Source organism: Trichosurus vulpecula, chromosome 3, assembly GCF_011100635.1.
Source record: "Trichosurus vulpecula isolate mTriVul1 chromosome 3, mTriVul1.pri, whole genome shotgun sequence".
NCBI lineage: Eukaryota > Metazoa > Chordata > Mammalia > Diprotodontia > Phalangeridae > Trichosurus > Trichosurus vulpecula.
The window spans coordinates 395487285-395731077 of NC_050575.1; the positions used below are offsets into that span (position 1 = coordinate 395487285).

General features: G+C 41.1%; 5 protein-coding genes across 7 annotated transcripts; 3 read left to right on the top strand and 2 right to left on the bottom strand.

The window, feature by feature from the left end:
• The first annotated feature begins 118383 nt into the window (after positions 1–118383).
• Positions 118384–119125, top strand: LOC118843083 (40S ribosomal protein S5-like). The gene is given in 2 exon segments (XM_036750487.1): positions 118384–118923; positions 118926–119125. Coding segments are annotated over 2 exon segments (612 nt in total). The 5' UTR covers positions 118384–118454; the 3' UTR covers positions 119069–119125.
• Positions 119126–124085: 4960 nt separating this feature from the next.
• Positions 124086–198137, top strand: PMFBP1 (polyamine modulated factor 1 binding protein 1). Its single transcript, XM_036750071.1, has 46 exons — positions 124086–124106; positions 125005–125157; positions 133342–133566; positions 137030–137260; positions 139722–139886; positions 140474–140584; positions 141387–141513; positions 141631–141788; positions 142999–143245; positions 146923–147112; positions 148086–148239; positions 148893–149060; positions 149291–149419; positions 150904–151038; positions 151652–151783; positions 158490–158624; positions 160786–160905; positions 161550–161675; positions 166936–167175; positions 167724–167858; positions 168500–168634; positions 170026–170136; positions 171491–171625; positions 174575–174709; positions 175578–175712; positions 176338–176475; positions 177344–177478; positions 177916–178053; positions 178667–178804; positions 180628–180738; positions 182981–183112; positions 186915–187055; positions 187649–187786; positions 188523–188585; positions 189252–189386; positions 189758–189835; positions 190122–190184; positions 191274–191414; positions 192145–192282; positions 193581–193723; positions 194659–194830; positions 195302–195469; positions 196182–196267; positions 196791–196865; positions 197312–197405; positions 198057–198137. Exons 1-46 carry the CDS (start codon positions 124086–124088, stop codon positions 198135–198137), a joined length of 6261 nt encoding a protein of 2086 aa, XP_036605966.1.
• A 1708-nt stretch (positions 198138–199845) lies between these two features.
• DHX38 (DEAH-box helicase 38) lies at positions 199846–224160 on the bottom strand. Its single transcript, XM_036749331.1, has 27 exons — positions 224011–224160; positions 221855–222202; positions 221299–221486; positions 220966–221070; positions 220610–220760; positions 220046–220164; positions 219578–219654; positions 218266–218421; positions 216778–216939; positions 216421–216528; positions 215961–216073; positions 214106–214243; positions 213114–213300; positions 212719–212904; positions 212182–212322; positions 211373–211483; positions 211164–211280; positions 210845–210952; positions 210351–210463; positions 208862–209070; positions 208384–208538; positions 207948–208103; positions 206762–206896; positions 206413–206538; positions 205796–205891; positions 204846–204967; positions 199846–202590 (listed from the first exon to the last, which is right to left on the bottom strand). Exons 2-27 carry the CDS (start codon positions 222181–222183, stop codon positions 202506–202508), a joined length of 3693 nt encoding a protein of 1230 aa, XP_036605226.1. The 5' UTR covers positions 222184–222202; positions 224011–224160; the 3' UTR covers positions 199846–202505.
• A 249-nt stretch (positions 224161–224409) lies between these two features.
• On the top strand, positions 224410–232795 carry TXNL4B (thioredoxin like 4B). Of its 3 annotated transcripts, none has more exons than XM_036751853.1 (4): positions 224410–224502; positions 225790–225958; positions 226755–226906; positions 230904–232795. In XM_036751853.1, exons 2-4 carry the CDS (start codon positions 225827–225829, stop codon positions 231067–231069), a joined length of 450 nt encoding a protein of 149 aa, XP_036607748.1. In that variant the 5' UTR covers positions 224410–224502; positions 225790–225826; the 3' UTR covers positions 231070–232795. The 3 variants fall into 3 exon arrangements, with proteins under 3 accessions (XP_036607748.1, XP_036607746.1, XP_036607747.1); XM_036751851.1 differs by having other exon boundaries at positions 224418–224537; XM_036751852.1 differs by lacking the exon at positions 224410–224502 and adding an exon at positions 224563–224708.
• Positions 232796–234629: 1834 nt separating this feature from the next.
• Positions 234630–239592, bottom strand: LOC118844036 (haptoglobin-like). Its single transcript, XM_036751850.1, has 5 exons — positions 239486–239592; positions 237775–237854; positions 237295–237396; positions 236470–236544; positions 234630–235587 (listed from the first exon to the last, which is right to left on the bottom strand). The coding sequence occupies exons 1-5, from the start codon at positions 239488–239490 to the stop codon at positions 234812–234814; spliced, it is 1038 nt and encodes a 345-aa protein (XP_036607745.1). The 5' UTR covers positions 239491–239592; the 3' UTR covers positions 234630–234811.
• Between the last annotated feature and the right edge of the window lie 4201 nt (positions 239593–243793).

The window sequence follows — 243793 nt, forward strand, 5'->3', positions numbered from 1 at the left end:
TCCAGAAGGATCATGCCATGTGTTTTTGTCTTCAAAATGTCATTCTTAACAACTTCCCATCCCTCCTTAGGTGACTTGCCCTACATAACTGAACCTCTGCCAGTCCTTCCTTTTAATTCTGAAGCTGCTCTCCCCAAATCTAGGGACTTTACCTGTCCTTCTCCTCCTCTGTCACAAACTCTAAGGTAGGTTAGTCACTTCCTGCCACGGTTCCTGTCATTTCTGTCCAGAACAGAATTTCTCTATTTGCTTTTCCAACTTTTAAAAGAAGATTATCTTAAGTCAAGACATTATTAGTGTTTCTGTCTTGGCAGAGAGCTTTGACAGATTTCCAGATAATTGAAGTCCCACATGATTCCATTTATACTAAGTTTGTGATGTTTCCCAAACTCTCCCTCTACTTCCTCTTTCTGCCCAGATGATCTGTTGCATACACTAGTGACAATTTCTTCTCTGATTCTGCCTCTGTTGCTCTTTACTCTGATGTTTCCTCCATACTTCCCCTCTCTGATTTCTGGATTTCTTCACTAGTGCATCCTTTTAATACCACTACCCTTTAATCTACTTTGTTTCTTTGGAATAAGAAGCTTCCAGTGTCATATTCCAGTCATATCTCACCAATATAGAGTGATATCTATAAGGTTACAGTTTCCTCCTTGAATTAATATCTCTAGTTCCTTCCTGCTTGTTACCTACACCTTGTATATTTTGGTGTTGACATCTGAGGTCATGGGTTTTATTACTGGCTCCTTTATTAAATTTTGTCTCATGAACTTCTGAGTGTTTCAACTGATATGCTTCCTTCATTATAGCTACTCTCTATATCTATCTTGACAGATGTACCCAGGTAATTTTCTCCCTCTCCCTTACTTTTCAGCTTAAAATACTTTTGATTACATTGACAAAACTCCAGGCAGATATATTCTTAATAGTTCTCATAAGGGGCACTCTGTCTCTGGCCGGGATTGTGATCCCTATGATTCCTATATCTTAAGCTGTGGTGCGGCAATCCAAATCATGACCTAATTCATAATCTTCTTAACCAGCTAGTCATTTTCCAACTCTGTTTCTCTTCTAAAATCCAATGTATAAGGATATAAAGAATATACAGCAACAGTGTGGAAACCCCACTTCTGCCCCTGTGCTCACCCACTCCTTGCTAAAGACATCCTAATTTGTAGTAGTACTTCCTTGATTCCTTCTCAAAATGTCATTTATGCCGAGTGAATCCATACAAGTGGGTAGTAGTTATCCAGTTGGATAAGTCTTGGGAGGTTCTTAGTCCTGTTCTGGATGTATATATACCCTAGGAATTTAGTGGCTCTCTCTACTTTGGCTGCCTCAGTATCCCTCAACAAGCAAGCCACAAACCGCCGCTTCTTGTCTCTTCACCCTCACTAGATGACCTGAGAGCACCTGTACATCTATATCTTAATTCCTTAGCGGACAAGCAGTTGCATCCTTCCTCCCCTCTTCAGAAAGAGCCTTAGTTCTGCTTTCTCAGCTAAGTGTTCTGTGGTCCTTCTTCCCACTCTCTTCTACATGGCATATCCCCACTCTCAGTATCTCAGTCTGGCCAGAATTCCCCTCTGCTATCAGTTCTTTTCTCTTCTTGGGTTTCATACTGATGTCCTACTGTTTAAAGAACTTTGGCCATTATCCCTCTTATCCTAGAAAGAGGTAGTACCACCCTGCTTTTTTTAAACACAACTAGCAGTCTCTTGGTCATGGAAGAAAATCAGACATTGACATTTCCAATGCACCTCCACTATCCAACCTACCCCTGGTACCCAGGCTCACTTTGCAGTCTCTCAAGTGAAGAGCAGTCACAATAACATTGATGCTACTACGTTCACCTTACAATGTCTGAATCCTCCTCTGATCCTCCGCTATAGCCCTCACCAGAGGTCTTCACTCAAAGGCTGGGTGGTCACTTAACTAGTATGTGGTAGTCAATAGTATTACATGCAACAGATAGTTTGAGAAAAAGGAGATCTGAGAAGACACCATCACATTTGACAATTAAGAGATTGTTGATGACTTGGGAGAGAGTCATTTCAATTGAGCTATGAGATGGGAAGCCAGGGGCATATTATATCATATCATGTATCATATCACATCATACATACTATTAATGCTATAGGTGCCATGATCTATTAAGAATATGTTTAGGATAAGCAAATTGTGGGTTTTAATCTGCTTTACATGGCCATGTCTCCTCTATCCTTTAAAAAAACACCAACAACCTCACTTCTTCCCACCATACCCACTAGCTGTCATTCTATATCTACTCCTCCCCTGTGGCTAAATTCCTTGGTGCCTTCACTTCTCTCACTCTGCTCTAAATCCTCTGGAGTCTAACTTCCAATATCATTTAAATGGAACTGCCCTCCCCAAAGTTACCCATAATCTCTTAATTGCCAAATGAAATAACCTTTTCATAATCTCCATCTTTTTGGGCCTTTCTGGTATTGTTGCTCATCTTCTTCTCCTCAATACTATCTCCTTCTTAGGTTTTCATAACGGTGTTCTCTTTTTTTCTCCTCCTGTGTGTCTGACCATTCCTTTTCAATCTCCTTTGCTGGATCTTTACTCAGATCATGCCTACTAACTGTGGGTATTCCTCAAGACTCTGACTTGATCTCTTTTCTCTCTATACTTTCTCACTCGGTTCAGTTATCATCTGTATATAGATGATTCCCAGCTCTATACATCTAGCCTCGATCTCTCTCTTGAGCCTCAATCCTCCATCACCAATTGCTTTCTGGAGGATTCCTCATAAGAATCTCAAACTCAACATGTCTGAAATAGACCTCATTATCTTTCCCTCCAAACCCTCCCTTCCTCGCAACTGTCCCATCACCATGGATGGCACCACCATTCCTCCCAGTCACCCAGTTCTACAACCTTGGTATCATCCTTGATTCCTCATTTGAACTCACCCCATCTATCCAATCAGTTGTCAAGTCTCACCATTTCTGTCTTCACAACATCCCTTGAGTGCATCCTCTTCTCTCCACTCAGCCACCACCATAGTGCAGACCCTTATCACCTCTCATATAGACAACTGCAATAATTGACCTCAAGTCCCCCTATTCAGCTGCTAATGGGATTCCTATTACTTCAAATATCACATATAAAATCCTCATTTGGGCATTTCAAATCCTTTCTAATCTAACCCCTTCCTGTATTTCTATTTTTCTTATACTATTCCTCTCCACACACTCTGATCTAGATACACAGGCCTGCTGGATGGCTGATGTGACATTCCATGCCCAGACTCCATGAATTTTCACTGACTCTCCCCCATACCTGGCATACTCTACCTTCTCACCTCGACCTACCTTCCAGATTCATCTCAAATCCCACCTCTTGCAGGATACCTTTCTTATCATCACTCACCTCCCCCTTGAGCCATCCCTCTGAGATCACCTCCCATTCATACTGTATATTTTATATATTCATGCTGTTGTTGTTGGTGGTGAGTCATTCAGTCATGTCCAACTCTTTCTTCATGACCCCATGAACCATCTTGTCCATGGGGTTTTCTTGGCAAAGATACTGGAGTGGTTTGCCATTTCCTTCTCCAGTGGACTGAGGCAAACAGAGGTCAAGCAACTTGTCCATTATCATGTCTGAAGCCAGATTTAAACTCAGGTCTTCCTGACTCCAGGCCTAGTGCTCTATCCGCTGAGCCACCTAGCTGCCTCCTCATATATACATAGTTATCTGTATATTGCCTACCCCATTAGAATGTGAGCTTTCTGAGGACAGGAAAAGTGTTTTTGCCTTTCTTTTTTATCCCCAGTGATCAGTGAAATCCCTGACACATAGTAAACAGCTTATAAACAATTGTTGGCTGACTGACTGATTTTACACTGTGGACAAAGTTGAGTTTGCCCTGGAAAAAATGTCAAACCATTGGAAATACTACTTTGTCTAAAATATCCTTTGCTTTTTTTTTCTTACTAAAATACTTGAGAAGATTTGCGGTTTAATCAGTGGAGGTGTTGTTGTTTGTCCTTCATTTGCAGAGAAGACCAATGACATGGGGGGTACTTCCTCAACGAACACAGAGCATAGCCCCTCCATACCTCAATAGACAATCTCATGAATTACTTTAGTCAAAAACTTAATCATCTATCTGGGGGCCCGGCTTCTGTCTCTGAACTGTGACAAATAAATATACCTTTACCAGGCACCATTTTCAAACCCTTTCTAGCTTGGAAGAACCCATCAGAGCTTGCTCCCTCCTGACATAGCCTTTGAGAACTTAGGATGGCCTCCACCCCACCCGCAATGGGTGAGAAGAAATTTCCTAGGTACTTCCTAGTTACATTTTTCTGTCTAGCCATTCTTACATCCGATAACAATCCTGACAACTTGTTCCTCCATTTCCCTAAGAGCTTTTAAATCCATTCACACACAAGTAGGGACTCAGGCTTCTAGCTGTTTATACTGTAGCTTTCTCTTCTTTTGTTGATCATCCCACCTTTCTTTTAACCTTCATTTTAAAACTGAGATGACGGTTGCCACGTGAATAGCTGGAATATAAGTTTTTTTAAAATTAGGTATGTTGCAGGTTATGGGGCTGATTTCATCATAAGTGGTTCATTTGACCACTTTGATTTGCGGAATTTTTTCCTGTTTATTTTTTCCATATTAGAGTTTGAGCACCCACATTTAATAATTTCTGATGGTTTATATTTCAGCATCAGCTGGGCAAGGCAGAATGTGCTCTAAACTGTCTCAGAATTTGATTACAACCGAGGAGCTACTACCCCATAAACAGTGAAAATTGGAAATTATCTCTAGAGCTGTTTGTTAACGAAGTCGAAGGATAACCTTTAGGGCTCATTAAAATTCTACTGATGAAAACTCGCGCGCTGTTTTCCCTTTCATGAATCTATCCCTATGTTGCCTCTGCTATGTGTGGAAATTGGTTTAGACCCTCCCCTTTTGCCCTCCCCTTTAATCTCTCGGTCAGGTTTAAGCAGTGATTTTAAAGCCTGCAGATTTCTATTTCTCTCTACTCAGGGCAATTGTTGGGAATCTAAACAAAAGCCAGTGGGTCTCCAAACCTGTCCCTGCTACTTCCCCACCCTCAACCCCATGCAGTCCTTCTGAATCTACTTCCTGCCCTCACTAAAAAGCATAAAATTATTTGTCCCTGGGGCAGTAAAGGGGGTGGGGTGTAAAAAAAGAAAAGGATGCTTTCCATAACTGACAGTGGGTATATGAAAAAAAGAAAAGAAGGTATGAGCACTATATTTCTTATAAAATGATGAAAAGCTCAAACGTGGGTACTGATTTATTTAGTTAAAGGTGGTCATTATTAGAAATAGAATCCCCCAGGTTTATTAGGAGAGCTCTACTCAGTATTAGCAAGGTTACTAGGTCATTTTTGGCCAGCTATGTTTAGTGATAACAGCCTACCTCTACTCTGGGCAGAATGGTATTTGAGTTCATAGAGAGCATGATTTAATCTTGAAGAGGGAATGGAGCCGTTGATGACACATCCCTGTTATTTCTAAGCAGATGGAAAATAATTGTTTACGGAATTTGTGTTTTAATCATATTAAAATATTTGGCAGGGAAATCCACATCAGTACACAATACGGAGACTGCCTTTGATCTGTGGCATTATCCTCCTTTGGGGCATTTTCCATGACTGATAAACTGCTTCCCCCAAGTTCATAGGCAAATGATGGAAATGATAAAGGAAGAAAAAAGAAAGGGAAGGGTGGAGAAAACCCAATACCAAAACCTCCCACTTGGCTATTTTGTCTCCTTGGAGAATCAGACAAGCTTACATTTGTGCTAAGGATCCAGCTCAAATCTCACCCAATTATACACCCACACAGGGCTTAATATGAATGCCCTCATCTCTCTCTCTCTCTCTCTCTCTCATTCTCTCTCTCTCATTCTCTCTCTCTCATTCTCTCTCTCCTTTCCCATTTTCCCCTCCTCCTCTTTGTCCTTTTCTCCATCTAATACACACCCATTGCAGGAATTCAGGTTACATTCAGTCATGCAAAGATGCCACTCAGCCTTTATGTGGACTACCTAAGCTGCTTATAAAGTATTTATCAGTAGTAGTCCTTACAATATTTTCTCTTTCTGTCATCCTGTATTTCTTGGCAGTCCCTGGAATGTGGTAGGATGGTGATTTGAAGCTTTGCTTTTTTTTTAAACAAATGTTAATGGTCAAAGTGTGAAATCCATAGTTTTCTGAATAAGATTAGGCACGGATTGAATGCAGTTGTGGAGAAGGCTGGGCACAGTGAGCTGGCCAATTTCCCTATTAATGAGTTTCCAGTGAGCAGAATATAGTGTAAAAAATTGAGAGAGAGAGAGAGAGAGAGAGGTGGAGAGAGAGAACAAACAAACAAGTCCTCTGTGGTACTGCAGCTTCCCAGTCCCACAACCCCCCAGTGCCTGTTCTCCCAGCTCTTGGTAGTAGTTGGTCAGGAATTATTAAGAAAACATGTGCCTCCCCTCCTCGTATAAAGAGATCTGGGGAGGTTTTCAATTTTTAGATGGGTTTTGTTTGTTTGGTTGGTTGGTGGATTTTTCCCCTCATTCTTTCTCCTCAGAGGAACACAACTAGTAAATGATTGGATCTTTGACAGAACAAAGGTATTTTTGATGGGCTCTGTAATCTGGCGAGCTAATGCGTCCAGTCTCTCATTGTCTTGCTGTCTGATCCCATCCCTTCTGCCAGACAGTCACTGCGGGATGAGTCACTTTTAATGTCTGATAATCAAGGTGAATTTTCAAAAAGCTGCCATTTTGGAATTCTGCACTATATCACGATGTCAGGGACAAGAAGGGGAGAAATGAAGGAAAGGCTAAGATAGACACCTACCGCCCATTTGGAGTACTGCAGGACACATAGCAACCACCATGCCTAGCACGATATGTCTGGAGGGTCTGAGTCGATCAAGGCGTACATAATGAGAAGGAGACTATGTTAATTATAAATTTAAAATAACTTCTATGATAATGAAGATTATATGCACAGGAGAAAATGTCTTAGTTAAAACAGACTGGAGGGATGGAATTAAGCACCAGCCATTTGGGGGTATGGATTCTGTATCTACTGAATATATTGTGGTCCATTAAATAACCTAATACAAACTTACATTTGAAAAAGAATAGAGGTGGATTGTAGCTGTCTCTGCAGATGCTGTATTGTCAGCTGTCCCTATTTAAAGCAACGTCTGCTAAGGGACATGACTTATTAGATGAATAACAGCCCCACTTCCCAACCAGGGAGACTGGATATTTCTGGAATCATTTAAAAGACTGAACCTTTTTATTGAACTAGACTGTACTGTGTATTATTATCCAGGCAGAATGCTGGAACCTGGGATAAACAAAGACAGATCTAGCATCCTGCGTGTCTAGGATGGTCAGCATCCACACCAATGTGTCGAACGGCATTCCCCAAGAGCTACTTTAGCTTTGAAATTATTTTTTATCATCAGTGTACTTCATTAGATAATAGGAGAGCTGAGAGTAAAATGATATGATAAGAATGGCCTGCCATTTCTCTGTTTATTATTCAGAGAACCGAACACCTATAAATAGAATCAGGATGTTTTGACTAGGGAAATGTCGTCCTCGTTACTAGCTGGGAGATGCTGGGGCCAGTTAAAGTGGAAGCTTCAAAGCTTTGTCCCACTTTATAAAAACAACACGGGCATTTCCATGGCCATTTCAGGGGCAGATCAGTCAGTGTCCGCAGGAGTTATAACTACTCTTTAAAAAGAAAAAGAGCATTTCAGAGAAGTACCAGTTAGGAGCCATGATCGATGTTCACCTGTTTCCTTAATAGAGAGATCTGAAAAGCTGAATATTTTCTTAATCAGTAATTTTGTTTGCAGATCCTCTCTCTCCTCATCATTGCTCCCTCCTTCCCATCTCTCTTCCCCTCAAAGTCACTAACAGTGTTAGGGAAAAGGCAAGGAAGGGAGAGGGGGGAGAGAAAGGGTATGGCTCTTGCTAGCTTATAAATAAAGGGAGGTGGAAAGAATTAGAACAGTGCAGCTGGTTAAGCAGTGGTTAAAAGGAATATCACTGTTTGTGACATCTGAGAAAGGGATGGTAATCCTCCAAACTCCCAAGTACGACACAAAGAAGAAAAATGAAGAGAAATAGGATGAAATTAAGTCAAATTTCAACAGACTGGCTGATGAAAAAAAATCTTCCTGATGGGTAGATCTATTAGGTTGCAGAACAGCCCCTCTGTCGGGAAAATTGGTGAAAACATTTGTAATGATCTAAGAGACGGTATATAAAAAAGCTGGTCGTGACATTCATATTTTGTTTCCTTCTTTAGACTCCTTTACTGTAAGGATTTCTAAATGCCACCTTAATTTTTCAGCCTAATCTCTTATTATTCCCCTCTACACACTGCACTTTGGCCAAACTAAAGCATTGATTGTACGCTGCCTGGGTACAATGGGTAGACAAGTATTTCTGTAGCAGATGCTATGTGTCAGGCAACTGTGCTAAGCACTCTATAAATATCTCCTTTGGTCCTCTCAACAACCCCTAGGAGGGAGGTGCTATTACTTTTCACACTTTACAATTGAGGAAACTAAGGCAAACAATGGTTATGTGACTGGCCAGGGGTCACATGGCTAATAAGTATCCGAGGCTGGATGTGACCTCTGGTAGTTGTGATCCTGAGTGCGGTAGTCTATCCACAGCTGTCTTTTATCATTCTGTTCCCAATACTGAGAATGCACTCCCTTCTCCCTGTTTAATTTCTGCTAACAACACAGATGCCACCTCCTACAAGAAGCCTTCCCTGATCCCCTCGCCCCAATAAGTAACAACTTCTCCATAGCACTTCATTTTTCAACTCTGTAATATACTTTCTGTATAAAGTACAGGTCTGACCGTGTCAGTCCCTTACTCTTATTTCTACCTTTCTGTATTACCACTTACACAAACTATAATTCGGCTAAACGTTCTTCTCACTGTTCCTCACGTGGGGCATAATGTCTCTTATCTCCATACTTTTGCATAAACTGTGCCCCATACCTGGAATGCACTCCCTCCTTATCTCTCTGCCTCTTAGAATCTCTATTTCCTTCAGGATTCTGTTTAAGTGCCACCTTTACATCAGGGAGCTCTCCCGCTTTGTGTATAATGGATTCCTTTGGAGGTCTTGGTGAAGCCAGTAGACCCTTTCTCAGAATCATGTCTTAAAATACATTTTTTAAAATGTATAGGATTACAAAGGAAACCAAGTGTATTGAAATGTAATTATCATGGGGTTTTTTGTAAAGTTAATAGCCCCAGGTTAACACTAGAAGAACTGGGTGCATCAATTGTACAAAAATTTGCTTGGTCCTTCCAGGAGTTCTTAAATTTGACCCCCAGTTCTACATGAAGCTTTCCTGATCCCACCAGCTCCTAGGGCCCACCTCTCAATATAAATTTGCCTTGTATTTATTTTCTGTGTGGTTCATAGATATTATTTGCAAACATGTTGTCTCCTCCAATAGAAAAGAAGCTCCTTGAGGGCAGGCATCTGTCTTTGTATCCTTACTTCCTTTGTATGCTTAGCAATTGATTAATTGATTGAAAGCTTTATACTTTTATCTGTTTATATCGTATCTCCTTTTATAGACTGTAAGCTCTTTGAGGGTAGAGACCATGTGTTATCTAAACTTTATATCACCTCCAATCCAGTGCCTAGCCCAATGCTCTTTACACATTAGATGCTTAATAAATGTTTGTGGAATGAGAATGAGCCAAAATGAAGCAAGTATTATCGGCAGTGTGGGCAACTAGGTGGTGCTGGACCTGGAGTCAGGAAGATTCATCTTCCTGAGTTCGAACCCAGCCTTAGACACTTACTAGCTATGTGACCCTGGGCAAGTCACTTAAGCCTGTTTGCCTTAGTTTCCTCATCTGTAAAAATGAACTGGAGGAAGAAATGGCAAGCCACTCAAGCATCTTTTCCAAGAAAACCCCAAATGGGGTCACGAAGAGTCAGAAACCACTCAAATGACTGAACGACAACAATATTATAGTGGTGATACCAGGATGCTAAAGAATGAAAATTATTTACCCCAAAGCACATGGTAAGTCAATTGCACAGCTGAGTTTTAAACCAAGGTCTCCTAATCTTTCTCTTAAACTGTAGTAGACCTAGTCTTGCATCAGTCTCCAAAAGGGTGAACCAGGCATGACCTGGTAGATACCATCCCTCCATAATGCCTGTTGTATTCTGTGACCCTTTTGTTCAGTTGAAGTCATCCAGGTCTGATGTCTCCTGCAAGCATTCTTTCAAAACGCTTCAGTTCAGGGGCCTGATGTTCTTGTCATTCATAAGGTTGTGCCTTCTCTGGAAGGGAAGAACCTCTGACAATACATTAATAAATCCTGAGTGCTGATAGAGATGTATTTGAAGAGAATGAAGGAGAATAGCCCTAATTTCGTGACGATGGAAGAAATAATGCAGAGAAGGGAGGGTCCCAAGCTTTGACAGAGGGAACTGATGGGGGCTGCAGAGCAAAAACAGAATATTATTAACTTGAGAACCACATACGGCATGGAAATATAGAAATGGAAGCTAGAGAAATAAAAAAAGGACAAGAAAGCTGAACTAGAAAGGTCATCATGGAATGCAGGATTATGATTCCCTTAAGCATAAAGTGAGATGGGATTTCATAGCTTCTTTGATTCACAATCTGTTTTTTGCTAGGTTTATGGAAAAGAAGCTGGAGAATATGCCCTTGATTGGGGGAGTGAAAAGAAAGCTGCCTTACACCTTGATTTTTATAATTAAAATAATTGAGTGGCAGGGTCATAATGGTCCTGTTTCTGGAGTGGTTTTAGGAGCAGAGAAAATCACAAATTTTTCTTTAGAAGTATGTTCAGTTGTTCCATGTTTGGAAGACGACCTCTATTTATAGTTCACAGATACATCACCATCATTGTCATAATAATTACTCCCATTTATATAATGCTTTGTCCTTGAGAGCAGAACTGTCTTCTGCCTTTATATACCCAGCATTTAGTACAGTGCCTGGCACATAGCAAGCAATTAATAAATGTTTGTTGACTCTCTGACTGACTTTAAAGGTACAAAGTGTTTTGCATACATTGTCTCGTTTGATCCTCGACAATCTTGTGGAGTAGATAGTAAAATTATTATCCCTGTTTAAAGATGGGGAAACTGAGACTCAGAGTGGTTGAAACTTGTCCAGAGTCACACGGCTAGTACATGGTAGAGTCAGGTCCTCTGATTCTTTCCGCTACACTACACACTCTCTACCCGAGTGGGTGAATACGACTCAGATTTCCCTGATGCTGCCCATTTTCCTGACAATTGTAGTAGCCTGGGAAAGCTCAAACGGTACTTCTTGAATTTTAAAATGGAGGAATGGAAGCAAAGATGTTGCTATTATCCATTTTTGTCTTATTTCTTTCTTAAATTGTAATGATACTCAGTATTTTTTACTCTACACTGACCCCTCTATTGAGACCTCCTTTGTTAACAAAGAAAAATGTTAAGCACAACCAACTGATAAAACAAGTAGCTTATGGCATAAGCACCGTTCTGCTTCCACAGTTCCCCATCTAGCGACAAAGAGGAAAGGATATCTCATCACCCCTCTTTCCCTTTGCATCCAAACTCCTAGGGAAAAAAGCTGTCTATTGACATATTGCCCCCACTTCTTCACATCCCACTCACTTCTCCACCCCTTGCAGTCTGACTCCTAACCCCAACATTCAACTGAAACAACCCTCTCCTCAGTGACCAATGACTTCTTGATTGTTGTATACAATGATCTTTGCTCAGTCTTCTTGACATGTCTGTTTGACACTTTTGACCAATCCCTCTATTTACCTCACACTGCACTCTCTAGGTTTTCCTCCTACGATGTGACCACTCCTCAGTCGCCTTTGCTGCATCATCATCCATATCGTGCCCCAACATGCATGGTTATACCTCCAGGGCTCTGTCCTAAGTCTTTTTCTCTTTTCTCTCTACACTCTTTTTCTTGATAACCACACCAGATTCAATTATCATGCCCAGGAAAATGACTTCCAAATCAATATATCCAGCCCTTATTCTTCTCTTGAGCTCTGTTTCCACATCACCAAATGCCTACTGGACATCAGTCTCTCTGAAGAACTTTGAAATTGATTGCATGACATGAGAGACACTGGCGAAGGTCTGCCCACTATGGCATGCCTGTATCAAAGAAAGCACTGTGCTCTGTGAGCAAAGTAGAATTGCAGTAGCTCAAAAGAAACGTGAGATGTGCAAATTTAGAGATATCTCCACTCCAAATGTTCATGTGGACTATTTGTACTCAACCTGTGGTAGAGCCTTCCGAGCTTGTATTGGTCTGATCAGCCACAGTAGAACACACTGAAACTTGCCTCCAACATAGCAATGTGATTTTGGTCCTCTTTGAGCATGAAAGTCAAACAAGCAGCCAACCAACTGGACATCTCCATTGAGATGTTCCATAAAACCTCAAACCAAACTTTTCTCCAGCAGAACTCATTATCTCTGCCCCTAAATTTCTTCCACACTTCTCTATTTCTATTGAGGACCCTTCTACCTCCTTACCTCCCCTTCTTGGAACCCCTACTTCCCTGCTACCCAGGTTTGCAACCTCAGAGTTATTTTTAGTTCTTATCTGATCAATTGCTAAAGCCCATCAAATCAACCTTATTTTATGTGTTGTTTTTCCCAGTTAGAGTGAGTGCTCCTTGAAATCAAGGACTCTCTTTGCTTTTCATTTTCACATCCCCATTTAGCACAGTGCTTGGCACATAGTAAGCACTTTAAAAATGCTTTTCCATTCAGTCATTCACATCTGTCTACTTCTCATTCACATGACCATCACCCTAATTCAGGCCTCCATCATCTTTTGTCTAGGCTATTACAATAACTTCCTAATTAGTGTCCCTGTATCCAGTCTCTTCCCTCTCCAATTAAGCTTACACCCAGATGTCAAACTGATATTCCTAAAACTTCATCTGACCATGTTATTCCTTTGCTCAAGAAGTTTCAGTGGCACTCTATTGCCTCTAAATTAAATACAAATTCTTGTTTGGTATTTAACACCTTTCACAATCAATCTCTACCCTATCTTTCTAGGCTTAATATATATTAGTCACAAATTCTACCTTCCTGCCAGACTAGTAGGGTTGTTTGTTTCCACATACAGCATTCCATTTCCGACCTCTCTTCCTTTGCTTGGGTGGTCCCTTGGGATGCCCTCCTGCCTTACCATCACTTCTTGGAATCTCAGTTTCCCTTCAAGGTTCAGCTCAGGCCAAATTCTACTAGGAAATATGGTTGCTATTCCCCCAGTTGTTAGCACTCCCTCTGCCCTGGGAAAAAAAAATTAATTTAAATTTCCTTTGTTTATGTTGTTTATTTACTTATCTTGTTATAATGCTATTCTCTCCCTTCCCACCCACCCCCCCCCAACCTTCACATGAATAGAATAAGCTTCTTATATATTTGGCTCAGTTCCCTGTATATTTTAGAAATGAGGCCTTTATCAGAGATACTTGTTGCAAAGATTTTCTCCCAATTTTCTGCTTCCCTCCTAATTCTTGTTGCATTGGCTTGTTTTGTACAAAAACATTTCAATTTGACATAATCAAAATTATCCATTTTGCATTTTGTAATGCTCTCTGTCTCTTGTTGGGTCATGAATTCTTTACTTTCCCATAAATCTGATAAGTAAACTATTCCTTGATTTCCCAAATTACTTATACTATCAGCTTTTCCTCCTAAATCATGAACCCATTTTGACTTTATTTTGGTATATGGTGTAAGATATTGGTCTATGCCCAGTTTCTGCCCTACCATTTTCCACTTTTCCCAACAGCTTTTGTGAAATAGTGAATTATTAGCCCAGAAGCTGGCTTCTTTGGGTTTATCAAAGAGTAGATTGCTAAACTTGTTGATTTCTCCTACTTGTGTACCTATCCTATTCCACTGATCCACACCCCTGTTTCTTAACCAGTACCAGGCAGTTTTGATGACTGCTGCTGTGTAGTACAGTTTAATATCTGGTGTGGCTAAGCTACCTTCTCTAGCATGTCTTTTCATTAATACCCTAGATACTCTAGACCTCCTGTTTTTCCAAATGAATTTTGTTATTATTTTGTCCAGCTCAGTAAAATAATTTTTTGGTAGTTTGATTGGTATGGCACTGAATAGATAGATTAATTTAGGTAACATTGTCATTTTTATTATATTAGTTTGGCCTAACCATGAGCAACTGATATTTTTCCATTTATTTAGATCTGATTTTATTCGCGTGAAAAGTGTTTCATAGTTATGTTCATATAGGCCCTGGGTTTGTCTTGGCAAATAGACTCCCAAATATTTTATAGTGCCTTCAGTAACTTTGAATGGAATTTCTCTTTCTATCTCTTGCTGTTGGACTTTATCAGTAATGTATAGGAATGCTGAGGATTTATGTGGGTTTATTTTATATCCTGCAACTTTGCTAAAGTTGTTTATTATTTCAAGTAGTTTTTTACTTGATTCTCTAGGATTCTCTAGATAAATCATCATATCATCTGCAAAAAGTGATAATTCAGTTTCTTCTTTTCCTATTCTAATTCCTTCAATTTCTTTTTCTTCTCTTATTGCTACAGCTAATGTTTCTAGTACCAAATTGAATAATAGGGGTGATAATGGACATCCTTGTTTCACCCCTGATCTTATTGGGAATGCATCTAGTTTATCCCCATTACAAATAATGCTTGTCGATGGTTTTAGGTAGATGCTATTTATAATTTTGAGGAAGGTTCCACTTATTCCTATGCTTTCTAGTGTTTTTAATAGGAATGGGTGTTGTACTTTGTCAAAGGCTTTTTCTGCGTCTATTGAGATGATCATATGGTTTCTGCTAGTTTTGTTGTTGATATGGTCAGTTATGCTAATAGTTTTCCTAATATTGAACCAGCCTTGCATTCCTGGAATAAATCCTACCTGGTCATAGCGTATTATTCTTGTAATAAGTTGCTGCAATCTTTTTGCTAATATTTTATTTAAAATTTTTGCATCAATGTTCATTAGAGAAATTGGTCTATAATTTTCTTTCTCTGTTTTGACTCTACCTGGTTTGGGTATTAGTACCATATTTGTGTCATAAAAAGAATTTGGTAGGACTCCTTCTTCACCTATTTTCCCGGCTTCTTGAGGACAAGGACACATTCATTTTTATCTTTAAATCTCTAGCATCTAACACATTGGCTGGCACATAGAAGATACTTAATAAACTCTTACTGAATCACTGAATTGAACTGAATCTGTTCTCCAGCACCAACATTGGTCATTACAATTAATTTGAGTTTGGGTACCTTTCGGCATTCTTTCCATGTCTCTTCTTGTATGTGTGTGTATTGTTCTTCTGATTCTGCTTACTTTGATCTGCACAAATTCATTTTGAGTCTTCTGCTGTTTCTGGATGGCTAGTAGTCATCATTTCTTATGGTACAAAAGTATTTCTTTACATTCACCTAGCAACAGCAACGGACACCTTTGTTTCTTGCTTGTTGCTACCACAAAAAGTGCTCTCTGAAGGTTTTGGTAAATATGGGACCTTTCAGTCTTTTATTTCCATGGGGGAATATACATCCATGCACTTAGTGATATTTCTGAAATAACACCAAACTGTTTTCCAGAATTAGTTGGACCAATTCACAGCTCCACCAACATTGTGTGAGAACACCTGACTTTGGATGCCGCTCAATCATTGACTTTTTTCACCTTTTTACCATCCTTTCCAGTTGATCATTCATTTTGTTATAACTTATTCACCATATGCATAATTCTGACCCTTTCAAGCATCCTCCTGCCCCCTACTTGTTGAAGAGGTCTCTGAGTATTAGAGCCTCTGAGTTAAACATAACATAATACTGATGTTGAGCTACAATTTTAATTCAAACTATCTCCCCTGGAGGTCCAAATATAGGGTTTGTACCAAGTGGCAATCAATCAACTTCTCTTTCATTCATTTGTTCATATCTACCTTCTTTGGCTGACAGCTCAGGGATATCAGTTCCTTTATAAGAACTAGACTTGAAATACAGGCCTAATTCATTTTTATAAGATGGTTATCCTCATATGGGTTATTCAGCATAGGGATATTATTATTTGAATCACATACATTGGAACCATAGTTTTATCCTTCTGTACCCTAATATTTTGGGGATTCTTCACCAATATAAAGTGCTTTGCAACTTGTAAATTTGAATTTGTATTCCTTTCTTGCTGCTTCACACTTGGGCTGTAGTACTCATCCCATCTTACCCATGAGAAAATGGAGACACTGAACAGAAGGTTGAGTTGCTTGCGGAATGCAATCTAGCAAATTACTGGAAGCTCTGACATTTGAGATCACGGCCATCGAGTTTCTATTCTTTTGTTTTCTCTCAAAAGTTATGCTAATTCTGAGGTTACTGCAAATGTCTGAATAGGTACACACCTTTATAACATTTAAACAAAGGTATTTATTGATTCAAATCATGGAATTGGAAGGAGTGTTATCAGCCTTCTCATCCAATCTCTAATCCAATTTGGCAAACTCTTCTACAGCATTCCATAGACATGGCCAGTCTCTGCTCAGATAGAGCCAAGGGAAGAAAATAAATGCCGAAGCTTTTTCTCTGCCAAAAGCAGAGTAGCTGGGAAATTTGGTGACTTGCCTAAATGATAATTTTATGTCTAGAAGGTAGAAAAACACGATAAGGGTTGCTGCTGATTTCTACCTGATTGTAACCAACAAAGAACTGGTTGGTGAAATGGAAATGACAGGAAGGTAAAGGGCACTCAATGTGTGATGGCATTAACAACTGCAAGGAGCAGAAAAGCCATCCTATTCTGGCATGTCCCCTCAGTTTTTCCAGGAGCAGGTTTCAAAGGGCTTAGCAAAAGAATGAGCAGGATCCAAATGATTTAACACTTTGCAGAAGAAGTTGGGCCATGAAAGATGGTAGGGGGAAGATTCCTCAAAAATGAAATTCTGAAGATACAAGAAGTAATCCAAATAGGGAGGAAGAAGAGAAGCCATCTAGAGACCAATGATAATGCAAAGAAAACTCATCCAACAACTCTGATTCTTAAAAAGCACATATAACAAGGACTACCCAATGTAGATGGAAAGAATGAAACAACCAAACCGAATACTGTATAATTATCATAAGAGCAAGCTTAGTCCCAGAGAGAGGCAGAAAAAATGTACCTCCCTCCCTTCTTTGAAGAGGTGTAGGGACCACAGGTGGGGAATAACACATACACAGTTAATCAGTTGATTGATTTTGCCTAATCACTTATTTTCTCTTTCTTATTCTTCATTACATGGGATAACTCATCAGTTCGAGGAGGAAGGAAAGATACATTCAAATTAAAGGTAATATAAAAGCAAAAGATAACATTAAAAATAGAGATGCATGTAGAAAATGAAATCAAGGACAAATAACCAAAGATGAATCAAAAAAATTTTTTGCATAGTTCCTATAAGAACTATATCAGGAAGGGCAGCTGGGTGGTGCAGTGAGTAGAGCACCTGCCCTGGAGTCAGGAGAATCTGAGTTCTAATGTGGCCTCAGACACTTGACACATTTACTAGCTGTGTGACCTCGGGCAAGTCACTTAACCCCAATTGCCCTGCCAAAAACAAAGCAAAAACAAAAAAAAAAACAAGAACCATATCAGGAGTACTAAAGCTGAGGCTGGCAGTGAATGCTAAGAGCAACCAAAAAACCTGTTTGGGATTGGGGTGGTTTTTCTTTTTTAAGTTTTACTGGGTCTGCTTGGTATGGATGGGATGATGATAAGAGGCAATGTCGAGAAGGTGGAATTAGTAGAGTTTTATTTTGCTTCAGATTTCTATTCCAAAGAAAACGGTCTTTGGATTAAGAAGGATACTAGGGAGGGAAATGGTTAGAAAAGAGTGGATACCCAATGTAAGTGAAGAACAGACAAGTAGCATCCAGCTGCCCTCAATGGATTCAGGTCACCAGGTTCAAATCAACTACATCTTAGGGCACCGAAAGAGTTCCATATGGCATTGCTAGGTCACTATTGGTGACCCTTCAAAGATTATGAAGCCCTGAAATGCCACAAGACCACAAAAAGACAAATGCCTCCCAATTTTGTTTTTAAGGAAAGGGGGTGGAGTCTGAAAATCGTAAGTCAATGAGCTGGACTTCTGGGACACATTATTAAGTCAAGTCCAGCATTTTGTGCCAGGCACTGTACTAAGTGCTGGGACTACAAAGAAAGGTAAAAGTCAGTCCTGCTCTTGAGTTCAATTCCATGGGGGAGACAACAATTCTGTACAAGCAAGATCTCTATATGACAAATTGGAGATAACTGCAGAGGGAAAGAGCTGACGTTAATGGAGATCAGGAAAGGCTCCTTATAGAATATGGGATTTTTCTGACACTTGAAGGAAGCAAGAAGGCAAAAGATGAGGAGGGAGGAAATTCCAGGCATGTTATATGCAAAGAACAAGGAATATCACTGTATTGTAGAGTACATGAGGCTGAGTAACATGTAAGAAGTATGGAAAAATGAGGAGTGGAGGGGAGTAACAGGTTATGAAGAACTTTGGACTCCAGAAGATTTTATTTTTGATCCTGGAGATGATAAGGAGCCATTGGAGCTCATTGAAAAGGGGGATGACTTTTACAACTGAATGGAGGCTGCACTGGAGTGGAGGGAGACCTGGGGCAAGGAGACAAACCTACAGGCTATAGTAATAGTGCACAGGTGATGTAATGATGGCTTAAACCTCAATGAAGGTATAGTAATGTCAGAGAAAAAGCAGGGAGGGGAGATTATGAAAGATATTGTATAGATGGAATAACCAAACCTTGGCAACAGGGGTGAGGGGTGAGAAATAGTAAGGACTCAAGGATAATACCAAGTTGTGGGCCTAAAGGGACTGGGAGGTTGGTGGTAGCCTTGACATTAATAGGAAAGTTAGGAAGAAGGGATGGTTGGAGGATGGATTGATAATGAGTTTGGATCATTAAAGGGACGATTTCTGAGCACTTAGAAAGGGAAGCAATGATTACTAAAAACTAGCCTGGTTTCATCAAGAACAAGTCATGCCAGACCAACTTCATTACTGCTTTTATAGGGTAACTAGGCTGGTAGATCAGGGAAATTCAATTTTAGCAAAACACTTGATAAAGTATCTCATGATAACCCCGTGAAGAAAATAGAGAGATGTGGGCTAGATAGTGATGCCCTTAAGTGGATTTGAAACCAGCTGAATGACAAGTCCCAAAAAATCATAAAAGTTCAATGTCAACTGGAAAGGTGGTCTCCACTAGAGTCCTTCAGGAATATGTCCTCAGCCCTATTCTTTTCAGTGTTTTATCAGTTTGGGATAAAGACTTCAATGGCATCCTTGTCAAATCTGCAGTTGACAAGAAGCTTGGAAGAGGATTAACATGTTGGATACCAAAGTCAGGAGAGTTTCCTGGAGTGCTAAGAGATTAAGGGACTTTCCCAGAGTCACACAACCAGTACAACTCAGGAATAGAATGGAACCCATCAACTCTCCACCACTTCAAGCTGCCTCTTACCTGGCATACAGTAGGCATTTGATGTATTCTTGTTGAATTGAACCAAATTAAAGTTGCAGAGGGGCAGATTTAGGCTTAGTATCAGACAAATAAATTCCATTAGAGAGGTTCAGAAATAGGATGGGCTTGTCATGGGAGACAGTTTTTCTCTCCTGTTGGTTATGAGTTGTTTCTCCCTGGGCAAGTGTTGGATGCCTATATCATGAAGACCTTGTTGAAAGGATTCTTGGTCCTATATTCGCTGGACTCACTAGCCTCTGAGTGGTGCTTCTAAATCTTAGATTCTATGACACGGGACTCTTCGCTCATTCCTTTTATTTGTCACCCTTCAGGTGATTCCTTAAGTAATCAGATTGATCAACCATAGACCTAGCCTCTGCAGTCTCTGAAGTAGTTTTTCAATTCAGACAGTCATTATTTTTCTAAAGGTTGACTTGAGGTTCATCCATTTGACAAGCATTTCCTAATGAATATACTGTCCTCTTACCCTAACCAGAGACAGAAGAACAGACAATCAGTCCATCAAATTTTGAAAGGTACCTGAGCAATTAATCATTTTGATGGTGCCCACCCAAGAGGATATTCTGACTTAAGACCTTACCGAGTTCCTCCAGTCATCCAGAATACAGTCTCAATTCTACCACCTCGTGCATTACACCTCAGCTGTTTGACATTGTTTTATTTTGACCTTATATAGATTTTATCCTGTGAATTCAACTTATGGCCATTGCAATTTTCTCAAAATATCCTGAAAATTGAGTGAATGAATGAATGAATGGAAGAGAGGGATAAATGAATAAATGAATATAAAAAAGCATTTTTTAAAACGTATATAGTCCTTAAGGTTTACAAAGCACTTTACATGTTATCTCATTTGATCCTCTTCATAACCATGCAAAAAAGGGTACTATTGTTATCCTCATTTGTAAAATGAGGAAACCAAGGATGGAAAATGTTGAGTGAGCCAGGGATGGCCACATAGCTAGTAAGTGTTTGAAGCAGGATTTAAACTCGGCTCTTCCTGAGTACAGGTCTGGTACTCTATCCACTATGCCACCCAGCTGCCTCATTAAGCACCTACTATGTGTCATACACTATACAAAGCACAGGAGATAATGCAAAAAAATGAAACCATCCCTGCCCTCAAGGAGATTATATTCTAATAAGGAGGAGACATATAGAAAAGTGGTTTTCAGGGAAGAAAATTTTGCCTGAGGAGACATCAGAATGCAGAGCAAGCCCATAGAAGTTGATTTTCATTCTCTTTCTAAAAGCAATGGGGGTATTGATTTGGTTACCTTTCCCAGAACAAGAGCATGGGAGCAGGAGTCAGGGTGGCTAAGTGGATTAGTTCACCTTGGGAGGGACGCATGGTCTCCAGAAACCTTCTTTTTAATTTGCCAACTGTATTAACTTGGTCAAGTCCCTTGTCCTTGGGTACATGAGGGCATTGGAATGGATGATGTCTGGGGTTCCTTCCAACTCCAAAATTCTCTGGTTCTATCAACTGTCTAGTCCTTGAATTTGTAAAGTAACCGAAGCCTTTCAAAAACTCTCATTCTAAAGTTCTCAACGGGATGCTTATGGAGCTGATCTTTCTTTCTCAGATACTTAAGACTTTTGCTTTCATTCCCAACTTGGAAAGTTTGACTTCTGTTGGTTATGGTCGGGGATTACAGAGAAGGAAGCTCCAAGTCTTCATAAATGAGCTTCTCTATTCTAAGTTCATGAGGCTCAGGGGATTCTACAGATCTATCCAAGAGTCCTTCTAAATGCAGCAAGTACTTCTCTGGGCTTATGGTCCCAGAATCAGGCGAACTACATCACCCTCTCAGGACTTTAGGGCTTGAGGTATCTTTCTCTACTACCATCACTTTGATTCCCTTTCTGGGTGCGTTTGTCCTACTCACAGTGACAGTGACTAAACCCACCCATTCCCCCTCTGTTTAATCAGTTAACATGGATTAGCTTTTACTAAGGGATATTTACTTCAGAGATAAAACAAGAACAGAAATAGAAACATTCCTTCCGTCATCTCAAGAGTACCCTCTCCCTTATAACACCATGGTCTCTGGGGAGAGGGTACTCAGAAAACACACTTTCTATATAGTGTTGGTCCCTCCAATTTCAGAGCCAAATGCAGTATGTTACTGGATGAGTCCTCATCTCAGCTCCTGCTGGGCTGTATCCCGAAGGTCATTTCTTAGTATTCAGATCTTTGGTGCCAGACTGACTAGAAAACCCAACATAGCCTCAGTGCCCAGATCTCAGGTGGCTCACTCTTCTGAACATTTGAATCTTGTAAGGTCATAGCCTCCAGCTTCCTTCACCTAAAATGAAAGAACAGACACCGAGGCAGGCAAAGAATAAAGGCTGTATATTCACAGACCATGTAGCTTCAGAGTCAGCATGCCGGCGCCTCTCCCATCTCTCAATGGACATCCTCAGCAGAGTTAAACCAAGAGCAGAGGTCCAACCCAGAGCAAGGAAGAGGCCAACTAAACCCTTTTGAAAATGTCTCCAGTACTAGTTCAGTACCTGCAGACAATCAAAGGGGCTGGCATTCACCATGTGGTTAGCAGACCAGAAGCAGTTATGCAACACCTCACATGCTCCAAAGATTCTCCAAGGTATTTCCATTATACATCATCATGCATCCCAGAAGCAGGCATCCCAGATTCTTCTATATGGGTAATTTCTTCAACCAAGCTTACTCTGCATTCTGTACAGGATCATAAAGACCGGGGTTATTGGTCAGTGCCCCATTCTGTAAAATTGGAAAAATTCACTTTTATCTACCAGATCCTTCCCATATTCCTCACATATCTTCATTACCTGGTCCAGTGAAACTCAGCTTCCCAAATTCAGCCCAGATTGGCTCTCTGTACAAGTCTTACTCTGTCAAGCAAATTCCATGTTGTTTTCTTGTTAATTTTGCAAGATGCCTTATAATGATAACAGCTAGCATTTGCACAGCACTCTAAGATTTGCAAATCCCTTCACATATATTATCTCACAACAGCCCCATGAGGTAGTACTATTATTCTCAGCATTTTACAAATGAGGGAACTAAGTCTTGAAATGGTTAAGTGACTTGTCCAGGGTTACACACCTAAAAAAGTGTCTAAGGCAGAATTTGAACTCAGATCTTTCAGACTCTTAAATACAGCACTCTATCATGCTCTACTAAGTCATAATTTGTCATCATTTGTATTTAAAATATTGCACTGAAGGGGTTATCTTTGCATTATCTGTGGGAAATATTATAATGTAATATAAACATAAATAAGATTACAAGGGGAATGTTTCACTTTTTGTTAGCCAGTGTTTAACTATGTAATACCACCCATTCACATGAAATCCAGCTAAGACCTTTGCAAATGTGTGTATTTGGGTAAGGATTCATGTTATGGAATCTATTACATAGGACCTTCTTTTAGTGAAAACAAAAATGGACAGACCCGTAACCTTCTTTAAAGGTACCATGGATGCTCACTTTTCTACATACCTACCTTTCCTTTAGAAGCAGAGATTATTTTACTTAGCGTGTCTCTTCATCTTCCATATAATATAGTACAACCTCATGTAACCAGACTGATTGGGCCTAAGCATGATCCAAATATATATGTGTGTCCAGGTAGTCCTGTGTATATAGTTAGTTTCTAACCCAGAATCTCTGCTGTTTCCTTATTTCAACTCTAACCCCATATTCCAAAAACTATCTAGATCGGGATTTCTTAAAGTGTGGTCCTTAGACCCTGGGGGCCCCTTAGACCTTCTCAAGGGGTCTAAAAACTATTTCCATAACAATAGTAAGACGTTATTTGTTTATTAAAATACTTCTCCATTTTCCAACTGCATATCTGGGTAAGGCCGGATTTTCTTCATATACTTCAACTATATCAACATATTACAACAGATTGAACGCAGAAGCAGATATGAAAGTCTGCTTTTCTTCAATGAAGTCAGACTTTAAATAGACTTAAAAAATATGTCAAATAATGCTACTCTTCTCACTAATTTTTTTTTTGGTAAGCATAGTTACTGTTCATTAAAATGTAGCGTTTATGTTAACCTACAAGGAGGCCATTGTTGTTCGTCTTAAAAGAATTGATAAATATTTTAAGATTTTATCAGTTTTAATTTCTAATATGGTAAATATGGGATATGACTGACGTAAACAAAAGCTCTTTGGGATCCTCAATAATTTTTAAGATTGTAAAGGGGTCCTGACACCAAAAAGTTTGAGAACTGCTATTCCAGATACGCCAGAGAACCATGGCAGTCGAGGTCATACAGATGAGGTTGTATTGTTACACTAAAGTGTGTTATCTGGGAGGCAATGTGTTGTAGCAGAAAAGACACTGGAAAGAGAAACCTAGTTTGGAACCTCACCTTCCATACTTTCTAGCTGTGTGGTCATGGAGGAATCACTCATCTTCAGTTCTCTCATCTGCAAGATGGGGACAATTATGCCTGTAGTACCTGACTTTGCCAGGCCATTGTGAGGCTCCAAGGAAATCATGCTAGAAAAGCGTTTTGCAAATATTAAACATCCACTGCTGTTTTTAACCACTTGCTGTCTCCAGAGTTACTAATAGTCTCCTATTTGCCACATCCAATGGCCTTTCCTCTTGGTTGCTCAATCCTCATGACTTCATGACTTCTCTGCAGCCTATGACACTATCGATCACTCTCTTCTCCTTGATAATCTCTTTTCTCTGGGTTTTCAGGACACCACTCTCTCCTGGTTTTCCTCTTGTCTATCTGACCACTCCTTCTCTGTCTCCTTTGCTGGATTCTCATCCAAGTCATGCCCACTCACCAATGATGGCCCACAGGGCTCTCTCCTGGACACTCTTCTCCTTCTCCCTCTATACTGTTTCACTTAGTGATCTCATCAACTCCTACAGATTCAAATATCGTCTCTATTTTAATGTCTCTATTTAAATTATTTGAATAATCTCTATTTTAGTTTTAATCTACTTATCCAGCCCTAACCTTTCTATTGACCTCCAGAATCATATCTCCAACTGCCTATTAGACATCTTGAACTGGATCGCCTACTCAATGTGTCCAAAACTGAACAAATCTTTTCCCCCAAATCTTCCTCTCCCATTAACCTTCCCTCTTACTGTCAAGGGTACCATGATTCTCATGGTCCACCAGGCTCACAACCTGGTGGCATCCTTGATTCCTTACTCTCCGACCTCCCATTTTCCAAGCTCTTGCCAAGGCCTATCAATTCTCCCTTTATAATAGCTCTCATAGACATTCCTTCTCTCCTCTGACACTGCCACCACCCTGGTGCACACCCTTATCTCCTCATGCCCGGTTCACCAACTGATAGCCTACTGGTTTGCCTCCCTGCCACAAGTCTCTTCCCACTCTGATTCGTTTTCCATTCATCTGTCAAAAGGATCTTTCTAAGGTTCAAATCTGACCATGTCACATGCAGACCCCCACCCACTCTCAATAAACTCCAGTGACTTCCCTGTTACTTCCAGGATCAAATATAAAATCTTCTGTTTGGTGTTCAATGCCCTTTACTACCTGACCCCTCTCTACCTTTCCAGACTTCTTACTTAGCTCCACAAACTCTATGATCCAGTGACTTGGCCTCCTTGAACAAGACACTCCCATCTCCAGATTCAGGACATTGACACTGCCTGGAATTCTCTCCCTCCTCCTCTCTGCCTCCTGGCTTCCCTGACTTAAGTCCCAGCTAAAATCCTACCTTCCTCAGAAGACCTTTCCCAATCCTCCTTAATTCTAGGACTGGCACTCTGTTGATTACCTCCCATTCACTCTGTATGTTTCTTGTTTGTTCATAGCTGTTAGCATGTTGTCTCTCCCGTCAGACTTCAAGCTTCTTGAGGACAGGGAGTATTTTACCTTTCTTGGTATCCCTTCCTGTTTTTGTTGTTGTATTTGTTATTAATCCTTCATTCTTGGAGAAGATGGATGAATTGGATTTAAGTGAGGCAGAATTGCAGCAAAGTCATTAGCTTCATTCTCTCCTCCAGGATCACCCAAGTCCAGCAGCAAGATCAAAGTCAAGATGACTGGCGATGGCCCAGGTTTGTATAATTAATAATAAGAGTTAATGATAACTAGCATTTCTATAGCGCCTACTATGTGCCAGAAGGATGAATATCTCCAGATGGCTCTGGAGGAGATAGTGAGGCTGGTGCCCTTGCACAGCCCTCCCTCATTTAAATCAAAGTCAGCTGCAAGTCATGTCATCATTTCCCTGATGTCATGGTCCTCTTCGAAAATGAAGGACAAACACAATAACAACAACAATATGTGCCAGGCACTGTGCTTTACAAATATTATCTCATTTGATCATCATAACAACTCTGCAAGGTATCGCTGTTATTATCCTCCTCTTACAATTGAGGCAAACAGAGGTTAAGGGACTTGCCCAAATACTAAGTATTTGAAGCAGGATTTGAATTCAGGTCTTCCTGACTCCATTCACTGAGCCACCAAGCTGCCAATTATGGACTTAGTGAATAAGTATTCCAACCCTTACTGCCTGCTTTGATGATTGCCTGACTCTCACAACTTCAGACTATCTTGAGGATAGTCTATCATGCAGCAGTGACTGGATTTATTAGTGTGGAGGTCCATGATGAAAAATTTACCTTTAGCTAACGTGTTCAGCAGCACCTCACAATACTACCAATACGCAGTCTTCACCCTGGATCAACATTCCTAAAATCTATTGGCCTCCTTCCCTCCTGCAGTTTCCTGGTACTCCCTGCCTTCTTCCCAACCTCCCATGCCTCCTCTCCAGCTGCTCACCTGTTGCATCTTCTGCCACCAGCCCAGCTGTCCAGAACCATCCCTTGTGGGTCAGCACATCCCTTCAGCCGCACCTCCCCCTTTTACTGGGCAAGTGCACTCTAAGGCCTGAAGCATCTCATAGGCCTGAAGTTGCTTCTCTTGTCTTTAGAGGAAGAGGCCATGGGGCTAGCCCAGGACACTGCCTCCACCTCAGCCCATCTCTCTTGAAGCAATAAGGAATTCTAAGACTACATGGGGAACTCTGGTGTCTCCAAGATGTAAGAATTATCATCAGCTAATTAAATCACACCAACTTGTCAACCAAACCATGACCTACCTCAAGCCTTACCTCACGAGTCTCATGCATTGGACTTCTTTTGGCCCCTCATGAAAAGTCCCACAAGAGATTCACCTTTACTATATTTCCCACCTTTGCCAAAGGAAATTACTATCGTTCTTACATGAGATGTAGTAGGAATAATCCCTTCTTTTACTGACTTTACTGATATTTCAATGGATCCTTAATCGCATTTCCATGGGCATCCACTGGTAATGATCACAACTCACCTGTGTCTTTCAACCTATGTGGTTTTTGTCCATTTCCTTGTGTAATTTTCTCGAAGAAGATTCACACAGTGTGCTGGAGGCCCTTTCCAGATACCAGCACATCTTGAGCTGTCTATCTGTTGTGCCTCTCACCCTCTCTTATGTACACCTCCTTTTCCTGATACTCCTGTCTTCAGGGATGACTTTTTCATTCATTAATTCATTTGTTGTTGGTTAGTTGTTTTTCAGTTATGTCCAGCTCTTCATGATGTCATTTGAGCGTTTTCTTGGCAAGGATCCTGGAGTGGTTTGCCATTTCCTTCTCCAGCTCATTTTATAGATGAGACAGGCAAACAAGGTTAAGTGACTTGCCCAAGGTCACATGACTAGTAAGTATCTAAGGTCAGATTTGAACTCAGGAAAAGGAGTTTTCCCGACTCCAGGCCCAGCACTCTCTCCACTGCCCTCAGTGATTCTTACATATAAGCTATCATTGGTAATATGCTACAGTCTATTTCGTTTACATATTTATTAAAGTAGCTTTGCAAAGCTTTACTTGCACAAGACTTAAAATAGTCAGTGTCCATGAAATCAGGCATTGAACCCAAAAGAACTTAGCAGATTATTTCTGTATTGTTGCATTTTCTTAAGAATTTGTATCTAGGGTAGATGCTCCAATTTAGCTTGACGGCTTGTCTTGTCATCAGTAACTGCAGACATCTTTGATGAAATTTCACAAACTAATGAGTATCTTGTTAACCTAAAGATTTTTTTTAAACCTCTCTGCAAGACTTTTAAAAGAAAGCCAAGTCAGTTCACCTTACTAGTCATTATTTTCTTCATCAGTAAAGTGAAGTGGTTGGAAATAATCTCTGAGCTTTTTATGGAACAAAGTAAATTTCTGTACACAGCTGCATAGTTTTCATCATTGTCATGAGTTCATATGTGGAATTATTTTTGGTACTTATCACTTGCTAACAGTGCACCACATCCCAAACATTGTACTAAGCTTCATAAAGTATGTTTGCTTCCCTCAAAGAACTTATGGTCTCAGGAGGAGACAATTTTGAACCAGAATCAAGGACTAGAATGAAACATTTAGATATTTTCTCATTATCTCCTTGTGAAAAGAAGACTAAAGAACATTATTGGAATTTTTTAAATGGGTGGAGGTAAAGTTACTTGTCAAGGGTGTCCAGGAATATTTGAATGAAAATTAACCCTTTACATTTTTTCCCAAGCACTGAAAACCTTTGTAGCCCTTTGGACTTTCATAAGACCAAAGAAGTTAGATCTTTTCTGCCTACTTATTAATCTGATAGAATAACCTAAAACTTCAGACTGTGTGCATTTCCCTAACTGTACCACTTCTGGGTCACAGAACAAATGAAATCGTGTATATGAAATCACTTTGAATTACAGTATGTTCAATACAGTCTCTGAAACCATCCTATCAAAAGGCTGGCCATAAACTGGAAAAAATTCTGTAAATCAAAGATCTCCAGGAGAAATTCTCACACATTATATACAAAAAGCCTGAATCAGTCCAGTGGGATAATTAAGCAAGCAGTAAGTAACTTAAGAGGGCAGACTGGATGCCAAAGCATGAAGCTTAGTGTTCACCCGGGGATCGTTATACTCCAGTATATATTGGAAAGACAGTCCCAACAAGGAGAAGTAGGTCAGGTCATCTCATAGAAGATTCGGCCTTTCCTCTACTGGATATTTCTTATTCAATGATCTGTAGGCATCTCAGAGCTCATTGTTTTTTCCCTCAAATTCATCCCTCTTCCAAATTTCCCTATTTCTGTCAAAATCATCACCATCCTTCCAGTCACTGAGACTCAGCCTTTCTGAGCATCCCTGATTCCTGCTTGTCTCCCAACCCCCATATCCAGTCAGTTGCCAGTTCTGCTTCCAAACCTCTCCTCTCCACTCTCTCCTATCCACTCACACAGCCCTTATCGCTTATCAAATGTTGTTGTAATAAGCATCCTAATTGGTCTTCCTGCCTCAAATCTCTTCCCTTTCCACTCCCTCCTCCACACAGCTGCCAAAATGATCTTCCTCAAGCCTAAGTCCATTAATGCCACTTCCCCAATCCAGAAACTACAGAGGCTCTGTCTTACCTCTACTGCAAAGTATAGATGCCTCATTTGCCATTTAATTCCCTTCAAAACCTGCTGCAGATTTACCTTCTCAGGTTCATCATGAGCTCTGCAGTGAGCCACATTGGCCCCCTCACTGCTCCTCACACACGGCATTCTATCTCTTATCCCTGGTCCTGGGCAAAGATTTCTTCCTCACCTTTCCCTCAAATCTCAACTGAAACACCGCTTCCTACACAGTTTTCCTAAACTCCTCCCCCCACTGCTGTTACTCCCCTTCCACAACAAAATTATTTTGTATTTATTTTCTCTTTTACATTTTTTATTAATTTTATTTTTAATTTATAAAACAAAACAGGCATTTCCATAACATAGTAGAACTTTCAAAAGGATGATTGTAAATGAAACTGCAAATCTATTATGCACAACTTGCTATTCATTTTAAATATATAATAAAGTTAACATTTAACTTTCTTTTTTTCCCTTTTTTTCTTCCTTTCCCACTCCTCCACCCTAGAGATGGCAAAAATATGTGTATGTGTATGTAAAAACATTCTACACGAACTTCTATTTATCAGTTCTTTCTCTGGATGCACATAGCATCTTCCTTCCTAGGTCTTTTGTAGTTAATTTGGGTATTTATAATAGTCAAAATGACTTAGTTGCTCAAAGTTGTTCTTAAAACAGTATTGTTGCTACTGAACTCGTGAAGTGATCCAACTACTTTGGAGAGCAATCTGGAATTATGCCCAAAGACTTATTAAACTGTCTATACCCTTTGACTCAGCAATACTGTTTTTAGGTCTGTTTCCAAAGATGATCAGGGAACAAGGAAAAGAACCTAAAATCTTTTTAGCAGCTCTATTTGTGGCAGCAAAGAACTGTATTTATTTCTATATAGTTATATGTGTACATGCAGTTGAATGTAAGCTCCTTGAACACAGTGACTGTCTCAGTTTCATCTTTGTACCCTCAGTGCCTGTATGTTCAATGCCTGAATGGGACTAGGGATGGCGAAGAGGGTCTTCCCAGAAGCCCCAAGACCTACACCACATAGGTGATTGGCTGTGTGGAAGGCTAGCCTTTAATCTCATTATCATTTTTAAAATCACACACAATGGAAATCTACTTTTTCAACCCAGCCACTAAAAATGGTCCAATGTGCCCCAATTTCATGTCTTTGTGACATTTCCTTTCCCAGTAGTGGAAGCAGCACTGACGTAGGACTCTGGAGATCTGAATACAAGCCACAGCTCTGCCACTAGCTGGCCATGTGACCCTGGACTAGTAATTTCACACTTCTGCACTTCAAGTTTCCTCATGTAGAAAATGAGAGGTCAAATTACTCTCTAAGATCCCTTGTAACCCTAACATACCGTGAGTCATTTAGTTTCTCAGCTCATATTATTGTAGCACTTGAAGGTTTTCTAAGTATTTTCCTCGGGACAACCTAGACAGTACATGTGTTATTGTCCCCTTTTTACAGATGAAAAAACTAAATCTGAGAGAGGTTAAGTGACCTGGACATAGCTGCACAGCTTACGTATACCCAGACCTCCTGACTCCAAGTCTAGCACTCTCTGCATTGCCTAAGACCAAACTGCCATCCTCTTTGGCAAGTCCAGGTTCCCACTCCCTCTGGGGCCTGCCATGTAGGTGCCCTATTGTGATATTTTTAAAATTCTGTTCTTTTTACGAACCCTTCTGCCACGAGATGCTCACCAGTACCAATTTCTGTTTTGGCCATCCCTTCTCTCAGGTTTGGGTGGGTGAGTCACTTGAACATGTGTTTACCAAAGTTTATCTGCTTTACCATTTTGCCTAGTGGATATCAGCATCTTTTAGAATACTTATTACTCTTGTGGAAATCCATGACAGCCAACAGAAAGAAATAAGGTCCAACCTTAGAGAAATCAGGTGGCCCAGCAAAAATTTAAAACTCTAGCCGTGGGACCAGACCTGTGCTTTCTGACTCACTGCTAATTGCTGTTCCACCACTATTGCCTATCAAGGAGGGCAAGGAGTTAGGAAAATTTAGCAAGCTGATAACTTCCTCCTCTCTCCTTCATTTGCCATAGGGAAACTCTAGCAGAGCAGAGCCATAAGAGTTTGTCACATGCCATATCCCCTGCCTTTTTCATGTTCCCACATCTTAGCTGCTGGCAAATGACACCTTCTACTGGATGTGGCTGTCCCCACCTAATACATTGTGACAAAATGCCTCTGGTGATTAGCATTGCAATTCATAAATACACACACACACACACACACACACACACACACACACACTCTATTTGAAAGATTCAGATACCAACTATACCCATTACCCTTGGTTTCATTTGCCATCTCATCAATTTCACCCTTCCCTTGCTACCATTTTCCTTTGTGTGTTGTCTCCTGCTCTTAGACTAAACTTCTTCAGCACAGGGTCTATCTTTATTTTTGCAGTACCATGCCTGGCACATAGTAAGCAAATGATACACACATTTTAATGCATTTACTTATTGATTCAAGATCATCGTTATGTGACTTTCTGAGAAGCAGACTACCTGGAACACTGACAACTGGTAACCTTAGAAAAAAGTGTCCAAGATGGTCATTTGACCCCAAGCTATGGACGTGTTATCAGCTCTTGCTCCCTTCTAAGCCAAAGGGTCAATAAGGGATAACTTCAATCAGTTGGGTGTCTGGTAATGTCATGATACATATTTATGAATGAGAATCCTGATGAAGGAGCAGTCACAGGACTCTGGATCTATACGTTTCACATTATACTGAGAGAGATGTAGTCATCGCTGCTTTAAAACATAACCGGAGTCCGATAATTCTAATTGAATGATTAGGCTAATGGTTATATGCCTAAATAGTCACATACATTATGTGTATGTTGGTAGAGATATGTGAATTTTATATTTCAATGTCATCTCCGTTGATAGAGCTCAAGGTACACATCTGTCTATGTGTATACGTTGAAAATGTACAGTACTATTCAGTCAACCCATCAAAACCTCTGCCTTTTTTCTCTCCTCTTCCCTCCCTCCCCTACTGTCTTCCTCAGCCACCCCTCAGCTGTCTGTCACTTCTTAAAGACCAGCTCCTCAAAATGAAATCTCGGTTTTCTTTGTTTTGCCGGTTTCCATTTTGTATCCTAAAATATTCACTCCAAGTTCCGCTTGACAGACGTCCCTAATCTAATCTCCACGTCTGCTTTCTAATTTTCGCAGTCAGGATAAAACAAATAGGCTGGAGTTAATTGCCGGAGCAGCGGGCCGGAGCTTTGAGCTGTGATTTATGAGCTGAGTGCAGGCGCTCTGCAACACATTTTTCTTAATTTATTTTTAATGAGTCTCTCAATTAATTTTCTTGGAAACATCTTAATGATGTTGGAGGCGGGTGTTAATGAGGTCTGCACCAGCTCCTAATTTTGCATATTTTAAAGTGCCGAATGTCATCTTGAACCCTTTCTTTTCATTTTGAGAAGGAAAAAAAAATTGCTTATTGTTGAATGGAGAATTTCCACTGTTCATGCCTCTGTCTTTGCTTAACCTTTCAGGCTTCATGGGTTTATTGGTGTGTCTCAGAGCAAACCGCCAGCTCCCAGCTGCCCCTCCCCCACTTGAGATCAGCTTTTTCTCTACTGTCTGCCATCGTCTAACTGCTGTAGGAGAGGAAGGGGAGCCATAATCCCCAGAAAATTTGGGGTTCTACGAAATAGACTGAGATTAACTCTGAGGATGGCATAGATGATTTAACCTTCTTTCTTCAGATGGAAAATTGGAGTAGAAGGGGAAATTAATGGGCTATCTTGTGGCCACTTTGTTGTATATCCACAATCCTAGGTACCAAGGGTGTCTCTTCAGACTTCTGACCACCAAGGAACAACGCTGCACAATGCAGCATCTCTACCAAAGATGTAAATTCCCCAGGAAATCTCCCTTGAGTGCTCGTGAGTCTTGTGAGCTCTGAGCATCATGGGCAGGTGCACTAAGTCTTTTTTCAAGTGGTGCTTCAGTTAAATTCTGGGCATTGATACGCAACATGCAAGAGGGGATGGGAAAGAAATAATTCCTGCACCAAGAGGTTCTCATAGGTTCTCATTGAATGTGTTGTGCTAGAGCATTCAATATTGATTATAAATTCATGTTATCTAACTCCAATTGGGGCCTCATTGCAGCATGGCGGTCCTTTTATTCCTTCCTAATTGATTCTCTATTTCCATACCTCACTACGCACAAAAGCAATTCCACACTTTCTTTTCCCTTCTCAAGCCTCTCAAATGCCCACCTCCTACCTCAGCTAAGGACAATGCCTTTTACTTTACTGAGAAAGCTGAGACCATTTGATGTGAATTCAATTTTATCCCCTTCTCTTCATCTCAAAATCCCTCGATGCCATGCCCCACTCTCTCCTCCTTTCCCCCAATCTGTGACAAAGAAGTGGCCCTTTTCTTTACAAAAGCCAACCCTTCTATCTGGATGTTTGAACCCATCCCCTCCTGTTTCCTTCAGTAGATTGCAATCTCAATCTCTCTCTCTCTCTCTCTCTCTCTCTCTCTCTCTCTCTCTCTCTCTCTCTCTCTCCTCTCCCCTGACTCTTCAGATCCTCTCACCTAGTTCCTTATTGCCTTCAAACATACCCAAGTCTCCACCATCCTGTAAAAACCTACACTAAATCCCATCATTCCCCACAAGCTATCAGCCCATGTCTCTCATCCTTTTCTCAGCCAAAATCCCTTGAAAAAGCTGCCTCCACTTCCCCCTCACTCACTCTTCAGTTCTTTGTAGTCTGGTTCCCAACTTCCTCGCTCAATTGAAACTGATCTCTACAAAGTTACTAACAAGATCTGAATGGCCAAATCCAATGATTTCTTCTCAATCCTCATCTTTCTCAAACTATTTGCTGTATTTAACATCATCGATGACCTTCTCCTCTTAGCTACAAAGTACTTTCCTTCCAAAAGGATCTCTTCAAATATTTTTTACTGATTCCTTGTGTCTCAATGTCAACATTGCCAAAACTTTCACAGGAAAAGCAAACAGTCTAGTTTTTGTGAAATAATAGGTTAGAACAAGGCTTTGCAGTTCGAGGAATATATTGCTATCTGGTTGTCTTACAGCCAAAGCAATGTCTTTCCAGATTTACTTTAGAGAAAAGATACTCTTGTCCCTTTCTGATGAATTCTAATGTTCACTCCAAGTTATGTGTAGGTCTTTTGATCCAAATATTTCATAAGTGAATATAGGGTGAATGGAACTCTAATACATGAGGCAACTCAAAAAAATTAAGCTCTGAGTTTATACGAGAGAACAGGGATATTGAATTAGATGAGGCAGTAGATGATGGCAGAGGAGTAATGATTTCACTGGTTTACATTTATTAATAAAAGTCATTGTTTACAAAGTGCTTTTTTAGTATGTAATCTTTGCAGTTGTACTTATGTTACTAAAATGAAAAGATCAGATAGGTACAATACTTGAAATGGTTTCCACAGTCCATTTGGGAGTTCACTCTTTTAAAATAAATTTGTTTTCTAGAACCTGAAGCTTAGAATTTAGGGATTTTCTGAGTTCTTTCAACTCAGATTTGAGGATGGTGTATTAGATAGCAGCCTCATTGATGATTTGTGTTATACCATCTGAACTCTAGTAAAATATTGTAAAGATTATACAGAAGGATACCTTAAGTTGAATTCTAGAGATTATAAATATGAAGTCATCTATGTCATGGAAGATATTATAGAGAAGGAAACAAATAGAGGAGGGAGTAGATGGGGAATTTCTATTTCATGATTAGTAATTTGGCATATTACAGAATTCTGAAATATACATATTTTTTTTCTGGTACCATACCCCCAACTTGCTTCACAGTTGGCTATCATCTCTACCTCTTCCTACTTCCTAATTTTCCAATGGACAAAAATCTCCAATTCTAAAAATATAAGTAATTATGGAAACGGGATTTATTTAATGGAAATTTACCCTATAGCTTTGCTAGAATCCATCAGTATGTTCTGCAGAACATAAGACATACCCATCTTTTAAAGGATCCAAATGTAATAAAGGTATTGGTTTCTTTCCATGTCATCCAAGAGCCACCATATTAAAACTTCTCTTCCAGACACTACCATAAAGCATTATGCAAGTCAAGTCAACAAGCATTTATTAAACACTTGTTATGTGCCAGGCAATGTGCCAGGAACTGAGAATACAAATGCAAGCAGAAAGATGGTCCCTGCCCTCAGGGAGCTCACATTCTAATTGGAGAAGGCAATACATAAAAGGGGGAAGAGGAGGTGTTGTAGTGAAGGTTCCCAGCCAGGCATGGTTGGAGTCCTGTGAATATGAGTCAACACTGCAGCCTGGAAATAGCATTGTCTTGAGCAGAAGGGCCAGTGTCTGACCTATCCATGCTGTTCTATTCATGCTATTCTCTGACCTGCCAATTTAGTCACGTGGATTTGTGTTGAGAGCTATGTTGGACAAGACCTTTAAACATTGCAATTGGGTGCTTCCTGATTGAGTCCACTTTGCAATGAAACGTTTTTTGCTGCTACTTCCATCTCCATGAAGCACAACTCCTTTTTAAAAAACTTGTATATACATCAAGTTATGGGTTTTATATACATGTTGTCTCTCCCATTATAATGTCAGCTCCTTGGGAGCAGGGACCATTGTTGCCTTTTCCTTTGTATCCCTGAGGCTTAGCACAATACCTGTCACATGGCGAGCTCTTAATAAATGTTTGTTGATTGATGAAGGAAGGAGCCTGGGGAAAGACTGAACACAGGAGTACCAGAAGAGGCTATAAACGGAAAGGAGAGGAGGTGAAGGGAGAGGTGAGATGGGCAACATGGCCAAAGCTATAGGATTAGCTGCACCAAAAAGCTACTCCGAGACCCCAAATGCAGGTGGAGACATAACCAGCCCTAGACACCTTTGGCAGCAAAGCACAAGTCAATGGGGCAAGCTCAGCAGGCCATTACTGCCCAGTTGAAGGGTGTCCCCTTCAGTTGGGCCCTTCCAAACACCTGACAGCAGCCTCTCCATGGACATCCCACCTGCCGAAGAGGCTGCCCCAACAATCCACCCAATTTTACAAACCTTAGACCTGGCCCTGTGGAGAGGGGAACCATCAGAAGTGCCCAGGAAGGAGGCCCTGGAGCACAGCAGCCACCGAATTCCTGCTCCACTTCAAACATGTCATTCCTTTCTGGGCCTCAATTTCCCCATTTGAAGACCTCAGGATCAGCTTAGGGGCCCACTCTGGCCATTGCTCTTCATAAAAGACGGCTTCTAACAAAATGGCCAGACTTCTGTGTGCTTGTGTGTAGAGGAAGCTCTAGGAGAATCCAAACATCTATCCCCGTGCCTTCTTTCCATTGATTATCAATGAATGCATCGTATTTCCCATGTCATTGGCTAAAGTCAAACTCCATACCTCAAGAACGTATAATTAAGAGCTAGCTGGGCACCCCAGAAGAGCCTAGAACATTTGGGGTGCTAAGTGTTTTACTATTGCTGTGACTAGATCCGCACCGTTTTCTATCAGCTGTTCTCATCTCTCCCATTATAATTTTTATTGTTGCCGTTAACATTAGTAATTATCCTCTCTAATTTACATAGCACCTTCTCTCCAAAGACCTCAAAGTGTCCAAATGTATTGTTTTGTTCATTTTCATGACTTCCCTAAGGTTAAGCATTGTTCTGACAAGGCATGTGGGCAGACTGAGGCATTAGGAAGTTTTCTTTTACCTTTGAGGACATGGAAAGTCCCTGGAAAGGTCAGAAACAGAATCAAAGCCTCCTAACTACACATTCAGTGTTTTCCCAAAGATCTCACTGCTTCTGGTACTCTTTTGCCCATCACTTCACAGGGAAATGGAATTTACCTTCATCCCTATTCTCTGCCAACGAGTTGACCCTACACACCCAGCAAGGTACCAGTTGGACAAGCATTTTTCCTTCTTCTTTGGCTGCCTCCAGCCTCAGTCTGGCATATGGGAGATTTGTGAGGAATTTGGAGCATTAAGCCTGAATATGAGGAAGGTTTAGCTATGCAGGCCAGTCTGGTCATTGAGGCCGTGGGACTGACGTGCATGCTGGGGCAGTCTCCTTGGGTCACACCTGGATTCGACGTCTGTGAATCCCGGTGTGCTTGGCACCCCTCATGCGCTAGGAGGAAAAGCCCTTATCGACTCCACTGGATTCTTTGCTTGGCCTTAAGTCGGTGATTGTGCATCTCCGTGGCCATGGCAGCTGAAATGCTGCTGGTTTCCTCACACCCCGTCAGTCTTCATTAAATCAGGGAGGGATGAAAAACAGAATCTCTTTTGTCCTGGCCCAAATGTGGCAGCTGTTTAATTTCAATTAGCAAAGCGTGGAAAGAAATACTATGCCAGGAGTAATTAAAGCAAGACGGGGTTCCTCTTTCACCTCCAGCATCTCACCTAATTGAAGATCTAAGTTGTCCCCCAGCAGAGGAGTTGAGTTTGGGTTCTGGGGAATTCTGGTGTCTGGGGCTTTGATATGACTCTCCTTTTTTAGTAAATGACAGAATAGGAAATCTAGACTTCTGGAGAGAATCTGTTTAACTCTTAAAACTCTAGCAAGTAAACTGTATAGAGCAGATCCATTTATATCAAACCTGTAACCTTCTTCCCCTTAGGCACCTCAAGGATCCTCTCTAAGGGTAAATCAGATGGTCTGCCTAGAATGTTCCTTCTCCATATAGCCTCTGGAAAGCTAACTCATTTTTCCTAAAGAAGGGGTCTTAGAAATCATTTCATCCAACAGCATCATTTTATAGGTGAAAGAACTGAGGCTCAGAAAGATGGAATGATCTGACCAAGATTACATGCATTGTAGCAGAACTAGGCAGCTAGGTGGTGCAATGGACACCAGGTTTAGGATCAGGAAGACCTGAGTTCAAATCCAGCCTCAGATATTTACTATCTCTGTGATTCTGGACAAGTCACTTCACTTTGCCTCAGTTTCCTCATCTGTAAAATGAGCTGGAAAAGGCAATGGCAAACCACTCCAGTATCTTTGCCAAGAAAACCCCAAATGGGGTCACAAAGAGTCAGACACAACAGAAAAGACTCAAGAAAATCACAACTGAGGTTTAAACCCAAATCTTCCAACTGCAAATTCAGTGAACATTCTACTGCATCACACTGCCTCTCTCACCAAACCATGCTCCTATTCCCTAACTTCTGCTGACTCAAGATTCCCACACTGGAGCAGCAAAGCTCATGACACATAATGCACTGTGGCATAGTGGATAGAGATCTAGCACCCAAGTTTAAATTCCACTTCTAACGTATCCTAGCTGTATGACCCTGGGGAAGTCACTTAACTTCTCGATACCACCAGATAACTCTCTCAGTCCATAAACTACAGAGCAAACACAGATCACCATTGGAGTTTCCCCATTGGGAGTTGCCCATATTGATGAAACACAGATCTGAGCCAAAAAAAATTAATATATATGCACATATATACATATATATACATGTGTGTTTGTATATTTGTGAGTGTAAATATATAAATATATTTGTGTGTATGTATACATACACACATATATCATTGAAGCGCATGAATTAGAAAGAGTGGTGGAGCTGACAAAGGTGATTATTATGAGTATAGCCTCTGTCCTAGTCAAACTTGACTATTATCCAACCCTCATATAACAGAAAGAACTTTTACTCCATCTCCCTAACTCTGCTTACTGAAGTCCTTTTCTCCAAGACTCAATTCACATGCCACCTGCTCCATGAAGTCGTCTCCATGGCTCCCCCACCTGAAAATGGGCTCTCCCTTCTCAAATGGTTCAGAGCACTCTAGCTGGCCCTCTCCTCTCTGCTTAGCATACTCACCTTGTCTTTTCCTCATCTCACTGTCCTGTCCTTGAGAATAGGGACCGTGTCATGACCGTATTTGTATTACCAGAGCATCATACATTGCAGATGCTTGATAAATGTTTGTTGAATTTAACTGAATATACCCACTGAGTTCTCTCCATGCATAGTGGTGGTGCCACATGGTTGTCATTTGAGTCATATGTATCTCCCCAGCCAGATAATGATAATTGTCATGACCATGATGATCATAATAAGCACTCATATGACGCTACAAAATATGATCTCATTTGTAAGATTCTTGAGGGCTAGTGCCGTGGCTTGTATTTCTATATACCTATAATCCTAAATATATAGTAGCCACCCCGTAGATTCAGTTCAACTCAATAGACATCAAGTGCCTATTGTATGCAATGCCCTGTGTGTTTCTTATTTGTTTGATTAAATACATGAAATTGTTATGGATGTTGATTGGAACATCAGATATATTGACATCTCTATGAAGATACAAGAGTGAATGTTGGCCCTTAGCTGAAAATACAGAGGCATCTTACTTTTAAATAAAAGCATCAGAATGTCACTACCAATGAGGCATGACGGTTAATGGGCAGGTGTGGCAGCAACATATTGAACATGCAAAGGCAGCCAAGTGTAATGTACAGGCAATGAGATTCTTAGAGAGAACGCATAGGCACACTAGGGATTTATCAAGAATATGCAAACACGTCTTTCTGAATGCATGGGTACCAAAACAAATGCCAGGGATCAGAGTGAATTTTTAAGAGTAATAGCATACCCATGTACACATAACCCTGGAGAGAGTGTCAAATGTTTAAGCAAGATGGACCCCAGAGCACTATAGTACACGCAGAGGAGAGATTAACCTAATCTTAAAAAGACATAAACACATTGCCGATTTTTGGTGTAGGCTATCTGAGAATCATTTCTAACTGAATTTTTGAGGGAATAAAATGTTAAGGAAACTCCTACATTCCCTATTCCCTGCTGATTTTTCTTGGATGAGGCTAAACCACTGACCCTCTTACTATACACCAGGTACTGTAGCACTGATAATGAGGTTAATACACAAGGCTCTGAAGTCAAGTGCGGGAGAGAAGTATTAAGCTGCCTACCAAACTGAAGGTCTACAGAGCCATTGTGCTGACCTCATTGTTGTATGCCTATGAAACCTGGACAGTCTACCAGCACCATGCCAGGAAACTGAATCACTTCCATTTGAATTGTCTTAGGATGATTCTGAAGTTCGCCTGGCAAGATAAGATACCAGACAGTGAGGTCCTTTCTCTAGCTAAACTGTCAAGGGTTCAAACTTTACTGCAGAGAGTGCACCTACAATGGGCTGGCCACATTGTTCAAATGCCAAACATATGCCTGCCTAAAAGACTTATTTTATGGAGAACTCACACAGGGCAAGTGCTCACATGGTGGTCAGAAGAAGTGATACAAGAACACTCTCAAGGTCTCTCTTAGGAACTTTGGAATTGGTTGTGTGACATGGGAGACACTGGCACAGGACCACCCAGCATGGTGTGCCCACATCAGAGAAGGTGCTGTGCTCTATGAGCAAAGCAGAATTGAAGTAGCTCAAAAGAAACGCATGATGTGCAAATTTAGAGAATCCATCTCAAATATTCACACAGACTAGTTGTACCCCACCTGAGGTACAGCCTTCCGAGCTTGTGCTGGTCTGACCAGCCACAGTCAGACACCTTGTAACTTGGCTCTAACATAGTGATGTTTTTTTGGTCCTCTTTGAGAATGAAGGACAACAACTAGCTGGGTACTGTGCTAATCACTGAGGATGCAAAGGCAAAAATATGTTCCCTGTCTTCAAGGAGCTCACATTCTACTAGGGGAGATAACATGAACTAATTATGGATATACAAGATATGGACAGGGTAAATGTAATTTTTCTAGCAAGAGCAGTGGGGAGAACCTAAAAAGCCCTCCTAGAGAAGGTGGAATTTGAATGGAGTGTAGAAGAGAGCCAAGAGGCGGGAGAAAGAAGAGCATTCCAGCCATGGTGGACAGCAGGCATAGAGATGAGAGCTAGAGGTTTGTCATGGTGAGGGATACAATGGTAAAGTGGCTGCCCCCCAATGTAATGCTAAGAATAAGTGGTCTCCTTTACCATATGAATCTACCCATTCTCCATTATCCAAAACCATTCTTATCCCTTCCTCTGATCAACTGAGTACTCCAATCAGCTGACAATTGTCCTGTCCTATAGTTAGTAAATTCCTACTTCCCGTTTCACCAATTCTTCTGACTTAGAACTGCCATCTGCCAAGGAAGCAACCTTTGTCCTCCAACTGCTCCTCATACTTTCATCCCTACCCAGCTCAGTCACATGCTTCCCTAGCACCCATCCCCCCATGGTCCCCAACCACTGAAACCCCCAGAGTCCCCACTTAATCATTAACAAACTTTGTTCTCTCTTAGATCGCTCCCTCTTCTCTTGCCATTTTCATGGATTTCTGGATTTTTCCAGAAAACAAATCATCTTTTGCCACTTCAATGTTTGCTCTTCCTTCTTTTATACCTTCTGATATTGCTAGACCCTCCTGCTGCCACTGCCTCTCAGTAGCCTCTTTTGTTTGAAGGCTTTCTAGATCATCTAGATAACTCTATGCAGATGGTGAATGCTATCATTAACCAGCCTCTAGATCACTCTTCATTCTTTCTCAAGGAGTTCAGTACCCAGATCACATTCTTTCCATGCTCTTCTGTAGTGCCTTTTCACCTCATGTCCTCCATGCCTGGAATGCTCTTCCTTCCCACCTCCACCTCTTGGCTCTCTTTAATACTCCATTCAAATTTCATCTTCTCTAGGAGGTCCCACTCCCCTTATCAGAAAAATTGAGACCCAGAGTCAGCCAGCCAGAAGAGGCCTCGGGGCCATGAAACAGTGAGCTGTGGCAGTTAGCAGACTTCTCAACCCACAAACGCCAAAGAGCAGGTTAGGGGGAAACTGTGGGATCGAGTTCAGAGCGGTCCAGCTGCCAGCTCTGGGGGTGGAGAAGGTCGTGCAGCGGTGGCAGCAGCAGCAGCAGGAAGCTCCTGAGGCTCTCTCCAAAGCACCAGCGGCTTCCTGAGTCCTTGGCTCACATGGTAGGAGGAATCTAGCAGCAGATCAGAGCGGGAATGCAAGGGGCACTTTATGAGCACAAAGGCAGATTCTCTTGCTGTGCCCCTGCTTGGATCTGAATTGCAGTCCTGGTTGGCGGTTCTGGGGGGAGGAGGAGCACTGCTGTGACAGAGCCTGGGGTGACAGTGGAGTAGAAGTAGTTCTGAAAACAGCAGTGCTTGGATCCTAAAGCTTGGGACAAAGTACTCTCTACTCTACAAGCAGTCATATCCTGACAAAAAAGCTGCCAGATCCTGTGTTATCCTGATTCTGAGTCACTTCTACCACCTTCCTTTTCTCTGCCTACTCCCAAATTGCTGGACTCGACTAGAGGAAGTTGATGGATTCCAGGTTAAAACTGCTGTTTTAGGGTACTCTGTGACTCTGTAGTTCTGCTCACCTAACATTTATTTAATACCTGCTGGCTGTAGACCACAATGTTAGGCACTGGGGGAGATACAAAAATTAAATAAGACACTTCACCGATCTGAAGGTCTGGCAGAAGAACATGACACGAGTGACCACAAAATGCAAATGGAAAGCAAGAAGAGAGATGCAAACAGCGTAGTGTGGGAAGGAAGTAGAGGTCATTAAGGACAGGGAAGGCTTTGTGGAGAAGGTGGGATTCGAGTCAAGTTTTAAAAAATAGGTAGAATTTCAAGGGGGGGAGAAGGGAGAGATGATTCCAGCACTAGGAAACAAATGTCAACAAAGGCATAAATGGAAGAAAACACACGGAATGTATGGGGATTACCAAATAGTTCCATTTAGCTGGAACACAAAGTCTATGGAAGAAAGTAGTGCTCACAGTGAGGCTAGAAATATGGCAAGAGTTGGACCACAAAGCTGCAATGGGCCGCTAGGTGGCACAGTCGATAAAGTGCCAGGCCTGGAGTCAGGCAGACCTGAGTTCAAATCCAGCCTCACACACTTACTAGCTGTGTGACCCTGGGCAAGTCAATTAACCCCTGTTTGCCTCAGTTTCCTTATCTGTAAAATGAGCTGGAGTAGGAAATGGCAAAACACTCCAGCATCTTTGCCAAAAAAATCCCAAATGGGGTCACAAAGTCAGACATGACTGAAATGACTCAACAACATAAAGAATGTAAATCTCCTTCTACCCTCTCTCCAACAGTTAAGCATCCTGCCTCTATTTGAATACCCCTGGTGATGGTGAGCTCACTACTTTATGAGGTACCATATTTCATTTTTGGATGGTTCAAATTATAAGGAGATTCTTCCTCCTAGTGGATAAAATTTGCCTCTGCAGCTTTCACTCATTGCTCCTCATTCTGCCCTCAAAGGCCAAGTAAACCAGGACTAATCCCTCTTCCACATGACAGCTTTTTAAGTCCTTGAAGAGGCTATCATGTCCACCACCCCCCTAAGTAAAGTGGTTCTACCTTCTTTGATCTTCCTCTTACCCCCAACATAGTAGAAAAAACCCTTTTGTTGTCAGGAGCATTCATGGGAACTCTCAGCTCCTTCTGGGCTTTAGTTGCCCTGACATTTTTATAGGACCTTGTCACTCTCTTTAATTCATCTTCAGTTACTGGCCCTTGCTCCTATCTTCTATAACCTTTTTTTTTAACTCAGCCCATCCTTTTAATGATTTGTTTTAGAAATTTGCCAGGAATTAAAGTCAAGCTTTCTAACCTATATGTCTAAAAAGTCAACCCTCTTCCTCTTTTTGAAAATGGGCCAACATTGCCTTCTCTTTTAAACATTCCAGAAGCAAGAGTAGAGATGTATCCAAACCATGGTGAATTTTTATCTTTAGTTTCAATGAGAACACAAAACGGACTAATTCTTCCTTTGAACAATGGCTCATCCACCCACAGGGCTTCTTCACCTTTTGGGGGTCAGTGCCACCTGGGCAGACTGGCAAAGCCTATGGACCCCTTCTCCAAATATTTTTAAATACATAAAATAAAATATAGAAGATTAAAAAGGAAATCAATTACACTGATAGGCAATTATCAAAATATTTAAAAAGCAAGTTCACAGACCCCAAATTTAAAAACTCTGACAGAAAGGCATGACCAAGTATGGGCAAAAGATAAACATATACTCAGGCAAAGGACAGAAACAGAATGAGCCTGACTTTGCTCGCCTTCCTTCAACTAGACATTGCTGGTCATCGTTTGTTGGTTCCAGCATTCCATTCACTGATACTGCAGGAGTCCTCCCCACCGCTTTGGGCTTTCATATGGTTTTGTTTATGAATCTGTAGGGAAAAGGCCCAAGAATAGTAAAGCAAAGGAAAAAAGAAAAAAAATAGCTTAAACATAGACCGTAAGCTGTCTCTTCAAGGGTAATATATATATATATATATACGGTTGGAAGGGGGAAGGGGGAGGAGAGGCAAAGATTTATAAAGGAAAAAAACCGCAACCTTTAGAGGGTTCTGAATCTGGCCTTTTGTCACACTCTACTGAACCCCCTCAAGGTTTTGCAGAATTCCTACTCTGTAGTTATGGACTTTTGCAGCTGGCTTCTCTCTTGTTGGTGTTTAATTACACGGGAAATGGTGCAGGGAACTGTCCCTCTGCCCTGAGGTCAGGTAGCAGAAAGGTGACTGTTCACCCCTTCCAGCTGATAAAGCTACAGGTTCATTTGTTGCTTCTGACATATACCACACCAGTGCCCCAAAATTGCTGCTTTATAGATTTGTTCAAGTGAGAGCTAAAGCAAATGAGATCCCAGTCAGAGACACGTCTGGTTTACTCAGGAGCAGAAAGGTAATGCACGGTGAGCTCAACACGCCATCCTTGTGCGGACCGTGGACTTTGTGGAGGATCTGGCCTGTAGGTCTTGTAGGTCTTGCTTCCTTCCACCTGCCATCAAGCATACTTCTGGATCCAGCTCTGTTTGCTGCCAATTGGAATGAATGCACACAGGGAATTTAAATGAATTTCAAAATTACCATAAGTTTAACAATTTTAAAAGTAAGGTGATTGGGGGAGAAACTTAGTTAATTCCAAAGCCAAGTAAAAATGACCACCAAGTTGTAAGCTCTATGCAGACAATGGAGACCTGACTCTGATTTGTTTCCACATTTGGGAAGGTCTACTACAGATACAAAATGGTCTACAGAACAATTTAAGGCTGCCCAAGAAAACAACATTCTTTAAAACCCGAATTGGTCATCAGCTCTCACCAACTTGCTTCCTCTAGTCCAAGTGACACTATCCTAGTACAAACCCTTATCATCTCATGCCTAGGTGGGAATAGCTTTCCAGCTGTCCTCCCTGTCTTCAGTCTCTCCCTAGGTAGCACATTTTTGCTGGCTTGATCCTCCAAAGAACACCATTTTTTATTACATTAGCTCCATGATGAAGACTACAGAGTGGCACAATAATACTTATAGCAGCTCTTTTTGTGGTGGCAAAGAATTGGAAATTGAGGGGATGCCCATCAATCGGGGAATGGCTGAACAGGTTGTGGTATATGATTGTGATGGAATACTATTGTGCTATAAGAAATGAGGGGCAGGATGCTTTCAGAAAAACCTGGAGTAAAGTGAGCAGAACCAGGGGAACAGAGTACACAGGAACAGCAATATTGTACAATGAACAACTGTGAATGACAGCTATTCTCAGTGATATAGTGATCTAAAACAATTTCGAAGGACTTATGATTAAAAAAAAACGCTATTCACCTCCAGAAGAGACCTGCTAGAATCTGAATACAGATCGAAGTACGCTATTTTTCACCTTTTTTTCTTTTTTGGGGGGGGGGGCCTACATTTTGTTTTGCAATATGGCTAATATGGAAATATTTTGCGTGACTGCACATGTCTGATCTATATCAAATTGCTTGACTTCTCAAAGAGCAGAGAGAAAGGAGGCAGGGAGCAAATATGGAACTCAAAAAATTTTTTTAAATGAATGTTAAAAATTTTTATTTACATGTAATTGAGAAAAAATAAAAATTAAATGTAAACTTAAAAATAATACAAAGTGGCTCCCATTAGATGAGAGTAATATCATAGCACAATGAAAAGAGGGATAAACATTTATTAAGCACCTACTATATGCCAGGGACTGTGCCTAATGTTTTACAAAAATATTATCTCATTTGATCCTGGACTTGCAGAAAGAAGATCTTGGTTTGGATCTCACCTCTGACACTTACTAGCTGTGTGGTCAGGCAAATTGCTCAATCATTCTGGGTTTCACTTTCTTCAGCTCTAAAATGAAGGGTTGAACTAGATTCCAGTTCCAAATCTCCGATTCTAAGAGATTAAATCCAACTACCATATATGTCCAGGTTCAACTCGCACTATCCCCTAATAGCCCTCCTTTCTAACCAGGCTTGAGTAGCCTTACTTTCCACATACATGTAGATAGGCTACTTTCAGACTTTTCACCAGCAGTAGCTGGATGGGACAGTGGATAGAGCACTGGACCAGAAGTCTGGGTTTAAATCCAGCCTCAGACAGTTATTAGTGTGTCCCTGGGCAATTCACTTTACCTTGGCTTGCCTCAGTTTGCTCATCTGTACAACAGGAATTATAACACCTCCCAGGGTTGTGAGCATTAAATGAGAAAACACATGTAAAGTGCTTTGAAAACCTTAAATGCCAGCTGTGATTATTCCTATGTCTTCACTCTTGGAATGCCTTTCTCCATCACTTCTCTGCTAATTCCAATATTACCACTCTGGTCAAGCTCGGCCCAATACTCATCTGTACCATGAAGCCTTTTCTGACTAGCTCCTATAGTGATTTCTCCCCTCTCTTTTAGCACTTTGTTCTACCACCCTATCACTCTCTTAAAATAAGTCTTAGATTTAGAAGGGACCTCAGAAGTTGCCGATCTAACCCATGCCAGGGCAGGAACCCCTTTCACCACATCCTGTTGTGATCACCTCACCTCTGCCATCCTCCCCACCAGGGATGATTAATTCATTCCCTTCCAAGGCAGCCCATTCTGCCTTGGAACAGTTGAACAAAGATGTGCTCCACTGCTGCTTCTGCTCGTTGCTACCCATTCTGTCCTCTGAGACTACGTAGAACAAATTCGATCCTTCTTATACATCTTCACTTCTCAGATGTTTAAATACAACTTTCCTGTGTCCCCTGAGTCTTCTTTTCTGCCAAATAAGCATCCCCAGTCCCTTTCACAGAACCTTATATGACTTCATTTTGTATTCCATGGCTATCCTGCCCTCCCTCCTGAATATGCTCTACCTTGTCAATGTCTTAAGACATGAAACCCATTACTGAAACCTATACCACTCCATCTTTGGTCTAACCAGAACAGAGAAAAATAGAGGTGATTCATTACACCTCATCTGATGTACCCTGAGGTTGCCTTATTCTTTTGGTAAAACACTGTTGATTCATACCAAGCTTGCATTGCACTAAAATCCCCAGATCTTTCTCACATCTCTCTTGTCCTGTTTATTGTTTAATTATTATTGTTTAAACAAATTATTGTTTATTTTTGAAATTATTTAAAATTATACGACATTATAGATTTCCTTGCTAAGTACCTTACTGGTCTTAGCACAGTGTTCTAACTTGTGGAGATCTTTCTGGATTCCAATTTTCTGGTCAAAGAGGCTAGCTATCCCTCACAGCGTGATGACATCACAAATTTCATAAGGGTTCCATCTGTGCTTCCATTCAAGCCATTAATAAAAGTGTTGAATAGTCCATGGCCAAGACCAGAGCCCTAAATGTGCCTTTAGACACATCCATTCAGATCAATACCAATTTGCTAATTGTCATTCTTTGGATTGATTTGTTCAACTAGTTTTAAACCCACCTAAGAATATCATCCAATCCACTTATCAATCAATGTCTTATTCAGAAGGATATTGTAAGAGGTTTTGCTGAAATTTGGGTATACTCCGTTTATGTTATCTCCTTCATATAATACTCTAATAATAACCTTTTCCAAAAAGATTAGGGTAGCCTTTCATGACATGTTCTTGATGATCCCATGTTGGCTCATAGTGATCACAGCTTCCCCTTTCTAAGGGCTCACAAATCATGCCTTTAATCATGCAATCTATAATTTTGACAGCAATCAAGGTCAAGATTATATAATTTTAAGACTCCTTTCTCCTTCTTGAAAATTAGGACATTTGCCCAGCTCCATTCCTGGGGTGCTTCTTCCATTCTCTTTCAACGATTACTGACAAGCATTCAAAAATCGTATCTTCAAGTCCTTGCAGAGCCATGAGGTATGATTGGTCTTGATCTGTTGACTTAACTTCCTACTAAAAACTATCTTAAGAGATAATGACACTCTCCTGGTTACCTTCCTCCCCACATCCCCAACTACAACTACTCTGCCTTCTTTCCTCACTTCTCATCATCTTCCCCTAATTGTTTCTCCTTGTCAATCTGATGCAGTCCCATAATTTCACCTAATACCTCTGTGTAAGTGCTTCCCAAATTCCATCTCTTAACATTTACTATAAAAAAGTCATTGAAACCTTTGGCCTTCCATTTCCTTATCTATAAAATGAAGATAATAATACCAGTAGTACGGACATCCCAAGATTGGGAAGATCAAATGGGATGATAGATGCAAAGATCTAGGTCAGTCATAAAGTACAATATTAAAAGTAGCTGTCGTTGTTATCTCTGACTCAAACCCTGAATTCTCTTTTAAGCTTCAGAGCTACATCTTCCACCATGTAGAGGGCATTTCTACCTAGGTGCTCCCCAGCACCTCAAACTCAACAGGTCTAAAACCTAGCTTACTTCTTTCCCCTCTAAGTGTTCTCCTTCTTGATCTCACCATTCCCATAACTGGCACCACCATTCACCTGTTCTCCCATGGTTGAAACACTGATGTCATGATGATTTTCCCTGTCCTGTACTTCTCATATTCAATCATTTACCAAGTCCTATTGATTCTACCTTCACAGCTATTCTCATCTTTCTTTTCTTCCCTATTCCCACTGCTGCCATCCTAGTATACCCTCTCATCCACTACCGGCCTGAAAAAATTACAATAATTTGTTGACACGTCTGCCAGCTTCTATCCTGCCCCAATCCAACCTACTCTTCGAACCACAAGAATGCTAATCTTTCTTATGCATAGACCTAATCATGTCACTTTTGCTCAGTAATCTTTAGTTGCTTTTTGCCTACAGAGAGAAGTCAAAATTCCTCTACCTGGCATTCAAAGCTCATTACAGTCTGGGACCACTTCATCTTTCCAACCTTATTTTACATTTTATATTTACATATAATATTTATATATTTATTTATGTATCATATATTTATATTTTATATTTCCATGAAATCTATGCTTCAGCCAAACTGTACTTTCTATCCCTTGAACAGCCTCTATATATCTCTGCCTCAGTGCCTTTGCAAGTACTAGTCCCTATTTCTAGAGTATCCTCTCTCCGTCAACTTCACCTGTTAAATTCTGAACCCATTGAGTTAAAACCCAACTCATAGCACTTCCTCTAGGAAGCCTTCCCTGATCATCCTTTTCAAAAATCATTACTTCCCCCTCAGACCTCACATAGTACTTCATTGTGCATACTTCTAGTGCTCATATGTATTATTGGGTATCTATTTGTGACTAAACTACTAGACTGTTAGCTCCATGAAGGTAGGGACCCTGTCTTTGTATGTCTCCCAGTATACAATAGGTACTTAAGACATGTATTTTCAGTTAAATTGATTTGAGGATAATGAAGTGCTCTCTTACCATCTCCCTTATCTTGGATTTCAATTTTTGTCAGAGACTTCCTGTTCTGAAGATCATCATCCATGGCAGAGAATATAGGAACAAAACGGGAGTTGAAGATTACTGTGTTCTTTGATCTTCCTCTTATACCCCATGATAGATTTTTTAAAGGTGTTTGTGTTATCCTTTGCATTCAGAAGCCTCAGCCCATTCTGGAGTCTGGTTTTCCTAACGTTTTTATAGGTGCCATTTTCAAAAAGTTACTTTCACTTACCTGTCCTTCTATCTTAGACAGAAGAACATACATATATAGACTTGTCTTTCAAATTCTACATTGACCAATACACATCCACACTGGACTCGTCTAAATAGTGCCCCCTTTCCTATGAGATTAATGAGACTGTTTTATATAAGCAACTTATTTATATATTTATATTATTACATATATATGTATTATATTTATATAATTTCTATAACCCCAAATCTGTATCCTTGTTCATTGCCTCTGAATTCATTCTCTTAATTGTTTCATGTTTATATGTCCTTCTATTATTACAATAGCCTCCTAACTGATCTCCCAGAATCCAATCTCCATTCTTTTCAGATTAATTTTCTTAAAATATCACTTTTAGTATGTCCCTCCTGTGTTCAAAAGTGTTTGTAGTTCCATTGTTTTCAGTCATGTCTGACTCTTTGTAACCCCATTTGGGGTTTTATTGGCAAAGATACTGGAGTGGTTTGCCATTTCCTTCTCCAACTCATTTTACAGATGAGGAAAAATGAGACAAACAGGGATGAGTGACTTGCTCAGGGTCACACAGCTAGTAAGTGTCTGAGGCCACATTTGAACTCTGGTCCTCCTGACTCCAGGTGACTCACTCTATGCACTGCACCACCTAGCTGCCCATGTTCAAGAACATACTTTGCTGAAAGGATAAAGTACAAACTGTTTGGTCTTGTTTTTCAGGACCTTCCACAATCTGATCCCAACCATGTTTATTTTTTTTTATTATAAATTTTTAAAATATCAACAAACATCAACATTCCAATACACGAAGAAAAAGAGGATTATATGTGAAACTATGAATTTCAAATAAACCTTGATAGTTTTAAGCATGTATTAAATTTAACGTGACAGCACCAACATTCCCCAACTTGCCTGTGTGACCTTCTGCACTTTGTTCTCCTCTTTTCTGTGTGTTTTTAAATATTTCGTTGATGCTCTTGCCCCTGCCTACTTTCCAATTGATCTTCCACTCTCCTCCTATGTGAGTTCTCTGTGACATCCAGATCTGTCTACTTGTCTCCTGGTCATTTTTTTTCTTTTGAAAAAAAGTTTATTGGGTATGAATAAATGGTCTATTCATTTTAAGTTATAATTGCAATACATATTATAAGCTGTGTGATACTAAGGAAACTTTTCCATTAAAGCTTCATCCAAGCTTAAGACAAAAGAAAGATGGGAAGAAATCCAGTTCAAATTTTATATATGATGATGACTCCCTGACAAGAAGGCACAGCAGAAGTCTTGTCTTAGTAAAAATTGATATCTTACCCCATAGTGATTCATTCCATGATTTTACAAAATAACATGTATGTGAACTGTATTAAAAATTACAAAAAACAGCCCCAAATAGTTGAAAAATCTTGATAAGCAGGTTTCTTATAAAGATGTAACTTCTCTCATCAAGTTAACATGAAATTAAAGAATTTAAAACAATCACCTATCCAATTGAATCCAACAAACATTTATTAAGTGCTTACTATATACCAGGCACTGTGCCAAGGGCTGAGGATACAATTAATAAAAAGAAAGACAGTCCCTGCCCTCAAGGAACTTACAGTCTAATGGGGGAATCAGCAAACAAAAGGAAGGAGGAAAGCAGTGGAGGACAGGGAAGTTAGAAGGAGAACAAGGAGCCTAAAAAGTCTAGTTTATGCCTTCTATAAAGGAAGGCATTGGGAGGAGTTGGTACTCCACCTTCCAGTCTTCCAATCAGAGTGGAGAGGAGGCTGAAGGAGGCAGTGTCAGTCAAGGCTTGATTAATGAGATTAGGGAGCAACCAGGTGGCACATAGGGTTAGAGTGAGGGACCTGGAGTCAGGAAGACCCGAGTTCAAGTCCAGCCTCAGACACTTACTAGCTGTGTGACTCTGGGCAAGTCACTTAACCCTATTTGCCTCATTTTCCTCATCTGTCAAGTGAGCTGGAGAAGGAAATGCCAAACCACTCCAACATCTGCCAAGAAAACCCCAAATGGGGTTATGAAGAGTCAGACGTGACTGAACAACAACAGGCTAAAAGAAATCATGGCAGGCTTAAGCAACATTAGGTAGTAGACTAAAAGAAATAGAATACGCTATCTTTTTATGAGGCAGCTAGGTGGTTCAATGGATAGAACACTGGGCTTGCCATCAGGAAGACCAGAGTTCAAATTCAGCCTCAGACACCTGCTAGCTGTGTGACCCTGGGCAAGTCACTTAACCTCTGTTTGCCTTAATCCACTGGAAAAGGAAATGACAAACCACTCCAGTATCTTTGCCAAGAAAACCCCATAGACAGCAGAGTCTACAGGGTCACAAAGAGTCTAACAGGACCAAACAATAACCGTGAAATTAGAGGTGATGAGCTCAACTTGAGGGTGGATGTAAAGCGGAAGCATCTTGTTTTGTGGAGTTGAAACCAGACAGTATCAGATGCAACTTGGTTAATCACCAGCCAAATGAACAAATATAAATATTTGTTAAATACAAATTAAATATAAATATTGCAATAATCTGTTATCTATTCTGTGCAAGAAACTATGAAACAAAGGGAGATATAAAAAGTGTAATTTATATTCCCAGATTTTATGGAATCGTTGATTAGAGAGCTCATAATTTAGTAGGAAAGATTAAGTATAAATAAATGAAAAGTTAAATAATTTCATTTCACAAGCTAATATGTGATTACTTGGCAAATGAGTGCTACGGGTACCTAAGTGCCATGAAGTCAGAGGAGGGAGAAACTACAGGGACCTCTCCCCTCCCTAGGATTTTCTGACTAGAACAGTCCACAGTGATCTCTCTCTTCTTCTGAAATCATAGTGTTTGCTGCTGATACTACTCATCTTGCACTCCATCACGTACCAGCTTGTGACATTCCTTGTGCGTGTCTTTTGTCTCAGCTAGATCCTAATGCTCTTGATGGAAGAGACCATGTTTTATAACACAAACTAGGCTTATCGCCGTGCCACGCGCACTTTTTTGCTGTTGTTCAGTTGTTTTTCGGTTGTGTCCAATTCTTCTTGACCCCGTTTGGGATTTTCTTGGCAGAGATACTGGAGCGGTTTGCCATTTCCTTCTGCAGCTCATTTTGCAGATGAGGACACTGAGGCAAACAGAGTTAAGTGATTTGCCCAGGGTCACACAGCTAGGGAGTGTCTGAGGTCAACTTGAACTCAGGTCTCCCTGATTCTAAGCCTGTGACTCTATCCTCTGTACCACATCACAGCCATAGGGAGCATGAAATAAATAACTAATGATGGGATACTATTCACTGGGTGATTTTAATACTAATAGTTCACATAAATGTAAATCCAAGAGCTGGGTATTCAAAACCAGATCTTAACAATCACTAAAGCCAAAGAGTAGAATATTCTGTCAAGACCCAGAAAAATAGGGATGACTAGGTGGCTCAGTGGAAAGAGCAGTGACCCTGGAGTCAGGAAGACTTGAGTTCAAATCTGGCCTCAGCAACTTGCTAGCTCTACTACCCTGGGCAAGTCATTTAACTCCAATTGCCTCGCCCCACCCCCCAAAAAAATCCAGAAAAATAAAATAAGAGGAGGATCCCTGACATTGAGAGAGAATTTGTTCAGTTTCAAAATCTTTGGATGAACAGTAAAGGAGGAAGGAAACTACAGACAGAGAGAGAGAGAGAGAGAGAGAGAAAGAGAGAGATGGAGCGAGGGAGGGAGGGAGGGGAGTTAAATGAATGAAAGAAGAATTTTTAAAAAGCTGAACTGAATTCCATGAAGGTAAGCATAGGGGTCCAATAGAAGAAAGGATTACAAAGCAATAAGTACTGTTTTAAAAAAAAAAAAAGGAAAGGTTCAAAATATAAAGGGACATGTTATATATACCAAAAGAACTATAGAAATGAGATTTATGAGGGAGGCAGTGTGGCTCAGTGGAAAAAGTACTGGATTGGGGAGTCAGAGTACCTGGGTTCAAATCTCATCTCTTCTACCTACTCTGTGTGACATTGGATAAGTCTCATGCTCTCTGGGCATCAATTTCTGTTTCTTTAAAATGAAGAGGTTGAAATAGTTTACCTCTAAGGTGCCTCCAGTTCCCATTCTGTGATGCTATGATCTTCTCTTGGGGTGAGTGGATAAATTCAGCTTTCCAAATAACCAGCAAGAGAAAAATTCGATAATAGCAGTCAAATCACTTCTCCCCAAACATCTGAGTACATGTTTTCACTAGAAATAATCATCCAACTCTCATATTAAAATATAAAATTTCAGTAAATCTCATGTCCAGGTATACTAGGAGTAGGAAATAATCCAGATTTTTTTTTTAAAAACTGGGTACTTGGGAAAAGAAATTTGTAAATGGATTCTGATAACAGACTGCTCACCTCTTTCCCAGCACTGGTTACCATCTTCAAAAACAGATAAATCAAAGATCTAAATAAGTGAAGTTGTACTTGCCTTCCTGACACATTTTGTCAATATTTCAGGCAGGCAGGCAGTCAATAAGCATTTATTTGTGCCTACCCTGTGTCAGACACTGTGCTAAGCACTGAAGATATGAAGAAATTATTTGAATCTATATTAATAGATTTTATTATATTGGACATATAAAACAAAAATATATTTTATATTTATTAATATGTATATTATTTGGATCATATAATATATATGGAATGATTGTCCCATTATAAAATTCACTTCCCCCATCATGATACTCTACCTTTTTAATGTAATTACAATTCATTGACTTTCAATCCTGCCCTTTTTGATGAAGTTGAATATACCCTACTTTGTTTTCATAGATATCACTATTGGTTTGAATTATCATGCCTAAGTTAAGCTTTCAACTTGGGGAAAAAGCAAGTCCTTTTTGAGTTCGCTGCTAAAGAATGACTGAAAATAGCCACACATCTGTACCCCGGCTAGACGTGCATCATGGCAGTGAATGAACGGGTCTCCTAGAGCTTTTCTGTGCTTTATGCTTCCCAGACTTATTAGATTCTCAGACTTATTCCCAGTGAATGTACCCAAATAAGAAGTAGCACCTTCTTCTTTCCTCTTAGTACCTCTAGCATGGTCAATCCTCTACTATTCCTTCTCTAAACTTTCCTATTCATTGTTGTTGTTATTGTGGTTGTCATTGTTGTTGTGGTGGTGGTTGTTGAGTCATTCAGTCGTATCCAACTTTTCATGACCCAAAAACCATAACCCATTCATGCTGTCCATGGAGTTTTCTTGGCAAAGATACAAGAATGGTTTGCCATTTCTTTCTCCAACATAAAGCCTTACTCACAGTATTGAAATAGAACAAGTGAGCAAGGAATTAGATGGCTATAAGAATATATTTGCATTTCCAACTGGATCAAAGTAAAGCAAGGCAATGACATTTATTTTCTTCCTCCCTTGCTGTTTTTAGAGATATTTTTACCATCATAACCTATGACACAAGGAAAAAGATCAAGGTTGATAGATACTTAACACTTTTAAATTTATGTTATCTAGCTTTTAGAGGTCAAAGAAGAAAAGAAATGGGAGACAAAGGAGGGAGATGTGATTTATTGTGTATCCTGCTTAATTCCTAACGTGCCAAAGTGATACGAGGGGTAAGCAAGACCAGGAGATATTACATGGCCTGTTGGGTGTCCTGGAGAAGCCATGTATCATGCTCTACAGATGCAATCATAGGTGCTAATCTGGTAGTTTTGTGACCTACTATGTCCCAGAATTGGGTTTTAATTCTACCAATTGGGTATTTTATTCACCCTTCTTTCCAGACCAAAGGTATGACTAACTCAACATAGAGAGTGGGGAAAAAATCCATAAGCATTCCCTAGGCTAGCAGAGGGGAATACTAATCTGTGTTAAGAGATTGGAGGATGGAAGAATTTGGCACAAAGCAGAAAGGGAAAAAGAAGGACCAGTAAATATTTGGAGCTAACAGAGATGTGACTCTCCCAAAGAGGAAGCAACCATTTTGTTGTCCAAGGAAGAGTAATGTGGATCCACAAGTGCCATAAGATAGAAAATCATTCAGTAAGGGTCAACGATAAAAAAAAAGACACACAGATATGTTGACCTCCCAGTAGCCACAGAGTCCCTCTGTATTCCCAGGAGATATATTGTAGATATGAAGAGAACCTCCCAAAAGCCAGCAAACCAGATAACTCCTACTGATGACTCTTGTGAGAATAAGTAATGCTACACAAGCTATCTTGGAAACATTGCCATGGATTTAAGTCTTGGGCAAGAAACTGAAGATATTAGGGGCACAATGGATGTTTCATTTTGGTTTTGTCACTATACATACAGCTACGGGTAAGTTGGATGGATCCATAGTGCAGAGGGCAGGGCCAGGCCTAGAGTCAAGAATACTCATATTCCTGAGTTGAAATCCAGTCTCAGACACTTTATCTCATCTGTAAAATGACCTGGAGAAGGAAATGACAAACCACTCAAGTATCTTTGCCAAGAAAATCCCAAATAGGGTCACAAAGAGTGGAACACAATGAAAATGACTGAACAGCAGCAAGACCTTCAGAAAAAAAGAGACAGGTATGGGAAGTGAGGAATTGGTTGAAAATATAGTATCTAAAATGGAATTTGAATTTCTGGACCACAGATTAAAATATAGGAATGAGTCCTTGGCTAGGAGCCACAAATGCCCTAACAAAAGTTAATATGAAGGTATTTACCTGGTGTATTGTAAATCTAATAAATAAGCCCCCAAAAACAAAAGAAAAAGTGGAAAGAGTAAACTGCCTATATATACCCATCAAGCTAGATACTGTAAAGCAAGGATTCTTTACCTTCTTTGTGTCCTGGAACCCTTTGGCATTCTGTCAAAGGTTATGAACTGCTTCTCAGAATGATGTTTTTGAATGCATAATTAAAATACATAGTATTACAAAGGAAGCCAATTATGCTGAAAAAAAATGAAATGTTTTCCCATCCAAGTTCATGGACCCCCTGAAATCTATCCACAGACCCTGGATTAAGAACCCTAAATATGGAGAGTAACTGATTACAGTATAGCAAGAAAAATGGCACTTGAAACACCAACTTCCTGACTCATAACACCCAATAAAAGAGACTGAAATAAAACTCTTAACCTCAGATGTTCATGCAAAATGCAGAAAATATGGATAACAAGAAGGGTAACTTTGAGATCCCAATTCAGGAAGTGAAATAGGCCTTGATAGTATACCGCCAAGACTTGATGGGATAGGAGTCATGACTAGAAGATAACTCCAGAAGGGAATACTTTTTATATTAAAAAACAAAAAGAAACAGAATTGGTAAAGAAGGGAGAATGACATTATATATTAAGAAGAATATGCATTCTTATAAGGAAATACAGAGAGTTGATTGCTCAATGAAGAACATTGGTTAAGATCAGTGAATAGAATAACAGAAACGAATGTCATTGGTGCGTACTACATAACCTGAAGATAAAGGAGAAATAGATGAGTTTAAGAAAACAGATTGCAAGCCTGACATGGAGGCTTAAAGTAATGATGGGAGATTTCAGATATATGAACATATCTTAGCGCTCTCTCCCTCTCTCTCTCCCTCTCTCTCTCCCTCTCTCTCTCTCTCTCTCTCTCTCTCACACACACACACACACACACACACACACACACAGAAATTAATAATTTCCTGACTTGTCAATAATATTTCATCCTACAAAACATGAAGGAACCAACAAGGGGAACTTCTATTTTGGAACTTATTCTCACCAACAAGGAAGAGCTGGTTATTGCAGCAGAAAAGATGAAAACCTTGGGGAAAACAGAGGAAATGAAAGCTAGGTATAGTCTAACAAGCATGCTAGAATTGGGATGAGTAGATTTCAAAGAATTCAGAAAAAGAACAGGTACAAAATTCTACAGGAAAGTCAGGCCAAAAGGGATGGGACCCTCTTGAGAATGAAATACTGAAGATTCCAAGGAAAATAATTGTGACATACAGATATACAGAGAACTCACCAACCAGTTTCATTCATTGTTCAGTCATGTTCAATTCTACGTGACCCCCCTGGACGAATTGAAGTGGTTTGCCATTTCTTTCTCCGGTATGTCACCATTTTACAGATGAGTAACTGAGGCAAACAGAGGTTAAGTGACTTTCCCAGGGACACACAGCTAGTAAGTATCTAAGGCCAGATATGCAACCAGATCTTCCTGACTCCAGGCCCTCCAGTGCTCCATCTGCTTCACTCCCACCAAACAATTTAGATGTTTAAAATAACAATTACAATAGATGGAAGCAAAGCCACATAGTAGAGGACTGTGGCAGAGTCCTAGGAAAATAGTATCTGGATTGCTAAAGCTTCCGACAATCTGAGACCAGCAAAGAAAGCTGAGGATAACAAAAAAGATGTTTTGCTTCTTTTCCTACATTGGAGAAAAAGAGAGTTCCAAAGGGCTATGCCTGCTGCTCAGTGTGGATCAGGTGGTGATAAATGACAACGGAGAGAAGGCTGAGCTGTTCAACTCATATTTTGTTTCTGATTTCACTGTCAGGATGATCTTGGACCAAAAAGGACAGAAAAAAAAGGAATGCCAATAGGGAGTTGGAAAACAAGATAAAATAGAGCCGTATTAAGAGAACTCACAAAGCTGCCCTTAATGAGTTCAAACACCAGGTGCCAATGAACTTCATCTGAGGCCACTGAAAGAACTGGCTAATGTGATTGCTACACCATTGTTGGTGACCTTTGAAAGGTCATGAAAAATTGGAAAGGTGCCACAGGATTGGGCAAAGGTCCCAGTTTTCAAAAAAGTGAAGAGAATGGAATCCATAAACCACAGACCAGAGAATTTCACGTTGATTCCTGACAAAATTCTAAAGTACATTATTAAAGGGGTGATTACTGATCGTTAGGAAAAGAAGCAATGATCCAAGAGTCAACACGGCTTCATCAAGAACAGGTCAGGCCAAACGAGCCTCATTTCTTTCTCCTATTTTTTTAACAAGGTTTATAACCTGGTAGGCCAGAGGAATAACCATATCTATAGTTTACTTATATTTTAACAAAACATCTGACAAAATTTCTCATGTTACTTTTGTGAATGAGGAGAGATATAGACTTAGATAATAATACAATTATACTTATTTAGAATTGGTTGAACAGCTGAACCCAAATCACATTCATCACCTAGAAAGAGGTCTATGCTAGAGTGCCCTCAGACATCTGTGGTTGGTGTCCTGAGCTGTTTAACATTATTATCAATGACTTGGCTTTCTGTATACATGATAGGATTATCAAATTTGCAAATGACACAAGGTTGAGAGGAATAGATAATATGTTAAATAACAGAATCAGGATCCAAAAAAATCTTGTCATCCTATAATACAAGGTTCTTAACCTTTTTTTGTGATATGGACCCCTGTAGCACTCCTGGTGAAGCCTGTGGACTCCTCTAAATAACGTTTTTTAAATGCATGAAAAAAATACAGTTTTACAAAAGAAATCAAATATATTGAAATACCGTTACCAAAATATCTTCTTAAAAGAAAAGTTTACAGGGGCAGCTAGGGGACGCAGTGAGTAGAGCACCGGCCCTGAAGTCAGGAGGACCTGAGTTCAAATTTGGCCTCAGACACTTGACATATGTACTAGCTGTGTGACCTTGGTCAAGTCACTTAACCCCAAGTGCCCTGCCAAAAAGAAAAAAAAAAGAAAAGCAAGTTTACAGACCCATTGTTAAGAAGCCTTGGCATAGAATGTTGGACTAAATCTGATGGATAAAATTTAATAGGATTACATGTCAATTCTTAAATTTGGGTTCAAAAATAAATCCACTTCACAAGTACAAGATTGGAGCATTGTGGCTGGATAGCAGTTTGTCTGAAAAATATCTGGGACTTTTAGTGGATTTCAAGCTTGATATGAGTCAGAAGTATAACATGGCAGCCCAGAAGGCCAATATAATCTTAGGCTAAGGCAAATGCCCCAAACAAGGGAAGAGATTGCTTTGTGTGCTCTTCTCTAATCATAATATATTTGTAATATTGGGTTCAATTTAACAAACTACATTATAGAAAATAATAATATTTTAGAAAAATAATAAGCTAGATTGTTCAAGGGGAGTTGATCAGAATGACAAAGAGCCTTAAGAACAAACTATATGAGAACTGATTCAAAGAACTGGGTCTGTTTCATCCAGAGGACTTAAAAGGGACATAACAGCTGGCTTCAAGTATTTGGATGTGCTGTTTTATGGAAGATAGATTTGTTCTCCTTAAACCCAGAGAACAAAATGAGAAGCAACTATCAGAAAGTCTCAAGAGAAAGATTCAGGCTTAATGTAAGGGAGAAAACTGCCCAACAATTAAATCTATCCAATAATGGAATGGGGCACCTTGGAAACAGCGTTTCCTTTGTCACTGGATGTCTTCAAGTAAAGCAGATTGACTTGTTGGGTGCTTGGGGGGCAGGGTGAGGGGAGATACTTGTTCAGATATGGGTTAGACCACGTAGTTTCTGAGGTTTGTCCAGCTCTGAGATTCTACAATTCATATTCATGATTATCAATTCAACTATATCTAAATGGCACTTGGATTTCCAAAGTTATGACTGAGTCCTGTGGAAACATATTTCCTGGTTTTTCAAGGAATTCCCTCTGCATTACTTGTGGAAAGGGGGAATAAAAAGACTAAACACATACCTGTGAACAGGAATACTTTCCCTGATGAGAAACTGCTTTTGTTTTACGTGAAATCCTTGGTTAATGCTTATCTCTTTCTCTGGCAGTCTCTTTACAAAAATGACTAGATTCTGAATGTCTTCAAGGACTACCTCTTCAATTTGTAAATCTCTAATCATTGAATAAAAGAACTGGCTATGAATAAACCCCTTCTTGAAAGGAGTTTCAACACCACAACCATGTGAAAAGGAGTTCACTCTCTAGCCATGTGGTTGTATTCATAGTGGAGACAATAGTGGTGTGCTATGTGGGCAAAAGTTCATACACTGTACTTTGTGTTGGGATCATTGATCCCATCCTTTCCATGCATTGTGTTGTCCTGTATGTGCAGAGTAATCTGGAATGCTGGCCAAAATTAGGATGCATGAGTGTCAACATACCCCTGGCAGTTGAGGACTAAAGAGGTCTGTTTGCATTCTCATCAACCATTGTCATGATTGAACATACACTTGTGGTTGCCATGGGAATGTCATGGAGAAAAATGCTCAGATGATAGACCGATTATCAAGTGTCCAAAAGGAGTCCATTGACCAGGACATAGAGGATACACAATGGAAAGCCTGCACAGCACCACCCACCACTTCCTTTCTAAACAATCGCTCTAGCTAACATTATACTGATAGCCTCTACTAACACTCCACCCCTCCAAATGTCACTAAGAATAGGAACTCATTAGTTTCTAAAGATTAAAAAGGAGAGCTAATTAGGGAAAGAAATAGTCAAAAAATAACTTAGAAAGTTCAATGCCCATTATTATGTATGTTCCATGTGCCAAAGGATGACAACATCTCCAAATTCTCCTCAGTGCTTCTGAGATCAGCCCTCCAGATGTGACAGAAAGAAATTTACATTTCTATTGGTGGGCACACACACCACTATGCAACAGGTATTTGTTAGGCAAAGATGCATCCCAGATGATATGTCTTTGATTTGCCATTATCTGAATAACTACTTTTAACCTTGTTATGTGCTATCTTTTATTAAATTTCCCCTTTGGCACACAATTTGCTTTGGAGTGCAGTTTCTGAAGCCAGGGATAGACAAGGTACAGTGTGTAATAATGACTGGTAATATTTCCCTGTCACTTGGGCTCTATACAAAACCTAGAAATGACTTCCTTTTGATAGCTGCTTTGCAGAAATTACTAGGTTCTAGGACTGAATCAGTCAGTTAATGTTTATTAAGGACCAGGCACTTATTAAATACACCAAGCACTGTGAAAATTGCTGATACAAAGACCAAAGTGAAAAGTTCCTGTTCTCAAAGAGTTTACATTTTAACGGGGAAACAATACACACAAATACATCTACTCAAATGAATCTAGGATCCCATCAACACTGGAGTTCTCTGCCATGATGGCGATCACAGCCCATCCATGCCTGCCCATCCAGCGTGATTCTTGTCTGTGTTCTCCCAAAAGTTTGTCACAGGGGTTCCGCCCAATGTGCTGCAGGCTTTCCTTGCTTTCTCCTGACCTCACACAGGTACTAGTGAAGAATACCAGCTGTTCATCTGTTATCCCTCACTCTGGCCCTGATATAAGTATATACATCTAAAAGAGATATCTCACATCTTCAACACCAATTAACTCTGGCCCTGATATAAGTATATACATCTAAAAGAGATATCTCACATCTTCAACACCAATTAACATAACTAACAATATAATCCATACCCTGATATTTTTATCAGGTAAAAATGCCTCTTTGAATTATAGAATCCACCAATCAAAGGAGCCAACTCTGATGAATTGATCAAAGCTTAAAAATGGGGTATGAAGTGAATGAAAGCAGATGACTCCACATAGAAAATGTCCTGTGGCTGATTGAAGAGAATTAGTCATGTCCTGGTGGGGGGTAGAGGGGATGGATAAAATGCAGAGTTAGTTTAGAATCCCACACTCTGATCGCAGGGCAGTCCAGTGGTGGAGCAACTCCAGCCAAGCCTCTGAGAGGAAGCCACTGGAAGCAAGGGAAAGAGTCTCTTTCTCCTTCCCTACCTGCAGCCTTTGACTAGAGGAAAACCTCATTAACTTCAAAAAGTCAGAAGATTTAGATTTCCCATTGACATCAGTATCAGTGTCCCAAGAATAGTGATGTCTCCATTGAGAGCTAAGAGGCATGATGACAAAAAACTAGGTGTTGTAAGGAAAGGCAACTTTAGCATTCCACACGATCACAAACATCAGAGTCCCACAGAGAGCCACCACAAAGGGATACCTCATGAGATCTCTGCAGAGAGAGAAAAGGACTTACAAATTTCCTTAGGCCCCATGTGCTCTCTAAGCTTGAGCCCAATTCCCCCTAGACTCAGTCTGTACGCGTGGGAGAGTGTGTCCCAGACGTTTGGTCTAATGTTTTCATACCACCTGTTCTTACTATTCTATAATACTATATCACCAAATTACTTATTACTATACCATAAAAATAATAAGTTAGCATTTATGTAATGCTTAAAGGTTTGCAAAATACTTTGCATACATTTTCCCATTTGAAAGTACCCTTTTCCAAAACCTTCTTAGGTCTGGCTGGCTGGCAATCAATAGGGAGTGCATTGGATGGAGTCCTATGAGAAATGATACTTGAAAATACCCCAATCTTTAGAACTGATAGGGGAGAAGTAGCCAACTGTCCTCTAGTGACCTAATCTGCTTGTGCTAATGAGAGTTGGGGAATGAGTTCAGAGAGAGAGCAACATGTAGAATATATGCAAAGGTGAGACCAAGATAGTTTGGGGAGGGAGGACACTAGTATCTGGAGCATTGGGAAAAGCTTCAGGTAGAAGATGGCACTTGAGTTTGGAAGGAAACCAGGGGTTCCAAGAGGCGAAGATGAGAAGGGAAAGCATTCCAAGGATGAGGGACATATAGTGCAAAGGCAAAGAAGAAATTGAGTGTTTTGAGGAGCAGGTAGAATGGTTTTTGGTTGATCTTAGACTAATGCTATGTGCCTGAGACACTAATAAACCCTTCTTAGTTCAGGATCCTGCAGAAGAACCGGAGGACGCCCTTTCTGAATTAAGCTGCACATTTTTCTCCAGGGATTGTTGGTTTTTTCTCATCCATTGTAGTGATAGAGTTAAAGAATCTATATAGTTCCTCACAACCCAACATAGGAATTCCCCAATGATGTAAGGGTGCTCCCTTGTCCAACTTGCTAACCTATCTACACTAGTGCTATGTCTTGCTCCACAAGGAATCCCAAAGTCTACCTCTCCTCCCTGTCTACCCTCCAGTAGGATTTGAGCATTCAGCACATCTCATAGAAGAATTTCAGGAGCCTGACCACTAGGTCAAAAAGTCTTACATTTAGATACAGAAAAAAATCAACTTCTCCAACCCAAGAAATGGAGGAGGAAGTAGTTTTTCTGAAAAAGATCTAGGAGCTTTATGGAACTAGAATTGTGATATGAGTAAGCAAGAGTGCTACAGCAGCCTCCCCCCAAAAAACTGACTGCAATCTTGGATTGCACTTAGAGAAACATGGTTTCCAGAAACAAAAAAGATGTGAGAGTCTTTCTGTACACTGCTCTCATCAGATCTCACCTAAGTATTGTGTTCAGTTCTTGATCCCACAGTTTAAAGTGGGCTTTGATAAGCTACAGAATGTCCAGAGGAAGACACCCAAGATGGTAAAGATTGGTTGAAGGAACTGGGGATATTTAACCTGGAAAAGAGAAAGCTTGGGGAGAGCATAGGACATGATAGATGTCCTTAAGTATATGGAGAAGCTGTTGTATGTAGAAGAGAAATTGGATTTATTCTGTTTGCTCTCCCCCCACCCCCCCCCCCCCCCCCCCAGAGAACAGAACTAGGAGGAATTGTAGAAGCTGCAAAAAAAAAAAAAAAAGGCCAGCTGAGGCTCAACATGGGAGAAAATTTCCTAGTACATAGAGTTGTCCCAAAATGGAATAAGATGCCTCAGGAGGTGGTGAGTTCCCATTGTTTGGACTTCCTTCTCCCCTTCCATGGTCATCTGGCCTCTCTAAGGATGACCAAATGGTAAATATGTTATAGTGGGGATCCTTTCATGTATGGATTAGAGTAGACGGCTGCTGAGGTTCTCAAATTCTGCACTTTTCTGAAAGGCAAAGCCCTATTCAGATTATACTGAGACCAACAACAAAAGCTTCTTTGTATCTAAGTGCCTGCTCACCTGAAACATCCGCAATTTCCATGGCATGACCCACCAGGAAGGTCTTTGAAAACCTCCACAAATCTCCATGTTTGCAAAAGACAGTTTGTGATGACGACAGACATAGCCTAAAATGGAGGCTTGATTGGGGTCAGTGGGTGTCCCAATCAGGTTCCAACAAGGCAGAGGCTAAGGAATATTTATTTCAGAGCATCCCTAGCTCTGCTCTCTTGTGGCCTCTTTGCAAGTGTTTAAACAAAGGTCTTCAGAGAGCTAGTGGCACCAGCCTGCAACCCCCAACTTGGGCTGACAGTTCTGCCATGATGAGGGATGCTAGGGGAATTCATTCTTAATATGAATTTGAAAACCTAGAGAGTGCCAAGGGGAAGCTGGCACCCAGATCCCTGCTTTGTTTGTCATTGTGGTAACCCACTGCTGAAAGCAAACAGCAGGTAACTGCAGAACACACCTGTCTGTGGCAGCTGTTTGATGTTAGGGGGCTTTGATTGTCAACTAAGCAATTTGCTTAGGATCTGGAAACAAAGCAAGGAGATTGTCATGAGCTGGAGAAGCTGTTGACATGCAGCATGCCTGCAAGCTCCCAGCCGTCTGGAGAAGAATGAGTAAGAGAAAGATTGGCACCAGAGGTGGCTGTACTTCCGTGGGAGTGACAACCTCCTGCAGAGAAGTAATGGGATCTCTGTAGCAAAGTGCCAGCTCCCTACCCAAATAAAGCCTTGACGTTGCTAAAGACCCCACAGCTAGTAAATGACTCTAACAAGTGTCAGTGTGGTTGGACTTAAGAGAACAAAGATACTTAGTCCTTAGCCTCCTCGGAGAAAAATATGAAATGAAATGAAATGAAATGAAATGAAATGAAATGAAATGAAACGAAGGGTTTTTCATGGAGAAGGATGCTGGCCAGGGTAAGCTGTTTATTCTGAATAATTACTAAAATACATACACTGGTTACTGAGAAGCATCTGAACTGTAGCTGTCCTTCAAGGACCAACTCAAGCCCCATCTCTCTACTATGACCTTCTGGCTTCGTCCCACCCAAGGTTTTCCCTCTATGATCCTACTGTATTCATTGTCTATATATTTCATATTCTATCTTGTATTATTACACTTTGTATACATGTCCTATTTCAGTTTGTAAACTTCTTGAGAGTGGGGACAATGAGCTGACATAAAGATGTCTACAGGTTGAATGAGCAGGATTAAGATAAATTAGGACAAGGTTAAACATAGCTACTAATTTGGTCCTTTACTAGCCCACTGATATCCACAGAGATTACTTGAGCTCAAGAGTAGGCATAAAGCAGGTGTAGCTGCACAGTAACAAAGAGTATACAGATTCTGTGATTCTAACAGCATAGTGTTATGTTCCTCAGGCATAAGATATTCCATAAAGGAGAAACAGATCTTGTGCTTAGGATATAAAAAATGAGAATCAAATGTTCATAAAAGGGTAATTGTAATGACTAAGTTTGGCCCCAAAGAAGAGATATAGGAAAGCATCTTTCCCAATTTCTTTGCGAAGATGAGGACTACAGAGATGAACTCTTTTGACATGTTGTTTAGGTTGATTTAACTGTTGTTGTTATAAACAATGGCTTTCTTGGAGGAGGTGGAGAAACACATTGGAAAATATAGGTTACGTAAAACCAAAAAGTACCACTAAAATTTTAGTTTAAAAAAAAAAGGAAAGGGTCTTTGAAGAGGCTTCGTGGACCATGTCTTCCACTTCAAATCTTTGTCGTCAAATGACTTTTTAGATTGAAGTACAGATTAAAGTAAGGAAAGCAATCCATTGTACAGAGATGACTCAGAAGAGAAATGAATTTACAAGAGGACATTAGTGAGATGGCCAAATGTAGAAATTCGGTGGAGTCTCACCAACACTGGATCTTATGCTCTGCCATTTTGACTACTGTTTTGCTGTTGATTTTTGAATCAAGCAGCATGAAATAGTGGAAAGAATGGTGGACTTGCTGTCAGGACGATTTGTATTCAAATCCCACCTCAGACATTTAGTAGCTATGTGACCCTTAGCAGCTGTGTGACAAATTAATCTCTTTATGCCTCAATTTCCTCACCTGAAAAATGAAGGGTCTAGACTTGAAGGCCTCTACGGTCCCTTCCTGATCTAAACTTATGATCCTATCATCCTTATAGGCATGGGAGATTCCAGCATACATGGAGATTTGCTCTGAAATTAACTGCTTATCTGTAACTCTCATAATGCAGAGGCAACGCTAAGAAAGAATAAAGATTCAGTCTATACTGTGCACATATGGTGCAGACCGAACTAAAAAGCAGGTATGAGGGAAGGGCAAGGAATAGCATTTATTAAGTACCGATTATGTGCCAGGCACTGTGCTAAATGCTTTACAAATATTATCTCCTTTGATTTGGGATGAATTAAGGCAAGTAGGAAAGGGAGATTGTTCTTGCTTCACATTTATGGAATACCCATAGTCCCAAGTATAGACCAAAAGTTCAAAGACCTTTACACCTCCAAAAACCCTGATTCTATTTCAGTCGCCAACATTAAGTGCAGCATCAGTCCACCAGCTCATCACTCTCTCAGAGAGAAAGCTCAAGTACCAAATGAGTTCGAACCAATTCTAATAAACCATCTGTTTACACAGAAAAGATCCCTCTAGACCGAGGAAAGGGTACATTTACAACAGAAGAATGGTGTAAACTACACAGTATTTGTCCAATGAATGGAACAGCCTGCTGCACAGGTATTCATCTAGCATCCAACAAATGTTAGTGGGCAAGACCCTAGTGGAGCTGCAGAACACTGGAATAGTGTTTGAGAGACTAAAGCCATCTTTGTACCACAGTGCAGGCACTAAATATGGAATGCCAAGAAAGAGCAGAGCTTCAAGCACCAAGATGAAGTTACCAAGCCAACATCAGTATCGCAGGTCAAAGTCTGGATCAAGGTCCCCAAGAAGGGAAAGACATCAGTTAGGCACCAAGGGGCCAAAAGAGTCAGTACTGGGAGATCACAACACTGAGAAGAATAGCAGCTCATGTCATCGTAGTTCAGTCGACCCCAGTTGGAATGTTTTGCCATTTCCATCTCATTTTACAATAAGGAAACTGAGACAAACAGGAATAAGTGACTTGCCCAAGGTCACACAACTAGGAAGTGTCTGAAGCCAGATTTGAACTCATGAAGCTGAGTCTTCTTTACTCCAAGCCAAGCACTCTATCCACTGTGCCACCTAGGTGCCCCTAGCCAGCTTATACCTAGCACCAAATCCATAGAGAGTTTTGCTTAGCTAGGTAGCCTAATGAATAGAGTGCTAGGCTTGAAGTCAGGAACACGTGAGGTCAAATTCCACCTCAGCCACTTCCTAGCTGTGTAGACCTGGGCAAGTCATTTAATCTTTCTCAGACTCAGTTTTCTCATCGATAAAACAGGGATGTTGTTTTAGGGATAAGTGAGATAGTGTAAAGTCCTTCGCAAACCTTACAACTCTATATAAAAGCTTGCTATGGCTAATTAACTGCTTATTTGTCATTTTAATATTCAGGGAAGACTTTCTAATTCTAGTTTATTGGTTAAGCTCTGTTTGCTGCACCATTCTGCTCCCCAGATGATCCCTGGCAATAACAAGACAAAACAAAACATCTACCGAGATAAAGAATGGGAAATGGAATTTTTTGGTTTAACTTTTGATCACTTCTCACACTAGGGCCTCTTTGATTCCAGGACAGAGCAGAGAACTCCTCCTCATCTCTTCCTTGCCCACTGGGCTGTACTCCTTTGGAATTCCTGATCATGCCCTTGGGCCAAATACCTTCCCAGTTTCATCATTCTTTCAGGTCTTCCCCCCCACATTAGATAGCAAGCTCCTTGAGGGCAGGGACTATCTCTCTTTTTTGCATTTGTATGCCCAGTACTGAGCACAGTTCCTGACACACAGTAGGTACTTAGTAAATGTTTATGGACTGACTGACCCTATCTATGAAGGGGAAGGGGGAGAAAGGATAACCAATGCATTATGACCAATCTTTTGAAGCACCTACTAACCTTTATAAATACATCTTACATTTCAAGGATAGATTGTTTGGTTGGAATGGTACTCCTTCTACCAGCCCATATAGTAATGCTATCAACTGCTTAACAAATGGTCTTCCAGAATTTCTTTGATCAAAATATATATACATACATATATATACATATATATATATATATATATATATATATATATATCACCTTAAAGTCAATCTGGTAACAAATTTCCCTGAAATTGATGGGTTGGTCTTCGATTTAAAATCATTCCTGTCCATCACTGGGCCTCTCCTTGAAGTTTTTTTCCAGCTTGGAGGGCCTTCCAGGGCTTTCACTGCATTGGCACAGCTTTTAACAACCCAAGGTCATCCCAGACCACAATAAGTCATTGGAGTAGGATATTAATGGATAAACGCATCATTAAAATATAAACACATTTAATGTAAACACTTGGCATGAAAGCAACCAGTTTCGAATTGCAATATATCATTTAGCCAAAAACGTCTTTTTTCTATCTTTATTATTGGTCTTCACAGAACTGGAGAAGGAATTAGCAATAAAGGCTTAGGAGCCTACTTCATTGATGTCCAGTCATAGAGTCTTTCATATATGAATCTAAATCCAAGTGATTCATTGAGGTTGGCTCTGAATTAGACACAATGTTAGAGCAACAAATATCAAAAAAATTTTGGTGGAACCCAGTGGTCATGTAAAGAAATCATCTTGTATGATCATCTTCATGTGTTTGTCTTCCAAAATTTGTTCAGTCTCACAAAAACATGATCTTAGAACATAAATGGAGGTTGGAAAGTAGAAGATCTAATGAATTCTGAAAGTAAAAGATAATGATGATGAATACTTCTCTGGAAATGTTCAGTCTGAGATATCTGTGGGACATCCAGTTGGTTATGTCCTATAAGCAGTTGGGAATTCAGGATTGGAGCTTAAGAGAGAGACGAGAGCTCAACAGATAGGTAAAGAAAATCTCTGCATGGAGATGATGTATGGAAAATTGATGAAAAATCACCCAGAGTGAAAGTTCAGAGAAAGAAGAGGAAATGGTTCAGGACAGAGCTTTGGGGTATTCCCGAGCATAATGGCTGGGAAATAGATAATGAGCCAGTAAAGAAAACAAAAAACAATAAGAGAAGATGTTGTCTTATTGTCCAGTACAGAAGAATCAAATTCATGAACCAGGGAACCAGATTAAAATGTAATTGGGGAATGTTTAACAAAATAAATTAAAATACAATGCAACATAGATAATATGAATTTGTGGTTTTCTAAGTCAGTATGTAGCATTTTGGCACCTGGTCTAATGGGAAAAGTACTGGCCTAGGTATCAAGGGACCTAAGGTATATTCTAGTCCCAAAGCTGTCACTACTTAGTTGCTTGACATTGAACCATTGGATTTCAATTCCCTCCTTCATTAAAATGGGACTAATATCTGTTCTGCCTAATGGCATTGTTTAGATGTTCCAATGATCTGGTATATGTGACAGCATTTTAAAGGCTTTGAAATCTTAGGTAGATTTCAGGAATTCAGTACGAATGCTATTGCTGAATTATTTTAGTAATCATATTAAGGTGGACATTGCAATTGTTAGCGTGAAACTGAAGGATCCTCCTTTTCTTGGTCAATAAGCCTCAAAGAGTGAAATGGTTTTTGTCATATATCCCCTCCTCTTCTTCCTGCATCCCAGGGCCAGGGGAATTCATGGCCTCCGAGCTGTGTTCTCCTGGGTGGAAAACAGCTCCAAAATGCCACTGCCCATCTAAAGGGCCATTTCCCAGAGAGAGATTAGTCATTCTCTGTATACTTTCCAGGACACTAATTACCTGGATGACTCAAGAAATAAGGTCAGCAAGTATTTTAGACTAGGAAGCCTGGAAATGACACTCTACTATAAATCAAACCAATTTTGATTAGAAAACATATTCACCTCCAGCCAGGGAAATATAATTTGACAGTCTGGAGAGCAACCCCTTCCTCATCCTAATCAGAGTGAAACTTATAATCATGAGCCTTCCCTGAAAGGGGCTGGGTGATGGGCTTTATATTAATATACTCCTCCTGTCTGGAAAGGCAGATGTGGCGATGAGTCTGATTAGCAGGGAGTTCCTTAGGTCTCAGAGAAGCCAGAATGGGTAATAGGATCCGCATGCCTTACCGGCAGATTGGTGTATATTCTTCTATTTCTCCTTTCAAACGTCTCGTAGCTTGGAGAAAATTCACTGCTGCCTTGCTTTCCGTTTCCTGTGTGATTTTTTTTCAATAGCCCAGTCATTGAAAGGATGTCCATCACTGCCAAGCTCCTTGCATGAACCTCTGCTCCCACCACCCTTCACCCCAGCATCACCAGTTTGCATCTTCCTAATCTCCTTCTGCCTTCCTGCACTCCCTTACCTTTTATATGACCTGATATAGCTATACAAAATTAGAGATGGGTGAAATGATGGCAGAGAATATCTGAGTCTCAAGCAAGGCCTTCCTGTTCAACCTATCCTTGCCCAGGAATCTCCTCTACAAACGTCCCGATCAAGTTGTCACCTGCTTGAAGACCTCTGAAAGGGGAACCTCCCACTTCTCAAGGCAGACCATTCCATTTCTTTGTCCTCATAATTATAGGCACCTAGATCTACACCTGGAAGGGACCTCAGAGGCCACCTCACCCAACCTCCTCAATATACAGATGGGAAAAAAGCATTAGGATATTCTGGTTGTTTTTTTTAACATGGGCCCTAAACCTCTACAGTTTCTACCCATGCTTCTAGTCCTACCTTCTCTTTCTTCCTTTCTTTGTTTCTGTCTTTCTTTCTTCCTTTCTTTCTTCCATTCTTTCTTTCTCTTCTTCTTCTTCTTTTTGGTTTTTCATAAGTAAATATTTTAACTGGAAATTTATATACTATCTGAACAAGATGAATCCCTCTTCCAACACAGCAGCCCTTCAAATACTTTCAAACAGCTTTCTTGCTCCTCTTAAGTCTTCTCTAGGTCAAAAATTCTCAATTCCTTCAATTGACCTGGTTGCGCCTCCTGACAATTCTTCGGTTTGTCCCTCCTAAAATATGACACCCAGTGTCCTTGCTTATCGGGCACCCAGATGTAGTCTTCCCAGGGCAGAGTACAGCCACCTCCTGTTCTCTGAAAGCCACTATGTATCTTGTAGTGAAGTTTTAGACCACATTAGCTTTGGGGGATTAGTGTGGCTTTATCAGATTCTTGTCCCCTTAGATGAAACTTTTCCCTAAGGGAAGCTTGTCTTGCATAGTGGATAGGGAGCTGGCTTCAGAGTCAGGAAGACCAGAGTTCAAGTCCGGATTCCAACTGATTTTGTGATCCTGAAGTCATTTAAATCTCTCAGTTCCCCCAAGCAACTCCATGAGATTATACATTTCAGAAAAGATACCAACCCACCTGTGTTGGTAGAGGAAGTTTCTATACTGATGAAATCACAGGACTGGTAAATGAATAAAGGTTTATTATTAAAGTCTTCTTTTGCTTTTCCTTAACTTCGATACCCTGAGATCTGCACCCTGCCTTAGCTCTACTTAGACACTAAAGCAAACCTTAGGTGTTTTGCAATTGCTATTCACAAGGTGGGGAGAGGGAAGAAGGCAAGAAGGGAAGAAGGGGAGGTCGCCACACAGGTATCATCTGTGCAAAGACTTGTCGGCAAGCTAGGTATCTATCTCCTGCCTCCCAGTGCACACACAGGCAGATTGCTCGTAGCACCTCAACAGAAGAGGAGGGGTGACCTTGGATTGGAAACAAAAGGCCAGGCCACATAAACAGTACCTCCTGCTTCCCTGAAACAACCCAGCCTAGAAAGAATAAGCGCCCAGAAAACAAAGACTCATTTGGCATTTCCGATATCATCTTTGGAACTGAATAAGACAAATAACTTAAAAGGGGGCAGGAGAGATCGATGAAGCTGCTGACTTGAGACCGTTCATATGAGAGTTCCTGATTTATCAGCCATCATAAGAGCTGATAAGCTCCTACAATGAGTGTTCAGTGATCATGGGCTATACCTCCTGGAAGACTGGCAGGCTGGGGCAGGGGTGGGGGTGATCAGAGGATGGAGAGTAGACATTTTGATTTCAGAATTCACTAATCAGTTGACTACCAAACTGGGTCTTGTGCTGTTTTTAGGTACTGTTGAAAGTGGGGGGTCTCTATTGTTCTTTGATTAGCATTGTTATAATGAAAACTAGGCTTCTGGGTAGCCATTCTAGGTAAAGAAGGACACCCCGGGGCAAAAGGGGGTAGGGGAAGGGTGCTGGGAGAGGAGAGAAGTTATTATTACGAGTGAGAACAATAAAGTACAGAGGAGAGCTATAAAGTGGGCCAGTGACTTGGGCCCAGCATCAGTGCTGAACACAGAGCCTGAGCACGGACTGTGACTGCCTGAGTAAGATTAAAATCTGCAGGGAAATTTTGTTCCTTAACTCTGGCAGAAATTAGGAATAAATTCAATTGCATTCTGCACAATAGCTGGAAGCGATTGAGGTTAAGTGGCTTGCTCTCTGATGTGTTAGTATTACTGAGCACTCTCTGCTCATGTGACTCTGTGCAATCTGCTCTTGGAACAAGTCGCCATGGCAACTGATGATTTCTATTACAGTACAGTCAAGTTCACATTCTAGGGCCTGTCATATGCTTGGAAATTTCCAGTTAAAATATTTACTTATGAAAAAGCCAAAAAGAAGAAGAAGAAGAAGAAGAAGAAGAAGAAGAAGAAGAAGAAGAAGAAGAAGAAGAAGAAGAAGGAGGAGGAGGAGGAGGAGGAGGAGGAGGAGGAGGAGGAGGAGGAGGAGGAGGAGGAGGAGGAGGAGGAGGAGAGAAAGAAAGAAAAAGAAAGAAAGAAGGAAGGAAGGAAGGAAGGAAAGAAAAAAGAAAGAAAGAAAGAAAGAAGGAAGGAAGGAAGGAAAGAAAAAAGAAAGAAAGAAAGAAAGAAAGAAAGAAAGAAAGAAAGAAAGAAAGAAAGAAAGAAAGAAAGAAAGAAAGAAAGAAAGAAAGAAAGAAAGAAAGAAGAAGGAAGGAAGGAAGGAAGGAAGGAAGGAAGGAAGGAAGGAAGGAAGGAAGGAAGGAAGGAAGGAAGGAAGGAAGGAAGGAAGGAAGGAAGGAAGGAAGGAAGGAAAAGGGGGGAACCTTTAGAGGGGGGGAAGGAGGTGAAAACGTAGCATCATTTATCTGCAGAAGGCAAGGGAACATTGTATTTTCATATAGCTGTTGCAACAAAACAAAAACTTCACATGGGAAGAGAGACTGGAAAAGGAGGTTTTGTGCTCACACGGGAGACAAGCTGGTGTCATGCCTGATACAATTCAGAATGTGGAATGGGAAGGGAGCCTGAGGACTGAGGGTCCTACCTGACCTTGAGAAGCTGAAGATCATAATTTCAGTCCTGTTCGATTCTGAGGTACATGTTTCATTTCATGTTCCATTTCAGCTTTTCACATAAGTGTCTGTTGAGTCTCAGAATGGTGGCAATACCCTGAACAGGTAGGGAGGAGTCACTTAGTTTCCCCAGGTCTCAGTTTCTTTATCTGCAAAATATGAAGACAGTACTAGAATAGCCCCTGAGGCCCCTTCTCTATTCCTACGATCCCATGTTTCTCAGCAATCAGGGAGAAGTAATTTGTAGAACTTCCCAGCTAGGCTACCAAGCACTTGGGGGATCACTAGAGTTCTGACCATTGGTCCCTTCCAAGTGGGGCTGGGGGGGACCCTGAAACACAAATAAATGAATAGTTCTTCTCTCATATAAGCTATAGCTATAACGTAGGCTCTTAGAAAGTGATTGAAGGTCTGTCTTCCTGAACACAGCTCATGCAAGAGGGGCACCGCAGTCAAGTCCTTCAGGGATCTATCCAAAGGGTTAAAACTCAGGGTGCACGTACAAATGTCACTAGGTTCTCAGATGAGAAATGCTGTACAAAAGACCCTACAGAAGTTTTTCTTGAGAGAGAAACCACCCTGGGCCCTCTGGCTTCTAGAATTCAAAAGATATTTTTTAGGCATAGATTAGTCAGGTATCTAATTGGAACCATATAGACAAACCCAACTTGACACATTATGGTTTTCTAGCTCATCTGAAATATTTATTTGCCCACCCAAGTGTTTGATACTGTACTAGACACTCCCTGTTAACAGAAGAGGGAGGAGGGGTGGGGTGTGAAATAGGGAATGCTTCTTCTGGGCAATTCTGGAAAGTTAATGATTCCGTGGAGTGTAACAAAGGAGCTGAAGAACCTAAAAGAAAAATAAAGCTGGCACTCATGGTCAGAATCTTGGAAATCCTGATAGGGCCATGAATTCATTTTTGGTTATTTGGGCCTATTTTCTATGCAACCAAATAATCATTGAGAGAGAGAGAGAGAGAGAGGTGTATGTATACGCATACACATAGCTAAGAAATTATTTCTTGAAATTACAAGTTAACCAACTGGCCAACCCAGCTATTCCAAGAAAAGAATATTATACATATAGAAATCACATGTGCAACTGATTATAAGAGGGGCAGATTGCAGGGTTAAATTTTCAGCATACCACTCAACAGCCCTGTCTGCCAGGCAGGTGTTATGCTTGCAAATTGCTCCTCACACATGTTAAAGAGGGTAGGGATATAGTGCAAAAGACTCAACATTTGAAAGCAGAAATATGACTATAGAAAGACCAGCGTTATCATCGTTTTAAACAGCACCAAGCACAGGATCTTATATCCTGGGTGTTTACAAATTCCCAGCTAAGGTGATCATCATGTGAATGTATATATGTATTACAGGGTTTTATGTAATAAAGTTTAGTAGCATACCAGATGAATTTCTCCTGGGCTGGAATTTAGTCCGACTTCCTGTTGCTCTGTGCAGCCCAAAGAGTGAGCAAGTATGCTCCAGGCTACAAGGGTGGATATCTGTGGCAGTTCTAGAAACACTCTGTTAACCCTTAACTCAGTTCAGTGCTCTTAAGAGCATTTCCCATCCTCCATCACTAGGAATAGAATATACTCTTTCCTAACTGGGAAACATGGGCTCTGGAGTTACTCTTCCACAAACTGGAGTGGATTGCAACCCTGTAGACCACATCCACCAAAGAAAATTGCAAGATTCACCTCCTCCCACCAGAGCCCTGGATTTCTCTGGTAGATAAGGGCTCAGGCCACTATATTTCTGTGGCGCAGTAGTGTCACCTGGTGATAATTCAGTTTAATTACAAGTTGCTTTCCTGGGCTCATTCCATTTTATCAAAATTCGGTGAACTCTCAATTGTCCACATTATTGAAGGAAAGCAATGATGCAAATAATCCCAAACTGCAGATAATCTGAAAGCATTTCATAGTTAGTTTAGAGGATGCATAATGTGATTATTTTGTAGCAGATTAATCTTTCTAATTATGTTTTCCTTAGGCTAATATTAAAATTAGTTTGTATTGAGCATATACCAACCAGGATATGTAACTTGGGGAGTTGGAGAATGTGGGGAACAATAAAAGAAAAAGGATTCTGAAAGAGAACCTACCTAGGATTAGATATGCATATTTACCAGTATCCCCATTCTGAAAAATCTGTGAGATCAGGGCTTACAAAATGAAAATATTTGATCACTCTTTTACAAAATAAAGAAAAGCAATCCTGATAATTACTCTTCCTGCCAGTCTATCTCTCAAAGATATATTTCAAAGGCAAATGGCTGTAACATAAAAAACTTTGGTGCGTATCTATCTGTGTGTGTATGTCTATATACATGTATGTATATATATAGACACATACCTATGTACAAACACATATGTGTGTATGTATGTATATACACATACAATACTCAAAAGCATTGCATAAATATATGTATATACATGTATGAACATATGTGTATACATACAGATATACATATATACCAGTGTATAGAAATGAGACTTGACCATAGAAGAAAATAATAAGGCAACTATTAGAAATTAAGCCCATGTGGAAGAATATCACAAGTTAATGAGATCACTTTGCCAGTCTGTAACCTAATCTTTATTCTCATGGCTTTGACAATCTAAGCTAGAAAGGAGTTGTTGCAAATTTTACAAAGGTGGCAGTTGTCAGTATCACCTTTCAAAACAGCATGCTCCCTACCTATCATGACAGGTATGGTCTCTGCCTAGGAAACCAATTCTCAATGCCAACAGCTTGGGGTACCAATGGTATTATGGATTCTTTTTCTGTACTGATGTGGTACTCAAAAATGTCAAATGCACTGCCCAAGGCATGAACAATAGCCAATTCTCTGGCACCTCTAAATGGCCTTTGAGGCTGCTGACCATCAGATGCTGCTGCCCTGATGATATGACCCAGTCTTTGAATTCAAAAACATTAAGGAACCTGCACGTCCTATGTACAAGTACAGAAATGTTTAGAAATCTAATCCGAATGGAATTAAGAAACCTGGACCACACGGTGAGAAAGGGCACAAAGTTTTCAACCCTCTAGTTGAGTCTCAATGGCCTACAATGCCTTGGATTTTTTTTTAAAATGCAAAGACCAAAAAACTGCTTGACAAAGCACATTGAAAAGATCTAAAGGTTAAAAAAAAAAAGAGCCTACTGTGGACATAGAAAAAGGACAAGGAGAGTAAGAAGAAGGAATCTAAAAACTCTTTCTACAGCTTGTCAGGAAAGGATAAAAGCCACAGGAAAAAAAAAGTGAGTTAGCAGTGCCAAAGAGGTTAAAGGAAATAAAAATAGTCTAGGGAGAAAGAAACATTGGCAATAAAGTAGCCCAACTAATAAATGAGGAGGGGAGAGAAATTAATGATGACTCTGAATGGCAGAGATACTGAATGGCTTTTTAAAATTGGTCTTTAACAAGAAAAATAAAGGAAAGTAGCATAGATAATTAGGAAGTAATGAAGACCTTTAAATTTAGATGTTGAGATAGACCAGGTAAGGGAATACTTGCAAACACTGCACGTATGCAAATCAGCAAGTCCAGATGATACGCCCGCTAAGGCCTTTAGGGAATTAGTTAATGAACTTACTGAACTGCTAGCCATTATTTTTGAAAAATCTGAGAGACCAGGGATTACAAAATGAAAATATTTGACCAGTCTTTTACAAAATAAAGAAAAGCGATCCTGATAATTACTCTGCCTGCCATTCTCTCCCTCAAAGGGATGTTGTAAAGACAAATGAGATTGTGGATGTAAAACACCTTTAGTTCTTTGGAAGAAAAGCACTATTATAAATGCAAAGTGGTGGTAATATTTTGTTGTTATCATTATTATACCATCAATTAATGGCCTGCACTAATGGACAGGAGCTGTGGCACCCCAAAATCCAGAAGAGCTGGTGATGGAAAGGTCATTTATATTTGACTTTGGAAAGCATTGCATTGTTTAGTGGGGAATGGGGGGTAGGGAGGGGGGAAGGAGAGGAGATTTGTCTTCCTAATTATGTTTTGCTTAAGCTACTGTGAAAATTTGTTGGCATTCCCTGAGAATGTCAGCCTCAGATTAAAAACTTGCCACAGATAATCCACATGTGGATAATTGAGAATTGATTATATAGAAGACTACACATCCTTCCCTAATACATACAGTGGAATCATCTTTTCAGAAAAAAAAAGATTCTGTAAATTAATGAAGTACTTTAATCTTCTGAACATTAAGCTTAGGAAAATAGATAAAACAATGCTCAGGGAGTTTTGTCTATTTTCTACTGCCTCTTCAATCCCTCTGGAGAATTTTCCATATTATACAATGTCCTATTGATAATAAAGTTGGGTGAGCAACCCAAACAAAAGACACTTTAGATAAAAATATCAAATAGTATGTTTGAACCTATCAGAAACAAGGTTGTAAATTGTTCCGCATCTAGCAAAATATTAAGTATTGCTCTAAAGAAATAGATGTAGCTTTTCTCCAATGAAACAAAGCCCAATATCTTACATTTATGGAATGCCTACTACTACGAACATCTAATACTGAGATTATCTAGCTATTCAGCTAGAATAGTATTCAGCTATTCTCCAGGGAAATGGGTTTCATCCTAACTACTCAAATAGAGACTTGACCTCTGGAGAATTTGGAATGGGGGAAAACTACCTCAGCTTTCTGTAGGGACAACTTCTGGAGGAAAAAAAATCATTGGAGAATTTGAAGTGATTATATATAAGCCAAATATAAAGTTCCTAGATCCACAGAGTAAATCCTTTACATGCCCACATAGTTCCTAAGAAGAATAATCGTGAGAAATGAAAAAAAAAAAACTAAAGGGCCATAAACTATACAGAAGCCTCACATCTATTTGCCATGAATACTTTCTTCATGAATAGAGGAGACATTAGACATGAAAAGTTCTGAATAAGTTGACTATATTTTAACAGCCAGAAAACAACTAGTAACATTTCTGAATCAGCCATTCAAATGCAGTCAGTCCATTGATTTGTTAGAACAAAGATTAAAGTCGATATCAAATTAGAAGAAAGAATAAAAATAAGAAGATATGGTATGAGATTAAAACATTTGCTAAATGATCTATTTAAATAAGTTACTGATGCCAGGAAATGGGAAATGGATAAAAGAACAAATATTGGCACAGTTTCTATTTGAAGAAGTTTAAAGCTAGGCTTGATGGTACATGCTACCAAGAAGCCTGAAGCTAGTGGGTTATTTAGCTCAGGAGTTCTGAGCTTCTGTAAGCTAAGCAGTCCAGGTGACTGCATTAAGCCTGGCACCAAAAGCCCCTAGGAGCAGGGTTGGGGAGCTCCAGACTTCTTTAGTAGAGGCAAACTAGCTCAGGTCAAAGTTCCTATGCCAGTCAGTAAGTAGTGGGATTGGGATTGCAAGTGACCACTATACTTCCACCCAGAGCAAGAATATGGGAATCCAGTCGCAAAAATTAAAATAAAGAAAAGAAAACAAAAAGGTTAGCTGATGTAACTTGGTCACCAAAGTGAAGAGGTAAAATAAATAAATAAATAACAGCCAACAAACACTTCATTGCCTCACCAAGCAGAAAGATAAAAGCAACCATGATTTAGAATATAAACCTTGATAAAAATCTTAGTGGAGGATGATAGTGGATAGCTTCATAAAATAATAAGAAGCAGTGGAGGGGAAAATGAGTTTACAGAAAATATCACAAGAGACCCAGTTAAGCCAAACCATCCCAAGAGCATTTGGGGACTAAACTGGAAAGAAAATAGGCACAAAATGGACAATATCTACCAAGGCTTTTTATAACAAAATGTTTTCTTCATCAAGGACAGTGGAGCCCCCAAATTTACACTTTCAATAGCACAGTTCCCAATATGTTCTATGAAGACACAGAGAAATGGACACGACAGAGAGCAAGGACAGGAAGCCCAAAGAGCAAACCAAGACTAAAGCAAGAAGATACATGCTGGAGGCCACCCAACTCTGGGTTGCTGCAACAACACTACGGAAGATATTTGAAAGAGGAGAGAATGCCAAATGTTTGGGAAAAGTCATGTTATTACCACCAAAAAAGGAAATTGAAAAAAATCATTAACTGTTGGCCCATATCTACTTCCCTATATCTACAAAATCCTTACAAGAACAATCTATGTCTATAGAAGGATATATAAAGGGCATCCATGATGTAACAAGAGAAAGGAGACAAGAAGGCTTTTTGCAAATGATATTCTACAACAGACTACCTCTTTACTGTCACACAATTGACTGAAAAATACAAAAATTACACAATTCCACTGTTTGTTTTTGTTGTTGTTGTGTTTGTCCTTTGTTCTTGAAGAGGACCATAACATCAGGGAAATGATGACATGACTTATAGTTGACTTGATTTGAGTGAGGGAAGGCTGTGTAAGGTAACACCAACCTCACTTTCTCCTCCGGAGCCATCTGGGTCCAATGGCCTGATAGTCACCAGGATGACTTTTTTTTAGTTTGTTTTTGTATATTGGCCATAAAAAAGGTTTGGTTAAATAGTGCAAAATACCACCTTAAACCTCAGAGTGTTTCCCATGCATAGGATGAAATCATATAAAATTCCTTGAAACACACCACCACAGATATAATTTTGTTTGATAGCCCTCTGATGGCTAATATCAAGTGAGGCATAAAATAGGGAGACATATGTTCACCACAGATATTTGACAAGGTTATGGATTATATCCAGTGCAGAGCCCAACTGGAAGAGGAGTGATGAGGTGCTCCAAGTGCTTTAGGAACGAATGGCATTGTACTAATCGCATCAAGCCATGGAACATTAGATAACCTACCAAAATGAGATCCATAATTACTCAAAAGAGTTCATCTAACTAACCTTATGGGAAAAACCAAAGGGACAAAGGATGCCTATTACTCAGGCTGCGAGATGCATCTGGATCAATAACCCTAGAGCTGGCCTATCATCATCAGTCTGTATATTGAACAAATCCCACAGATGAACAATGTACTATGTACAGAATGGAGTTGCAGAAAGCAATTAGGAATGGCCCAGGATTTTTCTTGATCTCAAGCTTCTCTCTAAAACAAAGAACCATCTTATTAATACCAGTCTTCTTCCAGTACTGCTATACAACTATTGTCAATCAACAAACATTTAGTAAACACTGACTATGTGCCAGGCATTGTGCTGAGCACTAACAATACAAAGAAACAAAAATACAATCCCTGTCCTCAAAAAGTTTCCATTCTAATGGGAAAGACAACATGGAATACCAGTTTTCAAAGGATTAAAGTTGCAGGTTACTCAAAGGTAGTAAGAGAAAGTGTGAGAGTGAGAGAGAGAGAGAGAGAGAGAGAGAGAGAGAGAGGGAGAGAGAGAGAGAAAGAGAGAGAGAGACAGAGGGAGAGACAGAGAGAGAGACAGAGAGACAGAGAGAGACAGAGAGAGAGGAAGGAGAAAGAAAAGGAAGAGAGGGAGGAAAGGAGAGAGAGAGAGTAATGCTGAAGCAAACTACCAACTAAGAATTGCTAACCAAAAGTTTCATAAAAGACATCATCAAAAATATACAGAACATGAAGACAGGGAGGCTATTCACGTAGCAAGGGTGAGATATAACAGATGGATAACATGTGTGTTCCATTGGTAGCCACCTAATGTCAAGATATCTAGAGGAAGATTCCCAGCATGTGAGGTGAGGATTTTTGGTAAAACATGGACAAGAGTCCTATAGGATGAGAAAGTATGAATGAGTTTCAGTTTGTACCAGTGGAGGGAGTAAGTGTCCATATCAATATGAGATGATAGATCCATTAAAGTATCAACTAATCATAAAAATAACCCAAAATGATGCTGGAAAAACTGTAGGCAAAAGCAGGTTTTTGTTTTTATTTTTCCAGCAAAAATGATGCTTATGTAGCTAAATAATTTTTTCATAGGCAAAGATCAAAGTTACTTCCAACTAAGTTTTACTGAAAATTAGGGCCACCTCTCAATACAAGGATCTATATAAACTCAACAGTTTACTCAAAAAAATATTCTCAGAGACACTTTATACCTAACCTCACTGGCAGTACAAGCACAGTATGGAAATGTTTGGAAGATATATGAATCCAAATGGGCACCCATAGGTACAATAGGGAAATTATTTTACATTTTCTTGACATCTTTAGCCACTCCTAATACTTCAAAAATAATTCACTCTGCTTGCCACAGAAAAGAGCTACAAAAAAAGCACAAAAACGACAGCCATTGGAGTAGAACTGAGGCAACGGCAAAGACTAGGTTTTTGATGACCCAATGAGAAATCATATAATGCTTCTAAACAGAAAGGCCTCAGACAAGGTGAATACCTTAGTGAGTTTATATAAAATGAGTTGTGGTCCATAAAATATCTTAGCTTTATATGACTATATTTCCTAAACTTAAAAAAAAAGGCATTGCAATAGACTTTGCCTGATAAGATTCACCATGGAAACAGAAAGGGATACCTTTTAAAATCAACACCTGAGCAAAATCTGCATCTTGATATCTTTATCAGAATTAGAAGTGACTGGAAAAAAAAGGATTACATCATTTATCATGGGATATCAATTTAACATCATAGCATTAGACAACAAAGATGTCTTATAACCCACTTAAAGAATTAGGGTCACCTGTGAAGGTTCCATCTTGATGGTACGATTGGATGGATTCTTCAGGTATTGGAAAGGTTTGACTGGGTAGAGTGGATGTCTTCTTTATCCCTAAAAGACATTGTTTAAGGGAAAAGATATTGTTATACACTAGCAATAATTTACATTGTACCAGTTTCTTTGTCTTGAGTTTATCAAGAGACAAGAAGCAAAGATACTGTCTTTCTTCTAGCCCAGTTTGGAACTATACGTACTTAATCATTCTAAACCAGTGTAGTACCTCTATTGTGTTTCCTTTTCCATCCTCTTTCCCTAATTCTTTCTCTTCATGTAGTTAATAGGCTCTACATTTAAAGCCTAGAATAACAATAAAATCACAAATTCAAAAATCATAGATTAACAGTAGTTTTCTCAAGAGTATCCCAATTAGGCAAGAAACATTATTAAATAACTGATTACAGTCAATTCATCTCACAATGATTGTTCTAGGGATGACAAGTGCTATGGGGAAAAGGCGGTAGGGTCGAAAGTACATAACACAAAAGAAAGCTATGGTCACTCCATTTTAAGGGGTTTACAAAGAAATGAGTCTTTCAATAAGGTATGTATACCTATAGGCTGGTTGAACATACAACCAAGTAAAGTGTTTGCTTCTTTCACTCAATTTTCGAATACTTCATTTTCTAGAAAGACTTTACCACACACCCATCAGTAATTAAATGATTGATAGGAAACCATTTTAGACCAAATAAGTCATTGGTCGATAGTACTCTTAACTTGGTCTCAGTAGGAGGCTTTCCTATAAGCAAAAGAAGAACACACTGAAATTAAGTTGTATTTGCCTAATGGAGCCAATCATGAACCTAAATAAGAAAGAAGAGAATTTATGTTAATGATTGATAATTTCAGCACTTTCTACTCATATCAGAATGTGTGGTAAGACAAGTTTTCCAATGTTAAATGCTACAGTTTGGTCCACAATGTTAGAGAGATTTTTGATTGGCGACTCCCCAAATAAAACTTAAATTGGCTCAAAATAGAACAATCACATGCTAACCTGGTAACATTAGCAACTCTATTAACAGCCAATTTCAAATCCACACCAGAGGGAGTAAAAGGTAATTTGCTCATTATCAACACCCTCCGGCTGTGGAGGGAAATGACTGTTCATCAGAAAGAATTTTCCAACATAACAATACTAGACCCTGTACATAACAACCACAGTCTTCCTTCACTCCAGGGACAAGCTCACTCAAGAATAACTATGAAAAGGCCTTGAGATGCAAACACATCTTTATATATGTTGCCTCTTTGAAGATCTAACTACCCTACCAAAGTCAACCTGCACCTCCACTCTTACCTAGCTAGTTACAAACAAAACATACCATGTACAATATGGTGGAGTACAGGTCAAAACCCATTCTAACAAATAATGTCACAACAAAGAATACCTATTTATGAAAATACTTATAAGGCCCAGCTTGTATTTCAAGCTATATTCAATACAAATGAACTCCACACAAAAGGAGTTCTCTCATTAAAGATTTTATCTGTAGGTGCATCTATTAACTCAAAAAGATCAGGAGCCATACATTACTCAGAAGCACGGTAGTAATACTCCCACTCAGTGTGGTCAGGTCCTAGAGAAAATAATGATTTTTCTTTGGAAATGAAGCTCAGATCTTTAGCTGGTTTAATATGCTTTCATTTTTATATTCTCTGCTTGAAAAGTTTGAATATAGCATTATGCCATTATCATCCCAAGTTATGGAATTATACTTGTTATATTCACTTCTGCTGTGCTCTTTTTGGCTATTAGCCTCTGAACAGGATCCTCCACTTCCAGCCTCTCCTCATTCCATCCATGCTGCACATAGTTATCAGATTAATCTTCCTAAGCATTTAAGATTGGCTTCAATTTGCATTTACAGTTACCTCTTATTACTTCGTTAAAAATATATTGTGTCAATCAAAATCAATTCCTTATCATTATTCAAGTATAGCCAGATCTTATCAACCTTCATGCTTGTGTTTATGTAAATCCCTCTTCCTCTACCTCTATTTATCAAAAGCTTATTCCTACTCCAAGTTCCAACCTCCTCTAAGAGATCTTTCCTTTTCACCAGGCCAAAAGTGATACCATAGAATACTGGAGCTTAAAGTCATCTTAGACATCTTCTAGTCCCACCCTTTGATACTATATATGCAGAAACTAACAGCTGCCTAGGTTATATGTAGCCATGTTTCAAACCCAGGTACTCTGACTCCAAATACAGTGCTTTTTCTACTATGCTGTACTTCTTGTCTCTCTTCTAAACACATACAGAATCTTGTATGACCCTTATCCTTCTTATTTCCATACTAACTTCCACTATAGTTATGTATGGGTGTATCTCATCTTTCCTATTAGATCATAAATTTCCAGGTTTGTTATGTGGGATGGCTTTCTATGAAGGACAGAAGAGATACAAGGGGAAATTAGGCAACATAAAAACAGAAGACATCAATAAAATTATTTTTAAAAAGAAAAGAAAAATCGCCTTCCTAAGTATGATATTAGGGAAGGGGGGCTAGATAGCATTTCATCTGAAAGAGATTTGGGGGCTTTAATGAATCGTATGCTCAGAGTTGAGCGAATAGTATGCCTTGGTGTATGCAAGAAAGCTAGCAGAATTTTAAGCTACACAGGAAGATGACGAGGTGAGAGTTCAGCTCTCTTCTCCCTTGGTCAGACCACATTTGGAGTAGCCATTTCAGTCCTGGACATGCCACATGTTGGGGAGGATATCGATAAACTGGAGAGCTTCCAGAGAAGGTAACTCTGATGGTAAAGGGCACCAAGATCATGCCAGTCATGAGGACCAGTTGAAGGAACTAGAAAAGGTTAAGCTTGGAAAACAGAAGGTGCTGGGGGGACATGACAGCTGGGTTCAAATATTTGAAAGGCTTGTACGTGCAAGATAAATTAAACTTATTCTACTTGCCTAGAAAGAATAGGAATAGAAGAGATACAGAGGGAGCTGCAAAGCAGCAGATTTAGATTCAAAAGTGGAATGGGATGCTTGCCTGGGAGGTAGTGGAGGTTCTCTATCACTAGAGGTCTCAAAGTGGATGCCAGATGACCATTTGTTATAGATGTTGTAGAGGGTTTGTTATTGTTGTTGTTCAGTCATGTCTGACTCCTCGTGATCCCATTCGAGTTTTTCTTGGCAAAGATACTTGAGTGGCTTTCCATTTCCTTCTCCAGCTTATTTTACAAATGAGGAAAATGAGGCAAATAGACATAAGTGACTCGCCCAGAGTCACACAGCTAGCAAGTGTCTGATTTGAACTCAAGAAAATGAGTTTTCCTGACTCCAAGCTTGGCACTCAATCCATTGTGCCACCTAGCTGCCCTAATGTTGTAGAGGGTGGTTTGTTCCATTACATAGGTTAAAGTTGGGCTGGATGGACCCTGAGGGCATTTCTGAATCTGAGATTCTGAGATTATAGAGATATATGTAAATAGAGGGCCACTCCTCTCACCAAGAACCCTAAAATATTTCAACTAAACATATTCCTAGAGTCAGAACTTTCTAAAGTAATACATAGATTGAAAATGTTTACAAATTTAGGTGCTGGACAATGTTAGCTGCCCTAAAGGTAGTAGAAGGCAACATAAGATTGAGAAGGACTACTTCCTGTTCATCTAAAGCATAAAATATGTGCAAGAGAACAGTACAAAACTGGACTGGAAAGGAAAGCTGGAACCAACTGGTGTAAAGCTTTAAACAACCCAACTGTGGAGTTTGTCTTTTCTTAGTCATTTTGAACGGGGGAATGAGGAGATCAGACCTGTCTTGCAAAAAAACCTCTATCTTTAGTAGTAGCCAGATAGTACTGTAGTGCATAGAAAGCCAGGCCTGGAGTCAGGAAGACTCATCTTCCTGAGTTCAAATCTGGCCTCAGATAACTTACTAACTATGTGACCCTGGGCAAGTCACTGAACCCTATTCACCTCCGTTTTTTTCATCTGTAAAATAAGCTGGAGAAGGCAATGACAAACCATTCCAGTATCTCTACCAAGAAAACGGGAAATGGGGTCATGAAGAGTCAGACACAACTGAAAAGTGACTGAACAACAACACAATAGACTACTTAAGGGAGGTTAAAAATTTACTTGAACTAAACTATGACAGGTTTCCTTGGTCTGAGGAATGGAACCTCCCATGAATACTATAGGAGAAGTGGGAAAGAATCCAGTTCTCACAGACTGTCAGTTGGGATGATCAAGGAAGGACTTGTGATGAAGAAAGTCATAAAAATTAATAATCTATCAATCAATCAATTAATCACTAAACATTTATTAAGCACCTACTGTAGCCAAGCACTCTATTAAGCACCAAGTTACATGTAATGGGGAAAAGGGTAACTCAAAGATTTAGCATTTTCCTATAAAAGTACAGTTAGGAACCGGACAGACTTAAGGAAAGAAAATATAAGGGGAATAAGAGACAAACAAAATGTAGCAGGAGCAATTTAAAGAAACGAGAAAACTAATTATAGGTAAAATGGGAGGTAAGATACCGAATTTCATGAGAGTTGTGTCCTATGCGAATGTCCTCATTCCCCCAAGTGATAGAGCAGAAGTCCATGATCCCCGTGTTTCCATGCATGTGTGCGGAGAACTGCCTATTTCTCATAGATTGCAACGCAGTGGGAATCTTTGGACAGAAATGCCCTTGGAAACCTCCCTGGGACCAGAGCAGCGGCGGTTTTGCCCAGGAAGCCTTCCTCCCCAGTCACCATTTGCTCAGTTGTTGGGCTCTTACTTACAGAACTGGACTGCTGCTGCCTTCAGTCAATCCGTTTAGCCGAAGGCCTCTGATTTGTTCACGTTTACTACAACACATACAGAGGGCTGGAGGATTTTTTTTTACTATTGATCTGGTGCTTTAAGAGGGGAAAAAAATCTCCTTGGCTGTCTAAACACTATTGATCCCCGCTTGGGAGTCGCGGCAGAAGTGTAGAAAGGGCGGGGATGAATTGAAATTTCATTTCCGACAACTTGTTTCTGTTATTTTTACCCTTTTGGACGGGGAGAAACACGGAGCAGCAGCTTCAGTCAATGTGGTCGATAGCGCCACTGAGAAACTCAACCCAGCTTCTGCCGGGGGTTTGGCGATGAGGCATGATGTTGAATTTAGAGTGCGTAAGGCCGAATGCTGTAGGTGAAGGGCACGCGGCCTCAACACCAAGCCAGAGGAAGAGCAAGAGGTTTCTTTGGGTCCAGAGGGCTTCCTGTAGGCATGGCTTCAGAGGGAAGAAGGCGGCTGGGGAGCCCCCCATAACTGTGACCTCGAAGTAGTGCCCCTCTCTAGGGAAATCCCCATTCCCCAAGCAAACAAGTGAAACACTGAGATGGTGGGCTCCAGCGAGTCTTTTCAGACAAGCTCCTTTATCGGAGGTGTCATCTCGTTTCTAGCTTGCCAATAATTTCTTTCAGTGGTGTATCCAAGAGAGCAATCCTGCCCAACTAAACCAATGTTTCAGGTCTCAGAGCAAAGCGATAGGCTGCAGAAACTCCAGGAGGTGCTTCAAGAGCCCTAAGTGAAGATAGCTGACCTCCAGAGGTGGATCCAGAACCTGGAGAGTGAGCTGCAAAAGCAGCTGGAGGCTCTGAAGCATGCTGAGGAACAGGTACCAGGCCGTGATGGGATGCAGTCCTAGGTAAATGACATCAGGAAGGGGTCACTAATCTTTAGGCACACTGAGTGGGAGGCTGGATTTTGCTCGAACAGCCCTGACTTTGTTCTTGTTTTTATTAGATGTTCAAAGAATATAGGAAAGAAACAGGCTCCCTCTTACTAATGTGAACATCTGGCATTTATGTGACTGAACACCTTTGATCCCCAGGTATTCCAAATCACTTTATAACCTGTTGTCATACTAATGGCCCTTGCAACAAATCTTTTCGTTAACATTACCAAATACTTTCCACATTGGTTCACCCCTTTTCAGCATCTCAGGGTTCAGTATCCTTTTGTGAAATGAAATGTTCCATTTTGGGGCCACAAAAATATTTTTTTTTAATTTTTATTTCTTGAAAAGTTTGGACAACCAGAGTTCCTTCTACCACTTTGCCCTAAAGATGTTTTAGTCAAAATATTTCACCATTGTTAAATAACGGTATCCTTTTTTATTTCCAATCCCTTCATAGTGCCTGCCCATGCCTGGCCATTACTTCTCCTTTTACATCCCATCCTGGAGAAAGATGTAAATACTATTCTCTCTTGGGAGCCAATATTATCTGCATCGCTTATGAGGTTGCAAATTCGGGCACAATAAACAGAATTAAGAAAAACTGAGCTGGCATTTGACAGAAATTGTGAAATGACATTCAGAAACGTTGCTCTTGTGGAAATTACTGATATTAAAATATAAATCAGTGTCTTGTGTTTCCCGTAGCACCAGGGGCTCTATTAGGTTATGCAGTTTGATTGCCGAGCTAAACCTTGGAGACTTGACAATTCAGTGCTGAAGTTATCACAAAAAAAAAAATTAACCCTTATCCTGCTGGAGAACGGAAGCCTAGGCTGATGCCATCTGGCAAGATCACTTCTAATGAGCTCAACTTTCTCCATTGAAACCTGGGGAACAAATGGAGAGGACTGGAGACCGTTTAGAGGGAGCTGAATTGAGTAGCACAGATTTGAAAGTGATGGCTCTTAGAAGAAGCTATCCTCTGTTAGAGAGTACAATGTGGGCGGTTTACAGGAGGGTCTGTCTCTCGTATAGATTAGCCGACTGGGGCCTAAGTCAAGTGCTCTTGTTCCCTCTTTATCCCTCCAGGTGAACCAGCAGGGGCAGGCTGTGCAAGGACTAGAAGTGGAGCGTGATCGCCCTACAGGATTGTCATCACCTGGAGAATCAAGGCTACCAATTTGCATGCCTCCCTGGAGTCCCAGATCCCGGAGCTGGAGAATAAACAAACTCTGGTAGCCAGCCGAGTGAGTAATCCTGGCGCTATCCATAGGGATTAGGGCTGTACCTGGCAGAGAACCTAAAAGAGGTCTGGGCTACCCCTCGGGATGCTCATGTTATAGTCCCAGCCCTGACTCTAACCAGCTCTGTCACCTGGGGTCCTGAGCCTTTGTTACATCACTCATACAGCAAGCGCCAGGATGAGATGGTTGGATGAGAGGTTGGCTAAGGGCCCCCTAATTCCATTCAGCAAACATTTATTAAGTGATCACCACATACAAGACACTGGAGATCAAAAGCCAAAAATGAAACAGTCTCTTCCCTCCAGTGCTAAACTGTTCTGAATCTATGATCAAATGGCACCTGGCATCTTATCCCACCTAACCCTCTCTGAGTTTGCTCAGAATTTTTTCCTTCCTGTTTATTCTTCGGGTCTAGGATGCCCCAGCCCAAGAATCTTTCCAGCAAGAGATTTATTATACTCCATACAACATGGCGAAGGGTCCCTGCTTCCTGCGATGCCCTCTCCTCTCCAAAACCAGAGGAAAGAGATCTGATTTTACTTCTAAACTCAAACTGGAACAAAGAGGAGGAGGGAACATGGTGCGGTGGAGAGAACTCTGGCTATGAAGTCAGAACATCTGGGTGTGAATCCTATTTTCTAGCATTTAGCACCAGTGTGACCTTGGAGAAGTCATTTCTATTCTCAACCCATTTCTTCTATAAAGTGAGGGAGTTAGATTGGACTAGATGGTTTCTCGGGTCCCTTCCAAATCTAAATTCATGATCCTGTTAAAGATTTATGATCCTGTTCTTTCTAAATATCTGTACTTTCTAAGTCCTAATTTTCCCTCATAGATTCCATGGCTAATAAGGGCTAGGTGGTGCAGTGGTTAGAGTGCTGGACCTGGAGTCAGGAAGACTCATCTTCCTGAGTTTAAATCCATCCTCAGACACTTACTAGCTGTGTGACCCTGGACAAGTCACTTAACCCTGTTTGCCTCAGTTTCCTCATCTGTAAAATGAGCTGGAGAAGGAAATGGCACACCATTCCAGCATCTCTGCCAAGAAAACCCCAAATGGGGCCACAGAGAGTGGGACAGGACTGAAATAGGAGCTAATGTTAGGAATAGCAATTGGCACATTCATGAATTAGCATTCTATTCACAGCTCTCTGGTCACGAATAATTATCTGTTAGTTTACCAAACTAAAAAGCTTTTGTATATTAAATAAAACATCCTGGTAGAAATCCAGATGCATTATTTTTTACTGATAGGCATTAAATGAACTGAAGAAGGCAGAAAAGCTGGATTCAAGCAAACTATGAGTTCATAGAATCATCGATTTTTATAGAGACTAATGGAACCTTAAGAGCCATCCGGCCTAAGTCTCTAACAGATGAGGAAACTGACACCCAGAGAGTAATTGACCCAAGATTATACTTATAATAGGTGGCAGAGACAAGGTTTGAACCAAGGTCCTCTGACTCCAAATGCATGTTTTTGACAATATACTTATAAACTGGACATGTTACATGTGTACACATGTACATGTGTGTATATATACACATACACATACATACTATGTATGTGTCTATATGTATATGTGTATAGGTGTATAAATATATTTAAAATATACTTAGAAATATATTTCTAATATAGTATGCATTTACATGTTTAAATGTTCACTTACTATGTGAATATATTATACATTATATAATACATTCTACTAGCCATATCAGTGTATTATATTCATATTTAATACATTGATATACAATTATGTTAATTAATTATATATTAATATAATATATCATGTATTAGTACATTAATTAATATAATATAGATAATGTATAATATCTAAACATTCACTTAATATATGAATATATAATATATTGTATGTAATATACAAATTTATTGATATTACATACAGTACATACCATATCATATAGAGTGCATACATACATGCCAAAATAGATTTATAGGCCCAGAGCCTAACACAAATTAGGATGGACTTAAAAAACAATGGACAAATATGGATTTTCATAGGAATTTAAAATATAACCTGTGGGCAGTATGGTGTAGAGATGTGGAAGTAATATTCTGTACTCTGCATTTTGTCCAAAGAATTGATCAGAGACAAATTTATTAATTAAATCCTACACATCTCTGCTTAGAGAAAGAGAAATACAAAGGGACAGAGATCCATTCTGCTTTGGAAAATCTCTTGAACCCAAACCATTCCAAGATGCCACAGTTAAATGGTGCCAATAAAAAGACTCTGATTCCAATGCCTGACAGGAGCTAGCAGCTCTCTGGACCTAGTGGAAAGAGAGCAGGAACTGGGCAGGAGACCTAAATTCTAGCCCTAGCTCTGCTGTGAGCTGTGTGACCTTCTCTAGATTTCAGTTGTCTCTTTTGTAAAATGAGATGATTGTTCCAGGTCATTGCCAAGGACTCCTTAAGCTCTAAAATTCTGTGCTTCTGTATGTCCTCAGTTTGTTCACACTGATTGCCTTCATATATGTCTTTTCTATAAGTGCTAGCATCAGAAAGTGAAAAAGATTTGAGGGTTTTAGCGGACCACAAGGCCAATATGAATCAATGCTGTGGTAAGCCAGCCAAAACAACTAATGCAGTCATATAGGCTGCATTAATGGACACACAAGGGCCAAGGTAAAGGAGGCAGTGGTGTCTCTTTTACTATATGCTGGCCAATCCACATCTCAAGTGTTGTGTTTAGTTTTAGGGGCTACACATTTTAGGAAAGACAAACCAGAGTTGGTCCATTGAAAGGCAACCAGGATAGGGAACCCACCCACACAAGGCCTGGTTAAAGGAACTGGGAAAGTTTCACCCAGAGAAAAGAAGACTTAGCTATGGGGGCCACGGGACAGCAGCCTTCAAATATTTGAAGAGTTACCCTGAAGGATTTTACAGTTATCCCTTCCACGTTGTGGGGGTAAGGGGCACAGCACCCTGCGATCTGGAAAATTCACATAAAATTTTCTGGCCTTCCCTTCGTACCAGAGAAGAAGTGTGAATTATTATGGTATTAAGAGATAAAATCTGTTGCTATTATGTAACACCATACATATATTTTATGCATTTCTGAGTTTCTAAACTTTTTCTGTGTCACATGCTGGCTTTCGTGTGTTGTCTATGGCTTCTACAAAACTCCCCCAAAAATTCCCATTTAATTTCTCACACCAACCTGTGATATATCGAAGCCACAATGGGGAAAGTCACAACGTGGAAGAGATAACCGTACTCATTCTGCTTGGCCCAAGGGCAGAGGAGCAAGCCACGGATAGAAAGCTACAGAGGGGCAAACTCCAGGTGAGCATAAAACAAACCAGGTGTATAAAGTGGTCCAAAAATGGCGATGAGAATGCCTTGGGGAGGCTTCCTCACCACGAGAGATCTTCAAGGGCAGATTGGAATGAGCAGGATGTATCAGGGAGAGTTTCTCATTCAGGAGCCTGGTGGACCTTCGAGGTCATTTTCCACTCTGAGATTCTGGGACACTGTGAACTAGTGAAAATTTTACAGGGTGCCGACATTTAAAAAACAAACTTTCAGCTAACCTAGTCTCTCTATATCTATTTTTGTGTTGTTTAATTGTTTCAGTCGTGTCTGACGCTTTATGATCCCGTTTGGGTTTTCTTGGCAGAGATACTGGAGTAGTTTGTCATTTCCTTCTCTAGCTCATATTACAGATGGGGAAACTGAGGCAGGCAGGGTTCAGTGACTTGCCCAAGGTCACACAGCTAGTAAGTGTCTCAGGCCCGATTTGAATTCAGGTCCTTCTGACTTCAGGGCCAGTTACTTTATCCACTGTGCCACTTAGCTGCCCCTCTGGGCCATTTGTGAATCAGCCTAGACAAGTTTAGAGGCGTTCACTCTCAGAAGGCTAGTCATCAAGTGAGGATTTTCGGTTTAGCCACAACAACTCATGAAACTCTATACTCCAGGAGGTTAGAGAAGGTAGAAGCCACCTTGGTGAAATGCTTACCCCCACCGCGTTCAAGGCCTACAAATAAAAAAAATGATTTTGAGCACAATTGATCAAAGAAACCCAATTTCAGTGAGTATAGAAACAGTGAATTCAAAAACAGTTCAATATGAAAATGCTGTTATTGTTCCCTTACAATTGACAGTGAGGATGAGAAAGGGCATCAATTAGCATAGAGTGGGAGGGTGGTTGAGTGGTACAGAGGGCCCATCTAAGGTCACCCGCTCTAATTTGTAAATGCATGCAAATCTGCATGATTGCATGATCTTCTCCAGTGGGCTGGGCTGCCTTGGGAAGGGAAGGGAAGGGAAGGTGAGGGCTTCACTAGGCATGGACAGAGGAGGGCTGGTGAAGGAGAGTAGAGGATTCCAGGGGAGTAGCAGGATCAGGTCGGGTAGGAGAAGTGAACCCTTCTTGTTTTGGTCTGCATGTCTGCAGTTAAACCAAAAAGAAGACGAGCTACAAGTGCTGAAAAGAGCTTTGCAGAGCTGAGGGGCCCCTAGGACAGGGAGGCGGAAAGGCTTTTAAAATATCAGCACCCTGTAAAATTTTCACTAGTTCACAGAATCCCAGAATCTCAGAGTAGAAAATGAGCCCCAAAGGTCCACCGGGCTCCGGAATGAGAAGTTCTCCCTAATGCATCCTCACTGCCCCATTGCTCATTCCTAGTAAGTGAGGATTTCTAACTCACATGGCAGGAAAAGAAGGAAGGGAGGGAGGGAGGAAGGAAGGAAGGGAGGAAGGAAGGAAGGAAGGAAGGAAGGAAGGAAGGAAGGAAGGAAGGAAGGAAGGAAGGAAGGAAGGAAGGAAGGACTTTTTTTTAGAATTTACCCTGACTCTTGAAGGCAAACACAGTTAATCCTTAACAAAAATTATGTCCTGAGGGATGTGTGTGTCTATGTGCGTATGTGTATGTGTATTTGGGTATGTATGTCTATATGTGTCTATGTATACATGTGGGTATGTCTATGTGTGTCTTTGTGTCTTTAAGGGTGTGTCTGTGAGTGTGTATATGTATATATATGTGTGTGTCTCTCTGTCTGTCTGTGTCTTTGTGGGTGTGTCTGTGTGTGTCCATGTATTGGTGTGTATGTATCTGTGTCTATGTGTGTGTCTACGTGTATTTCTGTCAGTGTGTAGCTATGTGTATCTGTGTGTATGTACATGTGTATATATGTGTACATGTGTGTCTGTGTATATGTATATTGTGTATGTCCATCTGTCTTGTGTGTTTGTGTCTATGTATCTATTTCTATGTTTGTGTGCATAGGTGGAGGGGAATGTGTAGAATGTGTATGTGTGTGTTCATTTGTCTCTGTGTGTATCTGTATGTGTCTCTGTGTATATATGTGGGGGGAAGGGGCGGAGAGGGTGTGGGTGTGTGTGTGGGTGTGGGTGTGGGTGTGGGTGTGGGTGTGGGTGTGTTGGATCAGGCCACTGCAGCCTAGTTGAGCTAGTTGGGCCACCTGACCTTCCACCTCCTCCCTATGATGAAGAAGAAGGTTTTCCAGGGCCTCCAACTGTCCTTTGGGTCTCCCTGTAGGGAACATTCTATGAAAACACCATCAAGCAGCTGAAGGAGGATTTAAACACATCCCAAGTGTCCCGAGACAAAATCTTGTCCACCATCTTTCTCAAAGGAAAGGAAATCCAGGATTCAGAGAGAGAAAGGAAGTTACTCTGTGAGAGGCTGAAGGAGCTTCAGAGGGAGGTTTGGCCCCTCACCATCATCTGCCTGGAGGATGACCAGGCTGCAAGGAATGCTAGCCTTTCCCTCATTGTATTCTGAGCCTTTAGGACAAAAACCAGCGTCTTCACACCTGTTTCCTTTGCACCTGTGCTGGGGGAGACACAACTTTTGGCCTTTTCCGCTCTGGTTTTGGTCTGTCTATGGGCCGTCTGAGCTGTGCCTACCTGCCTTTCTCCTCTCTCTGTCTCCTTCTCCTTTCCTTTCTATCTGGTTCTCTCTATTGCTCCCCTTTGGGCTGAGGCTTTTTTTCATGATTGAAACCAGGTTCCTCCCTCTCTGTCAGCTTTTTAAACAAGACTGGGGGCCCTTCCAATCGAATGCTCTTCCACTGTGACTATTGTTTATTGTCTGTGGACTTAGGGTCCTTTCAACCGGGTCTGTACGGTCCTAATGTACAGCATTAGGGAAGGGAAGACTCATTAGGTAATGCCATTAAGTATTACACTGGGTTTTTTAAGACATCCAGGCAGACATTTAGAGAATAGGCCTTCTATCCATTTAGGGTTCCAAGTTTGAAGACAGACAGGCATTTCTAAGGGAGGGGGTCATCCAAGTCATTCCCTCTGACCCTTGGGATGACAGAGGGGTAGGGAATCTGTCCTATTTTTCTCCCCTGTAGCTTTGCCAGAGGAATTTGAATCACTCAAAGAAGACCTACTCTGGAAAGAAGGTGAGCTGAACCAGCTGCCCAAACAGCTCCAACAATCTCCAAGTGTGCCGTGCCAGAGAAAGAAAGCTACCAGGAGGAGAGAAACTCTCAGAGCAATGCTGAGATGGAGCCAAGGATCCTGGAGGAGGGGAACATACTGCAGGGAGAGCCTTGAGGTACAGCATAGCAGGGAGGGAAGGGGAATGTTAACAAAAGGTGAAACTGTCAGAGGTCAGAGAAGGAGGCTCTTTTTTTAACAGGTGCTGGCCAGATTCTGCCCAAAATATTGGAGAGATTAGGACCTACTAGGAACCTTGTATCCTATGTAATTATGTTAGGGCGAGAGTGATGTAATCAGAATACAGTAGAAAGAACATTGACTCTGGAATCAGAAGTCTTGGGTTTGAATTCTGCCTCCAAAATTTATGTGGCCTTAGACAAATGACATGACCTCTCCAGGCCTCAGTTTCTTCATCTGTAAAATGCGAGAGTTGGACTGGATGGCCTCTGAGGTCACTTAGAGCTCTAGATCTGTGGTCTCCATTATTTCTACAGACTGGCTAGGTGGCACAGCGGATAGAGTACTAGGCCAGGAGTCAGCAAGACCTGAGTTCAAATGAAGCCTTAGACACTTACTAGATGTGTGACCCTGGGCAAGTCACTTAACCTCTGTCTTCCTGAGTCTCTGCAACTGTGAAAAAAGGGATAATAATATCACCTACCTCCCAGGTTGTTGCAGGGATCAAATGTGATAATATTTGCAAAGCGCACTTAACACAGTGCCTTACACATAGTAGATGCTGTATAAATGCTATTATTATTATTATTATGGCAACTAGGTGGATCAATTAATAAAGCATTGAACCTGGAGTCAGAAGGACCTGAGTTCAAATCTGGCCTCATATATTTACTAACTCTGTGACCTGGGTAAGTCACTTACCTCTGTTTGCCTTAATCCCCTGGAGAAGGAAATGGCAAACCACCCCAGTATCTTTGCCGAGAAAGTATGGTCCACAAGGTCATGAAGAGTCAAACACAATTCAATAACAACAAAATTATTATTATTTCTTAACTTTTAAGAGGACAACCTAGATAGATCCCAAAAAGAGATCTCCTAGGAATATTGTCGCCAAATTCCAGAGCTCCCAGATCAAGGAGAAAATACTGAAAGCAGCCAGAAAGAAACAATTTGAGTATTGTGGAAACACAATCAGAATAACCCAAGATCTAGCAGCTTCTACATTAAGAGATCAAAGGGCTTGGAATACGATATTCCGGAGGTCAATGAAGCTAGCATTAAAACCAAGAATCACCTACCCAGCAAAACTGAGTATCATGCTCCAAGGCAAAATATGGATTTTCAATAAAATAGAGGACTTTCAAGCTTTCTCAGTGAAAAGACCAGAGCTGAATAGAAAATTTGACTTTCAAACACAAGAATCAAGAGAAGCATGAAAAGGTAATCAAGAAAAAGAACAAGAAAAAGAAATTGTAGGGGACTTACTAAAGTTGAACTATTTTGTTTACATTCCTACATGGAAAGATGACATGTATGATTCATGAGACCTCAGTATTAGGGTAACTGAAGGGAATATGCATATATATATATATATGTTTATGTATATATATGTATATGTGAGTGTGTATGTATGTATATATGTATGTGTGTGTGTATATATATATATATATATATATATAGAGAGAGAGAGAGAGAGAGAGAGAGAGAATGAGAGAGAGAGAGGGTACAGGGTGAGTTGAAGATGAAGGGAAGATATCTAAAAGAAATAAAAAATCAAATTAAGGGATGAGAGAGGAATATATTGAGAGAGGGAGATAGGGAGAGATAGAATGGGGTAAATTGTCTCGCATAAAAGTAGCAAGAAAAAGCAGTTCTATAGGAAGAGAAGAGAGGGCAGGTGAGGAGGGAATGAGTGAATCTTGCTCTCATCAGATCTGACCTGAGGAGGGAATACCATACATACTCAATTGGGTATCTTACCCCACAGAAAAGAAGAAGGAAGAAGATAAAAAAAAAGGCGGGGGGATGATAGGAGGGAGGGAAGATGGGGGTGGAGGTAATCAAAAACAAACACTGTGGAAAGGGGACAGGGTCAAGGGAGAAAATTCAATAAAGGAGGATAGGTTAGGAAGGAGCAAAATATAGTTAGTATACATAATGATACACATGTGGCCTATGTTGAATTGCTTGACTTCTTAGGGAGGGTGGGTGGGAAGGGAAGAGGGGAGAGAATTTGGAACTCAAATTTTTAAAAACAAATGTTCAAAAACAAAAAAAAAAGTTTTTGCATGCAACTAGAAAATAAGATACACAGGCAATAGGGCATAGAAATTTATCTTGCCCTACAAGAAAGAAAGGGAAAAGGGGATGGGTGGGGAGTGGGGTGACAGAAGGGAGGGCTGACTGGGGAACAGGGCAACCAGAATCTACACCATCTTGGAGTGGGGGGGAGGGTAGAAATGGAGAGAAAATTTGTAATTCAAACTCTTGTGAAAATCAATGCTGAAAACTAAATATATTAAATAAAAGAAAGTCTAAAAAAAGAAAAAAAGAGGACAACCTAGACTGTAGGAGAAAGCTTGGAAGAAATCTTGAGCATACATCTCTAGCATATGCCCCCAACCTGTAGATAGGAACATCCAGTTGATGGAGTAGATATATCCCTATGGAAAAAGAGGCCTCACCTAAGTAATGATGAGAGTACCTCCTAAGGCATTATACTGTCCTCACCGAGTCTTACCAAGAAAGTTGCCGATCCATGGTCTGGTTTTCTATGATCAGACCACAGATCAGAGAAAGGAAATGGTGACTTCAATGCACCTCCTGTCAATTTTCCACAAAGGTTCTCACATAGTCAGCTCTGAGCAGTCAGGACTCAAACAGGAAGGGACCATAGAGGTCCAACCCTGTCATTTTACAAAAGAAAAAATTCAGACTCAAAGAGAAGTGACTGGCGTGAGGGAACACATCTAGTTAGTAGCACAGTCAAGACTAGAACCTCCTCAAAGACATTCTGTTTGCTGAGCACAACGAATCCTAGGCTCATCCACTATGACAGCTTCCCAAGCACTGTCCTTGGAGCCCTAGAACCATATTGACATGTGAAAGATAGAGAACGCTTAAGGTACATTAGGCTAATTTGGAAGGGCATTAGATATCACTGTATTGCTAACTAGATTTTTTAAACATTTTTGGTAAAATTGTATGGGGCTGTTTTCCCCCTGGGGCACAGCTGTCACAAAATGAAGAACATGTAAAGGAGCTGATGAATATGAGAGAAGTACTGGCCACCTACGCTGAGCAGGCATCAGAGATGAACGAGGGAAAAGAGAAGGTGCATATGGAGGTAATCGGCCCAAGATTGCCCAGGAAGAAGTGAGTCAAAAGACTTGGAGAAGAGACAGATTGACCTGTTTAATGGCCTTATAAAGAGCCAACATTGCCACAGTATCCAGGGACTTTGAGCAAACTATAGGAAGGTCCCTCCTTTATGGAATAATGAGCAGGGGATGATAGAGAGATGAGTTAGATCTGTTGGTCAGTTATTTGAATCTCCCTGCAACAACCATGCTACAGTCGTACAAAAATGATTACTATTAGTCTTCTTTCCAATAGCTTCTCAAATATTTACAGGGTGTCCCTAAAGTCTGGACACATAGGAAAACTGACAGCAAAGTATAGTTGTTGCATCAAGTTCATGTGAATCTTGCAAAGGGCATCAACCTTTGCATCACAAATGATGGAAATCATTTTGAAGATGTTATTTGTTAATATTCCAATTAAATAAAATGTGTTGAAAATCAATCATTTCATTTCTTGAAAATATGCATTTTTGCCTATGTGTCCAGACTTTAGCAACACCCTGTATCATAAAACCTTGCAAAAGCTGACTTCTACCGCTGCTGAGAATTAACACGATTCTCCATTCTGCTGCTGCCATGAGTGGAATCAGTTTCCTCAACCATAAAATAGAAATAATCATGTCACCTAACTCTCAGGACCGTTGTGACGATCAGAAGAGAGAATATCTGTAAAGCACTTAGCACGCAGTGGGTGCTTTATAACTACTGTCATTTTTGTTATTATTACTGAAGCAGCTTTGCCAGTTGCCCTCTATCTTGTCCCTGGGGTATCTTTAGAGGTGAGGGACACTGGCACTCCATAGCTCTGTGAATTCTATCCCTCTAAATGCACTCTTGCAACCCAAACTGTATGCTTGTTTTATGGAGAATATTATAACGTGAAGAAGATCTCTTCCATCCTTACTTCAGAACAAAGAACCTGCACAGGATGTAGATGTCTAAGAAAATTGAAGATTTAATTTTAGAATGAGCTCCTAAGAATGCAGAATTTGCCTTGAGAAAAGTGTAATTTTCACCACAACGACTCTTTCATTGCCTATAATTCTTCCTCACCTCGAATAGTGGAAATTTGTCCTCCTGAAAGTATCTTAGGTTCATAGATTCCTAGAATGTGGGAGGTGGGAAGGGCTTCTGGTCTGCTTCACTCAGTTTACAAATGAGAGAAGTCAGCCCCCAGACGGGAAGTAATTTGCCCAAGATAACCCAACTACGTTACTGGCTGAGCAGGGTTTGAAAGCTAGGTCTCTTCACTCCTGTCTAAATGCTCTTCCCACCGCACTGTACTTAACTTTCATCTAGCCTTTGCCCTGGGCAGGCAAAAGTTACCCTCCCCTCCCATAATGCAACTCCTTCCCATGATGCTTTCAGAGAGGAGACAATGCTGCCGATCAGAATCCAACTTGAGAAAACATTCTAAATTCCAGCTGTTTAGCTCAGAATCACCAACATTCTTTATTCCTCTCAGTCTATGTGAGAGTGTGGGTGATGTGAGGGCTTGTTTGGGTTTTTTTTTTATTAATAGGGTGAATATTCTATTAGGTCTCACTTCTGGAACTGATCTCATTGGTAAGTGTCTGGTGGAAATTTCACCTAGTCTTAGAAACTGTAAATGTAATTTCTAAGGAGACAGTACTATACAGCAGAAAGAGCACTGGAATTAGGCTCCAAATATCTATGTATGTTCTAATCTTGGCACTGGCCCTTACCAAAGGTGTGACTTTGAGCAAACTATTGAACCTGTCTGAGACACGATGTTCTCACCCTCAAACTGGATGTAATAATACTTGAACAATTTACCCCGTAAGATAAAGAGGATCAAATGAGATAATTTACATTAAGCACTTTGTAAAAGATTTTAGGGTGTGACTAATGTGACCCATAAACACAAAGATTCAGTGGTGGCTGAGGTTATGGAAAGCATGAACAGATGATTAGATAAGTATACTGATAACTTCTGAAAGTGTTTTCAAACCCTCTTCTTTGAAACCTAAATCCAGATGAGAGAATGTAAACCTAAAAATCCTTGCTGTACAATTCATATGCAATTTTCTTATCTCAAATCATGGGCCTTTTTCAGATTCATGACAAGATTCAGGACATGATTAAAATAAAAGGAGAGTTGCAGACCAGCCAGGAAGATATAAGGCTAGTGACGAATACGGTAAGGATCTAAAGATGCTGCCTCATCTGGTTTTGAGCCTTTTCCTCATAATTCAGCAATCCCAATCACAAGTATTATAAATGCTCTCTTGTCCATCATGGTTGGGAAGTATCTCAAGTATATGGTTGGGAAGTAAGTGTTCCGATTAATCAACTATTAGAGTCAAGAGAGAATGAATCATATATACTGTTTATGTGACACTAGACCACTATATGCCAGGGGTTTATATTCTTTTAAAAGAAGTATATAATTCCATCTTCTTTTTTGTCCTATTGGGGATAGAGGTTGATTGCCACTGACTCTCAGTGTTTGGGATGGAAAGGGTGTTGGTTGGGGAGATGGGGAAGTAGAGATTGGTTGGCCATTAACTGAATGATACTATTAACTCATAACCTGGGAAGGGTGTGAGCATGTACTGACTTCTCAGAGCTGGAAGGTAACATGCACTGGCACCAGTGCTTTCATCTGGCATTGGGTTTGTAGCTTTGTAAATTGGTAAGGAGTCATGGCATCAGAGGCAACTGCCCTGTATTTCACTGGAAATCAACCATATTGCTGATATGTCTGCCCTCTGACACGTACCGTATGTAGACCTTATTCCACATGTGGACTGCCAGCATACAAATCATTTAGAACAGCAGCCTCAAATTCAGATAGAAATGGAGGCCACCAAACTCTACATAAGAATCCTTGCAGGCCACATATTGACTTAGAAAACATGTTAACCTTATCTATGTTTATTTATATTCTTATTTATTTAATTAAATATTTCTCAATTTCATTTTAACCTGATTTGGACCTCACTCAGGAGTGTTACAGGAAGCTAGGTGGCTCAGTGGATGGAGAGCCAGGCCAGAATGTTGAAAGGACTCATCCTCCTGAGTTCAAATCTGACCTCAGATACTTCCTAGCTGTGTTACCCTGGGCAAGTCACTCAACCCTGTTTGCCTCAGTTTCCCTATCTGTAAAACAAGCTGGAGAAAGAAATGGCAAACCATTCTAGTATCTCTGCCAAGAAAACCCTAAATGGAATCACAAAGAGTCAGACACAACTAAAATGACTGAACAATAACAAGGGTTGGTTGGTTGGTTGGTTGGTTGTTGGTTGCTGTCTTTCATTCCCAGAGGACCAAAAAGACATCACTATGTTGGAGTCAAGGTACAACGTATCCAACTGCGGCTGAGTATTGTGGACCTCCTGTAGCCTGTAGGCCAAATGTTTGACACCTCTGTATTCTAAATTGTAGAATACAATAAAATATACTTAATACAAAAAATATGATAAACCTAACTCGATGATTCAGCATCTGATCCTTCTCTGATGATTCAGAAGGCCCTTTATGATTTGACAGTGCCTTGAGGTCGTCATTACGAGAAAAAGCATACCACCAGTGCACATAGAAGTGCTGCTTATAGGGCTTTCTAATTGATAGAACATAAGCAAACCCAACTTCTGCTGCTTACTGACACTACAGCATCAGGGTCACCACTCAATTATTTTCCATCCCAACTATCTCATGGAAAAACTTGCATGTGACCCTAGCCATCCCTGGCAATATGTTCCTTTGTTCTGTTTCTATAAAATAGCTGGCCTGACTTGGGATTGGTATGGGGATCCACCATTCTGTCCTCCTACTACCAAGGACTGGGTCTCATGAGTAAACTCCCCTAAACAACCCAATTAACCTAAGAAATCTATACTTATACAACCAATGGGCACTTCTTTCTTCTGTATCCTGGTATTGTCTCTGAAGGTCTGTGTCCCTACAATTGGCATATCAGGGCAGAACAGGTCAGCCCTTTGCATTTGGCCTCACAAGAGCTGGCAGAATAGTCTGCCCCCTATAAATCTTGTGTCTTTATAGGTTCTTAAGGTTTTTTTGTGCCATGGATCCCTTTGGCAATCTAGTGAAGCCTATGGACCCCTTCTCAGAATCAAGTCTTTAAATAACTGAAAGAAATAATAAATTTCAGTTAAAGTTTAGTGAAAAATAAAGATGTAATTTTTTCCATCCAAGTTCACAAACCCCCTGAAATCTAAGTAAGCTAGGTGGAACAGTGAATAGCACCAGGCTTGGAATCAGGAAGACCTAATTTGGAATCAACTTCAGATACTCATTAGCTGTGTGGTCTTGGGCAAGTCATTTAACCTCCCTGTAACTGTAACTCAGTTTCTTCATCTGTAAAATAAGGAAAATAACAGCACCTACCTCTCAGGGTTGTTGTGAGTCTCAAATGAGATAATAATGGTAAAGGGCTTTGCAAACCTTAGAGTGCTATATAAACGCTAATTATTAGTATTATTATATCTATTCTTGGACCCCAGGTTAAGAACCCTTTGGCTAGAATATTAAGCTAAATATAATAAGATAAAATTGAATAGATAGAAATGTAAAATCTTACCTTTGGGTTCAAAAAATCAGTTTCCCATCTTCAAGATGGGAGAGTTGTAGACGGACGTTCATCTGAAAAAATTGAGGTTTTAGAGAATTTTAGAGAATTGCAATTTGTACAATTAGAGGATTATAAATTCAGTGGGACTGAACCCCAAAACATGATGGGATCTTGGGCTTCACTGAAATGGATATTGTCCAGAAAAGAGAGAGGTGAAGGTCCCCCTGTACTTGTACCATGTTCTGGTCAGACACCAACAAGAATACTGTGTTCTGTTTTGGCCACCCCAGTTTAGGAAGGACATTAACAACCTGGAGAGTGTCCAGAGGAAGGAATCTAAGACAGAGAAGGGCCTTGACTTCATGCTAGGAGGTTCGGCCGAAGGAACTGGGGATGTTCTGCATGGGAAAGAGAAAGTTTTGGGGATGGTGACCTGGGAGGTGAGGAGAGGAGTATGGAAGCTGTTGGCTTTGATGTAGAAAAAGGACTAGCCTTGTTCTGCTTGGGCCCAGAGGGAAGAGCTCATAAGCATTGGGTAGGAGTTTCAGGGAAGCAGATTTAAGCTCAATCTGAGGGGAATGGGGGGAACTCCTGACAGTGTGATGCAAAAGGAGAGCAGTAGCAATCTCTTTCCCCACCAAAGTCTTCGAGCAAAAGTCATTTGATTCCTTGTTAGAGGAAGGAAGCAACAGAGGAAAGTTATTCATGTTCAAGTACAAGTTCTGAGATCCTGTGCCAATTCTTCTGTCTCAGTTTCTTCATTTACAAAATGGATCCTCCAACCTCTCTTTCCTAAGAACCTGTTTTTAGTTCAACAGCTGATAGTGCAGGATTTGTGCCCCCCAACTAAAAGGAGCAATCAGCCTCTTAGCTAAGGAGGTGCTGCTTGTGTGTTGTAAGTCTTTTATGGAGGACCTATAAGGTGCTAGATTAGCTATAACCCTATAACCTCAAATCAGGGATTTGGAGCTGGAACGGACCTCTCAGGGTTATTGTATCAAGTGAGATAGCAGATGTAAAAGGACTTTGTAAACCTTAACACACTGCGTAAACATTAACTATTGTTATTACTGACTAATCCCAATTCTCTCATTTTTACAACTGATGCCCAGAGAAGCAGGTGACTTGCCCAAGGTCACACAGAGAGTAGGTGTGTCAAAGGTGGGAGTTGATGCCAGCTCCTCTGACCCACAGAGCCAGCTCTCTTTCTATGGTATCATGCAATCTCCCATCTTCAACCTCCAAAACATATGCCTTTGATGTCTAGATAAGGGTATGCTCAGTCTGTGTTACCCTAGTCATGTGTAGGTGCCTTAAGGGTGGATAGGTAGTGATGTGGAAGGATTGCTTGCTGCCATACTACAGAAGAAAAAGAAATTTAATATAATTAAGATACATCCCACTCACTTGGTTCTTTATGAATATCAAAGCACTTTCACGTATATTATCTGATCTGATCTCGCAACCACCCTATGAGCTAAGCAGAACAGGGAGGTGTCATTCATTTATCCTCAAGGAAATAGAATCAAGCAAGAGTCATTTGGCACTGGGATTTCCCAGAAATGCTGCTGTCCCTGCTGATTGATTCCCTTGTCGCCATTTAGTACCTGAGGGTTTTTTTTAATCATCTTAAGGTTTAATTAGGTTAACAGCATAGCTTTGCCATTAAAAGGATTTTGCTGTCTCCAGACTCTCCCCCCCTCCTCCACCACCCCTCCTTTCTCCCTGTCCCTTGTTCTTCATTTTCAGAGGGATTCTATTGGATGGCCTAGCCTCAAGCATGTAATTACCATTAAGACAATTACCATGGACTAACTTAGCCAGCCTTGCCTACGTTTAGCAGCAGCAAGAGTGAGAGCAGAAAGATCAGTTTCTCCTTCTGGAATAAAAACTTTGCCACAGCTAGCAGTGGCTTCCTGTTCCTGCCCTTGAAAGCCTTGCATAGTAATCTGTTACCTAATATTTGGGCACTTGTCTGCATTCTACGTTTTTAGCTCAACAAGAGATTTACACTGGGACCCAGAAATGTCAGTTTACAGATCTGGCAAGGAGATAGTTCCCATTCTTCATTTCTACCTTCAGTCTGTCAGGACTTTGACCGGTATTTAGGGACATATTGGGCGGCTAAGTGGGCACCATAGTGCATAGAATACCAGGCCTGGAATCAGGAACTCATCTTTCATCTGGCCTCAGACCCTGGACAAGTCACTTCATCGTGTTTTCCTCAGTTTCCTCATCTGTAAAATGAGCTGGAGAAGGAAATGGCAAACCAAGAAAACCAAAAGCCAAGAAAAACACAAGTGAGGTCACAGAATGACTGAAACAACTAAACGACAATGGTGGCCCTGGGCAGAATAGCTAGGATCCAAGTCTTCAGCATCCAACTTCACTGTAATTTACTTCAGCATTTATTAAGTACTATGTGCTATTTATTAATGCTATATGCCAAGCACTGAGAACAGAAAAATGAGAAAAGCATGTTACCTTCCAGCTCTGAGAAGTCAGTACATGCTCACACCCTTCCCAGGTTACAAGTTAATATTATCATTTAGTTAGTGGCCAACCAATCTCTACTTCCCCATCTCCCCAACCAACACCCTTTCCATCCCAAACACTGAGAGTCAATGGCAATCAACCTCCATCCCCAATAGGACAAAAAAGAATATGGAATTATATACTTCTTTTAAAAGAATATAAACCCCTGAGGGGTGGAAGGATTGGAGGTCCCATTAAAGATGAAGAAGAGGGGTTGGGATTGCAAGACTGAAGGAAAGGTAGAATGACAATAGATTGTAATCAGATAAGGGAATTTCAGAATTCATGAACATGAAAGTGGTGCATTTATGGGTGATAGCAAAATAATGGATATGACTATCTTTGCATATATGTTACTGAAGTAGGGTGGAGAAGTAGGTCATGGGAAATGAAAAAGTTGAAGAATTGTGAGGTTAGAGTATTTGAGGGAGTATTAATATGTATGCTGAATTCCCATAAGTATGAGTACAGGAGTTGGAAAGGAGAGAAAGACCATCAACCAGGCACTGACCTCATTGAGGGAAGAAGAGAATGTTGGTAGACAAGTGGCAAGAAGTATTTTGATTGAGTGGTAGATATGGATTGAGGGAACCTCAAAGGAAGAGAGGTTACTGAGTAATGATAGTAGAGGGAGAACGTGGAAGTAGCAACGAGGGGCAGAAAGTATTCCAACCCCCTTTGACCAGTAAGTACAGGGAAATGAGAGAAAGTACAACCAATTCTGGAAAGGGTGGCCAGGGAGGCTGTGTCATCAAGAGAGTCAAATCTCGATGACAGCGAAGAAGATGGAAGGAATGGGAAGGGAAAGGAAAAGATTTAAGATGAAAGCAAGATTATTACCTATGAGTAACAGTACAGTGAGCATAGTAGAAGGGGTGGGTAGTCTCAGAGTAAAATAGTAGACAAAGAAAGGGAACAGTCACAGAACTCACCAACCCCAGTGGTCTGGAAAGAAGCAGTAGATTGGAGAGGGTCCCAAAAGCATTGAGCCTATTTCAGTTATCTATGAGAGAATGAAAGGGGCTCCCAGTAATAAGCTAAATTACCCGAAGAACATTATAAAAAAACTTAGAAAATATAAAGACTGATATAGAAAGGAAAATAAGCAAAAAGTCTAGAAAGAAAAGTCAACACAATGAATAAGTAGTTTTTTTTTCTTCTTTTTAAATAGTATCTTATTTTTCCAATCACATGTAAAGATAATTAACATTTTTTTTTAATTTCAAATTCCAAATTTTCTTCCTCCCTCTCTTATCTCCCTCCTTCCCTAAGATGGTAAGCAACCTGGTATAGGTAATATACGTACAATTGTGTAAAACATATAAGAAAAAGAAAGTGAAGTTGACAACCCTCAAGGAAGGGAAAAGTATTATAATACTTGAGTTCCCTCAAAATCACAAGAGTTAACTCCCAGAACCTCCAGAGTGGTTCAGAAGATCAATAAAAGAATTAAAAGAAGAAATAAAAATAAATTGGTATAGGGGCAGCTAGGTGGCACAGTGAGTAGAGCACCGGCCCTGGAGTCAGGAAGACCTGAGTTCAAATCCGACCTCAGACACTTGACACATGTACTAGCTGTGTGACCTTGGGCAAGTCACTTAACCCCAATTGCCATGCCTTCCCCCTCAAAAAAAAAAAAAGAAAAAAAAAGATACCTGTTTAAAAAAAATAAATTGGTATAGAAATTAGGAGAGTTAGAGCTTTCAAGTAAGAAATCAATAAGACAAAAGGATAGAGAATGAAGAATAAAAAGAAAACCCTTCCAAAACAGTAGTTTCTCTAAAAAAAAGAAAATGACAGATTTGGGATATAAAAAATACAGAGGCAGAAAAAAATTAAATAATCAAAAGACTAGAAGAAGACATGAGGGTTGTATAATACAATGATATTGTGCTTGAACATAGGAGGATGTGAAGAGATAATCTAAGGATTATAGGTCTTCCAGAAAATACAATTTTTAAAAAACTTGTAAATAATACAAGAAAATTGCCCAAGTCATTGAAAGCAGAAGGTAAAGTTAAATTTGATCCAATCTGACAAGCATGTATTAAGCATCTACTCTATGACACGGACAACATCTATAGGCAAAGAATATAAGAGCCAAAAAGGGAGAGAGTTAAAAATAGTTTTCAAGAGGAGGGAAGTATTGAATTAATATCTCTTGGATAAATAAAACACATTTCCTCATTAATAAATCAAAATGGGGGGTAGTTGGACCAGTACAAAGGAAAACTTCTGAGGTGAGGAAGGGACCATAAGAACTCAGAAAACTATCGTCATCTAACCAGAGGCGATTAAAAAAAAATAAGTAAAGTGAGTGTGATTTTCTTAATTACTTGCCATACCATGGAGGCTTTATGAGAGTCAGGATAGAGTGTTTTTGGCCAGATCCACAACAAATGAGTAGGAACAAGATTCCATTCACAGAGGAGGAAGCCTCTAGGGCCATGTTCCTCCAGAAGTAGGAAAGTATTATAGGAATCTGGCAATGTACAGAGAGATTGAACACCTCAGAAAAAATATCTTTTCTAAGCAGGGGGGATTTTTCTTGGAACTACTTCCCTCTCCATGTTGAGTTTCTAGGGATACAAATCTCAGAGGATGAGTGGACAGAGACATAGATCAAGAATGAGAATTCTGACATCAAGAAAGAAAGATAGGGAGGGAAAGGAGAAAAAAATAGGATTGAATCTCCAAATCTGAAGCTCTTAAGAGTCAAATAGAGATGATGATGATGATGATGATGATGATGATGATGATGATGATGATGATGAAGGTAAGGCAAGAGAAAGGTCTATAATTGTATTAATAGGAGAACAGTTAAAGGAGAGAGTGAAGCTTTTGGTTCCCAAAGCCACATCCTAGACAGTGGTCATAGAGAGACTAAAGAATGTATAAATCCAATACATGAATGAGAGACTAGACTCTAGAGTATCCTAGAAGGAGAAAAAAATAAGAAAAGAATTGGATTAATTAACATACTTTGGAAAGGGCATTACAAATGAGTGCCATTTGAATTTTTTTTAATTTTTTAAGATTTATTAATATTTTATTTTTATATTACAAACATTTAAAATCATTCCCACCTTGTAAGAGATTGCTTGTAACAAAGTAAAAAAAAAATAAGTAGAACTAATAATACAAAGACCCCATCTAAAAATGCATGCAACATTTCACATCTGTAGCATTCCCCTTTCTATATTTTTAAATGAACAGAAGTCTATTTTCTCTCCTTCCCATCCCCCACACCAGTGGAAAAAAGAAAATAAAAACAATTTTTATTATAACCTATCTACATAGTCAAGCAAATAAACTCTCATGATAGATGTAGAGAGAGACATGTCGCAGTGGATAGAGTACGAGGCCTGGAGTCAAGAAGACCTGAGTTCAAATGTGACCTCAGATACTTACTAGCTATGTGACCCTGGGCAAGTCATTTCACCCTGTTTGCCTCAGTTTTCTCATCTACAAGATGATCTAGAGGAGGAAATGACAAACCACTCCAGTATCTTTGCCAAGAAAATCTCAAATGGAGTCACAAAGAGTTGGATATGATTGAAATGATTGAATAGCAACCACAAAAGACAGATTTCTCATTCTGTACCCTAAATCCATCACCTGTCATGGATGGCATTTTTCATCATCAGTCCTCTGGAATCACGAATGGTCATTGTATTGATCATAATTCTTACAGCTTTCAAAGTAGCTCCTTTTTACAATGCTGTTGTTATTGTATAAATTTCTAACCTAGTTTTGTTCATTCTCCATCGTTTTGTAAAAGTCCTCAAAATTGTTCAATTTGGTTATATTGATGTTACTGTATATATTGTTATTCTAGTTCTGTTAATATAAAGACATTCTGAAAAACAAAGGGGGGCGGAGCCAAGATGGCAGCTGGAAAGCAAGAACTAGCATGAGCTCCCCACCAAGTCCCTCCAAAAACCTATAAAAAATTACTCTGAACCAACTCTAGAACTGCAGAACCTACAAAATAGCAGAGGGAAGCAGGGCTCCAGCCCAGGACAGCCTGGATGGTTGCTGGATGAGGTCTTTCGCACATGGAGCTGGGAGCAGAGCAGAGCGGAGCCCAGTGTGGGCAGACCAGACCAGGAGCCGGGCAGAGCATTCCCTGGCACCTTGATTCTGTGAGCTGTGGCAGTTGCCAGACTTCTCAACCCACAAACACCAAAGACAACAGAGGAGGTTAGTGGGAAAAGCTGCTGGGGACAGGGGGATAGAGTTTGCGGTTCAGCCACTGCCCCCAGGGAAGCAGAGGTGGGGCAGCTACAGAACTACAGCTGCAGTTGCTTCTGGCCCCAGGCCCACCTGGTGGGAGGAATTAAGTGGCGGATCAGAGCAGGAGTGAAGAGCCTGCTGAAGATCTAAGTCCAGTCCAGGTTGGGGGTTCTTGGGGAAGGAGGAGTGCTGGTGTGGCACAGCTGGCGCATCCCCCCAAGCTTGGAACATAGAACTCTTTACTCTACAAGCAGTCATACCCCACTGAAAAACTCAAGGGTCAAGTAAGTTGGCTGGGAACATGGCCAGGCAGCGAAAACGCACCCAGATTCGGTCTCAAAGACTTTGGAATCTTTCTTTGGTGACAAAGAAGACCAAAACATACAGACAGAAGAAATTAACAAAGTCAAAGAGCCTACAACAAAAGCCTCCAAGAAAAACATGAACTGGTCTCAGGCCATGGAAGAGCTCAAAAAGGATTTGGAAAAGCAAGTTAGAGAAGTAGAGGAAAAATTGGGAAGAGAAATGAGAAGGATGTGAGAAAACCATGAAAAACAAGTCAATGACTTGTTAAAGAAGACCCAAAAAAATACTGAAAAATATACTGAAGAAAACAACACCTTAAAAAATAGACTAGGGGGGCGGAGCCAAGATGGTGGCTGGCAAGCAGGGAATAATGTGAGCTCCGTACGGAGACCCTCCAAAAACTTATAAAAAATGGCTCTGAACCAATTATAAAATGGCTGAACCCACAAAACAGCAGAGGGAAGCAGGGCTCCAGCCCAGGACAGCCTGGATGGTCTCTGGGTGAGGTCTATCCCACACAGAGCTCAGAGCGGGGAGCTGGGAGCTGGGAACGGAGAGGAGCAGAGCCCAGCCTGAGTGGCATGGACCATCCAGACCAGAAGCCGGGCAGAGGGGGCCCTAGTGCCCTGAATATGTGAGCTGCGGCAGTTACCAGACTCCTTAACCCACAAACACCAAAGACTGTGGAGAAGGTTAGTGGGAAAAGCTGCGGGTGTGGAAGGAGTTCACGGTTTGGCTTCCAGCCCCGGGGGCAGCGGAGGTGGGACAGCTACAGCTGTTGTTACTTCCGGCTCCAGGCCCACCTGGTGGGAGGAATTAAGTGGTGGATCAGAGCAGGGGTGCACAGCCTGCCAAAGATCTAAGCCCAGTTCGGGTTGGGGGTTGGGGAAGGAGCAGTGCTGGTGTGGCAGAGCTGGCACCTCCCCCCCAAACGTGGAGCATAGAACTCTGTAATCTACAAGCAGTCGTATCCCACTGAAAAACTCAAGGGTCAAGTTAGTTGCCTGGGAATATGGCCAGGCAGCGAAAACGCACCGAGATTCAGTTTCAGACTTTGCATTCTTTCTTTGCTGACAAAGAAGACCAATTAGAAGAAATTAATAAAGTCAAAGAGCCTACAACAGAAACATCCAAGAAAAATAGGAACTGGTCCCAGGCCATGGAAGAGCTCAAAAAGGAGTTGGAAAAGCAAGTTAGAGAAGGAGAGGAAAAACTGGGAAGAGAAATGAGAAGGATGCGAGAAAACCATGAAAAACAAGTCAATGACTTGCTAAAGGAGACCCAAAAAAATGCTGAAAAATACACTGAAGAAAACAACACCTTAAAAAACAGACTAACTCAAATGGCAAAAGAGCTCCAAAAAGCCAAGGAGGAGAAGAATGCCTTGAAAGGCAGAATTAGCCAAATGGAAAAGGAGGTCCAAAAGACCACTGAAGAAAATACTACTTTAAAAATTAGATTGGAGCAAGTGGAAGCTAGTGACTTTATGAGAAATCAAGATATTATAAAACAGAACCAAAGGAATGAAAAAATGGAAGACAATGTGAAATATCTCATTGGAAAAACCACTGACCTGGAAAATAGATCCAGGAGAGATAATTCAAAAATTATTGGACTACCTGAAAGCCATGATCAAAAAAAGAGCCTAGATATCATCTTTCAAGAAATTATCAAGGAGAACTGCCCTGATATTCTAGAGCCACAGGGCAAAATAGAAATTGAAAGAATCCATCGATCACCTCCTCAAATAGATCCCAAAAAGAAATCTCCTAGGAATATTGTCACCAAATTCCAGAGCTCCCAGATCAAGGAGAAAATACTGCAAGCAGCCAGAAAGAAACAATTTGAGTATTGTGGAAACCCAATCAGAATAACCCAAGATCTGGCAGCTTCTACATTAAGAGATCGAAGGGCTTGGAATGCGATATTCCGGAGGTCAATGGAGCTAGGATTAAAACCTAGAATCACCTACCCAGCAAAACTGAGTATCATGTTCCAAGGCAAAATATGGACTTTCAATAAAATAGAGGACTTTCAAGCTTTCTCAGTGAAAAGACCAGAACTGAATAGAAAATTTGACTTTCAAACACAAGAATCAAGAGAAGCATGAAAAGGTAATCAAGAAACGGAAATTGCAAGGCACTTACTAAAGTTGAACTGTTTTGTTTACATTCCTACATGGAAAGATGATGTGTATGATTCATGAGACCTCAGTATTAGGGTAGTTGAAGGGAATATGCATATATATATGTTTATGTATATATGTAGGTGAATGTGTATGTATGTATGTATCTATGTGTATGTGTATGCAGGTGTATGTAGGTATATATATATGTGTGCTTTTATATGTGTATATGTGTGTATACATATATATGTATATATATATATATGTATGTGTGTATATATATATGTAAAAGAGAGAGAACAGACACAGGGTGAGTTGAAGATGAAGGGAAGATATCTAAAAGAAATAAAATGAAATTAAGGGATGAGAGAGCAACATACTGAGAGAGGGAGATAGGGAGAGATAGAATGGGGTGGATTATCTCGCATAAAGGTAGCAAGAGGAAGCAGTTCTGTGGAAGGAGGGGAGAGGGCAGGTGAGGGGGGAATGAGTGAACCTTGGTCTCATCAGATTCAGCCTGAGGAGGGAATACCATACATACTCAGTTGGGTATCTTACCCCACAGGAAAGAAGAGGGAGAAAGAAAAAAAAAAATAAAAAATAAACGGGGGGGGGATGATGGAGGGGAGCGGGGTGATAGAGGGGAGGGCTGACTGGGGAACAGGGCAACCAGAATATATGCCATCTTGGAGCGGGGGGAGGGTAGAAATGGGGAGAAAATTTGTAATTCAAACTGTTGTGAAAATCAATGCTAAAACCAAATATGTTAAATAAATAAATTTTAAAAAAAAAAGAAATAATAGAAAAGAAAAAAAAATAGACTAACTCAAATGGCAAAAGAGCTCCAAAAAGCCAAGGAGGAGAAGAATGCCCTGAAAGGCAGAATTAGCCAAATGGAAAAGGAGGTCCAAAAGACCACTGAAGAAAATACTACCTTAAAAATTAGATTGGAGTAAGTGGAAGCTAGTGACTTGATGAGAAATCAAGATATTATAAAACAGAACCAAAGGAATGAAAAAATGAAAGATAATGTGAAATATCTCATTGGAAAAACCACTGACCTGGAAAATAGATCCAGGAGAGATAGTTTAAAAATCATTGGACTACTTGAAAGCCATGATCAAAAAAAGAGCCTAGATATCATCTTTCAAGAAATTATCAAGGAGAACTGCCCTGATATTCTGGAGCCACAGGGCAAAATAGAAATTGAAAGAATCCATCGATCACCTCCTCAAATAGATCCCAAAAAGAAATCTCCTAGGAATATTGTTGCCAAATTATGTATATATATATATATATATATATATATACATATATATATATATATATAATTTGGCAACAATATATATATATATATATATATATATATATAGAGAGAGAGAGAGAGAGAGAGAGAGAGAGAGAGAGAGAGAGAGAGAGAGAGAGAGAGAGAGAGAGAGAGAGAGAGCAGGCACAGGGTGAGTTGAAGATGAAGGGAGGATATCTAAAGGAAATAAAATCAAATTAAGGGATGGGAGAGGAATATATTGAGAGAGGAAGATAGGGAGAGATAGAATGGGGTAGATTATCTCGCATAAAGGTGGCAAGAAAAAGCAGTTCTGTAGGAAGAGAAGAGAGGGCAGGTGAGGGGGAATGGGTGAATCTTGCTCTCATTAGATTAGACCTGAAGAGGGAATACCATACATACTCAATTGGGTATCTTACCCCACAGGAAAGAAGGAGGAAGAAGATAAAAAAAAGGGGGGGATGATAGAAGGGAGGGCAGATGGGGGTGGAGGTGATCAAAAACAGACGCTTTCGAAAGGGGACAGGGTCAAGGGAGAAAATTCAATAAAGGGGGATAGGTTAGGAAGAAGCAGAATATAGTTGGTCTTTCACAACATGAGTATTGTGGAAAGGTTATACATAATGATACGCATGTGGCCCATATTGAATTTCTTGACTTCTTGGGAAGGGTGGGTGGGAAGGGAAGAGGGGAGAGAATTTGGAACTCAAAGTTTTGGAAATAGATGTTCAAAAACAAAAACAAAAAAGTTTTTGCATGCAACTAGAAAATGGGATGCACAGGCAATGGGGCATACAGATTTGTCTTTCCCTACAAGAGGGGGAAGGAAAGGGGGATGGGAGGGGAGGGGGATGACAGAAGGGAGGGCTGGCTGGGGAACAGGGCAACCAGAGTGTACGCCATCTTGGAGTGAGGGGGAGGGTGGAAATGGGGAGAAAATTTGTAGTTCAAACTCTTGTGAAAATCAATGCTGAAAACTAAATATATTAAATAAAAATAAAAAAAAATAAAGACATTCTTCAATGTCTTTTTGAAATTCTCTATATCCTTGTTCCTTATAGCACAATAATACTCCATCACATTCCTATACCACGACTTAGTCATTTCTCAGTTGATTGGCATCCCCTTGTCTTCCACATCTCTTTGCCACCACAAAAAGAGCTGCTATCAATATTTTTGCACATATAGGATCTTTTCCCCTTTCTTTGATCTCCTTTGAATATAGACCTAACAGGGCTATGGCTGGATCAAAGGGAACATCTTGTATAGTAACTTTTTGCATGTAATTCCAAATTGCTTTCCAGAGTGGCTGTACCCATTCACAGCTCCACCAGCAGAGCAACAGGAAAAGTGCCTGTTTTCTCACAGTCCCTCCAACATTAATCACCTTCTTTTCTTTTGTCATCTTTGCTACTCTGATGACTGTGAGGTGGAATCTCAGAAAATTGCTTTAATTTAATTTCTCTAATTAGTAGTGATTTACAACATTTTTTTCATGTGGCTGTAGATAGCCTGAGGTTTTTTTTCCCCTTGAGAATTGCCTGTTCATGTTTTTAGGTTATTTATCAATTGGAGAAAGGCTCTTATTATAAAATTTTTATCAGTTCTTTATAGAAAGTGTCCCAAAAGACTTTGGGGTTGAAGAGAAGTTGAGCAAGGTTTTCTATAGAAGGTAAGAATTTAGGAGAAACTTAAAGGAATCCAGGGAAGCCAAGAGGTAGAGATCAGGAGAGAGAACATTCCAATCATGGGAAACAACCAGAGAAAATGCTGGAACCAAGAGGAGTGGAACTGATTCAAAGGGTATGGGATAAAGAATAAGAGCTTTGAATGCCAAACAGATTTTGCATTTGCCCAAAAGACTTTGGAGGCACTCTATATCTTGGAAATAAGACTTTTATCAGACAACTTGCTGCAAAATTTTTTCCCTGTTAAATGTTACCCATTTAATCTTAACTTTATTAGATTTGTTTATGCAAAAACTTTTAAATTTTATATAATCAAAGTTATTTAACCTTCTGTGATTCTCTGTAATCCCTGGTTGTTGTGAACTTTTCCTGTATCTATTATACATCTTACAGGTATTTTTTTCCATGTTTCTCTAATTTGTTTTTGATGTAATCTATTATATTTTATCTAGGTCACATACTCTTTTGGAGCTTATCTTTGTATAAGGTGTGAGATATTGGTCTAAATCTAATTTCTTTATACTACCATCCAATTTTCCAAGCAGTTTTTGTTAAATAGTCTTTATCTAAGTAGCTGAGGTCTTTGAATGGAAGGCTTCTGCCCTGAGACTTCTTAACTTCTCCCTCTATACTACTTTACTTGATGACCTCATCAGCTTCCATGGATTTAATTATCACCTCTTTGTTGATTATTCTCAAATCTATCAATCCTGCTCTAACCTCTGCCTTTTGGGCATCTTGAACTGGATGTCTCATAGACATCCTAAATTCATTATGTCCAAAATAGAACTCATCTTTCCCCCTAAGCCTTCCCCAAGCCTGTTCTAAACTTCCATATTACCGCCAAAGATACTGCCATCCTCCCAATCTCCCAGGCTTGTGACCTAGGTATCACCCTCAAGTCCCCCCACATCCAATCTGCTGCTACCACCTGTTGGTTCCACCTTTGCAACATCTCTCAAATACGACCCCTCTCTCCTCTGACATTGCCACCACTCTAATATAGGTCTTCATCACCTCACACTTGGACTACTCCAATAGCTGCCAGTACATCAGCCTGCTTCAAGTCTCTTCCCGTGTCAATCCATCCCTTCATTTAACCACCACAGTGATTTTCCTAAAGCTCAGGTCTGACCATGTCACACCCCTCCTACTCAATAAACTCCAATGGCTCCCTATCGCCTCCAAGATCAAACACAAAATGCTGTTTAGTGTTCAAAGCCCTTAATGACCCAGGTCCGTTCTACCCTTCTTACATCTTATTCTTTCTTTCTATTCGATTCTTTCTTATACCTTATTATTCTCCATTTACTCTCCAAACCAGTGACACTGGCCTCCTGGCTCTTCACAAAAAAGTGAAGGGAGAAGTTAAAAAAAGAAAAGAAAAAATAACAATAGGAGAGAACAAAAATCTCAAGGAATTCAGGAGTAGGCAAGGGTAATGAGGGAAGGAGAGTTTGATGGGGGACTTGGTAGGGTTTGGTAACCAAGGTCATATCTTTGTATAAGGTGTGAGATGCTGTCATATAAGGTCATAGGTCATATCAGCAAAACAAACCTGAGACTAAATGTTGGTTGAAAGAGAAAGATATAAAATAATCTGATGAAAGAAAACACATAAATAGTATGTTAACCCTGAGTATGAGTGATTTGAACTCCCCAATAAAACTAAAAAGAATAAAGGGATGAGTAAGAAAACAAATCATAGCAATTTGCTCCATAAATAAATAAAAACCCAGGTGGCAGCTCTGAATCCAGATATGAACTCAAGTCTTTTTGACTCCAGGCCCAGTGCTCTATCCACTGTGTCACCTAATTACAAATCATAGGTCATTGAATTGGAGCTGGAAGTGACTTTAGAACCCCCTCATTTTATAGATGAGGAAACTGAGAGCCAGAGAGTTAAGTAATATTCCCAAGTTCACACAAGCATAATGAAAACATTAATAAATGTAGAAAGGCTCTTTCCTGTTCCGGCGCCTGAGCGAGGCGCGTGGAGCAAACGTGGCCGTGACTCTGAGCCCCCGTGCCCGGCGTCCAGAGACCTTCCCCGGCCCCCAGAGCCGACCGAGAACCGAGCGCCATGACTGAGTGGGAGACAGCGGCGCCAGCTGTGGCTGAGACCCCTGACATCAAGCTGTTTGGCAAGTGGAGCACGGACGACGTGCAGATCAATGACATCTCCCTGCAGGGTTACATTGCGGTGAAGGAGAAGTATGCCAAGTACCTGCCCCACAGCGCGGGGCGCTACGCAGCCAAGCGCTTTCGCAAGGCCCAGTGCCCCATTGTGGAGCGCCTCACCAACTCCATGATGATGCACGGCCGGAACAACGGCAAGAAGCTCATGACTGTGCGCATCGTCAAGCATGCCTTTGAGATCATCCACCTGCTCACCGGAGAGAACCCGCTGCAGGTTCTTGTGAATGCCATCATCAACAGTGGTCCCCGTGAGGACTCCACCAGAATTGGACGGGCAGGGACTGTGAGACGCCAGGCCGTGGACGTGTCTCCCCTCCGGCGAGTCAACCAGGCCATCTGGCTGCTCTGCACGGGGCCCGAGAAGCAGCCTTCCGCAACATCAAGACCATCGCCGAGGGTCTGGCTGATGAGCTCATCAATGCTGCCAAGAGCTCTTCAAACTCCTACGCCAGCAAGAAGAAGGATGAGCTGGAACGTGTGGCTAAATCGAACCGCTGATCCCAGCAGCCTCTGTCAATAATAAATGCCCCCTGCCCCTGTCCTGGGGGCAGGGTCCCTGTAAAAATAAATAAATAAATAAATAAATAAATGTAGAAAGGCAGAAATACCATATTTCCCCACGTATAAGAGGCACCCTTTTCCAAAAAATTTGGGGCCTAAAAACTGGGTGCGTCTTATATAGTGGTTGTAGATATTTTTTATTTGCATTTCCTGCTTTTTGGCGCTTGTAGTCTTTGCGCTCATTGTTTCGCATTTGTTACCAGTATATTAGGTTACGTTTTGTCACGTTCTGCCCAGAAATGGCTCAGAAAAGTTTTTCATACAGTGCTGAATTCAAGTTAAAAGTGATCCAGTTTGCAAAAGTGAATGGAAATCATGCTGCTGAACATGCGCTTGGTCCTCCTCCAACTGAGAAAACAATCCGAGACTGGCTACGGGAAGAAGAAACCCTACTGAAAACGCCACAGCAGAAGAAAGCCATGAGAGGCAAGTCAGCAAAATGGCCTGATTTAGAGAGGGAATTGAAGATATGGATTGAAGAGCAAAGGGCAACTGGAATACCTATGTCCACAAAGATGGTTCAGCATGAGGCAAGAAGAACTGCTGATGAAAAAGAAATTACTGATTTCAAAGGAGGACACAATTGGTGCTTCAGGTTCATGAAACAGAATAGACTAAGCATGTGTACACACACCAGACTTGCCCAAAAGATGCCTAAAACCTATGAGCAGATGAATAAAACTTGAGTTCAATAACTTTATGTAATACATTTCTTTTCAAATTTCGGGCCCCAAAATTAAGGTGCATCTTATACATGGGGAAATACGGTCACTGCAAAACAGAAAATGAACTTATGAATGCAGCATATTCTTTTTAAAAACTAGTATATAAATTAACAACTTCAAAATAAGCTCGAAGTAAGAGATCTTGAAAATTAGAGGAGAGATTTTTTAAATGGCAGAAATGAAAAGACCATGGAACTGATAAACAAGACTAAGAGATGTCTTTTTGAAAAGACTAACAAAATCAATAAACCATTAGCTAACACCTTAAAAAAGAGGAAAATGAAATTAGCAAAATCAAAAAACAAGCAAAGTGAATTCACAACGAACAGATAGGAAATAAGGTGAATTATCAGGAACTACTATTCCAAATTACATACCAGCCAAAGTCAAAGGAAATTCACACCTTTTAGGAGTGAGGCAAAGGACTACTTAGGGCAGGATTCTTTATACATTATCAGACATGGAATTTCATTAGGCATTTTTAAAAATTGTTCTTTGTTGCAAGGAAAGAATTAAATCTTTTTTTTGGTGGTCAAAGGTATGTCCAGAAAGGACTATAATATAAGAACAAAATGTATTACTAGTATTTTAAAGAAACTCAAAGGAAATTTATGAGTTTCTTCAAAAATCTAAATATCTAAACTAAAATGGAAATCTTAAATCATCCAGTCTTAGAAAGAGAAACTGAAAAAACCATAAATGAAACACTGAAGGATAGAACCTTGGTCTAAATGGATTTATAATTCAATTCTATCAAATGTTCAAAAATCCACTAACATTTTAGCTACACAAGTTTTTTTCAGTAATAGAGAAATAAGAAGTTCTTCTAGACTCCTTTTATGGAACTAATGTGATTATAATATCTAAAACATGGAGGAATAAAGCAGAGAAGAGAACTATGGGCCAATTTCACTAATAAATATTGATTCAAAAATTAAATGAAATCTTCGCTTAAAAAAGATATTTTCCAAAAAATTCAATATGAGCTTCCAATATTGTGGTTCATTCCAGAAGGGATGGCTCCACATTAGGAGAATAATTAGCATAATTAAGCCTAGAAAAAAAAACTATGGCTATATCAATACATGGAAAACACACAAAAAAAGCCCTTAAAAAATGTAGCATCCATTTATATAAAAAACCCTAAAAGGCATAAGCATCTAAGGTGATAACGGTCAAAAGAATATATATATGTGTGTATGTGTGTATGTATGCATATGAAACTAACACTTATCCTTATTTGTAATGAAAAAATACTAGTTTTCCAAATAAGTACAGAAATGGAGCAATGATGTTTCTCCTCTTTATTACTGTTTTACATGGTCCAAAAATGATACAATAGCAATAGACAGGTAAAAATTAAAGGTATGAGCATCAACAAAGAGGAGACAAAATTATCCCTCTTCTCAGATGATATGGTAGTTTACTTAGGAAACTCCAAAGAATCAATGAATAAATTAATCAAAATCATTAATAGCTTCAGGAAAGAAACAGTATACAAAATAAGACCACAAAAACCATTAGCATTTCTGCACATTGCTAACAAGAATGAAGAGAAAATTACATAAAGAGAAAAGTACTTAAAAAAAGAGATAGTACTTTCAGAATAACAACAAAGTGCAAAAAAAATATCAGGAAGTTATAAAAATATTCTTTATAGGAATAAAGAAGGACCAATAAGCAACATTCTTTGTTCACAGTTGGATCACAACAATGTAATTAAACATTGATACTACCTAAATTAATTTATGGATTTCGTGTTCTACCATTCAAACAACCAACAAGTTACTTTACAGAAGCACCATCCTCCCAGTCATCCAGGTCTAGGGTCGTCTTTGCCTCCCCACCATATTGAATCTATGGCCAAGTCCTGTCCATTCTTCCTTCAAAACATCTCTTGTGTAGCCTCCTTTTCTCCTCTGACACTGTTACAACCCTGATGCAGGCCATTGTCTCCTCACACCTAAGACTATTGGTTGGTCTCCTTGTCTCAAGTTTCACACTTCTCCAGTCCATTCTCTACTAAGTGATAAGAGTGATCTTCCTTAATTTCAAGTCTGATCATATCCCTTCCCTATTCAATACCCAGTGACTCCACTTACCTCCAGAATTAAATATAACACCCTTTTTGTCTTTTAAAGCCCTTCATTAGTCTGCCTCCTTTTTACCTTTCCAATCTTCTTGCCTTTTACTCCTCTCCACACATTATGATCCAGCTATGTTGGCCTTCTTCCTGTTCCTCACACACAAGACATTCTCTCTCGCAATTCCATGTATTGTCACTGGCTGTCCCCAATGCCTGGATTGCCCTTTTTCCTCACCTAGACCTCCTGGCTTGCCTGGCTTACTTTAAGTCACAATGCCTGATGCACATAGTATCTCCAATTTCTCCTGTGTATATTTTGTGCATAGTTGTTTGCATATTGCCTATCCCATAAAATTGTGAGGTCCTTGACAACAGAGTCTGTTTTTTCGTGTTTTTATCCCCAACCCAGTGCTTAGCACAGTGCCTTGCACATAGGAAGCACTTAATAAATGCTTTTTCACTTGATGAGAATGAAATCTGCAAACTCTAGACTAGTGACCTTGACTTCCCTTCCTGACAAAATTCCACTTTTTAAAAATTTTATTTTTTATTTTCAGTTGCAAATTTTCTCTCTCCTTCCATTGAGAAGGCAAGAAATTCTATACATATGAAGTCATACAAAACATATTTCTGCATTAGCCATATTTTTAAAAAAACAAGATAAAGGAGAAAAAAGCTTCAATCTGCACTCTGAGCCCATCAGTCCTCTATCACAAAGTAGAAAACATTTTGCATCAGGAGAGCCCTTTGGACTTCTGGTGGAACATTGTATTGATCAGAGTTACTAAATCTTTCACAGTTGATTATCTTTACAAATTGCTGTTACTGTATAGGTTGTTCTCTTGGTTCTGCTCACTTCATTTTGTATCAGTTGTATGTTTTCCCATGCTTTTCTGAAACCATCCTGCTCATCATTTCTTATTGCACAATAATATTCTAGCACATTCATACATTGTAACTGTTCAGCCATTCCCCCAACTGATGGTCATCCCCTCAGTTCCCAATTCTTTGCCAACATAAAGAGCACCACTATAAATATTTTCCTAAATATGAATCCTTTTCCTCTTCCTTTGATCTCCTTGGAGTATAGACCTGGTAGCAACATTGTTGGGTCAAAGGGTATGCAGCCCTTTGGGTGTAATTCCAAATTGTTTTCCAGAATAGATAGACCAGTTCACAACTCTCCTAACAATGCACTAATGTACCTATTTTCCCACATCACCTCCAGCATTTGTCATTTTCCATTTCTATCATCTCTGATGAGTATGAGGTGGTATATAAGAATTATTTTAATTTATATTTCTCTAAATTATTACTTATTTAAAGCATCTTTTCATGGAACTATTGTTAGTTTTGATTTCTTCCTCTGAAAATTGTTTGTTCATGTCTTTTGGCCATTTATCAAATGGGAAATGGCTCCTACTTTTATAAATTTCCTTCAGTTCTCTATATATTTGAGAAATGAGACATTTATCAGAGAAACCTGCTGCAAACATTTTTCCCCTTTTCCTATTCTTCCAATTTTGGCTTCATTGGTTTTCTAATGTATGATTAAAAGCATGGCTTGGTTACATCAAAAACAAATCATGCCAGACATTTCCTTTTTTTGACAGAGTTGCTAGATTGCTTGGTAGGTCAGGAAAATATTAAGATACAATCTACCTAGATTTCATTAAAAAATTGACAGAATCTCATGTGCTACTCTTGCAGATGAGTTGGAGAGGTATGGGCTAGCCCATTGTAAAGGTAAGAGTAGAATACCTACATGCACAAAAGAAAAAAAAAGAAGATTCAATGTCAACTTGAAATGAGATATCTATTGGAGTATGCTAGGGCATTTGACCTGTGTGTGCCAAATCGGTGATTTGAATAAAGGGCTAGATGGATGACCTTGTCAATTACATTATATGACTCAAGGCTGAGAGATACCTAACATGATACGTGACAAATTCTAGATCCCAAAACATCCTGAGAGGCTAGAACATTGGGCTATTAGGTTTAATAGTTTAATAGAGATTAAGGCAAAATCCTACCCCGGAGTTCAAAAAAATCAACTTCACAAGTCTTAAGATGGAAGAGTTATGGCTAGGTCTCAATTCATATGAAAAAAAGTCTAAAGGTTTTAGTGAATATCCCTTTCAATATGAGTGAACGATGTAATATGGTAGCTAAAAATAGTGCAATCTTGGGCTTCATTTAAAGAGACAATTTCTGGGAAGGGTAAAAGAAGCAAATGAAATAGGAAAAAGAGCGCTAGACTTTCAGTCAGAAGGCACCACAACTCAAAACCCATCTTTAGTGATTACCAGATAGGTGGCCATTATAAATTACTTACCTCTTCAAAGTCTCAGTTTCTGCATCTGTAAATTGGTAATGGTAATACCCAGAGTACCTAACTCAAAGGGTTGTTGTAAAATTCAAATGAGATCACACATATAAATGCTATGGAAATGCAGTTATCATTATTATTATTATTATTATTATTATTATTATTATTATAGACCTGCTATTCTCTTCCCTGATGAGGATATTCCTAAAATATTGTTTTCAGTTCTGACCACGTTGTTTTAAGAAAGATATACTGGAGAGCTTCCAGGGAAAGATCATTAAGATGGTGAAGTCTCAAGGTTATGCCATTTTAGCATCAGTTGAAGGAACTGAGAATATTTAGCCTGAAGAAGAGAAAACTTAGGTGGAAGTAGGGGAAGAAGGAAAGGAGACAACTGAAGGAAAGGAGATAGCTTTAGGCTCAATGCAAGGAGAAAATATGAACTTTCCAGAACTAGAATGGGTTGCCTTGGGATGTGTTGTGTTTCTCTTCACTGGAATTTGGTTGGGTGACTTTTTGTTGGGATTATAGAGAGGACTCCTGCCCTGACAGACCTAGATTTTTGTGGTTTCTGAGATTCCTTCCATTTCTGAGACTCTCTGACTCTCTGATGGAAAAACATTGCCCTCCTCATCTCCCTTGCCTCCCCACCCACTCCGACTAAGCAAAACCAATGAGGCATTTTCTTAACAATTTATCCCCAATGTTTTCTTTTTGTCTTCTGCCCACTTAGTTGGAGAGAAACAGATTGATGAGCAGCCTGAACAGTAAGTTGTGGACTCTGCAAAATGACATACAAAGTCTACATGAAATGTGCAGGCAACAAGGAAGGACCTTGGAAGTAGAGGAGCTCTCCATTCATGAGATGGAAAGCAGCATCAGCCTGGTAAGAGCATCAGCCATCATGGGGGAGGTCAAATACACTTCCTGGGTATTTTTTGTGTGCAGAACATACACTGAGAAATTACAAAAGAAATAGGAAATACTATCCCTGTTCTAATACATATATGTGTATGTATATAAATATATATGTAAACATATATGTATGTGTGTATATATAGTAAGTATATGTGTGTATGTATGTGTATATGTACCTAATACGTATATGTATAGACACACATACACATACACACACACACACATACACACACACACACACACACACACACACGCACACGCACACGCACACGCACGCACACTGTGCAAAGCTCCATGCCAAATTCTGGGAACACAAAAGTGAAAAAGTACAGAGTTCTTACCCTCAGGAATTTTCAACTTAATATTTCACTGTCCACCTCCTAGATCAAATACATCTAGAACTACGGAGGTCTAACTGCTTTCTTGTCCAGACCTTCCCATGGGCTGTTTCTACAGTATTTCAAAAACCTGCAGTCCTTCTGCCTAATATGTAGTCTATTTCATCCAAAAGGTTCTTCACAAATCTTCTAAACAAGCCACAAAAATAAAAACTCTCCCCCCTGAGCAGAGCCAGTCTCTTTTACCATTAGCACACTATAGTCTTCGAAGGCCTGATCTGATCATCATTGCAAGTACCTTTTACTCTGAGCTGCTTTTAATGTCCAGGCAATGCATCAGTCAGTCTAGGTGATTTTATTGCAGGCTGAGAATCCCTATCTCTTCGGAAAATCTGGGCCAATATTTTAAAAGGCCATCAGACAGTCTTCAAATTTATACAAGCACAGTTGGGGGAACCAGGTACCAAACTAATTCTTTTGGGGAACGTTGAGGACAGTATTTCACCTCTTCACAGTTCAGGATTTTTTAAAGTTTCCTTATTTTTTGGCAGCTAGGTGGTACAGTGGATAGAGTGTCAGGCCTAGAGTCAGGAAGACCTAAGTTCAAACCTATTTTCAAACACTTACTGGCTGTGTGACCCTGGGCAAGTCACTTAACCCTGTTTGCCTCAGTTTCCTCATCTGTAAAATGAGCTGGAGAGGGAAATGGCAAACCACTCCAGTATCTCTGCCAAGAAAACCCCAAAAGGATGTCACAAAAGTCATACAAGACTAAAAACAATTAAAAAACAGCAATAAACACCAAAAAAGCCTGGCATACACACACACACACACACACACACACACACACACACACACATATGTGTGTGTGTGATATATATGAAAGAGATACATATATACATAGTGTTAGGATTAAGGTTAGGGTGTGAATTTAGCGTTAGGGTTAGGTTTAGGGATAGATAAATAGACATGTATATATAGGAGATACACACAAAAAGAAGGTTGTACATGAATCTGTATATCTGTTATGTACAGCTTGCTTTTTTATGTATATAATAAATTCAACTCATAGCTTTCAAAGCTGTTCTGTTTGTACTTCTTTCTGTTCTCTTCACTATACTATTTTTTTAAATCCCGATAACTTCTTTTCTTTTTCATCTTTTTTTTTGCTACCCTATCCCTAGCCTCTCTTACCCTCCCATCTATCCCCACTGGGAACAGATGAGCAAAGAAAAGCAAAGCCTTTATGATAAATAGACATAATCAAGACAAATTCATGCATTGATTGTGTCTCCAAGGTTCAGTTTTACCCAAATTCCTTATTTACCTTCATAACTTTGGCTTCAAATTGTTGGTAAACTTGGAAGGGATATTGATCACATGGACCCATGGCTGAATCTTAAAGTTACCCTCTGGTTTGCCATCTTATCAACAACTGGGCCCATTAGAGTTGTCATAAAGTTTCTGGTCTTCTTTAATTGTATTTGTTAGACAGGCCACGGCACTTGCCACCTCAATGAAGAGATGAAAAATTGCTGGTCTGCAATGCTCTGAAAATCCTGCTAACACAAACATTTCTACTTCAAGCATTTCTACCCCTTTTCCCAGGGAGTACCAGTTATAGGAGAAACCCTTCAGTTTTCCTAAAAGCGTCTGAGAAAGGATACGAACTTAATTTCCTTTTCTATTAATATTACCCTCGGCTCCACAATTATATCTAGATTCCTCTGCCAGATGTAGGGAGAGATTTTCATATTGCTGCAGCAAGTTTTACTTATTAAGCAATTCTCTTCTGAGACAGGAGAGTCATGTGACGAAGAGCCCCTGCAGCTCTCTGTCCATACACCCGGCATTTCCCTTTTTCTAATTGCTGGGAAGATGATCCAACAGCATGAAACCACACTCAAAGTGTTCCTGGTACTTTCCGGCACTTACAGCAGAATTTAAATTGCTTCCCCATGTAAGCACAAATAGTTAGATATAGACGTGTATTCATCCTGTCATCTTCTACAGATATGTGATCATGCCAACTGCCACAGCCACCTTTCTTTTTTTACCCATCTGCTTATTTGGGGAGCACAGACCTCCACTGACCGGCCTCCATTCTGAAAGCCACAACCACATCTGACCAAGTACTTTCCTATAGATCTGCTCTCTCTGCTGGAAAACTAAACTTGGGAAAGACTAATGAGGTTAGCTCAGAAGCAAGAGGCAGAAGACAAAATTATCTGACATTAGGACTTAAAGAGCTTGAGAGACAAGTGCAAATTTCAGGGGAAACAAACAGGAGAAACTAAAAGTTTTACCTCGAGCTCACAATGTCTTCAATGGAAAACTGAGCCCTAATGGAATGGTGTTTGACTAAAAGAGTAGAACTCATTCCAAAAGGGTAAGAAGTGGGACAGGGAAGCACTATAGCCCCATATATCCAAAACTCAGAAATCAATAGCGCCTCTGAGTTAAGTTGAAAGAGTAAAATAAAGATTAAGAAGAAGCAGCTAGAGATGAAAACTTTGGGCTGTCGACTGGATTTTTAAAGTAAATAAATGGTTTTGAATTTTGCTTTCAATGAACATCCATTATTTGTTTTGCTAACCTGACAGCTCATCTTCTTCCCTTGTCCACAAGCTACATATACGTCAGGTAGGGGTTGACCTAGATGGCACAGAAGGTACCTTCCAACTCTGTAATTCTGTGATCTACTTGATAATAAAGGAGATAGATAGACAAGGTGCAAGAAGATCTCTTCATAGAATTTCCTAGAACATCTTTGGGTCTGATGATGACAGGAGGCTCTTTACTCAGATTTCCACTAGAAAAAGAAAGGATGTAGGAGGCTACATATTGTCACTCCACTTGTCTTGAAGACAGGATATCAGCATGAAATTTAGAAGAGTAAACTAGGTAGAACAGATGCCCTTCTGGATTTGTTTCTTCTTACAAAAGCAGAAATTCATTAAGGACTAAAAGAGAGAATTAGATCTTAGCGGAGATGATGACAAATTGATATCATTTGTAATACTTGGGGACGGAAAGAGAAAATTCAGCAAACTAAGAAAATGAAACTCAACGACATTTAAAGTGTTTGTAAGAAGAAAATCTAAAGAGCCAAAAGTAATCCAGGGATGCTTTATAAAAAAAAAAACAGTTCTGTATACAGGCATGAAGATAAGCTTCACCATAAAGGGCAGAAGATATACCTTGCAAGAAACACATAAGGTAACAGATAAACATTATTTAGTGTTAGGAGGCAAAACAAGAACTACAAGGAAAATGTCACACACTTACATAAGGAAGGAAAATTGATAACAATGTCTGCGAAAAGGTGGTAGGATTTTTTTTTTACTTCTGTCTTCAACAAACAAATCTGTGATCAAATAACCAGAACGATTACTCCCTGTGAAGAAACAGCAGGAAGGATGGTTGGAGAGTCTTTTTAAAAGTTAGACGTAAGCAAATCAGAAGGACCTAATGACAGACAGACACAGAAGAACACTGAAGGAACTGGCAGGTGTTCTCATGGAACTGCTGGGATTTCTGAGAACTTGAAAAGGAAGAGAATGAGCAAGTCTCCAAAGACTAAAAAAGTACAAATGATATTTTCAGGTTTTTTTTTTAAAAAGGTCAGAAAGGACACTTCTGGTAATTATGGGAATAGTTAACTTGGATAACCAGGAAGCCACTAGAACTAATCACGAATCAATTAACATCATCCTGAAAAGCATAAACTGTTGGGATAACAGCCAGTATGGCTCCTCAAAAGGCAAATTATGCCAGACCAATTAATTTCTTTTCATAATCAAATGATAGACCACCAAGGTAAAGGGGAAGGAAGAGCCATTTAGAACCAACTAAGCTAATCCATCAGGGTATCAGCGGACAACAAGGTTGACTAAGACATAGGAACCAGTTCCTGTACGAAGTCATGGCTTAGAGTTGGATGTAAGTCCTGCCTCAGACCAGTTCTGGACCAGATGACCTCTGGAAATGTGGCCTAGCTCTGTGATTCTGTGATTTTTATTCTAATCACTAATCAAGTTTAGTGATTATTAATTATTAAATTACGTCCAACTTGCTTGATTTCTCCAGATCTCCATCTGGAGGTCAAAATAGAAACTCATAAAATATTCATATCCTCTTTGTATGGAAAGAAAAACGTTTCAACAACAAAAGGGTAACAGGAAATGCAATGATGCCTTCAATTATACTTTTCTTTGACTCATATGCAAATTAAATAGAAACAATTCTTTAGCAGCCCATTTTCTATTCACTTTGAATTAAGGAAAATAAAAACCTTTTGAACACATGAGAATAAATAAGTGGAAATTTAAAAGGATTCAAATACATCCAGGCATTCCTCCAAGTCTCCTGAATGTCAATGGTGTCTGAATGTGAAATGCCCTTCTCTTGTCTTCTCCTTATTACTCTGTTAAAGGCTGCTCTGTTCCAGCCGAAAGAATATAAAACTATCCAAGAAAACGTTTCATGTGGTGACTCTGGAGACAAACACTACAGTGGCTTTTCAGCAGACAGAAATAGTCTCAGGATGTCTCTATAACAAGTGAGATGGTATAAAATACACCTCTGCTCTCTGATACTAGGGAAGAATAGACTTATTCTGCCCAACTGGCTGGTTTATAGAGTTCTTTGCACTTTTATAGCTGTCTAAGACGCCGCGTTATACCAATCTAGTAGAAAACTGGAGGCTTTCAATATTATCTCCATGCTAAGAAAATCATGAGTTTTTTGCACTCAGTAAATATTAAGGGTTGTCACTATTTATAGCACTTGATTCTGCCGTCAGGAAATTTCCAAACCTCATTTAGGATATGAACACGTGTAGGTTTAGGGTTTATGGAGGAGGTAGCTTTTTTGCAAAAATGAAACAAAATTTTAAAAGTTTCTTCCATCATTTTTCTGAATAATGAGAAAAATCACACCTATGCAATGAGGAGAAGGGAAGGAAAAAGATCAGGAGAGATAACTAACATGGCGCCCAGTGTTAGTTTCTCATCAGGTAAAGTGTGTCCAAGTGACATAGCAACTCAGCAAAATCCAATCCAGTTCAGCACTGTTGGGGTCACCTCTATGCTTCCTATTTCCTAATGATGCAAGGTTTTATCATTTTGAAGATGAGTCCTCTCTGAGTCAACCTCTGAAAGAAAGGTAATCTAAAAGGAATAAGATACACAAAGGCATTTTGTTTGTTAGTAATGTTTGCAACAAGAGGATATTACTGATGAGTCTTTACTTCATTTGATCATCTCTCCCTTACTTTACAGTTTACCAGCATTTAAGTATCCATAAGCCCATACTCTGTTACCAGGGCTGTGGCTGGTGTGTTAACACAGCAGGTTCTCTGCCATCTTTGCTACCTCCTGAAGACATGTGGCTATTTCTTGTCACAGTGGTCTTAGATGAATCCCATGGCCCTTTGCTTTCTTTATCCCTTGTACCCCTCCTCTAGTTGTTTCTTCTCCCTCCCCCCAGCTAATAAGCATTTATTTTTTCTCCCTCCCACCTCAGAAAAAGAAAACCCTTCTAACAAACATGCAGAGTCAAACAAAACAAACTCCACATTGGCCATGGGAAATATGTCTCATTCTGCAGCTTGAGTCCATCACCTCTCTGGAAAAGATGGATAGCATGCATCATTATTATCAGTCTCCTGGAATTGTGGTTGGTGTATTACCATAATTTGTTCAGCTATTCCCTAGGTTGGGGCCACTATGAAAAGAGCTACTATAAACATTTTTTATACATGGGTCCTTTTCCTCTTTTATTTCTTTGGGGTAAAGTCCTAGTAGTGTACCCCTCCTCAGATAGAGGTAAGTTGTCAGAACTGCCTCATATTCTCAGGCCATTCTTCTTGAGTAGAGTAACTACCACTTTGCCAAAAGCAATGAGGTTATATAAGGTCCCAAACTCAAACCAGGTTGGTATACAGACCTGATGCAGCCAGCATTCACTGACTCCAAGTACAGTTTCTGCTGATGTCTTTATATCCAGTAGCCTAACTCTTAGGACTATCTATATTCACTTTCTCCTCTCTCTCTTCTGTCTCTGTCTCTCTCTCTCTCTCTCTCTCTCTCTCTCTCTCTCTCTCTCTCTCTCTCTCTCTCTCTCCCCCCCCCCTTCTCTCCCTCCCTATCTCTCTCTTTTTCTCTCTCCCTCCCCCTCTCTCTGTCTTATTCAATCTGAGGTACACTTGCCCCAGCTGCCCAAGAAGTCTATTTCTCATGCATTCCCACCAGCTTCTCTCTTTCTGGGTCTAAGCCAAGCTGAGATTCCTTTTACCAACTACCTGAGAAGTCTATGTCACTTCTGATCCTTAAAACTATTGGGGAGAATATTCCATTGGACTTAGAAGTTCACTGATGTGGGCACTTTATCCGCAAGTACAGATCACAATCTCATCTTGTGCAATTCTTGCACATTTCCTCCCATAAGTCCTCTGGGTCTTTTTAACATTTCATGGGTATCAGAACAGCACTTGGGCTCTTTTAGTTTATTCCCACTTCCTTTCTTAATCGTAGGTGTTCTGGATGATATTTTTTCACAGCTTCTTATACTTAAGTCATTGATAATAACATGCCATAGCCTACCTGGGTCCACCATGTTTCCCTTTGCCTTGTCAGTCACCAGCTTATATTGAACTAAAATATCTTGCAAGAATCTCATCTTTTTTACTTTCACCATCTCTTTTCTTGTTCTCTCAGCCTAGCCAATTATTCACCCCCTTAAGGATCCAAAGAAGCCACTCGCACTACCCATGGTTAACCACCTAACACATACATGTAAATATTGGCATATCAATAGTCTCAGGCCCTGAAAGACATGAAATAGAGATAGGATTCACCAAGTTCACCAAACCACAGTTGTTTAGCTTAACATATTTGGTCACTATGCTCATGGATCAAAGATTCTTGGTTCACTCCCTAGGGAGATACCTTAGCTTCGGTTCATTTAAATATATGTATATATGCATACATATACACATACACCCATATACTGAACACCTACTATGCGCTAGAAGCTTTGGAAGTTACAAAAAGTATAAGATATGATCCTTTCTCACAAGGACTTACAATCTAGAAGAAAGCTCAGATGTATACACAAATAATCCTAAGGCAGTATATGATGGGTACCCTGTGGTCAGCACAAACAATAAATAGTCTAGAAAATCAGAGGCCAGGACTACTGGGTTAATCAGAGAAAGTTCCATGGAGGTAGAATTTGAGCTGGGCTTTGTAGGTTGAACAGGCCTCCCTGTTAACCCTAGCAACAATCTTTCAAGTGAATGCCATTGGCCTCAAAAGAACAAGTAGATGGATTGACGTACATCCATCACCTCTATGGGAAGAGAACGCGGTCTAGTGTTGGGGCAAGTCTAGTGACATCTTTGTATAGAAAAGAAAATATTCATTAGAAATCTGCATAAGTTTGGTTCATGAATATATGGTTCATCTTCCCAATTAGATAATGAGTCCTGAAGTATTCTACTTCCCTTGCATTTTCTATCACATTTAGCAAATGGCTACATACAATGAGCTCAGTAAATGTTTGTTGAATGAATGAATGGTGTTGAATGACAACTTCTTTAAAAAAAATTTCTATTTTTCTATTCCAATTATGAAAATAAGATAATGCATGTGATAGTAATTTGTAAACCTTAAAGCACCATATGAACATAAGAGATAGGAGGAAACTTCATTTGTGAACTATAAACCACAGTCCAAATAGAAGATAGCATTGTTACTTGTTGTTGTTGCTTTTTGTTATCATCATCATCCTTGTCATTGTTATAATTCCAGTGCAAGCAGCAGCTGCAAGCAGAGTTTGGGTGCTGTAACCAGGCCCGTCAGATACAGCTCCATCAGCTAAGGGAAAAGTTGCTGGCTCTTCAGCAGGAACTGGAGATTCGCACAGAAGAATTACAATCTTCTTATTGTTCGCTCTTACAATATCAGTCCATCCTGGATAAGCAGACCTGTGACCTAGAAATACTTCACCAGCACTGCCAGCTGAAGGAGGATGAGGTATGGGCTACCACCGCCATGCATGGAAGTTCTGTCTCCCTTGCCCACTGAAAATCAAATAGTGAGCCCACTGAGCAATCCCGCCAATGCTGCATCTGCTTTCTGTTCCCTTTAGGCTGGGTTTTCATAGATACCTCTTTCCGGTATAGAAACTAGAGCTGGGTCTCAAAGGGCCATCAAATCCACCTTTCTTCAGGAAAGTCAGATTAAATCCTCTCAGACTTCTTTCCAGTTTCCCAGTAGATTTTATCAAATAGGGAGTTCTTTCCTAAATAATTTATGTTTTCTACTTTATCCCACATTGAGTTCCATTTTTTCTGATTCTCCCTTATCTAGTCCTTTCTACTGATCTATCGCTATATTTTTTAGCGAATACTAAATGGTTTTGATGACCACTGCTTCATAATGTAGTTTGATGTCTAGAAAGGCCATCCCTCTTTGGCCCCTACCTCTTTTCAGTGTTTCCCTTGATATTCTAGAATCTTTTCTTTTTCAAAATGAATTTTATTAATGTTTTAGTTCTGTAAAGAATCCTTTTGATAATTTGATTGGTATAGCATTAAAATATAAATTAATCTTGGTAGCATTAGCATTTTTACTATATTGGGACAACCCAGCCATGAGCACTGAATATTCCTCCCGCTATTTAAGTTGTTCTTTATTTCTTTAAGAAGCGCTTTATAATTGAATCTATACAAATATTTTGCATGCTTTTTGGTAGATTGATCTCCAGATATTTTGTAGTTATTTGGAATGGGATGCAATATTCTAATTGGTCTCCTTGCTTCAACTCTCTCCGCACTCCAATCTGTCTTTCCCTCAACTGCCAAAATGATTTTCCTAAAAATGAGGTCACTCTACTGCTTAATAAACTCCAGCTATCTCCTTGTTACATCCAGGTCAAACATAAACTCTTCTCTTTGGTATTTAAAGCCCTTCCCTGCCTAGCTCCTTCCTACCTTTCCAGTCTTCTTATACTTTGAAAGGGAGAATCCTCCACATGCTACAATCCAACAACACCTGCTTTCCTGCTCTTTGCTGCCCACAACCGTTATCTTCTCCACTCTGCGGCTTTCCTGTACCTCTGTGCCTAGAATTCCCCACCTACTTACCCCCTTTTAGCATCCCTGGTGTCTGTCGAGATTCAATTCAAATTCCCTTTCTACAGGAGGCCTTTCTTGGCCCCTATTGCTGCTAGTATCTTCCCTTGGAGATTGAGTTTCATCTACTCTCTATTTTTCTTGCATGCATACAGCTTTTTATATGTTATCTCCTCCACTAGAATGCAAGCTCCTTGAGGGCAGGGACTTTGTTTTTCCTTTATAAGGCCAGTTCTTTGCATAGTTCTTGGCACATAGCAAGCACTGAATAAATGTTTGTTGACTGACTGACCAGTACCTCTGGAGTGGTGATAATGCTTAAAATGTAGGGATTTTTGAGAGATATAGCTATCAGAAGGGGGAAAAATAAGCACCACTGACCAGAGACAGAGAAAGGAAGAGAAAGGAATGGGAAAAGTAAGCAGTAAGAAGAGGTAAATAAGCCCCAGAGGGTAAGTGTTATCTGCCCAGTGATTTCAGAATACTATTTGCAAGGCTGGGTTAAACCTGAATGGTTCAAAGGGGTTGATTTCATTGAGAGAAACTATGCCTCCCACAAGATATCCTAACTCAGATAAAGTGACCCTGACCCGTACAAATGAGTAAAAGGCTAAAGAGAGATTCAAACAGATACTTCTAGGCATTCTGCCAAGTTCCTCAAACTGAATTCCTCTGAGCACGGAAGAGCAAAGCTGTCTGAATTTCAAATGCCCTCTCCTCTCCTCTCCTCTTTACACAATGACCACCTTGAACACAATAATTCCTGAAATGTATTTCAAATGAGGGATGGCCATATGTAATAAGCTTAGACTGTCAGATTTAATTTGACTATCAGAGTTTTTTTCAAGATTATTTGGATGCATGGACCCATCCATGAAGTCTTCCCAAATTGCTACAGTTTACATTATCTCTCTCCTCATTCTGAATTTCTATGGTGCTTATACATCTATCTGTCTCATGCAACTTAACACTTAAAGGATCATAAAACCACAAGATTTAAAATGGGTGATAGAACATGTCTATACATATCTTTATACATCTCTCTCTCTCTGTATATACACACACACATATACACATGTATATACTCTCTCTTTCCATATATCTACATCTATATGGAGAGATATGTATAAAGATATGTATCTTTATATAGATACATGTACAAATGTATATAAATTTTATATACATCTATATAAAGATACATATCTTTATACATATCTCTCTCTCCATATAGATGTAGATATATGGAGAGAAAGAGAGAGACACAGAAAGAGAGAGAGAGAGAGAGAGAGAGAGAGAGAGAGAGAGAGAGAGAGAGAGAGAACATATACAAAATAGATTCAAGTTAATTTTGGAAGGGAGTGCACTAAACAGCTAAGGGATTGGAAAAGACTTCATGAAGGGAGTGTGGCTAAGGTTAATCAGATAACAGAATACTGAGTTTTCTGGACAGAATATGTTGATTTGTTATCAAGACACTATCTCAATATGGAAAACAGTGGATGTTTTCCAATACACTCTGGGGTTCATTTATTTATTTGTATTTATAATCTGGTGTTGATCCTTTCATTGGCCCATTTAGGAAGTATGAGCTTGGTGACCTTTTTATGGCTATTGATATCATTAATCCACAGCAGCCAAAGTAGTACATCATTCCATTTCGTTTTCTGTTAATTCATTAGCCACTAAACACTATCTATCCCTGTCAATAAGCAAGTTTTCCTACACTTTGAATAAAGCTTGAAGTCACTTCACTGCCCATTTCCTAATTCAAAACCATCACAACAATCTAACCTCTTTTGCCAAATTAAATGATTTTGAACTTTTAGCTGCTCTGACTTTTGTTTCTGAGTTTAGACTTACTGTTGGACAATCTTAGCTTTCCTCGGGGGTGGCATTCCAAGTTTTAAAGCTTTACCTTTCTAAAATTATGATTGGCTTGACTGCCCAACTCACAAAGTCACAATGTGGTTGTACTGAAAAACTGGTCCATCAACTTTTTAATCTGAGGGACAATACAAATTGATAATATTAATTATACCTTTCCTGTGATCAATCATCCAACAAGATTCATTAAGCAGCTCCCATGTTCTAGGTGCTGTGTTAGGAAATGGGGATGCATATGGCTGGGTGATAAGGTCATTTGGAGTGAGGCTCATGAAATTTAGTCAATAAAATGTCATACTCTGTGGCCTTTGGATCTCGATTATTCTTATTTGGAATCTTTTATCATTCACTCATCTATCCATTCATTCATTCAATGAATACTGAATACTTACATGTGTAAGTAACTCTTCATGTAGAGATGCTTTCTCAATCAGATGTACCTGTGAGATGGGTAACTCTTGGTGGTGTTGTACTAACAGGTCACAATCTATGAGGAAGCAATGGAGCAGAATAAGGAAGACAACATAAGGCTTCAGGAGAAGCTCCAAATATCTCAGGAACAACTTGCCTTGGCTAAAGATAGGATCATCTCCCTGGAAAGCAGTTTAAACCTTTACAAGGATAAGTATCAGGCAGCTGTGAATAGCCTCGAAATACTGGAATGTCAGATGAAGGCCTTAGAGGGAGATGTCAAAACCACGTCCATTCAGGTAAGGCATAGACCACACCACTCACTGTAACCAAACCCAGAGGAAGTCATGAGCACAGTGCAGGGCTCTTAAGTTGTTGCTTTGAACAAACCCTGTGGTTCTTACAGAGGGGAAAAAGCCACCAAACCTTTTATCAGAAAAGGCCTCTCCTTGAATTTTGAAACAATCTTTTGAACTGTAGCTGTGTGCTCTCAAAGCAGTTAAAATCTCCTCCTTGAGACTGTAACGTGCTTATTTTGAGGATCCCTACTGTAGGAAGGGTTGTCTTAACCCATTAAGGAATAAAGAAAATAACCAAAATATGTACCTTGAATCTCCCATATTCCCATAGAAAGAAGTGAGGTCCTCCAATCAATACAAATGCAATTTAACAAGACATAGGGTACAGATGGCTAGAGATGGACAGATCAGACAGAGTGAGCAGGAGACAGAACTGAAATTCCTGTATCTTGTTCTCACTTCCCCAGCTAATATCCCTTCATTTTGGGAAAGTCTCTTATCTTCTCTGGGCTTCAGATTCATTAGTAGTGAATTGGTAATGATTTATCAATCATTTGGTAAAGTAGAGATAATGGTATAGCCAATTCTTAATTGTCTATCCATGTATTAGTCACTAAATAATTCTCTCTTTAGAAAGTATATTCTTCCCCATACTGCTGGGCTGCTTCCCCTCACTATACTATAAATATAGTGAATAAATATACACATATATATATGAATACATATAGTGAATGCAAATTAATTTTAAAATCAGTCTAAGTAAAACCTAGTAAGGTAAGCCAACTTCAGTGGGGGCGGAGGGGGCAAAAGTGGGAATACCCACATACTGCAATCAAAAGTGATATACAAATGACTTGGATAACCTGCTATTATTCACTGGATGAACCATCATTCCTCCCTACAAAGAGTACAGAAAATTAGTCTTCATCGAGCATTTCAGGTCATCTAAAAAAATCATCTAGGAAATGCTAGGTCACAATACATAAAAAGTATCTATTTCTCCCATCTCTTGTTGTGCCTATCTTTGGTAACACCCTTCACTCAAAGATGGACATTTTTGTATCTGGTCAAAGCTTTTACATCCTAGTGACTCTGAACTCCTGTAGATCATCATCTAAAACTCACTCCACACCCCCTACCACCCAATTCCTCATTCCTATCCCCCTTAATCTCCCCACCCCAAAGTTTTGACCTAACTCCATTCAGCCCTTCCACTGTGCCCTCTGGAATGCTTGCTCCATAAGCAACAAACTTACCTTCAGTCTTAAATCTTCTCCTCTCCTCCTCCTTTCATCTACCAGCTCTTACTGAAACCTTCCCCCTGATGACACGGCCTCCCTGGCCACCCTTTCCAGTACTGGCTACAGCTCTACTCATTCTCAGCTCACTGGTCAAGGAGGAGAAGTTGGAATACTCCTTGCACCCCATCGCCACTTCCATGTTCTCTCCCCTCCTCCATCACTCAGGAACCTCTCTTTGCTTTGAGGTTCACGCTATTCATAGCTACAACCCAATCAAAATCTTGGTAACTATTATCTATGGGTCCCCAGGTCACTCCCTGTACTTCCTCAATCAGTATGATACCTGGCTCACAATTTTTCTCTCCTGCCCTCATACTGCAGGACTTCAATATACATATTGATTCTCCCTCAAATATCCTAACCTCATTTCCTCTGCCTACTTACCTCCCATGAGCTACTCCTCCTCCCAACTTCAGCCACACACAATGATGGCCATACCCTTGAACTTACCATCAATCAATTAATCAATAAACATCTATGCTATGTACCAAGCACTATGCTAAGCCCTGGGGTTACAAAGAGAGGCAAAAGACAGTCCTTGCCCTCAAGAAGTTCACAATCAAATAGGAGATTAGGTACATTAGGGGCATATCACAAAAAGATGTACTTCTGTGCTTAAGAATTCTGGAATCCCCTTGTCTGACCATAAGCTATTGGCTTTTTCTCTCCCTCTGCCTTCCCATTCAAAACCCTACTCCTAGCCTGCACTTTGACTTCCAGTCCCGTGACCCCTCAATTCTCTCCCAGGCCATCTCTCCTACACTAGCCTCTCTCACCTCTTCTCCCCTTCTTAACCCTTTGGTGAACTAATTCAACTCTGAACTGTCCTCCTCCCTTGAATCCCTAGTCCTTCTCTCTGTTGATTACTCCCAATTTATCCTGCATACAGCTTGCTTTGTATATATTTGTTTACATGCTGCCTTCTCCATTAGACTGTAAGCTCTTAGAAGGCAGGGACTGCCTTTTGCCTCTTTTTGTATCCCCAGCACTTTGCACAACAGAGCCTGGCATGTAGCAGGCACTTAACAAATGCTTATTGATTGAGTGATATGTGGATATCAATACAAGTCTAGATGTTCTGCCCTCAAACAATTCTGCAATTCCCCCTAAATATATTTACAAAGCCAACATATGATTTTCTTTTCTCCTAAAAACACCAGGAGGATGATAGAAAGGGGAATCAGTCAAAGGAAAGAAGGACAGAATGTTTACTCTATGAGCTGAAGGAGACCCAGAAGCGCCTGCATGACGCTTTGCAAAATGGCTCTGAACAGGATGACGTCCTTCAGGAGCTGCGCCATAAGCTCGTTTGCAGCAATCTTAAAGTAAGTGGGCAGGGAGACCAGGTTTCTACTAAAGCAACTTTCACAGAAACAAAAAGAAAAATTTAAACTGAAGCTGTCAGGAAAAAAGACAATATCAATAGGCATGTTTCCATTTGCCCTGGTCCACTCTCTCATGCTTTTATCCCTTGCTCCTCCTGCATGTCTGGCCTGCTTCCCTTCCTGATCATAAATTTCTAGCTCTTATACCACTTCCAGCGTGTATGAAGTTGGTATGTGTCACTGCTACTCATACCTACCCTAAACCGTTGCAGTGTCCTTTGGGCCTCATTAATAATAGCTGACATATATACAGCATTTAATAATTTACAAAGCACCTTACACATATTATCTTTTTTGATCCTCTAAACAACCCTTTGAGGTAGATATTATGGATATTATTACCTGCATTTTACATGTTAACAAACCAAGTCAAAGAAAAATTAAAGAACTTGACCAGTTGTTACCCTGCCAGCAGTGACAAAGAAAAGACTTGACCCCAGGTTTTCTGATTCCTAACCCAACACGATTTGCACAACACCATTCAGTATCTTGATTATGTTCTATACCTTAGCTGTGTCCATTTTCAGATTTTGGATCATGAAGAGACTCTGATAAAATTAGAAGTGGACTTTGCTACCTACAGAATGTCCCACAGACAACTTTTCTGCCCTCCCGATGAGTCAGAGGATATCAAACAGGTGGGACGTCCTCGTTAGAAAATTTCCACTCTACTTGAGACTGAGGATTAGTAGTTAGAAATTGGAATTTGGATAGATTGATAGATCCACACACAGCTATACATATACATATATACAAACACACACACACACACACACACACACACACACACACACATCCTACAGTAGACCCAAACTCAGCCCTTAGTCAGGATTAGGTGAGAGAGTGGAGAGGTGGATCAATGCAAATCCATCCCCAGGATTGGGAAAACAGCTCACGACCCCATTCCCTAGAGGTATCATTTTTGTATACAAAAGACAGAGTTAGGGCACCAATACCCATCTTTGCTTTTCCATGTGACACAGTAGTGTTTAGTTGGCTGCTCTTTGAAGCTAAGAGAGGCAGGAAAACATCTTGTAATTAGTGGTAGTCTGGTAAATGCTTAACAACTAGCTTTCAAAAAAAATATATGTGCACAGCACACTTTTAAGATTAATCTGCATTATTAACACTTTTTTCATCACTTTCTTCAGTCTAGACAATCAACAAAACAAATCAAGCTCTGATTTGTAGTGTTTACCAATTTATAAGGTGTAAATGCTCACACTGAAAATTTTACAGCAAGCTCTCAGGAGCTGGTAGGAGATATGCTCCGGCACTCCCCTGGTTATATCTCACCTCCAGGGTATGGGTGAGCTTCTTCTCTTGCAGGAGTTCTATAAACCTGAAGTCAACTGCCTTCCTTTCTGACAACCATGTCAGAAAGAGTATCTTAACCTTGGGAAAACCACCCATTGACCTACAGTTATACTGTGTGTCTAGATCTTGGCACATATTGAGGAGCAGTGTGAGTACCAATGCATCCGGGTAGAAGAGTACCAGTACCTCCTGAAGGACATGAAGAGGGAGCTAGAAAGAGTATCAGAACAGAAGAAGAAGATCATGAAGGGTAAACCTGGGGGTGGTGGAAGGACATAAGTGGGGCCAAGAGGGAGATGAAGTCTTTTCAGCGAGGGACTGCTAGATGGACGGTAGCAATTGTGTGTTGTGTCCTGTCCTGTTGTAGACCTCCTGAAGCTGGAGTTAGACATGCACAACCTACTGCAAGAGACAACCACCCAAACAGAGTGGAAGGATGGAGAAGTGAAGGACCTGAAGGAACACATGAAGAATCTGGAGGACCAACTGAAAGAGTGCCGGAATCTCTGTTTGGAGAAAGAAAAGGTAAGGCGAGAAGCACTCAGACTCAGCAGGAAAACAGAGAGCCAGAGGAGACACCAGAGAGCAAAGGGGATGGAGGATCAGAGGATTTCTTTAAATGCTCATCATTTACATAGACGCTATACATGTTGTAATCAGAGTCTGCTCAGAGGATGGCCAATGACAGCTTCAATCCCAGCTGCTAGTACCTTCCCTCCCTAACAACCATATATTTGTCGTCTTTGTATTTATTTCCATTATTATCTAAATCTTTATTCTGTATTTGTGGTCTCTTCCACTAGAATGTAAGCTCCTTGGGGGGGGGGGGGGCCAGCGGGGATGCCTGTTTCATCCTTTGTCTTAGTATGGTGCCTGGCACACTGTAGAGTGCTTAATAACTGCTTGTTGATTGACAGATACATAGCAGACCTTTAATAAATACTGATTAAATTGAAGGAAGAACACTCAATAATCTTTATTACTTAAGAAAGAGAGTCTTCCTCCAACCCTAAAAAGCAGGATGTGAACACTACAAAGGAACTCTAATTAGGGATATACCTGTTCCATATCATTCTTTTTAAAAACATCTCAGTGATTAAAAATAAAATTATGAGGTTTTTTTGTTTTTTTAAGACATCTCAGTGGTGAAAATATTTCTGTGGTTGACATCATTAGGGATTTTGATCTTTCAAATTGCAAGCATCTTACACAGACACAAACCACACAATGTGAAAAAAGTTCCACATTTTTGCTCAATATAATGTGTCTTCTAAGAACAAATTTAACTTAGCAGACATTTCTTAACAAGTGTACATTATGTGCAAGGCACTGTACTCCCAATCACAGGTGTTTATCCAGGGGGAGGTGGGGTATAATTCCATATGCCAGCACACCTATGCTCCCAACACTAAGAAGTCTAAAATCTAATGAAGCCTGGAAAACCTCTCCTGGAAAAGAGAGATTAAGAAACCAGCAGATATTTCTGTGGCTAATGTTTTTCCATCACCAAACTTCACAGAGATCCTAAAAGTAGCTAAATTGGCTGGTTTGTATTTCCCTTCCACATAGTTATTGGTGGATTTAGAGAAGAGCCAAAACATATGATTCTCTAAGGAAAAAGAGGGTAAACACCAGTTCTAGACACAGAGTCAGTCTACAACTGAATACAAGACGGAAGATGAAGGGGACAGCCCCAGACTTCCAATGACCATGGTTGTTTTTTTAATCTACTCAGGTCATTCAGGAGAAAGATGAAGCCCTGTCCCAAACTAATAAGGAAATAATTCAGGTACAAAATGCCCTTGAAGCAAAGCACTCAGATATGGAGAAGCAAAAAGCCAGAGTGGAAGAGGCAGAGCATGCCCTCCAGAAGGTGAAGGAGAAGGAGGAAAAAAGTGAGAGCCAGAATGCTGCTCTGGACGCTAAGGTCCAGCAGCTGCAGCAAAACCTGAATGAGGCCCAGCAAGGACAGCTGCTAATGGGTGAGTGACTTACAGAACCAGGAAGAATTGTGGGACGATAAGCAAGTCTCCCAATAAAACAACAACTCACATTTTTTTAAATAAAGCATTCGTGTTTACGAAGCAGTTTCCTTACTGCAGAACGTGAGGTAGGCAGCCCAAATATTATCCCTATTTTACAGATGAGGAAACTGAGGTTTAGGCAGGCTAAATGAGTCTTCCACTGTCTTCTCTTGCCTTGAAAACTCTTTATTCCAGTCTCACCCTCTCTGACCTCATTTTAGGGAGGAGATTAAGACCATCCATCATGAGTTCCCTCAAGTGCCCCCACTTCACCCCAACCTATCATTGTCTTGACACCATTCTTTCCAGTCCCGCAGGAAAGGTTTTTATCCTCCACTCTAAAACTCATCCTCTTCCTGTCTACTCTGGACGTCATCCCTTTCCACCTCCTCGGTTTGGTGATCAACTTTTCCTTCTTCCCCACTGTCTAAATCACAATGAAGTTTAGAACCTAACTGTTCTCCATCACCCTTCTTCAGAAAAAAACATTGAACATTCCCTTCTAATTTTTTCATTTCTGACGGTGGCTCCAGTCTCCCAGGCTAGAAACTTTGAAACAATGTCTTAAAACAGTCTCTTCCCTGTCCTTCATACATTTTATCCTATTGGCTACTAAGTCCTATTGCTTCCTTCACCATCTCTTTCAAATCAACTGTTGTTGTTGTGCGGTCATTTCAGTTGTGTCCGACTCTTTGTGACCCCATTTGGGGTTTTCTTGGCAAAGACACTGGAATAGTTTGCCATTTCCTTCTCCAGCTCATTTTACAGATGAGGAAACCAAGGCAAACAGGGATAAGTGACTTGCCCAGGGTCACCCAGCTAGTAAATATCTGAGGTTGGATTTGAATTCATGAAGATGAGTCTTTCTGAGTCCAAACCCAGCGCCCTAACCACTGCTCCATTCTCACTATCACTGTTTTAGCCATATGACCCATTTGCCTTGGTAGATGGCTTCTCTACCTCCAGTCTCCTTTCTCTGCCTGCATGCGGCTGGCACACAAATCCTTCTAAAACCTGCTTAAGAAACTAAATTGTCTCCTTCTTGCTTTGTTCATAGACTGCGCAACCCTCTGCACAGTTTCCCGGATCTTCTGTGATTCACTCTCATCCTACCTATTCAGTCTCATTTCCTACAACTCACCAGCAAACACTTCACTTGAATTCAGAATGATTTATCACTGCCTCCTACACGTAACGCTCATTTACCACTCCATCTTCCACCATTGTTATCTCCCCAACACACACATACCCCTCAAATCCTGTCCATATTTTTTAAAATGCATTGATGAATTATAGTCTTGACCTATCATATACTTCCCTTTGCAAAATATATTCCTGGGGGGGAAATGGATGATTACAGAAAGAAAGAGTGTGTCCTTAAACTGTGGTGGTATGGAACAAACTGACTGCTGTACTTGATCCAGTTTCTGTTGTGTCTCTTTGTTGGTTGTTCACGTTGTTACAGTCACTGACTACACTGTTCTTTTACCTGCTTTCTTAATTCAGCATTAATTCATAGAAATATTCCCATTTTTCTTTGAATTCTTCATATTTGTCTATGCTCTGGCACAGAAGCATTCTGTTACACTCGTATACCGTAATTTGCTTTAGCTAGACACCAGTCATTTGGCACCTAGTGATTTCCAGCTTGTTGTTTTTGCAAATAATGTTGCCATCGATGTTTTTATACATATGGGTCTTTCTTCAATCCTGTCAATCGCCTACTTGGGATATAGACCTAGCAATAAGATCTCTGGGTGAAAGGGCACAAATAAATTAACAATTTTTCTCACACCCTTCCTAATTGATTTCCAGAATGATGTGGCCACTCCATCAGCAGTGAGTTAGCATAACTGTCTTCCCACAACCCCTTCCAAGTTTTCCTATCTTTTGGCATCTCTGCCAGTTTGATAGATATCTGGGTAGTTTTTATTTGCATTTCTCTGATTGTTAGTGATTTGATATGACTATTAATGCTATTAATAGTTTGTATTTCATCTTCTGAGTACTGTTTATATCCTGTAACTATTTGTCTATTGGGGAATTCAAATGGTCATTTATAATTTGTATTTCCTCTTCTGAAAACTGTTCATTTTTTTTAAATGATTTGTCTGTTGGAGTACTATGCATCTCTATCTTGTCTACATAAAGGGAAGACATAAAGTCTTCTCCAACTCTCCCAGCTCTACTTTGAATTCCTGTTGCAATTATTAACCGAACCCCCAGGTTAGAATTTAATTGGCTTCTCTCTGTTGTGTAGGTGTTAAGTCTGTCTGCCCAACTATAGTGTTAAGTCTGTGAGGGCAGGATCCTTGTTTTCTTCATCTTCCCTTCCTCTCCAACACAGCTTCTCCTACCTGCCCGGCACCTACCCCAGGGTTAATAACAAAGGGTGCTGATGCTTCCAAGCAACTTAAGGAGAAAATACAAATAATCCTAACTTAACAGGCACAGGAAACCCTAAAGAACCCAAGAAGAATACCCGAGCAAAAGGAAAGATATGAGGGCTTTATAGCACCTTTCAAACAATTTGAATCTGATCTGGGCAATGCCCCATCCACATTTCACAATCTCAGGCTACATTAGGCGTAGAGCACAGAATAAGGAATGGAACGGTCCTCTGACCACAAATGAAGCATATCTTAGGAGGATGACCAAGATGGTACAGGTATTGGAAACCATACCATCAGAGAGGACTGGCTGAAGGAACTGGAGATGTTTAGCTTGAAGAAGAGAAGATTCAAAGGGACATGATCATTGTCTTCAAGTATCTGAAAATCTGTCACATGGAGAAAGAATTAGACTTGAGTTACGTCGTGTTCACTTACCTGTTTACTTGTCCATATCCCCTAGTAGACTGTAAGTTCCTTGAGGGCAGGAACTGCTTTCATTTCTGCCTTTAAATCCAAAGTGTCTTACAAATACAAGGTGCTTAGTGAATCCTCATTGAATGGAATTCATGAACGCTACATTTCAGCCGAACAGCCATTCCCTGAACTTGATCCTCTGTCTCCAGCTTCTGTGCACTCACACAAGCCAATCTCCTTGATTGGAATGCACTCCCACCTTATCTCTACATCTCAGAATCTTTATCTTCCTTCAAGACTTAGCTCTGAAGCCTGTCCTGGATTCCCCCCAATTTTTCCCTCTTCCACTTTCTTTGTACTATACTTATCTGTAGAGATTGTAAGGTCCTTGAGAGTAGGAACTCTTTTATTTTTGCCTTTTGTATCCCTAATGCCTTGCGCACAGCAGGCAGCTTAATAAATGATTTTTGAATTGAAATGAATTGAGTTGAATTGACTTGTCCCACTTGGCCCCAGAGGACAGAACGAAGATGCATGGGTAGAAAGTACAAGAAAGGTGGATTTCCTTTCAATGTAAGGAAAAACTTTCTACCAATGTCTCTACTTCCCCTTTTGTGAAATGGGCTATCCGAGGAAGCAGTGGGTTCCCCTTAATTAGATGTCTTTAAGCAGAGGTGAAATGACCCAAAGGCAAGATAATCTGGGATTCCTGCTCATATATGGGTTGAACTAGGTGAACTCTGAGATCCTTCCAATTCTGCAATCCTATTCTTCTGTGTTTCTCTTCTCACATTGAGACTAAATTGGTTTTTTTACTGTCTCCTCCAGCTCAGCAGCTGAAATATGCTGATAAACAGACATCTACACTAAAGGATAACCTAGACCATACCCAGCAGAAGCTGGAAGATAAGATAGCTGAGAACATGGAAAAGAAGGAGCTTATCGACAAGCTATCCAGTGAGCTCAAAGCATATAAGGAAGATAAATCCACACTAGTGAATCTACTGGAAACAGAAAGGTACTAGAATAGTTACCAAGGACAGGAGTCTTGACATCTCCTGACGTAGTGTTGAGAAAAGGGAACACTTTAGACATTGACAGCTGCCTACAAGGGCTTACTGACTGGAATGTTCTCATTTGGGGAAACTGTCCCAAAATTGGGACAAAGAATGGAATCGAAAGCTATCCAAATGTTTGTGGAACCAAGTTTCAGCTCTGTAGACACTCCTATTGTTTTATGGTCTCAATCTCTGCAATGGCAGAGGCACTCAATGCTTTCTCTGTTGAGGATATTCATTCCTTCCTAACTTCTAGGATGGGGCTATGCCCTGTGTGAAACTAGGGTGGGTTCCAGAGCCTTCCTACTTGTCGCCTAATAGCCATGGTACCTTTTTCCTCTGTTTTGTTTTTATTTTTGTGTTTCATTTTTATTTCCAGCTTTTGATTTTACTTTCATATCCAGATACATCCCTCTTCTTTCCCTTCTTCCCATAGTTACCCCTTATGACAAGGAAAAAAAAAACATAAAAAGAGTTCAGCAAAAGTAACCAATATATCAATCAAGCAGTCTAATAACAGTATATGCAGTGCTCCACATCCACAGTCATCCTATCTCTGCAAAGAAGGGAAAGAGGGGCGCTTTCCCCTTTCCACTGACTTTTTTAAGGGGAAGCTTTCAATTCAAGATTTTTGGTTCTTTCTATTTACATTATGGTAGTCATATATATTATTTTCCTGACTCTGCAATAGTTCTTTGTAGTCTTCAGGTTCATCATTTCTTATGGTAGTATCCAATTACATTCATGTCACTCCAACAATAAGCATTTATTAAGCACCTACTTTGTGCCAGTCACTTTACTAAGTGCTGGGGATACAAATTTGGAAAGGGAAATGATAGTCTCTACTTCAAGGGGTTCACAGTCTAATGGACAACAATCTATTTAGCTATTCCCTCATCAATGACTTTGCCTGTCTTTATAACATTCTTCTAGAAGGAAAACTGAAATGCTGACATCAGAGCTTGAAGTGTCCAACAGAAAACACCAGGATGCAGAAAAGGAGATCACAGAACTTCAGGAATCATTGGATGATATGAAACCATGGCTGAGTAAAAGCCAGGAGAAGATGAAGGAACTTAAAGACCAGGTTTGAAGGACAAACAGGAGATCAACCTTTGACTTTGCTTTAGATACAAACAGGCACCTTTACATAGGAAAGATGATGTTACCAATTCACCGTGAAATATTTTTTTTCCATAATTAGTGGTAGATTGTGCTAAGCCATTCATATACCTCCTCAAATGACCTTGAGACTAAGAGCATACATGTAAGCTAGCTGGTCAAAGTTAGATGTCTTTGGTTATAGAACAGTGCTTTCACTCTTTGCTAAGCTGACAAGGGGTTGGCAGCCTCTTTCTCCAGAATATTTACCCCCAAAGACAAGAGGCTCAGAAAACAACAATAAGAAAAATTCATTGCCCAGTGAGATTTCATATAAAAAATATTTGTGGGAGATGGGGAGAGATAGAATCTACAGCTAAAATAAATGAGCATGCCCAAGGCCTAGGTGATCAATGACAGCTAGGAGAAACTGATGAAACAAAGGAGATTTTTTTCCTGAATATTATTGGAAACTGCTTCATCATGAAAGCTGACTTGCTATAAAGATGGCCCCAACTATTCTCGTAGTTTTCAAGTTACAATTACATGTATGCTTTCTTTCTTTATGAGCACAATGACCATCCCAGATGGGCATCAGAAAGCATACTGACCCTTTGGTCCCTGATTTTATGTCCTCAGCTTGAGGAGCAACGTCACATTAATCAGAGTCTACACAAAAAACTGAAACAGCTAGAGAGTGAGCGAGAGGACGACCTGGACTTGAGGCTAAAGTGGAAGAACCGAGAAAAGGAGCTTAAAGATGAGATTGCAGCACTTAGGAAGGAAATCCACGACAATAAGAAACTGGTGAGAAATATTATGCAGGGAGCTGAGGGTACAGACCCAGGCAGGGCAGATGTACCAGCACACAGATAAGCGGACATCAACACTAAGAAGAACAAGATAGCGTCTGCGGCAGAGAGGAGGGAGAGGTATCCCAGGAGGGGAACAGGACTGGAATGGGGATGTAGGTGTTACTATTTTAGACAGCATGGGATATCTCAGGCTCTGATCTTTGTTCTCCAATGAGGTAATAGGAGCTGAAGAGATTGAGCGCCCTTGAGGATGAGAACAAGAGTCTTTGGGCTCAGCAGAAACGTCCTTCATGGCAGAGCAGAACTGAGAGCAAGATCGAGGAGGTTGTGATGTTGCATCTCGCTGATGAAGTGAGCAGACCCGAAAGATCACAGCAATGGAGAAAAGGGATAACCTGGCCCAGTTCCCTGCACCCTGCCCTCCTAGTCCTTGCTAGTTTGATAATCTACTCCCTACCCATCCTCTGACACACAGATACCACCACCCTCAATGAGTAACACCAGAAACCCTGAGACCACCCTCACCCCTCAGCAGCCAGTCAGTATGCCAAAGTCTAGTTTCACTTTCATATCCCAGCTACCAGTCAGAGCCCCTTTCTCCAGAAGAATTACCCCAAAGAAAAAATGCTTGGCTTCTGTCTCCTCATGTACATAAGCATACAGAGAGACAGACAGACAGAAATAAATATGAATCCTGCAAATATCTAGGCCCTGGCACCACCACTACCCTCTGCCTTTTCCCATCTCCTACTTTAGGTTGAATGGGTAGACCAATTGGTTGGTTAGTTGTTTAAGCATGAAATCTAAAGAGGAAATGAGTAGGAGTGGAGAGCAGGAGGTTACCTTCTCTCCCACTGTGTGAGTGAGGAAGAGATAAAAAGAAAGGCCTTCAAGAACAGTAAAATTTCCAACCATACTGGCTCCAGTTTTCTCTTTAAGAGCTGAGTTTATAGAGTCAAAGAGAGAAGGATGAGGGAAAAAGGAATAAGATCTCACAGGAGGAAGTATGGAAGGATAGGTGAGACACAGCAACAAGCATGGGTCCAGGTGGGAGCTGAGGAATCACTCTCTCAAGCTCTGGGATTCATTTCTCCATGAGGAATAGAAGAAGGAAAGGCTTGCTAAGATAGAGGCTGGGAAACAGGCTGAATTTCCAGGATCACCTACAACAGAATTCATTCCAATTAAAATCAGTTACCAACAAGCTTGAGGCCACTGAAGATAAGAAACAGCAGGAGTCCCAAGAGCACCTCAAACCCTGCTCATTCTGGAATCCACCTTTCCCTGTCCTCTGCCACATAAAGAACAACCCAAGGAAGAAACACCCAAAATCTTATAACCTAACTCACTCATAGGTTGGCTGCCCAGCATCTAACCCTACATATCCTTCTACTAAAGCCAAATTTCACTTTCCTTCGCACTCACTAAGGCAAAGGTCACTTATTTCTCCATGTAAGGAGAAATAAAATATAGTCAACAGGAGCCCCAAACCACATGAGTTTTTGACACTACTGTTTTCCCACCTCCTATTTTAGGCTGGCTAACTGATTGACTGTTTCAGAGATAGAAACCAAAGGAAAAACAGGTGGGAGTAGAGGGTAGAGGGTGGGAGACTACCTGCTCTCATTCCTATTCTATGTCAAGACAGTCAGTTTTCCAAACAAACTCACTCCAATGTCCTTTACAAGATTTTGTAGAAGAGGTCAAAGAAATAGATGAGAACAGGCCAAGAGGTCACAGGATGATATGTGGAACTGCGGCTCGGGGCGACAGGGTTGAGCATTTTCAGTGGCAGGTAATTCCTGATAGCTGGGGCTTTGTTCTTCAATGAGTAGTATGCGGACAGATGGAAAGAGCACGGGGATGAGAAAGAGAATCTCCGGGAAAAGAGGCCATCTTATCCATTGCACATGGAGTCATCCAGAAGAAAGCTCAGCATTACTGAGAACATCTATCAGCAGTCAGAGCAGGTGAGCAGATAGATCCAAGAGCAGCAGAATGATGAGACAGGGACAGTCATTCAGCACTCTATCCACCCATCCATTGTCACAGAGGTTGTTACCCAGTAAGTAACTAATGCCTAAAAATCCTATGACCCAACTGAATATACTAGGCTTCCTGGTCAGCATGAAACCCTACCTAATCTCCTACAAAGGCCAGGTTTCACTTTCATGTCACGTTCATTGAGGGAAAGGTCAGTTCTTTCTCCATGTAGGGAGTACTTTTAAAAATACAGACTTAATAAGAGCCTCAAACCTTGGACCTTGGCACCACATTCTCCTACCTCCTATTTGAGGTTGGCCAACTGGTTGGTGGATTGGATGTTTTAGAGATGGAAACCAAAGGAAAAATGGGTGGGCCTGGGGGCTACCTACCCTCGTTCCTACTATCTAAGTGAGCCAGTCAGTTTTCCAAACAAACTCACTTTGCAAGAGTCTGTAGAAGAGGTCAAAGAGATGAAAAGAGGCCAAGACATCACAGAATGAAGTATGGAACTATTATTCAAGGTGATGGGTGTGAGTGAGCATTTTAGATGGCAGGTAATTCCTGATGTCTGGGGCTTCGTTCTTCATTGACAAATAGGAAGAGAGATGGAGTGAGCCTGAGGATGAGAAACAGAGTCTCAACAGTATAAAGGACTTTTCTCTATTGGACTGGGACTCACCTAAAAGAAAGCCCAGTGTTGCTGAGAAGCTCCAAGAGCAGGCAGAAAAGGTAAGCAGACCCAAGATCACCACAATGGTGAAAGGGGACAGCTCTGAGCAATCATTCCATAATCTAGCCACCCATCCTTTGTCACACTGGTATAACAAACTAATAAGTAACTAATGCCTAAAATCCTATGGCAAAGGTCAGTCCTAGGCATCCTGGTGAACATCCAACCCTTCCTATCTTTATAACAGAGCCATGTTTCAATTTCATGTCATACTCACTAAGGCAAAGGTCATTTCTTTCTCCATGAAGCATAAAAAGCTGTACCTTGGAACCACCTATTCCCACCTACTCTTTGAGGCTGGCTAACTGGTTAGTTAGTTGAGTTTTTAAAACTGGAAATAAAAATAAAAACAGATGGGAGTAGAACGCAAAAGACTACCTATCCACATTCCTATGTGAGTGAGGAAGTGAGAAAAAAGTAAGTCCAGACAGTCAATTTTATAACCTAACTCACACCACTGATCTTTGTGAGAGTTTGTAGAAGAGGTCTAATAAATTGATGAGAACAGGCCAAGAAATCACAGGCTAGAGTATAAGACTGTGACTCTAGGTGATGCAGGTGAGCATTTTAGGTGAAAGGTAATTCCTAATGTTTGGAGCTTTGTTTTTCAATGACAAGTAGCAAGACATATTGAATGAGCCTGAGGAGGAGAAATAGAGACTCCAAGATCAGGTAAAATATTATCCATTGCAACAGGAATCACTTACAAGAAAAGTCAGTTCTGTTGAGAAGAAGATACAACAACAGGGAGAAAAGGTGAGGAGATCCAGGAGCAAAACAATGGCAGGGAAGGGGAACAGCTCTGGAAAGTCATTCTCTAAACTAGCCACCCATCCTTTATCACACAGGTATCAATCCTAGTTAGTAATTAAGGCCTAAAATCCAATGACAAAGATAAATCCTAGGCTTCCAGGTCAACATCCAACCATCCCTATCCTACCAAAGCCAGGTTTCACTTTCATGTCACACTCACTGAGGCATATGTCATTTCTTTCTTCATGTAGGGAGCATTTTTTAAAGTATTTTAACCATCCCAACTTTTAAAAATATATATATGTATTGATTTAACCACCCCAACCTTTTAAAAAATTTTTATTGATTTAATGGGAGACCCTAACCATCTATAGCTTGGAATGAGTTTTTCCCACATCCTCTTTGAGGTTGGCCAACTGGTTGGTTGGTTGCATATTTTCCAGCTGGAAACAACAGGAAAATGGGAGTGGAGGGCAGAAGAAAACCTACCCACTTCCTACTATGTGAGTAAGGAAGTAAGAAAAGAGAAAGTCCAGACAGTCAGTTTTCCTACCAAACTCACTCCAGTGTTCTTTGTAAAAGTTTGTATAAGAGATTAAAGAAATTGAAGAGAACAGGCCATGATATCAGGGGATGGACTGTGAGACTATAGCTAACGACAGGTACGAGCATTTTAGATCACAGGTAATTTCTGATGTCTGAAGCTTTGTTCTTCAACGACGAATAGGACGACAGATCATATGAGTCAAGGGATGAGCACCGGCGAAACCAGGATAAGATACAATATCATCCATCACAACAGGACTCACTTACAAGAAAGCTCAGTGCTGATGAGAAGATCCAACAACAGGGAGAAAAGGTGAGCAGAGATGAGCACATTGGTGGTAGGGAAAGGGGGACAGCTCTGGACAGTCATTCTGCAATCTAGCCACCCATCCTTTGTCATAGATATATTACTGCCAGTAAGTAACTAATGCCCAACATCCTATGACAAAGATAAATCCTAGGCTTTCAGGTCAACATCCAACCATCCCTATCCTCCTGCCAAAGCCAGGTTTCACCTTCATGTCATACTTACTTTGGCAAAGGTCACTTCTTTCTCCATGTAGGGAGCATTTTTTAAACTATTTATTTAATAGGAGCCCCAACCACCTAGACCTTGTTATCACTTTTGTCTACCTCCCATTTGAGTTTGGCCAGCTGGTTGGTTGGTTGGTTGGTTGTTTTTGAGGAAGATTCTAAAGCAGGAATGAGTGGGAGAGAAAGAAAAGAGGCTACATACCCTGGTTCCTATTATGTGAGTGAGGAAGTGAAGAAAAGGAAAGTCAAGAAAGTCATTTTTCAACCAGACACATCAATTTCCTTTGCAAGAGACTGTAGAAAAGGTGAAGAGAGCTCTTCCTCCTCCTCATCGTCGTCCTCCTTCTCCTCACCCTCCTTCCTCAGCCTCCTCCTCCTTCTTCTTCTTCTTCTTCACTTCTTCACCACCATCATGTTCTTCCCCCTCTTTCTCTTCTCTCTTCCTCATCACCAACATCATTTACCTCCTCCTCCTGCCACTGCTGCTTCTCTCCCCCACCCCGTTCCCTTGGAGTGGACCATCCCGGTGCCTCTTTAGTGAAACAGCAGCTGAGGAGACCCCTGGACTTGCCATGACCAAGAAAAAGCTGAAGGAAAGAGTCAAGACTGAAAATAATGACCACATTAATTTGAAGGTGGCAGGGCAAGATGATTTGGTGGTGCAATTTAAGATTAAGAGGCACACACCACTTGGTAAACTAATGAAAACCTATTGTGAATGACAGGGTTTGTCAGTGATGCAGATCAGATCTCGATTTGATGGGCAACCAATCAATGCAACACCTGCACAGTTGGAAATGGAGGATGAAGATACAACTGATGTATTCCAGCAGAAGACAGGAGACGTTTACTAAAAAGAGACCCTGCAACTCTACTCCAGAGCTGCGCTCCCAAGGAAAACAATACATTCACAATTAGGAAACCAAGATCTGGTTCATTCACATCCTGACGACTTCAGCATAGTTTGCCCTCTTCTTTGATTCCCTTCTCCCATGCCTTTATTGTAACTGGTGTATGTGCACAGGCATATGTATTTTTTTAACTAACTGGCTGATTGTATGCTTTGATCAACATCAAATGGATATGGGGAGGGGAAAAAACAAACTGGTTCTATGAAATTCCTTTTTCCCATTAGTGGCATGCTCATTCAACTTTTTTTTTATCTTTCTATTCTAGTAAGTTATTTTGCTCTCACTGTTTAACAAAAAAAAACTCACAAAAAATACTTATATACCTTGTTTAATTTGATAATTTCCATGTTTTTCTTTTATCATTGTAAAACCAAGGATGATTTTATAACCTTTTTATACACAGCTGTTACATGTAGGAGAATCTCTACCTCTTGGTAGGAATAAGTTACTATAAAAAAGTGATCCTAGACAGTTTTCCCTCCAAGTCAAACAGCATGTTGTTTCCATAAACTTCTTGTTTAAAATAAAATAAAAAAAAATTTTAAAAGATGAAGAGATTGATGAGAACAGGCCAAGACGTCACAAGATGAAGTGTAGCATTTTAGGTGGCAGGTAATTCCTGATATCTGGGGCTTTCTTCTTATCTGATAATTAGGAAGACAGGTTGAATGAATCCAAGGATGATAGCCAGTTTCCAGGATAAGATGCAATATTATCTATTGCAACAGAGCTCACATATAAGCAAGCTCAGTGCTGCTGAGAACGTCATCCAACAGCATGCAGAACAGGTGAGCAGAGCCAAGAGCACCACAGTGGTAAGGAAGATGGACAGCTCTGGACACACATTCTTTAATCTAGTCAAATAGCCATTCTCACACAGGTATCACTCCCTAGTAGGAAATTAATGCCTAAAATCCTATGACAAAGCTCAATGCTAGGCATCCTGGTCAACATCCAATCCTTCCTATCATCCTACCAGAGGCAGGTTTCTCTTTCATGTCATGCTCACTGAAGCAAAGGTCATTCTCCATGTAGAGAATGCATAAAAATACAGATTTCACAGTACGCACAAACCATCTTGGAACCACCTTTTCCTACCTTGTCTTTGAGGTTGGCTATCTGATTCGTTGATTAGATATTTTAAATCTGTAAAACAAAAGAAAAATGGGTCTGAATGGGGTACAGGAGACTACCTACCCTCATTACTACTATATGATTAGGCCAGTGAGAAAAAAGAAAGTCTGGAGTTTTCCAACAAAACTCACTTCAGCGTTCTTTGCAAGAGTTTGTAGGGTAGCTCAAAGAGAATGATTAGAAGAGGCCAAGACATCACAGTGTGAAGTATAGAACTGTGGCTCAGGGTGATAGGGATATGCATTTTAGGTCACAGGTAATTCCTGATGTCTGAGACTTTCTTCTTCAATGAAGAATAGAAGGACGGATTGAATGAGCCTGAGGATGAGAAACAGAGACTCTGGGATAAGATGCAATATTATCCTTTCCAACAGGACTCACGTACAAGAAAGTTCAGTGCTGCTGAAAAGATGCGACAACCAGGAGAAGAGGTGAGCCAAGCCAAGAGCACCCCAATGGTGGGAAAGGGGGACAGCTCTGGAAAGTCATTCTCTAATCTAGCCATCCATCCTTTCTCACATGGGTATAACCAGCCAATAATTAATGCCTATAATCCTATAACAAACCTCAGTCCTAAACTTCCTGGTCAATGCCCAACCCTTCCTATCTTCCTAACAAAGCCAGATTTCACTTTCATGTCCCTTTCTTTTTTTTGGAGGGGGGAAGGCAGGGCAATGGGAGTTAAGTGACTTGCCCAAGCTAGTCACATAGCTAGTAAGTGTGTCAAGTGTCTGAGGCTGGATTTGAACTCAGGTCCTCCTGACTCCAGGGCCAGTGTTCTACTCACTGCACCACCTAGCTGCCCTTCATGTCACTCTCACTGAGGCAAAGGTCACTTCTTTCTCTATGTTGGGGGTGCTTTTAAAAATATAGACTTAATATGAGCCCCAAACCTCCTATTCCTTGGCACCACCTTTTCCCACCTCTTCTTTGAGGTTGGCTAACTGGTTGGTGGGTTGTACGCTTTATGCCTGAAAAAGAAAGGAAAATGGATGCAAGTGGAGGACAAGAGACTACCTATGAATGTTTCTACTATGTGAATGAAAAAAAAGAAAGTCCAGACAGTCAGTTTTACAACTAAACTCACTTTAATGTTCTTTGTAAGAGTTCATAGAAGAAGACAAAGAAATTATAGTGTGAGCATTTTAGATGACAGGTATTGCCTGATTACTGTGGCTTTGTTCCTCAATGACAAGTAAGAGGGCAGACTGAATGAGGTTGAAGTTGAAAACCAGAGATTCCAGGATAAAATGCAATGTTATCCATTGCAACAGGACTCACCAACAAGAAAACTTAGTGCTGCTAAGAAGATCCAGCAGCAGGAAGAAGAGGTGAGCAGAGCCAATAGCACCAGGAGGGAGGGAAAGGGACACAGCTCTGGATTAGTCACTCTGTCATCTAGCCACCCATCCTTGGTCACAAATGTATCACTCCCCAGTAAGGAACATTTAAAACCCAGTGACCAAGATCAATCCTAGTTTTTGTAGTCAGCATCCAAACCTACTTCTCCTCCTACCAAAGCCAAGTTTCACTTTCATGTCACACATGAGATACAGGTGACTTCTTTCTTCACGTAGGGAGTGCTTGTAAAAATATAGATTTAATAGGAGCTCCAAACTATGTGGACTTTGGAAGTACCTTTTCTCACCTCCTGTTTGAGGTTGGCTAACTGACTGTTTGGTCATTTCTTTCTCCGGGTAAGGAATGCTTTTTAAAATACAGATTTAGAAGGAACCCCAAATTAACTGGACCATGGTAGCACAGTCTCATCTCCTCTTTAAGTTTGGCTAACTGGTTGGTTGGTTGGTCGAATATTTTATTCCTAGAAAATGAAGGGGAAAAAATGGTTAGAAGTGAAAGACAGGTGAATACCTAGTCATGGTCCTACAACATGAGTAAAGAAGTGAGAAAAAAGAAAGTCCAAACAGTTGGTTTTCCAGACAAACTCATTCCAATGTTCTTTCCAAGAGTTTGTAGAAGAGGTCAAAGAGATTGATGACTACAGGCCAAGCCATAAAAGGATGAAGTGTGGGAAACTGGCTCTGGGCTATAGATGTGAGCATTTTAGGTGACATGTAATTCTTGATGTTTGAAGCTTTGTTCTTTAATGATGACTAGGAGGACAGATTGAAGGAGCAAGAGGATGAGAATCAAAGACTACAGGTTAAGATACATTATTATCCACTGCAACAGGACTCATCTACAAAAAGACACAGTGATACAGAGAAGAAAACTCAACAGCAGGAAAAAAAAGTAAGCAGATCCAGGAGCACCATAATGGTAGGAAAGGAGGACAGCTCTAGACAATCATTCTCTAATCGAGTCCCCCATCCTTTGTCATTGATATAACCCTACCCATTAAGTAACTAATGCCTAATATCTAATGACCAAGGTCAATCCTAGGATTGCTGGTCAGCAACCTAACCTACATCTCCTCCAACTAAAGCCAGATTTTACTTTCATACCACACTCAAATTCACAAAGGTCACTTCTTTCTCCATGTAGAGAATGCTTTTAAAAATATGAATTTCATAAAACACCTAAACCACCTGGACCTTAGTGGCACCATTGCCCACATCCTCATTGAGGTTGGCTAACTAATTGGTTAGTTGGATGATTTAAACCTAGAAAGCAATAGAGAAAGGAATGAAAGTAGAGGGCAGACTACCTACCCACATTACTACTACAAGAGTTTGTAGAAGAGTCCAAAGATATTAATGAGAACAGGCCAAGACATCCCAGGATGAAGTGTAGAGCTATGACTCAAAGCATTTTAGGTGACAGGTAATTCCTGATGCCTGGGGTTTTGTTCTTCAATGACGAGCAGGAGGACAGATCTAATGAGTCAGAGGATGAACCCCAGCGAAGCCGGGATAAGACAAAATATTACACATCAAAACAGGACTCACCTACCAGAAAGCTCAGTACTGTAGAGAAGAAAATACGACAGCAGGGAGAAAAGGTGAGCAGAACCAAGAGAACCAGGGTGGTGGAGACAGAGGACAGCTCTGAACAGTCATTCTGTAATAGAGGCCACCCATCCTTTGTCACAGATGTATCACTACCCAATAAGTAAGTAACTAAATACTTAAAATCCAATGACCACAGTCAACCCTAGGATTGCTGGTCAGCAACCTAATCTACCTTGCCTCATACCAGATCCAGATTTCACTTTCATGTCACACTAAAAGACACAAAAGTCACTTCTTTCTCTATGTAGGGAATGCTTTTAAAAATAGGGATTTCATAGGAAAAACAATCTTGACCTTGGCAGCACTATTTCCCACCTCCTCTTTGAAGCTGACTAACTGGTTGGTTGGTTGGACAATTTGTACTTGGAAAACAATGGGAAAATGGGTGAGAGGAGAGGGCAAGAAACAACTATGCGGAGTCCTACTATATAGGTGAGGAAATAAGGGGAAAAAAAGAAAGTCCAGACAGCCAGTTTTACAAGCATACTCATTTTGATATTCCTGGCAAGAGTTTGTTAAAAAAAAAAAAGTCAAAGAGATGGATGGGAAAAGGCTAAGATATCCCAGGATGAAGTGTGGGACTATGACTCAGGGAAACAGGTATGAGCATATTAACTGGCAAGTAATTCCTGATTTCTGGGGTTTTGTTCTTCAATGATGAGCAGGAGGACAGATTACATGAGCAAGAGAATGAGAAACAGAGACACCAGGATGAGATCCAATATTATCCATTGCAACAGGAAACATCAGCAAAATAGGTGAACATAGCCAAGAGAACTACATTGGTGGAGAAGGGGAATATCTTTGGACAGTTATTCTCTAATCTGTCTATTCATTTTTTCTCTGATGTATCATTACCCATTAAGTAACTAACACCTAAAATCTAATGACTATAGTCAATCTTAGGCTTGCTGCTTACGCAGCCTAACCTATGCTTCCTCGTAACAAAGCCAGATTTCACTCTAAAGTTGCATTCACTGAGACAAAAGTCACTTCTTTCTTCATGTAGGGAATGCTTCTAAAAATATGAATTTCACAGGACATTCAAACCACCTTGGTAGTATCTTTTTCCACCTCCTCTTTGAGGTCAGTTAATTGGTTGGTTGGACATTTTACACCTGGAAGACAAGGGAAAAATGGGTAGGAATGGAGGGCAAGAGACTTCTTACCAACACGTACACTATGTAAGTGAGGAAGTAAGAAAGAAAAAAAGTCCAGAAGTCAGTTTTCCAATCAAATTCATCCAGTGTTGTTTAGAAGACTTTGTAGTAGAGGGAAAGAAATGAATGAGAACAGGCCATGACATCTCAGGATGAAGTATGGGACTGTAGCTCAGGGCAATAAATGTAAGCATTTTAGGTGGCAGGTAATTCCTGATGTCTGGGGCTTTGTTCTTCAATGATGAGTAGGGGAACAGATTGTATGAGCCAGAGGATGAGCACCAGTGACACTAGGATAAGATGCAATATTATCCATCACAACAGGACTCACCTACCAGAAAGCTCAGTGCTAGAGAGAAGAAGATTCAACAGCAGCATGAAAAGGTGAGCAGAATTAGTGCAGAAGAGGGACAACTCTGATCAGGCATTCTGTCATGAAGGACACCCGTCCTTTGTCACAGATGTATCACTACCCAGTAACTAACTAATAACTAAAAATCCAATGACCAAGGTCAATTCTAGGACTGTGTGTCAGCAACCTGATCTACCTCTCCTCATACCCAATCCAGATTTCACTTTCATGTCACACTCACTGAGGCAAATGTCACTTCTTTCTTCATGTAGAGAATGCTTTTTAAAGTATGAATTTCATAGGAAACTCAAGCCACCTGGACCTTAGCAGCACCTTTTCCAATGTCCTATTTGAGGTCAGCTAATTGGTTGGTTGGTTGGTTGGTTGGATGCCTTGCACTTGAAAAACAAAGGAAAAATGAGTGGGAATGGAGGGCAAAAGACTACCTACCCACATTCCTACTATGCGAGTGAGGAAATGAGAAACCAGTCAGGTTTCCAACAACTCAAGGAATTAATGAGAATGGGCCAAGACATAACAGCATGAAATAGGGGACTATGACTCAGGATGATAGCTGTGAACATTTTTTGTGACAGGTAATTCCTATTATTTGGTGCTTTCTTTTTCAATGACAAGCAGGAGGACAGATTGCATGAGTCAGAGGATAAGCACCAGCGAAGCCAGGATAGGATGCGCCAGGACTCATCCACCAGAAAGTTCAGGGCTGCTGAGAAGAAGAGGCAGCAGCAAGGAGAAAAGGTGAGCAGAGCCAAGAGTGCCAGAGTGGTGAGAAAGGGGAACAGCTCTGAACTGTCATCCTGTAATTAAGAGCGCCCAGTCTTTGTCACAGCTGTATCACTACCCAGTAAATAACTAACACCTAAAATCCAATGACCACAGTCAGTCCTAGGATTGCTGGTCAGCAAACTAACCTACCTTTCCTTGAACCAAATCCAGATTTCACTTTAATATCACACTAACTGAGAGAAAGGTCACTTCTTTCTCCAGGTAGGAAATTTTTTTTTAAATATGAATTTCATAGGACATCCAATTTGCAGCACCTTTTCCCACCTCCTCTTTGAGGTTGGATAACTGGTTGATTTGTTAGACATTTCATAGCTGAAAACCAAAGGAATTATAAGTGGGAGTTGAGGGCAAGAGACTACTGCCCCGCATTTCTATTATGTGAGTGAGGAAGTGAAGAAAAAAGAAAGTCACTTTTCTGACCAAACTAATTCCAATGTTCTTGACAAAAATTTGCAGAAATGGTCAAAGAGACTGATGAGAATGGGCCAAGACATCCCAGGTGAAGTGTAGGACTGTGCCACAGGGCAATATGTGTGAGCATTTTAGTTGGCAGGTAATTCTTAATATCTGGGGCTTTGTTCTCCAATGACAAATAGGAGGAGGATGAGCCAGAGGATGGGAACCAGAAACACAAGGATAAGATGCAATATTCTCCATCAAAATGGGACTCATCTTCAAGGAAGTTCAGTACTGCCAAGAAGATCCAACCACAGGCAGAAAAAGTGAGCATAGCCAATAGGACCACAAATGGTAGGGAAAGGACAAAATTCTGGACAGGTATTATCTAATTTAGGCAGGCATACTTTGTCAAACAAGTATCATTCCTCCATAAGTAACTAATGCCTAAATCTTATTACTATGTTTAATCCTAGGCTTGCTGGTCATCATTCGAACCTACCTATCCTCCTACCAAAGACTGGTTCCACATTCATGTCACACTCACTAATGCAAAAGTCACTTATTTCTTTATGTATGAAGTGCTTTTAAAAATACAGATTTAATAATAGCTCCAAACTACCTGGACCTGGGCAGCACCTTTTACCACCTCCTCTTTGAGGTTGGCTAGCTGCTTGCTTGGTTGGTAGTTTTAGAGCTGGACACTAAAGGAAAAATGAGGGAAGGGGAAGAAAAGGACAGCTGAATACTTAACCTGTTTCCAACTATGTGAATAAGGAAGTAAGGAAAAAGAAAGTCACTTTTCAAACCAAACACACCAATTTTCTTTCCAAGGTGTTGTAGAAAAGGTTAAAGAAACTAATAAGAGCAGGCCAAGACTTCAAAGTATGAAGTTTGGGACAATGGCTGAGGGCTATAGATGTGAGCATTTAGGTGACAGGTAATTCCTGATATCTGAGGCTTCTTCCTTCAATGATGAGTAGCAGATGGAAGGATCGAATGAGCCTGAGGATCAGAACCAGAGAGTCCAGGATCAGATGAAATCTTATTCATTTCAACTGGACTCAACTACAATCAAAGTCTCTAATGGTGAGAAGGTCCAACGAGAGGCAGAAAAGGTGAGGTGACCCAAGAGCACCACAATGGTGGAGAAGGGAGACAGCTATGAACAATCATTCTGTAATCTATACACACATCCTTTGTCACAGAGGTATGACTCCCCAGTTCAGTTGTTTTGATCATGTCTGATTCTTCATGATGCCATTTGGGGTTTTCTTGGATAGAAGGATTTGCCATGCTATGGTCCATGGAGTCATGAAGAATGTTGGACAGGACTAAATGACTCAACAACAACATCACTCCCAAGTAACTAACACCTAAAATCTCATAACCAGGCTCATTCCTAGGCTTGCTGGTCAGCATCCAACAGTACCAATCTTCTTACCAAAGCAGATTTCACTTTCATGTCACACTCACTGAGTCAAAGGTCACTTCTTTCTCCTGGTAGGGAATGCTTTTAAAAATTTCATTGGAAATCCAAACCATCTGGACCTTGGAACCATCTTTTCCTACCAACTCTTTGAGTTTGGCTCAGTGGTTGGTTTGTTGGTTGGTTGTTTTCATGATGAACACCAAGAGAGAAATGGATGGGAGGGGTGGGCAAGACACTACCTAACCTCATTCCTACTATATGATTGAGGAAGTAAGAGAAAAGAAACTCATGACAGTTTTCCAAACAAACTCACTCCAATGTTCTTTGCAAGAGCTTGTAGAAGCAGCCAAAGAAATAGATGAGAACGGGCCAAGACATCACCGGATAAAATATAGGACTGCTGCTCAGGGTGAGAGGTGTGAGTATTTTGGGTGGCTGGTAATTCCTGATTGCTAGGACATTGTTTTTCAATGAGGAATAGAGAAAGGACAGATTAAATAAGCCCAAGGATGAGAACCAGAGACTCCTGGATAAGAGGCAATATTATCCATTGGCAGCAGGACTCACATATAAGAAAGCTCAATGCTGCAGGCAGAAAAAGTGAGCACAGTCAAGAGCCCCACAACGGTATAAAGGAGAACAGGTCTGGACAGTCATTCTCTAATCTAGCCAACCACCCTTTGTTATAGAGGTGTGACCCCCTTCAGTTGTCTCAGTTGTGTTGACTCTTTGTGACCCCATTTTCAGTTTTCTTGGCAAAGATACTGGATAGGAGGCTCTGAAGTGCTATGGTCAATGGAGCTACAAAGAGTCAGATATGAGTGGACAGCTGGACAACAATATCATTCTCTAGTAAATAACTAATGCCTAAAATCCTATAACCAGACTCACTCCTAGGCCTTCTGGTCAGCATGCAAACCTACTTACTGTCTTACCAAACAAGGTTTCACTTTTATGTCATACTGCATGAGACAAAGGTCACCTCTCTCTCCATGTTGGGAGCACTTTTAAAAATATTAATTTCATCAGACTCCCAAACCACCTGGACTTGGACAGAACTTTTTCCCACCTCCCCTTTGAGGCTGACTAACAGGTTTGTTAGTTAGTTGGTTGGTTGGTTTAAACCTGAAAACCAAAAAAGAAATCGTGGGTAGTTATGTGCATGAGGCTACCTACCTTAATTCCAAATATGTGAGTGAGGAAGTGAGAAACAGTCAAGAAAGTTTTCCAACCATACTCACTCTAATTTTCTTTACAAGTGTTTGTAGAACAGGTCAAAGAGATTGATGAAAATAAACAAAGACTTCATAGGATAAAGTGTAGGACAGTGGCTCAGGGTGATAGAAGTCACTGTTGTAGATGGCTGGTAATTTCTGATTTCTGGGGCATTATTCTTTAATGAGAGGTAGAGGAAGGACAGAATGAATGAGCCTGAGGATGAAAACAAAAGACTTTGGGATAAGATGCAGAATTATCCATTGTGACAGGACTCACCTTCAAGAAAGCTCAGTGATGCTAAGAAGAAGATCCTAGAGCAGGACGAACAGGTGAGCTGAGCCAAGCACACATCAATGATGAGGAAGGGAGACAGCTCTAGACAGTCATCCTGTCATGCAGCCACCCATGCTTAGTCACACATGTATCACTGCTCCCCAGTAAGTAACACCTACTATCTGATGATCGAGATCAATCCTAAGCTTGCTGTTCTGCATCAAAACCTGTACTATAGCCCATGTCAAAGCCAGGTTTTATTTTCATGTCATGCTCAGTGAAGCAAAATTCCCTTCTTTCACCACGTAGGAAGTGCTTTTAAAAATATTAATTTCATAGGAAAACCAAATCTGGACTTTTGCCCACCTTTTCTCACATCCTATTTGAGGTTGGCTAACTGGCTGGTTGGTTGTTTGGTTGTTTTAGAGCTGGATACTACAGGAGAAACGGGGGGTGGGGGATAGAAGTCAAAGAAGCTTCCTACCCTGCTTCCAACTATGTGAGTAAGGAAGTGAAGAAAAGGAAAGTCAAGACAGTCACTTTTTGAAATAAATAACCATTTTCCTTTGCAAGAGTTTATAGAAAAAGTCATAGAGATTTATGAGAAGAGGCCAAGAGGTCACAGGATGAAATGTGGGACTTTAGCTCAGGGTGATAGCTGTGAGCATTTTAGGTGGTTGGCAATTCCTCATATCTCAGGCATTGTTCTTCCGTGAGTAATATAGGAAGGACAGATTGAATGAGCCTGAGGTTGAGAACCAAGACTCTGAAATAAGATGCAAAATTATCCATCACCTACTTTTAAAAAAGCTCAGTGCTGCTGAGAAAGTCCAACAGGCAGAAAAGGTGAGAATACCCAAGAGCACCGCAATGGTAGGGAAAGGGGACAGCTCTGGACAGTCATTCTATAACCTAGCCACACATCCTTTGTCACACAAATATCACTACCCAGTAAGTAACTAATGCCTAATGTCTGCTGATCAAGATAAATCCTAGGTTTACTGGTTGGTATCCAACCTATCCCCATACTAAAGCCAGGTTTCTCTTACATTTCACACTCACAGAGACAAAAGTCACTTCCTTCTCCAAGTAGGGAGCACTTTCAAAAAAATAGATTTAATTGGAACCCCAATCAACCTAGACTTGGCACCACCTTTTCCCACCTCTTCTTTAAGGTTGTCCAGAAAACAAATGAGTGATGGATAACGGAGGAGGGCTGTACATTACCTACCTTTGTTCCTACACTGTGAATAAGGAAATGAGAAAAAAGAAAATCACAACAGTCAGTTTTCCAAATGAACTCATTCTAATTGTCTTTCCAAGTGTTTGTACAAGAGGTCAAAAGCACTGATGAAAGCAGGCTAAAATATAACAGCATGAAATATTTGACTGTTGCGCAGGGCCATAAGTGTGAGCATTTTAGGTGGCAAATAATTACTGACATATGAGGCTTTGTTCTTCAATGGTGAGAAGTAGAAAGATACACTGTGATTCAACTCAATGATTATAACCAGATTCTCCAGGATGAGATTCGATCTTATCCATTGCAATAGGACTCACCTATAAGAAAACTCAGTGCTTCTGAGAAAATCCAACAGCAGGAGGAAAAAGTGAGCAGAGCCAAGAGCACAACTATTATGGGGGAAGGGTATAGTTCTGGACAGTCATTCTGTACCTAGCCACTCATCCTTTGTCACAGAGGCATCATTCCCCCATAAGTACCAAAAGCCTAATATCCTATGACCAAGATCATTCCTAGGCTTCCTGGTCAGCCTCCAATTCTATCCAAACCTATCCTCCTAGCAAAGCTAGGTTTCACTGTCTTGTCACATTCACTGAGGCAAGCATCACTTCTTTCTCCATGTAAGCAGCATTTCAAAATTACAGATATAATAGGAGCCCAAAATAATCTGGACCATGGAAGCATGGTCCTCCTGTTTGAGGTTGCCTAACTGGTCAGTTGATTGCTTGTTTTAGAGCTGAAAAGAAGAGTATAAATGGAAGGGAGAAAAGGGCAAGAGACTACCAACCCTAATTTCTCTTTTTGAGTGAGGAAGTGAGAAAAAAGGAACTCAAAGCTGTCAGTTTTCCAAACTCACTCCAACTGAAGTGGTCAAAGAGATTCTGTAATCTATTCACCTATCATTTGGCACAGAGGTAGCATTCCCAGTAAGTTAGTAACATTTAAATTTTATGACAGAGCTCACTCCTAGGCTTGCTAGTCAGCATAAGAACTCTATGTATTCTATGACCAAAGTGAGGTTTCACTTTTAGGGCCCAGTCACTGAGAAAAAGGTCACCACATTCTCCACGTGGGGAGAGCTTTGAAAAATATAGATATAACTGGAGCTCCAAACTACATGGACCTTCCCAGAACCTTTTCCCATATCCTATTTGAGGCTGGCTAAGAGTTAGAAACAAAAGGAAAAATTGGTGGGAGCAGAGTTGAGTGAGATAGAAAGAAAAAAAGTCAACAGTTTGCCAACCAAACTCACTCCAATTTTGTCTACAAGAATTTGTAGAAGAAGTCAAAGGGATGGATGAGAAGAGGCTAAGACATCACAGAAAGAAGTGTGGGACTGTGGCTCAGAATGATAGATGTGAGTTCTTTAGGTGGCAGGTAATTTCTGATGTCTGGGACTTTGTTTTGGAATGATGAGTAGGAGGACAGACTGAATGAACCCAAGGAGGATGAAGAGAGTCTCCAGGATGACACACAATCTTATCAATCTCGACGAGATTCATCTACAAGCAAGCTCAGTACTGCAGAGAGGAAGATGAAGCAAGAGGAAGAAAAGGTGAGCAGAGCCAAGAGCACCATAGTGGTGGAGAAGGGGGACAGCTCTGGACAGTCCTTCTCCAAACTAGCCACCCACCCTTTGTCACAGAATTATCACTCCCTGGTAAGTAAGTAACCCCTAAAATCCTATTTACAAGCTCACATCTAGGCTTGTTGGTCAGCATCCAACACTTCTTATCCTCCTACTAAAGCCAAGATTCACTTTTATGTCACAGTAACTGAGGCAAAGGCCACTTCTTCCTCCATGGAGGGGAGTTTTTTAAAATGCAAATTTCACAGAAGCCCCAAACCACCTGAACATCAGCACTCCTTTCCCCACCTTCTATTTGAAGCTGACTTACTAGTTGGTTGTTTTAGAGCTGAAAGACAAAGGAAAAGTGGGTGTGAGTTCAGGGCAAGAAGCTATGTACCCTTGTTACTATTATGTGAGTAAGGAAATCTGAAAAAAGAAAGTCAAGATAGTCAGTTTCCATGGCAAATTCACTCCAATTTTCTAAGCAAGAGTTTGTAGAAGGGGTGAAAGACATTGATGAGAATGGGTGAAAACGTCATGGGAAGAAGTGTGGAACTATGTCTCAGGGCAATAGGTGTGAGCATTTTCGGTGGCAGATGATTGCTGATGTCTGGGGTTTGTTTTGGAATGATGAGTAGGAGGACAGACTGAATGAACCCAAGGAGGATAAAGAGAGTCTCCAGGATGATACACAATCTTATCAATCTCGACGAGACTCGTCTACAAGGAAGCTCAGTACTGCAGAGAGGAAGATTAAACAAGAGGAAGAAAAGGTGAGCAGAGCCAAGAGCACCACAGTGGTGGAGAAGGGGGACAGCTCCAGACAGTCCTTCTCCAAACTAGCCACCCACCCTTTGTCACAGAATTATCACTTCCCCAGTAAGTAAACCCCTAAAATTCTATGAACAAGCTCACATCTAGGCTTGTCGGTCAGCATCCAACACTTCTTATCCTCCTACTAAAGCCAGGATTCACTTTTGTGTCACAGTAACTGAGGCAAAGGTCTCTTCTTCCTGCCTATATTCAGAGATTTTTAAAATATAAATTAATTAGGAGCCCCAGACCACCTGAACCTTGGCACCACCTTTTCTCATTTGTTCTTTAAGGTTGGATAACTGGTTGGTTAATTGGTTGTTTGAAAGCTGGAAACCAAAAAGGAAAGGACTGGGAGTAGAAGTAGGAGCCTACTACCCTTGTTTCCACTATGAGAGTAAGAAAAAAAAGATAGTTTTCCAAACAAAATCAATCCAATTTTCTATGCAAACATTATAGAAGAGGCCAAAGAGATTGATGACAACAGGCCAAGATATCAGAGGATGAAATGTGGGACTGTGCGTCAGGGCAGGTCAATAGTTGTGACCATTTAGGTGGCAGATAATTCCTGATATCTGGGGTTTTGTCTTTCAATGATGAGGAGGAGGACAGATTGGATGAGTCTGAGGATGAAAGCCAGAGTCTCCAGGATGATACCGAATCATATTCATCACAAGAGGACTCACCTAAAAAGAAGCTCAGTGCCACTGACAAGATCCAGCAGCAGGCAGAAGAGGTGAGGAGACCCAAGAGCACCACATAGCTGGAGAAGGACAACTCTAGCCAGATCCTATAATCTAGCCACCCATTCTCTGTCACAGAGCTATCACTCCCCAGTAAGTTACTAATGCATAAAATCCTATGACTGAGCTCACTCCAAGGCTTGCAGGTCATCATCCAACCCTCCCTATCCTCCGAACAAAGCCAGATTACTCTTTTCCATCATACTCAGTGAAGCAAAGGCCACTTCTTTCTCCATGGAGAGGGCACTTTTAAAACTGTAGACAAATTAGGAGCCCCAAACCACCTTGACCTTGGAACCATTTCTCCTACCACCTCATTGATGTTGGCTAACTAGTTGGTTGATTGCTCATTTCAAAGCTGGTAACCAAGGGAGAAATGGCTGGGAGTAGAGGGGGGAAACTACCTATCTTCGTTTCTAGTATGAGAGTGAGAAAGTAAGAAAAAGAAAATGTCAAGACAGTCAGTTTCTAAACCAAATTTATTCCAGTTTTTTATGAAAGAATTTGTAGAAGAGGTCAACAAAATTGATGAGAACAGGCCAAGGCCTCACAGAATGCAATGTGAGACTCATGAACATTTTAGGTGGTAGACAATTCTTCCATAAGGACAGACTGAATGAACCTGAGAATGAGAACCAGAGATCCTGGGATGAGGTGCAGTTTTTTACTTTTGTAACAGGACTCACCTATTAAAAAGCTCAGTGCTGCTGAGAAGATACAAGAGCAGGCAGAAAAGATGAACTGAGACAGGAGCACCACAATAGTAGGGAGAAGGGGCAGCTATGTATAATCATTCTGTAATCTAAATACCTCTCCTTATTGACAGAGATATCACTCCCCAGTAAGTAACTCATGCCTACAATCATATGACCAAGCTTGCTACAGGGTTTGTTGGTCAGCACCCACGTATAAATATGCTCCTACCAAAACTAGGCTTCATTTTCATGTCACACTCACAGAGACAAACATCACTTCTTTCTCTAGTTAGGGAGCACTTTTAGTAATACAGATTTAATAGGAGTTCCAAAACTCCTGGATCTTTGTAAGACCTTTTCCCACCTACTCTCTGAGATCGGCTACCTGGTTAGTTGGTTGGTTGTTTTATACCTGAAACCAAAAATAGAAATGCATTGGTGTGGAGGGCAGGGTGCTAACTATCCAAGTTTTTACCATGTTAGTGAGTAAGATGAAAGAGAGTCAAGCTTCCAACCAAACTCACTCCAAATTTTTTTGCAAGAGTTTCTAGAAGAGGTCAAAAGTATTGATGACAACAAGCAAAGATGTCACAGCATGAAGTGTGGGACTATGGCTCAGGATGGTAAGTGTGAGCATTTTAGGCGGCAGGTAAATCCTGATAACTGTGGTTTTCTTCTTCCATGACAAGTGGGAGGACAGAGTGAGTGAGTCTGAGGATGAGGATGAGAACCAGAGGCTACAGGATTCATCTAAAAGGAAGCTCAGTGCTGCTAAGACGATCAAACAACATGTGGAAAAGGTGAGCAGACCCAAGAGTACCACATTGGTGGAGAAAGGGGACAGCTCTGGATGATCATTCTGTAACCTAGCCATCTGTCCTTTGTCACAGATGTGTCACTCCCTAGTAAGTAACTAAGGCCTAAAATCCAATGACCAAGCTCACTCCTAGGCTTGCTGGTCAGCATTCATGCCTCCTTATTCTCCTAGCCAAGCCAGGTAACATGTTCACATCACACTCACTGAAGCAAAGTCATTTCTTTCTCCATGTAGGCAAATCTTTTAAAACTATAGATTACTTAGGAGTCCCAAACCACCTATACTTTGGCACCACCTTTTCCTACCTCTTCTTTGAGGTAGGCTAACTGTTTGGTTAATTGGTTGTTTGAAAGCTGGGAGTAGAGGCAAGAAGACACCTTCATTTCTACTATTAGAGTGAATAAGAAAATGTTGAGACAATCCAACTTAAATCACTCCAATTTTCTATTCAAGAGTTTGTAGAAGAGCTCAAAGAGATTGATATGTATGTCAGAGGATAAAATGTGGGACTATGGCTCAGGGCAAGGCAATAGATGTGACCATTTAGGTGGCAGGTAATTCCTGATGTCTGGGGCTTTGTTCTTCGATGATGAGTAGGAGGAAGACAGATTGAATAAGCCCGGGGATGAAAACCAGGGTCTTCATGATAGTATCGAATCTCATCCATTGCAAAAGGATTCAACTAAAAAAAAGCTCAGTGCCACTGAGAAGAAGATCCAACAGCAGGCAGAAAAGGTGAGCACCACATTGATGGAGAATGGGGATAGCTAAGCTCTAATCATCCCTCCTTACTTACAGAGGTATCACTCCCCAGTAAGTAAGTAACACCTCACTTCTAGGCTTACTGGTCAGCACCCATACATACATATGCTCTTACCAAAGCTAGGTTTCATTTTCACGTCACATTCACAGAGACAAACATCACATCTTTCTCCATGTAGGGAGCACTTTTAATAATATAGATTTAATAGACATTCCAAAACTCCTAGACTTTTGCAACACCTTTTCCCATCTCCTCTCTGAGGCTGGCTAACTGGTTGGTTGGTTGGCTGTTTTATACCTGGAAACCGAAATAGAAAGTGGTTGGAGTGGAAGGCAGAATACTATCTACCCAAGTTTTCACCATGTTAGTGAATGAGATGAAGAGAATCAAGTTTCCAATCAAACTCACTTCAATTTTTTTTTTGCAAGAGTTTCTAGAAGAAATCAAAAGTATTGATGACAAGCCAAGATGTCATAGCGTGAAGTGTAGGACTGTGGCTCAGGGAGATAGGTGTGAGCATATAGGTGGCAGGTAATTCCTGTTATCTGTGACTCTCTTCGGCAATGATAAGTAGGAGGACAAGTTGAATGAGCCTGAGGATGAGAACCACAGTCTCCAGAATAAGACTGAATCTCATCCATTACAACAGGACTCAACAAAAAGGAAGGCCAGTGCTGCTGACAAGAAGATGCAACAACAGACAGAAAAGGTGAGCAGAGCGCCACACTGATGGAGAAAGGGAACAGCTCTGCATTCTGTCATCTAGTCACCATCTTCTGTCACAGATGTATCGATTCCCACTAAGTAATTAACCCCTAAAATCCTATGGCCACGCTCACTCCTAGGCTTGCTGGTTAGCACCCACCCCTCCACTTCCTCCTACTCAAGCCAGGCAACATGTGCATGTCACACTCACTGAAGCAAAGGTCACTTCTTTCTCCATGTAGGCAAAGCTTTTAAAACTATAGATTAATACCTGAACCTCTTCTTTGAGGTGGGCTAACCAGGTGGATGATTGGTTGTATAAAAGCTGGAAACCAAAACAGAAATGACTGGGAGTAAAGGCAAGAGGACACCTACCCTTCTTTCTATTTACCATGAAAGTAAGGGGGAAAACAAGTCAAGCAGTTAAATTTCCAAATTAAATCACTCCAAATTTCTATGCAAAAATTTGTAGAAGAGGTCAAAGAGATTGGCGAAAACAGGCCAAGATATAAGAGGATAAAATGTGGGACTATGGCTCTGGGCAATGGGTTGTGAGCTTTTAGGTGGCAGGTTAACTCCTAATGTCTGGGGCTTTGTTCCTTCATGATGAGTAGAGAAGGACAGATTGAATGAGTCTGAAGATGAGAACTAGAATCTCCAATAATAATATCCAATGTTATTCATTACAACAGGACACACCTAAAAGGAAGCTCAGTGCTGCTGACAAGAAGATGCAACAACAGACAGAAAAGGTGAGGAGCCCCAGAGGATCACATTGGTGGAGAAGGTAGTCAGCCCTGGACTGTCATTCTGTAATCTACCCAGCCATCCACCGTCAAAGAGACATCAATCCTCAATAAGTAACTAATGCCTAAAATCCTATGACCAAGCTCACTCTTAGGCTTGCTGGTCAGCATCAAACTCCCCATATCCTCCTACCAAAGCCAGGTTGCACCTCCACATTACATGCACTGAAATGAAGGTTCTTTCTCCATGTAATGAACACTTTTAAAAATACGGATTAATTAGGAGCCCCAAACCACCTTAGCCTTGGCACTACCTTTTCCCACCTCCTCTTTGATGTGGGGTAACTGGTTAGTTGATTGGTTCTTTGAAAGCTGGAAAACAAAAGAGAAAGGACTTGAGGGTAGAGGCAGGAAACTACCTAACCTCATTTCTACTATGAGAGTGAATAACACAAAAGAAAGTCAAGACAATCAGCTTTCCAAACAAACTCATTCCAATTCTCTATGCAAGAGTTTATAGAAGAGGCCAACAAGACTGAGGAGAACAGGCCAAGACATCAGAGGATAAAATGTGGGACTATGGCTCAGGGCAATCAGCATGAGCATTCAGGTGGCAGGTGATTCCTGAAGTCTTGGACTTTCTTCTTCATTGACAAGTGGGAGGAAGACAGATTGAATGAGCTTGAGGATGAGAACCAGAGATTCTGGGATAAGATCAAATCTTATTCTTTGCAACAGGACTCACCCAAAAGAAAGATCAGTGCTGCTGAAAAGAAGATCCAACAGCAGGCAGAAAAGGTGAACAGATCCAAGAGCACCAAAAGGTGGAAATGGGGGACAGCTCCAGAGAGTCATTGTATAATCTAGCACTCATAGTTTGTCAAAGAGATATCACTCCCCAATAACGAATACATAAAATCCTATGACCAAGCTCCTAGGCTTGCTGGTCAGCATTCATACCTCTGTATCCTCCTACCCAAGCCAGGTAATATGTTCATCTCACATTCACTGAAACAAAGGTCACATCCTTCTTCACATAATGAATGCTTTTAAAAATATAGATTAAATAACACCCCAAATCAACTGAACCTTGTCACCACCTTTTCTCACCCCTGCTTTAAGACTGCCTAACTGATTGGTTGATTGATGGGTTGAAAGCTGAAAACCAAAAGGAAATGAATAGGAGTAGAGGCAGGAGAACATCTACCCTCATTTCTAGTATGAGAATAAGGAAAAAAGTCAATACAGTTTTCTGACCAGAATCATTCCAATTTTCTATACAAAAGTTGTGGATGTCAAAAAGATTGATGAGAACAGGCCAAGACATCAGAGGATGAAATGTGGGACTGTGGCTCAGGTCAGTGGGTATGAGCATGAGGTGGCAGGTAATTCTTGATGTCTGAGGCTTTGTTGTTCTATGATGAGTAGGAAAAGGGTAGACTGAAAGAGTCCAAAGATGAGAATCATATTCTCTAGAAAAAGATCAAATCTTATCTATTGTAACAGGACTCACCTAAAAAGAAGCCCGGTGCTACTGAGAAGATCCAACAGCAGGTAGAAAAGGTGAGGAGACCCAAGAGCACCACACTGGCATAAGCTGGGAACAGCACCAGAGAGTCATTCTGTAATCTAGCCATCCAATTTTTGTCATGGAGGCATCCATCCCCAATTAGTTACTAACACTTAAAATTTTATGACCAAGGTCAATCCCAGGCTTGTCAGCATCCAACCTTACTCATTCTCCTACCAAAGCAAGGTTTCACTTCATGTCAGTCACTGAGGCAAAGGTCAATGCATTCTCCACATAGGGAGATTAATAGTATTTAATTGTAGCTAGCCACTAACACCTGGACCTTGGTCCACCTTTCCCCTCCTCCTCTTTGAGCTGGCTGGCTGGTTGGTTGGCCAATTGTTTAGAGTTGGAAAACAAAGTAGAAATGAATGTGAGACAAGGGCAGGGGGCTACCTAACCTTGCTCCTATAATGTGAGTTAGGAAGTGAAGGGAAAAGGAAGCCAGGACAGTCTATTTTCCAAAGAAGCTCACTCCAGTTCTCTTTGCAAGAGTTTGTGGGAAAGGTCAAAGAAATTTATTTGGATGATCCAAGATGTCTCAGGATGAAGTGTGCAACTCAGGGTGAAAGGTGTGAGCATTTTAGGTGGCAGGTAATTCCTGATGTCTGAGGCTTTGTTCTCCTATGAAGAGTAGCAGAAGGAAAGATTGAATGAGCTCGAGGATGAGAACCAGAGCCTCAGGGATAAGATGCAGCGTTATTCACTTCAACTGGACTCAGCTACAACCAAGCTCAGTGCTGCCGAGAAGATGCAAGAGCAGGCAGAAAAGGTGAGCAGATCCAACAGCCCCACCATGTTGGGAAGGGGGATAGCCTGGATACTCCATCTGAAATCTGGCCACCCATCATTTCTCACAGAAAGATCACTCCCCAGTAGATAACTAATGCCTACAATCCCGTGACCACGCTCACTCCTAGGCTTGCAGGTCAGCCTCCAGCTGTACCTATTCTACTCCCAAAGCCAGCTCTCACTTTCATATCACATTCCCTGAGGCAAAGGTCACTTCTTTCTCTATGTAAGGAGCACTTTTCAAAATATAGATTAATTAGGAGCCCCAAATCACCTGGACCTTCACACCACCTTTTGCCACCTCCTCTTTAATGTTTGCTAACTGGTTCGTTGGCTGGCTGTTCTAGAACTGAAAATCAAAGGAGTAATTGGTGGGTGTGAAGGGCATGAGGCTACCCTCCTTCCAAAACCAGGTTTCTCTTTCATGTTGCACTTGCTGAGGCAAAGGTTACTTCCTTTTCCATGAATTGAGCACTTTTAAAAACATAAGATTTTTAGGAGCCTGAAACACCTAAACCTTGGCACCAACTTTTTCCAACTCCTATTTGAGGTTTCAGTAATGGAAATAAAAGGAGGAATGGGTACAAGTGGAGAAGAGGAGACTACCTACCCCCATTCCTACTATGTGAGTGAGGAAGTGAGAAAACAGCAAGTCAAGACAGTTTTCCACCCAAACTCATTCCAATCTTCTTTACAAAACTTTGTAGAAAAGATAAAAAAGATTGATGAGAACAGAGTAAGACCTTACAGGATGAAGTATGGAAATGTGGCTCAGGGTGTTCAGGGTGAGAATTTTAGGTGGCAGGCAATTCCTGATGTCTGGGGCTTTGCTCTTCAATAACGAGTAGGAGAAGGGCAGATTGAATGAGCTCGAGAATGAGAACCAGAGTCTCCGAGATAAGATGCAACGTTATTCTTTGCAACTTGATTCAGCTACAAGCAAGATCAGTGTTGCTGAGAAGATCCAAGAGCAGGCAGAAAAGGTGAGCAGACCTAAGAATACCAAAATAGTGGGGAAAAGGAACGGCTCTGGACAGTCTTTCTGTAATCTAGACACCTATTCTGTCAGAGACATGTCACTCCCCAGTCAACAACTAACACCTAAAAACCTATAACCAAGCTAGCTCTTAGGCTTGTTGGTCAGCATCCCACCTTAACTATCCTCCTAGCAAGCCAGGCTTTGCTTTCATGTCATACTCACTGAGGCAAAGGTCACTTCTTTCTCCATGTTGGGAGTGTTTGTAACAATTTAAACTTAATAAGAGCTCCAAACCACATGGACCTTTGCACCTCTTTTTCCCACCGCCTCTTTGAGACTGGCAAACTGACTGGTAGGCTGTTTCAGAGTTAGAAACCAAAGGAGAAATGGGTACAATTAGAGGGAAGGAAGCTGCTTATACTAGTATCTACCATGTGGGTGAGAAAAAAAATATCAGGACAATGAGTTTTCAGCTAAACTGAGTTCAGTTTCCTTTGAAAGAGTTTGTAGAAAACATCAAAGAGATTAATGAGAATAGGCCAAGGTATCACAAGATGAAATGTGGGAATGTGACTCAGGGCGATAGTTTTGACCTGATGTCTGTGGCTTTATCTTTCAACGAGGATTAGAAGAATGACAGATTGAATGAGCTCGAGAATGAGAACCAGAGTCTCCGGGATAAGATGCAATATTATTCACTGCAACTTGAGTCAGCTACAAGAAAGCTCAGTGCTGCAGAGAAGAAGATGCAAGATCAAGCCGAAAAGGTGAGCGTAGCCAATAGCACCATGACGGTGGGGAAGGGACAGCTCTGGGCAATCACCCTGTAATCTATCTTCCCATCCTTCAATCACAAAGGTATCACTCCTCAGTAAATAACTAGTACTTAAATCCTATGACCAAGCTCACTGCTAGTCTTGCTGGTCAGCAGGCCACTCCACATATCCTCCTACTCAAGCCAGTTTTCACTTTGATTTCACACTCAGTTGAAGCAAAAGTCATACCTTTCTCCATTTAGGGAGCACTTTTAATAATACACATTACCTTTGGAGTTTTCATAGGAGCACCAAACCACCTCAGTCTTGCACCACCTTTGCCCAAGTTCTGTTTGACATTGGCTAACTGACTAGTTAGTTGGTTGTTTTTAGAGTAGGAACCCAAAAATAAATGGATGGCTGTGGAGGGCAGGGGGCTGGTTGTATGCCCTTGTTTCTACTGTGAGTGAGGAAGTGAGAAAAGAGAAAGTCAAGATAGCTCTCCAACCGAGTTCATTCGAATTTTCATTCCAAGATTTTGTAGAAGTCAGAGAGATGAATAAGAATAGGCCAAGACCTCATGGGATGAAATTTGGGATAGTGAGTCAGGGCGATAGCCTCTGAGCCATCTCCAGTCATCCTGACGAATATCAGGCCACTGGACCCAGATGGACCTGGAGTAGAAAATGAGACTGGTGACCTTGTACAGCCCTCCCTCACTCAAATCAAAGTCAAATGCAAGTAATATCATCATTTTCCTTGTTTTGTGATCCTCTTCAAAAACAAAGGACAAACATACAATAACAGGGCAACAGCTGTGAGCACTTTAGGTAGAAGGTCATTCTAGATGTCTGGAAAGTTATTTTTTTATGAGATGTAGGAGAAAGACAGATACGATGAGCTCAAGAAAGAGAATCAGAATCTCCAAGAGAAGGTGCAATATTATACACTGCAACTGAACTCAGCTACATTGAAGATCGGTAGTGCTGAGAAGATCCAGCAGCAAGCAGAACAAGTGAGCAGATCTAAGAGCAGCAAAATGGAGGTGAAGGTAGACAGCTCTAGATAATCATCCTGTGATATAGTCACCCCTCCCTTCTCACAAAGGTATCACTCTCCAGTAAGTAAATAAAGATTAAAACCCTATGACCAAGCTCAACCCTCCACTTCCTGGTCAACATCCCAAACTTTTGTGTCACTGTCACTGAGGCAAAGGTCACTTCTTTCTCCATGTAGAGAGCACTTTTTAAAATGTTTCTTTTTAATGGGAGCAAAAAAAAACCCGAAAAAACAAAAAACTTGGACCTTGGCACCACATCAAAGTGATTGATGAGAACAGACCACGAAGTCCCAGGATGAAATGTGGGAGAGTTGTTCAGGGTGATAGGCATGAGCATTTTAGGTGGCCTGTAATTTCTGATGTCTTGGGCTTTGTTCTTCAATAATGAGTAGGAGAAAACCAGATTGAATGAGCTTGAGGATGAGAACAAGAGTCTCCGGGATAAAATGCAATATTATTCATCACAACTGGACTCAGCTACAAGAAAACTCAGTGCTGCTGAGAAGCAGATCCAAGAGCAAGCAGAAAAGGTGAGCAGACCCAAGAGAACTACAATGGTGGGGAAGGTGTACAAGCTTTGACAGTCACTCTATAATGGAGCTATGCATCCTTTGTCACAGTGGTATCACTTATCAGTAAATAACACCTAAAATCCTGTAATCAAGCTCACTCCTAGGCTTGCTGGTCAGCATCCAACCATCCTTATCCTCCTAACACAGGCAGGTTTCACTTTCATGTCACATTCGGTGAGGTAAACTTCCCTTCTTTCTCCATGTAGGGAGCAGTTTTAAAAATACCATCTGGACCCTGACACCCCCTTTTCCAGCCTCCTCTTTGAGGTTGGTTAACTGATTTGGATGGTTGACTGGAGAAATGGATAAGAGTGGAGGGCAGGAGACTGCCAACCATTGTTTCTATTATGTCAGTGAGCAAGTCAGAAAAAAGAACAAAACACTCAGTTTGCCAACAAAACTCTCCAATTTTCTTTGTAAGATTTTGTAGAAAAGATCAAAGAGGTTGATGAAAACAAGGCAAGACCTTGGAGGATGAAGTGTGGGAATGTGGATCAGGGTGATAGGTGTGAGCTTTTTAGGTGACAGGTAATTCCTAATGTCCAGTGCTTGTTTCTTCATTGAGGAGTAGCTGAAGGACAGATGGAATGAGCTCGAGAATGAGAACAAGAATCTCCGGGATAAGATGCAATATTATGCAGCGCAACTGGAATCAGCCACAAGAAAGCTCAGTGCCGCTGAAAAGAACATCCAAGAACAGGCAGAAAAGGTGAGCAGATCCAATAGAACTTCAATGACAGTCATTCTGTAATCTAGCCAGCCCTTGTTAGTCACACAGTCATCACTTCTCAGTAAATAACTAACACTTAAATTCTATGACCAAGCTCACTCCTAGTCTTGCTGGTCAGCAGGCCATCCCACATATCCTCCCACCCAAGCCAGTTTTCACTTTGATTTCACAGTCAACTGAAGGAAAGGTCACTTCTCTCTCCATTTAGGGGGCACACTGAATAGTATAGGTAATCTTTGGAGTTTTCATAGGAGCACCAATCCATCTCAATCTTGCACCACCTTTGCCGAAGTTCTATTTTACATTGGCCATTGGTTAGTTGGTGGTTTTAGAGTAAGAAACCAAATAGAAGTGGATGGCTATGGAGGGTAGGAGGCTGGTTGTATGCCCTTGTTCCTACTGTGAGGAAGTAAGAAAAAAGAAAGTCAAGACAGCTTTTCAACCTAATTCATTCAAATTTTCATTCCAAGATTTTGTAGAAGTCAGAGAAATGAATGACAATAGGCCAAGACTTCACAGGGTAGAAGGTCATTCTAGATGTCTGGAAAGTTATTTTTTTTATGAGATGTAGGAGAAGGACAGATACAATGAGCTCAAGAATGAGAACCAGAATCTCCAAGACAAAATACAATATTATACATTGCAACTGAACTCAGCTACACTGAAGATTGGTAGTGATGAGAAGATCCAACAGCAAGCAGAAAAGGTGAGCAGATCTAAGAGCACCACAATGGATGTGAAGGCAGACAGTTCTAGATAATCATCCTGTAATCTAGTCACCCTTCCCTTCTCACAAAGGTGTTACTCTCCAGCAAGTAAATAAGGATTAAAACCCTATGACCAAACTCAGCCCTCCACTTCCTGGTCAACATCCCAAACTAGTCACTGAGGCATGTAGAGCACATTTCTCCATGTAGAGAGCACTTTTTAAAATACGTTTTTTTAATGGGAGCAAAAAAGCCTGGACCTTGGCACCACATTGATGAGATGATTGATGAGAACAGACCACGAAGTCCCAGGATGAAGTGTGGGAGAGTTGTTCAGGGTGATAGGCATGAGCATTTTAGGTGGCAGGTAATTTCTGATGCCTTGGGCTTTGTTCTTCAATGACGAGTAGGAGAAGGGCAGATTGAATGAGCTTGAGGATGAGAACCAGAGTCTCCGGGATAGGATACAACATTATTCATCACTACTGGACTCAGCTACAAGAAAACTCAGTGCTGCTAAAAAGCAGAGCCTAGAGCAAGCAGAAAACTACAATAGTAGTATAATAGTAGTAAATCCTATGGCCAAGCTCAGTACTAGGCTTCCTGGTGAACATCCAACCCTAACAATTCCCCTACCAAAGCCAAGTTCTTCTTTCATGTCATACTCATTGAGGCAAAGGCCGCATCTTTCTCCATGTAGTAAGCACTTTTAAAAATAGAGATTTTACAGGAGCCCCCTGGACCAGCACTGCCTTTTCCCATCTACTACTTTAGATTCGCTACCTGCTTCGTTGGTAGTTGGTTTTAGAGCTAAAAACCAAAGGAGAAATGGGTTGAAGTAGATGAAAGAACACTACCTCCATTTGTTTCTACTATTTAAGTGAGGAAGAGAGAGAAAAGGTTAAGACAGTCAGTTTTTCCACCAAAATCATTCCATTTTCTTTGGGAGAATTTGTAGGAGTCAAAATGATTGATGAGAACAGGCCAGGACATCAGAGGCTGAACAGGAGACTGAGGCTCAGGGCAGTAGGGGTTAGCATTTTAGGTGACAGGTAATACTTGACATCTGGGGCTTTGATTTTCAATGAGGAGTAGGAGAAGGACAACCGGAATCTCCAGGAGAAGATGGAGTACTATCCATCGAGACAGAACTCACCTACAAGAAAGCTCAGTGCTGCTGAGAAGATCCAACAGCAGGCAGAAAAGGTGAGCAACCCAGCAAAGTTAAGCATAATCCTAAATGAAAAAAAAAAATGAAAATTCAATGAATTGCCAGACTTTCAGGATTTTATTGCAGAAAGACCTAAAATTAATAGAAAATTTGATATATAAGATGCAAGAGAACCATCAAAGACGAATCACAAGGGACTCAATAAGGACAGACTATTTACTTTTTATGTGAGGAAATGTAAACTGTATGTCTAGGATTGTAATTAGTATTTAGATAGTTCGAAAGAAAGATTGGGGTAGACCCGAGTATGATGTTATTCTAAAAAGTAATACCATCCAGGAAAAGGTAAAAAGAGTAAATATAAAATAAATAATAATAAATTAATTAATTAAATAAATAAATGATGAATATAAAACAAAAAGAACTGACACAGAAGAATTAGATGGGGGAGAGGGGCTAGTAGTTCTGGAATCCTACTCTCATTGGGAATGGGTTAAAGAGTTAACAATACATATAAAATTCAGAAAGAAAAAAGGCAAAGGGGGTAGGGAGGGGGAAGAGGATAAGGGAGGGATTTTTAGAGGGAACCCTACTCATACCAGATTTGTGTTGAAGAGAGAACAATATACCCACGTAACATAAGTCTTCTAAATATTTAAAGAAATAAGAGGGTGAGGGAATAGGATAAGAGGAGTATAGAAGAATATCTAGATTAAAAGGGTAAGGGAAAAGGGTGGGTGGGAGATGATAAGGGAGGGACCTTTGGAGGGCTAAGTTAAGCAATACGAAGGCAAGGTAGCAGGGAGAAGTAAAGTAGAGGAGTCAGGAGGGATAGGAAATAAAAGATACACACAAGCACAAAGATTAGGAGTAGAATCTATCAGAGAAAAAATTTAAGTTTTAAATAAATTATTGAAAAAAAAAAGAAAAAAATGGTGAGTAGAAGCTAGAGGACCCACAAGACTGGGCCCTGGATATCCACTCAGTAATCAAGCCACCTATCCTTTGTCACAGAGGTATTACTCCACAGTAAATACTTAATAGCTAACATCCTATGACCAAGCTAATTTCTAGGCTTGCTGGTCAACATCCAACACTACCTATCCTCCTACCAAAGCCAGGATTCACTTTCATGTCACACTCACTGAAGCACATGTCATTTTTTTCCACGAAGGGGGATCACTTTTAAAAATATAGATTCAATAGGAGCCCTAAACCACCTGGATATTGGCACCGCCTTTCGCACCTCCTATTGGCTAACTAGTTGGTTGGTTGGTTGGTTGATTGGTTTTTCAGAGATAAAAACCAAAGGATAAATGGGTGATAGAGGAAGATAAGAGGCTACAGACTCTTGTTCCTACAATGTGAAAGAGAAACTGGGGGGGATAAAAAAAAAGCAAGACAGTCAGTTTTGCAACCAAACTCCCCAAACAAATTTTCTTTGCAAGAGTTTTTAGAAGAGGTCAAAGAGATTGATGAGAATAGACTAAGACATCACATGATGAAGTGTTGGACTATGGCTTAGTGCAATAGATATGATAAGCATTTTATGTGGCATGTAATTGCTGACATCTGGAGCTTTGTTCTTCAATGACAAGTAGGACAGATCGTATGAGCCTGAGGATGAAAACCAGAGTCTCCAGGAAAAGAGGCAGTATTATCCATCGAGAAAAGACTCACCTACAAGAAGACACAGTGCTGCTGAGAAGATCCGACAACAAGCAGAAAAGGTGAGGAGATTCAGGAGCGCCATAATGGTAGAGAAGGGGAATAGTTCTAGACAGTGACTCTGTAATATAGAAAGGTACCACTCCCCAATAAGTAACTGAGACTTTAAATGCCATGACCAGGCTCAATCCTAGGCTTCCGAGTCAACATGCCACTCTACCTGTCCTGCTACAAGATCTAGGTTTCACTTTCACATCACAGTCACTAAAGCAAAGGTCACTTCTTTCTCCATGTAGGGAGTTTTTTTTTTTAAGGGCCAAAAATTAGGAGCTCCAACCACCTGGATATTGGTACTACCTTTTCCCACATCCTATGTGAGGCTGGCTAACTGTTTTGTGGTTTGGTTGTTGTAGAGCTGAAAACCAAAAGAAAAATGGGTGGGAGTGGAGGGCAGGAGGCTACCTACTCTCACTGCTCTTGGGGGAGTGAAGTCGAAGAGACTGATGAGAATAGACTAAGCACATGATAAAGTGCTGGATTGTGGCTCAGGACATTTTATGTGGCATTTAACTCCTGGCTTCTGGGGCTTTGTTCTTCAATGACGAGCAGGAGGACAGATCCTATGAACCTGAGGATGAAAACCAGAGTCTCCAGGAAAAGAGGCAGTATTATCCATCGAGAAAAGACTCACCTACAAGAAGACACAGTGCTGCTGAGAAGATCCGACAACAAGCAGAAAAGGTGAGGAGATTCAGGAGCGCCATAATGGTAGAGAAGGGGAATAGTTCTAGACAGTGACTCTGTAATATAGAAAGGTACCTCTCCCTAGTAAGTAACTGAGACTTTAAATGCCATGACCAGGCTCATTCCTAGGCTTCCGAGTCAACATGCCACTCTACCTGTCCTGCTACAAGATCTAGGTTTCACTTTCACATCACAGTCACTAAAGCAAAGGTCACTTCTTTCTCCATGTAGGGAGTTTTTTTTTAAGGGCCAAAAAATAGGAGCCCCAACCACCTGGATATTGGTACTACCTTTTCCCACATCCTACGTGAGGCTGGCTAACTGTTTTGTGGTTTGGTTGTTGTAGAGCTGAAAACCAAAAGAAAAATGGGTGGGAGTGGAGGGCAGGAGGCTACCTACTCTCACTGCTCTTGGGGGAGTGAAGTTGAAGAGACTGATGAGAATAGACTAAGCACATGATAAAGTGCTGGATTATGGCTCAGGACATTTTATGTGGCATTTAACCCCTGGCATCTGGGGCTTTGTTCTTCAATGACGAGCAGGAGGACAGATCCTATGGACCTGAGGATGAAAACCAGAGTCTCCAGGAAAAGAGGCAGTATTATACATTGCATGGGGAGGTGCCTCCAAGAAAGCTAAGTGCTGATGAGAAGATCCAACAGCAGGCAGAAAAGGCGAGCAGAGCCTAGACCACCACAGTGGCAGAGAAGGGGGAAAGCTTTTGACAATCACTCTGCAATCTAGCCAGCCAGCATTTCTTAAAGAGATTGCAACTCCCCATGAAGTAACTAACACCTAAAATACAATGAATAAGCTCACTCATAGGCTTCCTGGTCAGAATCCAACCCTAACTTTCCTCCTAGCAAAGTCAGCTTTCACTTTCATACTACACTCACTGAAGCAAAGCCTCATGCCCTATGACCAACCTCACTTGGGTTTCCTGGTCCAAACTTACTTATCCTCCTACCAAAGCCAGATTTCTCATTCATGTCACACTGAGGAAAAAGGCCAGTACTTTCACCATGTAGGAAGAGGTTTTAAAACAAAGAGCCCTAATATAGTAGCCTCAAACCACCTGGACCTGTGCACCATCTTTTCCCACTTCCTATTTGAGATTGGCTACCTGGTTGGTGGCTTGGTTGTTTTAGTGCTAAAACCAAAGGAGAAATGGGTGGGAGTGGGGGGCAGAAGGCTACCTACTCTAGATCCTGCTCTGTGAATGAGGAAGTTAGAAAAAATACCAAAAAGACTGTCAGTTTTCCAACTGAACTGACTCCAATTTTCTTTGCAAGTTTGTAGAAAATGTTGAAGTGATTAAAGAGAATAATCCAAGACCTCATAGGAACAAATGTGGGATTGTAGCTCAAGGTGGTGGGGGTGAGCCTTTTAGGTGGCAGGTAATTCCTGATGTCTGGGGCTTTGTTCTTCAATGACAAGTAGGAGAGGGACAGATCTTATGAGCCTGAGGATGGTGAGAGTCTCACTGAAGAGATGTGAGATTATCTATTTCCATGACACTCGCCTATAAGAAAACTCAGTTTCACTGAGAAGATCCAACAGCAATCAGAAAAGGTGAACATCACAATGGTGGGAAATGGGGACAGCTCTAGACAATACCTCTGTAATTTCCATACCCACCCTCTATCACAAAACTATCATTCCCCAGTAAGTAGCTAACACCCAAAATCGTTTGACCAAGCTCACTCCTAGCTTTCCTGGTCAGCATCCAACCTTAGTGATCCTCCTACCAAAGCCAGGTTTTACTTTCATGTCACACTCACTAAGGGAAAAGGTCACTTCTTTCTCCATATAGGGAATTTTGTTTAAAATATAGATTTAAGAGGTCCTCCAAATCACCTGGACCTTTTCATTACCTTTTCCCACTTCCAATTTGAGCTTGTTTACCCGGTTGGTTGCTTGGTTGTTTTAGAGTTGAAAACCAAAGGAGAAATGGGTGGGAGTAGAGGGCCAGAGGCTACCTACTCTCACTCCTCCTCTGTGAGTGAGGAAATTGGAAAAAAGAAAGTCAAGTCACTTTCCCACTCAAAATCACTCCCATATCTTTGTAAGAGTTTGTAGAAGAGGTCAAAGAGATTAATGAGAATAGGCCAACATGTCATAGGATGAAGTGTGAGTCTGTGGCTTAGGGGACTGGGAGGGTAGGGGGATAAGCATCTCACATGGCAGGTAACTGCTGATGTCTGAGGCTTTGTTCTTCAATGACGAGTAGGACAAAGACAGATTGTATGAGACCGAGGATGACAACCAGATTCCCAGGGATAAGACGCAATACTATCCATTGAGACGGGACTCACCTACAAGAAGATTCAGTTCCACTGAGAAGAGGATGCAACCACAGGTAGAAAGGATGAGCAGATCCAAGAGCACCACAATGGTGGAGAATGGGACAGCTCTGGACAATCATTCTGCAATCTAGATACCCGTCTTTTTGTCACAGAGCTGTCATTCCCCAGTAAGAGACTAACACCAAAAATCCTAGGACCAAGTTCACACCTAGGCTTAGTGGTCCAACCTTACTTATCCTCCTGCCAAAGCCAGGTTTGAGTTTCATGTCACACTCACTAAGGCAAAGGTCAATACTTTCACCATGTAGGGAGAGTATTTAAAATATAGAGCCCTAAAATAGCAATGTCCAACCACCTGGAACTTCCACCACCTTTTCCCACTAACTTATTGGTTGCTGGTTGTTTTAGAGCTGAAAACCAAAGGAGAAATGGGTGGGAGTGGAGAGCAGGAGGTTACCTACTCCTGCTGCTCCTCGATGAGTGAGAAAATTTTAAAAAATAAGACAGTCACTTTTCCAATAAAATTTACTTCCATTTTCTTTGCAAGATTTTGTGAAAGAGGTCAAAGAAACCGATGAGAGCAGGCCAAAACATCAAAGGATGAAGGGTGGAACTGAGGCTCAACAGATTGGGCTGAGAATTTTAGATGGCAGGTAATTAATGATGTCTGGGGCCTTGTTCTTCAATGACAAATAGGAAAAGGATAGATGGTCTGAGCCTGAGGATGACAACCAGAGTGTCAGGGATATGACACAGTATTATCCATTGAAACGGGACTCACCTACAAGAAGATTCAGTTCCCCTGAGAAGACGATCCAACAGCAGGCAGAAAGGGTGAGCAGACCCAAGAGCACCACAATGGCAGAGAAGGGGACAGCTCTGGACAGTCAGTCTATAATCTTAGATACCACAGAGCTGTCATTCCCCAGTCAGTGACTAATACCTAAAATCCTATGACCAAGCTAACTCTTAGGCTTCCTGGTCAGCATCCAACCTTACTTATCCTCCTACCATAGCCAGGTTTCACTTTCATGTCACAAACACTGAGGCAATGGTCAATACTTTCACCATGTAGGGAGAATGTTTTAAAATATAGAGCCCAAATGTAGTAATGTCTAACCACCTGAAACTCTGAACTGTGTTTTCATAGCTCCACTTTGAGCATGGCTACCTAGTTGGTTGCTTGGTCATTTTAGAGTGGAAAACCAAAGGAGAAATGGCTAGGAGTGGAGGGCAGGAGCCTACCTACTGTCCCTGCTCCTCAGTGAGTAAGGACATTTTAAAAAAAGAAAAGTCAAGACACTCAGTTTTCTAACCAAACTCACTTCCACTTTCTTTGGAAGAGTTTGTAAAAGGGGGCAAAGAGAATGATGAGCATAGGCCAATGTATCACAGGATGAAGTGTGGGCCTGTGGCTCAAGGCATTGGGGGTGAGCATTTTAGGGGGCAGGTAATTCCTGATGTCTGGGACTTTGATCTTCGATGATGAGAAGGAGGAGGACAGATCCTATGAGCCTGAGGATGACAACCAGAGTCTCAGGGATAAGATGGAATATTATCCATTACAGCGGGACTCACCTACAAGAAGATCCAGTTCAGCTGAGAAGAAGATGATCCAACCACAGGCAGAAAAGGTGAGCAGACCCAAGAACAGCAAAATGGTGGGCAAGTTGACAGCTCTAGATGGTCATATGCTTTGTCATCAAGCTATCACTCAACATTATGTAACCAGTGCCTCAAATCCTATGACACAGACCACTCTTAAGCTTCCTGGTTAGCATCCATCTCTACCTATTCTCCTACCAAAGGCAGGTGTCATTTAAACGTCATATACCTTGAGGATAAGATCACTTCATTCTCTATATAGGGAACACTTTTAAAACAAATTTAATAGAAGCCCAAGATTGCCTAGTCCTTGGTACCACCTTTTCCTACCACCTGTATGAGGCTGGCTACCTGGTTGGTTACTTGGTTATTCTAGAGCTGGAAACCAAAGGAGAAATATGCAGTAATGGGAGGCAAAGGGCTACCTACACTCATTCCTACTATATAAGTAAGCAAAAAGGAAATCAAGACAGTTTCCCAAACTCATGCTCATTTTCTTTATAAAAGTTGGTAGAAGAGGTCAAAGAGATTGATGAGAATAGGCCAAGTCATCATAGGGTAAAGAGTGGGACTGTGGCTCTGGGTGAGGATTTTAGGTGGCTTTGTCTTCAATGACAAGTAGGAAAAGGATGGATGGTATGAGCCCGAGGAGGAAAACCAGAGCGTCCAGGATAAGATGGAATATTATCCATTGAGAAAAGGCTCACCTACAAGAAGATCCAGTTCAGCTGAGAAGAAGATCCGACCCCAGGCAGAAAAGGTGAGCAGACCCAAGAGCACCACCATAGTGGTGAATAGTGACAGCTCTGCACAGTCATTCTGAAATCTAGCCACCCATCCTTTCTTAGAGAGGTATCACTCCCCAGTAAAGAACTAACTCCTAAATCCTACAGCTCAGCTCAAGCCTAGACTTTCTAGTCAGCTTCCAAACCTACCTCTCCTCCTGCAAAAGCCAAGTTTCACTTTCATGTCACACTTACTGAGGCAAAGTTCACTACTTTCTCCATGTAGGGAATGTTTTTAAAAATACAGATTTAATAGGAACCACAAACCACCTGCACCTTGACGTCACCTTTTTCCCACCCCCTATTCGAGGTTACCTAACTGGTTCATTGGGTGGTTGTTTTACAGCTGGAAACCAAAGGAGAAACTAGTGGGAGTGGAGGGCAGGAGGCTATCTACCCTCATTCCTATTATATGAGGGAGGAAGTAAGTGAGAGGAAAATCAAGACAGTGTTTTCCACCAAATTCCCTCTAATTCTTGTAGCAATATTTTGTAGAAAGGGTCAAAGTGATTGATGAGAAAAGGCCAAGATATCACAGGATGAAAGGTGGGACTGTGCCTCAGGGTACTGGGGGTGAGCATTTAAAGTGGTAGGTAATTCCTGATTTCTGGGGCTTTGATGTTCAGTGACAAGTAGGAGAAATATAGATCCTATGAGCATGAGGAGGACAACCAGAGTCTCAGGGATAAGACATAATATTGTCCATTGCAGCGGGACTCACCTACAAGAAGATCCAGTTCTGCTGGGAAGAAGATCCAACCACAGGCAGAAAAGGTGAGCAGACCTGGGAAAACCAAAATGGTGGGGAGAGGACAGCTCTGGACAGTCATTCTGTAATCCACACATCCATCCTTTGTCACAGAGCTGTCATTCCCCAGTAAGTAACTAACACCTAAAATCCTATGACCAAGCTCATTCCTAGCTTTCCTGGTCAGCATCCAACCTTAATTATCCTCCTACCAAAGCCAGGTTTCACTTTCATGTCACACCCACTGAGGGAAAAGTCAATACTTTCACCATGTAGGGAGAGTCTTTTAAAACATAGGGCCCTAAAATAAGAGCATCAAGCCACCTGGACCTTTGCATCACCTTTCCCCACTTCCTACATGATGCTGGCTACGTGGTTGGTTGCTTGGTTGTCTTAGAGTTGAAAACCAAAGGAGAAATGGCAGGAGTGGAGAGAAGCAGGCTGACTACCTACTTTCTCTCCACCTCTGTGAGTGAGGTAATTTGGAAAAAGAAAGTGAAAACAGTCAGTTTTCTGACTAAACTCACTCCTATTTTCTTTGGAAGAGTTAGAAAAGGTCAAAGAGGTTGATAACCATGGGCCAAAACATCACCGGATGAATTGTGGGACTGTGGCTGAGGGTGTTGGGGTGAGGATTTTGAGTGGACAGGTAATTCCTGATGTCTGGGGCTTTGTGCTTCAATGACAAGTAGGAAAAAGACAGATGGTCTGAATCTGAGGATGATAGCCAGAGTGTCCCGGAGAAGATGGAATATTATCCATTGCAACGAGACTTATCTGCAAGAAGGCGCAGTTCTGCTAAGAAGATCCAACCCCATGCAGAAAAGGTGAGCAGACCCAAGAGCACCACAATAGTGGGGAACAGTGACAGCCCTACACAGTCATTTTGTAATCTAGTCACCCATCCTTTCTTAGAGAGGTATCACTCCCCAGTAAGGAACTAACTCCTAAAATCTTACAACTAAGCTCAAGCCTGGGCTTTCTAGTCAGCATCCAAACCTACCTCTCTTCCTACAAAAGCCAGGTTTCACTTTCATGTCACACTTACCTAGGCAAAGTTCACTTCTTTCTCCATGTAAGGAATGCTTTTAAAAATATAGATTTGATAGGAACCACAAACCACCTGGACCTTGACACCACCTTTTCTCACCTCCTATTTGAGGTTACCTAACTGGTTCATTGGGTGGTTGTTTCACAGATAGAAACCAAAGAAGAAAGAGGCGGGAGTGGAGGGCAGGAGGCTATCCACCCTCGTTCCTATTATATGAGGGAGGAAGTGAGTGAAAGCAAAGTCAAGACAGTGTTTTCCACCCAGACTCTCTCTGATTCTCATTGCACGAGTTTGTTAGAAAGAGTCAAAGTGATTGATGAGAAAAGGCCAAGATATCACAGGATGAAATGTGGGACTGTGCCTCAGGGTGCTGAGGGTAAGAATTTAAGGTGGAAAATATTTCCTGATGTCTGGGGCTTTGATCTTCAATGACAAGTTGAAGTATAGAACCTATGAGTATGAGGAGGACAACCAGAGTCTCAGGGATAAGACGTAATATTATCTATTACAGCGGGACTCACCTACAAGAAGATCCAGTTTTGCTGAGAAGAAGATCCAACCACAAGCAGAAAAGGTGAGCAGACCTGAGAAAACCAAAGTGGTGGGGAGAGGATGGCTCTGGACAATCATTCTATAATCCACACATCTATCCTTTGTCACAGAGCTGTCATTCCCCGGTAAATAGCTAGCAACTAAAATCTTATGGCTAATCTCATTCCTTGGCTTTCTGGTCAGCCTCCAAACCTACCCATCCTCCTACCAAAGCCAGGTTTCATTTTCATGTCACACTCTCTGAGGTAAAAGCCATTTCTTTCTCCAAGTAAGAAGCTCTTGGAAAATATGGATTTAATAGGAGCCCCAAATCACCTGCACCTTGGTACCACTTCCTCTTTGAGGTTGGAAAACTGGTAGGTTGGTTAGTTGTTTTTGAGCTGGAAAACAAAGGAGGAATAAGGGAAGACAATGGATGGTAGGAAGCTACCTACCTTTGTTTCTACTTTTGAATGAGGAAGTGAGAAGAAAAAAAAGTCCAAACAATCAGTTTTTCAAATTCACTTGTTTTCTTTGCAAGATTGATGAGAACAGGCCAAGACATCACAGGTTGAAGTGTGGGGCTGTTGCTCACAGCAATAGGTGTGAGCATTTTAGGTGGCAGGTAATTCCTGACGTTTAGGTCATTGTTTTCAATGATTAACAGAAGGACAAATTGAATGAGCCCAAGGATGAGAACCAGAACCTCCAGATGAGAAGCAATATTACCCATTGCAACTAGACTCAACAATAAGAAAGTCCCAAACACCCTGCACTTTGCCACCACCTTTTCCCACCTCCTATTTGAGGCTGCTTAACTAGTTGGTTGGTTGTTTTAGAACTGTAAACCAAAGGAGAAATATATGGCTGTGGAGAGCAGTAGCCTGGCTACCTACCCTCATTCTCATTTTTTGAGTAAGGAAGTGAGCAAAAAGAATGTCAAGACAGTCATTTTTCCAAGCAAACTCACTCTAATTTTCTTTGTAAGAGTTTGTAGAAGAGGTCAAAGGAATTGATGAGAACAGGCCAAGAAGTCACAGGATGAAGTATAGAACTATGGCTTTGGGTGATAGATATGAGCATTTTAGGTGGCAGATAATTCCTGATTTCTGGGTGTTTTTTCTTCAATGAGGAGTTGAAGAAGGACAGATTGAATGAGCCTGAGGATGAGAACCAGAGTCTCCAGGATAAAATGCAATATTATTCATTGCAACCTGAACCAGCTATAAGAAAACTCAGTGCTGCTGAGAATCTCCAACAGCAGGCAGACAAGGTGAGCAGATCCAAGAGCAACACAATGGTGGGGAAGAGGAACAGCTCTGAGCAATCATTCTGTAATCAAGGTCACCCATCCTCTGTCACAGATGTGTAACTATCCAGTAAATAACTAACACCTCAAATCCTATGACAAAGCTCATTTCTAGGCTTTCTGGCCAATATTCACCCCTACCTCGCAACTTGTCAATTGAAGATTTCACTTTTACATCCCAAGTAGTGACTCAAAGATAGGCACCTTCTTTCTTTATATAGAGAGGACTTTCATATTGATTGACTGATTTAGTGGGATTCCCCAAACCATCCCCCAACCATGGCCTTTCCTACTCCTATTTTACTTACATCTGGCAATGGCTGATTAATCAATTGTTTTTAAAGATGGAAACCAAAGGGGAAATGGGTAAAACTGGAAGCAGATGGTTACCCACCCTAACTTCCAAAATGCGAGGAAGAGAGGAAAAAGAAAACCGAAATCATTTTTTTTCCAACCAAACTTGCCCCAGTTTTCTTTGCAAGAGAGAAATTTTTTAGAAGAACTAAAAGACAGTTGATGAAGACAGAGAAGGGCCAAGGTATCACTAGAGGAAGGGTGGAATTGTAGAGAATGGCAGCAAGTATGCACTTTGCTCTTAAATAACAATACTAGTAACAGGTCACATTTATATATAATGCTTTAAGAGTACAATGTACTTTACATATATTATCTCATTTGATCAATGAGGGAGTAGGAGAAGGAGAAAGTGGGTAAGCTAGAGGAGGAGAACGAGATCCTCCGGGATGCACTGAAACATTGTACGAAGCAACTGGAGTCAGCTACAAACAAGCTCGAGACTGCTCAGAAGGTGCCCGAAGTGAAGGAAAAGGAGGTGAGCATTGCAAAGAGCTGGATGTTGGGGAATCATTCATCAGGTTGCCAGGTAACTCACAGAGAAGCTCTGACTCCTCCATCACAGAAAGAAAACAAATCTCGGCTTCTCTGGTCACTTTAGAACACGGTAGCACCTCTAACAGATTTCTCAATGACTTCTACTTTGGCTTCCAGTGTCTCTGTCCTCATATCTTTTTAGTATTTCATCTTCACATTGGCATTTCTCCGTCTTGTCACTTCTCAAGCTCTTAGGATAAATTCCAGACTTTCGAGGGATTCCCTCATTTTCCCTGAATCTATACCCCTTAGTTTCTCCAGAAAGTAGACACTTTTCTTGACAGAAGACCAAATAATTTCATTTTAGGAATAGCCTCACCCTAGAGCCATTTGTACTAGAAAGTTAGACAACATCCAGTCTTAAGTTTCTCAATGCAGTAATTTCTAGGGTCAAATGTCTTGAGTTTCCACAAGAATAGGTGCTATAAATCCAAACTGTTGACCATTGCAATGGATGGAAGGAAATACATCGTTAAAAGACAACAGCTTTGTGTGTGTGTGTGTGTGTGTGTGTGTGTGTGTGTGTGTGTACACTCGAGTGCATGCACGGACATGCTGAGGACAGAAAGCCAAGCATAGCCATGATTAGGTTTCCTTCCTGCTCATACAAAGGTGGCTAAAGGTTTAGTCAACCAAACTTTTAACATAACGATGGTGGCTAATGTTTATAAAGTACTGTACATATATTATCTCATTTGATCTTCACTACAACCCTATGAGGTCAGTGCAAGTAACATTATTCCCATCCTATAGGTGCAGCCTCTGAGGCTCAGAGGCTAGGAAGCCGCAAAGCCAGGCTCTGCAACCAGATCTTCCAACTCCAAATCTTCTTTACACCATATACTTCATTGCTTGATCTAAGGCCTGGGTATAAAGTTTTAATATTAAGCCTGTCTTTAGGGAATACATTCAGGTCACTCCTAACACTAAGAAAAATCCTTCCAGAAAGCAATTCTGACTCCTTCTAGGGAGTTACGTGGAACATAAGTGTAAGTACATAGGATTGTACCTTCACACTTAACCTAGAGTACTTAGAAAACACTCCTTTGAGCATATCATGTACCAGGCCCCAAAATGTCACCCTACTCCTAAAATGGGGAACACTACCCCAAAAGAAAATTGGCCATCAACAGAGCCTAGAAACAGAAGGCACAATAGGTTTCATGGGAGTATCCGACCCAAGGTCTCCAAAAGTACTTAGCAATGAGTTAGAAGGATGATGGCATTCCCTTCCCCAAGGTGGCGTACCAGAAAGAAGCACAAAACAATCTTCAAGAGGCTGAAAAACAGGAGGAAAAGAGCAACCTCAAAAATACTCACTGCTTTCCGGAGTCAGCTCAAAAGTCATCAATTTGCCAAGATAATCTGAAGGAGGCTCTGGAGAAGGTTAGGAAATAATCTCATATCCCCTCATACAGAAACAAGGTAGAGCTTGAGGGGGTGAGGCCAGATTCAGAAGACAAGGACTGATGGAGGAGTGGGCTGGGGATCACCATTCAACCGGCTTCAACCAAAATATTCAGCAAAGCTCTCTGGCACCTCAAAGGATAGGGGATGGGATTTCCTTGTAATCCCCTCCTAGATACTACCGCCCTCAAGGCAGGAAGGAAGAGGCAGCACCTGGCTGCTCTTAACCTTGCCCTGGGGAGGACCAAGGGCCAAGTGTGGATGGACTTGAAGGAAAAGGGGAAAGGGATAAAGATGGGGTGTCTTAAGGATGTATAACTAACCAATAAAGTCATAGGATTAGAAGAAGAGAGGGCTGGGGCGGGGGGACGGCAATGTAGGTTTTTAATACTCTCAACAATTCATTTCCATTGTTGTATATTGATCTGCAAAGATAGCCCTCTCCCAGTTTCCCTTCTAATCTCGGCTCAGCTGATTTGTTGGTGCAAAAACTTGAGACCCACCTTTTTGGGATTGGGCCAATGTGAGAATTTGTTTCGCTTAATTTACAAAGGGATTTTTTTTAATCTTGTTTTGTTGTTTGTTTTTAGTAGGAAAGGGGAGAAGCTAGGAGAAAAAAATAAATGATTCTCAATGGGAAAAACTAACAATTTTTTCAAAAATAAACATTTTGTTAACATCCCTTTCTCTTTCCTAACCCCACTTAGAAAAGCAGTAGATAAAGAGAGATCTTAGATAAAGAGAGGTCTTGTCCCTAGAGGAAAGGAGAACCTTCCAAAAGGAAGCAATCCTCCCATGAAATGCTGCCCATGGTCTCTTGGGGAAGCTTTGCCCATGTCCTTCCTCCTTAACCAAGGAGGGGGGTTGGCCAGTGCAGCTGGGCTCACCATAGCCCACTGGCCTCTGCCCCAAAACTCAATCAGGCCAAGCTGGAGGCAGCCTTGCTTCACCAAGAGTTACAGCACACCCGGCAAAAGAAGTCTCAGCTGGAGGAGGAGACATGCGCTTATAAGCACCGAATGATAAAGCTCAACAGGGCTCTAAAGAAGCTCCAGGACTTCCACCAGCAGAGTGAGGAAGAGGTGAGGATGCTGGGCGCTCTCAAGGCAAGCATGGTCCTGCCTGGGCTACCTTTTGGGGTAGGAATGATCTGGCCTTTCTGTCCCATGGGACAAGACTAGTCAGGCCAAGCTTCTGCTGCTCAGACCTGTAGGTGCCCCAAGCTCCTCCTCCCCAAGAGGCACCAGGACTGCCTGGCACCTCAAATTATAAGCTTCACCAACCCCTTCCCTCCGCACCCCCTTGATCTGTCCACCTCCCTGCTCATGTGGGCTGGTTTGGGGAGTCCTTTGAGGACCTGAAAACCTCAGGTGTCTACTGCCTTCTGCCACCCACTGTCAGATGTTTTGAAAAGGTATTTTCTTCAAGAACAACCTAACCCTTACTTGCTTCTGTGTGTAGGGAGCACCACCCCCCCAATCTGACTAGGCCGGGAGCACTCTCAGGCCAGGGAATGTCCTACACCCTGGGCTCACAGGCTCTGCTTCCGGTAGGTCGAAGCCTTCATTCAGCAGATAGAAGATATGAACTATCAGTTGGCCTTCTGGCAAAAGACACATGAGAATGACCTCCAGTTCTTGGCAGCCAAAGACGAGCAGCTTGTGGTCTTCAAGGTGGAAATGGCTTCCCTCAAAGAGAACCTACGGGAAGAAGCAAAAAAGGTAACGGGGGTGAGCCTCCTTGTGCCATGGCATCCTAACCCCCCATTAGGCTGGGGCCTAAGAACAAGCCATGGCAGGTGCAGTAAGAAGTCTCTGCACCGTGGATTGAGTAAGGCTTGGGATGTGCACAGCAGCAGACTCTGTCACCTTCTGATTTTTCTTGATAGAAAGACTTTCTACAGGATGAAATCTCCATTTTAAAGGAAAAATACATGTCAACAAGCTATGAGGTACATGAACCCCTGTCCAGCTGCAGGTTTTGTTAGCTCTCATTCTAACTTCACTCCTGACTTCCCCAGGGCCCATGCACACAGGATTTAAGGCTCATCTCATTCACCAAGGGTCAGGCACTTAACTTCAGCAACTCCCAAACCTGGGTGGGGGGGAGAGGGGGCAAGGCACAGGCACTCGGTACTTAGAAACTAGGATCCAAGAAGGGGTTAGGGAGAAATGTGCTGGAGAATCTCCTTGCAGGCATGTTAAGAGCCAGCTGCTCTTCCCCCATCCATCTTCCTCCCAATCATAACTGCTCCTGGTAGAGCTGTAGAGTTTAGTAGAAATGAACCTCAATAAAAGTCTGCCCTCAGACCAAAGGGATAGGTAACAAAGCTGGTCTCCTCCTTAGGGGAGACCAGACCTTAGCTGAGAGTTAGGAGGGAGATGGGCCATACCCCTACCTCTTCCATGCTTTCTGCCTTTCTACTTGTCCTAGGTGGAAGCCCTTCGGAACACCTGGAGACTTCACCAGGAGAGTGAAATCGTTGCATCTGATGTACATCAATGGGCGAAGGAACAACAGTAAGTGAGAAAGATGTCAAGCAAGATGATGCTTCAGCTCAGTCTCACTGCCCTGGGGCATTCCACATGGAGCCCAATGTATCCATGAAAACACTGTCTAATCCCTGCCCTTCAGATCCATACTGGGGTTTGAGCAGGATTAGACCAGTGGTTGAGAGCTCCTGTTCTGGAGCATCCAACTGGTATAGAATTGGGCCCAAAGGCAGCTTTTTTGTTACCCACCTAGGAATCCCTCTTTTTATTTCATTAAAACTTAATTGATTCTGTCACCAAATCCTTGGATTTTCAAGGTTTTCAAGGGTTAAAGACCCTCTTTCCTGCCATGTTGTGGTTACTAACAAGGCCCCAGCCTGCCTCCCCCCACCCCCACAATGCCAAGAACTTAGTCTTTCCAGCCACAAAACTATCACTCTTAACCTCCTCAACAGCTATGGTGTTTCAGCCTAAGAGAATGGAGTGGGGGGTGGGAAAGAGGGGCAGGGATTGGACTAGCTATTATTTTCTCTTGTGAATTTAATTACAGAGATAACACTGAGATATTAGGATCCAGGATCCGAGAGCAAGTCCATTGCATCACCCAACTGGCTGATGAAAAGGAGTAAGTCACCCTACTCTATGAAGGCTGAGTCTCTATGGTATGTACCCTTTGCTTCCTCATTGCCCTGAGTCAAGCAAGGAGATCCAAAGAATTTGGGCAGCTGTCTTCATCATTCAAACCTAACGAGAAGCCCAAAGGAGGCACGGGTGGGGGGATTCTTTTATTCCCCACATTTCAGGGAAGGAAGGAAGCAGTGTTGGACCCTAATTGGGGGAGTATCGCAGGACTTAAATAATCCTGGACATGCTGCTCTCTAGATGTGTGGTCTCCCACAGATCCCTTCCCTCTCGATGCCTATTCCCTCTTCATCAAGGGAGACTCAGTGATCCTGTAAGGTTCCCATCCAGCTTTCAAACTATGAACAGTATCTCTTTACATCCTTCCCAGACACCTTTGTGTTCCACACTGACCCCTCACTGTTGGCATACCCTCTTCCTTTCCCACAGCCATCTCCACAACGTGATGGTCCATTTGCAGCATGAAAACAAGAAGCTGAGGAAAGAAATAGATGACAGGCGCCAACATAATGAGCATCTGATGGTAAGGAGCATCCCCCAGGCCTTAGCCAAAGGGAGACTCAAATAATGGAAGGAAACTACAGGTGCTCCTCTAAAGAAAGATGGCAGTCACATCACTTGATTTGAGATTAATGCCTATGCACAGTGTTGCTCACCAAGAGGTGGCTTGACCACCCGAGAAGTGCAGCTAGCCACTGCAGGGAAAGGGAGAGAGGTAGGAAATAAAGGATGCCCCACACTACAGAAACAGTAATGCTCTTTGCCAACTACACACACACACACACACACACACACCCCCACACACACACTCTTGGTAGCTCACATGTAACCTGATCAGGTGCTATATTCTTCTTTGTTAGGCTCATATTTAGAAATATAAATGCTGAAGAGGCTCTAAAACCCAGAGAACCTAGCTTACACCCTATCGCGCAGGGTACAAGATCAGATTTCAGCACCATGTTTTTTAAATCTTTCTTGAGGAAAACATCGTGACACTGCAATGTTTTTTTTTTTCTGCCACCTTCAAAATCTCCATTATTCTTCCCTACCACAGGGTAAACTCAGAGGGAAGAAGCCATTCTTGAAATTTGGCCTCTTGGGCTTTCCAGTTGCCTCAAAACATGTGATTTTCTTTCCCCTTGAGTCAAAATTGTCATTTTCTGCTTCCTCCTAGGTTCCTCATTATGATATTGCAATTCCTTGCATTGAGTATCACCTCACACCACAGTGCGCAGGAGAGAACCGAGTTTTATAGCTTCGTAATTTGTCTTTAATCATCTCCCACCGAGGACCTACTACAGCAAGGACCACGCCTATTTTGCCTCTGCTCCCAAATGCTTTTTGGCTTTGTCCACAGTCACAAAGGAGCAAGCCTCCAGACCATATTAGTCTCTATCAGACCGAAATTTGTAATAAATGTTTTTCATATAGAAGAGGTCTCCGTGGGACTCCAGATCCTTCTGCCCATCTCAAGGCTCATGACAGTCATGATCCCGGCCCTGCCCTCTCTGATCCTGAGCAGAGTAACAATAGGGTTCTTTCATTTATATTGACATGAGTTTGACCATTCACAAACTACTCCCAGAGCAAACCTCTTAATGTCTTCTTTTTTTAATTCAACAGGATATCATTCACAAGGAAAGAAAAATGAACTTTTCAGATCTAAAGACATAAGAATCTTTAAGCCTTGAAATGGAAAGGGGAAAAAAAAAAGTCCTAAAGAGGATGAGAAATATATGGGATAATAGTGAACCTAATGCAGATTTTCCAAGTTGAGAGTTGGAAACACATGTTAGCTACCTTCTCCTCAGTCCCCATAATCCTTTCCTGCTTTTAACCATATTTTTCTCCTAGTGAAATCCCATTATAATGAAATCCACAGGACATCCAAATTATTTTATTGAAGTGAAACTGCATTACATTGACTAGAATGCTAGAAATCACATTCCTAATCTGCAGGACCTAGGGAGAAATAGTTAATGCCATGCTTTTCATAGTGAATCAGCAGGTAGAGAAAATGTGTTCTTTGAACAAAGAGAGGGAGATGTTATATACACACTTGCTCTTACTTCTTAATACTTAACTCTTTTGTGTTCGATTCAAGATGATTTGGGAGTATTTCTTTAGGACGGGGGAAAGGGAAGGCACTCGAGGGGCAGAGAGGAGTAAAGAGATGGGAAAGGGAGGTAAATGGAGTATGTAATTACTACTCGATGACCAAAAAAAAGGGGACTTATTTCTTCTCCCTTCTTGGCCTACAGTATCAACCCCAGACATTGACACGTTTTTTATGGTAACTGTTACATGAGGAAGGGACTGAATTATTCACTGTAGTGAATTTGTTACAAGCTAATCAATAAAGCTTAAAGTGGGCCAAATGATAGACCACAGAAGTCACTTGGGTATATGAGACACATCCCATTCAGGAAACATCTATTTTAAAGAATGATATACCCTACTCCCAGCTGACGGTTCACTTATATAATCAATATAATGAAAATACAGGTCAACAAAAAAGATTTGGACAGTCCCATTTTCAGCTCCTTGTAATGGGCTCTGCAAACACAAAATGCTCCTGGTTGCCCATATGCTGGAAGCAGTCATAATATTTAGTCCCTTTGGTTATTCTGTCTTCAGGAATCCTCTTAACTTTTTAACTAGCAGTGAGTTAAACTGCAAAAGAACAAAGCTATTTGTAATCTGAAGAGATGCACCGAAATCTGCAGATTCAACGCATCAGTTCTGAGAACACAACCAGTACTGGAAGGCCTTGGCTACAAGAGGGACACATAGAAATGTTAAGCGTACAAGTAAACGACCTCCCGTAAATGGACATTTGGAGTTTCAAGAAGAGACCATCAAGTGTTGCCTGCCTACAAATCTGCAAGTAGCAAAAATGAAGTATAGAGAATAAAGGTAAAGTGGTGAGATTGTCTAAAATTACACAAACTGAGGCGACAAAATAACAAGAGATAACTTTGATACTAAATAGAACAGTATTGACTGCTGCAATGGACCAAAGTTAAAGCACATATCCCTTCTTTCTAACAGCCAAAAAAACCCTACTTTGTAGAATTTTATTGGGAAGTCTTGTGCCAAAACAAACGATTTAACAACAAATTCATTTTTTAAGAGGGTATGATTGAGAGGATGAAACTGGACAATGGGGGGTCGCAGACAAAAACTTAAAATTAAATGAGTCATTTGCTTTAGTTTGGTTTGTAGGGAGAAAGAACTAGCATGAGGGGGGGGGTCTTTCACTAAGAATTCACTCTTCTCAATCCCCAGAATATGAGATCATATCTTCCACCAGACTCAGGATTCCAGCACTTGCCATTGTTTAGAAGTCCCTTCCTCTGTCCAGTAAAGAAAGTACCTTGAAGTCCCAGTTTCTTTATAAAATATTTTAAGTGACTTTGGTGCCTTCTCTAGTCATGAACAAGGGTAGGAAAAGAAGGAAGCTACTTACATGAGTGGGGCTTGCAAAGTAGTCTTTCCCACTCATACATCAAACATAAAATGCCCCAATGGATGACCTTTATTATTTTTTTAAACTAAAAGCGTTCCCTGCGTCCACAAACTCAACATTAGGCAGACACATTCAAGAAAATTTTAAATCCATCAACAGCCATCTGCAGGTGAAATACGTGGTGTCTCATAAGGGGAATAATGAGCTGCCCAGCAGAATCCTGGAAGCATAAAAAGCCATCTGATTTTCAGGGCAGCTAGATGGTACTGAGTCAGGAAGATTCATGTTCCTGAGTTAAAACTCAGTCTCAGATACTAGCTGTGTGATCCTGGGCCAGTCATTTAACCCTGGTTGCCTCAGTTTCCTCATCTGCAAAATGAGCTGAAGGAAATGGCAAACCACTCTAGTATCCTTGCCAAGAAAACCTCCAAAAATGGGGTCACAAACAGTTAGACATGACTGAAACAGCTGAATGAGTTCCATACTAAAACCAAAGGATTCAACTTAATTTTTCACTTCTAAAAAGGGGTACATAAGTAAGTCACACCAATAAATGGCTGTCATCAGACATCAGAGGTGAAATCAACTTTTGAGATCATTCTATCCATCTCATTTTACAGATGAGACAATCTAGGAAAGTGATCTAGGTTCTACAGGAATAGCAAAAACCAGACTAGAGCTCAGGTTTCATGATTACCAGTCCAGTGGTCTCAGGTACACATTGTCTCAATATATAACCAGAGGTCTAAATACCTGATTATCATTCCCACCTAAGAAAAAATAAAAGTGTTTGAGTCCTTCCAGCCATCCCACCAAGAAGGCCAATTTAGGAATCTACTTCAATAAAGCAGGTTGGACACCTAATTTCTATTCCAGAATTTGCTCTGAATATCCCATGAACATTCCTAGGTGATGCTCAATGCTAGCCAGACCTCCAACCCCAATCACAAAATAGGGGTCACAGCTTCAACAAAAAGAACTCCAAGTTTCTGAAAGAGAATCCCCAAAGACTTCGCCTCATTGTTATAGCTCAGTTTGGAAATGACAAATATTGATAACAAAAACTGTAACAATGTAACAAATGATATAATAATAATACAGTATTTGTTATATATGGTGTGGGAACAGACCAACCACAGCCTGTGCTGAACAACACAAGAGCCATGAATTCATTCCCAGCATAAAATTCATTAAACAAAACACCAGACACAAACAGTCTTAGGGACATCTGCTAAGAAGGATGAAGCCGGGCAGCTGAAATGACCGCATACAAATGGTAACATCTCAGCAAGTCTAAGAGACTCTTTAATCGGGAAGGGGGGGGTGGGGCGGGGCAGGGGAAACCAGTCAAACTGCAATAACTGGGGGTGATGCAGCTGACTGAGGGCAGCCAGTCTTCTGACGGATATTTCTTCTTGCTCATGGAGGACTTGCTCATACTCCATTAGTGAATGCGCAGTTGTCAATGCTTTGTCATGGCCAACTATTCCTAAAGCAAAGCTGGCTAATCCTAGCTTAGCCAACCCAAATCTAGCTCTCGGGTCCTTGCAGTGTAGAGAGCTATCCAGGAAGCTCCACAGGAGAAGGAAAGGAAGCCAAGACCATCAAGGGATTTGTGGAGAAACAAAAAAAAAGAGAAGCAGAGCAACCCAACCTGACTTTAAAGTGATGCTGTAGGGCAGCATAAGACAAAGGAATAGCCAGAAACACAGTAAAGTTTTAGAAACAATAAAATTATTTCCAAATTCCTGGAATTTAAACAAGATACAATTCCCTCCAGATCCATTTTGCTGCTTTACAGAAAGATTAAAAAACAAGACACAGACAAAGCAAAGATACATTTTATACACTAAGCATCACAGCATTCCCCCTTCTCAGACAAGATGGGGTCTGGCCCCTCCTGGTCACTCTGGCAGTACAAAAAGGAAACCCAGGAACCCAGGGTTCCTTGGCCCTGAAGGCATCACCCTGTCAACATGCCAGAGGAAAGAGGTTGATGAAAAAGTGTCGTTAAGCCACCAAAAGACAAGCGTGCTTTCTGATCAGCAAAAAACACCAGTCAATACAAGTTTCATTCATAGCCACCAACAGGCCTGCGAGGAAGCTCCACACTGGTTCCTGGTACTATGGGCTTCCCACTGATCCAGCGCTGGCTTAAAGTCCAAAGCGGGCTGGGGTCCGGCGAGGGCTAGCAGGCTCCCCTTGCTCCTTCCGCCCAGGTGTGTAGATCTTAACAGACCTAGGAGACAGAAGGCAGAGTTTGCCAGCAAAATGATGACATTCGGTCCAACCCAAGAAACCCCGAGAAGCCTTGGATCACTGTACTCTTTCTACCCTGTATATTGCGATACTCTAAGGAATAAAATGTCCACGATGTGTTTCTCTATTATTCTTTGGGACTTTTTTTTCGTTAGGAATACGCATTTAGGTTGACAGCTATATGGCACCTCAGAGACTATCTAGCTCAACCTGCTCATTTTACAGTGAGTACAGCATTCGCTCTAGAGTCAGAAGGACCTGAGTTCAAATCCGGCCTCAGACACTTGACACACTTACTAGCCGTGTGACCTTGGGCAAGTCACTTAACCCCAACTGCCCTGCCTTCCCCCCTCCAAAAAAATAAAAAATAAATCTCTGCCTCTCTGTAACAAAAGAAATAATGAGCAATGTGGGAAACCCACTGCCTCCTTGGCAGTAATTTCCAAGTTTCCTGTCTGATTGAGAGACCTACATTACAGATGAGCAATCGCCCTTTTGAAAGCTTCCCCTTTTCCAAAACCTCAAAGGGATCTGAAGGGATCTCTCCAGCCTATACCTGAACAAGAACTCCCTAGGAGGGGGCAGGCAAACTTGAAGACTTCAAGTGAGAGGGAGTCCAGTGCCTTTGGGACAGCTGAGGATGCTGCCTTTCCGTGACTTCTACTTAGCACCAAGCTCAACGTATCTTGTAGAAACACAGCAGCCCTTCAAATCCTTCAAGTCGGCTCTCACATCCTGCCTTACACCTTCTCCCCTCCTCCAGGCTAATGATCCTCAGTGCTTTCCAGTGACCGTGGGATCTCCTTCACTATCACTGTCACCATGAATCAGAGTACCAATCACTGTTAGAAACAGGATACGCTGAGTACAACTACCTAAAAATGGGAAGAACTAAATAGTAACAGAAGCTGCTTCATGAGATTCAGGAGACACTCCTTAAAACACTCTCTTGGCCTGAGGATAGTGGGAAACCATCAGATTCTCTCAAAGCACAAACAGGAACATGACTATGTTCTTTCTAGCATTTGGAAATAAGCATCTGTGAGCCAAACTCGCAAATGCCAAACCTGTTCACTGTTAAAAAAAAAGAAACTTCCTAAATTGTAAACTCCTCAAGGACTAGAAGAAAATGTGAATTACTGTGGAAATTCCTGTAGGATCAAAAAATATTAACTAAAGGAGATAAAATTTAGAGGCAGAGACAACTAAGCACAGCTACAGATTGCTGGGTCTAGAGTCAGAAGACCTGAGCTCAAACCCAGCCTTGGACATTAGGTATCTGACCCTTGGTAAGTCACTTCACCTATGCCTGCCTCAGTCTCCTTAAGGGTAAAACATGGATAACAAAAGCACCTAGCTCCCAGGGGCATTCTCTTCTTAAATTCCTTTCCCCATTCCTTTAATAAAACTTGGAATAATCAGTATCATTTGAGCTTTACATATTTGACCTCAAATATGGCCGACACCTGAATTCATTGGGATCCAGTCTTTCCCTTATTTTCAGAGACATTCTTCAGCTTATAAAATAAAAAATTTGCTCCAGGGAAAAACAATGCACCCCCAGGAATTTATCCAAAGGGACAAAAATACAAAAGGAGCATCCTACTCTTTCTGGTTCTGTCTGATGGGACAAACCCTTTTGTTTATAAACTAATCCCAAGTCGTTTCTAGAAGCCCAATTTCTTCTTGGCTGATTTTAAGACTTCATGTTGAAAAACCCTGGTTGACAATTCCTAAACTGAGGGAAATGAACATGTGCTTAGTACCACCTTTCACCATTATTATGATTTGACAGCACTTTTCATCTAAATCCAGACTGGCAGATGTGGCAAATCTGGTCCGCTGCATGCCACCCTGGGGCAGACAATATACACATCTTCTTAATATGCCTGGACAATGATGGCAAAGACTACACCTCGTCTGCGGGCTTTTTATACAAAAGCCCTCCTGAGTCCCAAAGACACGAAGGCCAGCACTAGGAAGCTGTGCTCTTTATTGCAATGAATCACTTCCCTACCTCCATATTTAATAAGAACTACTCCCACCTTGTACATGACTACTGACCCAGCCTCCCTTCTACTGTGTGTGGGAAATTCACCCTATTCCTTGTGAAGAAGAAATCAGGCAGAAATTCCAATAAAGTCCACAAGAAGAGAACAGGAAAAGGAGCTCCCACAAAGCATTCACTCAGGGGCCTGAACCCCATTTCTGCCTCCTTCCCCAGGCCCTGCTCACCTCACACTGCCCAGGGGGTTACGCTTCTCCTGCTCCTGCCGCCGCGCTCGCAACTGCTCTTCAGCCAACGCCATCTCCTCTTCCATAGCAGATGCTTCCTCTTTGGCCCGGCGGCGGTTCTCCTACAGAGGAAGAAGAGACAGGGACTGATCCAAATGGAGATCATCCGATGACATATATCTTAAGACAGCCTGGCCAGTCTGCCACTGTGGGCCACTTTATTGTAGAGGCTAAGACTGTTCTTAGAAGCAGGGGACTTGTTCCTTCCACTATTGATACTTTTCTTTCTCTGTCTGTATCTCTCTTCTCCCCTAAGTTTTCTTCTTTCTCTGAGGTGGCTGTCTACTTCTTTCCCCTAAATCAGAGCTGGAGGATTCAGCCCTGACTCAGAGACTGCTGAATGTTCTATTCTTCAAGTCAACAAAGGTCTGTTTCTGGGTGCCCAACATCACACCAAGTGCTATTTATATCCTCCCTATGGAGGATATAAAAGAAGACTTGATCACTGACCTTGAGATGCTCCTCACCATGCTAAGGAGATGAGACACACACAAGAAATGGTGCTACCAAGTGTTCAATTTGGATATAGCCTAAGTGCTTAGAGGAATTCAGAGAAAGGACAGATCAACGTAGGCTGATGTAGTCAGAAAAAGGTCCTGAAGGATGGACAAGCAACTTGGTTGATAGAGAGTGGAAAGAAGAAGACATTCCAGGCAAGGAGCATAGCATAAACAAAAGCATGAAGCTAAGAATAAACACATGGAAGGACAGGAAGGAGGCAGCCTGCCTGGAGTGAAGGTTCATGATGGAGAGGAACAGAAAGTAAGGTCAGAAATAGTAAAGGAGGAAGAGATTATGGAAGTCCTTGAATACCACGGTGATGAGTTTGAGAAATAGTCACAGGTTCTTGAATAGACTTTCTCCTGATGAGAAAAGGTACAGTTCCTTACCTGGCGTGACTTGCCAGCATGTTTGATGCTATAAAACATGGGGCCCAACTCTGCTAGCCACTCCCCATCCACAGCAGTCACACACTGCATATATTCCTATGGAGAAACATAGAAGTCAAGGTGAGTGCTGAGGCAGAAGTAGCTCAAGCCAGGACCCAAGTGACCCTTAGCCTCTGGTTCAGCTATTTCCTCTCAGAGGAAGCATCATTAATTCTAGAAAGCAAACCAGGGAGAGCAAAGCAGGAGGGCAAAAGTACTAGACATCATTATATTTCTATACTCCTCTATAACTTATCCTAACTTTTTCCCTTTGAGAACCACTGTCTTTACCCAAGATGACAAAAAAGAAAAGGGGAAGGCACAAAGAAGATTCTACACTCCTTAAAAAAGAAATTAGGCCAAGATCTGCTTCCCCTGGGATAATAGTTACTAACAAACGGGTGCAAAGCATCTCCTAATACCTTCACTCAAAATTCCCAATTGCCATGCAAACTCAGCAAGCTTTCCCATTAAACTGAAGCCACAATCCCACAAGCTAAAATTCTGTACCAGGAAAAGATAATGAAAGATTTCATGTTCAACCCAGACAGCTGGGATCACAAAGAGGGCAGGCTCACCTTAGTCGTCATGACCAATTCATGATACACAATGTAGTCTGGAGTATACCCCATTCCGAAGAGAGAGCTGGTAGGATGCAAATGGCAAGGCATCCCGGTGCGGATATTCACATATTCCCCAATTCCCTAAGGAAGACATTCATCAGGTAGATGCCTTAGGAAACCTCCCTATACTGATGTAGTTATCCCCTCCCTGAAAAACACATCCACATTATAGAACCACATGGGAAGGGGACATTGGGAGAAGGAAGACATCTCCTCCTTGTCTCTATATCAAACAAGGAGGGAAACGAAAATCCTACAATATCAGAGGACACTACTGCTATCCCCTCCTCTGCTCTGAGCTTACCTTCAGTTTGGCTGCCTGGTGGAAATAGGCAGCACAGACGCACTTTCTTACAATGTCCCAGTCTGTGCCGCAGGAAGCCAAGCTCATTCGCTGCTGCACCATGATGTCCTTCAGTTGGGCCCGCACCTCTCGAACCTATAGGGAGACACAGTGTAAGCAGAATATGCCATACTCAGAAATGCCAAGTTAGAAGGGGGCTCAGAGTTCACTTAGCCAAATCACTACCAAAATATAAAATCCATCTAACACCTCCAACAAGAAGTCACCCAGCTTCTGCTGGAAGATCTCTAGTGGCATGCAACTCAGTACCTCCAAAGGAAGCCCATTCCATTTCTAGAGAGTTCTAATTATTAGCTAGTTCTCCCCTATACTACGCTACAATCTGCTTCCCTCTAACTTTCACCCACTATTCCTGGTTCTGCCTTCCAGGGCCAAGCAGAATAAATCTATACTCTGTCTGAACAAGAAATAAGAAGGAGAACAACAATCTATACCAATGACTCTAATACTAGGATAATGCCAACAACATGAAAAAGCAACTAACAATAAGCAAGCTTGGCCCTAGCAAAAAGATTAAACACCCTGCCCTCCTCTTAGAAGAGGGTGGGGACTATGGGTAAAGAATGCTATGTAACCGGTCCAATGCGCTGGCTACATCAGCTGGTTTGGCTTAATTGGTATTTTGTTAGAAAGATATGGAGAGGGGGAGGGAGGGATAGTAAGTGGTCAAATCATATAGAGTCATAATGTAAACTGATTATGGCGTAAGAAACACAAGGCAATAGTAAAACTCCTGTAAAGTCTGTCCCCTCTTCCAAATGATAAGCTCTCAAATATTTGAAGACAGTAATTACAATCCCAAGTTCCCTCCCCTCCCTGGTTTGTTGAGCCCATCCTTTCATAACAGAGTTGTACCCTGCTGACAATTCTGTGAAGCACAAAGAGTTAAGGTCCCTGATCCCTCTGGCTCCCATGTCAAATGTTCCTGCTACTTTTGTCTGATCTCTCCTTCCTCTTCATCCAACTCAGCCCTGGTCCACATCTGTGCTTACATGTTATATCCCTGCACTGTAATGTGAGGTCCCCGAGAGCAGGGCCTATCATGTTTTATGTGTGTATCTTCCATGCCCGGCTTTGACAGCACTGACCAGAGCCTCTCGCCTCATCCTGGGCCCAGCCTCCTCACCTTCCGCATGGCTTTGGCATGGATGAAGTGCTCGTTACACCACAGAGTAGAGTAATTATTGTTCTTCCACTGCAAGTACACATTCAAGTAGGTCAAATGATCGCTCTCAGGGACAGCAAACTTCTCCCGGATTTGATCACTCTCCTCTTCTCGGCCCTGGGGAGAAAAGTAAGCCAGAAACCTTCAAAGCTAGTGGAAGGGCAGGCGGATTGCAACGTAACCCTTCTGAGTATCAGCAGCTCCTCCATTCCCCGAGTCGTTTACAAGACACTGTAACTGCTGGTGTCTATACAGAACAAAATTCCCGAAAGATGTCCTGCTGAGCTATTCCATCTTGTAGGAAGAGGGGAACAAGACTGCTAGAACGACTCTTATTCTTAAGTGTTTGCCAACTCAGTGGTCTCTAGGAGTGAAACACAAGAGACAACTTCCCTACCTTAGGTCTATAGAATATGGCTGGGACTGAGAGCATGGAGACAATCAGCAGAATCTCAGAGCTACAACCCATGTCACAGGAGACAATCAGCATCTTAGACAGGGCCGGATCCAGGGGAAACTCCACCATCAGTCGCCCAGTGGATGTAAGACCACCTAAGAAAAGACAGCCCAGATATCAAGGTGATAGGGATGCTAGGACAAAGAAAAAAGAAATGGAAAACTCTTCCTGGTAGGATGCAAATGGCAAGGCATCTCCGTGCGGATATTTACATACTCCCCAATTCCCTAAGGAAGACATTCATCAGGTAGATGCCTTAGGAAACCTCCCTATACTGATGTAGTTATCCCCTCCCCTGAAAAACACATCCACATTACAGAACCACATGGAAGGGGACAAATTGGGAGAAGGAAGAAATCTCCTCCTTTAGCCCCTCCTGGGGCTAAAATGCCTTTTTAGGTTCTAACTGCTGCCTCACCTGTGTTATCCATGGCCCCCAGGATCCAGAGCTGGTACATGGAGTTCAACATGTTGTCTTCTGGGGGTGGGTCCATAAAGTGGAACTGAAGCAAGTCCTGGACCCCTAAAGATTTGAGCAGCAGCACGACGTTGGCCAGATTAGTTCTCTGAATCTCGGGTACTGTTGTGGTCAAGAGCTCATTTTTATATGCACTCTGGGTGTAGAGCCTGAGAAGAAATGAGGTAGAAAGTGAAAACATTTCTGTCACTATTGTGGGACCACCTGCACTAATCTCCTCTAACTTCTCATCCATGTAGTTCAGACTAATTTCACACTACTTCAGAATAACTTAGTATAAATTTCTCCCATCCTTTAAAAACCTTTAAAAGAATAACATGCCAGACATAGAGAAATTACAACTGAATCCACAAGGTGACAGAAAACCCACAAGATAAAAAAAAGCTTACGAATTAACACCAGGGAACTCAAACATTTAGAGCTCCTAATTACCACCCCTGCCCACCAACAACTCCAAATGTCCACTACAGCAAGCATCAACAAGCTAGCAGCTTGTGACTCAGGACCCAACCATAAGGATCCTCCATGCCAATTACTGCCCAAATACTTAACCTCACAAAAGGTGGCAGGTGCTAATTCTACCAAGCCACACGAAAGTACAGTATTGGCACAGGGAAAAAGCCGAAAGGGCAGAAGATACATATAAAGCTCAGAGCAAGAGAGAGGAAAACACATGCTGGGCACAAGGAAAAGGTAACTAAAAACTCAGCTAGCGTCAGAGACTGTCCTGGCCAATCCCCACCCTCCCCATTCACTCCACCCCACATCCCCAGCCTTAGCCCAGTCTAAGAGGTCTATGCAGAAGTAGAAAGGGAGAGAAACCAAATAGTGAAGATTCACAAACGTTTCTGAGTAACAAAGAACACAAAGTAAATCATTTTTAGTAACAAAAATTACAAGAGCCTAAATAAGAACCTGGCTCACAAGCAGCTAAAATAGAGATGATCAACCAAACAGAAAGGAGTAAATCATAGGAGAGAAACAAAACCCCTGAGAGTAAAAAATCCTAAGAAGGGACTTTTCTCATTTTATTATAATTTTAAATTCACTCAAATTTATAATGAAAACTCCAATGAAAGAGCTAGGTGTATAGGATTAAGTTCTGAACTAATGTACTCAGTTACCAACTATAAGCCAGACATCCTGTCCATCCAGTAAATACCTAGTGTAGTATGGCTGCCCACTGCAGAAATATCTAAGGGCTGCCTCTTCCACTACGAGAGAAAGGAACTTCAGAGTTGGTAGAGCTGTCTTTACCTTCAGCCTCTCAGCCCGGAGGATAAGCTATAACCTACGCAATCTTCTTTTCTAAACCCAACACAATTTCTATCACATCAGGCCAGAGCAAAAAAGAAAACCAGAAAATCCAATCTGCAATTCCCAGCCATCCCAGCAGCATGACTCAGCACACGTGCAACCCTGCTCCTACCTGAAGCACTGACCTGGGCCCGTCCTCCCAGCTCTCCCAGATCGCTGGTTAGCATTGGCCTGGCTAATGGGGTAGATCTGCAGAGCATCCATCCCAATCCTGGGGTTGAAGACCTAAGAAATGAGGCCAAAAAGAACTTGTTAAACACATAACAAGACAAAAGGGAAGCAGTACCCAATAAGGGCAAGACAACACACAGGCAGAAATGGCCTTAGTAATAGGGGTGGGGCACAAAAACTCTAAGGTACGTATCATGCCGGAAAAACCCAAAAATGAATGCCCAGAAACAAAAGTGTTCACGTTCTGTCCTATGAACAGGGAGAGTAAAATCAGTATAGACAGCCTGGTGCAAAGGAGGTTCTATTACATGTCCCAGAGAGTGAGGCACAAACCCTGAATATTCTTCAATGCCAGGAAACCCCAAACCCTAAAATGGATTTCTACAGCCCAAAACATCATGGCATCTGGGAAATCACAGAGGGCTCACCTCTCACCTTTAGTTTACAGTAGCCAGAATCAATAACAAACATGATGCCATCAACTGTCAGTGAAGTCTCAGCAATATTCGTGGCAACGATACATTTCCTGACACCATCTGGAGCCTGTAATACAGGAGAGAAGGAAAGTGATTGGTCCCTCAGATGGCAAAAATCACAAGGGGAGAAAGTTTCTTCCCTACCCACCACAACAAGCGACAGTACAGTCCCCTGGGAAACATCAGTCAAAACAACAATAACTAAGGCCTTTAACTCCCTTCACTATGGGGGAAAGGAAAAGAGGTACCAAGGCCCAAAGAGATTCTGGCCAAGATACCTTTTGGAAGATCTTGGCCTGGAGGTCAGAGGGTAGCTGGGAGTAGATAGGAAGCACAGCCAGGGCAGGAGCATTCTCCAGTTCCTCCAGATGTTCCACAATCTGGTCCGAGGTCACCTGAGGACACAAAGGGCCTGGACTGTAAGACAGGCTAAGCACCAAGAACCTGAGGGAAGCTGCAGATACCAGGCTAGAGCAGGAGCCCTTACCTCAATGTCCTCTTGTCCGGGCATGAAGATGAGGATGTCCCCGGGAGCCCCAGAGAGGTGCACCTGCAAGGACTGCTTCACCGCAGCCTCCACGTAATCCTCCTGAGGAGTCTGAAACACAGAGCATTTCCAGTCTTCTCAGATCCCCTGCACACAACAGGGCACCTTCCGGGCTGAGCCTTTGCCTGGAATGCCCTGCCCCCCTCCCCTCAGCCTCTCTCTTCACTTCCCTGCTGTCAGGGCCCTTTCTGCAACCCCTCCCCAGTGGCTGGCTGTCACAAAGAGGCCTGCCTTCAGGTACGAGCTGAGCTGGGTGCTCTCTGATGTCCTTTCCATCCCATCTCTGCCTCCTGCCTTCTTTAAGTCCCAACTAAAATCCTGCCCCCTACAGGCAGCTTTTCTCACCCTGCCTTCTGTCCTTTAATTACTTCCCATTTATCCTCTACACAGCTTGTTTGTACATAGTTGTTTGCTTGTCTCTCTCATTAGACTGTAAGCTTCCCAAGGTTTGCCTCTTTTTGTAACCCAGCAATTACACAGTGCCTGACACATAGCAGAAGCTTAATAAAAGTTTACTGATTGATAGGAATCAGCCTGTGCTTCCACTCCACTAACTCTAAAGCCACAACTAACGGCACCGTATCCAGAGAACAGCCTCAACCCCAGGGTTATTCATAAAGATTCCCAAATGACCACCAGACGAACAGACTCCTCCAACCTCTGGTAAACCTTCTCAACACCTATTCTGTTATCCCTGGTTTTCTCTTCTTCAGCACGTAGGCTAACAGAAACAACTTAGACCTTAGTACCTTGCTGAAGAGGATGTCGACAGGGAAGGTTCGGCCAGGAATGTGAAAGATGGGAACGTTCCCAAAGAAAGCAGCAAACTTCTCCGCGTCCATAGTGGCTGAAGTGACAATAAGCTTCAGGTCTGAGCGTCGAGCTACTACCTAAACAAGAGATATCTGTCAGGGGGTCCTGCCAAACAGGTGGTGCTCTAAGACACTGGACTCTGTCTTTCCCATAACAGCAACACAATGCCCATACGTATGAGGCGACACACCCAGCAGGGGTCAAAGCAGACTGACACCAGAAACATGAAACACTCTGAGCAGGAACCAGGAGTCAGAGGCAATAGGTGAACCTACAAAACCTGTCTACGGCACAAAGCCAGGATATCTTCATCAAAGCACCCTAGCCAAGCCACAAAAACTCACTTCATCTTTTCCAAAATGCACCCAAATCCTTTCCAGACTCTCAGAACAACTCTCCATTGCTGCTAGCTAGAATAAACCTAGACAAAGATTCAGTGGCCACGGTAAGGATGACTCCCCAGAAAGCCTCACCTCTCGAAGCAACCCAAACAGCACATCTGTGTTCAGTGAACGCTCATGGGCTTCGTCCATGATGATGGCACTATAATGATCCAGGTCAGCCTCACGCAGGGATTCTCTAAGCAGGATCCCATCTGTCATGTATTTTATCACAGTGTTTTCTGAAGTACAGTCTTCAAAGCGAATAGCATAACCCACCTATGAAAGCAGAGAGAAGGCCCAAGGGCTATGCTTGGCTCATGATTCACCTTCTAGGCACACTCTTCAATCTGATACCCCTCACTGAGGAGAGAGACAACATAATATTCTAACCTTGCCTCCCAGATACCTTTAGGCAGGACTAGAATCACCAAGCTACAAATCCAGCTGCCCCCAAAGCCCCCAAGTGTCCCTTCTTATCTGCTTACCTCCTCTCCAAGGCTTCCTCCCATCTCTTCACTGACTCTCTTGGCTACTGACATGGCAGCCACACGTCGGGGCTGGGTACAGCCAATCATGCCATAGTCTGTATAACCATCCTCATGTAAATACTGAGTCAGCTGAGTGGTCTTTCCGCTCCCTGTCTCCCCCACCACTATCACAATGCTGTTGTCTCTAGAGGGGCAGAAGAGGCAGAAACATTAATGAACCTAACTGGAAGAAAAAAACCAAGGTTCCAGAAAGAAATATCCAAAGGCACCATCTCCAACCCACATCTTAGTTCCCCCTCAAGTTGCTCAGAGGAAGCCTAGTATAACAGAAATAATCTATTTGTTCAAAAGGGGGGGAAAAAAGTCCTTTGTACTGAAGCAAAGGAAAAGCAATGAGCTTTTCAGTGAAAAGGCAGGGACAAGAACTAGACCTGTGAGTTCACTGATACGTGGAACTCCCAGGTGAGGAAACTCCCTCTACCAATGCAGGGCAACATTTTCTCTACAACTTCTGGTCTTCAAGAGATGCCCAGGGCAATAATAGGTTCAGTGACTTGCCCAGGGTCACACAGCCAGGATTCATGAGTGGTAGAACTTGAACCCAGGTCTGTCTGACTCCACAGCTGGCTATCTACTACACTAGTAAAAAGAGACCTATCTAAAAAAAAAAAAGCAGAGTATACTCTTGCCTGGAAAAGACAGTGTAAAACCTACCAGTCTCTGCCTTCTGAAGTGTGATAATGAAAATAAGGGATAAGAGAAAAATGTAAATGTTCAATGGACCATGGGGATCTTGTGCTGTGATACCAACAGAAACCACCAAAATGAAGGATCAGACCATGGAAGACACCAAGGTGCCCAGTGGGAGGTCAGGAAGGAATACTGTCCCTTCTCCACCTTCAACAATACTGGGCAAACCAAAAGAAGCAAGCAAGGAAGGCAAAACAAAGGTGTGTAGACAAGGGGCAACCTCCCCCAGGCCGTGGTACCTGACAATGGTAAGTAGCTCCTGCTGCACTGCAAAGATGGGCAGGTACTGTCTCTGTTCCAGAATTGACTTCTTTTTTGCAAACTCACTGCTGGCTTCACTCTTTTTCTTCATATGATTAGCAAATTTCTGCTCTGTCCTGAAAACACATAAGAGGAGCTTGAGGCCCTTGCCTGGTCCTCCTCTAATTTCCTGCCTAGTTTATGTTTCTCCACCCACAACCAGGTATGAAGAGAATTAAACCTTGGAAAAATACTATGATCAAAGAAAGAGGAGAAAGACACGTATGTATAAGCATGTTTCTGGAAGCTCTTCCAGCAAAGAACCAGAAGCTAAGGGGGGGGAGGGGCCCATCAACTGAGAAATGGCTGAACAAATTATGGTATATGAACATGATAGAATACTACTGTGCAGTAAAGAATCATGAAGGCTAGTTTCAGAGAAACCTAGGAAGACAAAGTAATGCAGAGTGAAGTAAGCAGAACCAGTAACAGTAACCCTGTAAAGACAAACAACTCTGACAGACTTAAAAACTCTCATCAATGTGGCAACCAACCACAATCAGAGGTCCCATTACATGAACTGCGTTGTCACCTCCTGACAGAGAGCTGATAGATTCGAGACACATAATGAGACTTATTTTTGGACATGGGCACTGTGGGGATTCGTTTTGCCTGACTACCTATATTTGCTACAAAGGTATTGTTTTCATTTCTTTTTTTTTTTCTTATCGGGAGAAGGAGAGATGGAAGAGAAAGAAAATAAATGCTTGTTGATTGAAAAAAAAAGTAATACGTAAAAAGTTACATAAGATACCACAGCAAAGAGCAACCTCTCAGGCCTGAAGAAACAGGTATTATCCTGGAACAGCTCTCTAAGAGTCTATTACCCACAAAATCAAATAAAGTCAAATGAGGAACAGAGAAAGTCATGCACACTAAGTGGACAAATTCACTGAATTTGCCCATGTACAAAAAGTAATCTGCTCAGAACTAAAGCAGTCAACTATTAATTTTTGAATAACCTCAAGCTACCTCAGTTTAACTCTAAGGAATGGAACTGCTATTACTTGGGCAGCATAAAGAATCAGGCTCAGAGAGCCCTCCTACTTGGTTCAATTATACCACTTCCTCCCTCTCTGGATGGAGCAGAGCTTCATCTCCAAACAAATATGACAACCATTTTTCTTATTTTTCCAGACCTTTTCTCTGGAAAGCCCATGCATCTCCACATCCTGATGAAGCTGCAAGCAATAGAGTGACCGACCCATCTCCCTCGCATGGATGAGGCCTCAGCTTGGCTCTTCATCAGCTTATATAAGCTTCAAAATAGCTTCACCACTTTTTCAGAGGACTGTACATGTCAGATCCTGAGATCTAACTAAAGCTACTTTTTTGTAACTTCATCTAGTTATTCCAAGCTTATTAATAGAATGCGCGATTAAGTACATCAAATAGAGAAAAAGGAGGGGAAAATGTCAAAAGCTGATCACCTCCTTACCTGGGAAGTTGGTTTGTCCACTGACTAGAACATGGCTCACATCAGTCCAAAAGAACTAGCTAAGATCCTGCAGACTTTATCCTAGGTAATATTAACAATCTTGAAAATTAAGCTTCTAGGAGCTGAAGTGGAGACAGGGGAAGAGGGAGGAGAGCAAAAGTCTTAAAAGTCTTTTTGTCTCAAGTTCCAAGTGATATCATACTTTCTGAACCACGGGTCCCTCAGTTTTGAACACATTACAAATTAATACTCTCTTTGAAATGCCCTGACCTCCCAAGAATGGAAAAAAGACAAACTCAAGGAAGGACTGTTCTAACCTCAAGAATGCTTAAGTACCATCAAGGACCTCTTCCTACCTGTAGTCTACTTTGCCATCTTCTGTCAAAGGCTTATCCGGTTCTTCCTCTTTCTTAAGGCCCATAATGTCTCCCAATTTGGTACCAGCCAGTTCCCAATGCTTGTGCTGGGCCTAAAACGTCGGAGAAAAGTAGGTCAATCTCATCCAGTACCACTACTGTGTCCACAAACAATCTGCCCATTTGACAAATGGCAAACTCCCACAAGGCAATTGGGGTCAATGAATCCCATGGCCTGACTACAAAGAATTAAGGTGTCTGAGCCCCTGTGGATTCCAACATACAACTGGCATAACTGAAGGAGTTTGGGAGAGGAAGGCAGTTCACTCTCCCCACACAAGGTTCTGGCCAGGTCTCCAAAGGAACTCTTCTTGTGAGGTCCAGTGAAGACCAAGCCCTACCTCCAGGATAATGCCACCCAACGTTCACCGTACGGTTTCATCAATCCCACAAAACCAACCTTTTTACGCTCCTTCTGCTCCCTGTGCTTGCGTACTGTCTGGCTGCCTTTTCGAGCAATAATGGCCAAGTCAGAAGTAGCATCTTTGACTGGAATCACAGGCTCTGGCTACAAGAAATTAGGAAAAAGAGAAATTCCCCTTCAGTCATGAAATCTTTCAAACAACAAAAGGCAGCCATTTCAAAGTGCTCCTATTTAACTATTAAAAAGTTGTTTGGGTTTTTTTTTCCTAAGTTCACTCATCTACAGAAACCGAGTGCTAACTTTTCTACATGGCGTGGTAATAGCTGCCATAGGAGATAAATGATCTTGGCCCCATTGCTTATCTTTCCTCTCCTCATCCAGGGAAGCCCTTACCTGTTTGGTAAAAACAATGCGCCCATCCAGAAACGGTGGCACCAGATTATGCACCAGCAGATGCACCTTGGCTGCATTATCTTCCTCAAAATCTTCATCCACTTCAAGTCGATGGACCACACCACTAGTCAGCATGCGATTAGTCTCCCAGCGCTCATTATCCTATGGGGTTCCACAGACAGACACAATAAATCAATAAAAAGATGACAAAATAAATGATCTCATTGACTCAGAACAGAATCCTACTTAAACAGAATTAAAGAATCACAGAAAAGTAGAAAGGACCAACCCATGATACCCCCACTACTCCATACTTGACAAGTGGTCATCCCACCTTAGCTTACAGACATGAGGTAGCGGCACTGGGCCCAGCTTGAGGCAGCCCGTTCTCCAGCTTTATTAGGAAGTTTGTCTTGCTCTCAAGTCTAAATTAGCCTGTTTGCAATTTCCATCCAATGCTCCTGGGTCAGCCCTCTTTAGTCCAATAGAACCAGTCTCATCTCTCCCCCACATAACAGCTTTTCAAATATTTAAAGATGGCTCTCCTGTCTCCCCTGAGTCATTTCTTCTCCAGACTAAACATGCCCAGCTCCTTCAGACAACCTTCCCATACCACAGACTTAAGGCTCCTCACAATCCTGGCTGCCCTCTGTTGGACTAGCTTATCAATTTTGTTAAAATGTGGCACACAGAAGTGAACAGTACTCCAGAGGACACCAGATGACAGCAGAGCACAAAAGAATTATCCTCAAAGCTGTGCCTCTCTTAATGAAGCTCAAGATTTCATTAATTTTGGGAGCTGTTAAGGTGCACTACTCACTCATACTGAGCTTAAAGTCCACCAAAACTCCCAGATCTTTTTCAGAACAACTGCTCTCTGACAATAGTCCCATAATGACTTCCCCCATCTTATACCTATTCGTTGAAAGTTCAATAAAGATACTTGCAAAATAAGGGACAAAGCCAGTAAGCAGACTTGGCAAAATCTGACTTGCAGTTTCTTGTAGAATTAAATCATTGACCCCAAATGACTATAATACTTTGTGGAGCTTCAGCAAGCCACTCAAATCCTTTAGACACATCAAATCACAATAGACAGCTTCCCTAGCAAACAGGTATGCATTATAAATTTAAACCTGCAAGAGATATCAGAAGTTATCTCACCCTATCCCCTCATGTTACAAATAATCTTAGTTAGCTCAGAGATTAAACAGTGCAAGTTAGAGAACAGATCTTGTGTCAATTTCCCATCAGAAGCTCCCACCTAGTAAGTGGCCAGCTTGCCAAGTAAGTGGCAAGTTTTATTTTTAAAAACTTCACACTGCTATATTCTTCTGGTATCACTATCAACCTCGTTTGAACAATGAGAAAAAATAATTTGCTCATGGCCCCATATCCTACGAATTGCCCAGTTACTAGACCAATATACTGCCACCATGAGGTCTGAGGTTGACCAGTAGACTTTAAATTGGATTCCTCCATCCCTACCTCATTGATTTGTCTCCGCTGGGCTGAAATGCGTTTTTGTTTCTGTTTGTGCAGGTGTTGTTCTCGTTTCTTCACATAGTCTTCCGAGGAGTAAGCCAGTGGGTTATGAAACTCATCATATCCCTCATCCATCATGTACCAGTCCCGATCAGCTTGCTACAGATTAAAAAGGAAAAAATAGGTATTACATTAGACAGCACCTTTGAATGGGACAGCTATTATGAGACAGGTATGGCTACCTAATGAAATATCAACAATACTTAGTCGATACACTGTGATCTTCTAGGTGAGGGTGCTGGACCAAACTCCTATCCTACTATAATTAGGTAAAAACACAGGGAAGAAACATTATATTTGGTATGAAGTATAATAGCAGTTCACAGATACACCACATGGTGGCACCAACAGACAACAAAAAGAGGTAGCTGGGCCTGACCTCATTATTCCAGCCCTTCACTGTGGAAAGACCAGATTATCACTGAACTATATAGTGGAGCTGTGACCTGTCCAACCATTTTGGAAAAAAATAAACAATTATTCTAAGAAAGTCCCTAAAATGTTCACAGCCACTGACTCAGAGACTTCACTGCTAGGAATAGGTCCAAAGATGACAACGACCAAAAAATCCCAGAGAGCAGCCTATTTACAGCAGCAAAGAACCAGAAATAAAGGCGATACCTAGGGATTAGAGAATAACTAAACATGGACAGTAGGATATGGATATAACGAAATATTACTGTGGTGTAAGAAATGACAAATGTGATTAATACAGAAAAACAAAGAAAGACTAAATTGAGGCAAAGAAAAAAAACAGAACCAAAGAAACAATATCCACAATGACTTCAACAACGTAGATGGAGAGAACAAGACCAGAAAAAACTAAATGTTGCCAAATCATGACCAAGCTTGGCCCCAAAGAAGGCACCTCCCTGACTAGGGGCTGTGGGTATGGAATATAGTCAGAGTTTTTTCCAATTTGTGGGTTAGTTTTGCTGAATTGTTCCCCCTCTTTGATACCAGAGATTACTTTCTGAGAAGGGGAGAGTAGAGAGATATCCTGAGAAACATCAGTGACACAAAAACAAAAGCTAGCAATAAAAATGTGTTTCAAGAGTCCCTGTACCACAGGCAAGCAGCTAGAAATTCTACTCCTATCTAATAATAATGGTATTTATATAGCACTATAAGGTTTACAAAGTGCTTTGTATACATTGTTTCATTTGGTCCTATCACTCAAGAGTTGCTCACCCAAAGGTTACCACTACATCTCTTCCTCAACAAAAAGGAACCAGGAGAAGAAAAAGATATTTACTCTCTGGTCATCTTCCCATTGTTGTCGCTCCTCTTCTGTGTCAAAAGAGATTCCATCTTCTCCATCTTCTCGCCTCCCTGAAAGATGATGAACTGTTAGCAACAAATGGTACCCTATCTCATCCTTAAGTCCTCCTGCTGTGAGGAAAGGATACCCCAGGTGAGTGTGTCAAACTCAAAGAAAAACAAAGGTCAGTAATGTGTACATAAGGACCCCTGCAAGCTGCATACTTAGTTTTAAAATATAATATCACTTGTTTTATTGCATTTTTTATTTTGTTACATATTTCCCAACTACATTTTAATCTGCTTCTGGCCTCACTTGGGAGTGTTGAGGGCCACATGTGGCCATGGGCCATGTGCGTGACATGATTGCCCCAGATCGCTATTCTCGAAACACGGCCCTCACTCAGTTTTATCAAAGCTTATTATCTTATCTCTCTATTCCCTATCCCACTGTATACGTTACCTCGGCCTCTGGAAAGCCGAGGGGTAGACCCCAGGTGTCTTCTGTCGTCAGCCCATTCATTGTATTTATATGATGGGGTAGGTAGAGGTGTGTCATCTGGGCACTTGCTCCTCACAGACCTGGGAAAAATACACATTGATAACACTGACCAAGTTCTTCAAACAAAAAATATCACCCATATTAATTACATCCCCCTTCCACTTATCTCTTCTACTACAGAGGCCTTGGCCCTCACCATGTTTACAGACAATCTAACTTCTTGACACCCTCCAAGTGAAGCTGAGCAGCTAGGTAAGCACAGTGGATAGAGTGGCAGACATGGAGTCAGAAGATAAGTTCCTATCTGGCCTCAGATACTTTCCAGTAGTGTGACCCTGGGCAGACCACTTAACCCTGTTTCCCTCAGTTCCTCATCTACGAAAAATGAGCTGGAGAAGAAAACGGCAAACCACTCCAATGTCTTTGCCATGAAAACCCCAAATGGGGTCACAAAGCGTCAGACACAACTGAAACAAATGAGTAACAATAACAAGTGGAGTTAGGCCACTTAACCCACAACATTACCGTTCTTTATCGCGAGTGGAAGAAGTCCGGTGACTCCTCTCAGAATCTCGATAGGAAGGCACTGGGGAGGGTGATTCCCACTGAGAACGCCGGGAGCTACCATATCCACTATCTTCTTCTTCCCAGTTAGAGCGTGAAGGAGTTGCTGCATCTGGCACCAAAACAAAAAAGGTATATAATTACTCAACTTCACATCTCATGCAAAAGACCCTGAGCTAAGGCACAGGTTAAAAAGCACCGCGAACCTGAACACTATTGCCACGGAGATCTGGAACCAGGATAATCTGGACAACGAGAACGTTGAAACCCAGAGAAGGAATATTACTCTTATGTCACATACTAACCATCCAGCTTACCTCTGGGTCGATGTCTTGGGCTCTCCGGTTCACTCCTTCTGCTGCTCCGTTCCGAGCCTCCATCTCGGTCTGATCGGCTGCTGTGCCGACTCCTGTCCCGTTCATCTTCCAAAAATTGGGCACGCATTAGAATGTAAACTCCTTGACAGTGGGCATTGTTTTATTCTTTCTATTTGGAGCCCTAGTGGCTGGCATAGTGACTGGCACATAGCAGGCACTTAACAGATGGTTGGCAATTGTTGATATACACGCATAGCATTGGTTTGACCACAGCCTACCCTTGAGGGAAGGCAGACCTCCCCACTACTCCCAGGAAGAAGTCAAAGACTTTACCTCTCTCTCTCTTCCGGTCATGGTCTCGATCCCGAGTTCTCTCCTTTTTCCGGTCCTTTTCTTCTTTGGAGGAGGCATAGACACCATGTTCTCGCCTTTCCCGTTCTCTTTGTCTGCTGCGCTCCCAGAACTCTTCACTCACACCACCAGGATGGGATGGTGTCTCTACCCGGGCAGCTCGATAATGTCTGAACCAGGAGGAGAGAGAAAATTGGCACTAAAAGACTTTTGTCCCCAAAAGCTCTTGGTTGCTCCAAATGAGTATTCTGCCCTTTATTCTGCTATCTTCCCAGAAGACCAGTCTTATAAATAGCACTGACCAAGTCAAAAGATTTGGGTTCTAGTCCCTCCTTACCTACCAAAGTCTCCACCTGATCTTTAGTCAGTAATTATTCTTAAAAGTCTCCCCTGCCCCACTGATAAGGTGAGAATGCCTAAGTTTTTGTGATCATTACAAAAATTTAAAATTGGCATTTATGGAGGCATAAAGACAAGTTATTACAGTGTACTACCATTAGTTCATCACCTTTTCGTTCTACCATCTAAGTGACTTTACCTGTCTTTCCTGCTGCTTCGGCTGGCCTGGTCACCCCCTTCCTCTTCAGAATCCTTCTGATCATCCTTGCTTTCCTCCCAGTCCTTGTAGGAAGAGACTCTGGACTTCTTCTTATCTTCCCCATCATCCTTTTCCTCTCGCTCCCTCCGTTTTAATGCAGCCAACAGATCCAACCCCAGCAATGAGGGACGAGGTGCAGGGGCTTTGAAAACATGTTGCTCACTAGCTGCACTTTTGGTCTTGCAAATGAGGCCACCAACCTGTGTCTCTTGGTCAATGCCTTCTAGCCGATGAATTGAGGCCTCACTCTCATCATTGGCGTCTTCCATCACAGGCTTAGGGAACTCTCTGAAAAGGCAAATCATCAGGCATCAGGAGGGAAAACATGAGCTTCAGAGTTCCCTAGAAAGGCTTCAGTAATGAACATGCTAGAACTTCTTGAATTACTTTTGAATAACCTGGGGCCTCGAAGCTACATGTGGCCTTCTAGGTCCTGGGGTCTGACTCTACTTGGATGTGGCCATTTGACTGAGTCCAAGTTTTACACAAGAAATCCCCTCTAGGTCCTTGGATGCCACCTTTTGAGTGAATCCAAGTTTTGCAGAACAAATCCCCTTAATAAAAGGATCTGTTCTGTAAAACTTGGACTCAGTCAAAAGGCCTCATCCAAGCACCTAGGAGGCCACATGTGGCCTCAAGGATGCAGGTTCCCCACCCCTGACCCTAGATCCAACCCCCACATACAAAAAGACCCCAAAAGAATTGTCCTCTACTCACGAGGTAGGCCTCACTAAGTGAAAGTTACGAAATAAACATACCACCTACTCCCCACAGAAACTAAAAGAAAACCTTTTCCACTCCTCTACCCTTCTAATACAAACCCCAAAAAGTCAACAGTAGTAAACCTTTTGTAATACAGGTAATAGAGGACTACCACAATATTATCCATATTTCATCATTTATTTTATATGAGGTTACCTGAAGAACAAGAGTGACCCTCAACCTGTGTAACAAGTCATGTTATCTTGCAATTTACTTAAATTATCAGAATTAAAAAATGGTGCTCTGGGAGAATCTTCCTATACATCCGATGACAAAACCATCAATGACTCTAAAATCATTTAACCCTATGTAGTAAAATTCTTACTTACACCTCATCCCACAACATTTACGTTAAAATATAGTCTCTTCTGAATGCCCCTTCACCCTGAAACACCTTAAAAAGACACGTGGTACAACCTTAAATTGTTAACCCAATTCCTATTAACATACATAGCTCTGTGGAAGAGCATGTTCATAGACTGACATTCACAAAATCTGGTGACTCATTTGGGTGTAGCAGCAAGTGCTGGATCTGGAGTCTGAGGGCTTGAGTTCAAAGTCCTGGCTCTGGACCTGTTCTGTGACCTCAAGCAAATCTCATAACTTTCTGGACCTCAGTTTCCTCATCTGTAAAACAAGAATATTTGACCAGAAGAGCTCTAGTTTCCTTTCCAGGCAATGAATTTTTTTCTAAGACCAAGTCTGTATGAAAAGATAAATTCAATAATAAAGAGAAGGGGGCTGGGTGTCACACATGGACTGTAAAGAGGAGGGATCTAAACTTGAGTCAAGGGAACTAAGCCCTAAGAACACTTCAAAAGGCGTTAACTAAGCGCTTACTATGTCAGTCAACAGCTGGTAAGCATTTATTAAGCAACTATTAAGTGCAAGGCACTGTAATAAACAGTAAACGTTCAAAGTAAGGCAAAATCCAGCCCCGGCCCTCAGGAAGCTTCCATTCTAACGAGGAGACAACGTGCGAAGTGGCGTCCAAACAAGAGCCCCAGTCAATGGGGAGGGGGCGGGGGGGTAAGCCCCGCGCTAGGGAAGCGCTAGCGGGCCCTCTGCCCCAGCCCCCTCATCTCACACGAAGACCCCAGAGGCCCAGAAACGTGACCCCGCTGGCCTCGGGCCCCGGACCTCTCTCCTTCCCAGGCCGGCTGCCTCGCTCGGTAAAGAAAAGAGGGTCGGCAAGGCACAAAAGGTTCTGCGGGCCCCGCAAAGAAGGGACGCGTCCCGAACTTCCCGGGCTAAGGCAGGGACAGCATCCGCGACCCCTGGTCCGTAGCCCCATGCAGAGCCAACCCCGGTGAGGAGAGGAAGAGCCTACTCACCACGCCACCCAGGGGCTCTTCGCGGCCCCACCGCTCCTCTACTTGCCCCACATCCGTCGCCTCAGAAGCCAGTGGAACGGAACGCCTCACAAGCGGCCATTCCCGTCCCACAAAGCTCCACGGCGTCGGCTCTAGCCGGACGCCCGCACCATCGAGAGCGGCCCGAGAACCATAGAGCTGAGCGACAACTAAGCTCCCCCCACCGGGGAGGAAGCGCTAGAGCGGCCTCTTGCTGCGCCCCAATCACAGAGATTTCCGACTCTCCCTGACAGCCAATCGTACACCCACGAATCCGAAGGCGAAGGAGCCCTGGGAGGTGTCGTCAGAGCTCGTGGACCGCTGATTGGTAAATGCAGGCGGAAGCGATTCAAGCTCGGGGACTTCCGGTCGGGCGTAAGTGAGAGGAAGAGGATGGTGTCTTCCGGCAGTTAAGCTTGCAGAGAGAGCCGAGAACCTGAACGCGCAGCGCGCGCCGACCCCAGGAAACTCGAGGTGGAAGCTGCGTGTGCGCGCATGCGCGTCAAAACGTTCTTCCGCTTCCTCACCCATGACCCCCCTGCCTAATTTGTCTGTGGAAGGGTTGCTAAGCAACGGCGGCTCCGGGTGGTGCCGCGTCGACGCCCAGCTGGCGTTGGCACGCGAGGCGGGAGCCGGGGTGTGAGGCGGGTCCAGGGTGGCTCGGGAGGGCAGTGATGGAGGTGAGGAAGGTGACCTCGGGCCAGCTCTGTGGGCCTCAGTTTCCTTCGCCTGTAAAATGGGGTGGGGGTGGGGGGCGTAGACTAGATGAAATCATAAGATCCCCTCCCTGTCCCAAGCCCACACCCCTACCTTGACACCCGTGCCCCATTGCCCCTTGCTGTCACCTCCCCCCTCTCTTATTAGCCCCGTTAATTAATTAATGGTATCCGCTGGATGCATGGCCTTGGTATGACCAGCTGGTCTTAGCTGCTGGTCAGCCCGGTCTCCGCACGTGCCCCTGCCCCTTCTCTGCGTGGTGCTGGAGAGGCGTCACTGCGCATGTTTTTAAAAAGACCCCCAAGGAAGCGTGCACTGCATTGGGCAGACCTTTAGGAGATGCAGGGGTGGACAACAGTGGACACCGGTACCGTCAAGGTTAACGAGTGGTTATTTGTTTGATCTGCATTAGGCAATATGTCCACCTTCTACTTGGGTATTTTGCAATAGCTCTGTTACCCCCATCCAGGAGGGTACTTAGAGGTCACCCAGCCTTGTGTAGGAAGGAGGGATGAGTCAGACAGAGAGCCAGGGCCAGGTCTGGGACTGCCCTTAGCCCAGGGACTGGCACATAGAGGGCACCTCATAAATATTGATTGATTGGCTTGGTTATTTCTGCTCAACTAAGCATGCATTTATTTTAGTTAATGATTTATTTTGTCTTGTAGGATCAGGAAAGTACTTTGTTAAGTTATATAAATGGCAGTTATTTTTAGTTATACTGGTAGCCCTGTGCTTTTATGAAAACTTCAATCTTTGCAAAGGGAGGTGACAAAGATAGGTTGTCGAGGCCTTTTTTGAAAAATATGAATTTGAATCTAGGGTTTCCACAGACATTCCTGATGGATTAGTGGTTAGTGGAAAGTATGGTTTGAGGAAAAGCGCGTGTGTGTGTGTGTGTGTGTGTGTGTGTCTATGTCTATTACCTAACTGTTATCCTCAGACTTGAACCACACATTCTAATAACATCAAATAAGGCCTTTCGTGTAGATCTGCTTTTGAGTTCATCTGTCCTTCAGCACTGACCCTGTGGCTTTATTTTAGGTCTGGTAGTGAGAGCTAACATTTGGATTGGTTCAGGATGAGCCTCCTGCTGCCCAAGCTTGCATCCAAAAAAGAGGTAGACCAGGCAATCAAAAGTACCGCAGAAAAGGTTTTGGTCCTCAGATTTGGAAGAGATGAGGATCCTGTCTGTCTGCAGATAGATGACATCGTAAGTGTGTTTTACACAGCATCCTTTAGGCTACATATATTCCCCACTATCCACGTATAAAGTGATTGTAATGAAGGTAGTGCCCAGAGAGATGCGTGCCATGATTATCATCGGTGCAGTTCTTGCTGTATCTGCATACAGCAGTGGACCTATGAAAATATAGAGACACAATTGGCTCGTTTCTCTTCATTCTGGGTAAAGGCCTCGCAAAGCACCTGGACGGTGGAGGAAGGAATGGGCGAGGTGCTTCAGGTTGTACCTGCTATTTATGTTGCCACCATCAACAGTATAAATTGTAGACAGGAAGAGAAAGCAGATGGATGGAATGGATGAAATAAGCATTTATTAAGCACCCACTGTATACTAGGCATTGCGATAAGGTCTTTTTGCAAATATTATCACACTTGATCCTCACAGCAGCCCTGGGAGAAAAGTACTATTATTATACCCATTTTATACTTGAAGAAACTAAGGCAAACAGTGATTAAGTTACTTGCCCAGGGTCACACAACTAATAAGTGTCTGAGGCCAGATTTGAACTCAGGTCGTCTTGACTCCTGGCCCAGCTCTTGATCTACTTTGCTACCAGCTGCCCCTGATAAAAAGGAATGTATGTGAACAGCTTTAGGCCCTCCCATGGAATGGTTAAATGATGTGCCTAATGTAGCATAATATCAAAACTAAATTTTCTTAACCCTTGGTACAGTGTTTTGTTAACATACTACTCAGAAACACATCGCGGAAAACAACTAGCTTCTTCCTGTATTATAATCTCTATCTTTTTTCAATTCCACAGCTTTCTAAGACTTATCATGACTTAAGTAAAATGGCTGTGATATATCTGGTGGATGTGGACCAAACACCAATTTACACCCAGTATTTTGACATCAGTTATATTCCATCTACTATCTTTTTCTTCAATGGGCAGCATATGAAAGTGGATTATGGGTAAGTGAAATTGACATACTTTGTTTATGCAAGCTTAGAAATTTGCACTATCAAAACAGTCTTATTTGTTTATTTGGTTTAAACATGATTTTTGTCACATGACAATCTTGAAATAATTAAATCTTGAAACTGGCGTTTCCCCAATTAGTATCCCCTTTCTAAATTTCCTCTTTTCAAGGAAAAAACTTAAGTTTTTTCCTGAAAACCTTAGCTTTTGCTAAGCATGTCACAGATAAGTAATATAATAATAATGAAAAATGTAGATATATAGTTTATATGTTTATAAAGATAACATATATGCGTATATATACTTTCCCTTTATATATTTATAAAAATAATATATACACTTTCCCTTGGAAGTGAGAAGGCTACAGCATCTTAAAAAAATCTAAAGGTACAGTTTGACACTTTCATGAGAAGCAGCAATTTTCCTGGGTATGATGGGTAAATGTCTATTTCCTATTAAGTTGGTTACATTTCGGGATATAGTGACAGAATGATTTGTAAAATACTATCAAATTTTTGAATCTGACCAATGCAAGGTAACTCTTCAAAATTTGTACTAAGGAATTCAGGTTAACCTTTAACCTAAAATGATTAAATGTTTTTTAAACTTCTAGGACCAATAATTTCTGTTTACAAAAGAGTATAGTACACCTCGTTTTATAACTTAAATATGCTTCTTCAACATAAAACTGATAGCAATGCTTCTTGTACAAAATGGAAATTATTTATTTATTTCCAGTTCATTATCTTTGTAGTTAATACCATTGACTGTTGCTGAAATTGAGTTCTCTGTTTGTCTATGTTGCTATTGTATATTTTAAAAGTATAACTTCAAGTCACTGGGATCATGTCTGCTTACCCATGCTCTTTGTATAGTAAATGCTTTGGACAGTGAAACGTAACTAGGAAAATTTTGAAATTCATTCCCTTTTGGCCAAGATGGCGGCTGGAAAGCAGGTATTTGCGTGAGCTCCCCACCAGGTCCCTCCAAACACCTATAAAAAATGGCTCTGAACAAATTCTAGAACTGCAGAACCCACAAAATAGCAGAGGGGAACAGGGCTCCAGCCCAGGACAGCCTGGATGGTCATGGGGTAAAGTCTATTGCACACGGGGCTGGGAGCAGAGCAGAGCCCAGCCATGGGCTGCGCCTGCACCAACCAGACCAGGAGCTGGGCGGAACAGGCCCTAGTGCCCTGAATCAGTGAGCTGTGGCAGTTACCAAACTTCTGAACCCACAAACACCAAAGACAACAGAGAAGGTTGGTGGGAAAAGCTGCTGGGGACAGAGTGAAAGGAGTTCCTGGTTAGGTCACCACCCTGGGGGCAGTGGAGGTGGTGCAGCTACAGAACTACAGCTGCAGTTGCTTCCGGCCCCAGGCCCACCTGGTGGGAGGATTTAAGTGGCAGATCAGAGCAGGAGTGCAGAGCCTGCTTAAGATCTGAGTCAGGTTCTGATTGGAGGTTCTTGGGGGAGGAGGAGGGCTGGTGTGGCAGAGCTTGCTGTGAGAAATAGCTCTGAAAACAACAGCACATCCCCTCAAGCTTGGAACAAAGTACTCTCTACTCTACAAGCAGTCATACCCTGACGAAAAGCTCAAGGGTCAAGTAGTTGGCTGGGAACATGGCCAGGCAGCAAAAACGCACTCAGATTCAGACTCATACTTTGGAATCTTTCTTTGGTGACAAAGAAGACCAAAACATACAGCCAGAAGAAGTCAACAAAGTCTAAGAGCCTACATCAAAAGCCTCCAAGAAAAACATGAACTGGTCTCAGGCCATGGAAGAGCTCAAAAAGGATTTGGAAAAGCAGTTAGAGAAGTAGAGGAAAAATTGGGAAGAGAAATGAGAATGATGCAAGAAAACCATGAAAAACAAGTCAATGACTTGCTAAAGGACACGCAGGACTGAAGAAAGGACTGAAGAAAATAACACCTTAAAAAAGAGACTAACTCAAATGGCAAAAGAGCTCCAAAAAGCCAACGAGGAGAAGAATGCCTTGAAAGGCAGAATTAGCCAAATGGAAAAAGAGGTCCAAAAGACCACTGAAGAAAATACTACCTTCAAAATTAGATTGGAGCAAGTGGAAGCTAGTGACTTTATGAGAAATCAAGATATTATAAAACAGAACCAAAGGAATGAAAAAATGGAAGACAACGTCAGATATCTCATTGGAAAAACCACTGACCTGGGAAATAGAACCAGGAGAGATGATTTAAAAATTATTGGACTACCTGAAAGCCATGATCAAAAAAAGAGCCTAGATATCATCTTTCAAGAAATTATCAAGGAGAACTGCCCTGATATTCTAGAGCCAGAGGGTAAAATAGAAATCGAAAGAATCCACCGATCACCTCCTGAAAAAGATCCCAAAAAGAAAATGCCTAGGAATATTGTTGCCAAATTCCAGAGCTCCCAGATCAAGGAGAAAATACTGCAAGCAGCCAGAAAGAAATAATTTGAGTATTGTGAAAACAATCAGAATAACACAAGATCTAGAAGCTTCTACATTAAGGGATCGAAGGGTATTCCAGAGATCAATGGAACTAGGATTAAAACCAAGAATCACCTACCCAGCAAAACTGAGTATCATGCTCCAAGGCAAAACATGGATTTTCAATAAAATAGAGGACTTTCAAGCTTTCTCAGTAATAAGACCAGAGCTGAATAGAAAATTTGACTTTCAAACACAAGAATCAAGAGAAGCATGAAAAAGTAAACAAGAAAGAGAAATCACAAGGGACTTAATAAAGTTGAAGTGTTATGTTTACGTTCCTACATGGAAAGATGATGTGTATAATTCATGAGACCTTAGTATTAGGGTAGCTGAAGGGAATATACATATATAGAGAGACAGAGGGCACAGGGTGAGTTGCATATGAAGGGATGATATCTAAAAAAAAAATCAAATTAAGGGATGAGAGAGGAATATATTGAGAGAGGGAGAAAGGGAGAGATAGAATGGGGTAAATTATCTCGCATAAAATTGGCAAGAAATAGCAGTTCTGTTGGGAGGGAAGAGGGGGCAGGTGAGGGGGAATGAGTGAATCTTGCTCTCATCGGATTTGACCTGAGGAGGGAATAACATACTCACTACAGGAAAGAAGGAGGAAGGAGATAAAAAAGGGGGGATGATAGAAGGGAGGGCAGATAGGGGGAGGAGGTAATCAAAAGCAAACACTTTTGAAAAGGGACAGGGTCAAGGGAGAAAATTGGATAAAGGGGGATAGGGTAGGAAGGAGCAAAATATGGTCAATCTTTCACAACATGAGTATTGTGGAAGGGTTTTGCATAATGATACACATGCGGCCAATGTTGAGTTGCTTGCCCTCTTAGGGAGGGTGGGTGGGGAGAGAAAAGGGGAGAGAATTTGGAACTCAAAGTTTTCAAAGAAGATGTTGAAAAAAAAAGTTTTTGCATGCAACTAGGAAATAAGATATATAGGCAGTGGGGCATAGAAATTTATCTTGCCCTACAAGAAAGTAAGGGAAAAGGCAATGGGTGGGGGGAGTGGGGTGACAGAAGGGAGGGCTGACTGGGGAATGGGGCAAACAGAATGTATGCCATCTTGGAGTGGGGGGGAGGGTAGAAATGGGGAGAAAATTTGTAATTCAAACTCTTGTGAAGATCAGTGCTGAAAACTAAAAATATTAAATAAATTAAATAAATAAATATGAACCAGAAAAAAAAAAAGAAATTCACTCCCTTTTACATCAGACTTTGAGTTAAATCTTTCAAATGCAAAACTGCTATACTAAGATAACCTCCTAACAAATTTTATTCCAGGCCCTATTTATGGTCAAGGCCAAAAATGAGCCTGTTGTATACAAAATCTCCCTGATGGAGAATTCATTTTATGAATTCATTCATTATGAATTCATGAAATCATTTTAGCTTTTCAGGTTCGTCATTTAAGTTTTTCAGGTTTTCAGTCATTTGGTTTGAAGCACTTCTAAATGGGGTTCTTTCTTTCTTACACCATTTCCTTTAGGTCTCCAGATCACACTAAGTTTGTGGGAAGTTTCAAAACTAAACAGGACTTCATAGACTTGGTTGAAGTGATCTATCGAGGAGCAATGCGGGGAAAACTTATCGTCCAAAGTCCAATCGATCCCAAGAACATTCCTAAATATGACCTTCTTTATCAAGGCATTTAAAACATCTACTTGAACCGAAGTTGAAGAGAGAAGTGCAGTAGAAACAACACATATAACCAAATATCCTGTTGTTGCATGACCCTGTTTTCCTAAAGCAGTCACACACCAGAGAGGGGAGGAGGGTAGAAGAGGTTTGAATTTTATATGAAATTTTAAAATGGTGTCAGACCCCTTATTAAGAGGTCGTATTGAAATTCGTTGATATTTGGTGATGCCGTGGACCCCTAATTTTCTACTATCTATACGTATTTGGTGAATTGTGCTGAATGGTGTCAATCTTGGATTTGGGCTTAATTTCTAACCTCACACCCCGCTCCCTTCCACTAACTTGCCCTTTCTCTCTCATTAGGAGAATATTACTGACCCAATTTGTCATCTATCCCAAATGAATGTAGGATATTCTTTTACATGGAGCTAATCAGTTTCAGATTGAACTATGCTTATTAGATCAAGGATGAAAATGATAAGTTGCTTTCTCCTCTAGAGAAAAAGGAACTGCCGTTTTTCGGTCACGTGTAGTTCCTTGGTCCTTTTTTTAAAAAGTCATTAATGAAACTAGACCTCTGTATAGTTGCTTCCATTTCATCCTATCTTCTGCTCTAACTTGGGGTAGGAGGGCGCAGTGAATCTCATCACTGATAGACAAGTTCTGCTCTAGAGCCTTTGGAGTGTTTTTAATAGCTTGAAATCTTTATAAATTTCTGCAACAGTGCCCTTGTTTAGAGCATAAAGTAACAATTATTATTTGTGCTGGTCTGTATAAGGTAGTGGTTCTTTTGGTAGCTGGAGGCTCAGATTCTCACCATTCTGTACCTCATCTGAGTCAAGCCCAAGTTTGAACCTTTCATGGGATGATTCTCCCCTAGTATGCCATGGCTCAAAAGAAGGAGAAGCTGAATTGGATTAGTAATAGCATTAGGGAATGCACCCTACTGGCTTCTGGACTTCTGGAATCTCTTATTCTTCCAGGGCCTCAGGGATATTACCTTTTCCCTCGAGAAGCACCATACCCCCATTTATACAAGGATTGTTATTCTAGTCACATCTCGTCTTGAAAATTTGGGGGAGTGCTTCTTTGGAGTCCTAATTTCCACAAATAGTTCTTTCTTGAGAGCCTACTTAGGGGAATAAGGACCAGACCTGTGATGTCCTTACCAAAGCTCCAAGATGAGGAAATTCACTCTCCCAACTCAAGCGGCACTTTCTCTACAACTCATGGTCTTCAAATATTCCCTGGAGGATTAAAAATTTAATTGACTCACCCAGGGCCACATAGCTAATATGTATAGAGTCAGGATTCGAATTCAGGTCTTCCTTGCTCCAAGGCCACTTCTATTAGGCCACCCTGTCTAAATAGAGTAAATAGTAACTCTCTATAAAATTATTTTCCTTCTGAATACTAGATGGATGATAGCCAATAAAATAAAATAATTATTTTCTGCTGGCTTTATTACTCCACAGGCTTTTGAAAGTTATTAAACAACTGATATGTGAAGATATCAGATATACATATGTGAATATATAGGCATACATATATACAAAGGGAAATCAGGGAAACAAAATGGACCTTGGTGAAGACAATAGTGTCTGATGGTAGGAGATTATACTTGGAAAAAGGAGAGTATAATTTGAAGGGGGAGGTAGGATTAGACAGGTGGTGGTATTGGGCTGTCTGTGACGTAAAAACAAAGAGATGGAGATAAAGAAGAACTTTCTGATTGAAAGAGTTCTGAGATTTTCCTCTCTTCTTCCAGCCTATTTGAGCTGTAAGAGAACTTAGGTCAGTATCAAACTATTTCATTTTATAAGTTATTGTCATAGCTCTTTATCCCTGGACTACAAAACTCATAGAAGAAGCTGTCTATATCCATTGCCTACACTTCCTTACATTCTACTCACTTCTCACCCCCCTGAAATGGAGTTTTCTAATCCATCATTTGATTAAAACTGCCCTCTCAGGGTTGCCAGTGGATCAACAGACATTTAGGAAGCATTTACTTCATGCTGGTGATCTCTTTAATTGCTAAGTCCAGTGGCTTTCTCTCAGTCCTCATCCTGCTTGACTGCAGCATTTGATATTTTTTACTAATCCCACCTTTTTGGATTCTTTCTATTCCTTGGGGTTTTGTGACATTGCTCTCTCTTCTTGATTCTCCTCCCATCTGTCTGATAAATTGTTTGCCAGCACATCACCCCTGTCCCATCCATTTTACATGACTGTGCCACAGGACTCTGTCCTGGGTTCTCTTGTCTCTCTATCTACATTCTCTCTTGGTGACCTCATCGGTTCCCTTTGCTTCAATTATCATTTCTATGCAGATGACTCCCAGATCTACGTATCTTGCTTTTAGATTTCTCCTGAGCTCCACTAGATATTTCCACCTGGATATTCCATGGGCATTAATTCTCAACATGTTAAAAATGGAACTCAGTGTCCTCTTCACCAAAGCCCTCCCTCTTCCTGGTTTCCTTGTATCTTCTAGTTACTCAGATTCCCAGTAGTAAGAGTCATCTTTAACTATTCTCTCTCAGGCAATGATGCCTCTCTCCTAATCCCAAACCAATCAGTTGCTAAATCTGGTTGAGACTAACTCTAAAACATCTCTCTAACCTATCCCCTTGTCTCCACTCAGTCACTGCCAGGGAACAGATCCTCATTGCCTCTGACGTGGACTGTTGTGATAGCCTCCTGTGGATCTCCTCACAAGTCTTTACCTTTTCTAATCTAGCCTCCATAAAGCATAGATGCTGCTGAAGATGCTTTGGTAGCTCCTTATTGTTTCCAGTGTAAAGAACAAACTTGTCTTTGGCGTTTAAAACCCTGGCTCCTACCTTACTTTCCAGACCAATTTCACCTGACCCTTTCTGTCCAAGACAAATTGGCCTATTCGTTGTCTCCTGTGTGCCTCTGAAGAAGCTGTTTTCCGTGCCTGGAATGCTCTCCTGCTCAAGACACAGCTCAGTTCAAGATTTCCCACATGATTTCTTTCCTGGTTCCTCCAATTATTAAGTGATCTGTATACGTGTTGTTTCCCCCAAGTAGAATGTAAGTTCCTTGAAGGCAGATATGACTTCATTTTTCTCTTCCTATTTCCAGGGCCTGACACAGAGTGGGCCCTTAATAAATACTTATTTAATTGAGTTATAGAGACAGAAACTGAGGATCAGAAAAACTCATAAACATGCCTGAGGCTATACAGATAGCTCCTAGAATGTCTGGGAATAGAGCCTAGACCTTTCCAATTTTTTGATACTAGATCATGCTTCCTTGTATTCAGGAAAGTGCCAAAAGCCCAAATCTAAATGAAGAAAACATTTTCTCTGTCTAGATTAAATTAAATTCATTCTAGCAATAATGATGGAGCTTTGTCCCATGGTCTTTCTAATAGGGCTTCAATGTTTTTTCATGGGAGACTACTTATTTGCCAGTGGTTCTGCCATTTGGATAATTTTTCACTTTTTTGCTCACTTTCCCAATGGACCCTAGCCCAAAAGTCTGCCCAGAATTGTACATGTGAGGATGACTAATGGACCAAGACTTAAAAAGAAGAACATACAAGTATGTTCAAGAGAACACTTTATTGTTTATACTTAGCTGGGCTAGCTCCCACTAACTTACAGATATTTTGTGTGACATCCAACTTGCCTAGCCCTATGTGAAATCTTGCTATCTTGTACGACTCATTACAATCCTTGAGCTGGTGTGAAAACAAAAAGCACTGAGTTCCAGCCCGCCTCCTGTTTAGTTGGTGGCTATTGTCTCTTGGATCCAGTCCAGGACAGAAGGCACTTTGACATAAACACCAAATTCAGCCACTGAACAACTCTTATCAAAGGACAGAATGCCGGCTGCATACCAGGTGTCATCAGCCTCGTCATGAACAGCAAAGGCACCACCAGCATCGCCGTAGCACGTGTCTTCTTTGAATCGGGTCAGGCCAGCACAGAATGTATGTTGGTTCAATATGGGTTGAACTCCAACAGGACTCTTCTCTTCCTTCTTTTCTGGATCTGCGCTGCCTTCATAGTGTTCTATGCATTTGTCATTGTCAGCTACAGGCAGCATGATGTACTTCAGACGTTCAGTAAAAGCGAAGTTGGTATTTCTTCCCCAGCCAGACACATAACCTACACGCCCCACTTCTGTGTAGTCTTTCTGGGGCAAACAAATGGGCATCACCTTCTCATTAACAAGGACTTTGCTTTTAAGTTTGATGAGTCCAATGTCTACCATAGAGTGGTCGGGATGTAGAATCACTCGGTCAATGTCCACAGGCTTCTTCCCCAGGAAGAGCTTCAGGGTAGGGACGATGTCTTCGAGAGTGGCATTTTCATCGTGACTCAGAAAGATATTTTTCGCTGTGGTCAGCAACCATTGATCACTAATCAAAGTAGCTCCGCTGCTAAGATTTTTCTGGGAAACCATGCGGCCTTGCCAGGGAAAGCTGCCATTGGCATCTAGTGAGCCCCCAATGATACGCTGTACTGGTTTGGCTGGTCTCACAGGTTTTCCACATACTGATAGGAAAGAGAAGAAAAACAAAGGAATTCCCAATCTGTGAGACAATTAAAATGCCATTACAATATATGTAATATATATCCATATATATATGTATATGTATATATATGCAAGAAAGATGTTCAAAACCTAGCCAATGATTGCCTTATTTAAACAGCATTCATTATCACATCCCTTTGGACAGTCACTTGGGGTCCATCTGAAAGAGTTCTGCCTGGGGTAGAGGATAATTCATAGTAACCTTAGAATTGAGTTTAGGGACGCACTCATCCTTTCTACCTAGAAAGATGGTGAATTGGTGGAGCAACCACTAAGGCTTCTTGCTCACCTAAGAAATCTCTGCTTATACTTGAAAAAATACTGAAAAATTCAGGCCTATATCTAATCTATATCTTTATCGAGAGGTTTCCTTAACTCATTCATGGCTTCAATTAGATTTTTCTTCCTAGATCTGTCTTTTATCCTCTGGTTCTGGAGCTCTAGATTTATGAAGCAAAAGACTGAACATTTTTACCTGTCAGTAAACAAGCCTTTATTAAGTGTTTGCTTACCATATGTGAGAAATTGTGCTAAATCTGGGAGATACAAAGGAGCAAAAGGTCCCTGCTGTCACGGAGCTCATATTTGACTGATTCAGGTACCTACATTTCACCCCTGAATTATTTTGATCAGATGTCAATAGCGTCCCAATTCTATCAACAGATAACTGCTCAATTCTCTACTTAGTTTGGCTACATAGACCTTGTTTTTCTGAGAGTTTTAAATTCTCTTTCTCTTCTCTTGAGTAAGCCAGATGAGACACAGCATTGGAACAGGTATGTGACCTAGCCTTTGATCCATCCCACACTGTTTGCTCCATTCCCATAGTTCCTTGTGCCTACCTGCTTCACATGTAGGTAGCTTTTCACCAACGTCTTTGTTAGTCCACTGTTTCTCCTTATTTAAGGTGTAGAGGCCTGAAGAACAATAAGAAAAAGTGCCAAGAAAGATTGAAATCAAGCAATTAAATTCTGAAGCAGCTACTAAAACTGAGAACTGGAGTGAGCACAGAAAAGCCCCAGATATAGAAAAAAATAAAAAAATTATGCTAGGGTTTATTCACTGGCAAATGCATTCATTCAACAAACTTTGAGTGCCTATTATGTGAAAGGTTCTGAGAATACAAAGATGAAATAATGAATAATCCCTCTAAGAGTTTACAGTATAGTAACTGAGTAAGGGTTCTTCACCTTGTATGTGCCATGACCTGCTTTGGAGGCAGTCTGGTAAAGGCAATGGGCCCCTTCTCAGAACCATGTTTTTAAATTCCATTTTTTAAAATAGAGATTACAAAGGAAACCAATCCTACTGAAATGTAGTTATCAAAAAAAATGTTTTTTAAGTTCACAGGCTCCAAATTAAGAACCCCTGCTAAAGAATGCCAAATGTATCAGATAAAACAGAAATAAAATTTCTATCTTTTATCCAAAAGACATTTTTGTATACATGACCTCATTAGATCCTCACAACAGCCCTGTGACAGATTGGTGGTATTATCCCTATTTGAAGAAATGGGAGAAGTTTTAACTTCCCCAAGATAATACTGGTAGGACTAATTCCTCATGGAAGTCATGGACTTCTGGAAATTTACTTATGACTCCAGATCACTGGCTTTGATCCCACTTCTGAACAAGGAGAGTATGGAGTAACAGTCATTCAAGTCTTACCATCTCCATCACTTTTCAGTGTGTAGAACTTGTCACACTTATAGCGAACTGCGTGCTCGACATAGCCATTTTCAATAGGAGGAGGTTTTGGACAGATGTCATCTGTAAGGAGAGAGAGTGAGAAGATCGGGTTAAGATACCAAAGCAGGTTCCCACGAAAGCTCAGATGAGAGAAAGGCCCCATTCCCCAACCAAAAGCATAAAATAAGCAGCCACTAAATGATAGGGTCTCTGATACTTTACATGAAAGTAAAAGTTAAGATTTCGAAGAGACACACTTGCCCCAGAATGCAAGGGGTTCGACATTGAAAGGAAGATTAGTCGTCTCTCTAGGACTGCAGATTCACTGAGGACATGATAGTCCTCAGCTCTGTCAAGGCCACACCAAGTACTACAAATGAGGAAGCAGCAGGACCAACGGCCATCTGCCTCACTTCTGCTCTTCACAACCCTCCCAGGCCTTAAGGCATGCACACCTACCTTCCATATCCAGAACATCGTTCTGGGCATCTGTAGACAGCAGTCCACAGAGAAGGAGGGCAACTACAGTATACAGAATCCTATGGAAAGAAAGTGGACAAAGTGGCAACGCCTGTCTTTCCTCTTCCCAAGGGATAGGCTGACCCCCAAACACAGACGTGGGCACATAGCATGAAGCAACCCAAGAGGAAAAATAGGGTTTCTAGGACCAATTCAGTTCACCAAGCATTTACCAAGCACCTACTGTAAATGTGCTAGGCACTGTTGATACAAATTTTTTTAAAATCCAATCCCTACCCTCAAGGAGCTTCTATTCTACTGAATGAGAAATTAATTCCTTGGATCCCAAGTTGCCACATGCTACAAACCAGCCCCCATCTGTACTGAAAGTGAGCAGCCATAGAAAGGGCATAAGCATATCCATAGCTAATGTTGATAGGCCCTAGTTTCTAGCAGCAACCAGGAGACAAAATTTAAAGATACCTGCGTTATCTGTGAAGAATAATAAAATAACTGGCATTTGCCATTTAAGTTTGCAAGTCATTTTTCATGCCTCATCTCATTTGAGTTTCACAACAACCCTGTGAGGTAGTAACTATCTCCATGTTTTTTATTATTGTCATCACTGCTAATTTATTATTAATGGAAACAAGAGTCATTATTGTTGTTAACAAAAATTAATATACAGTCTCTAATTCTGTAACCATTCTGATGGAATCCACCTTTGTCTGGAGGATTTGCTTGCTTTCCCTCCCCTCTAGACTACATTTCTTTTATGTATTATTTTATTATATTATTATTATATTACATAAAGTTATTTCATATATTTTCACCATTGACTTCCATAAGATTTTGAGTTCCAAATTTTCTCCCCATCCCTCCCTTCCTCCCACCCCAAGACAGCATGCAATCTGATACAGACTCTACACATACATTCATATTAAACATATTTTCACATTAGTCATGTTATAAAGTAGAATTAGAACCAATACTCTCCCCATTTTTTTTAACCAAACCTGTGATTTCATTGGCATAAGAAGCTCCTCTGCCAATACAGATTGGTGCCATCTCTGCCACTTTAGTCTCAGAGAGCTACCGAGAGCACTGAGAAGTACTTACCCAAGGGCTCATAACCAGTGTGGTCACACAACTAGTATGTGGCAAAGAAAGGACCTGAACCCAGGTCTTTCTGTCTCTGATGCCAGCTCTCTATCCAATACAACATTTTATAGATAAGGTAATGAAAGAGAAATCCCCCAGACACTGGCAATTCCCCTTCTCCTTCAGTTGGATAATACTTAAAATACTTAACCCTATCTCCCATCTTGCCCATCCCTCTGATCCCCATCCTGACGATCTGGCATGCAGAGATATTCCAAATGGATCTTGATCAAATTTAAGGAGGTATCTCAATACAAATTTCCTGGCAACCCTTGTTAAATGGAAACCCAGTGATCTCAGGGAAATGAACCCTCCCCTTTACCTTGGGAAAGACACCAAACGGCATCAGAAAACATTTGCTAGGAAAGAACAGGATGAGGGATAGATACCAGATCCTTCAACCAGTACATAGTTTGCATGGGGGGCCCTTTTGAATTCTACTCCTTCCATGCTTAGTGCCTCAAGAAGGAAGAAGAATGAGAAAAAGAAACAAAAAAAGGAAAAAGCTAGGGGGCGGGGCAGAGAATAAAGAGGTTTCAAGAACACTTACTTCATCTTGAGTTTGTGTTGTGTCTAGGAGGAGAGTGAAGTGAAAGGGGTGGCTGCAATCTTTTTATCCTTCCAATGCTACACCCAGCCCCCTTTCAGTTTTGCAATTCCAGTGACCACATGGCCTTGGCCTTGTTGAGGCCACTGGCATTGTACAATAGCTAAATCACAAACACAGGGGGAACAGAGAAGTTAAGGTCTTGCATCATATTTCAGTCTCTCTTACTTTTTTTTTCCTGGTACTTCATAGTTTTGGCAGCTCCATGGCCCTAGGATTCTGCCAGAAAGGTTCTCGGAACCACCTCTTGAGAAGACTGGGAAGAGTCTTTCTGGGACACAATCTGTGTTTTTTTAATGTCATTTCCAAAACTAGGAGATTTTTTTTCAGCTTTTTATTGACCTTTTGTGAACCTGCTGCATTCTTCCTTAGGTGAGGCCTTGTAGAAAGTGTTCCTTTCAGATTCATTTTATTTACTTCCTATTGATATCTCTGTTGCTTAAGACCCCTAATTTCTCTAATCAGCAATCAATGAAAGATGTTATTGAGTGTCTATGGATTGCTCTGTAGGGAAAACCTTGGGCTAGGGTCAATGCTATGATAAAAACCCAATCTTATTCAAATGTAACAGCGAAAAAATCCTAAGCTGGTATAGGGGGATGATTGAATCTTCAATGCATCAAAGTAAGAGATTTCTCTTTCTTTAGTATTATTATTGGGAACCCCCAAAGAGTAATTTCAGTCTAACTGTCTCTATTTTAGTCAATCAGATTTTTTTTAAAGTGCATCAAAAACCTACTATGTGCTAAACACTGCACAACAACCAAGGGATTGTGGAAATTCAAAAGAAAAAGAAGACATTCCCTGTTCACAGGATGCTTTTATTCTTATTGAGGAGGCCGAATCTGCACAACATTGCTTCAGAACACTAAAACACAAGTGCAAACTAAGACACTAGAAATGGCATATGGGTACACGGTAGTAGGAGTATCACATTATATACAGTAGAGAGAGCTTTATAGATTATGAACTTTGATGTGGGAATATGGCATTATGTTAGGACCTAGAGCCTAGATCTACCACAAACACCCCAGTCAAGATATAAAAGTGCATCAGAGGGAACAGAGATAAAACCAAAGAGAGATGGCAATGACTACACGAAAGGACTTCCATCTTCCTGCAGAAGGTCTGAGCATAGACATGCTAGTGTAGACAGAAAGTAAAGTATACAACTGTAAAACAGCCAGGTACTACTTGAACACCACAGGAGACAGGGCCCAACCAGGGCCTAGTCCAGGCAATCCCAGTGCTTCATGTTGGCAGGAGACAGGGTGACCCAGGGGCTCCCTCTGAGGAAGGAGATGGGGAAGAGTGGGGGTGGGGCAGAGTGACCTAGGGCCTCAGCCATTGGGGGAATGGGTCCAGACCAGTACCTAGCATAGGGAACCCCAGGGATCCCATTCATAGTAGGAAAAAGGGCTAGACTACACCCAGCCCAACCTCCAGGCAAAAGTTGGCAAGGCCAAAAGGCAAGGCCTAGTCTTAACCACCTAACGCAGAATCAAGCAAGGCCTACCCAAAAAAATCCAACGGTATGAAAGTGGCATTTGAATCCAGAAACAGAGGCCACGCTATGAGTTCCAAGAATAAAAAAAGAAAGAAATTCCTTGGACAGAAAGAAATCTAAGGTACAAACCCGAAGAAGAGAAAAACTTTCTCTGCAACAAGTCCAAATGGAACCTCAGAGAAAAAGAATGTCCTAGCCACAAGAATAACAGTCATACCAGGAAGAAATGAAGCAGGACACAAAATGGATCAAAAAACAGCAAGGAAAATGAATGCTTCAGAACATGTAGCAGTAAACTTTATTCAAGAATTGATTCCTGAAAACAAAGTGGGCCGAACAGGAAACAACTCTGTGAGACAACAAGAAATATTTAAACAATTTCAAAAAGAAAATGTAATATATTATCAAAAACAACTGACCTAGAAAACAGGTCAAGGAGAGATAATCTAAAAATCACCAGAGTTGGCTAAAAATCATGAAAAGTTACAAAGTCCTTTCCTCACAATAACCCTGAGATTTGTTAGTGGAAGAATTAACCCATTTTAAAGATTGGGAAACTGAGGGGGAGAGAGTTAAATACAGCCAAGCATCAAAGCCAGCATTTAAACCCCAATCTAACCCCATATCTAATATCGTTGCCACATTTCAAAGACAATGATTAGAAGAACTTCCAAGAAGAATTGAGTCTGGGGAGTTGGATTTTGAAGGGAAATCACAAATCTATAGGTGGATCATTGATTTGGATCAAAGAAAAAGAGAAAGGGCATTACAAGTAAGAAAACTAACATGGAGAAGAGGCATGAAGATGAGGATGTGAACAACTATTATAATTATTATATTACTGGGGAAGGGAAGTAACTGGTGAAGTGTCTTGAATTTTATCCAAGTGTGGATTTTATCTAATAGGTAATAGGTTCTTAAACAAAAGAGTAAAAAAGATGAAAAGTTTTTGAAGATTATTCTAGGAGTTGTTTTTTTTTTTTAATAAAATGGATCAAAATGGGGATTCTAAAGACAAGAATACAAAGGAGGCTGGTACAATAATCTAGGCATAATCTGGTGAGAGCCTGGGATGAAATTGATGACTTTGGAAAAGGAAAGAAAGAATAAATCAAGGAGATATTACACGGAAAATAGATGGTGAAAACAGCGTACACCATCTCTACAACAATCTAAATGAAAAAGCAGCCGCAAAATAAAAGTGAACGTTGCAAAATTATAAAAGAATAAGCACCACTCCAAAGAAGAGCTACAAGAAGAGAAGTAAAGTGGGAGGTCCATAAGTGTGGTGCATCACACATATTTCAGATTTTTTTAATATGTTGATCAGTTTTACCATCTTTCTTTTTTTGTATTTAAAAATATTATCTGTTATATGGCTTTCTGAGACAAAAAAGGAGGAAATTTGGATGATGTAAAAAAAATCAAATAAAATAAAAATTATTTGAAAAAATAATAAAGTTGATGACAGAGTTGAAAATAGCCCAAGATCATAAACCTGGGACATCAGAAAAAAGGACAAAGTTGTTGACAGGTTTAGGAAAATTAATAACAGATATGTGTATGTAAAAATATGATGGAGGTCAGTTTTTGACAATAAAAGCTAGCATTTACCTATCATTGTAAAGTTTGCAAAGCCATATGTATTACACACACATATACACACACATAGAAATGTGGCATCCCAAAAGTTTTAGTGCAGTTTTAAGCTTTAATAACTTCAGAAGTATAAATGCTATAGACTTACAAAAACCATCACTTGAAATTTTATTTAAATTCCTTTTGTAGTTATTTGGTCTTGTGAATTTTGAGTAAAAAAATTTAATTTTAACAATACAGGTCATTTCATATCCAGTTTCTGGATAACACTCTCAGAGCAGTGGCTTGGTGGAAGGGGTCTTCTCACTTGGCCACCTCAGTCACCTGACCAATCTCTATTAGACATTGTCTTGTGGGGTCATGTCAAAACTGGCATATGTGCATCAAAACCTTGTTCTTTGGATGATCTGAAGCCTACGATTACAAATGCAAGCCTTTGGGCCAATGAGTGGCAACTGATGAAAGTATTTACAAAATCAACTACAGCGATGTATAGCGTTTTAGTAAAAAAATTAATATTTTTAAATTTAAATTGACATTTCCAATGGGGGGGAATTAAGTTTGAAGGCTTTATACTTCTGAAAGTTGTCAAAGCTTAAAACTACATTAAGAATTTGGAGACAGGAGCAGCTAGATGGCACAGTGAGTAGAGCGCTGGCCCTGGAGTCAGGAGGATCTGAGTTCAAATCCGACCTCAGACACTTGACACAATTCCTAGCTGTGTGACCTTGAACAAGTCACTTAACCCCAATTGCCCTGCCTTCCCCCCTCAAAAAATTTAAAAAATAAAGAATTTGGAGATGTCCTGGGGCTGCTAGGTGTCACAGTGGATAGAACTCTAAGTCTGGAATCAGGAAAACCTGAGTTCAAATCCAGCCTCAGATAATTCCTAGCTGTGTGACTCTGGGCAAGTTGCTTAACCTCTGTTGGCCTCAGTTTCCCTATCTGTAAAATATGAATAATAACAATAGCACCTACCTCCCAGGACTGTTCTGACGAAGCACTTGGCACGCTGCCATATAAAAGTTAGTCATTCGTTACCATGAATTCTCACAACAATCCTGAGAGGTAGGTGCTATCATGGGCAGGATTTGAACTCACACCTTCCTGACCCCAGTTTCAGCACTCTCTCCACTGCACAACCC

Excerpts from the sequence above, each read along its gene's own strand:
- PMFBP1 (XM_036750071.1), top strand. The coding sequence starts at position 124,086 with ATGAGTGAACGATGTAATATG. Across the intron at positions 176,476-177,343 it reads TGCAAGATCAAGCCGAAAAG|GAGAAAGACAGATACGATGA; the intron begins GTGAGCGTAGCC and ends TATGAGATGTAG. Across the intron at positions 194,831-195,301 it reads ACCAGCAGAGTGAGGAAGAG|GTCGAAGCCTTCATTCAGCA; the intron begins GTGAGGATGCTG and ends TGCTTCCGGTAG.
- DHX38 (XM_036749331.1), bottom strand. The coding sequence starts at position 222,183 with ATGGAAGACGCCAATGATGAGAGTGAGGCCTCAATTCATCGGCTAGAA. Across the intron at positions 211,484-212,181 it reads TCGACATCCTCTTCAGCAAG|ACTCCTCAGGAGGATTACGT; the intron begins GTACTAAGGTCT and ends TCTGTGTTTCAG. Across the intron at positions 204,968-205,795 it reads ATGCTGGCAAGTCACGCCAG|GAGAACCGCCGCCGGGCCAA; the intron begins GTAAGGAACTGT and ends CTTCCTCTGTAG.
- TXNL4B (XM_036751853.1), top strand. The coding sequence starts at position 225,827 with ATGAGCCTCCTGCTGCCCAAGCTTGCATCCAAAAAAGAGGTAGACCAG. Across the intron at positions 225,959-226,754 it reads GTCTGCAGATAGATGACATC|CTTTCTAAGACTTATCATGA; the intron begins GTAAGTGTGTTT and ends TCAATTCCACAG. Across the intron at positions 226,907-230,903 it reads CATATGAAAGTGGATTATGG|GTCTCCAGATCACACTAAGT; the intron begins GTAAGTGAAATT and ends CATTTCCTTTAG.
- LOC118844036 (XM_036751850.1), bottom strand. Across the intron at positions 236,545-237,294 it reads ACTGAAAAGTGATGGAGATG|GCCTCTACACCTTAAATAAG; the intron begins GTAAGACTTGAA and ends ATTGTTCTTCAG. Across the intron at positions 235,588-236,469 it reads GCTACCTACATGTGAAGCAG|TATGTGGAAAACCTGTGAGA; the intron begins GTAGGCACAAGG and ends CTTTCCTATCAG.